The 253,291-nt window shown below is 44.5% G+C and overlaps 6 protein-coding genes across 13 annotated transcripts; all 6 read left to right on the top strand.

Moving 5' to 3' along the window:
* Window positions 1–58,326: 58,326 nt before the first annotated feature.
* tmed7 (transmembrane p24 trafficking protein 7) lies at window positions 58,327–60,629 on the top strand. Its single transcript, XM_055918742.1, has 4 exons — window positions 58,327–58,431; window positions 58,774–58,991; window positions 59,126–59,371; window positions 59,621–60,629. Exons 2-4 carry the CDS (start codon window positions 58,824–58,826, stop codon window positions 59,855–59,857), a joined length of 651 nt encoding a protein of 216 aa, XP_055774717.1. The 5' UTR covers window positions 58,327–58,431; window positions 58,774–58,823; the 3' UTR covers window positions 59,858–60,629.
* Window positions 60,630–61,796: 1,167 nt separating this feature from the next.
* LOC129853072 (protein fem-1 homolog C-like) lies at window positions 61,797–67,704 on the top strand. Its single transcript, XM_055918741.1, has 2 exons — window positions 61,797–63,153; window positions 65,048–67,704. The coding sequence occupies exons 1-2, from the start codon at window positions 62,610–62,612 to the stop codon at window positions 66,349–66,351; spliced, it is 1,848 nt and encodes a 615-aa protein (XP_055774716.1). The 5' UTR covers window positions 61,797–62,609; the 3' UTR covers window positions 66,352–67,704.
* Window positions 67,705–78,332: 10,628 nt separating this feature from the next.
* On the top strand, window positions 78,333–83,210 carry LOC129853071 (coiled-coil domain-containing protein 112). 2 transcript variants are annotated; one of them, XM_055918740.1, is made up of 10 exons: window positions 78,333–78,454; window positions 78,926–79,028; window positions 79,119–79,240; window positions 79,354–79,443; window positions 79,611–79,686; window positions 79,799–80,189; window positions 80,387–80,803; window positions 82,599–82,694; window positions 82,783–82,901; window positions 82,991–83,210. In XM_055918740.1, the coding sequence occupies exons 3-10, from the start codon at window positions 79,144–79,146 to the stop codon at window positions 83,019–83,021; spliced, it is 1,317 nt and encodes a 438-aa protein (XP_055774715.1). In that variant the 5' UTR covers window positions 78,333–78,454; window positions 78,926–79,028; window positions 79,119–79,143; the 3' UTR covers window positions 83,022–83,210. The 2 variants fall into 2 exon arrangements, with proteins under 2 accessions (XP_055774715.1, XP_055774714.1); XM_055918739.1 differs by having other exon boundaries at window positions 78,922–79,028.
* Window positions 83,211–85,900: 2,690 nt separating this feature from the next.
* LOC129853070 (geranylgeranyl transferase type-1 subunit beta-like) lies at window positions 85,901–101,325 on the top strand. The gene is made up of 9 exons (XM_055918738.1): window positions 85,901–86,067; window positions 87,745–87,863; window positions 91,190–91,257; window positions 91,666–91,817; window positions 92,240–92,372; window positions 93,500–93,545; window positions 96,135–96,319; window positions 97,063–97,171; window positions 99,411–101,325. The coding sequence occupies exons 1-9, from the start codon at window positions 85,940–85,942 to the stop codon at window positions 99,557–99,559; spliced, it is 1,089 nt and encodes a 362-aa protein (XP_055774713.1). The 5' UTR covers window positions 85,901–85,939; the 3' UTR covers window positions 99,560–101,325.
* A 957-nt stretch (window positions 101,326–102,282) lies between these two features.
* On the top strand, window positions 102,283–126,704 carry LOC129853069 (E3 ubiquitin-protein ligase TRIM36-like). 5 transcript variants are annotated; one of them, XM_055918734.1, is made up of 11 exons: window positions 102,283–102,703; window positions 106,606–106,846; window positions 108,487–108,519; window positions 111,046–111,389; window positions 111,778–111,924; window positions 115,606–115,701; window positions 116,080–116,333; window positions 119,782–119,903; window positions 121,508–121,813; window positions 123,219–123,516; window positions 123,975–126,704. In XM_055918734.1, exons 1-11 carry the CDS (start codon window positions 102,617–102,619, stop codon window positions 124,330–124,332), a joined length of 2,286 nt encoding a protein of 761 aa, XP_055774709.1. In that variant the 5' UTR covers window positions 102,283–102,616; the 3' UTR covers window positions 124,333–126,704. The 5 variants fall into 5 exon arrangements, with proteins under 5 accessions (XP_055774709.1, XP_055774708.1, XP_055774711.1 ...); XM_055918733.1 differs by having other exon boundaries at window positions 108,487–108,555; XM_055918735.1 differs by lacking the exon at window positions 102,283–102,703 and adding an exon at window positions 102,710–105,764 and having other exon boundaries at window positions 108,487–108,555.
* Window positions 126,705–127,954: 1,250 nt separating this feature from the next.
* On the top strand, window positions 127,955–233,749 carry LOC129853068 (serine-rich coiled-coil domain-containing protein 1-like). Of its 3 annotated transcripts, XM_055918732.1 has the most exons (11): window positions 128,133–128,311; window positions 133,665–134,944; window positions 139,157–139,350; window positions 154,974–155,064; window positions 157,378–157,855; window positions 173,565–173,706; window positions 176,780–176,857; window positions 179,450–179,527; window positions 181,341–181,418; window positions 197,477–197,514; window positions 231,984–232,062. In XM_055918732.1, exons 2-10 carry the CDS (start codon window positions 133,690–133,692, stop codon window positions 197,477–197,479), a joined length of 2,397 nt encoding a protein of 798 aa, XP_055774707.1. In that variant the 5' UTR covers window positions 128,133–128,311; window positions 133,665–133,689; the 3' UTR covers window positions 197,480–197,514; window positions 231,984–232,062. The 3 variants fall into 3 exon arrangements, with proteins under 3 accessions (XP_055774706.1, XP_055774707.1, XP_055774705.1); XM_055918731.1 differs by lacking the exons at window positions 128,133–128,311; window positions 197,477–197,514 and adding an exon at window positions 127,955–128,126 and having other exon boundaries at window positions 231,984–233,749; XM_055918730.1 differs by lacking the exon at window positions 197,477–197,514 and having other exon boundaries at window positions 231,984–233,749.
* Window positions 233,750–253,291: the final 19,542 nt, after the last annotated feature.

Here is a 253,291-nt window from a genome sequence, read left to right as displayed (position 1 = left end):
ATTGCAAAAAGGGTCCATGCAGATAGTTAAATAGTTAACCAATAGCTATCCAGACTAACTATTTAGCAGTCTTATGGCTTGTGGGTAGAAGCTGTTCAGGGCAGAGAACAGTCTGTGGCTGGGTGGCTGAAGTCTTGTGTCTGCATACAGTATGAAGAAAGTTAGAGGTAGCTTCACGAGACAATTCTAACTAGTGTTAGCGCAATGACTGGAAGTCTATGGTATCTACTAGCACGAGACATAAAAATGGTATCCATGAGTTCATCTGACTCTGGGGAAGTAGATAAAGGCTTCATTGCCAAAATCCTGAAGTATCCCTTTAAAGGCATCATAAACAACCAAGTACCAGGACATTTTATCCGGATGCCTCTGCCAGGAGGCTGAAACATGGCCGAAGTGAATCTTCCAGCAAGACAATAACCCCAAGCAACCATCAAAATCTACAAAGAAATGCTTAATTGACCACAAAATCAACCTATTGCAATGGCCATCTCAGTCTCTGGACCTGAACTCCATTGAAAACCTGTGGTTTGAATTGAAGAGGGCAGTCCATATGTGCAGGCCGAGGGATATCAAGGATCTGGAAAGATTCTGTATGGAGGAATGGTCGAACACTCCCAATGTGTTCTCCAAACTTATAAAACATTTTGGAAAAAGGCTCAGCGCCGTTATCCTCGCAAGGGGAAGGAGTATTGAAAACAGGGGTTCCAATTATTTCTAAACCTAACTTTTAGAAGAAAAATATATATACAATTTGTTAAACAAAATATATTTATCTGAGGAATTCTATTAGTTTAAAATAATCTAATTTAGAAATTATTTTGAGCATATAATATAGCTCAGTATTTATCAAGGGTGCCAATAATTTAGGATGTCACTGTACACTGATATACCGTACACGTACAGTACATCTGTTCTTCAAATAATCTTGTGTGAATGTGTTTAAATTTAAATTTGCCCCAGTATTGAATGTGGCAAAGTCTTATCCTAGTAGGCCTACATGCTACACCAGTAAAAAGAAGTGTTTGATAAGAGACCATATTAGTAAGGTAAATTAATGAGGCGATTGTAACTGAGATAAGAGTGTTTTTAGTAGTTACAGTCTTGTCCCATCGCTGCAACTCCCGTACAAACTCAGGAGAGGCGAAGGTTGCAACACAGCCTGGGATCAAACCCAGGTCTGTAGTGATGTTTCTAGAACTGCAAAGCAGTGTCTTAGACCGCTGCACCACTCGGGAGGCCCTAGATATGAGAAACATTTTTAATCTACCATGGTTTGTGTTCATCGTGTTCCTCGTGACACTTGAGTTAAACTTTAAAAAATAACCTGATTATGGAGGGATAGTATCCTCACCAACAATATCCTAATGCCAGTGATTCAGATAATGCGCATGTTCTCAAACAGACACTGGCCACTGGCAAACGACACATCCTCGCAGCCGCTGCCCACGGATAGCATATGGATATCCCATAAACCATGGCAAAAAAACATTCAATTACATGAAATTAGCAAAATTGGAATTAGCTGTAAAACTGCTAAATCTTCTCTCAGCCAAATCAACATTTACTCTCTGCCCCATGGCAAAATGTGTAGAATTGCAGGAAATCAGATATAAAACTGCACATTCTTCTTTTGGCCGCACGGCAAAAAATGTGGAATAGTAGGCAGTTAGCTGTTTTCCCCAAATAAATATCCCCCCAAGAAATATGTTGTGCATGTACCAGATTTTTTTTATTTTAAATGTATTTAAAAAATGTATTTCACCTTTATTTAGCTAGGTAGGCTAGTTGAGAACAAGTTCTCATTTACAACTGCGACCTGGCCAAGATAAAGCAAAGCAGTGCGACAGAAACAACAACACAGAGTTACACATGGAATAAACAAACATACAGTCAATAATACAATAGAAAAAGTCTATATACAGTGTGTGCAAATGAGGTAGGAAAAGGGAGGTAAGGCAATAAATAGGCCATAGTGGCGAAATAATTACGATATAGCAATTAAACACTGGAGTGATAGATGTGCAGAAGATGAATGTGCAAGTGGAGATACTGCGGTGCAAATGAGCAAATTAAATGAAATAAATTACAATATTAGGATGGGGTAGTTGGATGGGCTATTTACAGATGGGCTGTGTACAGGTGCAGTGATCTGTGAGCTGCTCTGACAGCTGGTGCTTAAAGTTAGTGAGGGAGATATGAGTCTCCAGCTTCAGTGATTTTTGCAGTTCGTTCCAGTCATTGGCAGCAGAGAACTGGAAGGAAAGGCAGCCAAATGAGGAATTGGCTTTGGGGGTGACCAGTGAAAAATACCTGCTGGAGCGCGTGCTACGAGTGGGTGCTGCTATGGTGACCAGTGATCTGAGATAAGGTGGGACTTTACCTAGCAAAGACTTATAGATGACCTGGAGCCAGTGGGTTTGGCAACGAATATGAAGCGAGTATGAAGCATACAAGTCGCAGTGGTGGGTAGTATATGGGGCGTTGGTGACAAAACGGATGGCACTGTGATAGGCTGCATCCAATTTGCTGAGTAGAGTGTTGGAGGCTATTTTGCAAATGACATCGCCGAAGTCAAAGATCGGTAGGATAGTCAGTTTTACGAGGGTATGTTTGGCAGCATGAGTGAAAGATGCTTTGTTGCGAAATAGGAAGCCGATTCTAGATTTAATTTTGGATTGGAGATGTTTGATGTGAGTCTGGAAGGAGGGTTTACAGTCTAATCAGACACCTAGGTATTTGTAGTTGTCCACATATTCTAAGTCAGAACCGTCCAGAGTAGTGATGCTGGACGGGCGGCAGGTGTGGGCAACGATCAGTTGAAGAGCAAGCATTTAGTTTTACTTGCATTTAAGAGCAGTTGGAGGCCACGGAATGAGAGTTGTATGGCATTGAAGCTCGTCTGGAGGTTAGTTAACACAGTGTCCAAAGAAGGGCCAGAAGTATACAGAATGGTGTCGTCTGCATAGAGGTGGATCAGAAATATATAATGGGCAGGGTTTTGGTCTTGCACCAAAGTACATCATGTACACAAGCAACAGCAAAAACAAGTGGATGAATAATGTTCACTTCATGGCTATAGTATAGTGTCAGAATTACATAACTGTGTAATATAGGTTACAGCATGAGTTTGAGTAAAAATAATGAGTTCATTAAAAATAATGAGTATTCTAAGATTTCATAACCATAGGTGGTTCCTTTCCTAATGTAATCATGCCTATGACCACAAACAGAAAATAAGTTTAAGCTGCATCAGAACACTGTGGCTTTACAGCCCCGTCACTAATACAGCTAGGGATCAGTTAAATGCCAATATTTGCCAAGTTAATCATTGAACCCTTCATGGTTCAGAGGAAGTTCATTAGTATGCTATCAAGAAAATATTTGCCAATTTGTTTTACAAGCATGTGTTTGAAAACTGAGTAAGCAAACCTTGAGGCAGTCATATTTTCTAATTGGTATGACCATAAAAAAATACTCATCATCTGAGGAGACCTACATACTGTATACAGTGCCTTCGGAAAGTATTCAGACCCCTTGACTTTTCCACATTTTGTTACGTTACAGCCTTATTCTAAAATTGATTAAATTGTTTTTTTCCCTCATCAATCTACACACAATACCCCACAATGACGAAGCAAAAACAGGTGCTTAGACATTTTTGCTAATTTATAAAAAATAAAAAAAACATAACATTTACATAAATATTCAGACCCTTTACTCAGTACTTTCTTGAAGCACCTTTGGCAGTGATTATAGCCTTGAGGCTTCTTGGTTATTGTAATGTCCGTCGTTAAATGAAGACCAAGGTGCAGCGTGATAGGCGTACATTTTCTTTTCATTTTAAATGTTCCACCAAAAACAATAAACAACTCAACGAACGTAAAGCTAGGAGTGCAACACACACTTTGGTTCTCCAATCAAATGTGTGCCCGCATATAAATACTTAGGCGTTTGGATTGATATTGACTTGACATTAAAAAAAAACCTTGAGCATGGTGAAGTTATTAATTAAACTTGGTGTATCAATAAACCCAGTCACTACAAAGCTACAGGTGTCCTTCCTAATTCAGTTGCTAGGGTGGAAGGAAAACGCTCAGGGATTTCACCATGATGCGAATGGGGACGTTAAAACAGTTACAGAGTTTAATGGCTATGATAGGACAAAACTGGATTAACCTTATAGAGAAACAGAAAGTATAAAGTCTATGGGAGGGGTAGTATGAGTGTGTCCTGAATAACCACTAGCATTAGTCTCTAGAGGTCTGCGTCCTCCAGCAGGTCAGATGGGTTAGGCCAAGCAGCAGCAGGCTTTACTGGTGACAGTAGGTTCAGGTGGGTAGAAAAAAATACAAACCGGACAAGAGAGGCTGATATTCAAAGAGGCTGATATTCTGTATGTAATTGTGCAGTATTGAGTTACCAGAAAATACAAACATGTTTGTGATGTAGGCCCTATTATACACCATGAAATATGTACTAGTGTAGTGAAACAAGCACAAGGTGACAATGGAGGCAGACACATTTATCTGGCCTCAAGGGAAACATGTAGACATTTTATTTTCTTGGCCAGTTTTGCAGAGAATGCATAGAAGATTAATACGAATCAGCACTTAACAAACACTTGACTGGTAAAAATGATGCTCCAACATACCGAGAACCTCAAAGAGAAACTGAAAGGCATTGCTCCCAAACCTCATTGAGAAAAAGACAGGCTTTGCTCAAAAAATCTGAGTAAAATAAAGTCTATGGGTGGGGTAGTATACAGTGCCTTTCGAAAGTATTCACATCTCTTGACTTCAAAAACATTTTTGGTGTTGTGTTACAGCTTGAATTTAAAATTGATTTCATTTAGATCAACTGGCAACAGACAAACAGAGTACACAGGTAAAAATACACAGTGGATGTTACGAACCCCTTTTGCCCTGCAGTCTAGGGGGGGGGGGGTGGAAACGAGACCCGTAACATATCTCATGCAAATCATAACAGTGAAAAGGAACAGTGAGAACTAAAAAAAAGAGACAACCTAAATTTACCTAAAATTACACACGGTAATGGGGGGGGGGGGGGGCTGAGCTGGATCCAAGGAAAGAACGAATAAATATTTTTAAAAACCTAAGCTAGTCTTACCTGCTTCATGAACAGCTAGCTAACGAACCAATTTAAAATACAGTGGGTGGTCCGCCCAGTTCTAACTAGGGTACTTAGACAAAGTTTTCTTACGGGTAATGTATGCCCATGGCTTGGCGACAATTATAAAGACAGGTAAAACAGATCAGGGTGTGACAGTATCCCCCCTCTACGGGAGCCAACTGGCGTCCTACCTGGGCACATACCTGATTGACCAGGGTGCCGGGCGGTGGAAGTCAGCATGAGGGCTGGGTCCAGGATGTCTCTAGCGGAGACCCAGCACTTCTCCTCCGGGCCATAACCCTCCCAGTCAACCAGGTATTGGAAACCCCTTCCCCGTGGTAAAACACTCAGGAGCCGTCTCACCGTATATAGCGGATGGCCATCGATGACGCGGGGAGGAGGGGTCGGCCTGGAAACAGAAGACAAAGGGCTGTGAGACATGGGCTTAATCCTAGTCACATGGAAAGTAGGGTGAATACAGAAGGTACGGGGTAACAAAAGACAAACAGCAGTGGAGCTAATGGCTCCAAAGATGGCGAACGGGCCGATGACATGGGGGGGAAAGTGTGCGCGACTCCAAACGGAGGGGCAGGTCCTTTAGAGCCATACCCTCTGCCCGAGTCGATAGCGTGGAGCAGGGGTCCGGTGGTGATCCACTTGTCGCCTATACCTAGAAGTGATCTTCAACAGAGCGGCCCGGGCTCTCTTCCAGGTACGGTAACAGCGGTGGATGAACATCTGGGACGAGGGATTGCTGACTTCCTCTTGCTCAGGGAAGAGTGGAGGCTGATATCCCAAGGAACACTCAAAGGACGAGAGACCCATGGCAGAGCAAGGAAGGGTGTTGCAAGCGTACTCAACCCATACCAGTTGCTGACTCCAGGTGGTAGGGTTGGCGGAGACAAGGCAGCGAAGAGTCATCTCTAAGTCCCGGTTTGCTCGCTCCGACTAGGCCGTTGGACTGGGGGTAGAATCCAGAGGACAGGCTGTCCAACGAACCAATGAGAGTGCAGAACGCCTTCCAGAACTGGGACGAGAACTGCGGACCCCGGTCGGAGACCATGTCCACCGGGATTTGATGGATCCGGAAGACGTGCTGCACCATAAACTGGGCCGTCGTCTTGGCCAAGGGTAGTTTGGAGAGAGGAATGAAGTGGGCAGCTTTGGAAAACTGGTCGACCACAGTCAGGATGGCAGTGTTGCCCTCAGACGGGGGAGACCCATGACAAAATCCAGCGATATATGGGACCAGGGACGGTGAGGGACAGGCAGGGGTTTGAGAAGACCAGCCAGAGCTTGCAGAGGAGTCTTGTTCTGTGCGTAGACTGTGCAGGCGATGACAACGCAGCAACGTCCGGAACCATAGTAGGCCACCAAAAGCGTTGTCGCACAAAGGCCAGGGTCCAACGAGAGCCCGGGTGACAGGAAAGCCTGGAGGAATGGGCCCACTCCAGGACCGTGGACAGCATCAGTCACAAACATCTGGTTATCCGGGCGCCCCCCAGGGTTTTGCTGGGACCGCTGAACCTCCCGTACCTGTTTCCCTATACCCCAGCTGAGTGCTGTCACCTGGCACGAGCTGGAAAGGATGGTCTTGGGCTCCAGGGTGGTAACCGTGGGGTTATAGCGGCGAGACAGGGCATCCGGCTTGACGTTCTTAGACCCCGGCTGGTAGGAGAGGGAAAAGTTGAACCAGGTAAACAGCAGGGACCATCTTGCTTGCCTGGAGTTGAGGCGCTTGACGGTGCAAAGATAGGTTTTTGTGGTCGGTCTACACAATGAACGGATGTTCCGGACGTTGGGACAGAACAGCCCCCAATCCGGCATCCGAAGCATCGGCCTCCACGACGAACTGGCGGGAAGGGTCAAGATGAACCACTGTAGGAGCAGTGGTGAAGCAGTTTTTAAGGTCCCAGAACGCCCGGTCAGCGGCAGAGGACCATGTGAACGGAATCTTGGTAGAGGTGAGTGCAGACAGGGGGAGGTCAGGATGCTGTAACGCCGAATACAGCGGCGATAAAAGTTGGCGAACCCCAGGAAGCGTTGCAGCTGCACCCTGGATGTAGGCTGAGGCCAATCCCCACGGCTCTCACATTCTCGGGATCCATCTGGACACTCCCAGCAGAGATGATGTAGCCCAGAAAGGGAATGGTGGAGCGATGGAACTCACACTTTTCCGCCTTAATGAACAACTGGTTCTCCAGAAGGCGCTGGAGAGCCTGTGGGACGTGGAGCACGTGTTCTTGGGGGGAGCGGGAGAAGACGAGGATGTCATCAATGTAGACAAAGACGAACCGGTTCAGCATGTCGTGGAGAACATTATTCACCGGAGCCTGGAACATGGCAGGGGCGTTGGTGAGGCCAAAGGGCATGACCAGAAATTCGTAGTGGCGCTGGCCGTGTTGAAGTTGGACTTCCACTCGTCCCCCTCTCGTATCCGCACCAGGTGGTAGGCAATTCGTAGATCCAGCTTTAAGAAAAGAGTGGCAGCCTGGAGAGGCTCGAAGGCCGAGGAAATTAGTGGTAGCAGATAACAGTTATTCAGCACAATGTCATTGAGTCCCCAGAAGTCAATGCACGGTTGTCCTTTTTCTCCACGAAGAAAAAACATGTGCCAGCAGGAAAGGAAGAGGAACAGATAAATCCTGTAGCTAGGGAGTCCCCAATGTAGGTCTCCATAGCCTTGGTCTCTGATCCCGACAGAGAGTGCAGACGTCCCCTGGGCAGACGTCCCTGAGTGGTGCTAGGGAGAAGGTCAATCCCGCAGTCATAGGGGTGAGGCAGCGTAAGGGAAGTGGCTCGGGACTTGCTAAACACCTCCCGGAGGTCCTGGCACTCCACTAGAATGGCGGAGAGGTCTGGAGCAACTTCTGAGCCCCCAGGAAGATGTCTCGTGGCAGGTTGCGCTGACTTCAGCCAATGGGCGTGGCAGATCGGACTCCAGCTCATGATAGCACCCGTAGACCAGTTGATGACGGGATTGTGTCGCTGGAGTCAGGAGAATCCCAAAACCACGGGAATCTGGGGGAATTGATGAGCAGGAATTGAATGGTCTCGCTGTGATTCCCTGACACACATAGGTTGATGGATTGGTGCTATGGGTGACCCAACCTATAGAGCGCCCATCCAGCGCTCTAACATCCATGGGAATGGAGAGGAGCTGTTCAGCTCGGAAGCCAGTGTGGCGTCCAAAAAGCTCTCGTCGGCCCCAGAGTCAATGAGGACCTGGAGAGATTTGGACTGGTTTCATCACATCAGAATGACATGAAAAGGGGTGCGAGTAAGGGAAGCAGAAAAGTTATCCATATAGCCCACCAGAGTACCCGTTCCTACCGGGGAACCTGGAATTCTACCGGGAGAGAGGACTTAAAATGTCCAAAAGTACCATTATACAGACAGCTCCTTGTGTTGATCCTGTATTGCCGTTCCGCTGGCAACAGCTCAGCTCTGCCTAGTTGCATAGGCTCGGGACACAGTGCCTCCGCCTTCTTCGGTGACTCTCAACGAAGGTCTGGAAACCTCGGGTGCTCTCGGCAACGGGACTGCCAAGGACTTCCAGGATGACTCGGAGGCGAGGTAGAATCCCTTGCGGTGCGAGTGAAATCGAATTTCCTCTCCATCCGTCGTTCCGGCAATCGCCCATCGATGCGGATGGTCAAAGCAATGAGGGAGTCAAGATCTGTGGGTAACTCCCGAGCAGCAAGCTCGTCCTTAACCTCCTCCGAAACACCATGCATGAACTTGTCGAACAGTGCTTTGTGGTTTCACGAACTCTCCACTGCCAACATGCGGAAATCCCCCGCATTGTCGGGCCACTCTGCGGGCGTCCTGCCGGAGCTGGATTACCTTCCAGACAGCTTCTTTCCCAGGGCATCAAAAACCTTCCTCACCTCTCCCACGAACCCTTCCAGACTCACGCACATGACCGGCTGTTGTTCCCATTCGGCGGCAGCCCAGGTGAGAGCCCTCCCAGACATTAGCGTGATTAGGTAGGCTTTCTATCTTGGAACGATCCGAGGGGAAGGAGGAGGGCTGAAGCTCGAAAATGAGGGCCCACTGAGCTAAAAATGCCTGACAGGTGCTCGGCTCTCCATTTAAGCGTTCCGGGGGAGGTAAACGGGGCTCTCAGGAAGGTGGAGTGGCCGGTGGGACGGCACTGCTAACCGCCGAGTTACTGAGGGGCGGTGGGGTTACCACCGTGGCAGACTGCCCCCCAGATAACCCGCGGAATTGCTCCAGCAGCATGTCCAACGCCCGGTCATGGCGCTCAGCCAACATTTGGACCCCCTCCAAAAGACCACGAAACAATTCCTCGTGCCTACCAATGGAGGCTCCTTGGGAGGAGATGGCATTGTGCAGCTTGCCCGGGTCTGCTGGGTCAGTCATCGCCAGTTCGTACTATCAGGTATGAAGGTAAGACCCAGATGCAGACAACGTCGAATTCACAATGTTTTAATAATCCAACGGGGGCAGTTAATAGACAGGTCAAGGCAGGCAGGGGTCCATAATCCAGAGGTAGGGCAATGGAAACGGACAGCATGCAGGCTCAGGGTAGGCAGAGGTCAATAATGGGGCAAAGTTTTAGGTCAGCAGGCAGGCTCAGGGTCAGGACAGGCAAGGGTCAAAACCAGGAGGGCAAGAAAAAGAGAGACTGGGAAAGCAGGAGCTGAGAAAGAAAAACACTGGTTGACTTGACAAACAAGACAAACTGGCAACAGACCAAGAGAGAACACAGGTATAAATACACAGGGGATAATGGTGAAAGATGGGCGACACATGGAGGGGGGTGGAGACAATCACAAAGACAGTTGAAACAGATCAGGATGTGACAGGCAAATAAAGGTTAAAATAATAATAATAGCAATCACCTCAAATGCAAATGTCTTGACTGCTGATCATTTTGTTCAGGAAAGCATTATTTTAAAATGCCTTCTTATTCATAACACTGGCAAAACCTTGCTGGACGCTTCCAATGTATGGATGCAAATAGAACTAGTCACTTATCAAGATTTTTTACAAATTAGAGTGCTAATGTAGTCAAACGTCATTGTAGACCCAAAAATTATCTGAGCAACACCAGTTTACTGAAAATATATTCCACAACATACTGTCCTGAAATAAATGTTTAGTCTTTATAGGAAAACTACTATGCTGACAAAATGATTGGTCCATTTACTGGCAAAATGATTAGCCAATTTCCACAAAAACTCATAGAGGAACAGAAAGTCTAAAGTCTATGGAAGGGGTAGTATGAGTGTGTCCTGAATAACCGCCAGCATTAGTCTCTAGAGGTCTGCGTCCTCCAGCAGCTCAGATGGGTTAGGCCAAACAGTAGGCTTTACTGGTGACAGTAGGTTCAGGTGGCAACAAGAAATGCAATGCAGACAAGAGCTCAGAGAGGCTGAAATTCTGTATGGAATTGTGCAGTATTGAGTTACCAGAAAATACAAACATGTTTGTGATGAGGATCTATTATTCATCATGAAATGTGTACCTGTGTAGTGAAAAGAAGCACACACTGACATTGGAGGCAGAAACATTTAACTGTCCACAAGGGAAACATGTAGAGAATTTTTTCCTTACTAGTCTTACAGAAAATAAGATTAATACGAATCAGGATTTAACAAACACTTTACTGGTAAAATGATGCTCCAACGTGCCCAGTAACTCAAAGAGAAACTGAAAGGCTTTGCCCAAAACCTCATAAAGAACCTGAAAGGGCTTTGCTAATAAACTCATAGAGAAACAGATAGGCTTTACCCACAAACCTCATAGAGAAAAAGACAGGCTTTGCTCAAAACCTCATAGAGAAACAGAAAGTCTATTGGTGGAGTAGTATACAGCGCCTTCCGAAAGTATTCACACCTCTTGACTTAAAAACATTTTTTGGGTTGTGTTACAGCTTGAATTTAAAATTGATTACATTTCTGTCACTCGCTTACACACAATACCGCATAATGTCAAAGTGGAATTATCTTTTTCAAAATGTGTATAAAACGTATATAAAATGAAAATCTATAATGTCTTGAGTCATTAATTATTAACCCAGTTTGTTATGGCAAGCCTAAATTAGTTCAGGAGCAAAAATGTCCTGAACAAGTCACATGATAAGTCGCATGGACTCACTCTGTGAGCAACAATAATGTTTAACATTATTTTTGAATGACTACCTCATCTCTGTACCCCACACATATAATTATCTGTAAGGTCCCAGTCGAGCAGTGAATTTTAAACACAGAATCAACCACAAACACCAGGGAGATTTTCAAGTATCTTGCAAAAAACGGGAATCTGTTGGTAGATGGGTAAAAGTTTAAAAAAGCAGACATTCAATATCCCTTTGAGCATGGTGAAGTTATTAATTGCACTTTGGATGGTGTATCAATACACCCAGTCACTACAAAGCTGCAGGTGTCCTTTCTAACTCAGTTACCGGAGAGGAAGGAAATCGCTCAGGGATGTCACCATGATGCGAATTTGGACTTTAAAACAGTTGCCGAGTTTATTGGCTAAGATAGGAGAAAAATGAGGATTGATCAACTATATTGTAGTTACTCCACAATACTAACCTAATTGACAGAGTGAAAAGAAGGAATCTCTTACAGATCAAAAAATATGCATCCTGTTTGCAACAAGGCAGTAAAGTAATCCTGCAAGCGATGTGGCAAAAGCAATTACCATTTAGTCCTGAATACAAAGTGTTAAGTTTGGGGCAAATAAAGGTTCAAATAATCATAATCATCATCACTGCAAATGCAAATGTCTTGACTGCTGATCATTCTGTTCAAGAAAACATTATTGTAAAATGCCCTCTTTTTCAATGACACTGACAAAATGTAGTATTGAGTTACCAGAAAATACTTACATGTTTGTGATGTAGGCCCTATTATGCACCGTGAAATATGTACTAGTGTTGTGAAAAGAAGCACAAGGCGACAATGGAGGCTGTGTCACGTTCCTGACCTGTTTTCCTTTGTTATGTATTTGTTTTAGTTGGTCAGGGCGTGAGTTGGGTGGGTTGGCCTAGGTTTGATTTTCTATGTTGGGATTTTGTGTTCGGCCTGGTATGATTCTCAATCAGAGACAGCTGTGAATCGTTGTCCCTGATTGAGAGTCATACTAAGGCAGCCAGGGTTTCACTGGTGTTTTTGTGGGTGTTTGTTCCTGTGTCAGTGTTTGGGCCACACAGGACTGTTTCAGGTTAGTCACGTTTGTTGGGTTTTGTAATTTGTAGTGTTTGTTGTTTTTCCATTAAAACATGAATACTTACCACTCCGCATCTTGGTCCGATCCATGCTCCTCCTCGTCCGAGGAGGAGAACGACTACGACAGCCGTTACAGGCTGACACATTTATCTGGCCACAAGGGAAACATGAAGAGAAAGTACTAGTTTTTTTCACCGTCTTGCTTACGGAGAAAACAGAGAAACGAAAACATGTCTGTAATCCTAAAGAACACTTTGTTCAAGGTCTGACAATCCACTTGCTGAAACAAATCTGGCTTTTTTCCATTACTTTGTGTAACCCTGCATAACATTCCATACAAATGTGGATTCAAATACATCAGTCCATGATGCAATGTATTCTCTTTCCAATGATTCTGTCCAAAAAAGCATTCACCAAATGCCTTCATTTCAGAGAAAGTGCTACTTTCTCCCCGCCCCCTCATATTTTCCCTCGTAAGTATTATTTTGAAATTAATACTTTCCCCTATAACACATGGCCCAAGGATTAAGCCTACCTCTTGAACTGTGACATGTTTAGAATCATTTTAAGAATCAACAGCATGAATGGCATTATTCTGTATTTTTCTGTAACTTTTACAGTTTTTTTATAGGAAAATTGAAGTTATTGTTATAGTTTACTGACATACAAAATAAATAATTTGAGAGCAAGATATTGAATTTTGCTATAACTGTTGGTACCTGTTCTACACACAGGTGTTAGGTGTTTCAGCTGCCCACGTTTTGTGGTCATCAGCTATTCCTTTAGCTCGATAATCTACCGGCACTTTTGTGCAACGCGACTCGGACCGGAGCATACCGGGCCTTTTTTTTCTCTCAGTTTCCCCGGATTTCAGCCGCAGGCTCTGGACATTTTCACCTTGATTTCGCAGCTAGCTAGCTGCAAACCGTGTGACTATTGGCTTACGTCGATCCCGGAGCAAACTTAAATTATTCCGGAGCTAGCCAGCTGAGGAGTTCCATCAGCCATTCCTGGGCTACAGTCACCTATCCGGACCCGTTTTTTTTTTGCTGCAGATACGGAGCACCACCGGGCCTTCACGATTGACTGCCAACGTTATCTGCCCGAGGGAGTTATCCAACTGGCACCTCCGTCGCGACGTTACCTGAACGCTCACCTGGGGCCCGCTAATCGTTAGCTGTCTTATCGGCTGCTATCTTAATAAGTATTTCGGACAATTTTTTTCTTTTCTTTTTTTTTCTTGGGTCACTATATCTATTTTGCCAATTGGATTGATCCCCTCTACAAGACACGGAACCCCACTAATCTACCGACGGAAACGCACGAGGTGTCTAAAAATAGACCTCCATCCTATGCTATCTTGCTACCGATAGCCATCTACCCGGCCAGCTGTCTGGATCGCCGTGACCCCAACCAACCTCTACTCACTGGACCCTTATTGATCACTCGATTAAGCATGCCTCTCCTTAATGTAAATATGCCTTGTCCACTGCTGTTCTGGTTAGTGTTTATTGGCTTATTTCACTGTAGGGCCTCTAGCCCTGCTCACTATACCATATCCAACCTTTAATTTCCACCACCCACATATGCGATGACATCACCTGGTTTCAATGATGTTTCTAGAGACAATATCTCTCATCATCACTCAATACCTAGGTTTACCTCCACTGTATTCACATCCTACCATACCTTTGTCTGTACATTATTCCTTGAAGCTATTTTATCGCCCCCAGAAACGTCCTTTTACTCTCTGTTCTAGATGCTCTAGACGACCAATTCTCATAGCTTTTAGCCGTACCCTTATCCTACTCCTCCTCTGTTCCTCTGGTGATGTAGAGGTGAATCCAGGCCCTGCAGTACCTAGCTCCACTCCTATTCCCCAGGCGCTCTCTTTTGATGACTTCTGTAACCGTAATAGCCTTGGTTTCATGCATGTTAACATTAGAAGCCTCCTCCCTAAGTTTGTTTTGTTCACTGCTTTAGCTCACTCTGCCAACCCGGATGTTTTAGCCGTGTCTGAATCCTGGCTTAGAAAGACCACCAAAAATTCTGACATTTTCATCCCCAACTACAAGATTTTCAGACAAGATAGAACGGCCAAAGGGGGCGGTGTTGCAATCTACTGCAAAGATTGCCTGCAGAGTTCTGTTTTACTATCCAGGTCTGTTCCCAAACAATTTGAACTTCTACTTTTAAAAATCCACCTCTCTAAAAACAAGTCTCTCACCGTTGCCGCCTGCTATAGACCACCCTCTGCCCCCAGCTGCGCTCTGGACACCATATGTGAACTGTGCTGCTAGGCGACCTAAATTGGAACATGCTTAACACCCCAGCCATCCTACAATCTAAGCTTGATGCCCTCAATCTCACACAAATTATCAATGAACCTACCAGGTACCACCCCAATTCCGTAAACACGGGCACCCTCATAGATATCATCCTAACCAACTTGCCCTCCAAATACACCTCTGCTGTTTTCAACCAAGATCTCAGCGATGACTGCCTCATTGCCTGCATCCGTAATGGGTCAGCGGTCAAACGACCTCCACTCATCACTATCAAACGCTCCCTGAAACACTTCAGCGAGCAGGCCTTCCTAATCGACCTGGCCGATGTATCCTGGAAGGATATTGATCTCATCCCGTCAGTAGAGGATGCCTGGATATTTTTTTTAAATGCCTTCCTCACCATCTTGAATAAGCATGCCCCATTCAAGAAATTTAGAACCAGGAACAGATATAGCCCTTGGTTCTCTCCTGACCTGACTGCCCTTAACCAACAGAAAAACATCCTATGGCGTTCTGCATTAGCATCGAACAGCCCCCGTGATATGCAACTTTTCAGGGAAGCTAGAAACCAATATACACAGGCAGTTAGAAAAGCCAAGGCTAGCTTTTTCAAGCAGAAATTTGCTTCCTGCAACACAAATTCAAAAAAGTTCTGGGACACTGTAAAGTCCATGGAGAATAAGAACACCTCCTCCCAGCTTCCAACTGCACTGAAGATAGGAAACACTGTCACCACCGACAAATCCACTATAATTGAGAATTTCAATAAGCATTTTTCTACGGCTGGCCATGCTTTCCACCTGGCTGCCCCTACCCCGGTCAACAGCACTGCCCTCCCCTCTGCTACTCGCCCAAGCCTTCCCCATTTCTCTTTCTCCCAAATACAGTCAGCTGATGTTCTGAAAGAGCTGCAAAATCTGGACCCTTACAAATCAGCCGGGCTAGATAATCTGGACCCTTTCTTTCTAAAACTATCTGCTGAAATTGTTGCCACCCCTATTACTAGCCTTTCAACCTCTCTTTCGTGTCGTCTGAGATTCCCAAAGATTGGAAAGCAGCTGCGGTTATCCCCCTCTTCAAAGGGGGGGGACACTCTTGACCCTAACAGCTACAGACCTATATCTATCCTACCCTGCCTTTCTAAGGTCTTCGAAAGCCAAGTCAACAAACAGATTACCGACCATTTCGAATCCCACCATACCTTCTCCACTATGCAATCTGGTTTCAGAGCTGGCCATGGGTGCACCTCAGCCACGCTCAAGGTCATAAACGATATCTTAACCGCCATCAATAGGAAACAATACTGTGCAGCCGTATTCATTGACCTGGCCAAGGCTTTTGACTCTGTCAATCACCACATCCTCATCGGCAGACTCGACAGCCTTGGTTTCTCTAATGATTGCCTCGCCTGGTTCACCAACTACTTCTCTGATCGAGTTCAGTGTGTCAAATCGGAGGGTCTGTTGTCCGGGCCTCTGGCAGTCTCTATGGGGGTGCCACAGGGTTCAATTCTTGGACCGACTCTCTTCTCTGTATACATCAATGATGTCGCTCTTGCTGCTGGTGATTCTCTGATCCATCTCTACGCAGACGACACTATTCTGTATACTTCTGGCCCTTCTTTTGACACTGTGTTAACAACCCTCCAGGCGAGCTTCAATGCCATACAACTCTCCTTCCATGGCCTCCATTTGCTCTTAAATACAAGTAAAACTAAATGCATGCTCTTCAACCGATCGCTGCCTGCACCTGCCCGCCTGTCCAACATCACTACTCTGGACGGCTCTGACTTAGAATATGTGGACAACTACAAATACCTAGGTGTCTGGTTAGACTGTAAGCTCTCCTTCCAGACTCACATCAAACATCTCCACTCCAAAGTTAAATCTAGAATTGGCTTCCTATTCCGCAACAAAGCATCCTTCACTCATGCTGCCAAACATACCCTTGTAAAACTGACCATCCTACCAATCCTCGACTTCGGTGATGTCATTTACAAAATAGCCTCCAAAACCCTACTCAATAAATTGGATGCAGTCTATCACAGTGCCATCCGTTTTGTCACCAAAGCCCCATATACTACCCACCACTGTGACCTGTACACTCTCGTTGGCTGGCCCTCGCTTCATACTCGTCGTCAAACCCACTGGCTCCAGGTCATCTACAAGACCCTGCTAGGTAAAGTCCCCCCTTATCTCAGCTCGCTGGTCACCATAGCAGCACCTACCTGTAGCACGCGCTCCAGCAGGTATATCTCTCTGGTCACCCCCAAAACCAATTCTTCCTTTGGCCGCCTCTCCTTCCAGTTCTCTGCTGCCAATGACTGGAACGAACTACAAAAATCTCTGAAACTGGAAACACTTATCTCCCTCACTAGCTTTAAGCACCAGCTGTCAGAGCAGCTCATAGATTACTGCACCTGTACATAGCCCATCTATAATTTAGCCCAAACAACTACCTCTTTACCTACTGTATTTATTTATTTATTTATTTTGCTCCTTTGCACCCCATTATTTCTATCTCTACTTTTTTCTATCTCTACTATCTCTACTTTTTTTACTTTTTTTTTTACTTGCTATATTGTATTTACTTCGCCACCATGGCCTTTTTATATTTTTATTTATTTATATATATATTTTGTTTGCCTTCACCTCCCTTATCTCACCTCACTTGCTCATATTGTATATAGACTTATTTTTCACTGTATTATTGACTGTATGTTTGTTTTACTCCATGTGTAACTATGTGTTGTTGTATGTGTCGAACTGCTTTGCTTTATCTTGGCCAGGTCGCAATGGTAAATGAGAACGTGTTCTCAATTTGCCTACCTGGTTAAATAAAGGTGAAATAAATAAATAAAAGGATAATCACTGCTGGAGGCATATTGTCTCAATTGATGGATTCATCTTTTTTGTTCTTTTTTTAAATTTATTTTTTTATCCCCTTTTCTCCCCAATTTTTCGTGGTATCCAATCGCTAGTAATTACTATCTTGTCTCATCGCTACAACTCCCTTACGGGCTCGGGAGAGACGAAGGTCGAAAGCTATGCGTCCTCCGAAGCACAACCCAACCAACTGCTTCTTTAACACAGCGCGCCTCCAACCCGGAAGCCAGCCGCACCAATGTGTCGGAGGAAACACCGTGCACCTGGCCCCCCTTGGTTAGCACGCACTGCGCCCAGCCCGCCACAGGAGTCGCTGGAGCGCAATGAGACAAGGAAATCCCTACCGGCCAAACCCTCCCTAACCCGGACGACGCTGGCCCAATTGTGCGTCGCCCCACGGACCTCCCGGTCGCGGCCGGCTGCGACAGAGCCTGGGGGCGAACCCAGAGACTCTGGTGGCGCAGTTAGCACTGCGATGCAGTGCCCTAGACCACTGCGCCACCCGGGAGGCGATGGATTCATCTTTGATTGGTGAGTCAGCTTGTCATTACCAGTTCTGATTACAGCTCAGCTCAAAAAGCATTTTCAACTAGCTCCATCCTTTGAACGCCCGTTAACTCTATGTCATTGATCATGTATCACTAACTGCACATTCAAGTTCTAACAGAATAAAGTTTGATTACAAAATAACATTGATGAAATAGGGATGGGTAAATTTAGTATCCAACTCAACAATGACATGTTAATTTGCACCCCCTGGTGGATGGAGATTTTAAATACAGAGGCCGAGGCATTTACAGAATACTGGCACCATCTAGAGGGGATTACAAAACATAACGTTTTTTCTTCAACAAAACATACATTTTTTGCAGTTAGTGCAAACATCTTTCCCCAAGCTGAAATCAGAAAGTATTGTGTGGTCAAAGTATGTATTTAGTAGCCTATGTGTGTAGCATTCATTAGATTGGGAGAATAATCTGAGCCTGGTATCAGAGGTTACAGTCAAATTCACTTTGGACTTTAGGGTATAGTAGTTACAACAAAGGGTCATAGAACTGACATGGAAGCTCTAGCCCTATCAATTTGACTGGTTCCTCATGGGTACACTCACAATGGCAGTGCCTCGTTCAGTTGCAAAGGAGACAGAGGGCTCTTAGAGATGGGGAAAGGGTCGATAAAACGGGGGGATAGTTTGCGAGACTCCACCAGGAGGGGCAGATCCTAAGTGGACAGCCATACCCTCTGCCCGAGACGATACCGGGAAACCGGGGTCCGGTTGCGGTCCACCTGTCGTCGATACCTGGAGGTGGTCTTGAGGAGGGCAGACCAGGCTCTCTTCCAGGTATGGCGACAGCGGAGGACAAACATCTGGGCCGAGGGTATGCTGACCTCTTGCTCAGGGAAGAGCCGGGTGTTGAGAGTGTCCACCCACACGAGTTGCTGGCTCCAGGTGTTGGGGTTGGCGGAGACGAAGCAATGAAGAGTTGTCTCCAGGTCCTGATTGGCTTGCTCCAACTGGCCAACGACGAAGACAAGCTGGCCGGCGACCCAATGAGTGTGCAGATCGCCTTCCAGAACCGGGACGAGAACTGAGGACCACAGTCAGAGACCATGTCCACTGGAAGTCCATGGATGCGGAAGACGTCCTGCACCATAAGCTGGGCCGTCTCCTTGGCTGAGGATAATGAAATTGGCGGTTATCGAATACCTATTCACCACCGTAAGGATAGTGGTGTTGCCATCTGATGGAGGGAGACCAGTGACCAAGTCCAGGGATATATGAGACCAGAGGCGGTAGGGACAGGAAGTGGTTGATGGAGTAAAAAACTGTGCAGGTGGTGACGAACGCGGAGACGTCAGGAATCATGGTGGGCCACCAAAAACTCTGTTGCACAAAGGCCAGGGTCCGACGGGAGCCAGGGTGGGCAGGCATGTCTGGAGGAATGAGCCAATTCCAGGACTGGGGAACGGGTAGCTGGCACTCCCTGGCTGCAGGCACTCTCGGCGGCCAACGTGCGTAAATCAACCGCATAATCTGCCACACTACGGGAGTCTTGACAAAGCAGGAGTAGCTTTCAGGCTGCCTCTCTCCCAGACAACGGAGAATCGGAAACCTTTCTCACCTCCGCCACAAACTCCTCCATACTGAAGCACTTGTTTGTAAAATAAACAAATTCATGATGGGATAACTGTCAGCGCTGGATCCTACAGGATTGGCATTGAAAACGTGACAAAGTGCAAAATATCATGGTCCAAACACCCAAACACACCAAGACAGTCGTGATTTTTACGCTGCTGTTACTCTCTGTTAATTATCTATGCATAGTCACTTCATATATTTTATATTACTTTTTTAAAGAAAGTTTTTACTAAATGAACTTTCTTAACACCTATGTTTCTTAAACTGCATTGTTGGTTAAGGGTTTGTAAGTAAGCATTTCACTGCAAGGTCACCTTTGTATTTGGCGCAACCTTTATTTAACTAGGCAATTCAGTTAAGAAAAAAATCTTATTTACAATGACGGCCTACCAAAAGGCAAAAGGCCTCCACTGGTGACGGGGGCTGGGATTAAAAATGTAAATTAAATTAAAAAAAATAGAGGACAAAACACACCTCAACAAGAGAGATAAAACAACACTACATAAAGAGAGACCTAAGACAACAACATAGCATGGCAGCAACACATGACAACACAGCATGGTAGCAACATAACATGACAGCAACATGGTAGTAACACAACATGGCAGCAGCACAACATGGTAGCAGCACAAAACATGGTACAAACAATATTGGGCACAGACAGCAGCACAAAAGGCAAGAAGGTAGAGACAACAATACATCACGCAAAGCAGCCACAACTGTCAGTAAGAGTGTCCATGATTGAGATAAAACTGTCCAGTTTGAGTGTTTGTTGCAGCTCGTTCCAGTCGCTAGCTGCAGCGAACTGAAAAGACGAGTGCTTTGTGTGCTTTGGGGACCTTTAACAGAATGTGACAGGCGAATCGATAATGTAAAAACTTATACGTTCCTCATGATTTCCCTGCGTCACCATGTCCAGTGGAACCGTGGCCTCCCGGACCAAACCTGACCCTAATGGCCGGCTATCTAGGGAGTGCACGGGAAAAGGAGAATCTATCGGCACAAGCGGAACACCTAGCTTGATGGCGAGTCCGCGATCCATAAAGTTCCCAGCTGCACCTGAATCGACTAGTGCCTTATGCTGGGAAGAGGGGAAAAAACTTAAGGAAAAAAATCAAGACAAACATGTGACTAACAGGGGGTTCTGGGTGAGTCTGGTGCTTACTCACCTGAGGTGACCGAGAAATGTTCCGCCTACCATCTCGACCCCCCCCAGCACCGATCGGCCGTGTGTCCTCTCCGACCACAGCTGGTGCAGGGGGAGCCTCCTCCTCCGGTACCCCTCGGCACGGCCCCTCCCAACTCCATGGGAATGTGAGCAGGGGTGCTGGGTGGTGGAACGCACAGGACCGTCTCCGAACGGCCGCGGGAAGCCAGCAGATTGTCCAGCCGGATGGACATATCAATAAGCTCATCCAGGGAGAGAGCTTCGTCCCGGCACGCTAGCTCCCTGCGGACATCCTCCCGGAGACTACATCTGTAGTGATCTATAAGGGCCTTGTCGTTCCACCCAGACCCCGCGGCCAAGGTCCGAAACTCCAACGCGTAATCCTGGGCGCTCCTCTTCTCCTGCCTGAGATGAAACAGTCGCTCTCCGGGGTAGTGCTCCTTCGCTGAATCTGGGCCATTCCAGACAGCGTTAGTCCACTCCAGAGCACGACCCATTAGGCAGGAGATGAGGACACTCACCCTCTCCGCTCCCGAGGGAGTGGATCTCACGGTTGCCAGGTACAGTTCTAGTTGTAATAAGAAACCCTGACATCTCGCTGCCGCTCCATCATAATCCCTCGGGAGCGCAAGACGGAAAGCGCTGGAGCCGGAGGATGGTGAGAGAGGAGAGGAGGAATCCTGAGCTGGAGAAACTGCAGGTGGAGAGAGGAGACCACTCCTCTCCCATCGGTCCATTCTCTCCATCATTTGGTCCATGGCGGAACCGATGCGATGGAGTACGGTAGTGTGATGTAGAAACCGTTCCTCCATAGATGGGAGTGGGTTTGCCGCTGCTCCTGCTGACTCCATTCTTGAAATGGGTGCGGGATTCTGTAATGCCCGGGGTGTAGTGGATGAAGGAGTCAAACGCAGGAGACAGAGAGTTCAGAGTAGCGTTCCAAATTTAATTCCCCACACGAGTGAAAACACGACGCTACTCTAAAAGTAATGCTCCACCACAAATAAAGTGAGAAACACGAAAATCACAAGAACCAACGTACACGTACCGTGACACACAAGAATGTACTAACTGTACACACAACAATCCCGCACACCCAGCAGGCCGGGCTGCTGGGTAATAAAGCCCCACAAACCACCCTAACCACAAACAGGTGTAACCACTAAACAAAAAGGGAGGGGGAGGAAAAGTCAGTAGCAGCTAGTAGGCCGGTGACGACGACCGCCGAGCGCCACCCGAACAGGAAGGGGAGACACCTTCGGTGGGAGTCGTTACACCCATCTTCCCCATTATCCCCTGTGTATTTTTACCGGTGTTCTCTGTTTGTCTGTTGCCAGTTTGTCAAGTCAACCAATGTTTTTGTATCAGCTCCTGCTTTCCCCCAGTCTCTCTTTTCTCAACCTTCTGGCTTTGACCCTTGCCTGTCCTGGCCCTGAGCCCGCTCACCTGACCACTCTGCCTGACCCTGAGCCTGCCTGCCTGCCGTCCTGTACTTTGCCCCGTCTCTGGATTTCCGACCTCTGCCTAACATGACCCTGAGCCTGCCTGCCTGCCGTCCTATACTTTGCCCCATCTCTGGATTTCCGACCTCTGCCTGACATGACCCTGAGCCTGCCTGCCTGTCGTCCTGTACTTTGCCCCGTCTCTGGATTTCCGACCTCTGCCTGACATGACCCTGAGCCTGCCTGTCTGTCGTCCTGTACTTTGCCCCGTCTCTGGATTACCGACCTCTGCCTGACATGACCCTGAGCCTGCCTGCCTGTCGTCCTGTACCTTTGCCCCTGTTGCTGTAATAAACAGTATTACCTCGACACGGTCTGCATCTGTGTCTTACCTTATGCTGACATAATCATGATCACTGAAAATGCAAATGTCTTGACTGCAGATCATTATGTTCAGGAAAACATTATTGTAAAATGCCCTCGTTCATGTTACTGACAAAATCCTACAGGACGCTTCCAATGTATGGATCCAAATAGAACTGGTCACTTATCAAGATTTTTTACAAATTAGAGTGACTAATGTAGTCGTAAACTTTAATTTACTTTGCTCATTTACTGGCCGATTTCCCCAAATATTCAACCGAGAAACAGAAATTCTAAAGTCTATTAGAGGGGTAGTATGAGTGTGTCCTGAATAACCACCAGCATTAGTCTCTAGAGGTCTGCGTCCTCCAGCAGCTCAGATGGGTTAGGCCAAGCAGCAGCAGGCTTTACTGGTGACAGTAGGTTCAGGTGGCAACTAGAAATGCAATGCAGACAAGAGCTCAAGAGACAAGGTTGAAATTCTGTATGTAATTGTGCATGATTGAGTTACCAGAAAATACAAACATGTTTGTGATGTAGGGGCTATTATACACCATTAAATATGTACTAGTGTAGTGAAAAGAGGCACAAGGCAACAATGGAGGCAGAAACATGTAACTGTCCGCAAGGGAAACATGTAGACAATTTTTTACTTGGCCAGTCTTACAGAGAATACGAAGAAGATTATTACCAATCAGCACATCACAAACCCTTTACTGGTAAAAGGTTGCTCCAACGTGCCCAGTAATTCACAGAGAAATTGAAAGGGCTTTACTCACAAACCTCATAAAGAAACCGAAAGGCTTTGCCCAGAACCTCATAGAGAAACCGAAAGGCTTTGCCCAGTGTCACGTTCCTGACCTGTTTTTCCTTTTTCTTGTATTTATTTAGTTGGTCAGGGCGTGAGTTGGGGTGGGCTGTCTATGTGTGATTTTCTATGTTGGGGTTTTGTGTTCGGCCTGGTATGATTCTCAATCAGAGGCAGCTGTCAATCGTTGTCCCTGATTGAGAATCATACTAAGGCAGCCGGGGTTTCACGTGTGTTTTGTGGGTGTTTGTTCTTGTGTCAGTGTTCCGCCACACAGGACTGTCACGGTAGTTATTTTGTATCGCATATTGTTTGTGTTAATTATTAAATCACTATGGAAACTAGCCACTCTGCGTATTGGTCCGATCCGTCTCGCCTCTCCTCGTCCGAGGAGGAGGATTACGACTGCCGTTACACCCAGAACCTCATAGAGAAACAGAAAGGCTTTACCCGCAAACCTCCTAGAGAAAAAGACAAGCTTTGCTCAAAACAGATAACAGAAAGTCTATGAGTGAATAATATACAGTGCCTTCCGAAAGTATTCACACCTCTTGACTTAATTTTTTGGGGGGGGTTCTGTTACAGCTTGAATTTAAAATGTATTACATTTAGACATTTCTGTCACTCGCTTACACACAATACCGCATAATGTCAAAGTGGAATTATCTTTTTCAAAATGTGTATAAAACGTGTGTAAAATGAAAATCTATAACGTCTTGAGTCATTAATTATTAACCCAGTTGGTTATGGCAATCCTAAATTAGTTCAGGAGCAAAAATGTCCTGAACAAGTCACATGATAAGTCGCATGGACTCACTCTGTGAGCAACAATAATGTTTAACATTATTTTTGAATGACTACCTCATCTCTGTACCCCACACATATAATTATCTGTAAGGTCCCAGTCGAGCAGTGGATTTCAAACACAGATTCAACCACAAACACCAGGGAGATTTTCAAGTATCTCGCAAAAAACGGGAATCTGTTGGTAGATGGGTAAAAGTTTAAAAAGCAGACATTCAATATCCCTTTGAGCATGGCGAAGTTATTAATTGCACTTTGGATGGTGTATCAATACACCCAGTCACTACAAAGCTGCAGGTGTCCTTTCTAACTCAGTTACCGGAGAGGAAGGAAACCGCTCAGGGATGTCACCATGGTGCGAATAGGGACTATAAAACAGTTGCCGAGTTTATTGGCTAAGATAGGAGAAAAATGAGGATTGATCAACTATATTGTAGTTACTCCACAATACTAACCTAATTGACAGAGTGAAAAGAAGGAATCTCTTAGAGATCAAAAAATATGCATCCTGTTTGCAACAAGGCAGTAAAGTAATCCTGCAAGCGATGTGGCAAAAGCAATTACCCTTTAGTCCTGAATACAAAGTGTTAAGTTTGGGGCAAATAAAGGTTCAAATAATCATAATCATCATCACTGCAAATGCAAATGTCTTGACTGCTGATCATTCTGTTCAAGAAAACATTATTGTAAAATGCCCTCTTTTTCAATGACACTGACAAAATGTAGTATTGAGTTACCAGAAAATACTTACATGTTTGTGATGTAGGCCCTATTATGCACCGTGAAATATGTACTAGTGTTGTGAAAAGAAGCACAAGGCGACAATGGAGGCTGACACATTTATCTGGCCACAAGGGAAACATGAAGAGAATTTACTCGTTTTTTTCACCGTCTTGCTTACGGAGAAAACAGAGAAACGAAAACATGTCTGTAATCCTAAAGAACACTTTGTTCAAGGTCTGGCAATCCACTTGCTGAAACAAATCTGGCTTTTTTCCATTACTTTGTGTAACCCTGCATAACATTCCATACAAATGTGGATTCAAATACATCAGTCCATGATGCAATGTATTCTCTTTCCAATGATTCTGTCCAAAAAAGCATTCACCAAATGCCTTCATTTCAGAGAAAGTGCTACTTTCTCCCCGCCCCCTCATATTTTCCCTCGTAAGTATTATTTTGAAATGAATACTTTCCCCTATATCACATGGCCCAAGGATTAAGCCTACCTCTTGAACTGTAACATGTTTAGAATCATCTTAAGAATCAACAGCATGAATGGCATTATTCTGTATTTTTCTGTAACTTTTATTGTTTTTTTATAGGAAAATTGAAGTTATTTTTATAGTTTACTGACATACAGAACAATTAATTTGAGAGCAAGATATTGAATTTTGCTATAACTGTTGCTACCTGTTCAACACACAGGTGTTAGGATAATCACTGCTGGAGGCATATTGTCTCAATTGATGGATTCATCTTTGATTGGTGAGTCAGCTTGTCATCACCAGTTCTGATTACAGCTCAGCTCAAAAAGCATTTTCAACTAGCTCCATCCTTTGAACGCCCGTTAACTCTATGTCATTGATCATGTATCACTAACTGCACATTCAAGTTCTAACAGAATAAAGTTTGATTACAAAATAACATTGATGAAATAGGGATGGGTAAATTTAGTATCCAACTCAACAATGACATGTTAATTTGCACCCCCTGGTGGATGGAGATTTTAAATACAGAGGCCGAGGCATTTACAGAATACTGGCACCATCTAGAGGGGATTACAAAACATAACGTTTTTTCTTCATGTCACGATCGTGTGGGGGATTGACGGACCAAAACGCAGCAGTTGGAAAATAAGCCATCTTCTTTTATTAACACCACGAAGATGAACACGACACAAAACTCTATACAAACTAACAAAACGACCGTGAAGCTACAAACGTTGTGCACATACATACAGGCTACAAACGTTCTACATAGACAATTACTCACAACCAATGAGAGCCTATGGCTACCCTAAATAAGGCTCCCAATCAGAGACAACCGAAATCAGCTGTCTCTAATTGGGAACTCATTCAGGTAACCATAGACTCTCCTAGATAACTAAACATACATAGACAACGCTAGACATCTACACTCAACACAAACCCATATACTACACCCCATAACCCCTTTACCATATAAACACCCAAAACCAACAAAACATAAACATTCCCCATGTCACACCCTGACCTAACTAAAATAATAAAGAAAACAAAGAATACTAAGGCCAGGGCGTGACATAACCCCCCCCTTGAGGCGCGAACTCCGGGCGCACCATACACAGTCTAGGGGAGGGTCTGGGTGGGCTTCCCTCCACGGTGGCGGCTCCGGCTCTGGTCGTGGTCCCCACTTCACCACAGTCCCTAACCACCTCCTTAGCTTCTTCAAAATGACCCCTCTCCACATTAATCCCATTGCATTAAGGGGGAGTTCCGGACTAAGGGACAGCTCCGGACTAAGGGCCAGTACCAGGGTAAGGGGCAGTACCAGGGTCAGGGGCAGTACCAGGGTAAGGGGCAGTACCAGGGTAAGGGGCAGCACCAGGGTAAGGGGCAGCACCAGGGTAAGGGGCAGCACCAGGGTAAGGGGCAGCTCCGGACTGAGGAATGGCAGCTCCGGACTGAGGAATGGCAGCTCTGGACTGAGGAATGGCAGCTCCGGACTGAGGGACTGCAGCTCCGGACTGAGGGACTGCAGCTCCGGACTGAGGGACTGCAGCTCCGGACTGAGGGACGGCCCATGGCTGGCTGACAGATCTGGCTGCTCATGGCTGGCTAACGGATCTGGCTGCTCATGGCTGGCTGACTGATCTGGCTGCTCATGGCTGGCTGACGGATCTGACTGCTCATGGCTGGCTGACTGATCTGGCTGCTCATGGCTGGCTGACGGATCTGGCTGCTCATGGCTGGCTGACGAATCTGGCTGCTCATGGCTAGCTGACGGATCTGGCTGCTCATGGCTAGCTGACGGATCTGGCTGCTCATGGCTAGCTGACGGATCTGGCTGCTCATGGCTAGCTGACGGATCTGGCTGCTCATGGCTAGCTGACGGATCTGGCTGCTCATGGCTAGCTGACGGATCTGGCTGCTCATGGCTAGCTGACGGATCTGGCTGCTCATGGCTAGCTGACGGATCTGGCTGCTCATGGCTAGCTGACGGATCTGGCTGCTCATGGCTAGCTGACGGATCTGGCTGCTCATGGCTAGCTGACGGATCTGGCTGCTCATGGCTGGCTGACGGATCTGGCTGCTCATGGCTGGCTGACTGATCTGGCTGCTCCTGTCTGGTTGGCGGCTCTGGCAGATCCTGTCTGGTTGGCGGCTCTGGCAGATCCTGTCTGGTTGGCGGCTCTGGCAGATCCTGTCTGGTTGGCGGCTCTGGCAGATCCTGTCTGGTTGGCGGCTCTGGCAGATCCTGTCTGACGGACGGCTCTAGCGGCTCCTGTCTGGCTGGCGGCTCTAGCGGCTCCTGTCTGGCGGACGGCTCAGTGGGCTCATGGCAGACGGGCGGCTTTGCAGGCTCATGGCAGACGGGCGGCTTTGCAGGCTCATTGCAGACGGATGGCTCAGATGGCGCTGGGGAGACGGATGGCTCAGATGGCGCTGGGGAGACGGATGGCTCAGATGGCGCTGGGGAGACGAGCAGTTCAGTCATCGCTGTGCAGACGGCAGACTCCTGCCGGCTGAGGCGCACTGTAGGCCTGGTGCGTGGTGCCGGGACTGGTGGCACCGGGCTGGGGACACGCATCTCAGGGCTAGTGCGGGGAGCAGCAACAGGACGCACAGGACTCTGGGGACACACATTAGGCCTAGTGCGTGGTGCCGGAACTGGTGGTACCGGGCTGGGGACACGCATCTCAGGGCTAGTGCGGGGAGCAGGAACAGGGCATACTGGACCCTGGGGACGCACATTAGGCCTAGTGCGTGGGGCCGGAACTGGTGGTACCGGACTGGGGACACGCATCTCAGGGCTAATGCGGGGAGCAGCAACAGGACGCACAGGACTCTGGGTACACACAGGAGGCTTGGTGCGTAATTTAGGCACTGGTGGTAAAGGGCTGGAGACACGCACCATAAGGCTAGTGCGTGGAGGAGGCACTGGTTGTACTGGGCTGGGGACCGTCACAGGAGAGTTAGTACATAGGGCTAATATAGGAGGTGCAGGACTAGGGAGGCGTACAGGAGGCCTGGTTCGTGGGACTGTCCTTTCCAGGCGGTTAGCACGCACATCAGGACGAGCATGGAGAGCTGACTCAGGTAACCTCACATCCCGCACACGCTCTGTCGGGTGGATCTTGTGCCTCACGCACCAACACAGCAGCTCCCTCATTTCACTCTCTTCCAACCTCCCCAATAAATCCTTAACAGTCTCTGCATCATTCCCATTGCTCCCCTCCAATCTCAGCCCGACTGGCTCAGGTTCCCTCTTAGAGGAAGCACGGGAAGCACGGGAAGTTGACGCAGTTCTCCCATCTGGACTCGCCACATTCCCCATGAGCCCCTCCCCAAGAAATTTTTGGGTATTACTCACGGGTCTCCAGCCTTGTCTCCGTGCTGCCTCCTCATATCGCCTCCTCTCGGCTTTCGCTGCCTCCAGCTCTTCACGAGGGAGGCGATATTCTCCAGGTTGAGCCCAAGGTCCCTTTCCTTCCAATTCGTCCTCCCATCTCCAGAAATCCTGTGTAGGTAGGTCCTGTTGCCGCCTTCCATGCCGCTTGGTCCTATGGTGAGTAATTCTGTCACGATCGTGTGGGGGATTGACGGACCAAAACGCAGCAGTTGGAAAATAAGCCATCTTCTTTTATTAACACCACGAAGATGAACACGACACAAAACTCTATACAAACTAACAAAACGACCGTGAAGCTACAAACGTTGTGCACATACATACAGGCTACAAACGTTCTACATAGACAATTACTCACAACCAATGAGAGCCTATGGCTACCCTAAATAAGGCTCCCAATCAGAGACAACCGAAATCAGCTGTCTCTAATTGGGAACTCATTCAGGTAACCATAGACTCTCCTAGATAACTAAACATACATAGACAACGCTAGACATCTACACTCAACACAAACCCATATACTACACCCCATAACCCCTTTACCATATAAACACCCAAAACCAACAAAACATAAACATTCCCCATGTCACACCCTGACCTAACTAAAATAATAAAGAAAACAAAGAATACTAAGGCCAGGGCGTGACACTTCAACAAAACATACATTTTTTGCAGTTAGTGCAAACATCTTTCCCCAAGCTGAAATCAGAAAGTATTGTGTGGTCAAAGTATGTATTTAGTAGCCTATGTGTGTAGCATTCATTAGATTGGGAGAATAATCTGAGCCTGGTATCAGAGGTTACAGTCAAATTCACTTTGGACTTCAGGGTATAGTAGTTACAACAAGGGGTCATAGAACTGACATGGAAGCTCTAGCCCTATCAGTTTGACTGGTTCCTCATGGGTACACTCACAATGGCAGTGCCTCGTTCAGTTGCAAAGGAGACAGAGGGCTCTTAGAGATGGGGAAAGGGTCGATAAAACGGGGGGATAGTTTGCGAGACTCCACCAGGAGGGGCAGATCCTAAGTGGACAGCCATACCCTCTGCCCGAGACGATACCGGGAAACCGGGGTCCGGTTGCGGTCCACCTGTCGTCGATACCTGGAGGTGGTCTTGAGGAGGGCAGACCAGGCTCTCTTCCAGGTATGGCGACAGCGGAGGACAAACATCTGGGCCGAGGGTATGCTGACCTCTTGCTCAGGGAAGAGCCGGGTGTTGAGAGTGTTGCGGGCGTATTCCACCCACACGAGTTGCTGGCTCCAGGTGGGGTTGGCGGAGACGAAGCAATGAAGAGTTGTCTCCAGGTCCTGATTGGCTTGCTCCAACTGGCCAACGACGAAGACAAGCTGGCCGGCGACCCAATGAGTGTGCAGATCGCCTTCCAGAACCGGGACTGAGGACTGAGGACCACAGTCAGAGACCATGTCCACCAGAAGTCCATGGATCCGGAAGACGTCCTGCACCATGAGCTGGGCCGTCTCCTTGGCTGAGGATAATGAAATTGGCGGCTATCGAATACTTATTCACCACCGTAAGGATAGTGGTGTTGCCATCTGATGGAGGGAGACCAGTGACCAAGTCCAGGGATATATGAGACCAGAGGCGGTAGGGACAGGAAGTGGTTGAAGGAGAAAAAAACTGTGCAGGTGGTGACGAACGCGGAGACGTCAGGAACCATGGTGGGCCACCAAAAACTCTGTTGCACAAAGGCCAGGGTCCGACGGGAGCCAGGGTGGGCAGGCATGTCTGGAGGAATGAGCCAATTCCAGGACTGGGGAACGGGTAGCTGGCACTCCCTGGCTGCAGGCACTCTCGGCGGCCAACGTGCGTAAATCAACCGCATAATCTGCCACACTACGGGAGTCTTGACAAAGCAGGAGTAGCTTTCAGGCTGCCTCTCTCCCAGACAACGGAGAATCGGAAACCTTTCTCACCTCCGCCACAAACTCCTCCATACTGAAGCACTTGTTTGTAAAATAAACAAATTCATGATGGGATAACTGTCAGCGCTGGATCCTACAGGATTGGCATTGAAAACGTGACAAAGTGCAAAATATCATGGTCCAAACACCCAAACACACCAAGACAGTCGTGATTTTTACGCTGCTGTTCCTCTCTGTTAATTATCTATGCATAGTCACTTCATATATTTTATATTACTTTTTTAAAGAAAGTTTTTACTAAATGAACTTTCTTAACACCTATGTTTCTTAAACTGCATTGTTGGTTAAGGGTTTGTAAGTAAGCATTTCACTGCAAGGTCACCTTTGTATTTGGCGCAACCTTTATTTAACTAGGCAATTCAGTTAAGAAAAAATTCTTATTTACAATGACGGCCTACCAAAAGGCAAAAGGCCTCCACTGGGGACGGGGGCTGGGATTAAAAATGTAAATTAAATTAAAAAAAATAGAGGACAAAACACACCTCAACAAGAGAGATAAAACAACACTACATAAAGAGAGACCTAAGACAACAACATAGCATGGCAGCAACACATGACAACACAGCATGGTAGCAACATAACATGACAGCAACATGGTAGTAACACAACATGGCAGCAGCACAACATGGTAGCAGCACAAAACATGGTACAAACAATATTGGGCACAGACAGCAGCACAAAAGGCAAGAAGGTAGAGACAACAATACATCACGCAAAGCAGCCACAACTGTCAGTAAGAGTGTCCATGATTGAGATAAAACTGTCCAGTTTGAGTGTTTGTTGCAGCTCGTTCCAGTCGCTAGCTGCTGTGAACTGAAAAGACGACTGCTTTGTGTGCTTTGGGGACCTTTAACAGAATGTGACAGGCGAATCGATAATGTAAAAACTTATACGTTCCTTATGATTTCCCTGCGTCACCATGTCCAGTGGAACCGTGGCCTCCCGTACCAAACCTGACCCTAATGGCTGGCTATCTAGGGAGTGCACGGGAAAAGGAGAATCTATCGGCACAAGCGGAACACCTAGCTTGATGGCGAGTCCGCGATCCATAAAGTTCCCAGCTGCACCTGAATCGACTTGTGCCTTATGCTGGGAAGAGGGAAAAAACTTAAGGAAAAAAATCAAGACAAACATGTGACTAACAGGGGGTTCTGGGTGAGTCTGGTGCTTACTCACCTGAGGTGACCGAGAAATGTTCCGCCTGCCATCTCGACCCCCAGATGGACCCCCCCAGCACCGATCGGCCGTGTGTCCTCTCCGACCACAGCTGGTGCAGGGGGAGCCTCCTCCTCCGGTACCCCTAGGCACGGCCCCTCCCAACTCCATGGGAATGTGATCAGGGGTGCTGGGTGGTGGAACGCACAGGACCCTCTCCGAATAGCCGCGGGAAGCCAGCAGATTGTCCAGCCGGATGGACATATCAGTAAGCTCATCGAGGGAGAGAGCTTCGTCCCGGCACGCTAGCTCCCTGCGGACATCCTCCTGGAGACTACATCTGTAGTGATCTATAAGGGCCTTGTCGTTCCACCCAGACCCCGTGGCCAAGGTCCGAAACTCTAACGCGTAATACGACCCGTTAGGCAGGAGATGAGGACACTCACCCTCTCCGCTCCCGAGGGAGTGGGTTTCACGGTTGCCAGGTACATGTTACGAATCCCGCCGAGGATGGTGCCTCTTCCCGTTCGGGCGGTGCTCGGCGGTCGTCATCTCCGGTCTACTAGCTGCCACCGATCCCCTTTTATGTTTTCATTTAGGTTTGTCTAATTGGTTACACCTGTTTTGTGTTTAGGGTAGGGGGTTATTTAAACCCAGTTGGCCAGCCGACTTTTGTGCGGGCTTGTTATTCTGTTTGTTGTGGTGGTGTTTTTGTATAGTGGATTCGGTCCTAATTTATGTTGGACAGTATTTTGACGCACCCGTTGTTGTGTGGCGTAGCCGCCTCAGAGATTATTTCTGGGTGGAATAATAAATTTCCATTTGCTCATTATTACCCTGCTCTCTGCACCTGACTCCTTCATTTCACCATCGGAATTGTGACAGAAGCCCGCACCATCCCATGGAGTCAGCAGAAGCAGCAACCACCGCTCTTCCATCGATGGAGGAGCGTGTCCTCCATCACACCGCCGTTCTCCATCGGATTGGTTCGGCGATGGACATGATGATGGAGAGGATGGAGCGATGGGAGAGGAGTGGTTTCCCGACGTCTACCCCAGCTCCTTCACGGACGTCGCAACCTACTCCTTCCTCGTCAGCATCTGGTTCAGGCACGTTGCGTCTCGCGCTCCCGAGGGAGTACAACGGAGCGGTGGCTGGTTGCCAGGGGTTTTTGCTCCAGTTGGAGCTCTACTTGGCTACTATTCATCCGAATCCCTCCCTCCTGTCTGACGGGTAGAGCCCTGGAATGGGCTAACGCGGTCTGGAACAGCCCAGACTCGGTTCGAGACCACTACCCAGAGTTCACCCGCCGCTTTCGGGCCGTATTTGACCACCCTCAGGAGGGCCGAGCGGTGGGTGAGCAACTGTTCCACCTCAGACAGGAGACGAGGAGTGCGCAAGACTTCGCGTTTGAGTTCCGGACGTTGGCTGCTGGTGCGGGGGGGGAATGACAGGGCCCTGATGGACCATTACCGATGTAGCCTTCGGGAGGACGTCCGTCGGGAGCTAGCTTGTCGGGACACTAAACTCTCCTTCGATGAGCTTATTGACATGTCAATACGACTGGACAACCTGCTAGCTGCGAGAGGGGGTCCTGTCAGTTCCACCTCCACCTCCCAGTTCCACCTCCCAGCCCTCCCGCTCCAACTCCGATGGAGTTGGGAGGGGCTGCATCTAGGGGGGCCGGAGGAGGTGGCTTATCTTGCACCTATTGTGGCCGAAGAGGACACACTTCGGACCGGTGCTGGAGGAGTGCCTCTGGGAGTAGAGATGGCAGGCAGAATACTTCTCGGCCACATGTTTTTGGTTATTTTTTTCCCTGCGTTTTTCCCCTCTCTCCCGCATAAGGCGCTAGTAGACTCAGGCGCAGCTGGGAGTTTTATGGATCGCGGACTTGCCCGTAAGTTGGGTATTCCGCTGGTGCAGATAGACCCACCTTTCCCTGTGCACTCCTTAGATAGCCGACCGTTAGGGTCAGGGCTGATCAGGGAGGCCACGATTCCGCTGGACATGGTAACGCAGGGGGATCATAGGGAGCAGATTAGTTTCTACCTTATTGATTCACCTGGGTTTCCAGTGGTGTTGGGGGTTCCCTGGCTAGCCATTCACAATCCCCTCATTTCCTGGAGACAGGGAGCTCTTCAGGGGTGGTCAGAGAAGTGTTCAGGTAGGTGTGTGGGAGTTTCCATCGGTGCCACGTCGGTGGAGAGTCCAGACCAGGTTTCCACTGTGCGCATTCCCCCAGAATATGCCGATTTGGCTATCGCTTTTAGTAAGAAAAAAGCGACCAAATTACCACCTCATCTATGGTGGGATTGCGTGATAAACCTCCAGGAGAACGCTGCACTTCCCAAGAGTCACGTGTACCCATTGTCACAGGAGGAGACGTTGGCTATGGAGACATATGTCACAGAAGCTCTGAGACAAGGGTTCATTCGGCCCTCCATGTCACCCGCCTCCTCGAGTTTCTTTTTTGTGAGAAAAAAGGAGGGAGGACTGTGCATTGATTATCGAGGTCTAAATTCAATCACAGTGGGATTTAGTTATCCGCTACCTCTCATCGCTACGGCGGTGGAATCATTCCACGGAGCACGTTTTTTCACAAAACTGGACCTCAGGAGCGCGTATAATCTGGTGCGTATTCGGGGAGGAGACGAGTGGAAAACAGCGTTTAGTACCACATCAGGCCACTATGAGTACCTCGTCATGCCGTATGGGTTGAAGAATGCTCCAGCCGTCTTCCAATCGTTTGTAGATGAGATTCTCAGGGACTTGCACAGGCAGGGTGTGGTAGTGTATATTGATGACATGTTGATCTATTCTGCCACACGCGCCGTGCATGTCTCCCTGGTGCGCAGGGTCCTTGGGCGGTTGCTGGAGCATGACCTATACATCAAGGCTGAGAAATGTGTGTTCTCCAAACAAGCCGTTTCCTTCCTGGGTTATCGCATTTCCACCTCAGGGGTGGTGATGGAGAGTGACCGCGTTAACGCCATGCGTAATTGGCCGACTCCGACCACGGTAAAGGAGGTGCAGCGGTTTTTAGGGTTTGCCAATTACTACCAGAGGTTTATCCGGGGTTTTGGCCAAGTGGCGGCGCCCATTACCTCACTGCTGAATGGGGGGCCGGTGCGTCTACGGTGGTCGGCCGAGGCAGAGGGAGCCTTCAACCAGTTGAAGGCACGGTTTACTGAGGCTCCCGTGTGGGCGCATCCGGACCCTTCATTAGCGTTCATAGTGGAGGTGGATGCGTCCGAGGCTGGTGTTGGAGCCGTGCTATCACAGCGCTCGGGCACGCCACCGAAGGTCCCTCCCTGTGCTTTCTTTTCTAAGAAGCTGGGTCCGGCGGAGCGGAACTATGATGTGGGGGACCGGGAGTTACTAGCTATGGTAAAAGCCCTGAAGGTGTGGAGACACTGGCTTGAGGGGGCTAAATACCCTTTCCTCATCTGGACTGACCACCGCAATCTGGAGTATATCCGAGAGGCGAGGAGACTGAATCCGCGTCAGGCTAGGTGGGCCATGTTCTTTACTCGCTTTAGATTTACGGTCTCTTACCGACCAGGTTCCCTCAACACTAAGGCCGACGCGCTGTCTCGTCTCTATGACACGGATGACCGGCCCATCGATCCGACTCCCATCCTTCCAGCCTCTTGTCTGGTGGCCCCTGTGGTATGGGAGGTGGACGCGGACATCGAGTGGGCGTTGAGGGTAGAACCTGTGCCGTCCCAGTGTCCGACTGGCCTTAGGTATTGTACCGCTTGGTGTCCGTGATCGATTGATTCGGTGGGCTCACACACTACCTTCTTCGGGTCATCCGGGGATTGAGAGGACAGTGCGGGGTCTTAGCCAAGGTGGGCCACCAGTATTTCCCCCTAAGGACGTGAGACTCTATGTCTCCTCCTGCTCAGTATGCGCTCAGAGTAAGGCTCCTAGGCACCTACCGAGAGGGAAGTTACAACCCCTCCCGGTTCCACAACGGCCATGGTCTCATCTCTCGGTAGATTTTCTGACTGATCTTCCTCCATCTCAGGGGAACACTACCGTTCTGGTCGTTGTGGATCGGTTCTCTAAGTCCTGTCATCTCCTCCCATTGCCTGGACTCCCTACGGCCCTACAGACTGCGGAGGCTCTATTTACCCACGTCTTCCGGCATTACGGGGTGCCGGAGGACATCGTATCTGATCGAGGTCCCCAGTTCACGTCCCGGGTGTGGAGGGCGTTTATGGAGCGTCTGGGGGTCTCGGTCAGCCTCACCTCTGGGTATCACCCCGAAAGTAATGGGCAGGTGGAAAGAGTGAACCAGGAAGTGGGAAGGTTTCTGAGGTCGTATTGCCAGGACCGGCCAGGAGAGTGGGTAAGGTACGTCCCGTGGGCAGAGTTGGCCCAGAACTCATTCCGCCACTCATCAACGAACATGTCGCCCTTCGAATGCGTCCTGGGGTACCAGCCGGTCCTGGCTCCGTGGCATCAGAGCCAGATCGACGCTCCTGCGGTGGAGGAGGGGGTACAGCGCTCTAGAGAGACCTGGCGGGCAGTCCAGGACTCTCTCAGGCAGGCCAGTGAACGGCAGAAGAGGAGCGCTGACCGCCACCGCAGTGAGGCCCCTGTGTTCGCACCAGGGGACAGGGTCTGGCTCTCGGCCCGAAACCTGCCTCTCCGCCTGCCCTGCCGGAAGCTGGGGCCGCAGTGTGTGGGGCCATTTAAAGTCCTGAGGAGGATAAACGAGGTGTGTTATAGGTTACAACTTCCCTCTTACTATCGTATTAACCCCTCGTTTCATGTGTCTCTCCTCAGGCCAGTGGTAGCTGGTCCCCTTCAGGAAAATGAGGTGCCGGAGGTCCCTCCGCCCCCTCTTGACATCGAGGGGTCCCCGGCGTACGTGGTACGAACTATCCTGGACTCGAGACGCCGGGTGAGGGGCCTGCAGTACCTCGTGGACTGGGAGGGGTATGGTCCGGAGGAGAGATGCTGGGTACCGGTGGGGGACATTTTGGATCCGTCCCTCGAGGGACTTTCACCGCCTCCATCCGGATCGCCCTGCTCCTCGTCCTCCGGGTCGTCCTCGAGGCCGGGGTCGGCGCGCTGCGGGAGCCGCGCGTCGGGAGGGGAGTACTGTTACGAATCCCGCCGAGGATGGTGCCTCTTCCCGTTCGGGCGGCGCTCGGCGGTCGTCGTCTCCGGTCTACTAACTACCGCCGATCCACTATTATGTTTTCATTTAGGTTTGTCTAATTGGTTACACCTGTTTTGTGTTTAGGGTAGGGGGTTATTTAAACCCAGTTGGCCAGCCGACTTTTGTGCGGGCTTGTTATTCTGTTTGTTGTGGTGGTGTTTTTGTATAGTGGATTCGGTCCTAATTTATGTTGGACAGTATTTTGACGCGCCCGTTGTTGTGTGGCGTAGCCGCCTCAGAGATTATTTCTGGGTGGAATAATACATTTCCACTTGCTCATTATTACCCTGCTCTCTGCACCTGACTCCTTCATTTCACCATCGGAATTGTGACAGTACAGTTCTAGTTGTAATAAGAAACCCTGACATCTCGCTGCCGCTCCATCGGGAGCGCAAGACGGAGAGCGCTGGAGCCGGAGGATGGTGAGAGAGGAGAGGAGGAATCCTGAGCTGGAGAAACTGCAGGTGGAGAGAGGAGACCACTCCTCTCTCATAGGTCCATTCTCTCCATCATTTGGTCCATGGCGGAACCGATGCGATGGAGTACGGTAGTGTGATGTAGAAACCGTTCCTCCATAGATGGGAGTGGGTTTGCCGCTGCTCCTGCCGACTCCATTCTTGAAATGGGTGCGGGATTCTGTAATGCCCGGGGTGTAGTGGATGAAGGAGTCAAACGCAGGAGACAGGGAGTTCAGAGTAGCGTTCACAATTTAATTCCCCACACGGGTGAAAATACGACGGTACTCTAAAAGTAATGCTCCACCACAAATAAAGTGAGAAACACGAAAATCACAAGAACCAACGTACACGTACCGTGACACACAAGAATGTACTAACTGTACACACAACAATCCCGCACATAAAGCCCCACAAATCACCCTAACCATAAACAGGTGTAACCACTAAACAAAAAGGGAGGGGGAGGAAAAGTCAGTAGCAGCTAGTTGGCCGGTGACGACGACCGCCGAGCGCCACCCGAACAGGAAGGGGAGACACCTTCGGTGGGAGTCGTTACACCCATCTTCCCGATTATCCCCTGTGTATTTTTTACCGGTGTTCTCTGTTTGTCTGTTGCCAGATTGTCTTGTTTGTCAAGTCAACCAGTGTTTTTGTATCAGATCCTGCTTTCCCCCAGTCTCTCCTTTCTCATCCTTCTGGCTTTGACCCTTGCCTGTCCTGAGACCGCTCGCCTGACCACTCTGCATGACCCTGAGCCTGCCTGCCGTCCTGTACTTTGCCCCGTCTCTGGATTTCCGACCTCTGCCTGACATGACCCTGAGCCTGCCTGCCGTCCTGTACTTTGCCCCGTCTCCGGATTTCCGACCTCTGCCTGACATGACCCTGAGCCTGCCTGCCTGCCGTCCTGTACTTTGCCCCGTCTCTGGATTTCCGACCTCTGCCTGACATGACCCTGAGCCTGCCTGCCTGCCGTCCTGTACTTTGCCCCGTCTCTGGATTTCCGACCTCTGCCTGACATGACCCTGAGCCTGCCTGCCGTCCTGTACTTTGCCCCGGCTCTGGATTTCCGACCTCTGCCTGACATGACCCTGAGCCTGCCTGCCTGTCGTCCTGTACCTTTGCCCCTGTTGCCAAACAGTAGGCTTTACTGGTGACAGTAGGTTCAGGTGGCAACTAGAAATGCAATGCAGACAAGAGCTCAGAGAGGCTGAAATTCTGTATGTAATTGTGCATGATTGAGTTACCAGAAAATACAAAACATGTTTGTGATGTAGGCGCTATTATACACCATTAAATATGTACTAGTGTAGTGAAAAGAGGCACAAGGCAACAATGGAGGCAGAAACATGTAACTGTCCGCAAGGGAAACATGTAGACAACGTTTTACTTGGCCAGTCTTACAGAGAATACGAAGAAGATTATTACCAATCAGCACATCACAAAGCCTTTACTGGTAAAAGGTTGCTCCAACGTAACCAGTAATTCACAGAGAAATTGAAAGGGCTTTACTCACAAACCTCATAAAGAAACTGAAAGGCTTTGCCCAGAACCTCATAGAGAAACCGAAAGGCTTTGCCCAGAACCTCATAGAGAAACCGAAAGGCTTTGCCCAGTGTCACGTTCCTGGCCTGTTTTTCCTTTTTCTTGTATTTATTTAGTTGGTCAGGGCGTGAGTTGGGGTGGGCTGTCTATGTGTGATTTTCTATGTTGGGGTTTTGTGTTCGGCCTGGTATGATTCTTAATCAGAGGCAGCTGTCAATCGTTGTCCCTGATTGAGAATCATACTTAGGCAGCCGGGGTTTCACATGTGTTTTGTGGGTGTTTGTTCTTGTGTCAGTGTTCCGCCACACAGGACTGTCACGGTAGTTATTTTGTATCGCATATTGTTTTTGTTAATTATTAAATCACTATGGAAACTAGCCACTCTGCGTATTGGTCCGATCCGTCTCGCCTCTCCTCGTCCGAGGAGGAGGATTACGACTGCCGTTACACCCAGAACCTCATAGAGAAACAGAAAGGCTTTACCCACAAACCTCCTAGAGAAAAAGACAAGCTTTGCTCAAAACTTCAGATAACAGAAAGTCTATGAGTGAATAATATACAGTGCCTTCCGAAAGTATTCACACCTCTTGACTTAATTTTTTGGGGGGGGGGTTCTGTTACAGCTTGAATTTAAAATGTATTACATTTAGACATTTCTGTCACTCGTTTACACACAATACCGCATAATGTCCAAAGTACAAAAACAAAAAAAAAAGTATGAATGTATGTACTTGTAAGTCGCTCTGGATAAGAGCGTCTGATAAATGACTTAAATGTAAATGTAAATGTAAATGTCAAAGTGGAATTATCTTTTTCAAAATGTGTATAAAACGTATATAAAATGAAAATCTATAATGTCTTGAGTCATTAATTATTAACCCAGTTTGTTATGGCAAGCCTAAATTAGTTCGGGAGCAAAAATGTCCTGAACAAGTCACATGATAAGTCGCATGGACTCACTCTGTGAGCAACAATAATGTTTAACATTATTTTTGAATGACTACCTCATCTCTGTACCCCACACATATAATTATCTGTAAGGTCCCAGTCGAGCAGTGAATTTCAAACACAGGTTCAACCACAAACACCAGGGAGATTTTCAAGTATCTCGCAAAAAACGGGAATCTGTTGGTAGATGGGCAAAAGTTTAAAAAAGCAGACATTCAATATCCCTTTGAGCATGGTGAAGTTATTAATTGCACTTTGGATGGTGTATCAATACACCCAGTCACTACAAAGCTGCAGGTGTCCTTTCTAACTCAGTTACCGGAGAGGAAGGAAATCGCTCAGGGATGTCACCATGATGCCAATGGGGACTTTAAAACAGTTGCCGAGTTTATTGGCTAAGATAGGAGAAAAATGAGGATCGATCAACTATATTGTAGTTACTCCACAATACTAACCTAATTGACAGAGTGAAAAGAAGGAATCTCTTACAGATCAAAAAATATGCATCCTGTTTGCAACAAGGCAGTAAAGTAATCCTGCAAGCGATGTGGCAAAAGCAATTACCCTTTAGTCCTGAATACAAAGTGTTAAGTTTGGGGCAAATAAAGGTTCAAATAATCATAATCATCATCACTGCAAATGCAAATGTCTTGACTGCTGATCATTCTGTTCAAGAAAACATTATTGTAAAATGCCCTCTTTTTCAATGACACTGACAAAATGTAGTATTGAGTTACCAGAAAATACTTACATGTTTGTGATGTAGGCCCTATTATGCACCGTGAAATATGTACTAGTGTTGTGAAAAGAAGCACAAGGCGACAATGGAGGCTGACACATTTATCTGGCCACAAGGGAAACATGAAGAGAATTTACTCGTTTTTTTCACCGTCTTGCTTACGGAGAAAACAGAGAAACGAAAACATGTCTGTAATCCTAAAGAACACTTTGTTCAAGGTCTGGCAATCCACTTGCTGAAACAAATCTGGCTTTTTTCCATTACTTTGTGTAACCCTGCATAACATTCCATACAAATGTGGATTCAAATACATCAGTCCATGATGCAATGTATTCTCTTTCCAATGATTCTGTCCAAAAAAGCATTCACCAAATGCCTTCATTTCAGAGAAAGTGCTACTTTCTCCCCGCCCCCTCATATTTTCCCTCGTAAGTATTATTTTGAAATGAATACTTTCCCCTATATCACATGGCCCAAGGATTAAGCCTACCTCTTGAACTGTAACATGTTTAGAATCATCTTAAGAATCAACAGCATGAATGGCATTATTCTGTATTTTTCTGTAACTTTTACAGTTTTTTTATAGGAAAATTGAAGTTATTGTTATAGTTTACTGACATACAGAACAATTAATTTGAGAGCAAGATATTGAATTTTGCTATAACTGTTGCTACCTGTTCAACACACAGGTGTTAGGATAATCACTGCTGGAGGCATATTGTCTCAATTGATGGATTCATCTTTGATTGGTGAGTCAGCTTGTCATCACCAGTTCTGATTACAGCTCAGCTCAAAAAGCATTTTCAACTAGCTCCATCCTTTGAACGCCCGTTAACTCTATGTCATTGATCATGTATCACTAACTGCACATTCAAGTTCTAACAGAACAAAGTTTGATTACAAAAAAACATTGATGAAATAGGGATGGGTAAATTTAGTATCCAACTCAACAATGAGATGTTAATTTGCACCCCCTGGTGGATGGAGATTTTAAATACAGAGGCCGAGGCATTTACAGAATACTGGCACCATCTAGAGGGGATTACAAAACATAACGTTTTTTCTTCAACAAAACATACATTTTTTGCAGTTAGTGCAAACATCTTTCCCCAAGCTGAAATCAGAAAGTATTGTGTGGTCAAAGTATGTATTTAGTAGCCTATGTGTGTAGCATTCATTAGATTGGGAGAATAATCTGAGCCTGGTATCAGAGGTTACAGTCAAATTCACTTTGGACTTCAGGGTATAGTAGTTACAACAAGGGGTCATAGAACTGACATGGAAGCTCTAGCCCTATCAATTTGACTGGTTCCTCATGGGTACACTCACAATGGCAGTGCCTCGTTCAGTTGCAAAGGAGACAGAGGGCTCTTAGAGATGGGGAAAGGGTCGATAAAACGGGGGGATAGTTTGCGAGACTCCACCAGGAGGGGCAGATCCTAAGTGGACAGCCATACCCTCTGCCCGAGACGATACCGGGAAACCGGGGTCCGGTTGCGGTCCACCTGTCGTCGATACCTGGAGGTGGTCTTGAGGAGGGCAGACCAGGCTCTCTTCCAGGTATGGCGACAGCGGAGGACAAACATCTGGGCCGAGGGTATGCTGACCTCTTCCTCTTGCTCAGGGAAGAGCCGGGTGTTGAGAGTGTTGCGGGCGTATTCCACCCACACGAATTGCTGGCTCCAGGTGTTGGGGTTGGCGGAGACGAAGCAATGGAGAGTTGTCTCCAGGTCCTGATTGGCTTGCTCCAACTGGCCAACGACGAAGACAAGCTGGCCGGTGACCCAATGAGTGTGCAGATCGCCTTCCAGAACCGGGACAAGAACTGAGGACCACAGTCAGAGACCATGTTTACCGGAAGTCCATGGATCCGGAAGACGTCCTGCACCATGAGCTGGGCCGTCTCCTTGGCTGAGGATAATGAAATTGGCGGCTATCGAATACCTATTCACCACCGTAAGGATAGTGGTGTTGCCATCTGATGGAGGGAGACCAGTGACCAAGTCCAGGTATATATGAGACCAGAGGCGGTAGGGACAGGAAGTGGTTGAAGGAGAAAAAAACAGTGCAGGTGGTGACGAACGCGGAGACGTCAGGAACCATGGTGGTCCACCAAAAACTCTGTTGCACAAAGGCCAGGGTTCGACGGGAGCCAGGGTGGGCAGGCATGTCTGGAGGAATGAGCCAATTCCAGGACTGGGGAACGGGTAGCTGGCACTCCCTGGCTGCAGGAACTCTCGGCGGCCAACGTGCGTAAATCAACCGCATAATCTTCCCCACTACGGGAGTCTTGACGAAGCAGGAGTAGCTTTCAGGCTGCCTCTCTCCCAGACAACGGAGAATCGGAAACCTTTCTCACCTCTGCCACAAACTCCTCCATACTGAAACACTTGTTTTTATTATTATTATTTTTATTTTTTTTCCTTGGGGTTGATCAGCTTAATATTGCGGAAAGAATGTTGCTTCCAATGTAATTGTCTGCATCATTTCCAATCCCCCATATTTTTTGGGGTAAATATATATATCCATTCACGTATGCATACATATACACATATATACATACACATACCTACATAGACATACATACTTTTTTTTTAAAGAGTTTACCTTTATTATTATTCCCCGCAAACCCTAACACCGATCCCCCAATTGGAGTAAACTGATAAACATTTCTGTTTTTACCTTCAATTTATACATCTTATACACATTTTACAGACACAGTCTACTTTATAATAGTTCTCTCTTGTTTGTTCTTAGTCCTTCCTCTATTTCTGTTGTCCATCCAGTTTGATTTCCACTTGTAACTGTGCTATTTCACAATAGCTCCGCACCTATACACATTTCACAGATCCCGTATGCCCTACATTGTTTATCTTGTTATTAGTCCCACCCTTCAGCTCCACTCAACCTTTCAACATCATCCATTTCGGATTTTTATTTGCCATATATTTTTCAACTATGCTGTGATGCTTCACAAAAGATTTGAATCTTCCTATTCTCATAGCTTCCACGGATTGTAAATTAAAAATAAACATTTTTGCTAAAATAATTATTATATTATTGATTGATTGACTATGGCTTTTCAGATCTCCCAGTATTGCTATCTGTAGCGTTAGTTCTACGCAAATGTTGCAATTCTTCAACCATTCCTGGACCTGTGACCAAAAACGAGCTACATGCGGACAATACCAAAATAAATGGTCTAATGACTCTGCCTCCTCACAGCAGAATCTACAGAGCTGGGAAGATTGTATCCCCCATATATATAACATTCTATTAGTTGCAAGAATTTTGTACAATAATTTAAATTGAAAAATTCGAAGTTTTGAATCCGGCGTTGTTTTGCGTATCAATTCATAAACCATGTGCCATGGAATGGGTACATCGAAAATCTCTTCCCAACTATTTTGCAATTTATATGGCACAGCTGTAAGTTTTTTGGTCCTTAAATGAAATTGGTATATGTTTTTATTTATCACACTTTTCTTTAACCATTTATGTTCTTTAATATAAGGCCGACATACAAGTTCCTTACTTTTATCCCCTTCTACCTGCCTCTTCCATTTTTGTGGTAATGCTGCAATTAATTGGTTGTAATTTTGGGTAGAGCAGACATTTCCATATGTCTGTGTTAGCTGCATGTGTGACATTACTCCACCAGTCCTATTTATCATATCATTCACAAAAATTATACCTTTTTTTAAAATTTCTTCGATAAATACAGTTTTTTTATCAATTACTATATTTGAATTTAACCACAAGATTTGTTGTACTATTTGTTCCGTCCTTTCAGGTGGATTAAACTGAAATTGCAACCAACTTTCTAAGGCTTGTTTAAAAAATAAAGATATTTTGGAGATTATTTCCTTTTCAAGCAACCGAAAGTGAGCAGGTGTAATCTGAATAAAGGGAAAAAGGCCCTTCTTGAACATAGGATGAGACATTCGTACCAATCTACTAGAGAACCAGTTTGGATTTAAGTATAACTTTTGTATGACTGATGCCTTTAGTGAGAGGTCTAATGCTTTAATATTTAATAATTTCTGCCCTCCGAATTCATATTCGTTATATAAATAGGCCCTTTTAATTTTATCTGGCTTGCCGTTCCAAATAAAATTGAATATTTTTTGTTCATATAATTTAAAAAGCAGGTCACTAGGTGTAGGCAAAACCATAAGCAAATAGGTAAACTGTGATATGATTAAAGAGTTAATCAGGGTGATTTTCTCACAAATAGACAGGTATTTTCCTTTCCATGGTAGCAAGATCTTATCTATTTTTGCTAACTTTCTATAAAAATTTATTGGAGTGAGATCATTTCTTTCTTTTGGGATTTGTATACCGAGTCTGTCCACATCACCGTCAGACCATTTAATTGGTAAACTACATGGCAATGTAAAATGTGTATTTTTTAGTGATCCAATACGTAATATGGTACATTTATCAAAATTTGGTTTTAATCCAGAGAGGATAGCAAATGTATCTAGATCCTCTAAGAGGCCGTGGAGAGATTCTAGTTGTGGTTTTAAAAGAAAACATGAATCATCAGCGTACAATGACACCTTAGTTTTTAGGCCCTGGATTTCTAATCCCTTAATATTAATGTTTGATCTAATTTTAACAGCTAACATTTCGATGGCAATAATAAATAGATATGCCGATAGTGGACAACCTTGTTTTACTCCTCTAGATAGTTTAAAACTTTCTGAGATGTAGCCATTATTTACTATTTTACACCTAGGGTTACTATACATAATTTTTACCCATTTTATAAGAGATTCCCCAAAATTGAAATATTCTAGGCATTTATATATAAACTCCAGTCGTACTTTATCAAAAGCCCTTTCAAAATCAGCTATGAAAACCAGGCCTGGTGTCCCCGATATTTCATAGTGTTCCATTGTTTCCAGTACTTGCCTTATATTATCTCCAATGTATCGTCCATGTAAAAAACCTGTCTGATTAGGATGAATAATATCTGACAAAACTTTTTTTATTCTATGCGCCAAGCATTTTGCTAGGATTTTTGCATCACAACACTGAAGTGTAAGAGGTCTCCAATTTTTTAAATGGACTGGATCTTTATATATACCACTTGGGTCCTGTTTCAGTAACAATGATATCACACCTTCTTGTTGTGTGTCTGATAATCTATCATTTATATAGGAGTGGTTAAAACAATCTAATAATGGTCCTGTAACGGTCCTGACCTGTTTTATGTTGTTTTTTATGTGTTTATGGTCAGGGCATGTGTTTTGGGTGGGCAGTCTATGTTATCTGTTTCTATGTTGGTTTTGGGTTGCCTGGTATGGCTCTTGATTAGAGGCAGGTGGTTTGCGTTTTCCTCTAATTAAGAGTCATATTTAGGTAGGGCGTTCTCACTGTTTGTTTGTGGGTGATTGTCTTCCGTGTCTGTGTCGTGTCGATACCATACGGGACTGTTTGGCTGTTCGTTCATTTTGATGTCGTCTGTTTCCTGTCCGTGAGTTTATGTTTAGTTATGTAAGTTTATGTTCAGGTTTCGTCAACGTCGTTTTCTTGTTTTGTAAATTTGAAAGTGTTTTGTGTTTCGTGTTGCCATCGTCGTGTAAATAAAAGGATGGCTTATTTCCCTCAAGCTGCGTTTTGGTCTGAAGATCCTTCTCTCCTCACCTCGTCCGAGGATGAGGAGAGCGACAGTCGTTACAGAATCACCCACCTCGCTAAGACCAAGCGGCAAGGGAAAAATAAACGGAGTAAGGGACAGGAGAAGAAGAAGCAATGGACATGGGACGATTTATTGGATGGAAAAGGTGTCTACACATGGGAGGAGATCCTGGCTGGTAGAGATCGCCTCCCATGGGAACAGCTGGAGGCACTGAGGAGAGCAGAGGCTACCGGAGAGAGGAACCGGAGCTATGAGGGAACGCGTCTGGCACGGAAGCCCAAAAAGCCCGTAAGTAATTCCCAAAAATTTCTTGGGGGGGGGCTAGGAGGTAGTGGGCCAAGGGCAGGTAGGAGACCTGCGCCCACTTCCCAGGCTTACCGTGGAGAGCGGGAGTACGGGCAGGCGCCGTGTTACGCAGTAGAGCGCACGGTGTCTCCTGTACGAGTGCATAGCCCAGTGCGGGTTATTCCACCTCCCCGCACTGGTAGGGCTAGATTGGGTATTGAGCCAGGTGTCATGAGGCCGGCTCAACGCGTCTGGTCTCCAGTGCGTCTCCTCGGGCCGGCATACATGGCACCGGCCTTACGCATGGTTTCCCCGGTTCGCCTACATAGCCCGGTGCGGGTTATTCCACCTCCCCGCACTGGTCGGGCAACCGGGAGCATTCAACCAGGTAAGGTTGGGCAGGCTCAATGCTCAAGAGAGCCAGTACGCCTCCACGGTCCGGTATTTCCGGCACCACCTCCCCGCCCCAGCCTAGTACCTACAGTGTCTACACTACGCACTAGGCTACCAGTGCGTATCCTGAGCCCTGTTCCTCCTCCACGCACTCTCCCTGTAGTGCGTGTATCTAGCCCGGTGCCTCCAGTTCCGGCCCCACGCACTAAGCTACCAGTGCGTCTCCAGAGCCCTGTACAAACTGTATCTTCTCCCCCTACTAATCCTGATGTGCTTGTCCTCAGCCCGGCGTCACCAGTGCCGGTACCACGCATCAGTTATAGAGTGGGCTTTGAGAATACAGTGTGCCCTGTCCCTGCTCCCCGCACTAGTAGGAAGGTGCTTATCCTTAGCCCGGTGCCTCCAGTTCCGGCACCACGCACTAAGCCACCTGTGCGTCTCCAGAGCCCTGAACACACTGTATCTTCTCCCCCTACTAATCCTGATGTGCTTGTCCTCAGCCCGGTGTCACCAGTGCCGGTACCTCGCCTCAGGTATAGAGTGGGCTTTGAGAATGCAGTGTGCCCTGTCCCTGCTCCCCGCACTAGCCCTGAGATGCGTGTCCCCAGCCCGGTACCACCAGTCCCGGCACCACGCACCAGGTCTACAGTGCGCCTCAGCCGGCAGGAGTCTGCCGTCTGCACAGCGATGCCTGAACTGCCCGTCTGCCAAGCGCCATCTGAGCCATCCGTCTCCTCAGCGCCATCTGAGCCATCCGTCTCCCCAGCGCCGTCTGAGTCATCCGTCTGCCAGGAGCCTGCAAAGCCGCCCGTCTGCCATGAGCCTGCAAAGCCGCCCGTCTGCCATGAGCCTACAGAGCCATCCGCCAGACAGGAGCCGCTAGAGCCGCCCGCCAGACAGGATCCGCCAGAGCCGCCCGCCAGACAGGATCCGCCAGAGCCGCCCGCCAGACAGGATCTGCCAGAGCCGCCAACCAGACAGGATCTGCCAGAGCCGCCAGCGAGCCATGAGCAGCCAGAGCCGTCAGAGAGCCATGAGCAGCCAGAGCCGTCAGAGAGCCATGAGCAGCCAGAGCCGTCAGAGAGCCATGAGCAGCCAGAGCCGTCAGAGCGCCATGAGCGTCGAGAGCCGTCAGAGCGCCATGAGCGTCGAGAGCCGTCAGAGCGCCATGAGCGTCGAGAGCCGTCAGCCTGCCATGAGCGTCGAGAGCCGTCAGCCTGCCATGAGCGTCGAGAGCCGTCAGCCTGCCATGAGCGTCGAGAGCCGTCAGCCTGCCATGAGCGTCGAGAGCCGTCAGCCTGCCATGAGCGTCGAGAGCCGTCAGCCTGCCATGAGCGTCGAGAGCCGTCAGCCTGCCATGAGCGTCGAGAGCCGTCAGCCTGCATAGACCTGCCAGAGTCCCTTAGCCAGGATCTGCCAGAATATATCAGCCGGGACCTGCCCCTTGTCCCGGTGTTGCCCCTTGTCCCGGTGCTGCCCCTTGTCCCGGTGCTGCCCCTTATCCCGGTGCTGCCCCTTGTCCCGGTGCTGGCCCTTATCCCGGTGCTGGCCTTTATCCTGGTGCTGCCCCTTATCCTGGTGCTGCCCCTTGTCCCGGTGTTGCCCCTTGTCCCGGTGCTGCCCCTTGTCCCGGTGCTGCCCCTTGTCCCGGTGCTGGCCGTTTATTTAGGGGATGTGAATTTTAGGGTGGTCATTGGGAGGGGAAGACTGAAGCGGGGAGTGACTATGGTGGTGTGGGGACAGCGTCCAGAGCCGGAGCCACCACCGTGGTCAACTGCCCACCCAGACCCTCCCCTGGACTTTGTGCTGGTGCGCCCGGCGTTCGCACCTTGAGGGGGGGGCTCTGTAACGGTCCTGACCTGTTTTATGTTGTTTTTTATGTGTTTATGGTCAGGGCATGTGTTTTGGGTGGGCAGTCTATGTTATCTGTTTCTATGTTGGTTTTGGGTTGCCTGGTATGGCTCTTGATTAGAGGCAGGTGGTTTGCGTTTTCCTCTAATTAAGAGTCATATTTAGGTAGGGCGTTCTCACTGTTTGTTTGTGGGTGATTGTCTTCCGTGTCTGTGTCGTGTCGATACCATACGGGACTGTTTGGCTGTTCGTTCATTTTGATGTCGTCTGTTTCCTGTCCGTGAGTTTATGTTTAGTTATGTAAGTTTATGTTCAGGTTTCGTCAACGTCGTTTTCTTGTTTTGTAAATTTGAAAGTGTTTTGTGTTTCGTGTTGCCATCGTCGTGTAAATAAAAGGATGGCTTATTTCCCTCAAGCTGCGTTTTGGTCTGAAGATCCTTCTCTCCTCACCTCGTCCGAGGATGAGGAGAGCGACAGTCGTTACAGGTCCTTTGAGTATATCAAAAAAATGTTTGTATACTTCCACTGGTATGCCATCCAGTCCTGGAGTTTTCCCATCCTTAAAGGCCCCAATTGCATCAAGTAGTTCCTCCTCTGTAATTAGGCCTTCACATGAGTCTTTCTGTACAGATGTTAATTTTACATTATTATTAGGGGAAAAATCCATACAATTAGTTTCAGTTAGTGGAGATGGAGGAGCCTGAAACGAAAATATATTCTTAAAGTACTTTACTTCCTCTTTCAAAATATCATTTGGTGAATCATGCGTGACTCCATCATTTGTAACAAGTTTTAATACGGTTTTTTTGGTAGCATTTCTATATTGAAGATTGAAAAAGAATTTGGTGCATTTTTCCCCACATTCCATCCAGTTGGCATTATTTTTGTAATATATTACACTGGATCTTTCTTGAATAAGTTCCTCCATTTCTTTTTGTTTTTCCTCTAACTTATTCTGTGCCTCTATGGTACCGTTTTTATTGTTATCTAACTGTACTGTTAGTCCTTCAATTTCCTTTGTTAATATGGACTCTTTTGATCGAAATTCCTTTTGTTTTATAGATGAGTACTGAATTGCATGGCCTCTAAAGGCACACTTAAAAGTGTCCCATACAATATGGGGATCTGCTGTACCTATGTTATGTCTAAAAAAGTCAGTTATAAATTCTTCTGTCCTAGTTCTAAACAATTTATCATCTAGTAGGCTTTGATTAAATTTCCAATATCCTCGCCCACGTGGAAATTCTGTAAGAGTAATATATATGCCAATTATGTGATGGTCCGACCGCATTCTGTCCCCTATCAAACACTTTTTAACTTTTGGTGCCAGAGAGAATGATATAAGAAAGTAGTCAAGGCGACTAGCTTGATTAAGCCTCCGCCATGTATATCTCACTAGGTCAGGGTATTTAAGTCTCCATATATCCACTAATTCCAATATATCCATGACATTCCTGATTTCCTTAAGTGCCTGAGGGTGATAGTTTGTAGTGTGATTTCCTTTCCGGTCCATAGAGGTATTTAAGACCGTATTAAAATCTCCCATTTTTCCACAAAACTTCATCTAAAACTGTCGAATGGGTTTCCTGTAAACAGTAGATATTATAATCCTTCTCTTTTAGCCAGGTAAATACTGATCGTCTTTTCTTATTATCTGCTAAGCCAATACAATTGTAACTGGCTATACTTATTTCACCACTGAAACACTTGTTTGTAAAATAAACAAATTCATGATGGGATCACTGTCAGTGCTGGATCCTACAGGATTGGCATTGAAAACGTGACAAAGTGCAAAATATCATGGTCCAAACACCCAAACACACCAAGACAGTCGTGATTTTTACGCTGCTGTTACTCTCTGTTTATTATCTATGCATAGTCACTTCATATATTTTATATTACTTTTTTAAAGAAAGTTTTTACTAAATGAACTTTCTTAACACCTATGTTTCTTAAACTGCATTGTTGGTTAAGGGTTTGTAAGTAAGCATTTCACTGCAAGGTCACCTTTGTATTTGGCGCAACCTTTATTTAACTAGGCAATTCAGTTAAGAAACAATTCTTATTTACAATGACGGCCTACCAAAAGGCAAAAGGCCTCCAGTGGGGACGGGGGCTGGGATTAAAAATGTAAATTAAATTTAAAAAATAGAGGACAAAACACACCTCAACAAGAGAGATAACACAACACTACATAAAGAGAGACCTAAGACAACAACATAGCAAGGCAGCAACACATGACAACACAGCATGGTAGCAACATAACATGACAGCAACCTGGTAGTAACACAACATGGCAGCAGCACAACATGGTAGCAGCACAAAACATGGTACAAACAATATTGGGCACAGACAGCAGCACAAAAGGCAAGAAGGTAGAGACAACAATACATCACGCAAAGCAGCCACAACTGTCAGTAAGAGTGTCCATGATTGAGATAAAACTGTCCAGTTTGAGTGTTTGTTGCAGCTCGTTCCAGTCGCTAGCTGCAGCGAACTGAAAAGACGAGTGCTTTGTGTGCTTTGGGGACCTTTAACATAATGTGACTGGCAGAACGGGTGTTGTATGTGGAGAATGAGGGCTGCAGTAAATATCTCGGATAGGGGGGAGTGAGGCCTAAGAGGTTTTTTTAAATAAGCATCAACCAGTGGGTCTTTGTGACGGGTATACAGAGATGACCAGTTTACAGAGCATTGGTGGCAGATCTGATGGCCGAATATTAAAGAACATCTAGTCGCTTTAGAGCACCCTTACCTGACGATCTATAAATTACGTCTCTGTAATCTACCATGGGTAGGATAGATACTTGAATCAGGGCTAGTTTGGCAGATTTGATTTAAAGTGGCTGTAGATCATTTAAAAAACGTATTTGAATAGAATGACAGTAAAGCAGTTATGCTCTGTGTTCGTTGAGTAGCTAGCTGAAATGTTTATTTTTCACTTTGATGTCTAACGTTCAATAGGCTACTGCTACCATTCAATTCCAGTCATTTTTGCTTGTATTGCTGGTCCCATTGTTTACAATTCTTCCTCATTCATGTAAAGAATTATGGGATATTAGAATACTCTTTTCTTAAACTTTGTTATCTTCAACCTAGCGTTGCTCCTATGGGTACACTCAAAATGGCTGCCAGTCCACCCATTATGCCATCATTGACTTGAATGGGGAGGTCTGTTCTATGGATTATATTTCTATGGTTAGTAGGTCGGCTTTGAGGGAGTTCAATTAAGCTTCCCAGGGTTGAATCGGGCTATGCCCCGTCACGTGACCAATCGAAGCCGGAGAGGGAGGTGTGCCTTGCTCAAATCGAATAGTAATCTGCGCCACTCGGTCATATTGTCAACAATGCAGCATGGTGCATCTTTCAGAAACATACAACATATCTTTTCCGTATATAGACAGTATGTTCGAATTTTCAAAAGACTTTTCAATGGGAAGGCAGGTAAAGTGTTTATCAAAAGCAATCCCTTTTGCAGGTGAAAACACAGAATCCTACTCAATTCTCCACGTGCTTAACCTACTTCACTTTGTTTTGAGCCGACTTTGCCGTCAAAATGGGGCACCTGGCTCACGTCCGGGAGGCAGCCAGATTCCAAACCGAAAGCAATCAATGCTAAACCGCTTTACCTGTGGCATTAATCAAATCCCCTCATAGTGAGGTCCCTTCATCTGATAATTTTGAGCAATGGTAGAGGGAAGACTAAGATGCACAAGCGGAAATCCTGACATGGAGAAAGAATGGCAACAAGTTCACATGGAGTTGAAGAGAGTATGAAGTACACTACATGACCAAAAGTATGTGGACACCTGCTCATCGAACATCTCATTCCAAAATCATGGGCATTAATATGGAGTTGGTACCCCCTTTGCTGCTATAACAGCCGCCCCTCTTCTGGGAAGGCTTTCCACTAGATGGTTGAACATTGCTACGGGGACTTGCTTCCATTCAGCCACAAGAGCATTGGCGAGGTTGCGCACTGATGTTGGGCGATTAGGCCTGGCTCGCAGTCGGCGTTCCAATTCATCCCAAAAGTGTTGGATGGGGTTGAAGTCAGGGCTCTGTGCAGGCCAGTCAAGTTCTTCCATACCAATCTCGACAAACCACTTCTGTATGGACCTCGCTTTGTGCACGGGTGTATTGTCATGCTGAAACAGGAAAGGGCCTAACCCCAAACTGTTGTCACAAAGTGGGAAGCACAGAATCGTCTAGAATGTCATTGTATGCTGCAGTGTTCAAACCATGAAAAACAGGCCCATAACATTATTCCTCTTCTACCAAGTTTGTGTGCGGCTGCTTGGCCATGAAGCTCCAGACAAAGTGTTATTGTGCTGAAGTTGCTTCCAGAGGCAGTTTGGAACTGGGTAGTGAGTGTTACAACCAAGGACCAACGATTTTTATGCACTACGCGCTTCAGCAATCAACGGTCCTGTTCTGTGGGTTGTATGGCCTACCACCTCGCGTTGTTGCTCCTAAAAGTTTCCACTTCACAATAACAGCACTTACAGTTGACCGGGACTCGGGGATCACGGTTCAACAGATGTCTTAACAGATTCCTAACATGAATACAATGCCAAAAAAGATGCAACACTGTTTCTTGGTGGTTCCCATCATTTCTGTCAAGGGGCATTGTCTTCCGTCAGCGTGTTGACCCCAGAGGCACAATATCGCGAGACTTTGGGGAACGCTTGCGAAGCAGACCAGACCAGGCCTGGTTTGGCGTTGTAGAAGTAAATGAGGAATGTTAAATATTCTTCATTAGTTGTTAATTTTCTCGAAATCTAAAGGCACAACCTATATTCAGCCAATGTCTTAAGTAGTTGAATATGTTATTACTCCAACCTCGTGAAAGTGACAAACTGACACATTTTCACATTGGTCAAAAACAACTTTATATTATAAGGAATGGCTTTTATTCTTAACGGTTTTCACATGCGCAGTTCGGCGTGAGACGGCAGTTAGTCTCGATGACATGTTTCTGCGCTTGAGCTCATGCCGCGTTCATGTCCGAGTCGGAAATAGGAAACTCTACCATTTCCGTCTTTCTAACTGGTTGTAGTTATACACTTGCCGCGTTCAACGAATCAGCAAGTCGGACATTTTTGAGGTTCCTAGTTCCGATCAGCATATAAACGTGGCATTAGCCTAGCTAAAAAAAACGACTATATTTTACCTAGAGCTTATGCCGTGTTCAAGACAACTGAAAACTCGGGATAAACGAGCTCCGACTGGGAAAAATCTTTTGAACGGTCATCCAACTCGGAATTCCAATTTGTGACCTTGGGCCTTGTTGGTTCCACTTTTCTGGCTCTGTTATTTACTTAACATATAAGGAATACTCAAAATGTGCATTTATAAATCATAACAATTTTAATCAAAATACAGCTGTAGACAGAAGTCAAAGATCAAACATACAACTGATGTCTCTCCTGAGTTCTGCAAAATAGGAAAGTCCAAGTTGCTTTTAATATGCTTGCAGTCAACCCCTAGTGATGTAACTGCCTACGTCAATACCTTCTACTCATCAGACCAAGCCCATGCATATACAGTTTTACAAACTTGCAAGAGAGAAACTAGTTCCAGTGTTTTCTAAGGGCTCAGCAGTAATTTTCCACTCCCCAAGTTGCTTTATAGTGGCATATCTGACTAGTCTCTTATCTCTTTCACTCCCCTGCAGGGTTCTGTGTCTATGAGTCTCTTTTAGCCTTGAGGCGCTTTCTCACAGACACCCTGTTTTGACTGCAAAAACTCACACATCTCTCAGACAGTTTCTTATAAGAGAGAGAGAGAGACTAGAAAAGAACTGTGGAACAATATTAAACCTTATAATGCATGTATATATATTGTTAATCTGTAGTCTAGGACCCTATAAATGTAGTGGGGGAGCGGTCTTATAGCCCTTCCCCTTCTATTAATATAAGATAAGAATAATCAATAATTATAATACATCAAACATTTGGTGCGGCCTCTATCATGACCCCAAGTTGACCCCATCAGCCTGTTTGTAGAGCTCCGACTTTCCGACCTGAAACATCATGATCTGACCTCGTAATTTTCAGAGTTCCCAGTTGTCTTGAAAGCACCATTAGCTAGCCAACATCACCATGACATCGTCTACATGATCTTGGAAGCAGCATATCTTCATACTGTACTCTCTTTTGCCTCGTTCACGTCTTAGTCGGAACTAGAACTAGGAAACTCTTACATTTCCGACTCGCTAAATGGTTGTAGTTATACACGTGCCGCGTTCAATCAGTTACCAAGTCTGACATTTTCGAATTTCCTAGTTCCAACTACCATATGAGCGCATCATTTGATTGATCGGTTGAGGGATTCATAATCAGCTGGATATTGGGCGGATAGCCGGATATCAGATGGATATCAGACGGATATTGGGAGGTCGTTATTTGCAGATGATGGGGCCTTATGGAAGAGAGGAAGAAATGTGCCATACATAGTCAGGAAGGTACAGAAAGCAATTGATGAGGTAGAGCGGTGGGCATTAACGTGGGGATTCAGGTTCTCTGTAGAGAAAACTCAGACGGTGTTCTTTACCAGGAGGAAGGTGGGAGATTAGGTATGCTTGAGGTTATATGGGAGAAAATTGGAGAGGGTGGGTGCCTTCGGGTTCCTTGGGGTGTACTTTGACACCCACCTCCAGTAGTAGATCTAGAAGTATTGGAGAGACTACAGAAAGATAGGGAGGGTGTTGATCTATCTGATTTGTTTAAGAGATGTCTGGATACTGTGTATCAGGATTTTGTGGCCATATACACAGATGGTTCAAAAGATCCAAGGACAGGACGTACTGGGTCAGCATTGTAGTGCAGGAATGTGGAGTGAAAGTCAGGAATCGTATAACAGATCATCTGGCTGTATATTCGGCAGAGATGATGGCCATGCTGTTGGCCTTGCAGTGGGTGGAGGAAGTTAAGCCAGAAAGAGTAGTTATTTTCTCTGATTCATGTGCAGTGTTAAGGAGTCTTCAGTCCTTTAGCTCACGTAGCAGACAAGACCCACTTTATGAGGTGCTACAAACCCATGGCAGGAGTAAACAAATGGGTATACAGATAATATTTACATGGGTCCCAGCTCATGTGGGAGTGGAGGGGAACGAGGCAGTTGATGTTCTGGCTAAACAAGCACTAAGTAGTGGGGATGTTGATGTGGTAGTTTCAATGAGCAAGGCAGAGGCAAAAAGCCTGATATGGACAGTGATGGTGGACAAATGGCAGGAGCATTGGAATAGAGATCAAATAAAATAAATGCACCTTTATTTAACCAGGTGGGCCAGTTGAGAACAAGTTCTCATTTACAACTGCGACCTGGCCAAGATAAAGCAAAGCAGTGCGACAAAAAACAACAACACAGAGTTACACGTGGGATAAACAAAAGTACAGTCAATAGCACAATAGAAAAATCTATATACAGTGTGTGCATAGGGAGTAAGGAGGTAAGGCAGTAAATTGGCCATGGTAGTGAAGTAATTACAATTTAGCAAATGAACACTGGAGTGATAGATGTGCAGATGAGGATGTGCAAGTATAAATACTGGTGTGCAAAAGAGCAACAACAAAAAGTAAATAAAAACAATATGGGGATGAGGTAGGTAGTTGGATGGGCTATTTACAGATGGGCTGTGTACAGCTGCAGCGATCGGTAAGCTGCTCAGATAGCTGATGTTTAAAGTTAGTGAAGGCGATACAAGTCTCCAACTTCAGCGATTTTTGCAATTCATTCCAGTCCTTTGCAGCAAAGAACTGGAAGGAAAGGCAGCCAAAGAGGTGTTGGCTTTGGGGTTGACCAGTGAGATATACCTGCTGGAGCGCGTGCTACGGGTGTGTGTTGTTATGGTGAACCAGTGAACTGAGGTAAGGCGGAGCTTTACCTAGCAAAGACTTATAGATGACCTGGAGACAGTGGGTTTGGCGACGAATATGTAGCGAGGACCAGCCGACGAGAGCATACAGGTCGTAGTGGTGGGTGGTATATGGGGCTTTGGTGACAAAACGGATGGCACTGTGATAGACTGCATCCAGTTTGCTGAGTAGAGTGTTGGAGGCTTTTGTAAATGACATCGCTGATGTCGAGAATCGGTAGGATAGTCAGTTTTACGAGGGTTTGTTTGGCAGCGTGAGTGAAGGAGGCTTTGTTGCAAAATAGGAAGCCGATTCTAGATTTAATTTTGGATTGGAGATGCTTAATATGAGTCTGGAAGGAGAGTTTACAGTCTAACCAGACACCTAGGTATTTGTAGTTGTCCACATATTCTAAGTCAGAACCATCCAGAGTAGTGATGCTAGTCGGGCGGGCGGGTGAGGGCAACGATCGGTTGAAGAGCATGCATTTAGTTTTACTTGCGTTTAAGAGCAGTTGGATGCCACGGAAGGAGAGTTGTATGGCATTGAAGCTCGTTTGGAGGTTTGTTAACACAGTGTCCAAAGAGGGCCAGATGTATACAGAATGGTGTCATCTGCGTAGAGGTGGATAAAGGAATCACCCGCAGCAAGAGCGACATCGTTGATATATACACAGAAAAGAGTCGGCCCGAGAATTGAACCCTGTGGTACCCCCATAGAGACTGCCAGAGGTCTGGACAACAGGCCCTCCGATTTGACACACTGAACTCTATTTGAAAAAGTTGGTGAACCAGGCGAGGCAGTCATTTGAGAAACCAAGGCTGTTGAGTCTGCCAATAAGACTGCAGTGATTGACAGAGTGGAAAGCCTTGGCCATGTCGATGAAGACGGCTGCACAGTACTGTCTTTTATCGATGGCGGTTATGATATAATTTAGTACCTTGAGCGTGGCTGAGGTGCACCCGTGACCAGCTCGGAAACCGGATTGCACAGAGGAGAAGGTACGGTAGGATTCGAAATGGTTAGAGATACCAAGGGCAGGTATTTATTTCAAGTGCTGAGGAAAGTTGGGGAGGGGAGAATGGCAGGAAGGGACAGAAGACAGAAGGCTATATTTACAAGATTAAGGGTGGGACACAGCCATTTGAATAAGACCTTACATGTGATAGGAAAGCATCCAACAGGAAAATGTAAGTATTGCCAGGAAACCGAGACAGTGGAGCATGTATTGATACAGTGGGGACATTATTGGAGGGAAAGAGAAAGGATGAGATCTAGTATGAGGGAGAAGGGGTTACGGGAAATTAGTTTAATGAGTATATTGAGTAGAACGTCATTAGATATAGTCTCAAATATGTTGTTATCTCTTTGAGATCAACGCGGCTGGCAGGCAGGATTTAGTTTCTCCCTGTCTCGGCCCACACTCCAGTACAGTAGGTAGCAGTAATGCACCATAACGTTGGATGCCAACCGTCGATAAACCCCACCAAAGAAGAAGAAGATCGGATGAGGGACGAGCGTCGCGGAGGAGTGACGTTAATGCTACGTCTCTTAGTAGCTACTTGTTTCCGGGTGAGGGATTTGAGGTGAGTGGTGTTGGACGAAACACAATATTTAACTAAAATAGTATGCTATTAAATGACTCCTTAAAATATTAGAACAATACGCATTAGCACATTTTGTAATTGGTAATTGTAAACCTACTTAATTTTGGGAACTACATTTCTAATAGAAGTGGATAGCTAGTTAATCGGCCTTGTCAGCTAGCTACATTAGCATAGCAAGTTAGCTAGCTAACGTTAGTTGTGAATTCCGGGTTTGTTTTGCATTCTATTTCTCTTATTTTATTTGTAGTTTGTCAATGTGTACGTTTTTCTTAGATTCTGTAGATATCTGTTTGATTATCTGGAAATGTTCTGTGTTTGCAGGTCCACAACGATATAAAATTAACAGTATCGCCAATCTTCCATCAGCCAAGATGTGCAGTTATCACGGTACAATCAGACTGTTTGTGCAGGTGCTTTGGGCTCACCTGCTCTGTGGATGGGCGTTTGGCTCTGAGCTTACATTTGAGCTTCCGGATAACGCAAAACAGTGTTTCTATGAAGATATTACCGTTGGTACCAAGTGTACACTTGAGTTCCAGGTAAATTAATTGAGGCCCTCGCATTATGACATGGAGTTATGGGAATTAATATTGATAATAATTCTACAACTATGGGACCAAGTTGTATATTGAAATGGATAGGCTGTATTTTAAACGACACATTTTCTGTCCAGGTTGTCACTGGTGGGCATTACGATGTTGACTGTCGTCTGGAGGATGCAGATGGTACTGTTCTTTACAAAGAAATGAAGAAGCAGTACGACAGCTTTACATTCACGGCTGCCAAGAATGGAACATACAAGTTCTGCTTCAGCAATGAGTTTTCCACCTTCACGCACAAGACCGTCTACTTCGATTTCCAAGTAGGAGAGGATCCTCCACTTTTCCCCAATGAGAACAGGGTCACTGCTTTGACCCAGGTAGGTCTGTTAAAATTACTATTGTTGAGAGATGCTCTTCTATGTGATATTGAATATGGCAGTTCAATAACAATTAAAACAATTGGTTAAATCTCTACAACAGTATGAAATGTAATTGGATTTCAGTGGGCCGCATTAGGTGAAGATGTCATGTTGGAATAGTGTGCATTGACAAACATTTTTTGGTTATTTGCAGTGCTTGTATGTCAACATGTAAGGATCTTTAAACTCTAAATACCTCTGTTTCAGATGGAGTCTGCATGCGTGTCCATTCATGAGGCCCTGAAATCGGTCATTGACTATCAGACACATTTCCGTCTGCGGGAGGGTCAGGGACGCAGCCGTGCTGAGGACCTCAACACAAGAGTGGCTTTCTGGTCCATTGGAGAGGCCTTCATTTTGCTGGTGGTCAGCATCAGCCAGGTAGTTTTGCTGAGGAGCTTCTTCTCTGACAGGAAGACCACCACGACGCGAGTTGGATCCTAACGTCCCACAGCATCTCATCCCAGTCACCTCCTCCACTACAACAACAACGGTTCATGGCAGATTTTAGTTTTTTAGATGCCATTCACAGAATTAGATTTTTTAAGATGCGTTCAGGTTTGAAGTTACTTTTAACAAACCCAGTGGATTTTCTAAATGAAATCTAGTAAATATTGGAAATGTAACAACGTATTTATTATGTGGGTGCATATTGTCATCTTTTTTTACAACACTGTTTTCCTGAATGTATGAACATACTGGTGGCCTGTATTGCAGTTCTAATTTGAGACCTACTTGATACAATTCTGCAACTATAATTTAATGTATTTGCACACACTTCCTCCTTAGTAATGGCTCAATTCAAACTTTGTTTTGATATTAATGAAAATAACTGATCAACTGAGTAGACAATTGGTAAGCATGTTCTTTGTTTTTAATTTGAGATTCCACACGTCAACATAGCTTGTGGCCAGCAGAGGTTGTGTTTTGGGTGGATGAGCTTTGACTTGGTGCATTTTCAGGAGTTCAACCAATCTCTTTATTGTAACTGGTGTTTTGTTCTTGGTGTAAATGGTAAAACAGATAAATATGAAGCTGATGTAAGCACATGATTTAATTTCTTTTATGTTAGGCATTTCTTTAATGGTGTGGTCTTTTTCAGTGTGGTCTTTTTAACATTTTGGTTTGTATACTGTTCATGATTATTTCTGAACAGTCGTCACTGTGCTGCCACTCCTTATTTGAATAGCTGAATAAACATTTTCTGGTAAACCCATTTTTCTGACCTATAATCAATTGATTTGGTTTGAACTATTGAAGTACAGCGTCTATATCCAGGACTTGGATGTATATTGCGCTGTAGAATAGTTCACTAACATTTGTCCAGAGCGCTCTTTCATCAGAGAGTATCAAGAATAGCTGATACATTAAAATCCACTCATTGCTCAGGTCTCTGATGATCAAGTATTGTTTTTTTCCTCTACAAAGGAGGTGGGTCATGTATACCTGTAAACATCACAAATGGTGTGGTTGTAACACAAAAACATTGTGGGGTGATAGTTGAAAAATTAGTTATGCTTCAAATTTTTTTTTATCTAATTAGGCAAGCCAGTTAAGAAGAATTTCTTATTTAGAAAGACTGCCTACCCCGGCCAAACGTGACACTGGGCCAATTGTGCGCCACCCTATGGGACTCCCAATCACAGCTGGTTGTGATGCAGCCTGGAATCGAACCAAGGTCTGCAGTGACGCCTCTAGCAGTGCCTTAGACCGCTGCGCCACTCGGGAACCCTGCCTAGTGTTCTTTAGAAGAACTGCAGAAAGCATTCAACTATATATGAAATTGATCTTGATTATATACACTTGGTGCTTGCTGATCTAATATGATCATAGAAAAAAACTACATGATACCTTGTACTTAGTCCACGAAACCTCCAGGAGGTGGCAGTAGCATAGAATGAAAAAAGAAGACATGCAATTCAATCTCGCCACCTGGAAGGACATATGTCATTATTCGTTTAATACAGTTTTATTCACAGATTACAACTTTATTCATACAAACTACAAAATCGAATTGAAATCTTGCTCAACCACCTAATAATAAAAAATGTATGAGGAAGTCTGACCCTTTAACTGGGTCGTCACAAGTTACCACAGTCACAAAGTCATAATTATGGCTAAACCCCGCCTATTTCTTCAATTAATTTTAAAATCACATTTTAAACATAACGTTAACCCTAACCTTAACCGAACTGCTAACCTTATGACTAACCCTAACTTTAAATTAAGATAAAAAAACATGACTTTTTTTTCGATATATACAATTTTGACTTTGTGGCTGTGGTAACTTCTGACAATCCGCTAACCGCTGTTGCGCGAATACCCACTCTGTGATTGGATGTTTTCCTTGTCAATAAATTGGGAGTTACAAAGAAACGGCATTGTTTTCGATTTGACTTGAAGTGTATTCTGGGTATTGAGTCGTGATAAATTATGTGGTGGGTGGACAAATCTGCCCCCTCAAGAACACTGTAGAAACATGACCATAGTAGATTTTCTTGTGTTATTTCAAATGAAAAACATTTAACGTTCGGGCAAGATTTATGACTCTACCATCTGGTCAACATCGAAGAAAAAGAAAACGCATTTCAACCGACTTCGGCTGCTGAACAACGTTGACTAGCTTAGCTTCACATACAGGAAATAAGTGGGAGTGGATGTTGGCGTTCTCTGGGCCTCGCCGTAGTTATTGGTATTTTAACTGGATAGCTACAACCTCTACCTATGTCTACTTACACATGGTTCTGTCTGAAAATGACATACATGATTAAGTCTATTCATAAAAAACCGCTTGATGGAATAGAAAAGGACGTCGGACGGCGTAACGTTGGACACTCGGAAGAGTAACTAGCTAGATTGCAGCTGGTATCAATATTGTTGTTGGTGAGCAGTACAATACAATAGTTAGCCAGCCAATTGAGGAAGTGATATGTCCGTCGCTAACAAGCCCGTGTTAACTTTCAATTGAAGAGGGGAAAACCGAACGAGTCAATGTTAACAAATACGTTTATCAACTAGCTGCCTGATTTCTACCAATTTCGCTCATTTAGCTAGCTAACTCAACATATTACAACATATTCAAAACTAGCTAGCACCACAAACAAAGGCTTCTGCTCAACACCTGCCACGGACTTTTATCTCGTCGACGCTCTTGTCTTTTTAATCAACTGTGTATCCGGTGAAGGAAGCTGAACCAATGGATTTACAAACGGCTGTTTTCAACGCAGCCAGAGATGGCAAGCTACGGTTGCTTCAGAAACTTTTGGAGAACAAAATTGGCCACGAGGTTACCAAATTAATGGCAGAGAAAACAAACGGGGCGACCCCTTTGCTTATGGCTGCCAGATACGGACACCTGGATTTAGTGGAGTATCTAATGGAGTGTTGCTCCGCACCCGTTGAGATTGGGGGGTCAGTGAATTTTGATGGTGAGACTATTGAGGGTGCCCCCCCTTTATGGGCTGCCTCAGCAGCAGGACACCTGAAAGTCGTGCAGTCTTTACTTGGCCACGGTGCTTCTGTGAACAATACAACACTCACCAATTCCACCCCCCTGAGAGCAGCCTGCTTCGATGGACATCTGGACATTGTGAAATACCTGGTGGAGCACAAGGCAGACCTGGAGGTGGCAAACAGACACGGTCACACATGCCTCATGATTTCGTGTTACAAAGGACACAAGGAAATTGCCCAGTACCTCTTGGAGAAAGGTGCTGACGTTAACAGGAAAAGTGTTAAAGGTGAGTACATTCAGACGTGTTAATTTTCCTGTGTTGTATATCCTGGGCCTACCTAAACAATGAGATTAGGCCTAGTAGCTGGCAGGTGTATTACTCTGTGGTTGTCTTCATAAAATCAAGCAGTTGAAACATTTACAGTAATTTGTAGATCAGATTGGTCTTGAAACAATGTCATTGTCCGGAAGGTAAATCATTATCACATTTGTCATGAATCTTGCCCTGGGGGCAGAACTGGACTAGATTGGCTTGCTGCAAAGTCAAAATTGTCTATATCGAGAGAAAAAAGTCAGTATAGACATTAGTGTTAACGGTGTGATTAGACTTAGTTTTCAAATCTGATTTTAATACTTAGTGCAGGGCTTGGTATTAACTTTTTTTTTAGCCACTTGTGTATTCGACAAGTAGGACAGATTTTTTTTCTACTTGTCCTAAAGCTCAAGTCATTTGTCCCCCTGTATTGACAATGGGAGGCTACTGGTCTCTGATCCCATGTATTATATATCCTGCTGTTGTTGCCTTGAGCAAGGCACTTCAAGTAAAATACTGCACAGATAGGCTACTGTATAACACATGTGTTCGGTCAACCCTCCATCTGGAGAGCTACTGCGAGTGCAGGCTTTTGATCCAACCCTGCTCAAACACACCAGAGTCAGCTTATCAAGGTCCTGTTGAGCAGTTTATTATTATTTATTAACAATGTGTTTGAGCAGGGCAGGGATAAAAGCCTCTACACCCAGGACCTCTCCAGGAGGAGGGTTGGCCACCCTGCAACATTACAATTACAACCAAATACTTTTTGTTATAAAATAATTCCCTCATTCAATGAACCAGGGATCAAATGGCTAAGCTGGGCGGGTTAGCCAACTAAGATGTTTATCTATTTGTAAGATTAAAATATTCAGTGTTCAGGGGAGTTCTTGACAGCATAGGAGTTACTTGTCCATTAAACCATTCTAAGAATTTTTTATTTTTATTTTTTTACTTTGTCAGAATTGCATGGCCTGTATTGAATAGAGGAGAATCCTAGCAAATTTTGAGCGCTTGAGATGGTTTTACAACTGGAGCATGCAGCATTGGTTTCATCAACTGTGCATCCCTATCAACTGCGTGTCGGCCATTTGTGGTTATACATGAGTGCCGATGGAAAGTTATTTTAGGACATCGGACAAGACGTTGACATTAATGCGGGCTACTATTTCACTAGCGAGAACCAGCCAAAATACAATCTGTTTTGAATTGTCTATGTAGTTATAGTATGTTGTATGTAATTAATTTGACTTGTTGCCCTAATGTCTCTCTGATCAAATTCTCATCTGAATAGCCTGCCCAGTTGTTTGATATTGTGGTTTTTTACAATTTTAAATTAATTTTACTTGTCCATTCAGACAACTGAAATCTATATTCTGCTTGTCCAACAATTGTATTTACTTGCGAAGAGAAAGTGGACAAAAGACCGCTATGGAGTTTTGCCATGGAACCTGCTAAATCCTCACATTTGGACATCTAATCAGGTCACCTAACAAGATGGTTTAATTTATATTTAAACCAATTAGGGGAATGGAACCCACCCAGGCTTTTTCTAAATGTAAGCCCTGCAATCGCCCACTCACAAGATCTGTTCGGATCAATGAGATTTGCGCCCCCTTGGCATAACGCTTAGATTGGCACATTGTGGACATCACTCTCCTAGTGAGAAAGGGCTACAGGCAAGCATGCGACAAACCCATTTAGTTGAAATGTAGAGAATTGAACATTTTGATCAACTTTCTGTCTCTTCACTTCATTTTCTACTTTTCAAATAACTTGCATATATATTGCTCTTTATTACTAGAATGTCTGCCAAAAATGACTTCCATTTTGCGAAACACATGAATTTGTTTTTCTTTCTTCACAGGTAACACGGCATTACATGACTGTGCTGAATCCGGCAGCTTGGAGATAATGAAGATGCTGCTAAAATATGGTGCCACCATGGAGAGGGATGGTTATGGAATGACCCCACTACTGTCCGCTAGTGTGACGGGCCACACTAACATTGTTGACTATTTGACTCAACACCAGCAAACACGCCAATTGGAGAGAATAAACGCCTTGGAACTGCTTGGTGCCACTTTTGTGGATAAAAAGCGTGATCTTCTTGGGGCATTAAAGTACTGGAAGAGGGCCATGGACCTGAGATACAGGGACGGTAACAATGTTCTCCACAAAGCAGACCCAAAGCAGTTGATCATGGCCTATGACCATGCCAGGGAGGTAAGTAATGAGGAGGAGCTAGACAGCTTGATCTCTGAACCAGATGAGATGAGGATGCAGGCCTTGCTCATTAGAGAGCGCATCCTAGGCCCCTCCCACCCCGACACCTCTTACTACATCCGCTACCGGGGCGCTGTATATGCCGACTCTGGGAACTTTGAGCGCTGTATCAATCTGTGGAAGTACGCCCTGGATATGCAGCAGAGCAACCTGGACCCCCTCAGCCCCATGACAGCCAGCAGCCTGCTGTCCTTCGCTGAGCTCTTCTCCTTCATGCTCCAGGACCGTGCCAAAGGCCTGCTGGGCACCTCAGTCTCCTTCGATGACCTCATGGGCATCCTCAGTAAGAGCGTGCTGGAGATTGAGCGGGCGGTGAAACAGAACCTGCCTGACCCGGCTCAGCTCAGCAAGGCCCTCTCCATCATCCTGCATCTCATCTGCCTGCTGGAGAAGGTCCCCTGCACCGTGGAGCAGGACCACTTGAAGAAGGAGACCATCTACAGGTTCCTCAAGCTGCAGCCCTGTGGGAAGAATGGCTACAGCCCACTCCACCTGGCCGTGGACAGGAACACCACCTGCGTGGGGCGCTACCCTGTCTGTAAGTTCCCCTCTTTCTACGTCACCTCTATTCTACTGGAGTGTGGGGCGGACGTTAACTTCCGCGATGAGGACAACAACAGCCCCTTGCATGTGGCCGCCTCCAACAACCACCCGGACATCATGAACCTGCTGATCGCCTGCGGCACGCACTTTGACAGCACCAACTCCCTGAAGCAGATGGCCTGCGACCTGCTGGACGAGAAGGAGATGGCCAAGAACCTGATCCAACCCATCAACCACACCACCCTGCAGTGTCTGTCTGCGCGGGCCATTATCAAACACAGCCTTTCCTACAGAGGCAACATCCCAGAGAAGCTGGAGGCCTTTGTGCTTCTCCACAGATAATGACTATTAAAACCGTGTGAGTGGAGCGCGATCCTGCTCTTTTGATTGTATTGAAGTCGAGGATGAACATCGCGTGAACAACTTCGCTTTCCCCCCCTACAAAGCCAGAGTTAAAGCTCTGTGGAAAATCAATGGGGATTTTTGTAATATGGGCATGCACAATATTTTGAACCGAGCTAGAGTTTTGCTTTCTAATATCTACATATTCCATGCTATTTATTAAGATATCATTGAGAGATTTCGCTGTGACCCCTCCACTTTGTGTTTCTCTATTTGCAAAGATGCAGGAATATGTTGAGTCATTTTTACATCACCATGGTTCCAATTCTGACCTTTTCTTTAACTAATTGGTCTTTTGATCAATCAGATCAGCTCTGAAAAAGATCTGATGCGATTGATCAAAATACCAATTAGTGGACAAAAATGTCAGAATTGGGTTGCCTGTGTAAAACCAGCCAATGTTGCCAATATATGGACCCTCTACATTTCATTGTACGTTCTTTATGCTCTCATTCAATGGTAATGTTTTCAGGGTTTTGGGTCTGTGGAGTTGAGTAATGGACTAATTTCTCGATCAAAACCATAAAGATGCTTCATGAAGTGGTCATGTTTGCAAATACCATAAGTGCTTTATTCCTCCTATGCACAGGCTATGATATGCGACTGTTCTGTGCGGTGTCTTGCATTTTTTTGTGGTAACTCCCCTGTTCCTTCATCTTTCCCTAATTTGTTACACTAAGCAGAGGGGTGTGATGTGACAATTGCTGAATGCTGTTAGTGGTGGGGGTTGGGTGATTTCATGTGCTAACTGTTAAAGGTTATTAAGTGCTGAAGTTGAGTAGGAATGTATGCAACCCTCATGCTTCATATCATTGCCCTTTGAACCTGATTCTTCTATGGTGATCTGAGCACTAAAGCAACATGGTTAGTTGGAAACTAATATGACTGTGCATGTAGTTAGAATTCACAGGAAACCCCTCGACATCTGAGTTTTGAATGGCATATCATTCAATTATTGCATAAACGCTTTAGAGCTCTGACGAACCCAAACGTATAACCTTTATATTCATCCAATTGCATTATAATTGGAAAGAGGGAAGGCCTTGTACAGTGTGTCTGAGCTTTGTGAAGTAACCTTGCACATTAGCTTTATTCATGTGGTTTAAAAAAGGGCTTAACTTAATATTTTTAGGAATAGATTTCGCTAAGTACAGAACCATACAAAGGAACCATACCAGGGAACTTGCTTTAATTCTGCACTTTATTACAGACTGTAAGATTCCAATGACAAAATTCCAATGATCAATTTCATGTCTTAAGAACTAATTTGACAATAAACCCATGTTGAACTTGTCCTCTTTTTCCCAGTGTTTTCATTGAGTCCCAAGTAGCTATGCAGCAGGATTACATTTGTCTCTGTAGTGACTCTCCCGCGCACACCTATTTCCCACACGCAGTGTTACTGGATGTTCTTTTCTTGATGAGTCATGGGCCGAGGAATGCCTGTTGCCATTAGGGTGGATCCTCTTGCTCGATCACAGTAGGCCTGTCTAGTTGGCCATGGTGCTTGAACAAAGACTTATGTTATTGATGTTTCTCTATTGTAGAAAAACATGGTCAAGACCAACTTTTTAGATTCTCTGTCGTAATATCTTTTCTCAACTCATTAGCCTACCTCTTGGCTGGAATGTTCACATGTCATTCAACTAAAACGAGGGTACAGTATGGTTGAGCATGTTCAGACTTGCTGTAGTCTGTCAAGCATGAGTAAATTGTGTAGTTTTTTTCCTACTGAGAATTAGCCTAGTTTTATGGCCACTCGATAGGTTACACATTTTACGGTGTATTTTCATTACCATTTTGTGTTTTTTTTCACCCCTAAAAGGACTTTGCACCCCCATTGAACCCAACCCTTTTAAAACTATTTTCTTTACTGGGCTACACATATTACTGTCATTTATAATTGCTGTCCTTTTTGGCAATTGACGCTCAGCCTACTTCTGTCGTGTCTTAAAATAACCCAGAATAATGCTCCACTGAAAACGTGGCCTAATTAAGGGCTCGCTCCAATGTCTCCGTGCAGGTGTTTTAGTCAGTACAACGCCCATAAACCCTGCTGGAAGATGGCACTCCCTAAATGCATCTCTAAAGGTCCTAGAAATTGTTAACCTGTTTTTTAAGACAACTCCCAGCTCAGAGTAGGTTTTAGGGTAATGTGAAGACACAGCCCAGACAAACTCTGAGCCCGGAGTAAAATCAAACAATGAAAGTTTCAGCTTGTAATCGCAACAGTTTTGAGGTACGCAAAGGAAAGATAGTGATGATGCTCCTGGACTTTGTTGCAAATAATGGGGAATGACCAATGAGGCATCGCCAGCTGTGTACGGTTCAGACGACCACGGTGAATGTGATTGTCAAATGTTGCAATTGTGAAACGTTCAATACTTTTTGCCTGACAGTCAGTTTGCCTTCTAATAAATCTTTGCTAATATGTTGGCGCGCATCAAAGTTTTTTGTTTTACAAATTCTGTTGCTTAAAAGCAGAATTTTTATAATATTACCATTGCCAACACTTGTCACACCCATTTAATTACTCGAAATTACATCAAATCACTTGCCGATATTGTTGCATAAAACATTTTGGAAGGTCTATCATTTTCATCAAAGTTAACATTGGCCCTAGATGCCTTTAATTGCCCAATTTAGGCTTTTTTTTTTTACGTGTTGAGTTTCAAAGGGATAACTTGCAGTAGAGTTGCAGTAGTCTGGACAGGAGACGACAAGTTCCATTAGGACCAGCGGCGCTTCCTGTGTGTGGAAGGGTGGTACTCTAATGAAAGTCCCTTTACTTCTCATATGGGACCTCTTGTCTGGTAAAGTGTTGGAATTTCTCATTAGTATCGGCCAATGTGAAAAGGGAGTCTCCATTGAAAAATTTGTCACATGTTCCCACAAAAAAAGACTATAGAATACTATATTACCTAGAATATAATTCTGTTGAATACTATACTACACTGTAGTATCTCTTGATCGTGTAGTGCTTACTATATAATTTTGTAGTATACTGTAGAATTCTATACTACACAGTATCTCTTGAATTTGTAGTGCTTACTATAGAATTGTGTAGAATACTATATTAAATACTACAGTATTATCTGGAGAAAAAAAATTGAAATTACTATACTATGTTTTTACTATAGTAATACTACAGTATTTGTAATGTAGTAAATTATACTACAGTGTATAGTCATGTCCACAAAAACACTACATTAAATACTACAGTATACTTCTGCAAAAACACTACAGTGAATACTAATACTACAGTATTTATAGCATAGTATACTCTAGTATTTTTCATATGGGTGCAGGTGCTATGACAGCCGCATAACAGAAAATATTATAGTGCTTCATCTGTGAATGGTAATGACAATAGTGAACTTCCACTGTATTTATCTCTGAACGTACTTATTTTCTGAGACTAACTTTTAAAGATTAAATTAAGTTGAGTTATCAATAATGAGAGACAGAACCATTAGACAAAGAAAGCATAACCTGTTTAAGATTCCCTCCCCCAGAGCTTAAAATAGAGAGGGTAATAACATGGGGAACTCTGGGTATGAGGGTCACATGTGGAACAGAATGTCAACAGGCCATTAAAGCGGGACCTCAGCTAAGCTTTCACTGGGAAATAGACGGGCGGGGGACACTTGAGCAGGCAGGCACCAATCTTCCTAACTACCACTGTGCAACGGCTCACCCCACTGAGTCAACTGTGAAAACAACAGGGCATATTTATAGGAAGAGGTGGCATGATTACACCAATGCCATTTCAGAGCTATTCTAGTCTCCCAGTCTTCCTCTGGGCAGCAAGGGCAGTTCCCTTGCCAGTTCTTTTATGGTGTTAGTTGGAGATTATTTGTCCTGGTGGTGAGCCACACTATTAAACAGATTTATCATCACACAAAACTGAAACTGACACCATTACACCCTGCTATCAGATTCCAGTGTAAAATGACTAATTTACATGTCCTATTAAACTCCACAGACAAAGGTTTCATTTATGCTCATTTTGCACATTCCCTCACACTTAATATCCATTTATGCTGGTTAGCTGACATAGAGGGACAAGCCTGTTATTTAAGCCTCCGTCATAAAATGAAAGTTTCTGATCCAAGGGTGTTCTGGGTGGTCAGTCACGTTTACATACATCTCTACATCCTAGTTTGTCTGTTACAGGACTGTCTGTGATTCATATGTTTTGGTCCAGTGAGAATCCAGAACAAGAGAGGGGAGTGTATATTTGGTAAAGCTAGTCACTGTGCTGTGAATAGTTGAATTTCCCTCTCACTGATCTGAGAGATGGGGCTTTCTTGTGTCTACAGTGACATGGGTGAGCAGCTGTTAGCTTAGCATGGGGAGGGGGGGGGGGGGGGGGCTGTTTACTATCTCTGTTTAGGCCCAGTTCACTTTCCTGGCATGGGTGCTCGAGCCCCTGGATTTATGTGGTGGTATGCATTACCCTTGATTAGTCTCTACATTGCAGCTGATGTACCCAACGGACTGCCTCCAGTCCTCAGGTTTCTATAATCACCACCATCTGCCTTTTTCAACAGGGCCGTTTTAGGCTGTCCCGTATGAACAAATAATATAGCTCTAAACACTAGTATTGCTATATTTATATACTATAGCATTCACTGTAGTGTTTTTGCGGATATGACTGTAGTATACTGTAGTGTTTTTTCCGACATGACTGTAGTATTTACTCGTTTTTTGTTGTATTATCTGTAAGATGAGGGCAGTGGGAAGGTAGGCCCCTAAATGGCAGGTAATCCGACAAAGAAGACGAGTAGGCGGCCAGTACATTGGAAAAAACATTAGCAGCTCAGCATTGTACATGAGGACGCACAACTGCAACACTGTTTGACTACTAGTCTTCCTAAGGAAGTGTTAAGCTACTACTAGAGTCTTCCTCAGACAGCGTTAAGCTACTACGAGAGCCTTCCTAAGGCAGCGTTAAGCTACTACTAGAGTCTTCCTCAGGCAGCATTAAGCTACTACGAGAGCCTTCCTAAGGCAGCGTTAACCTACTACTAGAATCTTCCTCAGGCAGCGTTAAGCTACTACGAGAGCCTTCCTAAGGCAGCGTTAAGCTACTACTAGAGCCTTCCTAAGGCAGCGTTAAGCTACTACAAGAGTCTTCCTCAGGCAGCGTTAAGCTACTACAAGAGTCTTCCTCAGGCAGCGTTAAGCTACTACTAGAGTCTTCCTCAGGCAGCGTTAAGCTACTACTAGAGCCTTCCTAAGGCAGCATTAAGCTACTACTATAGTCTTCCTAAGGCAGCGTGAAGCTACTACTAGACTCTGGAAGATAGAGGGAGCAAACAGGGCCCAGACCCTCCTGGCTACGGAGCACTCACAAACAGTTGGTGGCTGTGTTCAGTGCGAGTGCCACCGTGGGGGAAGTTTTCTGTAGGTACCTTGTGCCGTTTATAGATGGATTCCCTGGTGGAGAGGCAAACATGAACAGCCAGCCATCTGAGGAAAGTCCTGTTCGGATCGGAGTATGTTGTCAGGGTCATGATTATTGTTTATTGGGGGGGGTACAAGTTTGATTATTTCGTTGCAGGGGTGGATGAGGGAGGTGGATGAGCACATCTAGCGGGTCGTTTGTGTTGTTGGGTGGTTCTTGGCTGTTTAAAGGTCTTGATGTGCCTCACAACTGACTGCCTGGTGCTCCCCTGTACTGACTTGATGGTGGACTGGAGGTGTGAAGGGTCTGGACTGAGGCTGTAGGTATGTCGGTAGGTAGGACTGGGGTCTGAACGTAGCTTCTGCTCTTTACTAAAACCTGTAGGGAACACAATATATGGTCTAAACTCACTTATGGGTGGCACACATTGGGATATGGGAATAGGTAGTATTTACTAAAGTGTTTTTTTTTATGTATTATCTTTGGCAGAAATGGGGGCTTTCTCTTTGAGGAAAACTACTGGGCAAATACTAAGAGCAAATGTTCCATATTCTGTAGAACTGGCATCTGAACAGATAGTTCAGTGCCTCTGCTCTTTTCTATAACCTGCAGGGAACACAATGTATGGTTCATACTTCGCATGTAGGTTTCTCACTCATGATTGGCATAAATTGGGGGATGATAATGGGTGGAGTATATGCAAATTAAATAATGTACTAATACTATAGTTTAAAAAAGTGTTTTTGCATATAATACTGTAGTGTTTAATATAGTATTCACCAGTATACTACAAAATTCTATAGTAAGCACTACATTATCAAAGAATACTACAGTGTGGAGTGTATTATTCCACATTATAGTACAAAATTATATAGTAAGTACTACACATGACCGAGGGATACTGCAGAGTGTAGTTTAGTATTTTACAGTATACAAATCAAACTTTATTGGTTGTATAAACATATTCAGCAGATGTTATTGCGGGTGTAGCGAAATGCTTGTCAGGTACCATGAACAGGGTGACCATGTTTACTGTTGGTGCCTTACTACAGTTTACTTCATTTTACTTTAGTTTACTATACAATTCTATAGTAAGTACCATGGTATTCTATAGCAAACTGTTGTATTTTTTTTATGTGGGGTCAACCTCTCTTTTCACATGTTCAACATGACTCAATATATTCAGTGGAATGGACAGATTGCCTGGTCCCAGACCTGTTTGTGCTCTTGTCTACTCTATGGCATTGTCAAGCCAAACAGTGTTATTTGTATGTGCTGTGAATGGCAATTCAGCTTTTTGCTGCCATGTACGGCCTACATGTAGTAATAATAATATTAATAATAAACTACCACTAACTAAAATTTTTATTAATTTCTAATTATGAGTTAGCAAGAAAGCAGTAAGAGACTTGCAAGCAGGCCACTGGACTGATGCATCACAAACACACACCATGAGTCATGGTGCTTCCATGCTAATAACAAAAGGACTCATGCATCACACAAGACAATAGAAACTTGGTAAGGGTGTGAGCAGAGACCGATGCCATCCAGCAAGGTGTTTCACTCAGAAATTTGAGGAGTGCTATTTATAACTTTCGTGTACTGTAGTAGTACTGCATTAAAGAGGAAGAGGATCATTTATTTAAATGTTTGAAATAATCTAATCATCAAGAGGTTTGCAGAGAGGGAATATTTTGTTTACTATTAGTCCTTCCACATATGTCAGCTAATACATGTGGTACTAATACTTGACCTACTTTAAGCATGTGTTTGTGCTATCACTTGCCATTTAAATGGGTATCATTTTCCTTGGAGGGATGTTGTTGTAGGCCTCAAGGTTACTGACCTATGAAGAAACCAAAATGTGTGCTATCAGTAACAATTGAATTTAGCGGATACGTGCTTAACAAAGATTATCCGTTGATGTCATATGACAAGTCAGGCTGCAAAATTGAATAGAGTCTGGACAACCACTTTTTTTATGAACAAAAGGTTGAATTCCAGTCAAATATCCAGTGTAGCCAACGTCCGTGGACTAGTTTTATGTAACTCTCTATGTCCCCATTGATTTGTCAATCACTTTGTTTGACATGTTAATGAGACTACCAGAGAGGAGGGCATAATATAGTATGTTGGCCTCATAAAAGTTAACAGAAATGTCTATAACATAGCTGAAGTAGGTCAGGTCATGGTGTAAATGTTTAGTCAGCATTTGTAGTGTCCAACAAGTGCTTGAGTGGCATGCCTACAATGAGCGCATTTCACAGCTCACACAGGTAGATATGTAACGCTATCACTCCTACAGAGCAGACCTCACACTCTCCAACAAACAAGGGTAGAGTTGACTGAAGCCATGCTTGTGTTGCATTCTAGGACACAAATATCCTTCTGAGAAAAACAGCCCATGTGATTTCAAAAAAGTATATTTCTTAATCTTTTTATTCGGTCAACAACACCCATGGCAAATTCTATACATGTATTAATTCTCCAGTCATCATAAAAAAAGGCTATGGAGGGAAGACACTGTCAGAGGTGGAAAGTAACAAATTACAACTTTTACTTGAGTAGTTTTTTTCACCAGTAGTTTTACTTCTAATGAGATTTCATTAAAGTAACAGTACTTCTACTTGTGTAGGATATTTCAATATTCTTTCCACCCCTGGACACTGTGTTTGCTTATAATTTACTGTATGTGTAGTGCTTGACTTGAACAGGAACACACCAGTTTGTTTTCTACTGCTAGAGTTCCGGTCCCTCTTATAGAATATTGGCTATTGTCTGGCACCTAAATATGTACAGTACTGTGTGGTACCCAGAAGAGTAGCAGCACCTATTTCAGTCCACTTCAAGCACTTTGTATGTGTACAAAGCAGTGATATTTTGTGGTGACAGATACCTGCATAGGACTGTGTTTCACCAAGGAGGTAGACAGAAGAAGTAAACACTGTCCAAACCAATGCGGGATGATCAAATGCAAATTCCTGTTGATATAGCTCTGGTTTCACCTAGTCATGCCAGCTTGTGCCATGTGTTTCTATGCTGAGCTCAGTTCACAACAAACAACAAATACATTGCTACATATGTAAAACGCATACCTTTCAATAGTTGCGACATGAAAACCCTTGTACCATCCCGTATCCCATATCAATACACAAAACAGACCTTACTTTTATCCTTAACTGAAAACAAATCTTCAGCTAATTGACACAATGTTGCGATTGTGACCTCAACATTGTTTCCTGATACCAGTGATTCTAATGTTAAATTGCAGTAAAGTCACAGACCGTAAATCTGAGTAAGAGATTACTTTCTATCCATGACATGAGGTATTTGTAATTATGGTGAACTATGCCTTTAAAAAGATTACAGAGACCCAATTGTCTGTCTAAAACGACCCACTTCCTGTCTATTATTAAAAAGATGATCCTCGGGGTATTTACTTTAATCTTAGCATTGTCTTGTGCTGGATCTGTTTTTCTACTTTATTGTTGGACAAAGTTAGATTGACCTCTCATCATATTATATTTTGTACTACCATTTGACATTTTAAGATTGTTAATCATCATACTAGTAGAATAAAATGTCTGAAATCAAGTCAAGACTAGGAGAGGTGGGTGAAGGTAAGTAGCGTGTGTTCTCACACAGCAGAGAATAAGGGGAGGAGTCACACACGATGGGCTCCCGGGTGGCGCAGTGGTCTAAGGCACAGCATCTCAGTGCAAGAGTCATCACTACAGACTCTGGTTGGATTCCAGGCTGTATCACAACCGGCTGTGATTGGGAGTCCCATAGGGCGGCGCACAATTGGCCCAGCATCGTCCGGGTTAGGGTTTGGCCGGGGTAGGCCATCATTGTAAATAAGAATTTGTTCTTCACTGACTTGCCTAGTTAAATATAAAAACACACAACAAAAAAACACTAGGTTACTGGGCATGTGAGGTTAGTGAACCACATAGCAGGAGAGATAGAGGGTACCTAAGCACAGAGGGAAAGACACTTGGAGCGATCACTTGTCCCAGGTTCACCCAAAGCTCAAACCCTTACACGCTCACTGAGGTCGCTGGCTGGAGTTACAAACATGACAAAGCTCAAGACACAGTCAGCTCAGGTTTCTCTCATGGGACTCCAGCAGCAGTGGTCAGCTGTCAGAAGGCTTTACTATGCCTGCTGTGTGTGTGTTTGTAACCAATCTGTAATTCACCAGAAGGTAGTTGAAAACAAGCTGCACCCAGAAGAGTCAATTACACGGATACACACAGACCAGTCATCGGTAAATATATCTAACTCACTTCTGAAGAAGGAGGGAGACATGCTGCTCTTCTTGTCAGTATGTTAGTAAGAATATCTTACAATAAAACTGCGAATTCTAAATTGTAGTTCAATGATTTTGCGCTATGTCATCTGTCTATGAGAATTACTATTGTGAAATGACATTCCAATTGCTGATATCTATTGCATACATTCTGGCCAAAATACACATGGCTAGCCTAGCTTTCCCCATGTGTCCAATTTGTTATTTCAATTAGTATAATGCTATGGTCTTTACATCTCTTTCATCAATTTAAATTTCTCTCTGAGCTGGTGACAAAAATAGGACATTTTAACGTCTGTTCTTGGATCGTTTGCTATTTATGCCTTTACACCCACGGAATGGCGATCATCCTTAATATCCTCCTTCAATAATGGAATTCAGTTTCTATTCATATTCACTTACTCCAGAGAATTGTCAAGCCACCTAGCACAGTAATTGTGGCTGCTGGCCATCATTTAAAAGGCGTCTTAAAATAACCTAATCATCAACAGACAGCAGATTATTTGAGTGTATGTATGTATGTGTGTGTGTATGTGTGTGTGTATGTATGTATGTATGTTGAGGTGATATCCATATTTTGGACTGTTGGATTTGTATTTTATTTGACCTTTATTTAACTAGGCAAGTCAGTTAAGAACAAGTTCTTATTTACAATGACGTCCTACCTCGACCAAACCCTAACCCGGACGATGCTGGGCCAATTGTGCTCTGCCCTATGGGACTCCCAATCACGGCCGATTGTGATACAGCCTGGAATCGAACCAGGGTCTGTAGTGACACACTGCATTTCTCTAGCACTGAAATGCAGTGCCTTAGACCGTTGCGTCACTCGGGATGACCTTTCTTTCTGCCTGCCTGCCTGTCTGTCTGTCTGACGAGCTGATGACCAGTAAATGAGCTACAAAGATCGAAATGATCAGCTGCGTCCCCTGCTGGTGTAGCAAAATCAGTAAAGACTACGGTTACACTTGTAGGTGACGTTTTTTACATTTAATTTAATAAAATAAAAATAAAAATAATAATAAAAAAAAATTGGAGAAAAATCAGTATACATATGATGTATACAAACAGACAATGATAACATATGCTAGGGGGTACAACAAATGACAGATTATACAAAGACCTTAAAAGATGCACATATTGATTGTTTTAACAGCTTTTTTATTAGAATAATGTATAATGGTCTTAATTTATTGCTCGAATTCCTTGTAGAAAACACAGAAGCGTGTTTTTTATTAATGAATTTACATTTATAAATATGACATTTTGCCATTAGAACAATTAGAATTATAAGGTTAAAAAGAAAATCTTTATCTTTATTATGGTTAAGGAAACCGAGCAGCACAGGACCTCAACCCTCCCATAAAAAAACAAAAGTCATCAAGAATATTAACAATTATAAAACTGTGAATATCTTTCCATAATTGTTTTACATGTAGACAATGCCAAAATAAATGTGAAACTGTTTCTGGATGCTCAACACAAAAAGTACAATCAATGTTAATGTCTTTTCTAAGTTTCTTCAGGTAATGATTCACAGGGTAATACTTATGGATCATTCTGAAAGAGACCTCTTTGACCTTGTTAACAAGCAAGTATTTGTGTGGTAATAACCAGACTTTTTTCCAACAGATATTAGTGACCAATGTATTCCAGTAACTTGTGACATAAGGAATGGATACAATATCCCTTTGAAATAAAGCACGTATCGACCTATTGTTCTGAGGGAGCAAGGAGAAACATATTTTCCCTATTGGAAAGTCAACTGGATTAAGCGAGGGTAGGTCAAGAAAGTGAGGTCTGGCTACACCGCTAAATAACATAAGAGTTCCAGAAGGAATAGCATCAAAGACGTCATGGCGACGTTGGCTGGCTAAACTCATAAGTAGAAAACGTCATCGGGTCTAACGGTCGTCTGCGCATGTGCAGGCCATCAAGTCAGAGGCACTCATATTTATATAGTTGTTTTTCACGAAAATGAAAACGTGTCAGTTTGTCACTTTCACGAGGTTGGAGTAATAACATGTTCAACTACTTAAGAAATTGGCTCAAATCTAGGTTTTGTCTTTCAAATTTGAGAAAATTAACAACTAAGAACACATTTTTCACTTGTCTCATTGACTTCACAAACTCCAAACCCCGGCCTGGTCGATTTGGTCTGTTTCGCAAGCCTTCCCGGAAGTCTTGCGATGTTGTGCCTCTGGGTTTTGAAACTCTGTGGGACGGTTCGGCTCAACAGATGTGGTCTCATTAAAGTTTTAAAATTCAATATGAAAATGGCTTCCATAACAACCACAGAGCTTTTTGATGCACAAGTCCTGGTAATAACGTTTTATTGTCCTCTATATGTATTTAAATTGTTGGAAGTTGCCGATACTCAACACAATATTATTTTAATGTTGAGTAAAATCTTATAAGCTTCTTCGCTAAGAACAAAGGAAACCAAAATGGCTAACCAGCCAGCCAGGTTGCCAACAACAAACACAGGAATTATATTTTGTGTGTATGCTATGCTAGCTAACCTTGCTTTCTAACGTGCTTCACTTTAAACATAACATACACGTTTTTTCTTCTGTTTGCGTTGCTGTCTGACAACTCTTTGGGGATATTTCTGCCAACTTCTATAGACTAGAGAGAGTAAATAATGACCACCGTAGGAGTTGTCAGACAGCACAAACAGATCTGAGCCCAGGCTAGAATATTAGGTATTGCATTTTCTAATGACAGCAAACGTTTTGGCTGACTGTTTGTTAGACCTGGCTCATACTAGCTTTTGTTTTCTCACAAGGAAGGTGACTTCATCACAGCTACTCACCACAATGCACAACGTTTGGAAGATAGAGTTTCCCAACAAAAGACAGAGTTTCTCAGAAATGCAGAGAAACTTAGAAAACAGTAAGTTCCTCGTATTAATATGCAGGGGAATTTAGATTATACATGCACATCTATTGTATTGAGACTCATTTTCTATTGTTCTTAAAACAGGATTGAGAAACTTGAGAAAGAGAAGATGTTGAATACACAAAACAGGAAGAATGGTCTTTCAGATGGATTTAGAGTATTGGAAGAGTTTGATAAAGGACTTCAGGATGATCGAAATACTGAGCGTGTGTATTTTGTTGGTTTTAGTACTCTTTGTATGGCACTTCAATATTTTACTGACTAAAACGTAATTTGAACATCTTTAATAATAATGTTGTTCATGTTCTTTGTCCCTCAGATATGAACGTGCAAAAGCATCTGATGAAAATTCATAATGGTGTAAATAAATTTCAGATGCAGCTGACTGACGTGAAGCCTACCCCGGAGTGTAAGTCATGTGCTAGTTGATGGTTATACATGTGCATGGAAATAGTACACATTGGGGAGTCATGACATTCATGTTTTTATGGAGCCAGTTCAATTTGATACCCACTTCATCTCCCTTTATACAGGCTGTTATACGTTAACTACTTAGAAATGCTGTTTGTTTTTTAGTAATTGAGAAACTGAAAGAAATAATGACAGAAGTTGAAAATTCAATCAACACTTTCAAGGAGGATCAACGTCAAAGGTATGAGACGTTCAATATTTTAACAGCTGTCAGCTGTCATGTAATGCATGTTTCAAAAGGACTTGATTATAGTTTAGGCTGAGATGAACTGCCTCTTTCTTATTCTTTTTAGTTTTGAGGATCTATTGAAAGAGGAAAGAACATGCAGCCAGGAGATAAGTGCTTTTGAAAAGAAGATTGAGACTTGGTCTTTGGCTGTAAAAGCAGACCCAAAGTTGCCCCCTGCTCCCTCAGGCAAGGTGTGTCTGGCCAAAGCCTTAGAGGAGGACCTCCCACCAGAGGTGACCGCACTAGAGAGGTTCCTACAGCAAACTGGAGGGAAGCAGGGGGGCTGGGACCAGTATGACCATCAGAGCTTTCTGAAAGTGTGGACCAAGCACAATGGCAAACCAGCCTATAGGAAAGAGGCTTTGCTCTACCTGCCAGGCAAAACTCCGGAAGGCGTTGAACAACACGAAGATTGGTATCTTGAGCTCCTGTACCTCCAGGAGAAGAAGAAAGAGGTAGACTGGGCATCACTTTGTAGGCAATGTAATGAGTTTCCAGTCACTTTCAACTGTGGATGGGTAGAACAGTACTGCCATTTATGAGCTCTGAAATGTCAGTCAGCTATTTGTTTTGACCTGTTAAATCACATGAATATACTTGTAATATTTGTTTTGTCTTATAATTTTGCTAATTTTCACTATCCATGCACCAGGCCATTCACCGGTGGAAGGCTGAGAGACAGCAGGAGAGGGTGACAAGGCTGCAGCACCAAGATGAGCTGGAGAGCGCTGCCAGGAGGGAGAGGGAGGTGCAGGCTGAGACCCAGCAGCGTAGGGCTGAGGAGGAGAGAAGGGAGGCGGTGGCTCGCCTGGAGGGGTGGAGAAGGCAGCGCAGGCTGCGCCTGGAGCAGGAGGAGGAGCAGAGGCTCACTGAGGAGATCCTGCAGCGGAGACAAGCCAAGGAGGAGCGCAGGAGACAGCTGGAGGTGAAGCTGGCTCTGGAGGCCCACATTCGGCAGAAGAAGGAGGAGGAAGAACTTCTGACCATGCAGAAGGAGGAACAGGAACAGGCTGACATGGAGGAGAAGAAGAGGCTGGCAGGCTACGGCATCAAACGCTTTCAGGAAAGGGTATGTGAAGGATCAGTGTTTCCAATGGTACTACTCAAGGTATTTTGTATATACAGTGCATTTGGGAAGTATTCAGACCCCTTGACTTTTTCCACATTTGTTATAGCCTTACTCTAAAATGCATTAAATAAAACATTTTCCTCATCAATCGACACACAATACCCCATAATGACAAGGCAAAAACAGTTTTTTAGAAATGTTTGCAAAAGTATTAAAAAATTAAAACAGATACCTAATTTATACAAGTATTCAGACCTGTTGCTGTGAGACTCAAAATTGAGCTCAGGTGCATCCTGTTTCCATTGGTCATCCTTGAGCTGTTTCTACAACTTGATTGGAGTCCGACTGTGGTAAATTCAATTGATTGGACATGATTTCAAATCAAATCAAAACTCTACCTACATGTATATATTACACCAATTACCTCGACTAACCGGTGCCCGCGCACAATGACTCTGTACCGGTACCCCCTGTATATCGCATCACTTGTTATTTTACTGCTGCTGTTTAGTTATTTGTTACTTTTATTTTCAATTTTTTACTTAACACTTATTTTAATACATTTTTCTTAATTTCTTAAAGCATTGTTGGTTAAGGGCTTGTAAGTAAGCATTTCACTGTAAGTTCTACACCTGTTGTATTTGGCGCATATGACAAATACAATTGGATTTGATTTAAATTCAATTGACAGGCGCACACCTGTCTATATAAGGTCCCACAGTTGACAGTGCATGTCAGAAATAAAAACCAAGCCATGAGGTCGAAGAAATTGTCCGTAGAGCTCCGAGACAGGATTGTGTCGAGGTACAGATTTGGGGATGGGTGCCAAAACATTTCTGTAGCTTTGAAGGTCCCCAAGAACACAGTGGCCTCCATTGTTCTTCAATGGAGTTTGGACCACCAAGACTTTTCCTAGAGCTGGCCGCCCGGCCAAACTGAGCAATCGGGGGAGAAGGGCCTTGATCAGGGAGTTGACCAGGAACCTGATGGTCACTCTGACAGAGCTCCAGAGTTCCTCTGTGAAGATGGGAGAAACTTCCAGAAGGTCAACCATCTTTGCAGCACTCCACCAATAAGGCCTTTTTGGTAGAGTGACAGACGGAAGCCACTCCTCAGTAAAACAAGATTCTCTGGTCTGATGAAACCAAGATTGAACTCTTTGACCTAAATGCCAACCGTCAGGAGGAAACATAGCACCATCCCTATGGTGAACCATGGTGGTGGCAGCATCATGCTATTGGGATGTTTTTCAGCGGCAGAGACTAGTCAGGATCGAGGGAAAGATGAACAGAGCAAAGTATAGAGAGATCCTCGATGAAAACCTGCTGAGGACCTCAGACTGGGGTGACGGTTCACCTTCCAACAGGACAACAACCCTAAGCACACAGCCGAGACAACGCAGGAGTGGCTTCGGTACAAGTCTCTGAATGTCCTTGAATAGCCCAGCCAGAGCCCGAACTTGAACCCAATCAAACATCTCTGGAGAGACCTGAATATAGCTGTGCAGCGACGCTCGCCATCCAACCTGACAGAGCTTGAGAGGATTTGCAGAGAAGACTGGGAGAAACTCCCAAATACAGGGGTGTGAAGTTTGTAGAGTCATACCCAAGAAGACTTGAGGCTGTAATCGCTGACAAAGGTGCTTCAATAAAGTATTGAGTACTATTTGAGGTTGCTCAAATAGTACTTTTCTCAGTTATGTCTACTGGAGACTGGGGTGTAAGAAAGACTGGGGTGGAGGAAAGACTGGGGTGGAGGCAAGTCAAAGTATAATGGTTAACTGACTTATCTGCAGGACTTCCAGAAGTTGGAGACAAAAGTGCAGGAGAGACAGGAGAAGGAAAAGCAGGAGCTGGATAGACAAAAGAGACTGGCTAAGCTGAAGGAGAAGGTAAGACCTTACACAGCAGCAGGCACTGATTCCATTGTACACAATGTATGTCATCAGTAATTATCTGCTATTCATTTGATCTCATTAGGCAGAGGCTCATATCAGCAGAGACCCTTCCAGGCTCTGCAAACCTACAAAAGGATGGGAGGAACGCACCAAAGAGATTGGACCCACTGGGGGCGGACCTGTATTACAGATGTTTCATAGGTGAATTAGCCCAAAACATTCTCATCACCCACTTTTTCACTATCTTCTTTCTCTGTAACTCATCTATGCTCATCACCATCTTCTTACAGGGCTGTCCCAAGCTGGAGACAAGGCTTATGAGGATGTCTGACTGGAACCAATATTTTCTTTGCTAATTTGTTTTTTATTTAATCATGCAAAATTCAAATCCTCAGTGTGGTTATTTGTCATTTCAACACACTTGTATCTGTGCTTTGTGTCATTTCCACTTTTATACAATACATTATCACATTTCTTATCTGAATTAAAACATGAATAACTGTCTGCCTACATTTGTTATTTGTCTTGCTACTTATTCTGAAATTAATATTATTATAGAAGTGCGTTTGACGTTAAACATTTTACATTCTTCAAATATATTTAGCCTCCAGTGTACCAAAACGAACAAAACATTTAAAACGTTGCAATGCAAAAGAATGAGAAACTGAGCAAAGTTGGGTTGGAAAACAGAAGGTTGAGCTCTGCTGGAGTCCCTACTTATCTTGTGTGGTTTATTGAGAATGACCACCTGGATTAAACTTGAGAAACCCGTTTCAGATATGAAGAGGTGGTGGGTAAAGTAAAGGCTGTGAGGATCACGAGAAGTGGGAAGTGGGCTTGGATCGCCTCTCAGGGAGAGGGACAAGAGGGTGGTTACGCTCGAATGGTTGTCAGACGTGGAGATGGAGTCAGAGGAACCCATAGAGGTCGTTAAGAAAGCGGGCAGGGGGAAAAGGAAGAAAGTGGAACATATTAAATGAGATTGAGGGTGAATTAACTGCGGTCGCAGGTGCAGTCGTCCCGTCCGTGATTGAAGAGGATTTTGGCCCAATTGGAGTGAGATTTTTGGACATAATGGATCGTTGCCTTCTGGTTGATCCATATGTGGTGTCAGGTTGAGTGGAAAAGAGGTTGGGTCAGTGAAAGTGGCTCGAAGTGGAATTGTGTTTTTTGCGTTTCTGCCGTCCAGAGGGAGCGTGCGCTCCACACCATGCGACTGGGGTCAAGAGCTGTGACTTGCTATGTTATCCGGAGCAGGGCGCCATTGAAAGGAGTGATAACTGGTGTGGCGTTAAGTGTTGAGGATTAACTGAAATTTAAGATTTCCAGTATCTGTGATGCTCGCTTTTTCGTGCGACGCAGACCCGGTAGAGAGCGTTTCGAAACAGAGAAGACACTGTATTAATCAAATCAAATTTTATTTGTCACATACACATGGTTAGCAGATATTAATTTGAGTGTAGCGAAATGCTTGTGCTTCTAGTTCCGACAATGCAGTAATAACCAACGAGTAATCTAACCTAACAATTCCACAACTACTACCTTATACACACAAGTGTAAAGGGATAAAGAATATGTACATAAAGAGATATGAATGAGTGATGGTACAGAACGGCATAGGCAAGATGCAGTAGATGGTATAGAGTACAGTATATACATCTGAGATGAGTAATGTAGGGTATGTAAACATAAAGTGGCATAGTTTAAAGTGGCTAGTGATACATGTATTACATAAAGATGGCAAGATGCAGTAGATGATATAGAGTACAGTATATACATATGAGATGAGTAATGTAGGGTATGTAAACATATTAAGTGGCATTGTTTAAAGTGGCTAGTGGTACATTTTTACACAAATTTCCATCAATTCCCATTATTAAAGTGGCTGGAGTTGAGTCAGTATGTTGGCAGCGGCCACTAAATGTTAGTGGTGGCTGTTTAACAGTCTGATGGCCTTGAGATAGAAGCTGTTTTTCAGTCTCTCGGTCCCTGCTTTGATGCACCTGTACTGACCTCGCCTTCTGGATGATAGAGGGGTGAACAGGCAGTGGCTCGGGTGGTTGATGATCTTTATGGCCTTCCTGTGACATCGGGTGGTGTAGGTGTCCTGGAGGGCAGGTAGTTTGCCCCCGGTGATGCATTGTGCAGACCTCACTACCCTCTGGAGAGCCTTACGGTTGTGGGCGGAGCAGATGCCGTACCAGGCGGTGATACAGCCCGACAGGATGCTCTCGATTGTGCATCTGTGAAAGTTTGTGAGTGCTTTTGGTGACAAGCCGAATTTCTTCAGCCTCCTGAGGTTGAAGAGGCGCTGCTGCGCCTTCTTCACAACGTTGTCTGTGTGGGTGGACCAATTCAGTTTGTCCGTGATGTGTACACCGAGGAACTTAAAACTTACTACCCTCTCCACTACTGTCCTGTCGATGTGCATAGGGGGGTGCTCCCTCTGCTGTTTCCTGAAGTCCACAATCATCTCCTTTGTTTTGTTGATGTTGAGTGTGAGATTATTTTCCTGACACCACACTCCGAGGGCCCTCACCTCCTCCCTGTCGGCCGTCTCGTCGTTGTTGGTAATCAAGCCTACTGCTGTAGTGGTAGCCCAAACAACTACCTCTTCCCCTACTGTATTTATTTATTTTGCTCCTTTCCACCCCAGTATTTCTTCTTTGCACACTCATCTACTGTCAAATCTACCATTCCAGTGTTTTAATTGCTATATTGTATTTACTTCGCCACCATGGCCTATTTATTGCCTTTACCTCCCTTATCTCACCTCCTTTGCTCACATTGTATATAAACTTATTTTTCTACTGTATTATTGACTGTATGTTTGTTTTACTCCATGTGTAACTCTGTGTTGTTATATGTGTCGAACTGCTATGCTTTATCTTGGCCAGGTCGCAATTGTAAATGAGAACTTGTTCTCAACTTGCCTACCTGAATAAATAAAGGTTGAATAAATACAAAATATATGTAGTGCCACCCTCTCAGGCTCCACAGCCTGAGAAGGGAGATATGGCATTTTTTATTAAGAAGTGAGACTTATTTTTTATTTGTTACGTTTCTGTTTGTGTGGAATAAGTTCCAAACTTCCCATTTTTACCTGTATGGTTTCCTTTTTTCGCCCCAGGCCAGTTGGGAGCGGTAATGCGCCATAAACGTTGGGTGCAAACTGCTGTTAAACCGCAACAAAGAAGGTTGCAAAGCCTGTTTACGCGGAAGTTGTTTCAAACTCAAAGATGGCGGAAGAAGAGAACCCGCTTGCCGAATTTGAACAAATTGACTTTTTAAAAGATCGACACGTACGATTCTTTCAAAGATGTCTTCAAGTTTTACCAGAGAGATATTCATCATTAGAAACAAGCAGGTACATATGTTGGCATGAATAATTATCTCTTATTTTAAATTAACAACGTCTTCGCTAGTCAGAATGCTAATGAATGACAGACGAGCCTGCCAGTGCCACTGTCATCAGGCCAAACGTGTTTTTTGTTAACGTTAGCTAGCTATAGCATTTTCAGACAACATACTCAATATAAAAAATTGCAAATAAACATTGGAGCTTTTTGCAATGCAACCAACTGAATTAGATTGCTACCGCTAGGTACCTAATGTTAGCTACGTTTTATGAACAACCCATTATCTCGAGATAGCTAGCCAGGCTAAAATCTAACTATCACATAGTTGGCCAACCTTAGATTTGATTCAGTAATGGTCACTACTATCCTTGGCTTAAACCCAAACCTCTACCCTGGCCGAGGAACGCGCAACTCCGTTCTCTTATATCGAGACGGATATAAATACATACGTTTTCAATATACGTAAATCTGCCATTACAATCCCAAAGTTGCCAAACACCCTGGACCCTCAGAGTTTCCTGTGCCCTGAGCTCCGGACAGACACGGATGTAGGCTATTTGTGCAATGGTTAAGAAGTAATCAGGTAGGCCTATTTTTTTCTCCCTCTTTCAAATGGAGTGGTTATCAAAAGGGAGATAACTGGAAAGGTTTTTCAAATAGGTTACATTGAGGAACTATTGTCAATCTCAATTGATGCAAAAACAGACTTTGTTTACTTGCTCTTTGAGTAAAAAAAAAGAAAAGTACTTTGAGAAGCTCCACAGTTCATTAGTGGCGGTGAGTTAAGACAATCAGACTGTCTGATCCCCAATCGGGGACATTTATAGGCCTACATTTGCATGCAGGCCAGGTAGCCTAGACCTAGTTCTATGTGTAATCAGGTGCGTGTATTTACTCCGGATTGACAGGAGCGCTCCAAACCAAACACAATTAATAAATTGACATAACTTGTAAATGGAATGAAATTAACCAAAACTTGTTTCTCACAAGTGTAGCCTAGGTTGTGTGCTCTGCAAACAAAGTGTCCACTCCGACAATGAGAACCTTCCCCGGGATTAAGGTTTAAGGTAGGGACGTCCAAATGAATGTAGATAGCACAGACCCGATGTTGACGCTGTTGTTGGTAGAAAAGCCTCGATATGAAAACTGAATTGAGCATTCCACAGCTACCCTAACCTTTTACCCTTACCGTAACCATTTTAAATGTCAACTTCAATGGGGTAGGGACGTCCCACTGATCCATGTTAGCACTGACCATTCAGATATAGCTAGCTAGTTGGTGGCCATACCTGCCATAGCTTGGTGGCCATAGTTGGAGTTCTGCTATCATGCCAACTCCCTGTCACTCATTCTGTCATTGTCATGCCAACAACACAAACAGGTCTGGACTGGGACCAGGCTTAGTTGGTAATTTAAAAGCATAGATACATAATACAGCACATATTATTTGTTGATTAGTGGTTGTCAACAACAAACTAGCTATCTAAGTGGTGCACTTGGATTGTTTGGAGTCCTCTAGCTATCCAAATAACACATGGTGTTGGCTATCCAGCTGTCATCACGTAAAGTAACCATTCATATGATTTACTTTTCAGTTCTTACCTCAAATATGCTGTGGATAATTCTAATAGTATAATATTACTAGGTGAATAAATGTTTGTTTACCTTTGTCCCTCCCTGTCTAGGTTGACCATTGTGTTCTTTGCTCTCTCCGGTCTTGATGTCCTGGATTCTCTTAATATAATAGACAAGCCCAGCTTGATTGAATGGGTCTACTCGCTACAAGTCATTCCTACAGAAGACCGTAAGTGCTGCGTTGTAGGTTATATTGTTTTTGGGCATTCATGTTTCTACGGCCTTCAGGAGGCATCCACGCACGCACACGTAATTCACTTAATTTTGGTGGAACAGAAGAAGGGCGAACTAAACAGTCAGCTAAAATCAACTGAGTTTTTTTGTATCCCTTGGTGCACTGTTGGCTACTAAAAAGCAACCATTTAGCCTAGTCTTCTATGGTTTAGGAGTTATTTGCTCTCTACTCTTAGATTATGTGCATAATACACTGTGCCAAGTACAGTCGATCAGTGTGAATTCTAGGGCTATGTAGCTATAACAGTGGACAGTATATTAAAAAAGGTTTAGGTCAACCATATATCGCACGTGTAAATCATACAGCACCACAATGCTACACATTACTTTCTGGATGTTGTGTTAAATGCCCTACAACAAAGCCTTCTTAGTGTCCAACAAGCTTTCCCTACCCTTAACCTTGTTCTGAACACCTCCAAATTTAAAGGTCATGTGGTTTGGTAAGAAGAATATCCCTCTTCCCACAGGTGTTATTACTACCTCTGAAGGTTTAGAGCTTGAGGTAGTCACCTCATACAAGTACTTAGGAGTGTGGCTAGACGGTGCACTGTCCTTCTTTCAGCACATATCAAAGCTGTAGGCTAAAGTTAAATCTAGACTTGGTTTCCTCTATCGTAACTCTATCGTAAAGCCAAACTAACCCTGATTCAGATGACCATCCTACCCATGCTAGATTACGGAGATATCATTTATAGGTCGGCAGGTAAGGGTGCTCTCGAGCGGCTAGATGTTCTTTACCATTCGGCCATCAGATTTGCCACCAATACTCCTTATAGGACACATCACTGCACTCTATACTCCTCTGTGAACTGGTCATCTCTGTGTACCTGATGCACGACCCACTGGTTGATGCTTCTTTATAAAAACCCTTGACGGCCTCACTCCCCCCAATCTGAGATATCTACTGCAGCCCTCATTCTCCACATACAACACCCGTTCTGCCAGTCACATTCTGTTAAAGGTCCCCAAAGCACACACATCCCTGGGTCGCTCCTCTTTTCAGTTCGCTGCAGCTAGCGACTGGAACGAGCTGCAACAAACACTCAAACTGGACAGTTTTATCTCCATCTCTTCATTCAAAGACTCAATCATGGACACTCTTACTGACAGTTGTGGCTGCTTTGTGTGATGTATTGTTGTCTCCACCTTCTTGACCTTTGTGCTGTTGACTTTGCCCAATAATGTTTGTACCATGTTTTTGTGCTGCTAGTGCTACCATGTTGTGTTGCTACCATGCTGTTTTTCTGCCTTGTTATGTTGTCTTAGGTCTCTCTTGATGTAGTGTTGTGTCTCTCTTGTTGTGATGTGTGTTTTGTCCTATATTTATATTGTATTTCTTTTTCTTTTTTTATACCCCAGGCCCCCGTCCCCACAGGAGGCTTTTTGCCTTTTGGTAGGCCGTCATTGTAAATAAGAATTTGTTCTTAACTGACTTGCCTAGTTAAATGTAAAAAATGTGTTAGGCATTGACACAGGTTGTAGAAACGCTCATATACAAGAGTTTGCGAGGCATGTATTTGGCCAGCAGCCATACTTTTTCACTTGCCCCACCCAACATCCTGTAGTTTGCTGTGCATATTTTAAAGAGCTCACTCCTCTGGATGATGGGCCAACTCTGACCATCTGCTCAGGGCTCACTTTTTTAAATTATTCAGGCACCAAACGCAAATCAAATCTTATTGGTTGTATAAACATATTTAGCAGATGTTATTGCAGGTGTAGGGAAATGCTTGTGTTCCTAGCTCCAACAGTGCAGTAGTAACTAACAATTCACAACAATACACACGTCTAAAAGTAAAATAATGGAATTAAGGAATATATAAATATTACGACAAGCAATGTCGGAGGGGCATTGACTAAAATACAGTAGACTAGAATACAGTATATACATATGAGATGAGTAACGCAGTATGTAGACATTTATTAAAGTGACTAGTGTTCCATTATTAAGAACTTATTTGTCCATTGGACATAGAAAGCTACAAACATATGGTACTTGTCTGGCCTACTCGTATTCAGAGAATACATTTCTCCTTTATTAAGCTGACCTTATAGCTACCCACTAGATGGCAGCATTGCACCTAGTTGAGTTGCCCCACAGCAACAGACAATACCTTGACTTGTGTTTATGGTGTTATAAAATAGTATCAGAGTAGGAGTGCTGATCTAGGATCGCTTTATGAATATGGGATCTGATTTTAGAACAGTACACACAGAATCTATTTATGCATTCATTTCCTTAAATATCATTATTATTATTATTAAATGTTTTAATTTTTTTAGGTGGTAGATCAGCTTTAATATTGCGGAGGTGGCTTCCATAAATGCAATTGTCTGCATAATTTCCAATGCCCCCCCATATATTTTTATGGTGTGTGTGTCAAATCTTGTCCCAGCTATTTTTCAGTCTATATGACACACATGTCCCTTTTTTGGCCCTTAAATTAAACTGGTATACTTTTCTATTTATCCCAATTTGCTTTAACCAATTTGGTCTTTGATGCAGGGTCGACAGACAAGTTCCTTACTTTCTCCCCCTTCCACAAGCCTCTTCCATTTTTGCGGTAATCCTGCAGTTAGTTGGTTGTAATTTTGAGTAGAGCAGACATTTCCATATATTTTTGTCAGCTGCATGTATGACAACTCCACCAGTCCTATTTATGATATAATTTACAGATTATAACATAAACAAAATAAAAATAAACGAATATTGTTTTTTTAATCAATTAGTATATTTGAGTTTAACCATACTATTTGTTGTATTTGTTCTCCTTTCTGGTGGATTAAACTGCAATTGCAACCAACTTTCTATGGCTTGTTTTAAAAATAGCGATATTCTGGAGATTTCATTTTCAAATAACTGAAAGTGAGAGGTTGTAATCTGAATAAAGGGAAAAAAGCCAATCTTGAACATGGGGTGAGACTTTCTTGCTAATCTGCTAGAGAACCAGTTCGGATTTAAGTATACGCCTTTAGTGAGAGGTCTAATGCTTTAATATTTAATCATTTCTGCCCTCCAAATTCATATTCATTATATAAATAGGCCTGTTTAATTTTGTCTGGCTTGTCGTATAAAATGAAATATTTTTTGCTCATATAATTTCAAAAGCAAGATGCTAGGTGTAAGCAGGGCCATAGTTAAACTGCAGTCTGATTAAAGAGTTAATCGGGGAGATCTTTCAATTTTTATGTCGTCTGGCATTACCGTTGTTTCTCATACAACAAAATCCAATTCAAATATTTTGTGTGCTTCCCCCTCAGAATCCAATTTAGGACGTTGTGGGTTTCGAGGATCATCACACATTGGAGTTCCATACAGCACCTCCAAGGTATTGATCTTGAAACACATCCTTGTTCAACATATTGATTAAGTGGTTGCCATTTAAAGGGATAGTTTGAAATGTTTTGCAATAAAGCGCTTTATCTACTTCCCTAGAGTCAGATGAACTTGTGGATACCATTTATGCGTACAGTATGAAGGAAGTTCGAGGTAGTCTCATGAGCCAATCCTAACTAGTGTTAGTGTAATGACTGGAAGTCTTCGGGATCAGCTAGCATGCTTCCCTTTAAATGTCTTTGGCTGTGTTGACACAGGCACCCCAATTCTGGTATTTTGCCCAATTATTGACATTAGTGCTGATCTGATTGGTCCAAAAATTTAAAAAATGTCTGAATTGGGCTGTCTGTGTAAACACAGCCTATATAAGCTAGCTGATTCAATCAATTTGCCTCCTCAGGGCCCAGGAGTATCCCACCCGTATGACAGTGGCCATGTGGCCATGACGTACACTGGCCTGGCCTGCCTGGTCCTACTGGGGGACGACCTGAGTCGTGTCAATAAGGAGGCCTGTCTGATGGGCCTGAAAGCCCTGCAGCTAGAGGACGGAAGGTAAACACCCAGTCACTCTCCTCTGTCTTTACCATATCTACAAACAATGAGTTATTGTTTTTTTTCTTTCTTCCTGGTAGTGCCTTGAGTAAGGCACTTAACATACACAATTGCTCCAGGGGCACTGTGCCTGATCCAATACTTCCAACCCAATGAGGGGTGACAGATCACATTTTGTTCTTGGACAAGTATTCTTCTTCTGTGAGTTTTTGGTACTTTATAGGTCTTTGTGCTTTATGTGAAAGGAGACCCTGTTTAACCATGTCAATGGGACGACCACTGTGTCAGACAGATCACTGCATCTTGTTTGAAAGTATTGTTCTGAGAGGATTTAACCAGTAAAACACATTGACACAGCACACCTCGTCCTTACTAGTAGAAAAAAAAAACAATTTAACGTCTGCCGCGATGTCTGATTCCAGTTTCTATGCGGTCCCAGAGGGAAGTGAAAATGACATGAGGTTTGTGTACTGCGCAGCGTGCATCTGCTACATGCTCGATGACTGGTCAGGCATGGACATCAAGAAGGCCATCGACTACATCAGGGGAAGTATGGTAAGTCAGCTGTTTCACTTAGTCTCTGTCATCAAGCGTCCTGTGGCCCTGAGCCTTGTCAGTATTCTCTAGAAGGGTTCAATCCTCAACCGCTGACCTCTTTCTGCTAAATTTACTCTCAAATACTCAAATCTACTTGCTAGGTTGTAAAACTGTGTTTTAACCCAACATTGGTTTAACACAGTGTTTATTTCTCGTATCATAGACAACACGTCAGAGAGGAAGGCCTAGGTCAAACAGCTCATCTTGAAGGTGCATTGGAATCAAAGGGCCCTCACCTGTTAACAGCCTGACTTTAACAACCCTCTCTACTGTCCGCGACTTCAAAGAGAAACAGTTTACACAGAATTCACCCAACACAAAATGTCTGAGGGTTTTGTTACCATCCTGTCTTCATTCTCCCCTCTGCAAGTCACAGGGGGCTGGCCAGACGGGGGTGAGGAGAGCAGGCACTACTGGATCCTGCTGGGTCTAATGATAGTGATGGTGCCCCCTGTGACCCCCCCTGTGACCCCCCCTGTGATCTCCCCTGTGACCCCCCTGTGACCCCCCCTTCGTTCGTATGTAATCCAACAGAAGATGACATAATCCTGTCCACAGGGAAGGCAGCGGTGTTCCTGTTTAGGTGGTTGTAGTGGATTACACTGAGCTGTGGTGTATGTGTGTTGTTTGGACCATGCTGTTGGCTGGTTTTTAAGAGGACTCCAGGGTTATTCTCAGATGCCTATAAATAGAGGATATGATCCCACGGGAGGAAAGGTCTTTACCGGACTCTAATCCTCTTACTCATTCAAATTTGGTTGAATTTTATCTCCTGGGGCGTGGAGCTCACTACCTTCAACATTGTTAGTTCATCATTATTATTGTCCCCAAAGCTAGTCTGTCTCTCATCAAGTGTGTGTATGAAGTGTGGTTTCGTACGGTATGCAAGCAGCACTGTGGACATGGATTGCTCCACGTGGTTGATTGAGCAGCTTGTTTCCTGATCTCTCCTTACGTCATAGATCACATCTGTCACACCACACTTGATCTGAAAGTTATTACATGGTTTCAGTGATGGCTATCCATCCCTCACATGGTCTGTGGTGCTATGTTTGTCTAATAGAATGTTGTTTTTGCTTCCTTAGTCATATGACAATGGCATTGGCCAGGGGGCTGGATTGGAATCGCATGGTGAGTATGGCATGCAGACCTCGAGATTGATGGATATTATGGTTCTAGAAAGGGATTAGCCATTAGTCCAAAACCATATTAGAACAAATCTCCTTTTTAAATATATTTTTTAAATATATTTTTTCATCCCTTTGGTACTATTTTCCCAAGTATGTACAACTCTTAGTACAAAACTTCATAACTGGTCACACAACTTGTAACACAGCCAGTCTTTCATTCAAAACCTGTCATGGTGCGTTCATTTGGATTGTAAACATCTCTCACCACACAACCGTTGATTCAAAATGTATGTTTATTGTGAAATGTAATGAGAACATTGGTTTAATCACCAAAACGCAATAAAATAATACACTATACATACAAAAGTATGTGAACAACCCTTTAAATGAGTGGATTTGGCTATTCCGGCCACACCCGTTGCTGACAGGTGTATTACATCGAGCACACAGCCATGCAATCTCCATAGACAAACATTGGCAGTAGAATGGCCTTACTGAAGAGTTCAATCTTTCAACGTGGCACCATAATAGGATGCCACCTTTCCAACAGGTCAGTTTGTCCGTATTAATGCCCGTGATTTTGGAATGAGATGTTCGACGAGCAGTGTCCACATACTTTTAATCATGTAGTGTATCGTTTCGATGTAGTCGTTTTAACTACTAGTTAATCCGGTAGCAAACAATTTAAGATATGTGTTTCAAATCGCCCTTAGAAGTGCTGAAGTTAGGCTTCCCAAGTGGCGCAGCAGTCTAAGGCACTGCCTCGTAGTGTCATAACTGGCCGTGACCGGGAGTCCCATAGAGCACAATTGGCCCAGCTTCGTCTGAGTTAGGGGAGGGTTTGGCTGGGGGGATTTACTTGACTCATCGCGCTCTAGCGACTCCTTGTGGCGGTGCGGCTGGCTTCCGGGTTTAACAAGCTGGTGTTAAAAAGCGTGGCTTGGCAGGTCGTTTTTCGTAGGAAGCATGACTCAACCTTCGCCTCTCCCGAGCCCGTTGGGGCGTTGCAGCGATGACACAAGATCGTAATCCCGAAATTGGGGAGAAAAAGGGGGTAAAAATAAACAAAAAAGTGCTGAAATTAATATGCTACAGTACTGTAAATTACAATAGATTACAGTTTTCACATTAGGCAAAACACTTACATTATTGACTGAAAATATAGCGTCACGAATCAGGGATGGGCCCGAAACCATGCCTGAACCACCTCTGCTGGCTGGAACCTGACATTGTCCCACATGATGACATAGGTAACCCCTTCACCTTGACAGGCCTGCGAAACACAATGAGCTGCGCAGCGCTGTAGGATCCAAGTGATGCCCTACGTCCTATCACACCATCTTCTGAGATAGCTGCGCTCATGGAGATGTTTCCCCCACGTTGTCCAGGCACTTGGACGGTCGCCCGTTGGTCGATGAGGTTCCTCCCACGAAGCCGTTATTTGGCCAGGTTGAATCCCGCTTCATCAACAAAGATATACTTGTGATTCATGATTCACAGCACCATTAAGCACCATCACCCTCTAAAATTATATTTTGGTTAGTTAATTTTACAGTATAGTTCCAGTATAATATTGTGAAGTACCATGTGCATTAATAGTAACAGTAATACAGTATATAGTGCTGTACCTGAACGTACTCGACCCGCAGGTGTTTCACCTGGTCGTTGTTTCTCTCAAAAGGCACCAGGTAAATGTCTTTCATAGATACCTGGTACCTCTTCAAAAGGCGGGCGATTGTTGGAAGGCTGATGGATGCCACATTGGCAAAGGTGTCATCATTCTCCTCAATGACATGTTTTATTTCAGACAGCCATATGTCATTTCTGGCCCTCACCATTTCCACCACTGCCCACTCCTGCTGGTTGGTCAGCACATGGCCACGCCATTGTGAACATCGCATTGTGAAAGGCAGTTACTTAATATGAAAGGTATTTCGAGATGAAACACTGATTAGGTTTGGTGAAAGAATTACTGTGTGATTTTGTGTGTTGTACTTAGTCAATTGAAAATGTGCTTAAAAACTTTTTGGGGGATTTTTTTTTTTTTTTATGATATGTTTGGGGTTTTGTACTAAGAGTTTTGACATTTTACCACATGCTTGTGAAAATAGTACCAAAACCAATTCCTGCCAATGAAACCCTATTATTCCAGGGAAACCCCCAGGCTTAGCTAAGCTACTGCCGGGAGAGATTTGCGTAATGAACCCATGGCACGTTACACAAAGCATTTCTATCAAGTCAAAAAAAAAAAAAAAGTGGAAATTATAACATTTTATTCAACCCTGGATGCAAACCGTACAATTTTTTTGTGGGAAATAGCTTGATTATTCGTATTATCTCAAATAGGTAGGTACACACATTCCTCTTAACTATCTGCAGAGTGCAAGGTCCTCCCTCATTTTTAATGGGCTCCACACAGAGCTGTTCCCCGGGCTTCTGCATCTTCCCCCACAATTACAGCTCTGCAGTTGGGAAGTGATAAGAAGGCTCTGATGCTGATGTTGTGACAGCTGAAAAGGGAAACGGGTGATGGATAGTGGCGCTGTGCCGGTGGCTAATAAACCCTGTCATTAAGCATTCTGTCTGCCAGGTGGGTCCACGTTCTGTGCCGTCGCAGCCCTGAGTCTGATGGGCAAATTAGAGGAGATTTTCAGCCAGCGCGAGCTGAACAGGATACGCCGCTGGTGCATCATGAGACAGCAGAACGGCTTCCAAGGCCGCCCCAACAAGCCCGTCGACACGTGCTACTCCTTCTGGGTGGGCGCCACACTGGAGGTAACAGGACCTATGCTGGAACCTCTGCAGACATACCAGCGTACCTTTACAGTCCATTAACGTTGCTTTATTATCGAAGCGTCCAGTTAATTCATAAAATATGTTGGTAGTATGCTTTGACGTACATTTAGCAGCCCATTATGTTAAAACCCTTTTTGGAGTGATGCAGTTCAATGTGTGCCAGTGGTGTTACGGATGGTCCGTCCCCCCAATAACGGTGTTGTTCATAATGTCATAAAGAACAAGAAAGGTGCATGCCATGCATCCAATGGGACTGGGTGGCATTAGCATACGGTCTAGGAGCTCTCACTAAAGTATTAGTAATCGAGACAGTGATGGCGTGTTTAGCCAACTGTCACTGTGCAATGTTTATGGAACAGTGGAACAGGAGACGGTCAGGAATACACCTGAGTCTTGAGAAATGGGCTCTGGAGACATACAGTGAGTGTACAAAACATTGAGTTGTACCCCGCCCCCCACCCCCACCCTCAGAACAGCCTCAATTTGTCGGCGCATTGATTCTACAAGGTGTCAAGTGTTCCATGGGGATGCTGGCCCATATTGACTCCAATGCTTCCCACAGTTGTCAAGTTGGCTGAATGTCCTTTGGGTGGTTGACAATTCTTGATACACACAGGAAACTGTTGAGCGTGATAAACCCAGCAGCATTGCAGTCCTTCACACACTCTGTTGTGTCTACACTTGACCCTTATAATCCTAATTCTAACCTGTCCCATTCTCAGCTCCTAGACGTCTTTCAGTATACTAATTTCGAGAAGAACCGGAACTACATCTTATCCACTCAGGACCGTTTGGTGGGCGGCTTCGCTAAGTGGCCAGACAGTCACCCAGGTAAGGTTACAGGTGTAAAGAGGGTGGGAGGGAGTGTTGGCCGGTGTTAGTGGAAACCTCTCCGTAAGCCAACACACAGGTGTAAAGAGGGTGGGAGGGAGTGTTGGCCGGTGTTAGTGGAAACCTCTCCGTAAGCCAACACACAGGTGGCTGGGATGTCTAATTGATGAGGTGATTGTCCAGAATGAGCCCTCAGGACACAGGAGAGGAACAGGCCTCACAATACAGGAACTGTTCGCTTCTCAGACCATGGAGAAGGAGAATGTAGAGAACGAGAAGACAAAACTGTTACGCAAAATGATTGTGAGTGCATACAGTGTAGTCTAGTTTTGTCTAGTTTTGTCCCACCAGTGTATATGTAGTATTTCATAGTTTGTATGTTGATTGTCTTTAAAGTCCCAGGTGCAGTTAAAAGGTATTGTACACAGAAGCACTAAACAGAAATTCATCGTCATCATTAATTATTATTTTAAAAACATTTCCACAGGACCTTGAGTCATAATTCATGTTTAAATGGCTCTTAATTGATTTGGATGTCTGCTTCCAAGCTGTTGTCTTTTCATTATAATTCAATAATGGTACATTTTACAGTGCCTGGAAGGCTTTTAGTAGGGTCCCACGGGAGATGGATGGTTAAAATGGATAATGGTGCATTATTTATGCTCCCTTAAAGAGCCAGTCCAACAACAATGCATCCATTGACTGTTGTAGCTGTTGTTATTACTCACAAACACTGAAATTTAGGTCGTAAGTATCATTCACTTGGTTGTATGTACTGTTCTTCTCTCAAGTAATGTGTACCAACCTATTCATAGGTTCCTAAGAAAAGAGAAATCTTGATTTCTGTAGGATTACTATTTAAAATCACATTAGAAATTCTATAGAGTAGAAGACTATTATCAAAAGAAAAAGTATGGAAAAGTGTTGCGATGTTTGACGCAAGACATATACTAAAAAAAAATATAAACGCAACATGCAACAATTTCATTGATTTTACTGAGTTACAGTTCGTATGAGGAAATCAGTCAATTGAAATAAAGTAATTAGGCCCTAATCTATGGATTTCACATGCATGTGTTGGTCAAACAATGGGCATCTGGATCTCGTCACAGTATTTTGGTACATTTAAATTGCCATCGATAAAATGCGATTGTGTTTTGTCTGTGGCTTATGCCTGCCTGCCCATATCATAACCCCACCGCCAACATCTGTTCACAACGTTGACATCAGCAAATCACTCGCCCAAACAATGCCATACACGTAGTCTGCAGTTGTGAGGCCGGTTGGACGTACTGCCAAATTCTCTAAAACGATGTTGGAGGCGGTGGCTTATGGTATAGAAATTTAACGTTCAATTCTCTGGCAACAGCTCTGGTGGACATTCCTGCAGTCAGCATCCCAATTGCACGCTCAATTGCAGCATCCCAATGTGAGCAAAATAAACATTTTGTGCATATGGACAATTTCTGGGATCTTTTATTTCAGCTCATGAAAAATGGGAGCAACACTACATGCTGCGTAAATTTTTTGGGTCGGTGTAATTGGGAACAGACAGCAAGATGTATTGGCAACCTGCTAATTATCATGTCAAGATCTGTTTTATTTATAAGCGTGTAGTCAGTCCATCGTGAAGGGTTGGTGTATGCCATTTAACCTGTTTTGGTAGCACGTTATATGAGCTCTATTATTTACTTTATGATATTTTACGTAGGGCAAATGTAAGGTCGTTAAAGGAGCTGTGTGCAACTGGTTTTCTATGTGATTTAAAAGCCCATGGCCGCATTCCAGGCTGACTACATTACACCTGCCATATGTTACAATGCCTGGATAGGTGTTTATCATATCAGCTAACCACATCATTTGGGCTCCCGAGTGGCGAAGCTGTCTTAGGCACTGCAGACACCCTGGTTCGAATCCAGGCTGTATCACAACTGGCCGTGATTGGGAGTCCCATAGGGCTGCGCACAATTGGCCCAGCGTCGACTGGGTTTGGCCGGTGTAGGCTGTCATTGTAAATAAGAATTTGTTATTAACTGACTTGCCTAGTTAAATAAAGGTTAAATAATATATTTTTTTAATCATGATATAGCAATCTGATGTCCGACTGTGCAGTTGGTGATGTGGAACTGCATGAAATGGACCTGGAACGCGACCAAAGCCACAGTGCCTTTTAAAGTGGCAGGTGCTGAGGCGTGTCACTTGGCTGACCTACTTTCATCCTCTCTCCCGTCTGTTCCAGACCCGCTGCACGCCTACTTCGGGATCTGTGGCTTGTCTCTGATAGGAGAGGCCAACCTGCGGCGAGTTCACCCCGCCCTTAACGTGAGCCAGAGGGCCTTTGAGTATCTGCAGCATCTGCACCGGACGTGGAGAGGCACCTGCACCTGACAGCCAAACCCCTGTCCCCTGCCCCAGCCTCCAAGCACTACCACAGCCCCTAAGCCATGCACAGCCACCCCCCCCCTCCCCCCACAGCCCCCCAACTTACCTTAGCAATAGAAACGATAGTGGGTAGACAAAGGACACAGTCCCACTGAAATGGCTGGGAGAGGTGAATAAATAAATGATCGGGTCTATAAATAATTGAGAGCAAACTGGCGGAGTCGACGCTCAGGCCGGGAGAGAACTCATTCTGCTTAGTGTCACATGAGCCAGATTCAGTGTTATCTGTTTTTGCTTGATGTGTTGACTTCCCTTCCTCTGAGACATGTTCTTTAAAAGACTGAACTTCTAGCTGCTAGATCAGGGATGGGCAACTGGCGATGGGCACCGTTATTTGTAAGCCCGCGGATCAATTTCGCAAAACATTATTTTTAAGTAAAAAACGGTGGAACAGTTGGGGTTTAAACTTAATGTTGAGGGTTAGAATAGTAGAATACACAAGGTCAAATTTCTACATTTGGTTGTGCATCAGAAGTTTTTCCTCTTATGTCAGTCACTGAGTTAGCCCATGTCAGCTAACATTTGTAGATTGGTAAATTAGCTGGCTAGACTATCTAAACTGGTCAAATTACAGACCGTGGGACCCCCGTTGATTTTGTTAGTCATTCTGACTCTGATATCATATACAAAACTGCTAATATTTCTCTCTACCCTATGGCAAATTAGTAGAATTGCAAGACATTTGTTAGAAAATTGCTAAGTCTTCTCTCCCCCCATGGCAAAATGTGTAGAATTGCGGAAAATGTAACTCTAAAACAAATACAAATTATCTCCGCTGTCAATACAGGGGCCTCTAAGATGTTTTGCTTGAAACAACATTTCACTTACTGCCCCCAAATGGTTAGGGCCAGCTCCGACTGCATGTCGAGGTATGGATGTAGGTATGCAGACCCGCGAGCCACTGCAGCCCTTCATGATGAGTTCATATTATTTGTGGACCCCCCCATCAAGGTTGCCCATCCCTGAGCTTGATTCACTGTAGGTTTGTATTCTCAAAAGATCTCAGAACATTTAAATTCATTTTACTGATTTTTTTGCCTCTATTAGTGTGTTCTTTGGTCAAAATGTTCTTGTCGAAAACCAACATGGTCGCTACACCAATCAAGCCTCTTGTATTTATCCAGGATGAGTGGGTTTTTAGCATCTGTATTTTGTTAACCTGTGTAGGTGGCTCCAGACATGTTAACCTGTGTAGGTGGCTCCAGACATGTTAACCTGTATAGGTGGCTCCAGACATATTTTCGGGTTATGGCAGTGTGCTGTGCTCTTCAAGGCTGCCAAGTTACTCAGACTTGATTGCCTTCTCTGAAATGTGCCTCACACAGCAGACTCTGGGCTCTCTAACCTGGGAGGGTCCTTAACTGTATGGACTTGCCTGTCACTGCAGATGAGTGTTATTGAGTCAAAATACACATGAATGTTTGCCTTGACATGAACAACTATATAGAAACAAGTGAAATTGAATTTATTTTTTCTATACTTTATAGAAATATTGAGTGTAGATAATATATAAATATCAATGTCATCTCTATCATGCAAGTGTTCAAAATCGAATCGTTGCTATTTCAGTGAGATAGGAGGATTTGATATGCAATGTTATGTGAAATAAATAATAGCATATTGTCTTTATCATGTCAAAGCAACTAAACATGTGCTAAAACTGGCTTGGCAGTGCATATTTATGTGAAATGAATAAAAATGCCTAACTTTTCTGTCTGTTTATTGTTTCTGTGAAAATGAACAGTTAAATGTCATGATCGTCAGAGGTTATTATGTCTAAAATCTAATCCAGGATATTGACCTTTTTCCTGCTATAAAATGTATACAGCCTCCGACCTTTCATGTGACATCACATAAATCATATCACTAGCCTTAGGAGTACTTTACTTAGGTTACATAATTGCATTTGTTTTGCCCCGTGAAATCTAGTAGTTAAAAGATAAATGAGTTTTTTTCTTATTCTTTGCTCAATCCAGTGGCATGCAGGGTCCATAATGTGGCCTTGTTGTACACGGATACTACTAGAATGGACCACACTGTTTGCTGGTGGATTTGGGTGTATGACATGGGCCTTCATAGACACCCCCCCCCCCTCCCAACCCCACCCACTTAAGTTTCTCTACCATGTGTCCAATGAGGTGAAATCCGCGTGAAGCTGCCATCTGGTGACGCCGACGCCATGCATGGAACAAGTGGCATCGCCAGCAATTACGCACAACTTAATCCTCTCAACCACCGACCTATCCAATACTAGAATTCACATATTTATCATAAAACAGTTGTCTAAATAGGTGGTATTCGTTACAGAACGAAATAGTGTTGATTTTAAGGGATATGCTTGGAAGACCAGAATAAACTAGCCTATAATGTCTATTGTTGCAAAAACTGTTAAATAAATAACACAATAACGTGTAAACTATCAGGCAGAAAGGCATGTTTTCAGATCGTCTAGAAACGAATATGTAGGCTGAACTAGTATATTTATAGGCATAGCATGCATACATGAACGCACTGTTTCATTCGACTCCAATGAATTCCATAGTTTTATTTCGTAATCTATTCTATTCCCAAACATCATTAGAGATAATTTTCTGTCATTTAAAAATAGCCATACTCTATTCATTGCTGTGTGAGTAGGCTAGGGTTATATCTGAAGAAATACAAAGGGCTCAGTTGGAGACATCGCCGATGATGCTGCAGATGCCTAAACTGCGCGGGCAAGCGCACGCCTGAGATGTACAGTGAGGGCGGGGTTAAACATCAAAGATGATTTCTAGCTAAATCAAATGTTCTCAAGCAGCTGGGGCATGAATGAAGTGTATGCTATATAGGATGCTCGAATTATATAGGATGAGGACGAAGAAGCAACCATATTTCTCTGACTGTGACATTCACTCTTTGGGAAGCCATTCGATTTTTACAGTGTTTCTTATGCTATTTATTTCTTATTGATCCATTGTTTATTATATTCCCACCATTGTCTTGTCGACATTATCTGCCATTATGTCGGATACCGCGGATACCGAAGATAATCAGGATATGTTACCGAGTTTGGTCCAGCAGATAGTTCAGCGGATCACAGCGGGAGAGGTAAGTGAACGTCAGATATGATTTATGTTAATGCCAGATCTGTAGCCTGTTGGAGCAACGCTGGCGTGTTCGGTATTGCTTCGGCTAGATCTAGGTGTGTAGTCTAGGTAGAGGAAGGATGCTCAAGGTTTTGTGCCGTCCTTGGAACAGGGTTAGGGATGTAAAGATAAAATGTGCATGAAATATGAGGATTTGTAGATGGCTCTTGTAATTTATTTTATTCTATATCTATCCATCTTATCTGTATGCTATCTGAAAGTGTGACGTAAGCAGTTCATGTGGGGTGCGAGACTCACAAAGGTTTTTTCCTTCTCCATATAATCTCCATGAAGATCTTTATTTTCCTTTATCCTTTTATAGGCTGCAAATAAATGCCATTATCTTATGTCAAGGTTGTCAATCATCATAAATCGAAATATTGAATTTAAATATACTAAATTCGCCTTTGCAGGATACCAAGGTGTTACATAAAGAATATACTGCAAATGCAGTTCTACGAAATATTCTAGGCTTTTGACCCATTAGCATACATTATTAAAGACGTGCTCCGGAACTTTGGTGACTACTAAGTTTTTTTAAACATCCCACTTTGGACTGGATATGCAGTTCATACATGCATAATCTATGAGCAGCATTGATGTTTTACCGCAATTAGCCACAAAATCCATAGTTTGAAAGTGACAGGGTTTTTTTAGGCTGTGCTGCGCCATTTTTCTACATTTTCCTCCACGTTGGCCAGCCCCCTTGAAATTCGAGTTCAACCAATGAGCTTCAGCACCTCTCCATATGAGTGACAGCTAGCGACAGGCACATTATGCACCTACAGCAGAGTGAGCGACAGCAATTACGTGGTGCACAAATCTGCACATATGCGAGATTGTATGCAATTTTTCAGGGACCGGTTTCGGCTTGTGAAGGCTACGGTCAGAACTACTGTAAAAGTACCAGATAATCTCTTTAATGCCAATCATTTGTGTAACTAGGACCCATGTAATATTTACATTTGGCGTGGATTTTATTTTGGACAATGCACCAGATGTGCAAACTGGTAGGGTAAGCTTTAGCCTACATTTCAAGCCATTCATAATTAACATGGGATTTCATGCACTATAATATAGCCTATTCCTAATGTCCTTCCCTAAAAATGATCTTCAATGCTATGAGTGCATGTTTTTTTTGCAAATGATAGGCCAAACAGTTGCTATTTTGGTAATGCAACAATGTAGCATCTCTCAATTTTGAAACATTGTTGCAAACCTCAGGTATTGGTCGAGTGCCCTCATACTCAACTGGGATCTGGACCCAGAATGGGGTCAATACGGACCCCAGGTAACCGACCTCTGGCATCATATAAACACACATAAGACATGGAACAATTTGTAAAATTGCAGGAATTGTTCTTTAAAAAAGCAAAAACATATTAGACCCATGTAAAATGTGTAGAATTGCGGGAAATTAGCTTTAAAACTGAACAATTTTCTGTCTGCCAACAAGAGGGGTGTGAACAGTGTGAGCTGGGGGTTTGTTACAGTAATCACGATATCCATACGGACCTTAGCCACCTAGGAAATTTGTGTGACCCGACCTTCTCAAATGTTCTAGGTGGCAAAGCATTTATCGGCCAGTGAAAGCCGATCATTTTGCCCTCCCTCTCTTTTAACCCAATGAGTCCCACCGTATCGCCGGCACGTTTTGGACTTCTAACCCCTTTTAAACACTGCGTTCGAGCTACACCTCTGTATTGTACGATTGGATTCGTTTATTTCTTCTGCATCCGCCGTAGATACCAACCATTAGTCTGTGTGATTAACGTGGGCTGTGTTTGTGAGGCAAGGATGGATCCCGAAGTTGCCCGGAGCAGGATCTTTTATAGAGTCCGAATGGCTTGAGCTACAAACTATTAAAAGCTATCTATGAAAATCTGATTTCCGTCCTCGCAATGGGAGTTATTTTCTGTGGTTCCTTTGATTTCCGTCTTCGCAATGGGCTGTCTAGCTCCCGCCCATCCTTTCTTTAGATTGGCGGATACACCTCCATAAATAAAATAACTCCCTTGCTCGGTGGGCGAAATGATGAAAAACGCCACCTGCTGGAGGGAGACCGATTTTCCGTCGAGTTGGACCTCGCCTTTCTCTTCCTCTTTGATGATGCTCACAAGCTACACAAGAGTCGTTAATAACACATGTCAAAGTCGTTACACGGAGGTGCCAAGTTTCTGCGGGTTTTCGCTCCTCCGTTGTACTTGATTGATGAATTAAGGTCACTAATTAGTAAGGAACTCACCTGGTTTTCTAGGTCTTAATTGAAAGGAAAAAAACAAAACCCCGCAGATAGTAGGCCCTCCATGTTATTAGTTTGACACTCCTGTTCTACATAGAAGATCATTGGAAATCCTCGGACAAAGTGTCTATAATACTGTAATAAGCTCACATAGTTGCTGTCACAAACTCCAAACAGTTGTTACTGACTAGTTGGATATTGATTACCCAGTGAGCAAACTATTTCTGTAGCCCACTAACTAGCAGCATTCATAAACATACATTTTTCTCAGGTTTTTGCTTTGGCTAACTTTTTAAAATTGAAATGTGTCAATAAAACTCATAAATGGTTCTGCTTATGTTCAGTTGTTTTGTGTTGTACTTGTAGCCCTCATTGTCCTGAAAAGAAAATGGTAAAACACTTAATTGTGAGGCTAAATATAGTCTGGAAATGCAGATAAATTAGTCAGATTTTGACTGGGATCTCGGGACTGATAGGGTTAAATACTCAGGGCTGCAGCATTGTTACTATGGTGATTTCAGTGTCTCTAACCCGCCCCACACAGCTTGCTACTGTCTGTCATTGCTTGAACTGCACCAGCGCTGTTGCTGATTCACGCCTCGCAGTTTCATCCATAGCGTCTAGTCATGGTATTTAATTCATTGTCGACTCAACAGCGCTCTTGAGTGCAATAGTCGTAATCTTTAACAAACGCTGGACAACTTTTAATAAGCTAAACGCCTCAAAAACAAAAAAGATATTCATCATGTCTGCAGTGTCGCGACGCAACTCAATTGTATCGGTAAGTGGAAATTGTACAGGTCATACTGGTTTTATATGACAAACTATGTGCTAAGTTAGTAACACCCTCGTGGAACGATACTGATTAATCATTGTTAGAGGTTTACAGACTCCATGGTTGACCTTATCTTATTTCAAATTGCGAGGTCAAAATTAGGGTATTTCTATAGCAAGTACTCCTTCTCATATGGTAATGAGAATCTGTGGTTCCTTTTTTTTCGAGGAATTGTTAGCTTTGCTGTAACCATTTTGTGCTTCCTCAGCTAACCAACAAGCTGATGCATGAACTTCCTAAACTACGTGCATAGCCTACCAGGGTAGACGCTACACTAATATTTTTAGGAAAAATCAAATGTATTGATTAGTGTCAGGTGAGTTTGTTTTTGTTTGACGGTTTCAAAGTATTTGAAGTGAGCAAGCCTAATACAATGACGAATGTGCTTTTATTTTAGACGTATGCCTAGTCTATTAAAACTGGCTTCCCTTTCAAATGAAATGTTTAAAAAGTAACGATAATATCGGTTCATACTATGTATATTACTGTAGGCCAGCGTTTCCCAAAATCGTTCCTGGTTATCCCAAGGTGTGCTTTTTTTAAATAGATTTTTTTTAACCTTAACAGTACACAGTTAATTCAAATAATCAAAGCTTGATGTTGACTTTAATCATCTTTGTAATGTAAGGGCAAAAAACAACAACAATGTGTACCCCTTGGGGACCCTAGGACCGAGTTGCTGTAGGCTTAGTCTTGTCTACCTGCCTGATCTCTCTTGTATGTGGGAGCAGTTCGCCCGGGCCTGAGACTACTGTAGAAATAATAGTGCTGTCTGTGTCTACACCAGGTCCCTATCAAGAATATTGAGCGGGAGCTCATTTGTCCGATTTGTAAGGAGCTGTTTACGCACCCCCTCATCTTGCCCTGTCAGCACAGTGTTTGTCACAAGTGTGTCCGAGAGCTGCTGCTGTTGAACCATGAGGATTCCTTCGATGCTGGGTCTGAATGTTCCCTCCCTGGGAGCCCAGGACCACGATCCAGAGTGCCCTCGCCAAGCATGGAGAGGCTGGATAGGCTTGCAAGATCAGGTGCGTTTGAGTTTGGCCAGTCCTCATGCCCATATTGTGATTCTGACAACATCACATGCAATTTGCAGTGAAGTTCTATGGACATGTCATACCCAGGTTCATCTTTCACATGTATTTGCTGAAAGTCATTCTCTGGGTTGTAGAATGGAATGGACTCCACCACCGATCTCATCCAGTTTAAAATCATCATGTTAGATGTTCATACTTTTCCTGTAATCTTGTCCACTTTGAGATTGGTCTTAAGTTTCTTTAACAGAATGAAGTAACACGACAAGCATTTAAGTCATCACTTTTGTTTTGTCTAGACTCTAGTTCCATGTCCGTAAGGCATTCACTTCAAAAATCCTTTAAATTATAGTTCTATTGTGTGAATATTAGTAATACCAAGCAATTTCTTAACACAACATGCCTATCATTTTCAGCACCTTGATAGAATAAGGCTTGAGTTATGTACATATGGTGGAACGAAGCATGACTGTTATCCCACTAAAGCATTTAAAATGCTTGAGTGTTGGTGGGGGGGGGGGGGGGGGGGGGGGCAATATTATTTGCTTTGCAAAAAAAAAAAAAAGAGGTCTAAGTCCAAGGCGCTAGCAGCATGGAGTGAGACAAGGCAGTCTTTCACCCTGCCACTCCAAAACACCAACCAATTCACATTTTCCCAACCTGAATGTGCCCATTCTTCATGTCCAGGTCTGCATCTATTAAAACAGTGGATACGTTCAATGCTGTTTAGAAAAACAGGGTTATAGAGCTGGTAAAATTATAATACTTCCTTGGTCATCTTAAGAATCATTAACTAAATTACAATCCTTGTGGGGTTAGTAACCATTGCACTCATGCAGATTTAGTAAAACAAAATCTGATAATTACTTTGACAATCTTAAAGGACATTACTTAAGGAATATTTTGGCAATGGGGTCATTGATCTACTTCCCCAGTGTCAGATGTACTCGTGGATACCATTTTTATGTCTGTGTCCAGTATGAAGGAAGTTGGAGGTAGTTTTGCGAGCCAGTGCTAACTATCGTTACTCATAGATTTCCAGTCATTGCGCTATCTGCTAACTCCAACTTCCTTCATACTGGACACTGAGGCATAAAATGGTATCCACATGTTTATCTGACTCTGGGGAAGTAGATCAAGCACTCCATTGCCAAATTCTTTAAGTATCACTTTACCATACCTTTCAGTAAAAGTCTTAAATCTCTGACAGCATTACAGTAATGTTTTTTATCCTTGCTGACTGGATGTCAGCCCAGTGGTGGTCATGGTGGAATGAATGGGGGATTAAATGAACTGAAGCCAGGACTCACCTATATTTATCAGACAAGTGCTTTCAAAGCTAACAATGGTTTGTTACTGCAACCTCAATGTTTTCTTCACCTTGTTTTATTAGGATTCAGACCAGACTTTTTTGTTTGTTTTAGAGTATGTTAAACTCAATGTACCTACAGATGTTTTGAAATATGTGATTTCACATGTTTTGACCTTAACCTTTTTTAAGAGGGCAATTTCTTTTAAGCACTGTTGTGTTGGCACTTGTCCACTGTTATTAGAAGTACATCAGGTTTGACTCCACTCCTGTTCACATACTGTATATGTTAATCTCACTTCACTTCTTTGTCCATTGCTTGCAGCCACACTGCAGAGAAGGTCGTTTGGGAGGAGAGGTAGACGCGGGTTCCATTTTTTGAATAGCTGTAGTAGTGAGTACAGTGTTACTAGATCCCCCCTGTGAACCCCAACTTACTGTTACTCTACTGTACGTAACACACAGCTGACAATAGACCACCTGATCTTGGTAGACGTGGCATTCTGGCTTTTTAAAAAGTCTACTGAGCAAAGGCATAAATGTAAATTATGTCCTACCAATTTGTCTACATTTGGTGTTTTGTTCAGTTTTTTTTTTCTGGCCTGGTGCTTTCAGGGTTTAGTGCTCCCCTTTCAACACATGCATGTCTTAGTAAGTAGGTTGGAGAATGAGTGAGTGAGCGAGCTACAGCTCTGGATGGAAATCTCAGAGGTGAGAGAAATGGGAATGGACTTAAAGGAATTGGTTTAAAGTGGGATTTCTTAATGCCTGGGCAAATGTAGAGGGGTTTCCCATCCCTGTAGCCTCTGATGCATTCAGTACCTTGTGGAGGAGGCCAGTAGATTCACTTTTAGAAGCAGCAGGGGACCTAGTTCTATGTAACACAACACAGGGGGTTAGTTTTAGATATGCCAAGATTCTCTAGAGCAAGGGTGTCAAACTCATTCCACGGAGGGCAGTGTCTGCAGGTTTCTGTTTTTTTTCCTCCTTTCAATTAATACCTAGACAACCAGGTGAGGGAAGTTCCTTACTAATTAGACCTGAATTCATCAATCAAGTAAAAAGGTGGAGTGACAACCCGCAGACACTCGGCCCTCCGTGGAATGAGTTTGACATGTGCACTAGATTATACCACTGCAACCTTCAATCATATGCCTGCTGACAGGCTTGCCCCCAGGATGCTTTTTTAGCACTACGGTTCATCTGTAATTGAAAATTATAACGTTTTAGAGACTCATGTGTTTGTAGAGATTGCTCTTAGCCACAAGCCAATGTTCTAACCAACTAATTTGTTCTATTTGATGTGACACGCCCCATAAAGCACACATTTGTGACACGCCCCTAAAGCACAGTGCCAAACAAAATAATGGTCTTACTGAAACTTTAGTAGACATTTTTCATTCAGTTTTTACTTATTTTTTTATGTTGTAGCGCTCAGTAGATGTTTTAAAAAGGCTATGCCGCAATTGTCCTAATGCTAGTGAAAGATTCCCTATATTATAAACACTTCACATCTCTCCTAACAAGTGCATCTGAACAAGTATCTAAAATGGCACCAGAATGAGTCTTACTTAATGCAGGATACCAACCAGTCTTCCCTTTCATAGAGATCAAGTATTAAAGGCAACCAACAGCTTTGTCTGAAATCATTCATCTTGACAGTTTATTTTTCAAGTAGAGTTAAAACAAGGTGTAGGGAGGATGTATTTCTCCCAGCGTGTACAGTATTTGGTTTAGTCACATACTCTTGGCAAGATTGCCTGCATCCCTTTTGTAATGCAGTCCTGGTTATGGTGATGAGGCTCTGTCGCATTATGATGACTCGAACCATGTTGTTAATGATGTGGTTCTGTAGGTAACCCACCCCTTTGCCCTGCTATAATGGCCTTGCAATGACTCGTCAGTTTTTGCCCTGAGCTCTTTCTCTGCACTAGCAATCACCCTCTGAATCCCACTGTGGCAGCAGGCAGTGTGTCTCAGCCTGCTACCGTACACCTTGCTGTAGGCACATGCTGCAGCAACCTCCTCCCTCCCTGACCAGAACACCCACTCAGCCTAAGTATCTGTCCTTTTAATATCCCCATCGCCTTCAGGCCAGGACACGTGGCCCCCACCTCATCGATTTTCCATCCCAATCCCCTCCCTGACCTGCCGCTTCATCCAATACATCAAGCCTGCTCACCCACTACTCTATCCTCCTCAGTCTGCCATTATTATACAGTCACACACACATTCCAAATGCAAACGCCATGATTGACCCGCATGCTTGCTTTGCGCCCACCACTCGTCTGTTGGTGCTCTGCAAAATGTTTTTTTCTTCCTTTGCTTGCCATTTTCCTAAATGCGTTTCATGCTCAGTGACAAGGTCCAGCTGTTTGCATCTGTCATGTGTCATGAATGCCTTTGTCTGCATTTTTTCTAATATTATGCTACAGCTTTGTAGTCTTTCTAGATGATGATGCTTTACAAGGCATCTGGTTGTGATGCATTGAACTGGACAAATGGTTTCAAAATGAATTTTCTCTGCAGGTAGTGGAAATCAATTACACTCTTACCCTTTGGTTGATCTGTTCTGTGTCATTGCTTTTTCAGTTAGTTTTGTCAGTGGGTTTCCCACCTTTTACTTTCCACCTGATTTTGTAATTTATTTAAAATCATTTAGATTTTACGTGAATCTTTATGTCCAGGTCATTGTAAACACATGCTCTTCCTATCTCTTGTGTGATCCATTATTGAGAGGGGTCACCCTGTAGCGAGAGCTGCCGGAGAAGGAAGGACCCGTGTTTGTTCTGTCGGACACTGACCCTTCCAGTCTGTTTGTCTGCCTGTCTCTGTGCAGGCCCACCCTTCGATTAGTACTCTAATGGCTGTTCTGTCCTAGCAGGCTCCATCTCCTCACCAGGATGGAGACGTGGCTCTGTGACCCCCCGCGTTACCACTTTCCCGTGCCCAGGCTGCCAACACGATGTGGACCTGGGTGAGCGGGGCATGAGCATGCTCTTCCGGAACTTCACCCTGGAGAGCATTGTGGAGCGCTACCGGCAGGCAGCCCGCGCCGCCGTGGCCATCATGTGCAACATGTGCAAGCCGCCCCAGCAGGAGGCCACCAAGAGCTGCATGGACTGCAAGGCCAGCTACTGCAACGAGTGCTTCAAGTTCCACCACCCATGGGGTACCCCCAAAGCCCAGCACGAGTATGTGGGGCCCACCATGAATTTTAGGCCCAAGGTAGATACCCTTGTCCACCTCGGAGGGGTTTTCATTGTTTATTGCAAGCAGGTTTTTCTGGTGTTGATTTTAGAATAGTGACCTGCTCATGTCAATGATGGTGGACGACTCATTGAGTTGATCGGGTTAATGGTGCAGCCATCAGATATGTTGACAGGACTGGTCCTTAACCAGCTCATTAGCATTCATTGTTGCGATAAGTTTTAATTTGGGCTGACAATACCAGTCTCTTCTCTGCCTGTCTTTTGTTGTGCAGTTGCCCATTCAGAACTAATGATTTCTGGGCATTAAAAATGTCCTCCAGTACTTCTGTTTTGCATTTTGAGGTGTGACGTGTTTGCGGCATTGAAAATGTCAGCTAGTCCAATGTGTTTCTCACGTCCATCAGGTGCTGATGTGTCCGGAGCATGAGATGGAGAAGGTCAACATGTACTGCGAGGTGTGCCGCCGTCCAGTCTGTCACCTGTGCAAGCTGGGAGGCTCCCATGCCAACCACAAAGTCACATCCATGAGCAGTGCCTACAAGATCCTCAAGGTACCGTATAATGAACTGTTGTCTCGATCCGTTGACTTGACCAGACTTGAAAGCAATCAAGGGTGTGTACTCTAGGAACCAAATGGGCCGTAAGGGGAGGAACCGATCTGAATTTGTCCAATAAGAAAGTTTTGTTTTCTGTCGCAAGTATTTTTGCTACAATGTGTAGTAATGAATACATCCTTGGGGAAAGTGTTAGTTTTGAAGTGGTTGTCTGCTCAACTGGTCAGTGAAGCAGTGATGTTGACATACTACATGGACAAAAGTATGTGGGCACCTGATCTTCGAACATCTCATTCCAAAATCATGGCGTTGCCCCCCCCCCCCCCCTTTGCTGCTGTAACAGCCTTAACTTTTCTGTGAAGGCTTTCCACTAGATGTTGGAACATTGTTGCGGGGACTTGCTTCCATTCAGGGCATTAGTAAGTTCGGGCACTGATTTTGGGCAATTAGGCTTGGCTTGCAGTTGCCATTCCAATTCATCACCAAAGGGGTTAAAGTCGGATTTCTGTGCAGGCCAGTCAAGTTCTTTCACACTGATCTCAACAAACTATTTCTGTATGGACTTCGCTTCGTGCATGGGGGCGTTGTCATGCTGAAACAGGAAAGGGCCTTCCACAAACTTGGAAGCATAGAATGGTCAAGAACAGCTTTTCCCAAACTCGGTCCTTGGGACACCAAGGGGTGCACATTTTGGGTTTTGCTGTAACACTACACAGCTGATTCAAATGATCAAAGCTTGATGATTAGTTCATTATTTGAATCAGCTGTGTAGTGCTAGGGCCAAAAAACTAAAACATGCACCCTTTGGGGTCCCGAGGACTGAGTTTGGGAAACCCTGGTCTAGATTGTACATTGTAGCATTACAATGACAATTTCCCTTCACTGGAACTAAGGGGCCTAGCCCAAAACATGAAAAACAGTCCCTGACCATTATTCCTCCTCCACAAAACTTCACAGTTCGCACTATGCAGTCGGGCAGGTAGCGTTCTCCTGGCATCCGACAAACTCAGATTAGTCCGTCGGACTGCCAGATGGTGAAGCCTGATTCATCACTCTAGAGAACGTGTTTCCACTGCTCCAGAGTCCAATGGCGGCAAGCTTTACACCACTCCAGCCGACGCATTGCGCTTGGTGATCTTAGGCTGCTCGGCAAATGGAAACCCATTTTCATTAAGCTCCTAACGAACAGTTCTTGCTAACGTTGCTTCCAGAGGCAGTTTGGAATTTGGTAGTGCTGAATTCGGTAGTGAGTGTTGCAACCGAGGACAGACTACTTTTTAAAAACTCATTTTAGCACTCGGCGGTCCCGTTGTGAGCCTGTGTGGTTTCCACTTCTGAAAGGCTAATTAACCTCATTTGAGTCAATTGGAGGTGTACCTGTGGATGTATTCCAAGGTTTACCTTCAAACTCAGTGCCTCTTTGCTTGACATCATGGGAAAATCAAAAGAAATCAGCCAAGACCCCAGAAAACAATTGTAGACCTACAAGTCTGGTTCATACTTGGGAGCAATTTCCAAATGCCTGACGGTACCACGTTCATCTGTACAAACAATAGTATGCAAACATGTGTAAACACAATGGGACCACGCAGCTGTCATACCGCTCAGGAAGGAGACGCGTTCTGTCTCCTATAGATGAACCGACTTTGGTGCAAATCAATCCCAGAACAACAGCAAAGGACCCTGTGAAGATTCTGGAGGAAACGGGTACAAAAGTATCTATATCCACAGCAAAACGAGTCCTATATCGACATAACCTGAAAGGCCGCTCAGCAAGGAAGAAGCCACTGCTCCAAAACCGCCATAAAAAAGCTACGGACTACGGTTTGCAACTGCACATGGGGACAAAGATTGTGCTTTTTGGAGAAATGTCCTCTGGTCTGATGAAAAAAAATATATAACTTTTTGGCCATGATGATCATCATTATGTTTGTAGGAAAAAGGGGGAGGCTTGCAAGCCGAAGAACACCATCCCAACCGTGAAGCACGGGGTGGCAGCATCATGTTGTGGGGGTGCTTTGCTGCAGGAGGGACTGGTGCACTTCACAAAATAGATGGCATCATGAGGATGGAAAATTATGTTGATATATTGAAGCAACATCTCAAGACATCAGTCAGGAAGTTAAAGCTTGGTCGCAAATGGGTCTTCCAAATGGACAATGACCCCAAGCATACTTCCAAAGTTGTGGCAAAATGGCTTAAGGACAACAAAGTCAAAGTATTGGAGTGGCCATCACAAAGCCCTGACTTCAATCCTATAGAAAATGTGTGGGCAGAACTGGAAAAGCGTGTGCGAGCAAGGAGGCATACAAACCTGACTCGGTTACACCAGCTCTGTCAGGAGGAATGGGCCAAAATTCACCCAACTTATTGTGGGAAGCTTGTGGAAGGCTACCTGACATGTTTGACCCAAGTTAAACAATTGAAAGGCAATGCTACCAAATACTAATTGAGTGTATGTGAACTTCTGACCCACTGGGAATGTGATTAAATAAATAAATGAATATAACTTATTCTGACATTTCACATTCTTAAAATAAAGTTGGTGATCCTAACTGACCTACTACAGGGAATTTTTACTTGGATCAAATGTCAGGAATTGTGAAACTGAGTATAAATGTATTTAGCTAAGGTGTATGTAAACTTCCGACATCAAATGTATATACTGTTGTAGGGCGGCAGGTAGCCTAGTGGTTAGAGCGTTGGACTAGTAACCGAAAGGTTGCAAGATCGAATCCCCGAGCTGATAAGGTAAAAATCTGTCATTCTGCCCCTGAACAAGGGGACGTCATTGAAAATATGAATTTGTTCTTACCTTTATTCAACTAAGCAAGTCAGTTAAATAATAATACTGTATTCTAGGCTCATTCTATATAACTACTTAGTATGTGAATGGGTATACATGTCTGCCCACCATTCACATGTGTATTTATCTTCCGGTCTCTGGTCCGGAAGCTTATTTCGAATGGAGTTTTTGCATTGTGTGTTTAGACACTGTTTTCTCAACAGCTCATTTCAGTAGATCTACTGCTGTACATAGCATTCTTAGTATACAGTATCTTGTGTAAATCTTTGTATAGATTGCATTTGGATGACTGTTAGTACTATTTGGATTAATTGGATTTGTTCTGACATTTTTATTTATGTTTACTTAATTTACATCATTGTTAGGAGCTAGTAACTTAAGCGTTTTGCTGCACCTGCTATAACATCTGCTGAACTATGTAAACAACCAATAAATTATTTTATTTTGAGCCCCCTAATGAAATATTTATCAGTCATTTGTATCTGCTGAGTGGCACACGTCCACAGGATCAGTTTACCTTTGAGCAGTGTAATCCACATGTGCGGTCATCAACAAGCACCCCCCCCAGACTAGACAGAGGTCAGTCAGCCACTGAAAGCAGAGGGACAGAGGACTTTGTGTCCTTTGACTGTAATCTTAGAGGCCTATGGACACAGGCACCGGGCCTGACTCATCCATATTTAATGTAATCATTTGTATCTTATGCTTATCTATCTATTGAACATCTCTGACAATCTCTCTGCTGGCCTTACTGTATGCAGAGGCATATTGGGTGTTTTGTTCTGATGAACAACAGGAACATTCCGGGATGAGGTAGGATTTCAATCGGGTTTCTCAATGCTTTCAAATGTTCTTTGTTGTGATACCAACAGGAGAAGCTATCAAAGAGTATCCATTACTTAATCAGCAAAGAGGACCAAGTGAGGACTCAGATTTCCCACCTGGAGGTGTTGATCAATGAAACTGAGGCAAGTAGTTGTTGACGGAATAAAACTAGTCCTGTGTCTGACTGTTTGTCTTATATTAAATAACAAAGGGACATTGTCTGCACTGAGAAGGAAGTTCACATATTCAAATGCATGTAAATACATACTAATTTGCATGAATTCCACTGCGGAGGGGTTTGCTTAGTCTGACTTTGTCTGTACTGTATTATGATGGATTTCTCTCGTTTACATTTTGTTGTAATATTACTTCTATGCTAGCCTGGTCGCAGATCTGGTTGTGCCATCATTCTTACTTTGTCATGCCAAACTCCTTGTGGTAAGGGGGCATGATGGCACAAACCGATTTCTATGCAATATTATGGCACCATGATGCGTTGACACCCTTCCCTACCTCTGCAGGAGAATGGCAAGGTGGCGGAGTGTGGGGCCTATGAGCACTTTGACCGGCTGTTCCAGACCCTCCAGGAGAGGAAGTCTGAGATGCTGAACTCCATCGAGCAGTCGAGGACGCGGCGTCTGGAGCAGCTCAGGGGCCAGGTGGAGGAGTACCAGGGCATGCTGGAGAACAGTGGCCTGGTGGGCTACGCCCAGGAGGTCCTCAAGGAGACAGACCAATCCTGCTTCGTTCAGACGGCCAAGCAGCTGCACACCAGGTCAGCCTCCCCTCCAGGGACAAATTTCCCCTAGGTGCAGATCTAGGCACAGCTTCCCCTCCTCCAATCATAACCTAAACCAGTAGTGGGGAATTGCTAATCTGAGGGAAGATCAGCTTCTAGGGCAATTTCACCCTACACCTCCAGCCCTGACTGCCTGCCACTCCCAACACATTAGTAAACAAAGGCACAGTAGAGACTGGCTCCCGAAGGATACCATCAGTGGCGATAAAGGCTAATGGTTATTTAATGTCACCATTGTTTAATTAAGGTCAGTAATCAAAAGGACTTTATTCTTAAAGGACCCATTTTCAAACTATTACAGGCCAGAATGCAATTTCCCTGTGGCTGCTCTTGTCATCTAGGTTTCCTAATGGGGATTTGGGCCCTGTGACTCTTCCAGTACTAAAATAAATCTGCTTATGGGTAGGTTGAGCGTGTCAAAGATCCATGACACCAAGTATCGGGGACACTGGGACAGATTGGAATGGTGAAGTGCTGTTTACGTTCCCCAAATCCATTGTGTATAGTGCATATGTTATGTGTTTGTATGCATGTCTGTTTGTTGCTTCAGTCCCTGCTGTTCCATAAGGTGTATTATCCGATTTTTTTTTTTTTTTTTTTTTTTTTTTTTTTTTTTTTTTTTTAAATCAAATTTTACTGCTGGAATGAGTTGATGTGGAATAGAGTTCCATGTAGTACAGCGTGCCTCTGTTCTGGACTGTGAAGAGACCTCTGGTGGCATGTTTTGTGTGGTATGCATGGGTGTCTAAGTTGTGTGCCAGTAGTTCAAACAGACCGGTGCATTCAACATGTCAATACCGCTCATAAATACAATTAGTGATGAAGTCAATCTCTTCTCCACGTTGAGCCACGTGATTGACATGGATATTATTGTTAGCGCTCTGTACATCCCAAGGGACAGCTGCCCTGTTCTGAGCCAATTGCAATTTTCCTAAGTCCCTCTGTGGCACCTGACCACACGACTGAACAGTAGTCCAGGTGCTGCAAAACTAGGGCCTGTAGGACCTGCCTTGTTGATAGTGCTGTTAAGAAGGCAGAGCAATGGCCTCCCGGGTGGCGCAGTGGTCTAGGGCACTGCATCGCAGTGCTAACTGCGCCACCAGAGTCTCTGGGTTCGCGCCCAGGCTCTGTCGCAGCTGGCCGCGACCGGGAGGTCCGTGGGGCGACGCACAATTGGCATAGCGTCGTCCGGGGTAGGGAGGGTTTGGCCGGTAGGGATATCCTTGTCTCATCGCGCTCCAGCGACTCCTGTGGCGGGCTGGGCGCAGTGCGCGCTAACCAAGGGGGCCAGGTGCACGGTGTTTCCTCCGACACATTGGTGCGGCTGGCTTCCGGGTTGGAGGCGCGCTGTGTTAAGAAGCAGTACGGCTGGTTGGGTTGTGCTTCGGAGGACGCATGGCTTTCGACCTTCGTCTCTCCCGAGCCCGTACGGGAGTTGTAGCGATGAGACAAGGTAGTAATTACTAGCGATTGGATACCACGAAAATTGGGGAGAAAATGGGATAAAAAAAAAAAAAAAAGGCAGAGCAGCGCTTTATTATGGACAGACTTCTCCCTATCTTAGCTACTGTTGTATCAATGTTTTGACCATGACAGTTTATAATCCAGGGTTACTCCAAGCAGTTTAGTCACTTTAATTTCCACATTATTTATTACAAGATTTAGTTGAGGTTTAGTGAATGATTTGTCCCAAATACAATTATTTTAGTGTTTGAAATATTTAGGACTAAATTATTCCTTGCCACCGTTCTGAAACTAACTGCAGCTCTTTAAGTGTTGCAGTCATTTCAGTTGCTTTAGTAGCTGACGTGTTGAGTCATCCGCATACATAGACACACTGGCTTTACTTACTCTACGTTTTTTCCCCCCCAGCAACAGACTATGATCGATAATGTCAGAAGCTGCACTGAAGTCTAACAAAACAGCCCCCCGCATTCTTTTTATCATCAGTTTCTCTCAGCCAATCAGTCATTTGTGTAAGTGAAGTTCTTGTTGAATGTCCTTCCCTATAAGCGTGCTGAAAATCTGTAAAATAGCATTGTATCTGGTCAAACAATTTTTTTCCCCCTGAAGTTAACTAAGGGTTGGTAACAAGCTGATTGGTCGGCTATTTGAGCCAGTTAAGGGGGCTTTACTATTAGTGAAGGGAGTAACTTTTTCTTTCCTCCAAGCGTGAGGGGGCACACTTTCTAGTAGGCCTAAATTGGAAATGGGAATGACAATATTGTCCGCTATTGTCCTTAGTAATTTTCTATCCAAGTTGTCAGACCCCGGTGGCTTGTCATTGTTGCTAGACAACTATTTTTTTCACCTGTTCAACGCTTGCTTTACCGAATTCAAAATGACAATGCTTGTCTATGATAATTTGGTTGGGTATACTTGGATCTGTAGTGTCAGCGTTTGTTGCCTTCATTGCATGCCTACTTTTGATAATCTTGCCAATGAAAACGTGAAATGAGTTGTCATATCAGTGAGTTTTGTGATGTATGAGCCATCTGATTCAATGAATGATGGAGCTCTGTTTGCTTTTCTGCCCAAAATGACATTTAAGGTGCTTCAAAGCTTTTTCCTGTCTGTCATTTGTCCTTTTTTCATAGTGTAGTTTATTTTTGTTTTGGCAATCGGTTGTACAGCCAGTTTTGCCATCTCTTTTGCCTCATCCCTCTCAACTATACAATTTTTTTTAAATTCCTCATCAATCCATGGGGATTTAAGTCATTTTCTAATGGGTGCATTGCTTATCCCAGTTAGTAACTGGGATAAGCAATGCTCTGGGATTCTATCCAGCTCTGGGATTCTATCCAGCAACCTTTCGGTTACTGGCCCAACGCTCTAACCACTAGGCTACCTGCCGCCTCATGAGTGGGCAGCCTGATGAAAGCCAGTCAATATTTCAATCACCCAGAAAATATACCTCTGTTGATATCACATACATTATCAAGCATTTCACACATTATCCGGATACTGACTGTTAGCACTTGGTGGTCTATAGCAGCTTCCCACCAGAATGGGCTTTAAGTGAGGCAGATGAACCTGTAGCCATATTAGCCAACAGTATTTAACATGAGATCCTCTAAGCTTTACAGGAATGTGGTTCTGAATATAAAGAGAAACATCTTGTCTTTTCTGTAATGTTATAACCATATATTGTTACCACTATCATCAAAGGTGTTCTGAGTGAGTTTGAGGCATAAAATCAATATCTGTTACTAGCAAATGAGTGATTTCGTGAACCTAGTTTCTTAAGCTACATATGTTAGCGTGGGCTATTTTTAACACTTCTGGGATGCTTGATAATTTCTTTCTTTACTGGGAAGCTTAGCAGAGCTGCAATAGTCTCGTAGCCAGTAATGGAGGGCAGCCATTCACTTTTAACTACAAAGTCAATAGCTGCCATTTTGTTTCCTCTTTTCTTACTCTCCAGAATTGCGAAATCCACCGAGTCTCTGAGGACGTTCCACCCCGCGGCTGACCCCTCCTTTGATGAGTTTGTGCTGGAAACTTCCAGAGAGGAGACTCTGCTGAAGGAGCTATGTTTTGGGGGAGGTGAGTTCCCCACCCCACACTCCTAATATGTAAAAATGTATGCAGACATTGCAATGCAAGCCCAAAGTTGAACCGTCATTTGTTGACACTCCTCATTGGTTCCCCTTTAACTCACCTCCGCCTCAACCCGTCAGTCACTTTCACCTCCTCCTGGGCTCTGCTCTCTGTTAAGACACTGGTAACCAGAAGCCCTTTTAATTCAATAAGCCGGTTACACTCCTGATATACACACAGGGATTTTGGCACAGAGAGCATTGCAGGGCTTTTTGCTGGTCCACTGCTTTGCATATAGACTCGATTTAGAGAAAAGGGAACTGTGCAGCGGGCTGGATATAATTATGTTTCTGTGAAAAGGAACGGATTTGACATGCGCATATTAAGTAGGGGCAGCGCTACCCTGGAAGTAAACAGGAGGCTTCTTATAGGCTCCCATCTAACTGTGGCTGTCCTCAGAATGAGTTCCAACCCTGCTCCTTCTGTCCCACAGGTATTACTGTGTGTTTTGAATGGGCTTGTGAGCTCGTTGCGCTATAAAGATTACTGACCACAAAGGGGCCCTGCTTTGTCTCCCCGTAGTGAGACGAAGGGTCATCTGTGTTCGTTAGCGACAGTTGGTTGGCAGCGCGGGGGCCAGGCTGTCTTTAGGACAGGGTTCAGACCTGTAGAAGTGGGCTACATGGAGCAGCGCTGCATGGATTTCTTATTAAACTAGACCAGACAGAGTAGAGGAACGAACAGCTCCAACCCAGGACCAGGATCATGCCAGGGTCGTCTTCAAGGCAACAAATAGAAGGAAACCGTTTCGGTGGGGGTCTGGGGATGGGGACCGTGACCTCCCCCTCCTAGATATATCACCCAAAGAGGTGATGTGTAATTTCAACCCCAGTACTCAAGCAGATCTCATTACGGTGTTGTGGAGTCTTCTATGCTCTATATTTGAATCTATCCCCCCACTAGTTGAACCATAAAGGTGTTGTTTGTTCTCCCCCTTCCTAATCCAGCCCCTCCAGAGGCTGCAGTCTGGTCTCACAGCCAGTGAGAAACAAGGAGAAGCCTCTGTTCTTTGGTGTAATGCCTGTCCTGTCCCGTCCCGGCCGTAGCCTGATCAATAGGTTGTTTCTCTGAGAATATCGGCGCTCTCAGGCTGGTAGCCCGCTGGGTTGGCAGACCGCCCAGCCCCCCCCCCCCCCCTCCCTCCAGTCCTGATCAAACCTGCTGGACCTGGCTGTGGCTGACAGGAAGCTATGTCTGCAGTGAGGGGAGGGGGGTGAAGGATTTGCAAAGTGCTTTTCCTGGCAATATTTTTTTAGCTTCTCAATCTTGTCCATATTCTGTCTGATCTGAGTTCAGTCACATCTCGTAAGAACTCAATGCACTTACATAAACCAATGTGTCTATTTTTTATTTTATTTCCAGATAACCAATACCATTTTAAAATAAGGTCTAGCATGTTTTGTATGGACCGTTATGTCTCTGTCAAGGCTTACTTGTCCAAGGCTTGCTTATGTTAGTTTGTCAATTTAGATATTTGTATTTTTTGGGAGGCTTGGACTTTAACCTGACCCCCCTCACTCTGCCATGTTCCTTTTCTCCGACCCTCTCAGTCCCCGAGCCTCCCATCATTGATCTGTCCCGTAGTCGCGTCTACAACGAGGGCTTGTTGTGCTGGCAGCTGGCTGAGGATACCCTGGCCACAGACCACCAGGTGCTGGAGTACAGGAGGCTGGGCGCGGAGCAGGATGAGGAGGGCGTCAGCCTCTGGCGCCTCACAGACAGGGTGTACGGCCCTAGCACAGTGGTGTGTGATCTGGAGGCCGACAGCCTCTACTCGTTCCGAGTCCGCAGCTGCCGCAACTCCCTCTACAGCCCCTACAGCCCAGAGGTCACCTTCCACACACCACCTGCCCCAGGTAGGCTCCAGGCACTGATGTCTCACAAATGCACTGAGGATGATGTCGTATTCATGTGTAGGGGTGGCACTCGTGATGGGCAGGGAGAGAGGTGGGCCTGGGCCATATTCTGAAACACGGCACTACTGGAATAGCAACTCATAACTAAAAAATGCTCGGCAATCATGTAACAATGCTTTAACGCCATTTCTGTGTTGCAGGACCTGGGAAAAACTAGTATACTGGGCTCTATAGCCGGCGTATATCTACTAGGCTGTGAAAGTAGAAGAAGATTTCAAATAGACAGATGCTCCACTGTTCAAAGTGAACTGTGGGATAAAATACAGTGGACAGTTATGAAATCTCTGTGACTATTACTTCAGCAACCATCTCCTTTGTTGGATTGCAGAAATCACAGCCTTTTGAATGCTTTGTTTCTTTTAGACGGACTGAAGCGTTTCAGAGTCCCAGAGTAACAATACATCTGCTTACGACTTTCAAAGTGTTTTTCAGCCTCTGATGGTTAGGTGCTCTGATTTTAGCTGTCGTATACCGTCTGTAAAGCACTAGATCTCTTTAATTCCTCAAGTCTATTGAATTGGACAGTCCCCACCCTCTCGTCCTAACTTCCATGTGTGTGTACAATTGCTGATCCATTTGGATTTTGTTTATCCTCAGTTGCCTCATTAGTCTGCAGTAAACTAGGGCTGAGAGCTGGGTCCACTGTGGATTGAAGCCCAGTGATAGGACTGGGAACCCACATTCCTGTGTCCTGACTGGGGATTTTTCCCAGTGGTGTGCGCAGTGTGTTAGTAATGAGGTGGAATTCTGGGTCAATGCAGGCCTCAGACAGACCAGACATTACAGTAGCTGCAACACGCCTCACAAGTCAGTGGAGGCATACTGCATACTTATCATTACTGTACGACAATACATTTGTCCTTTTTTTTTTTAATGAAGGGTGTCTTTAAGATCACTCAAGTTTGTGTAGTTCATGCAACAAGTGGTAAACGGTTAGTATTTTTGCACTTGTTTTTGAGGGATTTTCGTGAATGAATTAAATGCTTTACCATGGAGACAGAATGCAATGGCTCATTGCACAGGCATAACTATTAGTTGGTAAGTGAATTGTAATTATGGCCTTTGGCGTTGTAACTATTTTGAGATTGAGTCGCGGCAGATGTGGCTTAGAAAATAATTTCAAATAACCTTACATGAGAAGTAAAGCATTGTTTGTCTTTCAATACATGTAAATGGATACATTTTGAAATTCTGTCAATTCCTTCACTTTTTTAAAAGATCTTTACAATAGCGACCTCATGTGACACTTTATGAAAGCCCACCTTCTCCCTGGCATCCTGAGACGATGATCAAACAGGACATTCTATCTGTCTGACTTCGTTTTGTGTTGTTGCTCTTCCCGTAGCATTTGGCTTCTTATTCAACGACAATTGCGGGTTCAGCTCGGAGCGGCTGGCGTTGAGCAAGCGCCGTGACTCTGTGGAGAGCATGGCCGGCATGGCGTTCCTGCTGGCTGCTGAGCGTGTGCAGACAGGCAGCTACATGGGCCTGGACTATATCATCGGTGACACGGGCATCTCTCAGGGCAGACACTACTGGGCCTTCCGCGTGGAGCCCCACTCCTACCTGGTCAAGGTGGGCGTGGCCTCTGATTCCAAACTGCTGGAGTGGATCCACAACCCCCGAGACACTAGTAGCCCCAGGTAAACTCTGCTGCCTCAGACTAACTCTATCACTCAATAAGGATTAGGACTGAGTCACAAAGAAGCCTGCGACGTAAGAAGCATTAACTTGTAAACCAGGGGTGGCAAACTCATTCCATGGAGGGCCTAGTGTCTGCTGGGTTTTCTTTTCAGATAGCCCAAGACAGCCAAGTGAGGAGCTCCTTACTAATTAGTGACCTTAATTCATCAATCAAGTACAAGGGAGGAGCGAAACCCTCAGCCCTCCGTGGAATGAGTTTGACACTATCGAGGGTTAATTCACAGAAAAGGCCTTTTCAACAATTCTTTCAAACATCTTTCTGCTATTACCTACTGTGGTTTTACTGTTATGTATATTTGAACAGGCTTCCAGGTAACAATGAGGAAACAATCAGTGTGACAGTATTATTGAATGGGCTGTAGTTGTAGGCTGACTGTTGCCTGTCTCCCACCTCCAGGTACGACCACGACAGTGGCCACGACAGTGGCAGCGAGGACACGTGCTATGATCTGTCCCAGCCCTTCACTCTGCTCACTGTGGGCATGGGCAAAATGTTCCTCCCCAAAGCTTCCATCTCTGCCGGCGGAGACCACGGCGACCACAGCAACCGGGTGCTGCCTATGCCACAGCGTATCGGCGTGTGCCTAGACTACGATGCGGGCCGGGTCTACTTCTACGATGCAGACACCATGAGGTGCCTTTACGAGCGGCAGTTGGACTGCTCCGGTACCATGTACCCTGCCTTTGGCCTCATGGGTAGTGGCAAGGTCCATCTAGAGGAGTTCATCACAGCAAAGCGGCTGTCGTATATGTGAGATTCTGGGCCTTCCACACACAGGTCTCTCCCTCTCAACACTTGCCTTTGCGTTCATGTTGGTCTCTGCTTTCAGTCAGGTATGTTTGTAGTGATTTTTGTTTTTGTCTGCAGTACTTCAGCTGACTATTAATCCAGGTCTTTGTTTTTTTTAATGAACACCTATTTATGTATCACTACTAAGTCCAGTAAAACGTAGCCAAGAGAAACCTGAAGAGCCTTGCAGCTACGTCTATGTGCCTTTCACAGTAAATAGATCATCTAACAAATGCTATGATTTGTCTAACTGTGCACAACAGCAAGGCTAGTCATCACTTACAAGGGTGAGTGTATGTAGGTCACAAGGACCCCTCGGTTGAGAAACATCCCTACCAAAAATGTGTAATAGAAATCGCACCTAATCAATGTCCTTAGTCAAGAGTCTGTCAACGCCAGTTTGTTACACTGCATTTGATTTGAACACATGCTCAAAAAATTTGCACTTTTTATTTTTATAGACGAGCACACTTTCTTGCACTTAATGTCACTACCTAACCACTCTGAACACTTTCAATGCTGAACATATTTATCTGAATCGTAACACTAAACATTCACGTTCAGGGTGTAATTCTAACGGTCTGTGTGCTACTCAGACCTAAATCGTGTGTTGGTGTCAGTGGGAGACTTTTGTCGTTAAATTACTCACGGAGATTAGTTGTTGATCACTAAATTGTCACGTTAATGAATTTACCTTGCACTGCTGCCTCGGATGCAGTGGTTGTTTTCTGTTTAGCACTGGGAATGTGAAACTTCAAACACTTCCATGTTCTCACTACACAAACTGTCCCACGGAACTCTACTACGATGCGACTTCTTCCTGACACATGTCATGTTAGTGTACAGAACTTAGACATTTGTTACGCACGTTGACGATTGGCTCTTGAGTATCAGCTAGGACAACAAGGTTTTAGGGCATACCACGGGTCTGTTCAGCAGCGTTTCAGAACCTTCCGATTTTAGAAATATATTGTGTAAACCGATCAGATGCTTTGTCCTCTAGAAAAGGGAGTAATTTTGTGTCTCTACATTTTCTATTTCTGAATGGTTACCCCTGCTGAACATAGCCCCGGTCCCCTCTGGCTTCTTTACATGGGTTTTTGGACAATATCTGTACATATGTTTTGTTTTCTTGAGGGTAAGGATAATCTGTTTTTCTCAGGTTTGTGGCCTATGGGCCTTGTGCTACTGGCCGATCAGCCCTGGAAAACTATACCTTTCTCCTCAACAGAATTTTACTTTTCATTGCGGCTTCCATAAATACATTAGTAATTTACTGTACCCTAATCTCAGCCTTTTAAGATTGTTCATATATCCAATAATAAACTGAAATTAACAATTTTAAATGTTTACCTCAATGTACATATCTAGTGGCATTATTTTTTGGGGGGGGGGAAATAAGTCATAGATCTGCAATTTGTTTTCTATGAGTTTGTATGTGCTGTGACGTTTCTCAGCTTAATCCAACTTGAGCAATTTGGGAAATTGGTGGAAAATTGTAGTTGGAACTAGATCATGTCTGACTGAATTTGTCAAGGGAGCATTTTTAAATCTGTACGCCTCCTTTTCTGTGTGTTGTGATGTTTTAGGTCCACTTGAGTGTTGCGTATCCTAGAATTTGCTGCGTTAATTGTTTTGCTTATCTGAATCATGTAAGTTCATTTTGACGAACAACAATCTGTAGTCTTAATTTTAAATCCTAGCTGCTTCAGAATTGGTGCGCATAATTCTCTACCATTCCTTTTAGGACACAACACTTCTACCTGTTCCTTTTATAATTGACTGTTGAAACACCTTTAAAAAGTCTATGCACTTAATTAACAGGTTCGGGGTTTGTGTTTATCACAGAATGTATTATTTACAGAACAAATTGAATGTCTCGTAGGTGCGTTTTTGTTAATTTGCTTATCTTGGGTCAAGTCACTAGTGGCCGCAGGAGTTGTCTTTCACAGTAGATATTTGCTATAGTGCTCGTCTTATTCTAGCTACTGTACATATCACTGCTGATTTTAGAAAAAGGGAATCCTATGGTTTTCAGTAGTAAGTTAAACCAAATATTCTGCAGACACTCAGTCTAATGGTTCAAGCTAGCACTTTAAACTGTAGCATGTATGCTTCGGCTGTGCAGGTCTGTGTGAATTGTTGTGCAATATTACGTACACTGCAGGGAATAGACCTGTTGTATTCTCCTATTGTAAGTGATGGGATATGTGATGTTCGCTTTCTGTGAGTGATGCTTTGATGTATATTAAGCGTTGTTTGTCATCAGAATCTTGAAATATGTTATTTTATTTGCTGTTTGGGATTTGTATGAAATAAACAAGTGTTTTAAACCAATTGTGTGTGGCTAATTTGTGTTCACTTTGAGTAAGGTTTTATAAATGGTATGTGTATAATCCATGTCACCCCCCTGGGAAATGTGTTCAGTCTCAAAATGCTCTATTTCTAGAGAAGTGCAAGGAAACTGAAAAATGTATGAAATGCACACATACGGACCTTTCTCCCTCTCCTCACTCCAGACCCTGATCCACCCATCCTCATTAGACAGCATGTGATGCTGCAGATAAAGTAAGCTTATCTACCCTTACAAAAAAGTTATACAGGTCATTGACACAATTACTTCTGAGGCAGAAATTCTGTAGGATTTATGAAATCCTGAAGGGGAAAAGTTGACTTGGACTCATGCTGGAATCGGCTGTATGGTGCAGGAATTTTCAAAGATCCTGCACATCAGGTAAAAAAATATGTATATTCCTACAGGGTCAGCTAAATTCTTGCAGGAGTCCTGTAGGGGCAGAACCTGCAGGATTTGTTACTCCTGCAGAACATGCTATTTCTACAGGAAAGTGACAATGAATCCTGTGGGGATTTTCTTACACGAACAAATATCCTACATGATTCCTGCAGAAAAAAAAGTAGGATATTTGTTACTGTATGACATCTACTAAAGGTCCTGCAAGATTTTTCCTGTACAAATGTTCCTGTAGAAATCCAGAAATCTTTTTTTATGCAATTGTGCAAATTGAGCTGTTGCATGTTTAACAGTGTTTTGACTAGTGTTGTAGTTGGGAACTAATTGGTACCAGGTGACTGCAGCAGCGGACCCATTTCCTCAGACGGGAGGACAGAATGTTTTAACCCTTTATCTCTAAGGCTGGGTTGCCTTGGTGAGGGGGCCTGATGTTGAAAGACCCCAGGTTACATCACTGCCCAAGAGCGTTGGGAGATTTATTTATCCAATCAATGAGGATTTAGATATTAATGGTAGCAACAAATCAATACAAAAAATAAATTATGCAATCATACTGTGTGTGTTACATAAAGATGCTCTTATCGTTTGGTTTACTGACTGGACTACAAGGTGACTGAAATACGGCACACCTGCAATTATGATACAAATTTAGAAAAGATGGTAAATTTGATTATGGACATTTTCTTCTCCATATAAGTCACTGTTCAACTGTCCTATATTCTTGCATGTTGATACATTCTCAAGTGCAAATTCATTATTACAAAGTAATGCTGCATTTTTTTTTTTTTTTCAATATATCATTTTTGTTAGTGGCCATACTGTTGCTTGACAATGAGCTCAGCATTATCTGTAACTCAATGGCATCCTCTTGCCAGCAATTGAATCGGAAGCGTTACCAGCTTCATGAAGATGCGGCTCAATCTTCAGGGAAGGTGTGAGGTGTACGTCACCCACGCTTGTGGTCTGTAATACGGAAGAGAGGATGAGAGAGATTCCACGTCATTGAGGTGCATTTGTGCGATATATATATATATATATATTTTTTTTTTACAGTTTTGCTATTTCCGTAAGATTGTCATGCGTTTGCACACCATGGTTAACTTAATATTGAATCATTAGAGATTTAATTATATTCAGACCAGCTTCGTCTATCACTGAAAGGAGCGGCCTGGACATTGGAATTCAGCTCCAGGTAAAACATTAGCTAGCTAGTTTAGCTTGTTAAGTTAGCCGCAGCTTTTTCGCCGGGTCTCGAGGGCTCACATGCACCTTGCTTGTCAACTAAACAGCTCGGTGATAACTAGATTTGAGTCGTCTTCTGTAACTTTGGTATCATGGCTGTATTTGGTTTGAATTACTTGCTTGGTCCATGGCTTTCCAGTTGAATGTGTCCTCAACATGAATAACATTGAGATTATGGTTGGGCACGTACAGCTTCAAATTTGTTGACGTTTGACAGATCGAGCTGCTATTCTGCGTGCAGAGATTTTAGCTAGCTAACGTTAGTAAGTGACAATAGGCGACATTTTAATACCTGAAGTTAATCAAGATTTACGTCTAGTTAGGTATCAATATACCACTATTAACATTTTAATAGCAATCTAACAGCACCTATCTAGTTCGTGTTCGGCATTATATGCACCAGTGCAACAACTGTCAAGTGTTTTTCAACAGGGAATTAGCTGGCTAACTAGTTGTCATAGCTACTAACATTACAGTACTGCCCTTTATGGAAGGGGTTTTGTGTGGCATGATTTATTACATTATATTTACCTAGTTACTACCTAGTTACTACCTAGTTACTGCATTGCATTCAACTGAAGACCTAACTAGTCTTGTGAGGATAGGATGAGATTAAGTGTTTTGTATATGCCTTGAATTGAAATAGGTAAAATGTCTCGTATTTGGAGTCATATAGCAGCTAATGGTTATTGTGTTTAGTGAGATGATGCATAGCTAGGTAATTCATTACATGAAGACAATAGCAGTTGCAGTACAGTATCTGGTTGAGGTTGTATTGTTGTTACATGTAAGCTGTTGTTATTCAGGAAACACCCATCAGTCACATTCTATTATACACCTTGTTTCTGCCGTTAATGTTAAAAGAGGGGAGAAATATGTAGGTCTGTGAGCTGTGAGCTGTGCGAAGACCTTACATAACTTGACTAGTTGGGACATGGGCAATACACAATAGCAGCATATCAAGCCATCACAAACCGCATAATCTTATCTTAAAAAGGGCACATACAGACTTGGTCTGAATGGAATGACTATGGATTCTGTAAAAACATAGTGCCAAGTCTATGACATGTTTGTGTTGGTTGCATTTTTCAGAACACAATTCCAATTTTCAAGACCTCTTTGTCAACATCAATCATGAGAAAACAAAACTACAGGTAGTGGATACTTGGCCATTCACCAGCAATGTCAAGCATAGGTATGACCAGTGTATTAAGTGCTTGATTTATTAATATTGTTTGCCAGTCAGTGAAAAAAAAGCAGGTTAATTGAATTACACAAGGTCTTATGATTGAAGGCTTATATTTAGCCAAGGTATAATTTGACAATCCCTGAATTAATCATATTATTACCTACTGTTTTAGCCTAGTGGTTAGAGCGTTGGACTAGTAACCGGAAGGTTGCAAGTTCAAATCCCCGAGCTGACAAGGTACAAATCTGTCGTTCTGCCCCTGAACAGGCAGTTAACCCACTGTTCCTAGGCCGTCATTGAAAATAAGAATTTGTTCTTAACTGACTTGCCTAGTTAAATAAAGGTAAAAAAAAAAAAAAAAAAAAAAATGCAGTGTTTTGACCTTTAAATTGTGCAACAAAGCTTATTTGGAGAAGAAAAGAAAAAAAGATATCGTAAATCGGTCATAAATTTGAAACATTTTCTAGATGATTTGTAGGCCATATTGCCCAGCCCTACCTACAGCTGCAAATATTGAGGCAGTTTATTATAATTCTTACCCTATAATAATGCACTAAATCACAGATTTGGCACATCATTGCACACATGGAAGACTACACATTATGAAATACACTGAGTGCTCTTTCCATGACTGACTGACAAGGTGGAAGCTATGATCCGTTATTGATGTCACCTGTTAAATCCACTTCAATCAGTGTAGGCTAGATGAAGGGGACATGTTAAAGAAGGATTTTTAAGCATTGAGACAATTGAGACATGGATTGTGAATGTGTTCCAGAGAGTGAATGGGCAAGACAAAAGATTTAAGTGCCTTTGAACAAGGTATGGTAGTAGGTGCCAGGCGCACCCGTTTGAGTGATTCAAGAACTGCAACGCTGCTGGGCTTTTCACGCTTAACAGTTTCCCGTGTGTATCAAGAATGGTCTACCACCCAAAGGACATCCAGCCAACTTTACACAATTGTGGGAAGCATTAGAGTCAACATTGTCCAGCATCCCTGTGGAACGCTTTCGACACCTTGTAGAGTCCATGCCCTGACGAATTGAGCTGTTCTGAGGGGAAATGGTGGGGTGCAACTCAATATTAAGAAGGTGTTCCTAATGTTTTGTACACTGAGGGTATATTGAGACAAATACACACAGTAGCCTACAAGTAGCAAAATAGAACTCAATTGATTGAACTTGAAATGTATTTCAATATGATTGAAATAGGCCTATAGCCTACTGTTGATATTTTAATGCAGCCATTTCATTTGATGGATCTTTTTAAAGCGCTGGGGATACCAGTAGTGAGAGTACCTGGTGCAGACACAGATCCTGTCCACGTCACTTGGTAGGATCAGTCTGCCAGGTAGGATGCAATCCAAGAGTGGAAGGGACTCAGGCCATTTTAAAGTCAGAGGGGATGCAGCCAGGGGTCAGGGATGAGGAATGGGAGAAGGTCTCCAGAGATGGTCGGGAGGAGGGGATGGGGTTGAGCAGGCAGGTTGTCAAGTGGCCGGACCTCACTAGTCGCAGGATTTCATTTGGAGAGAGAGGGGAGAAAGAGGTCAAGGCTTTGGGTAGTTCTGTGTGAGTAGGACCAGTAGACTCAATAGGCTGAGTGAATGAGGAGCAAAGTACAAAGTAATGAGGAGCATCAGTGCCTTCACAAAGTATTCAGACCCGTTGACTTTTTTCACATTTTGTTGCATTACAGCCTTATTATAAAATTGATTACATCGTTTTTTCCCTCAATCTACTCACAATACCACATAATGACCTAGCAAAACTCGATTTTTATTCATTTTTGCTAATTTATGACAAATAAAAAAGTATCACATTTACATAATTATTCAGACGCTTTACTTAGTACTTTGTTGAAGCACCTTTGGTAGTGATTACAGCAATGAGCATTCTTGGGAATGACGCTACAAGCTTGCCACACCTGTATTTGGATAGTTTCTCCCTTCTCTGCAGATCCTCTCAAGCTCTGTCAGGTTGGATGGGGAGCGTTGCTGCACAGCTATTATTTTCCGGTCTCTCCAGAGATGTTCGATCGGGTTCAAGTCCGGTCTCTTGCTGGCCACTCAAGGAAATTCAGAGACTTGTCCTAAGCCCTTCCTGCGTTGTCTTGACTGTGTGCTTAGGTTCGTTGTCCTGTTGGAAGGTGAACTTTCGCCCCAATCTGAGGTCCTGAGCGCTCTGGAGCAGGTTTTCATCAAGGATTTCTCTGTACTTTGCTCCATTCATTTTTGCCTCGATCCTGACTAGTCTCCCAGTCCCTGCCGCTGAAAAACATCTCCACGGCATGATGCTGCCACCACCGTGCTTCACCATAGGGATGGGTGCTATGTTTCCTCCAGACGTGATACTTGGCATTCAGGCCAAGGAGTTCAACCTTGGTTTCATCAAACCAGAGAATCTTGTTTCTCATGGTCAGAGAGTCTTTAGGTGCCTTTTGGCAAACTCCAAGCGGGCTGTCATGTGCCTTTTTACTGAGGAGTGGCTTCCAAATGGCCAATCTACCATAAAGGCCTGATTGGGGCAGTGCTGCAGAGATGGTTGTCCTTCTGGAAATTTCTCCCATCTCTATAGAGGAACTCTAGAGGTCTGTCAGAGGGACCATTTGGTTCTTGGTCACCCCACTGACCAAGGCCCTTCTCCTCCGATTGCACAGTTTTCCCGGGCGGCCAGCTCTAGTAAGAGTCTTGGTGGTTCAAAACTTCTTCCATTTAAGAATGATGGAGGCCACTGTGTTCTTGGGGACCTTCAATGCTGCAGAAATGGTTTGGTACCCTTCCCCAGATCTGTGCCTCGATACAATCCTGTCTCGGAGCTCTGGTTTTTGCTCTGACATGCACTGTCAACTGTGGGACCTTGTATAGAGAGATATGTGCCTTTCCAAATCATGTCCAATCAATTTAATTTTCCACAGGTCGACTCCAATCAAGTTGTAGAAACATCTCAAGGATGATAAATGGAAACAGGATGCACCTGAGCTCAATTTCGAGTCTCATAGCAAAGAGTCTGAATACTTATGTAAATAAGGTATCTGTTTTTATTTTTAATACATTTTCAAAAAAATTCTAAAACTGTTTTTGCTTTGTCATTATGGAGTATTGTGTGTAGATTGCTGAGGATCTTTCTTGATTTAAGCAATTTTAGAATAAGGCTGTAACGTAACAAAAATGCAGAAAAAGTGATTTCTCTGTGTCAGAATACTTTCCGAATGCACTGTAGACTAATTCTTTGACAACTGCTTTTGAATCGGCATGTGCAACTTTGATGTCATAATGCTTTGCAATGGTGAGCAGATTCGCCTTCGTACATTTATCTAGCATCTCCCATGTAGGGTTTTCCACAAATGCTTCCAACTTAAAGCCCATGTTTTTTTAAATTAGATATGAAAAAATTAACTGCAATTTTGAAAGGAACCTGTTGACTAGCTAGGTCTTTTTAATTTCTCTAAATTTGCACTAAGAGTGGCATAATCAAGTTAACAGTGCTCATGGGTCCTTTTACATAGAAATGCCACACTAGTGTAACTGTGTGAAAACAGACCAGAGTACAGTATCTCTGGTTTAGGCTATTATCTCTGTGGGACTTTGAGGTAGCTTTAGTTACAAATAAGGAAGTTTGCTGGAATGTAAAACTTTGATAATAAAGTTTGATAATACCCTCCTAGGACATTTCTAACCTGGATATGCAACACATTCTATTTGAACAGGCCTAGATTAGGCTATTAAAGGGCGTTATTATTTATGGATTATGTAGCCTATAGAGTAATTAATTGATGTTGTGTGAACCATGTTTATGATTTAGGCTATTGTCTTCATGAAACTGCCTACTGGTCGAACTGGATTTTTCTTTGTCCTATTGATTGAAAGATATGTTAAAGTGAATGGAAGCATTCCTTACTTGAAGGCCCATGGGTAAAACAACGTATTACCGCATAGGCTTAGTCCAGCCTATAGCCTAACCTATAACCAAGCTTATTCCAATTCATTTATAGCCTACTTGAAATTATAGGTTCCCAGAATTTGTTTTTGTTTTTGATGGGACCTTTTTTAAAATCAACCTGAAGCCCTTTTACTGTGTCTCACTCTGACTGTGATGGGATGTCTGTTTTGCAGAGTGACTGACTGCTGCTTAACCTTGATGGGCGAATCAGGGTCGTGCCGCTCCACGCTCGTCTCCAGGCTGCCCATCTTCAGGAGGAGCGTGAGTAAGAGGCAGGACTCGTTGCCCTCCTCCCCGTCCTCAGGCGGCGTGGGCAATGGCGTCCACACCTCGTCCCCCTCCAGCACCAACTCTAGCAACAGCAGCACGGGCAAGCGCCGTAGCCTGTTCCGCACACCCTCCATCCGCTTCAGCAGCAAGAGGAACAGCGAACCACCACGCATCCAGACCCCTCCGCTAGATCCAGCCCAGGACTCCAACGGACGCCAGGCCAACCCTCAGCTGGACTTTCACGATGGCGCTGGGCCTCCACGGGCCAAGACGCGGCACTCATTTGGCTTCGGGGGCCACCGGCAGAAGAAGATCACCCGCTCGCAGACGGAGGACTTTGAAAAGGTGTCTTCCACAGCCAATAGGAATGTGTTCATCAAATGCATCAGCTCAGGTACCAATGAGGGAGACGACTCTGGGTTTCTGGATGACTACAGCGGCGGCAGCAAACGCTCGTCCAGGCAGAAGAAACAGTTGCTGCCCAAGTCATTCTCTGCACACCACCGCTTCTCCAAGAACTCTGAGCAGTGCAAGCCCCCGGAGGTGAGCATAGAGCTCCCAACGTCCGGGGGTACCCTGGGCTCGTGGCCAGGTGAGCTGCTGGGGGAGAGCTCCCTGCAGTCGCCCATGCTGTCTGAGGACCACACCACAGCCCTCACACCCTCAGAGTTTAATGTCCCCATCACAGAGGACACTGTGTCCGAGGTGGATGCGCTACCCGCACCCAGCCCAGCCGACCCGCCAGACAACAACTTCAGCCATGTTGTCTCTACATCCCAAGTGTTCTTCATGCCTGCCCAAGCTGCCACAGACAAGCCCCTCCTGCCAGACACCAGCACAGCCACCACCACGGAGTGTGAGACTGCAATTCCTGTCACAGGGCCAGCAACAGCAACAGCTGCAGCAACACCAATGCCACCGCAACAACAACAATCACAGGAAGATAAGGAAGAGGGAGAAGAGGAGAAGGAGGATGTGCCGGTGGTGGAGGAAGAGGTGAGACCAGAGCAGACGGAGACTAGTGGGAGCGAGGCAGGCCCAGTGCGTAGTAAAGGTTACCATTCCAATCCAGAGCAGTCTGAGAGGAGGTCCAGGAACTCCGTACTCATCCAGGAACCAGGGAAGGGAGCGTGTTGTGGTAGACATGAACCCGGGTCATGCCACCTGAGGAAACCCCACACAGGTAAGAACTAAAGACGTTTATTTATCCACATGTGCAGTACTGATCTACCTCTATGTGATTGTCATTGATAATGCAGAGAGGAGGTGCATTGCTCTATGTAAATCCTTGACCAAGTATATTTGGCCAAAATGTTTGCACGCTTGCATTTCGATCACCAACATTTTCTATTCAAACTTCACACTGATTACACATGTAGAAGGCAGACGAATAGACCTAGTCTGAAATGAAGGCTATGCTTTATGTACTCTTTGGTGGATGATGCAGAAATCAGGAAGTACCAGAGTCAGATTTCCATGGCTGATTGGGCAGTACTATTTTAGTTCCATGTACAGTGGTAACTATTTCCTCATAAAGGTATTAACCAATGGACAGTGGTTTCCTTAGACTTTGAGATCGCAACGTTGTATCGGTTCCTTTATGGCTTCTGTGAGCACACAGAAGTTGTCAATTTTGTTCAACTACTACTACTTCTATGAGTTGGTAAACAAACTGAAAGAGTGCACACTGCCACCTGAATGGTATTGTCTGAACAGGTATGAAGCCAAGGTTGCCTATTTACTGCCAACTGAATGGTATTGTCTGAACAGGTATGAAGCCAAGGTTGCCTATTTACTGCCACCTGGAGGGTATTGTCTGAACAGGCACAGTGTAGTCACAGTGATGGCGAAACGTTGGTGTTTTACCCGATAAATTACTGGGAGCTTACATATATAGAGTGTGCGACTCTCTTAATTTTTAATGAACAAGTATAAAGTCAAGGTTGGGGATTTACTGCCAGCTGCAGTTATGGAATGTTTGCAAAACAGTCCTGTTCCTGGAGAGCCCCAAACCCTGTTCCTGGAGAGCTACCCTCCTGTAGGTTTTAACCCTGTTCCTGGAGAGCTACCCTCCTGTAGGTTTTAACCCAAACCCTGTTCCTGGAGAGCTACCCTCCTGTAGGTTTTAACCCAAACCCTGTTCCTGGAGAGCTACCCTCCTGTAGGTTTTAACCCAAACCCTGTTCCTGGAGAGCTACCCTCCTGTAGGTTTTAACCCAAACCCTGTTCCTGGAGAGCTACCCTCCTGTAGGTTTTAACCCAAACCCTGTTCCTGGATAGCTACCCTCCTGTAGGGTTTAACCCAAACCCTGTTCCTGGATAGCTACCCTCCTGTAGGTTTTAACTCTGTTCCTGGAGAGCTACCCTCCTGTAGGTTTTAACCCTGTTCCTGGAGAGCTACCCTCCTGTAGGTTTTAACCCTGTTCCTGGAGAGCTACCCTCCTGTAGGTTTTAACCCTGTTCGTGGAGAGCTACCCTCCTGTAGGTTTTAACCAAAACCCTGTTCCTGGAGAGCTACCCTACTGTAGGTTTTAAACCTGTTCCTGTTCCTGGAGAGCTACCCTCCTGTAGGTTTTATCCCAAACCCTGTTCCTGGAGAGCTACCCTCCTGTAGGTTTTAACCCAAACCCTGTTCCTGGAGAGCTACCCTCCTGTAGGTTTTAACTCCAACCCTGTTCCTGGAGAGATACCCTCCTGTAGGTTTTAACCCAAACCCTGTTCCTGGAGAGCTACCCTCCTGTAGGTTTTAACCCAAACCCTGTTCCTGGAGAGCTACCCTCCTGTAGGTTTTTGCTTCAACCCCCGATTCAGCTTATCAACCAGCTAATCATTAGAATCAGGTTTGCTAGATTAGGGTTGGAGTGAAAACCTACAGGACTGTAGCTCTGTAGAAGCAGGTTTGAAGAGCCCTGCTCTCGTCACACGTGGATAACAGCTACTGGGAGAATTGCTAGACTTTGGCTATGTTTTTCTGAAACAGCCCACTAAACTCAAGTTCCCCTGCCAAACTTGAACAGTGCTTTGAATATGATTATGTCTGAATAGTTTTCCTTGAGACAACGGTGTGTTAACAGCATTAGTTAGCCTACTGGTTGTGGGCGGTGTTAGGCAATCCATAATGATAACACATCACTTTTGTTGTTCATTTTTTATGTAAAGTCTATTTCTTGGGCTACTTTGCAATGTTTCCAACTAAGCTGCACGCAGCTCCCGGGACGGCTGTGCAGAAGAAATCACCCTGCTCAGAGAAGCACAAGATTCAACTTCACTCAATGTTCTAGAGTTTTCCCCTTTAGTTAACACTATCAACGTTCTAAAGTTTCCCCCTTTAGTTAACACTATCAACGTTCTAGAGTTTTCCCCTTTAGTTAACACTATCAACGTTTCCCTATACTGTGGGAATTGTGATCAAATCAACACAATATTAGACGTTTTCAGTGCAACATACCGAAATAAAACAAACAATATTTTCTTGTAGGCAGAGTTCATTGAAGTATGATTATATTCCACTGACAGGCACGACTCAGGCCCATACACAGACCGGTGCACCATAACCAGAGTTATGGGAGCCCTATATGCAAATAGGCCATTTCCAAATATGGTTCTGTGCCATTCACTTTCAACTGAACTGTGTTTACAGCATGAGTGGTCGTGAGTAGATGCGCTTGATTTGAGATCAAAGCAAGAGCTGCATGTAGCCACGTGTGTACATTTGTTCATATTCTTTGCCAGTAAGTGAGTTATTAGCCCAGTTATAGCTCATTTCTAGTCAGCAATGGGGGAGTGGTTGCTTCGTACAAGAGAACAACACGTGCATTTCTAGCCCTCTTTAAAAAGCAAGTCAGGTAAAGAGCTTTTTTCTGTCTTTAAAGGGGCAGTGTTGTATTTTGTATCTTGAATAAGCTAAGTAGCCAATAGGCCCCTTTTTGCATTTGCAAACATTGCCGCACGAGGGCGATGCACCCAAGTTGGTGGCAGAACATGGGGGAGTTCTTATAGAATGGCAGCAAAAAATCCTCTATTTACATGTTGCGTATGAGTGCTTTTCATACTACTTTTGGATTATAATTGGATTTTAATGCTTGCATGAATGTCCTGCTTAATATGTTTGCCATCAACGCAAATCAACTGCATTATACTTAAAAAAACAAAACACTTCAACCTGTAAAATAGCTCTTTGGCTAGCTTTTGCTACATGTAACGTAGATGCAGGGAGTCAGGAAGCAAGTGCAGTTAGTGAGTTTAATGCCAAAGAATGATACAAAACAAGCGTCTGAACATGGAAACAGAAACAATATTGCCTGGTGGGTTATAACAACAGAGTGCTATATGAAGGAGAAGTAATCAAGGAGGTGATGAAGTCCAGGTGTGTGTAATAAAGGTTGCCAAGTGGGCGTAAGGATGGGTTGCCAGGACCGGTGGTTAGTAGACTGGCCACGTCGAGCACCGGAGAGGGGGAGCGGGAATGGACGTGACACTAAAGCCTATGTCAATGATCGTTAGCATTCTAGCTAACAACTGCTGCACCCAAAATAGTTATTTTGCAAAGATCACAACCAAATATAATCTTAGTGACTATTCAAGCAAAAGTCAAAACATAATTGTAAGCGTATGAGAACTCAAAACATTTATTTTATCCAGGCTGTATCACATCCGGCCGTGATTGGGAGTCCCATAGGGCGGCGCACAATTGGCCCAGGTTCGTGCGGGTTTGGCCGGGGTAGGCCGTCATTGTAAATCATTTTTTTAAAGTGTATTTATTATTATTTTCTCCCCAATTCCGTGGTATTCAATTGGTAGTTACAGTCTTGTCCCATCGCTGCAACTCCTTAAGGACTCGGGAGAGGCGAAGGTCGAGAGCCGCGCGTCCCCCGAAACACGACCCAACCAAGCTGCACTGCTTCTTGACACAATGCCCACTTAACCCGGAAGCCAGCTGCACCAATGTGTCAGAGGAAACACTGTGCACCTGGCAACTGTGTCAGCGTGTATGCGCCCGCCTGCCACAGGAGTCGCTAGAGCGCGATGAGACAAGGACATCCCTGCCGGCCCAACCCTCCCCTAACCCGGACGACGCTGGGCCAATTGTGCGCAAATAGCAATTCCATCACTACATTGAAAAAAATACCTTTACGTTAGTGTAAGATTACCCAAAATCATCTGGCTCCTTGAAATCAGTGAAGCTGTTGTTGCAAAACACTGGATCACTTCCAGGCTTGCAATAGCCAATCGATTGTTTTCTTGTTTTTAAGTTTTTCCCCAACGTGTAGGATAGTCTTTGTTTTTGTGTTTTTCTGTCTATAGGACAGTCTGTTCACTTGTCTTCTTGCCTCTGTTTTGCCTAGGTCTCCACATCAGTCTCTTCTGTTATTTGTCTTGTGCTCTGCCTCTCCAGTGTCCATGTGCAGCAGCGGCGCCAGTCCCTACCACGAAGTGATACGCATGGAGCGCCGGCTCCGCTCCTCCTCGGAAGGGGCTGGGGTGCCGCGGCGGCTCCACCTCAACCTCAAAGAGCCCCACAGCGCCACCGAGGGTAACGTCCTGCTCAGAAAGAGGAACAACTCATCCTCCTCCAAGCTGGGCAGCCTGGTAGGTGTTTACGTCACTACAGTACAGTTACAGTCCAGTACATTAGGATTCCAATTAGCGTTGCAAAACTACCGGTAATATTCCAAAGTAAGCAGAATCTTCTATGGCAATCTATGGTAACGTTGGTTATTTATACTTCAATAACATAAGATAATGTTAAAATTAAATTGTATTAGTCACATGCGCCGAATACGACAAGTGTTGTTCACCTTACAGTGAAATGCTTACTTATGAGCCCCTAACCAACAATGAGGTTTAAGGAAAAAAGAAAAAAAAAAGTAATTAAAGAGCAGCAGTAAAATAACAATATCAATACTATATACAGGGGGGGACCGGTACAGAGGACATTTTTATCTTCCTCCGACACTGCCTGGTATAGAGGTCCTGGATGGCAGGAAGCTTGGCCCCAGTGATGTACTGGGCTGGACACACTACCCTCTGTAGTGCCTTGCGGTCGGAGGCCGAGCAGTTGCCATACCATACCAGTCAGGATGCTCTCGATGGTGCAGCTGTAGAACCTTTTGAGGATCTGAGGACCCATGCCAAATCTTTTCAGTCTCCTGAGGGGGAATAGGTTTTGTCGTGCCCTCTTCACGACTGCCTTGGTGTGCTTCAACCATGTTAGTGTGTTGGTGATGTGGACACAAAGGAACTTGAAGCTCTCAACCTGCTCAGCCCCGTCGATGAGAATGGGGGTGTGCTCGGTCCTCTTTTTCCTGTAGTCCACAATCATCTCCTTTGTCTTGATCACGGTGAGGGAGATGTTGTTGTCCTGGCACCACATGGCCAGGTCTCTGACCTCCTCTCTATAGGCTGTCTCGTCGTTGTCGGTGATCAGGCCTACCACTGTTGTGTCATCGGCAAACTTAGTGATGGTGTTGGAGTCATGCCTGGCCGTGCAGTCGTGAGTGAACAGGGAGTACAGGAGGGGACTGAGCACGCACCCCTGAGGGCCCACTGTGTTGAGGATCAGTGTGGCGGAATTGTTGTTACCTAACCTTACCACCTGGGAGCGGTCCGTCAGGAAGTCCAGGATCCAGTTGCAGAGGGAGGTGTTTAGTCCCAGGTCCTTAGCTTATTGATGAGCTTTGAGGGCACTGAGCTGTAGTCAATGAATAGCATTCTCACATAGGTGTTCCTTTTGTAAAAATGGGAAAGGGCAGTGTGGAGTGCAGTAGAGATTGCATCATCTGTGGTTCTGTTAGGGCGGTATGCAAATTGGAGTGGGTCTAGGGTTTCTGGGATAATGGTGTTGATGTGAGCCATGACCAGCCTTCCAAAGCACTTCATGGCTACAGATGTGAATGCTACGGGTCGGTAGTCATTTAGGCAGGTTACCTTAGTGTTCTTGGGCACATGGACTATGGTGGTCTGCTTAAAACATGTTGGTCTTACAGACTTGGACAGGGAGGGGTTGAAAATGTCAGTGAAGACACTTGCCAGTTGGTCAGCGCATGCTCGCAGTACACGTCCTGGTAATCCGTCTGGCCCTGCGGTCTTGTGAATGTTGATCTGTTTAAAGGTCTTACTCACATCGGCTGCGGAGAGCGTGATCACACAGTCTTCCGGAAAAGCTTGTGCTCTCATGCATGTTTCAGTGTTATTTGCCTCGAAGCGAGCATAGAAGTAGTTTAGCTCGTCTGTTAGGCTCGTGTCACCGGGCAGCTCTCGGCTGTGCTTCCCTTTGTATTCTGTAATGGTTTGCAAGCCCTGCCACAACCGACGAGTGTCAGAGCCGGTGATTCGATTCGATCTTAGTCCTGTATTGACGCTTTGCCTGTTTGATGGTTCGTCGGAGGGCATAGCGGAATTTCTTAAAAGCTTCTGAGTTAGTCCCGCTCCTTGAAAGCGGCAACTCTAGCCTTCAGCTCAGTGCGGATGTTGCCTGGCTTCTGGTTGGGGTATGTACGTACGGTCACTGTGGGGACGATGTCATCGATGCACTTATTGCTGAAACCAATGACTGATGTGGTGTACTCCTCAATGCCATCGGAGGAATCCCGGAACATATTCCAGTCTGTGCTAGCAAAACAGTCCTGTAGCTTAGCATCTGCTTCATCTGACCACTTATTTATTGATCAAGTCACTGGTGCTTCCTGCTTTAATTTTTGCTTGTGAGCAGGAATCAGGAGGATAGAATTGTGGTCAGATGAAATATGAAAAATACAGATAAACTCTATAGGTAGATAGTGTGGTCTGCAGCTGATCATAAGATACTCTACCTCAGGCGAGCAATAGCTCGAGACTTCCTTAGATATCATGCACCAGCTGTTATTTGCAAAAATACATAGTCCACCGCCCCTTCTCTTACCAGACGCCGCTGTTCTGTCCTGCCGATACAGCGTATAACCAGCTAGCTGTATGTTGGTAATGTGTTCATTAAGCCACGACTCCGTGAAGCATAAGATAGTACAGTTTTGAATGTCCCGTTGATAGTTTAATCTTCCTCGTAGATCATCGATTTTATTTCCTAGATTGCAAGTTTGCTAGCAGAAGTCAGCCTGCCCTCTGGCCCCTTTTTCTCTGCCTTCTCTTCACGCAAATAATGGGGATCTGGGCCTGTTCCCAGGAAAGCAGTATATCATTCACGTCAGGCTCGTTGGACTCGTTAAAGATTCTGCCAGTGAGTAATCGCAGTACTGATGTCCAGAAGTTATTTTCGGTCATAAGAGACGGTAGCAGCAATATTATGTACAAAATAAGTAAAAAAATAAGTTCCAAACTACGCAAAAAAACACACAAAAAAGACACAATTGGTTAGGAATACATAAAACATCAGCCTTGTTCTCCGGCGCCATCTTGTTTGACAGCTTTGTCATTAATTTGTAATTAAAAAAAATATGTATATTACTGTATTATATTATTTTATATATTTTACATGTTATGTGGCCACACAGGGGGTCAGAGATAATTAGACACCTGTGATAATCTGAAGTAACAAAAAGGTCACTAAATGTAATTTTATAAAATTAAAATAAAAAACTTTAAAGTTACTAAAATGTTGGTAGTTTACTGGTAAAAAGTTAACACTAATATCCCCTCTTTGTAAACCTAGTTACAATAAAATATAGGACAGGACAGCCTGGTAGGTGCTTCCACTACACTACTGTACAGTAGGGCTAAAGGAAAGTGGTTGATGCTAGCAACGTCAGGGTCGTGGCTTTGATTCCTGCTAGGGCCAGCCAAATGAAAATGTATGCACTGATGTAAGTCGCTCTGGATAATAGCGTCTGCTAAATAGCATATACAGTGGGGAGAAGAAGTATTTGATACACTGCCGATTTTGCAGGTTTTGCTACTTACAAAGCATGTAGAGGTCTGTAGATCTTATCATAGGTACACTTCAACTGTGAGAGACGGAATCTAAAACAAAAATCCAGAAAATCACATTGTATGATTTTTAAGTAATTAATTTGCATTTTATTGCATGACATACAGTGGGGCAAAAAAGTATTTAGTCAGCCACCAATTGTGCAAGTTCTCCCACTTAAAAAGATCAGAGAGGCCTGTAATTTTCATCATAGGTACACTTCAACTATGACAGACAAAATGAGAAGAAAAAAAATCCAGAAAATCACATTGTAGGATTTTTAATGAATTTATTTGCAAATTATGGTGGAAAATAAGTATTTGGTCAATAACAAAAGTTTATCTCAATACTTTGTTATATACCCTTTGTTGGCAATGACAGAGGTCAAACGTTTTCTGTTAGTCTTCACAAGGTTTTCACACAATGTTGCTGGTATTTTGGCCCATTCCTCCATGCAGATCTCCTCTAGAGCAGTGATGTTTTGGGGCTGTTGCTGGGCAACACGAACTTTCAACTCCCTCCAAAGATTTTCTATGGGGTTGAGACCTGCACAAGGCTGGGATGGGCTACAGGACAATAGGCAAGCAGCTTGGTGAGAAGGCAACAAGTGTTGGCGCAATTATTAGAAAATGTAAGAAGTTCAAGATGACGGTCAATCACCCTCGGTCTGGGGCTCCATGCAAGATCTCACCTCGTGGGGCATCAATGATCATGAGGAAGGTGAGAGATCAGCCCAGAACTACACGCAGGACCTGGTCAATGACCTGAAGAGAGCTGGGACCACAGTCTCAAAGAAAACCATTAGTAACACACTACGCCGTCATGGATTAAAATCCTGCAACGCACGCAAGGTCCCCCTGCTCAAGCCAGCGCATGTCCAGGCCCGTCTGAAGTTTGCCAATGACCATCTGGATGATCCAGAGGAGGAATGGGAGAAGGTCATGTGGTCTGATGAGACAAAAATAGAGCTTTTTGGTCTAAACTCCACTCGCCGTGTTTAGAGGAAGAAGAAGGATGAGTACAACCTCAAGAACACCATCCCAACCGTGAAGCATGGAGGTGGAAACATCATTCTTTGGGGATGTTTTTCTGCAAAGGGGACAGGACGACTGCACCGTATTGAGGGGAGGATGGATGGGGCCATGTATCGCGAGATCTTGGCCAACAACCTCCTTCCCTCAGTAAGAGCATTGAAGATGGGTCGTGGCTGGGTCTTCCAGCATTACAACGACCCGAAACACACCGTCTGGACAACGAAGGAGTGGCTTCGTAAGAAGCATTTCAAGGTCCTGGAGTGGCCTAGCCAGTCTCCAGACCTGAACCCAATAGAAAATCTTTGGAGGGAGCTGAAAGTCCGTATTTCCCAGCGACAGCCCCAAACGTGAAGGATCTGGAGAAGGTCTGTATGGAGGAGTGGGCCAAAATCCCTGCTGCAGTGTGTGCAAACCTGGTCAAGAACTACAGGAAACATATGATCTCTGTAATTGCAAACAAAGGTTTCTGTACCAATTATTAAGTTCTGCTTTTCTGATGTATCAAATACTTATGTCATGCAATAAAATGCAAATTAATTACTTAAAAATCATACAATGTGATTTTCTGGATTTTTGTTTTAGATTCCGTCTCTCACAGTTGAAGTGTACCTATGATAAAAATTACAGACCTCTACATGCTTTGTAAGTTGGAAAACCTGCAAAATCTGCAGTATATCAAATACTTCTTCTCCCCACTGTATATACAGTACCAGTCAAAAGATTGGACACCTACTCATTCAAGGGTTTTTCTTTATTTTTTTTACTGTTTTCTACATTGTAGAATAATAGTGAAGACATCAAAACTATGAACTAACACATATGGAATTATGTAGTAACCAAAAAAGTGTTAAACAAATCAAAATATATTTTATGTTTTAGATTCTTCAAAGTAGCCACCCGTTGCCTTGATGACAGCTTTGCACACTCTTGGCATTCTCTAAACCAGCTTCACCTGGAATGCTTTTCCAACAGTTTTGAAGCAGTTCCCACACATGCTGAGCACTTGTTGGATGCTTTTCCTTCACTCTGCGGTCCAACTCATCCCAAACCATCTTAATTGGGTTGCGGTCGGGGTGATTGTGGAGGCCAGGTCATCTGATGCAGCACTCCATCACTCTCCTTCTTGGTCAAATAGCCCTTACACAGCCTGAAGGTGTGTTGGGTCATTGTCCTGTTGAAAAACAAATGATAGTCCCACTAAGAGCAAACCAGATGGGATGGCGTATCGCTGCAGATCGCTGTGGTAGCCATGCTGGTTAAGTGTGCCTTGAATTCTAAATAAATCACAGTGTCACCAGCAAAGCACCATCACACCTTCTCCTCCATGCTTCACGGTGGGAACCACACATGCGGCGATCATCCGTTCACCTACTCTGTGTCTCACAAAAACACGACGGTTGGAACCAAAAATCTCAAATTTGGACTCATCAGACCAAAGGACAGATTTCCACTGGTCTAATGTCCATTGCTTGTGTTTCTTGGCCCAAGCAAGTCTCTTCTTATTATTGGTGTCCTTTAGTAGTTGTTTCTTTGTAGCAATTTGACCATGAAGGCCTGATTCACACAGTCTCCTCTGAACAGTTAATGTTGAGATGTGTCTGTTACCTGACCTCTGTGAAGCATTTATTTGGGCTGAAATCTGAGTTGCAGTTAACACTAATGAACTTATCCTCTGCAGCAGAGGTAACTCTGGATCTTCCTTTCCTTTGGCGGTCCTCATAAGAGCCAGTTTCATCATAGTGCTTGATGGTTTTTGCGACTGTACTTGAAGAAACTTTCAAAGTAGTGATGCACCGATATTACGTTTTGGCCGATACCAATATCCGAAATCCAGTCTTACCGTCAACAGTGAAGAGGCGACTCTGGGATGCTGGCTTTCTAGGCAGAGTTCCTCTGTCCAGTGTCTGTGTTCTTTTGCTCATATTAATCTTTTATTTTTACTGGCCAGTCTGAGATATGGCTTTTTCTTTGCATCTCTGCCTAGAAAGCCAGCATCCCGTGGTCGCCTCTTCACTGTTGACGGGTGTTTTGCGGGTACTATTTAATAAAGCTGTCTGTTGAGGACTTGTGAGAGGCGTCTGTTTCTCAAACTAGACACTCTAATGTACTTGTCCTCTTGCTCAGTTGTACACCGGGGCCTCCCACTCCTCTTTCTATTCTGGTTAGAGCCAGTTTGCGCTGTTCTGTGAAGGGAGTAGTAAACAGCGTTGTACGAGATCTTCAGTTTCTTGGCAATTTCTCGCATGGAATAAATAGCCTTAATTTCTCAGAACAAGAATAGACTGACGAGTTTCAGAAGAAAGTCTTTGTTTTTGGCCATTTTGAGCCTGTAATCGAACCCACAAATGCTGATGCTCCAGATACTCAACTAGTCTAAAGAAGGTTCGTTTTATTGCTTCTTCAAAACTTCAGGATTGGTGTGTTCCCTGCGGGACAGTTGAGCTAACGTAGGCTAATGCGATTAGTATGAGGTTGTAAGTAACAAGAACATTTCCCAGGACATAGACATATCTGATATTGGCAGAAAGCTTAAATTCTTGTTAATCTAACAGCACCGTCCAATTTACAATAGCTATTACAGTGAAAGAATACCATTGCTATTGTTTGAGAGTGCACAGTTTTGAACAAGAAAAGTTACTAATCAGTACAACAGTTTTTAGCTGTGCTAACATTTTTTGCAAAAGGGTTTTCTAATGATCAATTAGCCCTTTAAAATGATAAACTTTGATTAGCTAACACAACGTGCCATTGGAACACAGAAGTGATGGTTGCTGATAATGGGCCTCTGTACACCTATGTGGATATTCCATAAAAAAGCTGCCATTTACAACATTTAACAATGTCTACATTGTATTTCTGATCAATTTGATGTTATTTTAATGGGCAAAAAATGTGCTTTTCTTTCAAAAACAAGGACATTTCTAAGTGACCCCAAACGTTTGAACGGTAGTGTATGTGTGTTGAACACTATTCTCGAGGAAAAACAATCCTGCGTGGATGTTTTGAAGTCTGATAACTCTTTGGAGGACGTTGGAAAACATATCTTGGGTATTGAGTAGACTGATACCCCATTTCGTTGATCCCCAATCCTTAGGTAAAGCTGTACAGTCCAATATGAATGTCAATACACACAATAGGCTGACTGGGGAGGGGATTTCATACAGTCACAGTGCCGCGATAAGAGCTACAACGCTAATATTTACCTAAACTCTTCAGTTGTGTTCTGTGGGTGTCACCGAGTAGACTGATACCCCATTTCATTGCTTCACATTCCAACCATGTTTAACATTATCTAGTCTAAATATGGCATGATTCCACCAATTGTAACCTTCTGCATCACTTTCAAAGAGGTACTTTTATTATGAAGGCAAACCGCAAATTCCACTATGGTGCCTAATCCTTATTGTGGCCAACTTCACAACACATAACCCGGTCAGGTTGAGCCTCACTAGCCAGATGAAGCTAGCTGGCTGCTTATAATGTTAGCTTTGGGCAACAGGGTTAAGTGGCTGGCTAGCTGTTTTATTTTCACGAACTGAAGTTAAATTTCAATAGGCGAAGTGTCTACCTGGCTAATACTTACTAGGATTCCTAAATCATTGCTAAGAATAATGAAAATGACTGCAGTTTCTACTGGTCATTGTTTTCAGGCTGGTTGTATTGGTGCTAGCTAGGTACCAAGCTAAAGCTAGCTAGCTACCCACCCCAGAAGTTGCGGTCGAACAAGTAATGCTTTATTACCAATGCGATATTGTAAACACATCGTTCGTGGCCGGTATTTGCTTGTTTGCAGACTTTTTTGTACAGCTTTGACAGTGCTACTGATAGTTGTGGTGGCGCTTGGCTTACACGTGCAAATTCAGAACACACAACATTCTATAATAGAACTGTGTTATTTGACGTTTCAAATTAAAAGCTTATTTAACACGTCAAATAGTGTTATTGACGTGTATCTTTTTTGACACGTATCTTTTTTGACACGCAAAGACCCAAATGCCGTTCCATAGTATGTCGTGAAGCTAATAGCAGTGACGTTATTACTGTGTAACTCCGGTAGGGCAACATCTGAAAAATAGCACACTTGTGGACCGGTGCTCGACCAGTCGCGAAAGCCAACATCACCCACGACGGAGAACGGTTGATTGTCAAGGGCAATGAATTCCATTATCTTGGCATTAATGGATTTCGCCTTTGAGTTGTCTTGCTGAAATGTTGGTACTCTTTCAAATGACTGCTCGACTTGTTGACGGCTCGATCCACACAGCAGACATTGTGGGCTAGGTTAGGAATGCTGTGTTGCACGTGTAGCGCAACATTTTACGTGGCGTCATTACGTCATATACCTACGTTATATAGGTATGCACGTCAGCTTCGACATCGGTTTTGCACATCGGCGTTAAGCTAGGCATTGGGCCGATACCGATGTTGGCATTTTTAGTTAATATCGGCCGATTCCGATATGTTCACCGATATATCGTGCATCCCTAGTTCAAAGTGCTTGAAATTTTCCTGATTGACTGACCTTCATGTCATAAAGTAATGATTGACTGTCGTTTCTCTTTGCTTATTTGAGCTGTTCTTGCCATAATATGGACTTAGTCTTTTACCAAATAGGGCTATCTTCTGTATACCACCCCTACCTTATCACAACACAACTGATTCCACAAATTAACTTTTAAAAAGGTACACCTGTTAATTGAAATGCATTCCAGGTGACTACCTCATGAAGCTGTTTGAGAGACTGCCAAGACTGTGCAAAGCTGTCCTCAATGCAAAGAGTGGCTACTTTGAAGAATCTCAAATCTCAAATATATTTTCATTTGTTTAAACACTTTTTTGGGGTTACTATAAGATTCCATATGTGTTATTTCATAGTTTGGATGTAATCACTATTCTGCAATGTAGAAAATTGTAAAATTAAGAAAAACCCTTGAATGAGTACAGTCGTGGCCAAAAGTTTTGAGAATGACACAAATTTTCACAAAGTTTGTGTCAGTGTCTTTAGATAATTTTGTCAGATGTTACTATGGAATACTGAAGTATAATTACAAGCATTTCACAAGTGTCAAAGGCTTTTATTGACAATTACATGAAGTTGATGCTAAGAGTCAATATTTGCAGTGTTGACCCTTCTTTTTCAAGACCTCTACAATCCACCCTGGCATGCTGTCAATTAACGTCTGGGCCACATCCTGACTGATGGTAGCCCATTCTTGCATAATCAATGCTTGGAGTTTGTCAGAATTTGTGGGGTTTTGTTTGTCCACCCGCCTCTTGAGGATTGACCACAAGTTCTCAATGGGATTAAGGTCTGGGGAGTTTCCTGGCCATGGACCCAAAATATTAATGTTTTGTTCCCCGAGCCACTTAGTTATCGCTTTTGCCTTATAGCAAGGTGCTCCATCATGCTGGAAAAGGCATTGTTTGTCACCAAACTGTTCCTGGATGGTTGGGAGAAGTTGCTCTCGGAGGATGTGTTGGTACCATTCTTTATTCATGGCTGTGTTCTTAGGCAAAATTGTGAGTGAGCCCACTCCCTTGCCTGAGAAGCAACCCCACACATGAATGGTCTCAGGATGCTTTACTGTTGGCATGACACAAGACTGATGGTAGCGCTCACCTCATCTTCTCCGGACACGCTTTTTTCCGGATGCCCCAAACAATCGGAAAGGGGATTCATCAGAGAAAATGACTTTACCCCAGTCCTCAGCAGTCCAATCCCTGTACCTTTTGCAGAATATCAGTCTGTCCCTGATGTTTTTCCTGGAGAGAAGTGGCTTCTTTGCTGCTCTTCTGGACACCAGGCCATCCTCCAAAAGTCTTCGCCTCACTGTGCGTGCAGATGCACTCACACCTGCCTGCTGCCATTCCTGAGCAAGCTCTGTACTGGTGGTGCCCCGATCCCGCAGCTGAATCAACTTTAAGAGACGGTCCTGATGCTTGCTGGACTTTCTTGGGCGCCCTGATGCCTTCTTCACAACAATTGAACCGCTCTCCTTGAAGTTCTTGATGATCCGATAAATGGTTGATTTAGGTGCAATCTTACTGGCAGCAATATCCTTGCCTGTGAAGCCCTTTTTGTGCAAAGCAATGATGACGGCACGTGTTTCCTTGCAGGTAACCATGGTTGACAGAGGAAGAACAATGATTCCAAACACCACCCTCCTTTTGAAGCTTCCAGTCTGTTATTCAAACTCAATCAGCATGACAGAGTGATCTCCAGCCTTGTGCTCGTCAACACTCACACCTGTGTTAACGAGAGAATCACTGACATGGTGGCAGCTGGTCCTTTTGTGGCAGGGCTGAAATGCAGTGGAAATGTTTTTGGGTGATTCAGTTCATTTGCATGGCAAAGAGAGACTTTCAATTTATTGTAATTCTTCTGATCACTCTTCATAACATTCTGGAGTATATGCAAATTGCCATCATACAAACTGAGGCAGCAGACTTTGAAAATTAATATTTGTGTCATTCTCAAAACTTTTGGCCACGACTGTAGATGTGTCCAAACTTTTGACTGGTACTGTGTATAAATACACAGTATATACATTATACTATATTACAGTACATGAAAGGACATCACATCAGGGGAGCTTAGTAGGTGTTTACAGCACAGGACAGCAGGACAGGACAGCAGGGGAGATGGGAGTGGTGCTAGCACCATTAGTGTTGCGGACTAAATAGCTTAGTCAATGGCCACATCCTCTTGGATTACACTCTCACACGGGGATAACAGCACCTCCCTGAATCAAACAGACTAATCCTTTAACTAACTGTTTTGCAGATCAGTGCAACAGGCAGCCCCTACCAAGGCGACAGCAATTTGTCACTCAAGGGATTGCTCACGCCTCCTTCCCTGTCTGGCCACTCCGATCCCCATCCCTGCATGAACAGTAAACACTTGTGCTTATTTTGTAGTGCATCATACTAAGATGTATTTAGTTTTGGGAGTGGTGCAAACACCCCTCATCTTACATACTCAGAAGGGAAAGCACATGTGCAATACTTGCTTGTGTGGCTAAATCTGCGGTTGATGAAATGTAAGTGTCTCCAATCTTGGTTTGAAGTTTTCCCCTAAGCGCTCTCGTGGGGAATCGGAGAGCGTGGCCGTAGGAGTGTATTACCAATTTCTTCTCCTTTTTTTGCCATCCTCTTTTTAAATTTGTGGGAATAACAGAAGGCACTCCAGTGTGACGAGCAAAGCTTCACTGAGATGCTGAAGTGTTTTCCATCGTCTGTTGAGTAGGCTCGTGGTTTCATGAGCAGTCAAGGGCAATGCAGAGGCGGGCTAAAGTATGTTAGCTGGACATGTACAAGGGAACACTGGGGAAATAACCCCCTCCCCCTTCTCTGTGTCATAATTAGAATACACTCAACAGCCAACAGGATATGGTTGCTCCCTCTTCTACTGTGGGTTTCAGGATACACAATCAAGTGCAGAAACTTGTCAATGCCATTGCCACGGAAATCAAATTATGTATAGTAGATGATGAATCCACTTCATCCACTTCCACTTCATAAGACATGCTAGCACGTGGCTGTTGAAGGAACAAGTAAAAAGACATTATCATTCAACATGGAATAGTTAACCAACCCTTATTACAAAATATTTGGGAATGTAATAGGGTTGGGTGATATTTGGGCAGACCTCTTCTACGATATGCTGCTCCTGATATCACGATATGCGATATAACCGTTTTGTGACGTTAATGACTAGATAATTCAAATGTTTGTTTTTATTTACATATTATAGTCACATCCTCATTACAGGTGCACAATGATCGCGCCACCGTTTCCTGGTTGCAAATTTTTGAATCGTTCGCCTAATTTCAGTGTGTGACAAAACAAGCAAGTATAGTGTACTTAATCATTGTACCATTTAAACCGCTGTGAAATATATTTTCCAAAAACCAAAATATTGTATTTTCAGCTGTTTGAAGCTGCTGTACAAAACCGAAAGTAAATGACGCAAAAACGAAACTTAAGAACGGAATGCATAGAAATAGCGCACATAGAACAGATGTACCACGTCCTAGACTTGCTTTCAATGAGAATGACAGATCTATAACTCACATTTCTATATAAATTTGGTTGGGTCGCCCAAAAAGTTACATATTGCAGCTTTAAATAATCTTAGTATGACTATAAAATAAGACCGTTCATTCATTTAGACTTTATTTTCAACATGTTCATATAACTGATAAAACTGATAAAACTGCACAGAGTATAGTCAGAGTATAGTCTTAACCCTCACGATATATCATCAATGTCAAATATCACGATATTCGATTTAATCATATATTGTCCCAACCCTAAATTGTAATCTTCCCTAGCCTGTAGTAGACTGGTAATGAAACATTTGAGTACCTATTTGAGTGAATTGTACCTTTAACACTCATCTCTCTCTCTGAATATCCCCTCCTTAACTCTTGTGAAAGTTTTATATCTGGGTATTCACCAAGAACCAAACTGAAGCGAACGGATTTGTCCAATAAGAAACACTTGTTTGAATTTTTCCGTAGCAAAATGTTCTGCTATTGTGCAAAACGATTTGCTACGGTATGCATTAATGAATACACCCCTGGTTTCTGGACCCTCTGCAACTGCAAATCTTTCCTGTATTGATCCTCTTGAATTTATGCCACAGGTACAGAATGAATGTAATATCTACTGACCCAAAGTTTTTCTAGGTGAAAAATAAGAGACCTACTGAAGTTGGCAGTGAAGAAATGGATCCTTGTTTTAAAAAGCCAGCATTTCAAATCAAATCAAATTGTATTTGTCACATTGAAATGTTTCTTACAAGCCCTTAACCAACAATGCAGTTTTAAGAAAAATCAGTGTTAAAGTATTTACTAAATAAACTGAAGTAAAAGATTCCGGTTAGTCGAGGTAATATGCACATGGAATGCACATGGAACCCACTGGTTCCAGGTCATCTACAAGACCCTGCTAGGTAAAGTCCCCCCTTATCTCAGCTCGCTGGTCACCATAGCAGCACCTACCTGTAGCACGCGCTCCAGCAGGTATATCTCTCTAGTCACCCCCAAAACCAATTCTTCCTTTGGACGCCTCTCCTTCCAGTTCTCTGCTGCCAATGACTGGAACGAACTACAAAAATCTCTGAAACTGGAAACACCTATCTCCCTCACTAGCTTTAAGCACCAGCTGTCAGAGCAGCTCATAGATTACTGCACCTGTACATAACCCATCTACAATTTAGCCCAAACAACTACCTCTTTACCTACTGTATTTATTTATTAATTTATTTTGCTCCTTTGCACCCCATTATTTCTGTCTCTACTTTGCACTTTCTTCCAATGCAAACCAACCATTCCAGTGTTTTTTTAGTTTTTATTTTACTTGCTGTGTTGTACTCACTTCGCCTCCATGGCCTTTTTATATTTTATTTATTTATACATATATCTGTTTGCCTTCACCTCCCTTATCTCACCTCACTTGCTCACATTGTATATAGACTTATTTTTTTTCACTGTATTATTGACTATATGTTTGTTTTTACTCCATGTGTAACTATGTGTTGTTGTATGTGTCGAACTGCTTTGCTTTATCTTGGCCAGGTCGCAATTGTAAATGAGAACGTGTTCTCAATTTGCCTACCTGGTTAAATAAAGGTTAAATAAAATAAATAAATAAATAAAACATGTAGGTAGAGGTAAAGGGACTATGCATAGATAATAAACTGTGTGTCCATTTAGCATTAAAGCGACAATCAGAAGTTGAAACAATGACACAGTTGTATCCTCGCCCCTGTTTTGGTAAAAAAGTTGAGGGATGCGGCTGGGTAAATGTAACCACCCTCAAAATCATAGACAGAGCTATGGATGCAAGGACTGACCATCCATGACATCACAATTATAGTTGTAACCATGTTTTGAGGCTATACAGTATTTGTTTACATTTACTTTGTTTACAAACAGTGGAGTAAAACGAGTTTATATTTTGTGTTCTGATGAGGTACGATAGTTGGAACTAAGCTCATGAGGGATTTCTAAGTTATATTCTTCAAGAATCAATGGGTTTATAAGTCCAAAAATGAATGTAGCAACTGCAGATCGCCTCTTTTAAGATACTCACTCAAACATCATTGCGGGGTAAAAAGGTCAGAGCTTGCACTGTGAAGCAGTATTAATACACATCTATTGCTGGAGGGGGGGGTGACATTAACAGATTAGTTTAGCTCCAAATGATGTATATCTCAGATGCCATTTATACAGAAGTGGTTGAGCACCGACAGCCGACATGAACATTTCTGCCATTTCACACGCTTGACTTGAGCTTGACATTTAGGGGCAGTTTCCCAGACACATTAAGCCTAGTCCTTGGACTAAAAAGGTATTTCAATAGAGATTCTCTGTTGAGCAGGCCTAGTTTTAATCTGTCCCCCTTAAAGTTGATCAATGTGAGTCAGAACCAGTTGGTGACATTGTTATGTTCAAATGGAGTTCATGAAGTCCAGAATGTCATACTGTTCTCTACGCTATTACACCGTAAACATACTTTGTTGTAAATTTGGTACACTGCACTGACATTTTTGCTAGTTGGTAGTCAACATTAATCTTACATGAATCGTATGATTCACCAGTTATAACGGCATCGCATTTATTTCTCAATGTTCTCCAAATTATATGAACACATTTATTTTTTGACCATACCTTTTACCTTGTCCATCAGAAACCCTTAGAGAAGATGAGTTATCTCCAAGACATCTCTAGTGTCATATCTTCTGGATTTCTATCTTTTTTCACCTGTAGACCCACCTGGGGAACTGTTTTTCTGGGTGTCACCACAAGATGGTAGCATATCCCTTTGAAACACAAGGAAAAGGGTTCTGCATGAACATGAATCCACAACCACTACTCAGAATATGGATGCCTTTGAACATTTCCATTGTTTACTGGGCCAGTGGCTTCCCATTCTCAATGGATTAGAGAAGTGGCTTTTAGATAAATATATTGGATCTTATAACCTTTGCCTTGGTGACCCCTTATGTTTCCAGCACAGCCATGAATGAACCCTAACAAAACATACAAAATGTCAATGCAAACAGAGTGACCTTGTATGTCTGTTTGTCTCATGTCTATAGTTCCAGGTTTTCTCACCTCCTAACCTTACAAGGAAAAACTCTGGGCCCTAGTTATAGCCCATCACTCCTGACACTACTCCCAAAGTCGAGTGCCATGCATCAAGCTAGTTGTTCAATTTGTCCAATGCTCTGAGTCACACATACATATACGTTTCCTGTATTGTGTCCTCAGGACCTACTGAACAACCTGGGTTCCTCTGAGCTGGATGAGGACGACCTGATGTTGGACCTGGAGCTCTCTGATGACCAACGCCAGCGTCACGGTATAAACACTCCCCATTCACCAGCAAAGCGTCCCGGTATAAACACTCCCCATTCATTCATCATTAAAGCCACCGTCTTTATTCCGAATGGCACCCTATTCCCTACGTAGTGCACTACTTTTGACCAGGGCCAATCGGACTCTGGTCAAAAGTAGTGCACTATATAGGTAATAGTAGTGAGAGCCAGCCTCTGCTCCTCTGTCAGCCACCCATCCAGGGAAACTTTGGCCCTAAACTTTTGAGCATGACCTCTACATGTATATCCAGGGACACACCCAAGTTTATGCAGGATCAACTTTGTTTGCTCAGATATTTAGGAAGTTTAGAAAAGGCCTACTTTAACTAGACCAAATACACTTGCTAGGGTTGTGTTGTCACAACACAACTGATTGGCTCAAACACATTAACAAGGAAAGAAATTCCACAAATTAACTTCTAACAAGGCACACCTGTTAATTGAAATGCATTCCAGGGTGACTACCTCATGAAGCTGGTTGAGAGAATGCCAAGAATAAGCAACGCTGTCATCAAGGCAAAGGGTGGCTACTTTGAAGAATCTCAAATCTCAAATATATTTTGATTTGTTTAGCACTTTTTGGTTACTACATGATTTCATATGTGTTATTTCATTGCTTTGATGTTTTCACTATTATTATACAATGTAGAAAATAGTAAAAATAAAGAAAAACCCTTGAATGAGTAGGTGTGTCCATACTTTTGACTGGTAGTATATGTGTAGATAGTATATTGAAAACCTAAACATAAAATGTATCACAAACTATTTCTTCATAATGGTTATTGATTTGCACCCGTTAAAACGGTTTTGACACTGGGCTATTAATCAAAATGTCTTGTCAACAGAGAGCAGTGACAGCATCATTTTCAACTTACATTTTAGGAATATAAATTAAACTTTTAACATTAATTTCCTATGGTATTCTACTTAACCAGGTAAAAAACTGCTGAATGAGTCCAAAAACGTACTGTGATTGATTTGTTTTGATGATATATATATACCAGAAATCACCAAAACAGGATTGCCCTGCCTACTTATGCTTTCAGTACAAGATTCATTCTCTGATCCTTTAAGGGAATGGACAAAATGATAGTTCATACTGCAAGAGCTCTGATTGGTTCGAGGGCGTCCTCCTTACTGTGTAAGTCTATGGAAGGGGGTGAGAACCATGAGCCTCCTAGGTTTTGTATTGAAGTCAATATACGCAGAGGAGGGAAAATGGCTGCCCTCCGGCTACACCATGGTGCTACTATAGAGGGTGCTGTTGAGACTACTGTAGACCTTCATTGCGTACCTAACGGGAGGTCTGAGTCAGTTTCACAAGACTTCCGTATCTCTAGGCATGCAACAACTATGCAGACTTTGAGAATGACCTTCAATCTTAATTCTCTTAACGTCCCCACTATTTCTGGAGAGGTTGCATCAGAACATGCTGAAGTACACATCAACACGTAGTGAGGGCAAAGCCTTTAGTCAGAGAGCCTCCCAGGGTGTCATCATTAATACATGCAAAAAAAACTATTTTGCATGCTAAGTATTTTTTTTTATATACTAAGTGGTTCACAGACTGGCATGAAATCCCTGCAAAGATTTGATAAATCGCACACTTAAAGCGAAGTGATGAGGTGGTTTACTGAGGAAGAGAAGGAAGTGGGAAGCCTCACCCCAACTCAAATGAAGACACACACACACACACACACACACACACACACACACACACACACACACACACACACACACACACACACACACACACACACACACACACACACACACACACACACACACACACACACACACACACACACACACACACACACACACACACACACACATGCCTGAGCACAGACACACGAACACACAGATGCTCCTATTTTATCTCTCTCAGGTGGCTCCTTGGCATTTTTATTAAAAACCAGGCAGTTTCACAGCAATTTATGGGCTGCAGGGCAGAGACACACTCAGTTTTACCTTGAAACTGAGCCTTCCACATCCTTTTTAAAGATCTGGTTATTTCTGGTTGTCAAACCAGTTTTCTTAGTCGTCTCTCTGCATTAATGAGACTTTAACAGAGATGCCATTGTGTATTTTACTCTGAGCAGCATCCAGTGAATAGAATGGAAAGATTAGTTATTAGAAGTGCAGTGTTCAATAATGGCACTTGTTATAGTATATTATCCAGGGATGGCTACTCTAAACATGTTGTCAACTCTGTAAAACCAAACCTATTGTCTAACGTAATGTTGACTGAATGTAATGTTGACTGAATGCTACTGCTTTTCTGTGTGTGTGTGTAGTATTCCGAGAGGACTCCAGTCAGTCCTTGTCCTCCTGCCTGAGCCTGCTACACTCCCGCTTTGAGCCCTCTGGAGACGGGATCCCTGGCAGGGAGCCCTCTGGAAACAGGATCCCTAGCAGGGAGCCCTCTGGAGACGGTATCCCTAGCAGGGAGCCCTCTGGAAACAGGATCCCTAGCAGGGAGCCCTCTGGAAACAGAATCCCTAGCAGGGAGCCCTCTGGAGACGGGATCCCTGGCAGGGAGCCCTCTGGAAACAGGATCCTCGGCAGTGAGCCCTCTGGAGACGGGATCCCTGGCAGGGAGCCCTCTGGAAACAGGATCCTCGGCAGTGAGCCCTCTGGAGACGGGATCCCTGGCAGGGAGCCCTCTGGAGACGGGATCCCTAGCAGGGAGCCCTCTGGAAACAGGATCCTCGGCAGTGAGCCCTCTGGAAACAGGATCCTCGGCAGGGAGCCCAGAGACGCCACCGCCCACAGGTGAGAGAGCCCAGCTGTCACTACATCTATACCACTCACTACAGCTCTCACTACATCTATACCACTCACTGCAGCTCTCACTACATCTATACCACTCACTACAGCTCTCACTACATCTATACCACTCGCTACATCTATACCACTCACTACAGCTGACATGAGTTATACCCTGGGTTGTCCTGAACAGCTGCAGAACACCCACTTGAATGCACTCATCACTCCATTCTATGCTCAGACAAATTGCAACCTGTATGTCTGAAGTGCCTTTGGAAAGCCTAACACTAAGGTCAGATTTTATAACTTTCAAATGCCCACCTGACCCAGATCTGCTATTTTTTATAATGGAACGTTTTTGTTATTGGGTAAACAGCAGTACTTTTGTGACGGTTGGGACTCGGGGCTGTGTTCCAAACTAAAAATGACAAGTGTGCATGTTCCAGTTCCTTCATTTGTTGACTTCTGTAACCATAAAGCCTTGGTTTCATGCATGTTAACATCAGAAGCCTCCTCCCTAAGTTTGTTTTATTCACTGCTTTAGCACACTCCGCCAACCCTGATGTCCTTGCCGTGTCTGAATCCTGGTTTAGGAAGGCCACCAAAAATTCTGAAATTTCCGTCCCAAACTATAACATTTTCCGCCAAGATAGAACTGCCAAAGGGGGTAGAGTTGTAATCTACTGCAGAGACAGCCTGCAGAGTTCTGTCATACTATCCAGGTCTGTGCCCAAACAGTTCGAGCTTCTACTTTTAAAAATCCACCTTTCCAGAAACTAACTGTTGCCGCTTGTTATATACCCCCCCCCAGCCCCCAGCTGTGCCCTGGACACCATATGTGAATTAATTGCCCCCCATTTATCTTCAGAGTTTGTACTGTTAGGTGACCTAAACTGGGATATGCTTAACACCCCAGCCGTCCTACAATCTAAGCAAGATGCCCTCAATCTCACACAAATGATCATGGAACCTACCAGGTACAACCCTAAATCTGTAAACACGGGCACCCTCATAGATATCATCCTGACCAACCTGCCCTCTAAATACACCTCTGCTGTCTTCAACCAGGATCTCAGCGATCACTGCCTCATTGCCTGCGTCCATAATGAGTCCGCGGTCAAACGACCACCCCTCATCACTGTCAAACGCTCCGCGTTCTCAACTGGCCTACCTGGTTAAATAAAGGTGAAATACATTTTTTTATAAAAATAATGAGAAAGCTAGGAGAGCTATAAAAATACATCTTACCGTACAAGGCTCTTTTCCTTGAGTCATAAATGTATAAGGGCACAAGGCGAGACCCAAATGCAGACACAGGAGGCAGATGGTAGAGTTCTGATATTTATTATAACATGGGCTTAATCCTAGACACATGGAAAGTAGGGTGAATACGGAGGGTACGTAGTAACAAGAGATGGACAGCAGTGGATCTAAGGACTCTAGAGATAGGAAAACGACCAAAGAAACGGGGGGACAGTTTACGGGACTCTTCTCGAAGGGGCAGGTTGCGTGTGGACAGCCATACCCTCTGCCCAATGCGGTAGCGGGGAGCTGGAGTCCGGCGGTGGTCCGTTTGTTGACGATACCTGGAGTTGGTCTTGAGAAGTGCTACCCGAGCTCGTCTCCAGGTACGTCAACAGTGGCGGACGAACATCTGGGCCGTGGGTACGTTGACTTCCGGTTCTTGTTCTGGGAAGAGTAGAGGCTGGTATCCCATGGAGCACTCCAAAGGGGAACAGGGAAGAGTGTTCCGGTGCATACTCCACCCAGACCAGTTGTCGGCCCCAGTTAGTGGGGTTGGTTGAGATCAGGCATCTTAGGGTGGTCTCCATGTCCTGGTTAGCTCGCTTTGACTCGTCCGCTTGATTGGGGATGGAATCCAGAGGATAGGCTGGCCGACGCCCCAATAAGGGTGCAGAACGCCTTCCAGAACTGAGACGAGACATGAGGACCCTGGTCGGGAACCATATCCACCGGGAGTCCATGGATCCGGAAGACGTGCTCCACCATGAGCTGGGCCGTTTCCTTGGTAGAGGGAATTTTGGGGAGAGGGATGAAATGAGTGGCCTTTGAGAACTGATCTACCACCGTCAGAATGGCGATGTTGCCATCAGATGGTGGAAGCCCAGTGACAATGTCCAGAGAGATATGGGACCAGGGACGATGAGGGACCGGTAGTGGCTGCAGAAGGAGCTTGCCGTGGAGTCTTTTTCAGAGCACACACCGTGCACGCGGCGATGAAAGCAGAGTTGTCAGGAACCATTGTGGGCCACCAGAAACGTTGTCGGAGGAATGCTAGGGTACGGTGGGAACCTGGATGACAGGTCAGCCTGGAGGAATAAGCCCATTCCAGGACCTGGGACCGGACTGAGTTAGGGACAAACAGCTGGTTAGCCAGGCCCCCTTCAGGTTCAGGCTGGGAACGTTGTGGTTTGCGAACCAGGTTCTCAATCCCCCATCCCACTGAGGCTGCAAGACATGAGGTAGGGAGAATGGTTTCGAAGACCGAGGGTGTGGCAGAGGAACTGTATAGGCAGGTGAGGGCGTCAGGCTTCACATTTTTTGGACCCTGGGCTGTAGAAAATTGTGAAGTTGAATCTTGTAAACAAGAGAACCCAACGGGCCTGCCTGGAGTTAAGGCGCTTGGCTGTACGGAGATATTCCACATTTTTATGGTCGGACCAGATCAAGAATGGCAGTTCTGCTCCTTCCAGTCTGTCCCTCCACTCTTCCAACGCCATCTCAACCGCCAGGAGTTCTCGGTTGCCTACGTCATAGTTCCTCTCTGCAGGATTGAGACGATGGGACAGGAAGGCACAGGTATGAATGATGGCCCCCACTCCAATGTCAGAAGCATCAACCTCTACAACAAATTGACGTGACGGTTCCGGATGGGTGCTCTGGTGAACTGAGGCTTCAGGTCCACAAAGGCTCTGTCGACAGCTAGAGACAATGTGAACGGTACTTTGGGAGAGGTGACTGCAGAGAGGGGGGCGGCCAGGGTACAGTAGCCCTGAATGAAACAGCAGTAGAAGTTAGCGAAACTCATAAAACATTGTAACTGCACCCTAGACGTAGGATGAGGCCAATCTACCACTGCTTTCACTTTTCCAATATCCATTTGAACATTTCCCTCAGCAGTGACATATCCCAGAAAGCAGATTGTCGAGTGGTGGAACTCACACTTCTCGGCTTTCATGAACAATTGGTTCTCCAGGAGGCGCTGAAGGACTTGTCTGACATGAAGAACATGTTCTTGGGCAGACCGGGGAAAAAAACAGGAAGTCGTCATGGTAGACAAACACAAAACGGTTTAGCATGTCCCGGAGCACATCGTTTACCAGAGCCTGGAAGACAGCGGGGGCGTTGCTGAGTCCAAACGGCATGACCTGGTACTCATAATGTCCGCTGGCTGTGTTGAAGGCTGTCTTCCACTCATCTCCTTCGCGTATCCGAACCAGGTGGTATGCATTCCGAAGGTCCAGCTTGGAAAAAATGGTGGCCCACTGGAGAGGTTCAAAAGCCGATGAGAGGAGTGGTAGGGAGTAACGATTCTTAATCTTAATGTTATTAAGACCCCGGTAGTCAATGCACGGACACAGGGTCTTGTCCTTCTCCTCCACAAAGAAATAGGAGCGAGGAAAAACGCTGGTTGACTTGACAAACAAGACAAATTGGCACAGAGAGACAGGAAACACAGGGATATATACACCGGGGATAATGAGCGACACCTGGAGGGGGTGGAGACAATCACAAGGACAGGTGAACCAGATCAGGGTGTGACAAAATGTTTATTGAAATAACTGAGGACCTGTGCAGTTTGAGGAGGTATGAGGCCACTTGGAGACACATTCAGTAATAGTTTTTTCTAATCTTTCTTCTACTCCAAAATTGTTATGAATATTCTTATTATTATGTAACTGCATGTATCCAGACTATTTTCAGATTTTGTTATTGACAAAATTCTGTGAAAAGTACAGTAAATGTAAAATGCACATAAAATCAACAGTGCAATGTTTGGATTCAATCTTGTGTCAGGTGAACTGTTGTGTTCTCAACTTTGGCCTAATAATTTCCCCATAATCTCCAATGTGTTCTTTCAATTGCTACCATGGTAATGCATGTGCTTTTTTTAATGCATAAACCCACTTGGAGAGCTCTGTGGAGATGGGAGAACCTTCCAGAAGGACAACCATCTCTGGAGCACTCCACCAATCAGGCCTTTAAGGTAGAGTGGTCAGATGGAAACCACTCCTCAGTAAAAGGCACATGACAGTCCGCTTGGAGTTTGCCAAAAGACTCTGAGACCATGAGAAACAAGATTCTCTGGTCTGATGAAACCAAGATCGAACTCTTTGGCCTGAATGCCAAGCGTCACGTCTGGAGGAAACCTGGCACCATCCCTAAGGTGAAGCATGGTGGTGGCAGCATCATGCTGTGGGGATTTTTTTCAGCTGCAGGGACTGGAATACTAGTCAGAATCGAGGGAAAGATGAACGGAGCAAAGTACAGCGAGATCCTTGATGAAAACCTGCTCCAGACTGGGGTGAAGGTTCACCTTCCAACAGGACAACGACCCTAAGCACGCAGTCAAGACATCGCAGGAGTGGCTTCGGGACAAGTCTCTGAATGTCCTTGAGAGGCCCAGCCAGCGTCCGGACTTGAACCCGATCTAACATTTCTGTGAACCTGAAAATTAGCTGTGCAGCGACGCTCCCCCATCCAACCTGACAGAGCTTGGAGGATCTGCTGAGGAGAATGGGAGAAACTCCCCAAATACAGGTGTGCGAAGCTTGTAGGGTCGTACCCAAGAAGATTCAAGGCTGTAATAGCTGCCAAAGGTGCTTCAAGAAAGTACTGAGTAAAGGGTCTGAATACTTATGTAAATGTGATATTTCAGAATTTTTGCGAACAGTTCTAAAAACCAGTTTTTGCTTTGGCATTATGGGGTATTGTCTGTAGATTGATGAGGAAAAAAATAAGGCTGTAACGAATTGTGGTAAAAGTGAAGGAGTCTGAATACTTTCCGAATGTACTGTATCCCTGGCACATCTCAACTGTGAGCAGTCACTGTTCTTTCATGCAGGAAGGAAGGAAAGCTCATATTAAAACTTGTGAACAGAATGAAGTCCCATTGCTCTTTATATGAAGCCATTAGCACCAAATGCTTCCTTCCAGGGTTGGAACTGATTAGGTAAAACAATGAGAGTCACGAACAGGCATCGATAAAAGTCTTATTGCAACAAAATCATTGCTATCTTAATCATTTTTATTAGAGAAGCCTTTTGACGTGGCCCAGCCTAACATGCTGATGCAGAGTATTACCTTAATGTGTAACATGTTTTGCGTGTGCACCCCACAGATATGAACCATCACAACAGGGAAATATTGATAAAATACATTTGTGCACTTTTTCCCCTGTAGTGGATAAGAACAACACATGCCATTACTGGGTAAATGTGCACCGTGGCAGATTTTACAATATATTTGATTTGGCTGCACACTTGAAAGGCTTATTTGAGTTTATGGAATGTGTGCAATAAATGTTTGCAGTGTAGTTTGATATTCCCTTCAGTTTCATTGTTCGTGCCAGACAAGTCTTGGATGTAGATTATTACTTTGTCTCGCCATGCTCTCCCGTGGCCGACGTTTATTAATTTCTTCACTTCTGGAGAATTCAGACACAGAATTTCTCTCAATGTTTTTTTTTCTGATGCTGCATTTCATCATTGTTTCTGTGTTGGAGGTGGTGCGTTAGTTAGGCCTATCTTAAAACATTTCCCACAAAACGAGGAAGTGCTATCTGAAATTCTCGTCTTCGTTTTCGGGTTCTTAAACATTTTGAAACGTGTGTGCCCCAATGAATGCCACCCTGGAGACTACCTGGAAAGAAATCAACATTTTCTCTTCCAATCAGAGCTTGGAATGATTTTGCACAGTGTACTGTCAGAGACAGGGCCAACCTCAGTGCAAGGTCTCACAGCTCCAGAACTGGAGGGCCCCAGAAGCAGCAAAGTAAAGTTTTCCCCTCTGTACATTTGTTTCAACCTCCTTAGAATTTCACCCTCAGGATATTTGCTGATTTATTGATGTCTCTCTGATAAACTATGGCTGCATCTGTTATTCTGTTCTCCCATCTGCCTTTGATGTTGGACATCCTTTGCATGTAAGTAAACAATAATGAATCAGTCAACAGAGGAGGGTCTAGTAGGAAATTACAGTATGAGACAGAATCATATGAGGAATCTAATTTTGACACTTTCAGTGTTTGCTTGTTGCCATGAGAACTGTCTCGGGCCTTTCACGGCGCCTCATCACTATTCAGAAGACATATTGGCCAAGCGAAGGGCACGCACACACTAGATGGGGTCCAGATCAATTTATAGGGTCAAACCAGTGACTGTTTGACAGCCGCCATTGGTTAATTGAGCCCATAGAGTGTCTTCTGAATCTCTCCTGCCACTACCTGCCAGGCATCAGCCAACGTCATTGTTTTTGTTGCTCAACAAAAGAAAAAACAGAGTAATTGCTTTCTTTCTCTCATTTGACTTCTCTCACGAGCTTTCTCTCTCGTTTGAGACAATTGCACTGAACTAAGACGGGCATATGTGGCAATGATGTTCTGCACAGGATCTCAGCAGATGTAGCGTTTTAAAGATTATGCCGGCGGTGGAATCGCAGGTGTACCCTGACAACAAGCTCCTCATCTTGATGCCCAACGTGCTCCCCACACATACGGGAGCACACACATGTTGGCACCGTGGTCTTGTGTGTACAGATCATTACTATAGGAGGAAGTCCTGAAACCTGGCCTAGATATGAGACTCATCATCCTCTGTCCTCTCAGCACCGACCAACCCGTGATTTATAGAGGTGGTGCATTTGTTGGGATGACCTTGGTCATTTCTAAACAGCATTTATGTCTTCCACCATCTTGGTTTTTCGTTGTTTTAATGCACACATTGCATTGTGACGGAGGCACGGAGAGTGGAGCGTTGCAAGTTTATTTGCGTGACTGTACAGTCTGTGTATGTCATGACTAGTAGGCTAAGGCTCTCGCTGACTTTTAGAGGCTTTAGGGCTTGTAAATGGTAAACAGGCCCCAACATCTTAGAGTAAACAAATCAACATAAATGGCTTGGAGCAGAAACACATCAGGCCCTAATAAGACACAGAGTTTGAAATTTTTGCTGGTCATCCTGTGCCAAGAGCTGTCCCAGATATCATGTATTACACACGTAGACCCACAGACAGATACACAGACAGACAGACAAGCAGACAGACCCTAGTCAATGATTTAAAAGAAAGGATCCAATAAAAGGGAGGATACACACAACTACAATTACCACAAGTCTGGGACTTTGGCACAACCCTGGCTAGATGGAGGGTAATAATGGACACTTTCCCATATACCATTAAACTGGGGGCAACAACATGCATTTTGGGGAAAATAGCTACTTCCCGGAAAGCACGACAACACCTCATTTTCCAGATGGTTTACCCATCAACCTGGGGACAATTGAAGTATGTGGCCTGCTGTGTTTTTCTGTCTGGGAGTGTCTAATAGAGACCTTGTAGTAGTTGTAAGGGCAGAAATGTTGCAGGAGGCAGGATCAGGTGCACAAGTTGTTCTTTTATTTACAGGTGATGATAGTGGTCCACAGGTGCAATTAGTAATATACAGTACCAATCCAAAGTTTGGACACACATACACATTTTTTACTATTTTCTACGGTGTAGAATAATAGTTAAGACATTAAAACTATGAAATAACACATATGGAATCATGTAGTAACCAAAAAAGTGTTAAACAAATCAAAAATATATTTTAGATTCTTCACTCTTGGCAATATCTCAACCAGCTTCACATAGAATGATTTTCCAACAGTCTTGAAGCAGTTCCCATATATGCTGAGCACTTGTTGGCTGCTTTTGCTTTACTCTGTGGTCTTTACTCCAACTCTTCCCAAACCATTTTAGTTGGGTTGAGGTCGGGTGATTGTGGAGGCAAGGTCATCTAATGCAGCACTCCATCACTCTCCTTCTTGGTCAAATAGCCCTTACAAAGCACCATCACACCACCTCCTCCATGCTTCACGGTGGGAACCACACATGTGGAGATCATCCGTTCATAAATACTCTGCGTCTCACACAGACTCATTTGGACTCATCAGACCAAAGGACAGATTTCCACTGGTCTAAGGTCCATTGCTCGTGTTTCTCGCCCCAAGCAAGTCTATTCTGCCTGGATTTTGATGCCAACAAATTTGCTACAGTCCCATTTGTTTTCATTGCTGCCTCGTTTGAATGCCGCGGTACGCAAAATGTGTACGGAACAGCGTTACATTAGCTAACATTACAGGCCTACAGAGTACAGCACAGACACCCAGAACCAGACCAGAGGACACTTGCTATTATCCCTAATCCACAGCCTTGACAAATTAATAAGATTGATCATCCATTGGCGAGAAATCTCCTCCCCCCACCCTCCTGTAGAGAATTCATCTTCTGCTGAGGAGACTGTCTGCAGCCGTGTGTGTGTGTCTACCCTGTAACTCACTGAGACTGTCTGCAGCCGTGTGTGTGTGTCTACCCTGTAACTCACTGAGACTGTCTGCAGCCGTGTGTGTGTGTCTACCCTGTAACTCACTGAGACTGTCTGCAGCCGTGTGTGTGTGTCTACCCTGTAACTCACTGAGACTGTCTGCAGCCGTGTGTGTGTGTCTACCCTGTAACTCACTGAGACTGTCTGCAGCCGTGTGTGTGTGTCTACCCTGTAACTCACTGAGACTGTCTGCAGCCGTGTGTGTGTGTCTACCCTGTAACTCACTGAGACTGTCTGCAGCCGTGTGTGTGTGTCTACCCTGTAACTCACTGAGACTGTCTGCAGCCGTGTGTGTGTGTCTACCCTGTAACTCACTGAGACTGTCTGCAGCCGTGTGTGTGTGTGTCTACCCTGTAACTCACTGAGACTGTCTGCAGCCGTGTGCGTGTCTACCCTGTAACTCACTGAGACTGTCTGCAGCCGTGTGTGTGTGTCTACCCTGTAACTCACTGAGACTGTCTGCAGCCGTGTGTGTGTGTCTACCCTGTAACTCACTGAGACTGTCTGCAGCCGTGTGTGTGTGTCTACCCTGTAACTCACTGAGACTGTCTGCAGCTGTATGCGTGTCTACCCTGTAACTCACTGAGACTGTCTGCAGCTGTATGCGTGTCTACCCTGTAACTCACTGAGACTGTCTGCAGCCGTGTGTGTGTCTACCCTGTAACTCACTGAGACTGTCTGCAGCTGTATGTGTGTGTCTACCCTGTAACTCACTGAGACTGTCTGCAGCCGTGTGTGTGTGTCTACCCTGTAACTCACTGAGACTGTCTGCAGCCGTGTGTGTGTGTCTACCCTGTAACTCACTGAGACTGTCTGCAGCTGTATGCGTGTCTACCCTGTAACTCACTGAGACTGTCTGCAGCTGTATGCGTGTCTACCCTGTAACTCACTGAGACTGTCTGCAGCCGTGTGTGTGTCTACCCTGTAACTCACTGAGACTGTCTGCAGCTGTATGCGTGTCTACCCTGTAACTCACTGAGACTGTCTGCAGCTGTATGTGTGTCTACCCTGTAACTCACTGAGACTGTCTGCAGCCGTGTGTGTGTCTACCCTGTAACTCACTGAGACTGTCTGCAGCTGTATGTGTGTCTACCCTGTAACTCACTGAGACTGTCTGCAGCTGTATGTGTGTGTCTACCCTGTAACTCACTGAGACTGTCTGCAGCCGTGTGTGTGTGTCTACCCTGTAACTCACTGAGACTGTCTGCAGCCGTGTGTGTGTGTCTACCCTGTAACTCACTGAGACTGTCTGCAGCTGTATGTGTGTCTACCCTGTAACTCACTGAGACTGTCTGCAGCTGTATGTGTGTCTACCCTGTAACTCACTGAGACTGTCTGCAGCCGTGTGTGTGTCTACCCTGTAACTCACTGAGACTGTCTGCAGCTGTATGTGTGTCTACCCTGTAACTCACTGAGACTGTCTGCAGCTGTATGCGTGTCTACCCTGTAACTCACTGAGACTGTCTGCAGCTGTATGTGTGTGTCTACCCTGTAACTCACTGAGACTGTCTGCAGCTGTATGCGTGTCTACCCTGTAACTCACTGAGACTGTCTGCAGCTGTATGTGTGTGTCTACCCTGTAACTCACTGAGACTGTCTTAATGTTCTGTGAAGCAAACATGTTTTTTTTCTCTACAGACGTTTTCGACTCCTCTCCTTTTCTGAAATCTATAGTTTGTGTGTTTGTTTTGGGAGAGAGAAACTCAGGAGGGGGAGACCCTCTCCATCTGCCCTGCGTGATTGGTCGACAGACAGGATGTCAGAGGAGGCCTGTGTGAGGGATCGTGTCATCAGTCAGGAGCTCTGTTGAAGTCTCCGGTCTTTAAAACACAACTGTAATTTCCCTCCATGGGATTCGGAGGGCTTCTTTTTGCTAGCCCAACTGTCCTACCTACGTCAATGCCTTATATTCTCAGGCATTTTTTTGCTATTAGTTTGCCCAACAAAACGCTTGTCTTGGATGATTTCATCAAGCCAATGTTCATTTTGTAGTTTTATAGGTGCCATTACTGCATTAGTGAATGCATCTTCATTTCAGTGCTGAAACTTGCCTGGTTTAAGTGTTATGGACACTGTTTCTAATGAGGCTTCCTTCCTGGTTTAAGTGTTATGGACACTGTTTATAATGAGGCTTCCTTCCTGGTTTAAATGTTATGGACACTGTTTATAATGAGGCTTCCTTCCTGGTTTAAGTGTTATGGACACTGTTTCTAATGAGGCTTCCTTCCTGGTTTAAGTGTTATGGACACTGTTTCTAATGAGGCTTCCTTCCTGGTTTAAGTGTTATGGACACTGTTTCTAATGAGGCTTCCTTCCTGGTTTAAGTGTTATGGACACTGTTTCTAATGAGGCTTCCTTCCTGGTTTAAGTGTTATGGACACTGTTTCTAATTAGGCTTCCTTCCTGGTTTAAGTGTTATGGACACTGTTTATAATGAGGCTTCCTTCCTGGTTTAAGTGTTATGGACACTGTTTATAATGAGGCTTCCTTCCTGGTTTAAGTGTTATGGACACTGTTTCTAATGAGGCTTCTTTCCTGGTTTAAGTGTTATGGACACTGTTTATAATGAGGCTTCCTTCCTGGTTTAAATGTTATGGACACTGTTTATAATGAGGCTTCCTTCCTGGTTTAAGTGTTATGGACACTGTTTCTAATGAGGCTTCTTTCCTGGTTTAAGTGTTATGGACACTGTTTATAATGAGGCTTCCTTCCTGGTTTAAATGTTATGGACACTGTTTATAATGAGGCTTCCTTCCTGGTTTAAGTGTTATGGACACTGTTTATAATGAGGCTTCCTTCCTGGTTTAAGTGTTATGGACACTGTTTCTAATGAGGCTTCCTTCCTGGTTTAAGTGTTATGGACACTGTTTCTAATGAGGCTTCTTTCCTGGTTTAAATGTTATGGACACTGTTTCTAATGAGGCTTCCTTCCTGGTTTAAGTGTTATGGACACTGTTTCTAATGAGGCTTCCTTCCTGGTTTAAGTGTTATGGACACTGTTTCTAATTAGGCTTCCTTCCTGGTTTAAGTGTTATGGACACTGTTTATAATGAGGCTTCCTTCCTGGTTTAAGTGTTATGGACACTGTTTATAATGAGGCTTCCTTCCTGGTTTAAGTGTTATGGACACTGTTTCTAATGAGGCTTCTTTCCTGGTTTAAGTGTTATGGACACTGTTTATAATGAGGCTTCCTTCCTGGTTTAAATGTTATGGACACTGTTTATAATGAGGCTTCCTTCCTGGTTTAAGTGTTATGGACACTGTTTCTAATGAGGCTTCTTTCCTGGTTTAAGTGTTATGGACACTGTTTATAGTGAGGCTTCCTTCCTGGTTTAAATGTTATGGACACTGTTTATAATGAGGCTTCCTTCCTGGTTTAAGTGTTATGGACACTGTTTATAATGAGGCTTCCTTCCTGGTTTAAGTGTTATGGACACTGTTTCTAATGAGGCTTCTTTCCTGGTTTAAGTGTTATGGACACTGTTTATAATGAGGCTTCCTTCCTGGTTTAAGTGTTATGGACACTGTTTATAATGAGGCTTCCTTCCTGGTTTAAGTGTTATGGACACTTTCTAATTAGGCTTCCTTCCTGGTTTAAGTGTTATGGACACTGTTTCTAATTAGGCTTCCTTCCTGGTTTAAGTGTTATGGACACTGTTTTATAATTACGCTTCCTTCCTGGTTTAAGTGTTATGGACACTGTTTATAATGAGGCTTCCTTCCTGGTTTAAGTGTTATGGACACTTTCTAATTACGCTTCCTTCCTGGTTTAAGTGTTATGGACACTGTTTCTAATTAGGCTTCCTTCCTGGTTTAAGTGTTATGGACACTGTTTTATAATTACGCTTCCTTCCTGGTTTAAGTGTTATGGACACTGTTTATAATGAGGCTTCCTTCCTGGTTTAAGTGTTATGGACACTGTTTATAATGAGGCTTCCTTCCTGGTTTAAGTGTTATGGACACTGTTTATAATGAGGCTTCCTTCCTGGTTTAAGTGTTATGGACACTGTTTATAATGAGGCTTCCTTCCTGGTTTAAGTGTTATGAACACTGTTTCTAATTAGGCTTCCTTCCTGGTTTAAGTGTTATGGACACTGTTTATAATGAGGCTTCCTTCCTGGTTTAAGTGTTATGGACACTGTTTATAATGATGCTTCCTTCCTGGTTTAAATGTTATGGACACTGTTTATAATGAGGCTTCCTTCCTGGTTTAAGTGTTTTGGACACTGTTTATAATGAGGCTTCCTTCCTGGTTTAAATGTTATGGACACTGTTTATAATGAGGCTTCCTTCCTGGTTTAAATGTTATGGACACTGTTTATAATGAGGCTTCCTTCCTGGTTTAAATGTTATGGACACTGTTTATAATGAGGCTTCCTTCCTGGTTTAAATGTTATGGACACTGTTTATAATGAGGCGTCCTTCCTGGTTTAAATGTTATGGACACTGTTTATAATGAGGCTTCCTTCCTGGTTCAAATGTTATGGACACTGTTTATAATGAGGCTTCCTTCCTGGTTTAAATGTTATGGACACTGTTTATAATGAGGCTTCCTTCCTGGTTTAAATGTTATGGACACTGTTTATAATGATGCTTCCTTCCTGGTTTAAATGTTATGGACACTGTTTATAATGAGGCTTCCTTCCTGGTTTAAGTGTTTTGGACACTGTTTATAATGAGGCTTCCTTCCTGGTTTAAATGTTATGGACACTGTTTATAATGAGGCTTCCTTCCTGGTTTAAATGTTATGGACACTGTTTCTAATTAGGCTTCCTTCCTGGTTTAAGTGTTATGGACACTGTTTTATAATTACGCTTCCTTCCTGGTTTAAGTGTTATGGACACTGTTTATAATGAGGCTTCCTTCCTGGTTTAAGTGTTATGGACACTGTTTATAATGAGGCTTCCTTCCTGGTTTAAGTGTTATGGACACTGTTTATAATGAGGCTTCCTTCCTGGTTTAAGTGTTATGGACACTGTTTATAATGAGGCTTCCTTCCTGGTTTAAGTGTTATGAACACTGTTTCTAATGAGGCTTCCTTCCTGGTTTAAGTGTTATGGACACTGTTTATAATGAGGCTTCCTTCCTGGTTTAAGTGTTATGGACACTGTTTATAATGATGCTTCCTTCCTGGTTTAAATGTTATGGACACTGTTTATAATGAGGCTTCCTTCCTGGTTTAAGTGTTTTGGACACTGTTTATAATGAGGCTTCCTTCCTGGTTTAAATGTTATGGACACTGTTTATAATGAGGCTTCCTTCCTGGTTTAAATGTTATGGACACTGTTTATAATGAGGCTTCCTTCCTGGTTTAAATGTTATGGACACTGTTTATAATGAGGCTTCCTTCCTGGTTTAAATGTTATGGACACTGTTTATAATGAGGCTTCCTTCCTGGTTTAAATGTTATGGACACTGTTTATAATGAGGCTTCCTTCCTGGTTCAAATGTTATGGACACTGTTTATAATGAGGCTTCCTTCCTGGTTTAAATGTTATGGACACTGTTTATAATGAGGCTTCCTTCCTGGTTTTTGCATGCAGTCCGCTAGCTCTCTTTCTGTTGTCTGTTTTTAGAAATCGCTTTGGTATTTTTGTACTCACCTTTTTGAAAATGTCTTCAAGCGTTTGAGCAGTCGCACTGCACAGTAGTATCAAAAATGTCAACAGCTAGCTAGCAGATGTGAAAATGTCAGTGTAAAGCTGTAGTTGTTTATTCTACAACTTCACATGAATTGGACAATGTTTTGTTGTTGTTGATGATGGCAAACAGAACTTCCTCTAAATACACAAGCAGGGACACTTTCCTTGCTTAGCTTTCAACGACTGTCTTATGTATCGCGCAGATATCCAATTTACACATGGCCTTCTTCACCACAATGGCCTCGATTGAAATCCTCTCCAATTAATTCAATTGCAGGGGATTTGGGGTTGCAGTCAATTTCATTTGCAAGCAAAACATTTAAATCCCCTTGGTGTTACGTATCCATTTTTTCACAAGAGAATAAGAAAGTGAAATGAAGGAGGATAAGGAACTAAAATGGAGGATTCATCTGTGGATAAAGTAATCTGGACACCATCTCTCATTGCTCGGGTCAGGTGGAAGTCTCTGAAGCAATATCACTAATTACCACAGTCCATCTTGTTTGACGAGGAACGTTCGACAAGAGATTCCTTTCAAACCTGTGTAGACAAAGGATATCTGCGATGGCAATCGCTGATAGGAAGTAATGAATCACGGCTCCTGTCCTGTCGGAATGAAGTACCATCTCACACGAGGAAGTAGATCCACTTGATATTGGCAGACGTGGTTAATTCTCTCGGCTGTGTTGTGTGGAGCAGCTCTGAAGTGACACCTGGACATCCTTGGCTGCATGATGAGGGGTTTTATCGTCAGACAGAGTTTACACAGACCATTGGAGAAAATCTAGCCTCAACTCAACTATTCAGATTCTCTGCTGTGAACAGGTTCCATGGTTCTATAATCTTAACACAACTGACAATCTGAACCAGTCCAGTTGAGAGTCTAGTTTCTGTGTGAACTCCCCTTTAGGGAATACTTTATTACACAGTTTTGAATTGTAGAAGTATTTGGTATTAGTCTTTGACATATTTCTTTCTTTCTATTTCTTTCTGCGCTTTCAACGCCAGGATAGTGGGTTCAATTCCCGAGACCAGCTGTCCATAAAATGTATGCAAGCATGATTGCATTTTTTATTTAACCTTTATTTAACTAAGCAAGTCAGTTAAGAACAAATTCTTATTTACAATGACGGCCTACCGCGGCCAAACCCTAACCCGGACAGCGCTGGGCCAATTGTGCGCCGCCCTATGGGACTCCCAATCACCGCCGGTTGTGATACAGCCTGGAATCGAATCAGGGTCTGTAGTTACGCCTCTAGCACTGAGATGCAGTGCCTTAGACTGCTGCTCCACTCGGGAGTCCTGTATGTCGCTCTGGATAAAATAATTAGCTAAATGGCTTAATCTTATTTTAACTTAGGATGTACTGTATCTTTGATTATGGCCCGCTTTTAAGTAAGTAAGCTTGTGTGTGTGTGTGTTTGTGCTAGCGCACAGGTGTGACTGTGGTCCTGTGCTTGTGTTCCAGGGAGCCGAGCCGGCCCACTACCCTGCTGCCTGCTGACTGGTGCCTGGGCCGGGAGGACGAGGCACTGCCCCTTAGGCTGATGCAGCAGGACTGCACCTCCGTCAAGACTCTGCTGCTGCGCCTCCGGAGGACCCTGCAGGAGGTAGGCTACAGTAGGACCACCTGTCTCACGTTACACCAGTTTTGGAGGGGGGGGGGGGGTGAGGAGAGGGAGGGAGGGAGCGTGGAGGGAGGAGGATGAGGGGAGGAAGTGGGGGGGGGGGAGTGAGGGAAGGGAAGGGAGGGAGGGAGGGAGTGTGGCGGGAAGGAGTGTAGATGGAGGGAGGGAGGTTGTGAGTGTGGAGGAATGCCCTAGTCAATGGCATTAATCACTCAATTGAGAGCAACATGTGATGTAGCCTACATCAGAATGGTGGATGCCCCAGCAGCAGACCAGCCAGCCTTCATCTCCCGGTATTCTCCTCTATCAAAGGCCTGAACATGGTATTTTTAAACCTCAACAACAAGTACTTACATTTGTTGATTTGAATAGCTATGAGCATTTGGCGTTGTCACTCAGGGAAGCTGGGAGCTTGTTAAAGCCTCACCCGACGCCGTGCCCTCCACAGCTTTTTAAACGCCTTTGTGTATTTAATGAGGGTTTTGATTCTGAGAATGGATAGTATCTGGAGTGGCTAAAGAAACACAATCAAATTACATCCAACTATTATAAAGTGATTAGCTATTTGTGTAATGGCTGATTAGACGAGAAATCACACATTGCTATCGTCCCAGCAGATTCCATGGTGTTTGGTTAACATTTAATTTCTTGCAATCCATTCTACAATGGCCATGGACAAGACCCAGTCCTACAGTACCAAGCGCGGCTGCTCTGGCAAAAAGACCGTAGCAGTCTGAATATATTATTTGGTGACATGACAGCTGTAATTCACATCTCCCTGTGTTGTTATTGGATGACACCTCCCTCTAGTAGCATCTCCCTGTGTTGTTATTGGATGACACCTCCCTCTAGTAGCATCTCCCTGTGTTGTTATTGGATGACACCTCCCTCTAGTAGCATCTCCCTGTGTTGTTATTGGATGACACCTCCCTCTAGTAGCATCTCCCTGTGTTGTTATTGGATGACACCTCCCTCTAGTAGCATCTCCCTGTGTTGTTATTGGATGACACCTCCCTCTAGTAGCATCTCCCTGTGTTGTTATTGGATGACACCTCCCTCTAGTAGCATCTCCCTGTGTTGTTATTGGATGACACCTCCCTCTAGTAGCATCTCCCTGTGTTGTTATTGGATGATACCTCCCTCTAGTAGCATCTCCCTGTGTTGTTATTGGATGACACCTCCCTCTAGTAGCATCTCCCTGTGTTGTTATTGGATGACACCTCCCTCTAGTAGCATCTCCCTGTGTTGTTATTGGATGACACCTCCCTCTAGTAGCATCTCCCTGTGTTGTTATTGGATGACACCTCCCTCTAGTAGCATCTCCCTGTGTTGTTATTGGATGACACCTCCCTCTAGTAGCATCTCCCTGTGTTGTTATTGGATGACACCTCCCTCTAGTAGCATCTCCCTGTGTTGTTATTGGATGACACCTCCCTCTAGTAGCATCTCCCTGTGTTGTTATTGGATGACACCTCCCTCTAGTAGCATCTCCCTGTGTTGTTATTGGATGACACCTCCCTCTAGTAGCATCTCCCTGTGTTGTTATTGGATGATACCTCCCTCTAGTAGCATCTCCCTGTGTTGTTATTGGATGACACCTCCCTCTAGTAGCATCTCCCTGTGTTGTTATTGGATGACACCTCCCTCTAGTAGCATCTCCCTGTGTTGTTATTGGATGACACCTCCCTCTAGTAGCATCTCCCTGTGTTGTTATTGGATGACACCTCCCTCTAGTAGCATCTCCCTGTGTTGTTATTGGATGACACCTCCCTCTAGTAGCATCTCCCTGTGTTGTTATTGGATGACACCTCCCTCTAGTAGCATCTCCCTGTGTTGTTATTGGATGACACCTCCCTCTAGTAGCATCTGCCTGCTGTTGTGTTTAACCTGAGATCCAAAACGAACGCAAACAGATCAGAAGCCGATTCGAGCGAGGCCTTCTTATTTTCTGTTATAGTCTTTTCTCCTCTGCGGTGTTTCATCCGTTACACATACAGAATAAAACGGTCTAATATGGGATAAAACACAGAGGCGAGGGACCTTTCTGCTCAGGCAAAATAACGTTATTGCACTGCATGCTTTTCACAGAGGCTCTGAATACTGTTTGAAAGCCAAGTTTAAAGGGGGTAAAATGCCTTTAGTTATTTTAAGCAATTCTGGATTTCTGATTTCAATATGATTAAATTGTGTATCAAAGTGGGCTGGGGGCTACATTATTAATTTATCATCTCTGGTCACTGAGCTCTGCCACCTCAAATAAAAACGTTATTCAAATGAATGCTTTCAAGCAGCGCCATGCCGAAATTGAAAGGGGTTTTAACTGAACCTTATCTAATTGTCTGGACATTCCTACGCCAGCCTGTAGGAGAAATGTGACCTTGGGGCGGCAGCGTAGCCTAGTGGTTAGAGCGTTGGACTAGTAACCGAAAGGTTGCAAGTTCAAATCCCCGAGCTGACAAGGTACAAATCTGTCGTTCTGCCCCTGAACAAGGCAGTTGTTCCTAGGCCGTCATTGTAAATAAGAATTTGTTCTTAACTGACTTGTCTAGTTAAATAAAGGTACATTTAAAAAAAAAACTGCATGTGGGGATTGATCACACATTGATCAAAGTTAAAACATTCTGGGTCAGACTAGTCTGTCTGACTATATATACTGCACCTGTAAGTGCCCATATACCCACTGCTTTAATCACATAATATCTGAAGAGTATTACCCTGTTAGAGTTAGGACATTCTATATATATATATATATATATATATAAGATGTACAACTGAACCTGCATGTGAAGAGACGCGATATTCTTGATGTCACTGTAAATGAGGCAAGAAGGCATCAAATGACATGAATGGTCAGTGTGTAGCTGTCTGTACTGTGTGTTATTTTCAACTACCCGTGACAGTATATTTAGTCATATTCCTATTGACATGTTATCCTCTCACCTCAAAATAATATATTTTATTTAAATAATAAATTAAGAATGTAATCGTTTTAGGATGTGTGCATGTTATTGCAAATATAACAATAACATTTCTGAATGTCACCTCTCTCCCTCAGAGCACTGACACAAGTCCTGCAAGCAGCCTTCATTCTCTCCCCATCAGCCCTTGTAGTGAGAAGTCACTGCCCCTCAAGGTAATGGTTTTTTCACAACTAACAGATCACTTCCGCAAGGCTCAACCACAAGGGGTATCTATCTAGACCGTGCTGTATAATATACCTCTGAAGCTTTCTCCAGTCTGGACACATTTAGAAGTGTTTTTTACCATCTGCAGTTCTTTAAAAGATCAAAGTGCCACAGCAACCTGAGCCTTTCTCCGTCATAGCATCCGTGGAATTTGATCTAGATGAGATGATCTCATTAATGAATCCCTTTGGGGAAGTCTCGGGGTGGCAGTGGAGGATTTATCAAATGGGCTTTTGCCAGGGTTTTCTAAGAGAAAGGGGATTTAGTTTGGTGGTTGGCAGCAGAGTTTTTGTGGTGCTTGTGGGGTAAAGAGCGCATGAGCGGAAATGTGTTTATTTTTGTGTGTGTGTGTGTGTGTGTGTGTGTGTGTGTGTGTGTGTGTGTGTGTGTGTGTGTGTGTGTGTGTGTGTGTGTGTGTGTGTGTGTGTGTGTGTGTGTGTGTGTGTGTGTGTGTGTGTGTGTGTGTGTGTGTGTTTGTGACCTCTTTACTGACCTACATGGAGCAGCCGCACCAGCAGGAACACTATGCAGAAGGACCGCCATGTGACGCTCTGGTCCATCTCCTCCTCCTCCTGAGAGAGAGAGAGAGAGAGAGAGAGAGCATCTGACATTGTTGGATGAAAGGGGAGAGTGGTGGGACTCGTCCTGCCGTTCCAGAAAAATCTGAGTTTAAAAATAAAGCCCTGGAACCCACCTGAGACGAAACCGTGTCACTCCTTGTCCTACTTTGAGCAAAACTTCCTTTAGCGAACATTTGCTATCCCTGCCTTTTTATAATTAGCGCCCTCGGAAAGCGGCTCCCGTGGAGAGCACAGCGCCGGCGTGCGAATGGGAGCAGGCAGCGGCATGGCGGGCGCTCTCTCATCACTCCTCCTTGGATGGAGTGATCACAGCGGAATGCCAAGCTCATCCATCGCCTGACGTGTTCCGCGTAACCTTTTCCCCAAACACTTTTGTGTTGTCTCTGTACAAAGAAGTGACAGGAAAGGCAACACTTTGTGACATCCTGTCCAGAGGCCAGGTGAGGCTGCAGATAAACCTGAACTATTAGAAACCTTCTGCAGCCTAGCTGTCTCCTTAAAGTGCTGTTAAGGTGTGTGTGTGTGCGTGCCTACTGCTGTTTTTGCCCAGGGCCCGGCCACATGTGCTGTAAACATTCTACCCTCACTGCGAATTAGGCTGACCAATAGGGTCACTATACATACATTCAGCCTAACTTTGTTAACCTTGGGTGGTCAGGCTCATTGTGGGGAGGGAGAGAGGCTGCATACGTTGTGTTCTATTGTATATTCATAGGGGTGGAGAGGGTGGGTTCTGCTGGGGACCCAGTTTCGCTCTGTCTCTCTCTCTCTCTCCCCTCTATGGTAATGTGCAGATAAAATGCCTGTCCGTGAACATCTCTAAGGAAGACAGATTTAAGGATTCCCCTCAGGCGGCGGTTTAGAGGATGTTACAGTTCCTGTTTACTCTGTGTGACCTCCTCAGGACGCGACCCCACCACGGAAGACAAAAACACAGGCTTCCATGGCATTAACAGACTAATATGACAAGGTCTATTTCAGAAAAATACAAACTTTCCGCTAAGTTATGCCCACACATGTTGTTTTTTTTTTAGGGGGGGGGGGGTATTGGAGAGTAACAGAGGGTCAGCAAACAATGGCCAACGGGGATTTGATGTTGTGTTTGGAAAACCCCAAAGAAAATAACAGGCATAAAGCAGCAGAAGGCACTAAGCCTATTCAGATTTGCAACATTGGGTCACGTAGATCGCAGAGTTCTATTGTTGTTTATAAACTGGGTATTTAAAACCCTGAATGCCGATTGGCTGACAGCCATGGTATATCAGACTGAATACCACAGGTATGACAAAGCATTTTTACTGCTCTAATATTGTTGTTAACCAGTTTATAATCGGGGGCGGCAGGTAGAGTGTTGTGGTTAGAGCGTTGGCCATATATGGTTGCTAGGGCCTGCCTCCCCTTACTGGCTGCTCACCAGACAAAGTCATGGAGAAAGAAGTGCTGGATGCAGCCATAGTTCATCTTAAGTTTACCAGAGTGAGAGCACATACTGTACACACACTCTTCACCCTGCTCTCCCCCCTTTCTTTCTGTCCTGCTCCCCACTTCCCTTGTTACATAATACAGTGGCCTGTGTTCTGACTCCACATTCTAGACATTACCTTCTCTTCTATGGTAGTGATGTGGTAGGCTCCCGAGTGTGGTGGTTCCCGAGTGGCGCGGCGGTCTAAGGCACAGCATCGCAGTGCTAGATGCGTCACTACAGAACCTGGTTTGATTCCAGGCTGTGTCACAACCGGCCGTGATTGTGGGTCCCATAGGGCGGCGTACAATTGGCCCAGCGTCGTCCGGGTTAGGGTTTGGCCGGGGTAGGCCGTCATTGTAACTAAACATTTGTTCTTAACCGACTTGCCTAGTTAAATAAAGGTAAAATAAAAAATGTGGTGGCTCTATGCTCAGTGTTCACCTTCCCCTGTGTATCCTGAAGTAGTGTGTGACTTTCTCTGCTCTTCATTCCAGGAGCCGGGGAGGGAAGAGGCTCTGGTGCTGCAGCTGAGGGAGAAGGACGAGCTGATCCTCCAACTCCAAGCTGAACTGGTGAGAGGCACACTGTAGCACTGTGTGAGAAGAATGTCTGAACATTGAATGTAATGTATGTGGGTTCTTCCATTAGAAATTCAGTTCAGTCACGATATACAGTACAATTCAATACAGAATGGGATACGGGAGGTGCACTAGTGACTTCTCATGATGGACATGTGCTGTCTTTTAATAGTTGCCTGTGCAAAACAGAAACAACTGGGTCCGATTGACATGGAAGCTCCTTATTGGTTTGGAGCACCTCAGCATGGTGCACGCAGATAGCACTTCAGCACAGGGCACACAGACAGCATCTCAGCCTCTAGGTGTTCCTTTGACAACAGCAGAGGGCACTTAGGAGACTTCTATCTTTCTCTCTCTAACTCTCCATTTCTTTCCTTGTTTAGGACTTTCTCTCCAGCTTATCACACTCAGCATTGCTCTCCTCTCCCCTTCATAATAGAGATTAAAGAGAAACATGAAGATTGACTAACAAAGGGAAAAGTAGTGTTGTTGAATGTTTATTTTAATCGGCTTTGATCGCATTTGATCAAATTTAGAAAGCAATTTATTTTATTTTTTTACCTAGCTTTGTATTTGATTTGAAAACCAAAACAAGTCCTTTGGTTTATTGTTGTTTTAATGGAGAATTTATTTTCCCAAAATAAACCAAATGCAAGTCGGGAATGTAAAGTGTTTTTCTGGGTTTGTAGAGCTGTTGGTATTGTACTGAGAAACATGTATAATTTGACATATTGCTCCTGAGGCTTCATTTGTCATTTTTTATATATAACATGTCATAATGTCTAGCACTGCCAGTATGCCCCGCAGAGTCAGTTCCCGTTTGACATCTGTGTGTTTGAACATTCTGGTTCTAGGTACCGATTGCTCCTCTCTCCTTCTCTTCAGACTACCATATGTCCATAAGAAAACACACTAAGCAATGTGGTGTTGGCCCAGCTCAGATAAGGATGGCCCAATCAATCAGGTTCCTCATGAAACAAGGATCTTAGCCAAAGACGAGGGATGTTGGGAGACCTCCGTACTGTTTGAAGTCTGGAGCTGGTGGTGTGACGATTCTTACTCTCTGGCAGAATGCATGCAGCATTCGCCAGCTATGTTCGCTGCCACAGCATAACCCACTTTAATTCAGGACATATGCCTCGGATTGCAAACCAGAATTGAAACCTTAATTGATAGAATTGATATTAACAGAACGTAGTGCTCACCAGCATCATTTGCATGAGGAATCGTCGGCAGCCCCCCACCCCCCCAAAAGAGGGCGGTATTTTCAAGGAAAGGGCAGCTTTTAGCCAATCTCCCCTCTAGCCCGCTGCTAAATCTGTCAGCTGAGAAGTATTCATTATGCCAGAGTGAGACCTCGCAGCGCATTGGCCAGCACTACCTGTCTGTTTTTATTAGTCTTTTGTTTTCTCTGGTGCACTTTGCATGGTATCATGGTCCAAGGTTTGGTTGCGAAATACTTCCGGCGTGTCATTCAAAAAACGTTCATGACCCAGTGGTTTTAGGGTTTGTTACTTGGATGGAGTTGAGTATTTTATAATTTTTTTTTAGCATGTGGTGTTTGTTTCTTAAATCGTGTGTGCTAACAACTGTTAGTAGTAAGACCAATGATGTACTGTATACAGTAAGACCAGGGCCTGGGATTTCTCATTGTCAGGCCACTTGATCAAGCCAAAACTCCTGGCCCTAACTATGATATATCGTTTGGGCCAGGAGTTTTTCCTGACCCCGTGACCTGACCTGGGAAAACTCCTGGCCCCTAGTATGGGTGAAATTCCTGATGTTGGTCTGTGTGTTCTGTGTACAGGAGAGTGCCAAAGCTGCCCTGAAACCCATCTGCCAAAAAGCTGACAGAACCACGCAGACTGACCGCCCTGGATCAGAGGTGTGTACACATCTCCATTTGGAACTGCTGAGGCTCCCAGGCGGTTTAGCATCTGTCGTCTTTACAGTTGAATATGGTCTCACATATATCTTTCCTTTTGGAGATGTCCCAGATACACACCGTAGCTTCAGTGGTATCTCATTGGCATTATGAAGTGACGTCTATTCCCTGAGAGCTCTGTGTTCAGTTTAGCCTGCAGCAGATGACATGGCCTGCCTGGTTTAGGGAGTTGGAACAGTCTGGGAACATGGGGGCCGTAACAGATGACTGCCTAAAAAAGGCTTTCCTGCAATAGCAACAACAACAAAAAAAGCATACTGAGTTTGCTTCTTCCTAGTTGTCTCCGGAAACTTTCCCCACTGTGCACACAATTTACAATGGATATCGTTTTTAAAGTTGCAATATGTAAATGTTTGGCCAAATTCACATAGAAATGTGAGTTATAGATCTGTCATTCTACTTGAAAGCAAGTCTAAGAAGTGGTAGTTCTGTTCTATGTATGTTATTTCTATGCTCCCTGTTCTTAAGTTTCATCTTTGCGTCTTTTACTTTCGGTTTTGCACACCAGCTTCAAACAGCTGAAAATACAATCCTTTTGGTGATGGAAAAAATATATTTCACGGCGGTTTAGATGGTACAATGATTCTCTACACTACACTAGCTTAGTTTGTCACAAACTGAAATTAGGAGTTTTAGCAACCAGGAAATGGCATCGTGATTTCTGCATAGTGCACCTTTAACTAGGCTAAGTAGTCCTTTACACACACACACACAGCACACATCAACATGTTTCTCACGATGACCGCATAACTAGATTTAAGATACAGTTCTGAAAATGGCACGATGTGACTGACAACAAAACGTGCGTGTAGGCTATGTGTGTTCTTTTATTTATGTGTCTAGGAGTTTCTTGTACGAAAGGTTTGTCTGTACGATGTGGCGAAGCGCATATAGACCAAACTGGTCACTTAATCACTTAGTTAAACCTGGGAATGGTGGTTGTCTTGGAGGAGGGGTGCTGTTAGTCCTCATTTATATTGCTGCCGTCACACGCTGTTTGCCTACAGCTAAGCAGAGGAGAAAGCACTGAAAGCAGGGTTCATCATCGCCATCATTTATCTTCTATCACTCCGAGATGGCTTTTAGTGGCCGCAGCATTTCTGTGCCCATAGAAAGATAAGCTTGTGTGTCCTTTTTTTTCTTCTCCTCGTTAAATGTCTCTAGTCTTTGTTTGCTGTTCTTACTAATGTGTTTCCATAATGTACATTCAAATGGCCCCCTGTAATTGCCTCTCTGTCGGTTCGGGGCCTAATGCAACACAAATGTGTGTCAGCACCCCATTATACTTGGCCTTGAGTGTCATCACTGAAAAGAACACGGGGCGAAGTGGAGATTGTGCTGGTGAAAAGAACCTGCATATATTATGCTATTGCGTTCCGTAAGTCTTAAGGGCTGTTGTTGTTCTCAAGCGTCCCTCTTCTTTTTTTAGAGAAGTGGTGGAGTTGAGAAAAGTGTCGTGTAAAGATGTGTGTCCCCTCTCACACACTTTGGATATATCAGCTGTTTAATGTGCTGAAACATGCATTCCACATGACCACATTCTAAACCGTACATGATCATGGCACCAGCTGGCGACCCGTTGCCTAGTTTTACAGGTTACTTTACTCAGCAGCAGCAGATGAGTTGCCCATTTTTAGTCTCCCGTGTGTAGATACTGCAAACCTATATAGGTTACTGCATCGAGGACAGGCAGATATAGAAAGTGTGTCCACAAGTGGGTCAGCTATTTCGAAAGGCTGGTGCGATTTCAGGAGGTCGTCTTGTTATTCAATTTTTTTTTCTGGAGCACCCTCTCTCTCTTTCTCTCCCTCCCTCTCTCTTTCTCTCTCCCCCTGTCTCTCTTTCTCCCCCTCCCTCTCTCTTTCTCTCTCCCCCTGTCTCTCTTTCTCTCCCTCCCTCTCTCTTTCTCTCTCCCCCTGTCTCTCTTTCTCTCCCTCCCTCTCTCTTTCTCTCTCCCCCTGTCTCTTTCTCTCCCTCCCTCTCTCTTTCTCTCTCCCCCTGTCTCTCTTTCTCTCCCTCCCTCTCTCTCTCTCTCTTTCTCTCCCTCCCTCTCTCTCTCTTTCTCTCCCTCCCTCTCTCTCTCCATCAGAGCTAATTAGCTTACAGGCAGAAGCAGAGTTAGCGCTGTCCTCTCTGCTTCCAGGCCCCCCAACACCACCAGGGACTGGCCTGCCCTGTTTTCCGGCCACCGGACACTCTGTTTTTGGCATCAGACCTGTCCACCCTGCTCCCAAAGGCTCTGGAGCAAAGACTTCTCAAAGTCCTGGGAAGTTATTAAGCCACGCAGACGGACGGGCGTGTTCCTCCTACATAGGTGGAGCAATGAAGGGAGGAAGAATTGGGTTTGAAAGTAATACCTGAAGTGTAGATGGACCATGACAACTGGGGAGCAAGGCATTCGAATGACTCGACAAACTGAATAGATGTGAATCCTCTCGCTTCTTCAGACTGTATTTAAGGATTAGAGAGAGAGAGAGAGAGAGAGATTTATGTCCTCCAGAGACGTTTAAGAGCTCTAGGTACAGGCTATTTGAAAGTTTTTCAGGGGCTTAAATCAATTGAGATTGCTTTCTTTATCCAAGCCAATTTTCATTGGCTTTCTTAAGAGGGGATGTTTTATAGGGAATCAAAAAGTACTTGATGTGCAACACTCTGTCCCTCTTTCTTTTCTTCCCCTCTGTCCAGTCTTCTAGTAGTCACTGTTGTCGCTACTTTAGTGCTTTTTGAGCTCGTTTCGGTTCAATTATTTAAAAAAAAAAAAGGATTTCGGTTTAGATATTATTATTTTAAACATTAAATGCACTATGCATTAAGTTGGTTGAGTGCTGTAACTGCTTATCACTTATTAACAATAATTTATTCACATGACTTATTTCAGTTGTTGTGTATATTACATTTATTTTATTTGATGACTTTATTATTTCATTCCAAGTCATCATCTCATCTCTACAGAGCTGCTGCCTATGCTGTCTGACAAAATCACTATTTTAGTAGTTCTTCAAAGTAAATAAGGCGTTATGACTGCTGAATACCAACTATCAATCACTTAGATCATGTGTTTTCAGATAGAGATACCTCACGATGCAACTGCTCTCTATCCCTCTCAATCGCACATTCTTCTGTCTCTTCCTCTCCGTGTCTCAACGACGCTACACAGACCTGACAAGTGGACGCGCAATGGATTATGGTTATTGTAGTTAATTACCACGTTTTCTGCGCTAAACTATGTAGAATATTGGCCTGTTGGAAACTACAGCTCACTACTACATCAGATCTGATTTCTTTCTAGAGAAACCAAACTAAATGGAATTCAAATAATTGAACCAATATCGGTTCAAAAACAGAAAATAACAGAAATGTTGCTTAATCGCTCAGCTTTACGCTATTTAAAAGGATGAAGGGGATCGCTAGAAGGCCGGGACTTTATAGTGTGCCTGTAAGCTGTTGGAGACTTTAAAATGGGGGAAAAACACTTAAGAGATCATTTCCTGTAAGTGAGATATGATGTTAAATTGAAGATTGCTCTCGCAGCCATATATCTGTTTTTAGCAATGACAGACTTATTATAGAGGCTCCATGAACATGGAGCAGACGGCTATCCCCGTGCCATGTGCCCACTGTGCCAGTCAGGTCCCAGCAGGGGTCTCTGTGCTGAGAGCAAGCCACCAGGCCCTGGCAGTGCCACCCTTTCTGTTCTCCAATGTTCTGTAGACACCTGTCTAAAGATGCATGGCGACCATTTCAAGTCCCAGCCTCAAACTGCTCAAAGCTGGCCATTCTTTACTTTTCTGTCACCGACGAACCCTTGACCCCTCTCTTTATAATCCCTGTGATGTTGTGTCCAGACAAAACTGTGTGTAAGGATGCCTCTCCCCCCCGCCAAACACCCCCTGTGGGGAGTCCTCTGGTGATTCCTACATCTCTCACGTCTCTCCTCGGCCCTGCACTCCGTTCGCAACGCTTTTAGAATTCCGAGAGGCACCTTCAGAGCTTTCCACTCTTTCCTAATCTTTGATCCCAGCTGGAGAGATGGGAGCGCACCAGGGGTGTAAGAAGAGTCTTCCACTGCAACGCACTTCCCACAACAAAACTCCCCCGTTTAGTTTCTCTGTTTTGATTGTGTTGTTTTTATCTGTTGTCGGTTTATTCTCGGTGCAATCATAGTGTGTCTATGAACGAGGAGCCTGGCTTGAGAACATGAGTTTCAGAGGGAGCTGTGAGTGAGGGTTAGGAACGGCAAATAATGTGCTATTGACAGCCACTGTGTTGACAACTATATGGGCCAGGATTTGAGATTGAAACTGAGGAAGAGTGGGACGGAGATATCTGTGTGAATTGTGAAGGTACAATGTTTTTGATAAAACCAGACTGGGAGAATATACATATTTGTATTTTACCCACTTTTTCTCCCCAATTTCGATCTTGTCTCATCGCTGCAACTCCCCAACGGACTTGGGAGAGGCAAAGGTCAAGTCATGCATCCTCCGAAACATGATCCACCAAACCGCGCTTCTCAACACCCGCCAGCTTAACCCGTAGGCCAGCTGTACCAACAACGTTCACCTGACGACCAAGGTCAGCCTGCAGACCCCACGGCCCGCCACAAGGAGTCACTAGAGCGTGATGAGCCAAGTAAAGCCCCCCCCCGGCCAAACCTTACCCTATCCTTGATGACGCTGGGCCAATTGTGCGCCGCCCTAGGGGGCGATCACGGCCGATTGTAAAGGGTTTAAACACTGTTTCCCATGCTTCTTCAATGAACTGTAAACAATTAATGAACATGCACCTGTGGAACGGTCATTAAGACACTAACAGCTTACAGACGTTAGGCAATTAAGGTCACAGTTATGAAAACTTAGGACACTAAAGAGGCCTTTCTACTGACTCTGAAAAACACCAAAAGAAAGATGCCCAGGGTCCCTGGGCATCTGATCGTCCTCGCAGTGGCAGACCACGTGTAACAACACCTGCACAGGATTGGTACATCCGAACATCACACCTGCGGGACAGGTACAGGATGGCAACAACAACTGCCCGAGTTACACCAGGAACGCACAATCCCTCCATCAGTGCTCAGACTGTCCGCAATAGGCTGAGAGAGGCCGGACTGAGACGGTAGGCAATGTCTGCCACTGCCACTGATATAGATGTCCTGGATGGCAGGGAGCTTGGCCCGAGTGATGTACTGGGCTGTAGCACCACCCTCTGTAGCACCATGAGCTGTCGTCAATGAACAGCATTTTCACATAGGTGTTCCTCTTATTTAGGTGGATAGGGGCAGTGTGGAGAGCAATTGAGGTTGTGTAATCTCTGGATCTGTTGGGTCGGTATGCAAATTGGAATGGGTCTGGAATGATGGAGTTAATGGTTGCCATAACCAGATTATCAAAACACTTCATGATTACAGATGCGAGCTCACCCAATCCTCTGGGTCGGTGACGGCCCTCATACCCGCCTTGATGTTTTTGTTTTCAATGCGTGCATCAAATGCATTGAGTTTGTCTGGTAGAGAGGCATCGTTGGGCAGATTACGGCTGGGTCTTCCTTTGTAATCTATAATAGACTGTAGCCCCTGCTACATGCGGAGGGCGTCGGAGCCTATGTAGTATGATTCCACCTTATTCTTATATTGTCCCTTTTCTCGTTTGATGACTGTGGAGGTCATAGTGGGACTTAGTGGGACTTCTTGTACTTATTCCTATCCTCGGCCACAGATTCAGGGTTGTATTGTTAGTCCTAGTCTTTTTATGCATGAAGTTTGGTTGAGATTTTTAGTATTGCATTCAAGAGTGAAATCTCCATAAATGTTTGCCCTAAATATTCACGACATAAGCTTCTTCAGCAGACATTGTCACTGATCTCCACTGGTACTTATTTAAGCTAAGATTGTTCCTCTCCGTATCCTTAACCAGCTAATTTAGGTCTCTGTCTCGTCCCCAATTCTGGACCAACCTCTGCCTCTCCCTACTAATGGTACAGCACGGCAGAAAGTCTTCTTTTTCCCCTTCATACACTTTCCCCCTCTACTTCCTCCTCTTTCTGGTGTCCCTCCATCTGTATCCCGGCCCATCTTTATGTTACTGGCTCTGTCCTCCTTCTCCCAGGCCACATATCAGTGCATGCTAAGGTGATTGAATGAGTTCTCGCCTGTGTCCAGAGCACAGCTCTTAACCATAACTCTTCTCGGGCTCCTGACACTGAGTCTAGCAAGGGGGGAGGGGATGAGGAGCAGACGCACCATTAAGCCTGATGTAATGCCAGGGGAGTGTGGGGCGGGCCCTGGAGGTGTGGTCTGGGCGGAGGCAGGGTTATTAGGGCCCTGAACAGAAGAGGGTTTTTACAGTGGTTTTACGGTGACCATCAATTTTTACTGGCAGAGGTGTCCCTCCATCTGCCTGCTGTACAGCTGCAGCAGCTCCCCCCACCGCCCAGACGCAGCCAGGGCCTTGTAAACACAGGAGGGCGTTAAGTGAGGCAGGTGCAACCCAGGGGGAGACGTAAAGGCATGCAGTCAGGGCTTTGGCACTGATCCATACTGGATCAGAGGAAGGTAATGTGAAGGAAGACAGATGTTTCTTCCTGACCTTGTGAACTGACCAGGAGACCATCGTGCACAGGACTAACTCCTGGTCCTACATCAACAGGACTAACTCCTGGTCCTACATCAACAGGACTAACTCCTGCATCCTATATCAACAGGACTAACTCCTGGTCTTACATCAACAGGACTAACTCTTGGTCCTACATCAACAGGACTAACTCTTGGTCCTACATCAACAGGACTAACTCCTGGTCCTACATCAACAGGACTAACTCCTGGTCCTACATCAACAGGACTAACTCTTGGTCCTACATCAAGGATGCACTGGTTTTCCTCTGTTTTAACATTGGTATCTAATTCACCAGGCTGTTAACCTCCCATGTTATTTCCACCCCTGGGTCCCCCCTGTTCCAGTATCACTGACGTTGATACCAAGACGTGTGTTTTTTTGTTTGCAGGCCAGAGCATGCGGGAGCTAAGTGAGTGGTTTTTCATCTGGACTTGTGTTGTGTATGTGTTGTCGTGTTTCCTGCATTGTGGACTACTGGAGAATGATCCTTGCACCGTACTGCACTGTAGACCGTGTCCCTTGCACCTGAAACATGGCATGCCAGCTAGGCCCTGGCATCTCCTAGTTAAGGTACTACTAGACCTTCAACCACCCAACCTTCTTCTCAGTCCCCTTTCTGTCTCTGACCCTCAACCCCCAATCACTCCACCCTCGTAAGCCTTCTTTTCCTGTCAGCCTTCTTCCTCCCACCTCATAGTCCTGTGTCGGCTGGGTGGAGGTCACTGCTTCATGCCCTGGCTGACCTCTGGCTAACCCCTCCAGTCTGTGATCCAGGTGTAGTACGGTCTTAACCCAGCCACATACCTCCTCTCTGCTAGTGCACTGGTTTCATTAGGATTTCTACTGTGTAGTATGAATCAATCACTTTCCCTGTGGTTCATATTGTGGTCTTGGTGTTGCATGATGTGTATACCCAGGTTCTGCCCTTGTTTCTATTAATTTCAGTTCTATGATTGTGTTTTGTTACTAAACAGTCCCCTTCCACCCACTAACAGAGCTGTTGCTTTGACACGGAGAAGGGTGCGTGTGTGTGTGTTGGTGTAATATATATATGTGTGTGTGTGTGTGTGTGTGTGTGTGTGTGTGTGTGTGTGTGTGTGTGTGTGTGTGTGTGTGTGTGATTGTGCCTGCGTGTTGGTACCAGGTGGACTGGAGGTGTGAGAGGAATGAACAGACAGTGGGCTGCCTTGCCTTCTACCTAAAGGGCGGTAGCAGGGAGGGCGGTAACAGGGATGAAAGCTCCTGAGTAGTGTACAAAGGTGGAGCTGCTTGAAGCAGGGAGTGTGTGTGTTTCTGTGTCTGTCAGGAGTGTGTGTGTTTCTGTGTCTGTCGGGAGTGTGTGTGTTTCTGTGTCTGTCGGGAGTGTGTGTGTTTCTGTGTCTGTCGGGAGTGTGTGTGTTTCTGTGTCTGTCGGGAGTGTGTGTGTTTCTGTGTCTGTCGGGAGTGTGTGTCTGTGTCTGTCGGGAGTGTGTGTGTGTTTCTGTGTCTGTCGGGAGTGTGTGTGTTTCTGTGTCTGTCGGGAGTGTGTGTGTTTCTGTGTCTGTCGGGAGTGTGTGTCTGTGTCTGTCGGGAGTGTGTGTGTGTTTCTGTGTCTGTCATCCCTTTGATCCTTTTTGGGTTTCCCACCGAGGTACGTCTTGTTGCCTGGTTCACACATGCAACCATACACAGACAAATATAGTGATAGAAACAACCTGTGAAGTACTGCCGGACTGTGGAGTCCAACCACTTCTGAGGGTTGTGTTGGTAAATGATTTCATCATCTAAAAACATTGCTTGTCATATTCTCTAGGTTGTATTATATGTATACCAACTCACATCACAAAGTCACTAGTTTCAAAGCCAGGAGGAAAGAGCATGTTCCTTTTTTCTTTGGGGATCTGTGCTGTTGGAGTCTGGCTGCTGTGTGTGATGCCCGTGGTCGTTTGTGCGTGCGTGCGCTTGTGTTGTGTTTAGTGGAGAGCGTGTCTGCCGATAATTTAAGAGTTGCTCTCTGCTGAATCATTATACAGGATTAAATTGAGATAAGTGCGCTGGCTCCTTGCCAGGCTAGCGTGGGCCAATCTGAACAACTACCATGTTCACCATAATGAGATGTCGTCCCAGAGGAGAAGGGCTACACGCCTCCTAGCACCTCTCTGCTCTGCTGCTAGCCACTTTCTGTAGTGCCCTTCCAGCCCCCCTCCCCCCTTTATTTGTCACATGTGCCGAATACAACAGACTTTACAGTGAAATGCTTATTTACAAGCCCTTAACCAACAATGCAGTTTGAAGAAAATAGAGTTAAGAAAAGATTTACAAAATAAACAAAAATAATTTAAGTAACACAATAAAATAACAATAATGGGGCTATATACAGGGGGTACCGGTACCGAGTCAATGTGATAGGTTAGTTGAGGTCATTTGTACATGTAAGTAGAAGTAGAGTGACTTGGGTGTAGAAGCTTTTAAGGAGTCTTTTTGGACTGAGACTTGGCGCTCCGGTACTGCTTGCTGTGCGGTAGCAAAGAGAACAGTCTATGACTTGGGTGACTGGAGTCTTTGACAATTCTCTGGGCTTTTCTGACACCGCCTAGTATATAGGTCCTGGATGGCAGGAAGCTTGGCCCCAGTGATGTATTGGGCTGTACGTACTACCCTCTGTAGTGCCTTACGGTAGAATGCTGAGCAGTTGATATACCAGGCGGGGATGCAACCCGTCGAGATTCTCTCGATGGTAAAGCTGTAGAACTTTTGGAGGATCTGGGGACCAAATCTTTAGTCTTTGATCTTGACAAATATTTTCCATCTCCTGAGGGGGAAAAGGCGTTGTCGTGCCCTCTTCACGACTTTCTTGGTGTGTTTGGACCATGACAGTTTGTTGGTGATGTGGACACCCAGGAACTTGAAACTCTCAATGTGCTCCACTACAGCCCCGTCGATGTGAATGGGGGCGTGTTCGGCCCTCCTTTTCCTGTTGTCCACGATTATCTCCTTTATCTTGCTCACATTGAGGGAGAGGTTGTTGTCCAGGCACCACACTGCCAGGTCTCTGACCTCCCTTTAGGCTGTCTCATCATTGTCGGTGATCAGGCCTACCACCGTTGTGTAGTCAGCAAACTTAATGATGGTGTTGGAGTCGTGCTTGGCCACGCAGTCGTGGGTGAACAGGGAGTACATGAGGGGACTAAGCATGCACCCCTGAGGGGTGTTGTTGCCTACCCTTACCACCTGGGGGCAGCCCGTCAAGAAGTCCAGGATCCAGTTGCAGAGGGAGGTGTTTAGTCCCAGGGTCCTTAGCTTATGATGAACTTTGTGGGCACTATGGTGTTGAACGCTGAGCTGTAGACAGCATTCTCACATAGGTGTTCCTTTTATCCAGGTAGGAAAGAGCAGTGTGGAGTGCGATTGAGATTGCGTCATCTGTGGAACAGTTGGGGTGGTATGCAAATTGGAGTGGGTCTAGGTTTTCCGGGAATATGGTCTTTGGCAAATGGGTCTTCCAAAGTTGTGGCAAAATGGCTTAAGGACAACCAAGTCAAGGTATTGGAGTGGCCATCATAAAGCCCTGACCTCAATCCTATAGACAATGTGTGGGCTGAACTGAAAAAGCGTGTGCGAGCAAGGAGGCCTCCAAACCTGACAGTTACACCAGCTCTGTCAGGAGGAATGGGCCAACATTCACCCAATTTATTGTGGAAGCTTGTGGAAGGCTACCCGAAACGTTTGACCCAAGTTAAACAATTTTAAAGGCAATGCTACCAAATACTAATTGAGTGTATGTAAACTTCTGACCCACTTCTGACACCATGTGATGAAATAAATAAAAGCTGAAATAAATCCTTCTCTCAGCTATTATTCTGACATTTCACATTCTTAAAATAAAGTGGTGATCCTAACTGACCTACGATAGGGAATTTTTACTCTGATTAAATGTCAGGAATTGTGAAAAACTGAGTTTAAATGTATTTGGCTAAGGTGTATGTAAACTTCCGACTTCAACTGTGTATATGCATAGTCACGTGTGCATATTACCTCAATTAGCTCAACTAACCTGTGGCCCCACACATTGACTTTGTACCGGTACTCCCTGTATATAGTCTTGTTACTGTTATTTTATTGTTGCTCTTTAACCATTGGTAATTTTATATATATTTTTTTGTAAATACCTTCTTAACACTTATTTTTCTTAAATCTATTTTTGGTTAAGGGCTTGTAAGTAAGCATTTCACTGTAAGGTCTGCACCTGTTGTATTCGGCGCATGTGACAACAAGATTTGATGTAGATTTGATGCCTATGTAACCCAATTACTAACAGATTGGAGGCCTCTGTAACCCAATTACCAACAGACTGGAGGCCTATGTAACCCAATTACCAACAGACTGGAGGCCTTTGTAACCCAATTACCAACAGATTGGAGGCCTCTGTAACTCAATTACCAACAGACTGGAGGCCTTTGTAACCCAATTACCAACAGACTGGAGGCCTCTGTAACCCAATTACCAACAGACTGGAGGCCTCTGTAACCCAATTACCAACAGACTGGAGGCCTCTGTAACCCAATTACCAACAGACTGGAGGCCTCTGTAACCCAATTACCAACAGACTGGAGGCCTCTGTAACCCAATTACCAACAGATTGGAGGCCTATGTAACTCAATTACCAACAGACTGGAGGCCTATGTAACTCAATTACCAACAGACTGGAGGAGATTGGAGGCCTATGTAACCCAATTACCAACAGATTGGAGGCCTCTGTAACCCAATTACCAACAGATTGGAGGCCTCTGTAACCCAATTACCAACAGATTGGAGGCCTCTGTAACCCAATTACCAACAGACTGGAGGCCTCTGTAACCCAATTACCAACAGATTGGAGGCCTATGTAACCCAATTACCAACAGACTGGAGGCCTATGTAACTCAATTACCAACAGACTGGAGGAGATTGGAGGCCTATGTAACCCAATTACCAACAGATTGGAGGCCTCTGTAACCCAATTACCAACAGATTGGAGGCCTCTGTAACCCAATTACCAACAGATTGGAGGCCTCTGTAACCCAATTACCAACAGACTGGAGGCCTCTGTAACCCAATTACCAACAGATTGGAGGCCTATGTAACCCAATTACCAACAGATTGGAGGCCTTTGTAACCCAATTACCAACAGATTGGAGGCCTCTGTAACCCAATTACCAACAGATTGGAGGAGATTGGAGGCCTATGTAACCCAATTACCAACAGATTGGAGGCCTCTGTAACCCAATTACTAACAGATTGGAGGCCTCTGTAACCCAATTACCAACAGATTGGAGGCCTCTGTAACCCAATTACCAACAGATTGGAGGCCTATGTAACCCAATTACCAACAGACTGGAGGCCTTTGTAACCCAATTACCAACAGATTGGAGGCCTATGTAACCCAATTACCAACAGATTGGAGGAGATTGGAGGCCTATGTAACCCAATTACCAACAGATTGGAGGCCTATGTAACCCAATTACCAACAGATTGGAGGCCTTTGTAACCCAATTACCAACAGACTGGAGGCCTCTGTAACCCAATTACCAACAGACTGGAGGCCTCTGTAACCCAATTACCAACAGACTGGAGGCCTCTGTAACCCAATTACCAACAGATTGGAGGCCTCTGTAACCCAATTACCAACAGATTGGAGGCCTCTGTAACCCAATTACCAACAGATTGGAGGCCTATGTAACCCAATTACCAACAGATTGGAGGCCTATGTAACCCAATTACCAACAGATTGGAGGCCTATGTAACCCAATTACCAACAGACTGGAGGCCTTTGTAACCCAATTACCAACAGATTGGAGGCCTCTGTAACCCAATTACCAACAGATTGGAGGCCTCTGTAACCCAATTACCAACAGATTGGAGGCCTCTGTAACCCAATTACCAACAGACTGGAGGCCTATGTAACCCAATTACCAACAGATTGGAGGCCTCTGTAACCCAATTACCAACAGATTGGAGGCCTCTGTAACCCAATTACCAACAGACTGGAGGCCTCTGTAATCCAATTACCAACAGACTGGAGGCCTCTGTAACCCAATTACCAACAGATTGGAGGCCTATGTAACCCAATTACCAACAGATTGGAGGCCTATGTAACCCAATTACCAACAGACTGGAGGCCTCTGTAACCCAATTACCAACAGACTGGAGGCCTCTGTAACCCAATTACCAACAGACTGGAGGCCTCTGTAACCCAATTACCAACAGACTGGAGGCCTTTGTAACCCAATTACCAACAGATTGGAGGCCTGTGTAACCCAATTACCAACAGATTGGAGGCCTTTGTAACCCAATTACCAACAGATTGGAGGCCTGTGTAACCAACAAGTGTCATTGTTGCAGCTTTCTATTAGCCATGCCTTTGCACCAGTGAGCAGGGTGAGCTTGGTGTCCGTGATAAGTTTGTCAAGGTAACGAACGATGGTCTAAAGTGCTGACAGAAGGCGTGGTGCCCGGTGGGCCGGTGCCCGGTGGGCCGGTGGGTGACTGTCAGCAGAAGGTGAGGCGTGCTCCAGCAGTCCCCCTTCTCCCCCGCGGGTAGGGGGAACAGAACGGGGAGGCAGCACCTCGCTGGGGACAGATGGCCCGACAGACAGGAACAGCTAGGCACAATGAACAAGTTAATAAATAATCATCTCAACAATGACACTGACTACAGGATGAGGAAGAGGACGGGACAGGAGAGGACAGGCAGCCTAGTTACTGTACACACAGCCAGAGAGATACTGGAAGAGGAGGAAGAAGAGGACAGGACAGGACAGGACAGGACAGGACAGGCAGCCTAGTTACTGTACACACAGGCAGAGAGATACTGGAGGAAGAGGACAGGACAGGACAGGCAGCCTAGTTACTGTACACACAGGCAGAGAGATTCTGGAGGAAGAGGACAGGACAGGACAGGCAGCCTAGTTACTGTACACACAGGCAGAGAGATACTGGAAGAGGAGGAAGAACAGGACAGGACAGGCAGCCTAGTTACTGTACACACAGGCAGTGAGATACTGGAGGAGGAGGAAGAGGACAGGACAGGACAGGCAGCCTAGTTACTGTACACACAGGCAGAGAGATACTGGAGGAGGATGAAGAGGAGGAGGAACAGGACAGGGAGGCCAGATACTGTTCACACAGGCAGGGAGATACTGGAAGAGGAAGAGGAGGACGGGACAGGACAAGCAGGCAGCCTAGATACTGTACACACAGGCAGAGATATACTGGAGGAGGAAGAGGAAGAGGAGGACGGGACAGGACATGCAGGCAGCCTAGATACTGTACACACAGGCAAGGAGATACTGGAGGAGGAAGAGGAAGAGGAGGACGGGACAGGACATGCAGGCAGCCTAGATACTGTACACACAGGCAAGGAGATACTGGAGGAGAGGGGGAGGAAGAGGAGGAGGACGGACTGGACAGGCAGCCTAAATGCACACGAGCAGGCCAGGGAGATGCTGGAGGTGGAAGACGAGACAGGCAGGCAACCTAAATGGAGGAGGAGGATAACAGAGTTAATTTTCCAGAATACTCCCACTCTGAGCTAATAGTCCGTTTGCTTACATGCACTGTATCATTCAGTTATATTATGGTGCCATGACACTGACCGGCAAGCAGAGCACAGGGTCCTGGATGGGCTGTTTGCTGTGAAATGGAGATGTCGAGTGATTCTGGAACTGGCCTATTGTTCCGGAACTGGCCTATCGAGAGCATCCTGAACGGTTGCATCACCGCCTGGTATGGCAACTGCTCGGCATCCGGCCGTAAGGCTCTACAGAGGGTAGTGTGTATGGCCCAATACGTCACTGGGGCCAAGCTTCCTGCCATCCAGGAACTACACACTAGGCGGAGGGCCCCAAAAATTGTCAAGGACTCCAGTCACCCATGTCATAGACTGTTCTCTCTGCTACCGCACGGGAAGTGGTACCGGAGTGCCAAGTCTAGGACCAAAAGGCTCCTTAACGGCTTCTACCCCCAAGCCATAAGACTGATGGCTTATTTGTTTTTACATTGCTGCTACTCACTGTTTATTATTTATGCATAGTCACTTTTCCCCTACCTACATGTACTAACCAGTACCCCTGCACATTGACTTGTTACCGGTATCCCCTGTATATAGCCTCGTTCTTGTTATTTCATTTTGTACTTTTTATTTTATTTTTACTTTAGTTTATTTGGTAAATATTAGTTTATTTGGTAAGTCTTTCTTGAACTGCATTGTTGGTTAATAAGGGCTTGTAAGCATTTCATGGTAAGGTCTACACCTGTTGTATTCGGCGCATGTGACAAATAAAGTTGGATTTGGTTTCTTTGCTGTTCTTATCAGTAGGATGTTCTTCCATCTGCGCCCACTGACTCACTGCAAATGGTGATTGGTGCAAATATTAATTGACTGTATGAGGTTAATATAATTACTATCATACCACTGGATGTCAGTAGGGATGACGGGGAGCTAAATGATTCATAGTCTGTCTCTCTCTCACCCCCTCAGCCTTTTTGTTAAAGGTTAAGCCAGATTACCATTTTAACAGAGTTGTCTACTCTCAAGTTCCCTTGTTACTTGTCTATTGTATTCTACTTCGCTGCCTTCTGTTGTCTGGCACCAGTGATGTTTCATCCTTCCCCAGAACACACTGTTATTGCATCCTCTTTGTATCCTTTAGTTCTCTTCTCTAACTGTCACTCCACCATCACTCATCATTACTCATTGATTCTATGTCCCCTCTCTGTTCTCATCTCCTTTCTTACATCCCTATTCCTGTGTCCCTCTTTCTCTGCCCCCCCCCCCTCCATGTTCATCCCCCCTTTTTCCATCTCCTCGTCTCCTTTTTAGATTCCCCTTATTACTCGCTTTTTCTTTTGCTCCCTCCTATTCGTTCTATTGATCCCATTCTTCTCTGTCCTCTGATGTCGCCTTCTCTGGCTTGACTACCTTGGGTTGCATGTGGTCCCGTCAGAATGCTAATTCCAACCATGGTTAACTTCTCTTCGTTCTCCACATTTCTGATGTATGCCATCTGTCCCTTTATGTCCTCTCTTCATGTTGCCACCCAATAAACATCCAAATGTTCAGTCCTTTTTATTTAACAAGTTCCCCCGAGAACAATATTGTCAGAATTAGGGGACTTTACAGTGTTTAAATTTATTTGTGACAATTCACAGATTATTGCTCATGTAGGAAGGGATGTTTGAGCTATCCACAATATAATTTAATTCATGTAAAAACTGGGATAAAAATAATGGCTCGTGTCCCATCCACATGATAATGTAACAGAGGGTGTTTCAGGGCTGAGCTCCATGTTGTATGTATCCATCGTGTTTGTCTCTAACATACTCATCTCTCCATATTGTTGTTTTCCCATCCACTCCTTGGCTTCGCAGTGACCAGCATCATGTGATGTGGCTGAGGCACCATGCAGGTAGGAGATCTCTCTCTGTGTGATGCAGCCAGTCTGCCTGGATGTCTGTCTATCTGTCTGCCTGTCTGTAATCAAGGCAGGGTGGCACTCCCATCCCTCCCTCTAATCACCAAACACAGAAAACATCCTAATAATGTCATCCTAAATGAATAAATCCCAATTACCCAATCCGGGAAAATACCACTGAAGGTGTTCAAAACAATCCCATTTGATTTGCTTGCATCTCCGCCATCACATTAAACGACTGTCTCTGTAGGTGCGCTGTCTTTCTTTTTGATCGCTGTCTCTTGGTGAGCAGTCTCCCTTGGTTCCACCTGGTCATCCTATGGCAGATTAGAATGGATTTTCATACAGTAAAGGTCAGAGTATGACATGTCTATAGAGTCCAATAAAACCAAACATTTACAATGACCAAAAGCCATCCATGCCAGAAGTTTTGGCCGTGTTCGAGAGCAATGTAATGTATCATGGGTTAATTGTGACTGACTGACTGATCTACAAACAACAATGAGTAGTTACTTATGACGCAAGGTGATTTGAATATCATGTATGAAGGTTTGGCTTGGAAAGGTTTTTTCACCTGGTCACAGACAGCTGTTGTGGGGTGCACTGAAGTCCACAAGTGAAGGGAAAGTTGAGAGTAGAAGAGCGCGTAGAGGCGAGAAGGAATTCTATAACGAGCAAAGTGATGATGCTGTTTGTATGTGGCTGCTATGAAAGTGAACTGTGTGTGTGGGTGTATTCAATTTGGCAGTTTTAAAGCAAATATTCTTGCAATTCTATACATTTTGCCATGTCTATTGTGTATTCATGTGATATTTGAGTGACAAAAATATGATAATGGGCTATGGGCTAAAAATTCTAAATAAAAAACGTTAGCTGACATGGGCTAGTTGATCTGGACATTTCTGACAAGTTATAAATATTTCTCTAAGGTAAACAATGACTAACATGACGAGGAACTGATGGTAATTTCGAAATTGCACCTTGTGCATTCTACCATCACAACTTTCAAGAGTAAGTTTAAAGCTGGACTGAGTTCGACCCTGCTGACCTCTCGCTCTCCCCACAGTTTGGGAACCACTGACCTAAGTGACTTTGAGTATGGTATAATCAGCGGTGCCAGGCGCGCCGGATCCAGTATTCCAGAAAAGGCTGCCCTCCTGGGCTTTTCACGCTTGGCAGTGTCTAAGGTTTACCGAGAATGGTGCGACAAACAAAAAACATCCAGTCAGCGGCAGTCCTGTGGGCGAAAACAGCTTGTTGATGAGAGGTCGAAGGAGAATGGCAAGAATCATGGAAGCTAACAGGTGGGGCACAAACCGACAAATAACCGCTCAATACATCATTGGTGTGCAGAACGGCATCTCGGAACGCACAACTCCACCATCGTTGTCACCGATAGGCTATTGCATTAGACGACCACACAGGGTTCCATTCCTATCAGCTAAAAACAAGAAGCGGCTCCAGTGAGCACACAATCACCAACACTGGACAAATGAGTGGAAAAACATCTCCTGGTTAACTTGAGTGGCCTGCTCAGTCCCCAAACCTCAACCCAATAGAGCTTCTTTGTGATGAGATGGAACAGGCTGTTGGTAGCATGAATGTACCAATCTGCAGTAACTGTGTGATGCCATCGGGTCAGCATGGATCAACATTCCTGTGAAACGTTTCTGACACCTTGTAGCTAGTAAACTGTCCGTTGAGTGTATATTCGCTTAGTTGTAGGTCACTGCTCTTGTGTGCTTTCAGTTATGCAGTAGCAAAAGGCTCTGCTTTTGATAGAGTATTTTGATGTATAGTATAGTACTGTATGTGTATATAGTGTAGTGTACTACAGGCTATGCTTTACAGTACAGTATCAAAGTTATATGTACAGTACATTCGGATAGTTTTTACTTCTTTACATTAGTCTTATTCTAAAATGGATGAAAATATATATATCCTAATCCATCTATACACAATACCCCATAATGACAAAGCGAAAACAGGTTTTTAGACATTTTTGCAAATGTATTAATAATGAAAAACCTTATTTACATACAGTATCAGTCAAAAGTTTGGACATACCTTCTCATACAAGGATTTTTCTTTATTTTTATTATGTCCTACGCTGTAGAATAACAGTGAAGACATCAGAACTATGAAATAACACAAATGGAATCATGTAGTAACCAAAAAAGTGTTAAACAAATTAAAATATATTTTAGGTTCTTTAAAGTAGCCATCCTTTGCCTTGATGACAGCTTTGCACACTCTTGGCATTCTCTCAACCAGCTTGACCTGGAATTATTAACAGTCTTCCCACATATGCTGAGCACTTGTTGGATGCTATCCCTTCACTCTGCGGTCCAACTCATCCCAAACCATCTCAATTGGGTTGAGGTCGCGTGATTGTGGAAGCCAGGTAATCTGATGCAGCACTCCATCACTCACCTTCTTGTTCAAATAACCCTTACACTGCCTGGAGGTGTGTTTTGGGTCATTGTCCTGTTGAAAAACAAATGATAGTCCTGCTAAGCGCAAGCCAGATTGGATGGCATATCGCTGCAGAATGCTGTGGTAGCCATCACCGACAGTGTCACCAGCAAAGCACACCCACACCATCAGACCTCCTCCATGCTTCACGATGGGAACCACACATGCAGAGATCATCCGTTCACCTAGTCTGCCTCTCACAAAGACACGGCGGTTGGAACCAAAAATCTCAAATTTGGACTCATCAGACCAAAGGACAGATTTCCACCGGTCCATTCCTTGTACTTCTTGGCCCAAGCAAGTATCTTCTTATTGGTGTCCTTTAGTAGTGGTTTCTTTGCAGTAATTTGACCATGAAGGCCTGATTCACACGGCCTCCTATGAACAGTTGATGTTGAGATGTGTCTGTTACTTGAACTCTGTGAATTATTTATTTGGGCTGCAATCTGAGGTGCAGTTAACTCTAATGAACTTGTCCTCTGCAGCAGAGGTAATTCTAGGTCACCCTTTCCTGTGTCGGTCCTCATAAGAGCCAGTTTCATCATAGCGTTTGATGGTTTTTGTGACTGCACTTGGAAGAAACTTTCAAAGGTATTTAAATTTTCTGGATTAACTGACCTTCATGTCTTATAGTAAAATGATGTACTGTCGTTTCTCTTTGCTTATTTGAGCTGTTCTTGCCATTAATATGGACTTGGTCTTTTACCAAAGCAGGGTTATCTTCTGTAAACCACCCCTACCTTGTCACTACACAACTAATTGGCTCAAACGCATTAAGAAGGAAAAAAAATCCCCAAATTAACTTTTAACACGACACACCTGTTAATTAAAATGCATTCCCAGGTGACTACCTCATGAAGCTGTTTAAGAGAATGCCAAGAGTGTGCAAAGCCGTCATCAAGGCAAAGGGTGGTTACTTTGAAGAATCTCAAATATAAAATATATTTGGATTTGTTTAACACTTTTTTGATTACTACATGATTCCATATGTGTTATTTCATAGTTTTGATGTCTTCACTAATATTCTACAATGTAGAAAATAGTACAAATAAAGAAACCCTAGAATGAGCAGATGGGTCCAAACATTTGACTGGTACTGTAAGTATTCAGACCCTTTAGTCAGTACTTTGTTGAATACTTTCCAAATGCACTGTGAATTTTGTTAGTATCCGCTTTAGCTAACACCATAACGTTAGCTAATCTTCCTGGGGTCCAACACCAATTAATAAGACATTACAAGTGAAGACTTTACAAACATTTAACAAGTAGACAATACAGGCAATTAAAATACCTGACGGGAAACACATTTAACATTCAATTGATGCTTTCTATTTCCTGTCCAGTCATATGGTCTATCGCATTAATGTTTTTTTTTGTTTTTTTTATTGAAGGTGGATTTCCATATTTCTCCGGCAAAAAGTATAGGTAAAGAGGTACATTCAGCTATGGCTCTATATAAACTGTAGATTTATGTCGAATTTGTCCTTGGCTTGGGTTGTCTTTATATGCCCTGAATTTACTATCGGAAGACTGGATAATAATTTGTTTTCAACATTAAGCCATGAGAGATTCTGATGCATTTGGATAATATTCATACAGATAAAGCAATGAAGAGATAATCTGCCAGCCCTGTTTTGAGCCATTTGGAGCTTTTTTTTATATCTTTCTTTGCTGCAGATGACCATATAACTGGACAGTACTCTAAGTGTGATAGGACCAAGGATTGACCATATAACTGGGCAGTACTCTAAGTGTGATAGGACCAGGGATTGACCATATAACTGGACAGTACTCTAAGTGTGATAGGACCAGGGATTTAATCACCTGATTCAGAGTGCTAGATGTTACATACTCTGAACATTTTCTTGTAACAGAAATTCCCTTACCCATAACAATATTATCTGATGCCTAGTAGTTTGTTTTTCTTCACTCGCTCTACATGCGTTCTATTCATTGATCAATTCAATTGGGGATCATCAGCAAGCATATATCTTGAAACAAATACAATACATTTAGCTTTAGAAATGTTCAACACCAATTTGTTCATATCAACCCACTCAGAGACCATTCTTAGTTTACTACTCAGTACATCTGTTAGCTCATTACATTCTGATGCTGCGCTAAACATTGTAGAGTCATCAGCATACATTTCCAGTCTTGCTTTGTTCATTACTGAAGGTAGTAAATCATTAGTAAAGATTGAGTAGAGAAGTGGGCCTAGGCAGCTTCCTTGAGGAACACCACAGTGAATATATTTACTGATTGAAAAGCTACCATTAAAGAACACTTTTTGCCTTTTCCTGGATAGATCGTTTTCCATACAGGATAGGGCTGCAGACCATTACATGAGAAATAATCCTTGATTTGTTCAGATACATTTTTTCCCAATAATTGACTTAACGCAGACAGCAAGCTTATATGATGACTATTAGGACCAGTGAATGCATATTTTTTAACCTTAGGTAGTGGAATAACCTTTGACTCTTTCCAGACTTCTGGGCACACCCTATACATCAAGCACTTGTTAAAAATATGAGCGATTGGGGTAGATATTTGGTTAGCTGTAACTCTATCAATTTGGCGTCAAGATGATCTGTACCAGGTGACTTGTCATCCAAAGGAGACAACAGCATCCTTTCTACCTCTTCCCTTTCTACTTGGTGAAATTCAAACATACATTGCCTCTCCTATATGATACAATCATTTATAAGGGTACAGTTGAAGTCGGAAGTTTACAAACACTTAGGTTGGAGTCATTAAAACTTGTTTTGCTAACAACTCCACAAATTTCTTGTTAACAAAGTATAGTTTTCGCAAGTCGGTTAGGACATCTACTTTGTGCATGACACAAGTAATTTTTCCAACAATTGTTTACAGACAGATTATTTCACTTATAATTCACTGTATCACAATTCCAGTGGGTCAGAAGTTTACATACACTAAGTTGACTGCATTTTAAAGAGCTTGGAAAATTCCAGAAAATTATGTCATGGCTTTAGAAGCTTCTGATAGGCTAATTGACATCATTTGAGTCAATTGGAGGTGTACCTGTGGATGTATTTCAAGGCCTACCTTCAAACTCAGTGCCTCTTTTCTTGACATCATGGGAAAGTCTAAAGAAATCAGCCAAGACCTCAAAAAAACATTTGTAGACATCCACAAGTCTGGTTCATCCTTGGGAGCAATTTCCAAATGCCTGAAGGTACCACATTTATATATACAAACAATAGTACGCAAGTTATAAACACCATGGGACCACGCAGCCATCATACCGCTCAGGAAAGAGACGCGTTCTGTCTCCTATAGATGAACGTACTTTGGTGCGAAAAGTGCAAATCAATCCCAGAACAACAGTCCTATATAAATGTACAAAAGTATCTCTATCCACAGTAAAACGAGTCCTATATCGACATAACTTGAAAGGCCGCTCAGCAAGGAAGAAGCCACTGCTCCAAAACCACCATAAAAAGCCAGACTACGGTTTGCAACTGCACATGGGGACAAATATCATACTTTTTAGAGAAATGTCCCCTGGTCTGATGAAACAAAAATAGAATTGGCCGTAACGACCATCGTTATGTTTGGAGGAAAACGGGGGAGGCTTGCAAGCCAAAGAACCCCATCCCAACCGTGAAGCACGGGGAATGCAGCATCATGTTGTGGGGGTGCTTTGCTGCAGGAGGGACTGGTGCACTTCACAAAATAGATGGCATCATGAGGGTGGAAAATTATGTGGATATATTGAAGCAACATCTCAAGACATCAGTCAGGAAGTTAAAGCTTGGTCGCAAATGGATCTCCCAAATGGACAATGACCCCAAGCATACTTCCAAAGTTGTGGCAAAATGGCTTAAGGACAACAAAGTCAAGGTATTGGAGTAGAGGCCGAACGATTAATCGGCATGGCCGGTTTAATTAGGGCTGATTTCAAGTTTTCATACCAATCGGTAATCGGCATTTTTGGATACCGATTATGGCCGATTACATTGCATTCCGCGGGGAAACTGCGTGGCAGGCTGACCACCTGTTAAGCAGGTGCAGCAAGGAGCCAAGGTAAGTTGCTAGCTAGCATTAAACTTATCTTATAAAAAACAATCAATCTTCACATAATCACTATTTAACTACACATGGTTGGTGATATTACTAGGTTAACTAGCTTGTCCTGCGTTGTATATAATCAATGCGGTGCCTGTTAATTTATCATCAAATCACAGCCTACTTCGCCAAATGGGGGATGATTTCACAAAAGCGCTTTCACAAAAAAAAAATCACAATCATTGCACGAATATACCTAAACATAAACATCAATACCTTTCTTAAAATTAATACACAGAAGTATATTTTTTCAAACCTGCATATTTAGTTCAAAGAAATTCATGTTAGCAGGCAATATTAACTAGGGAAATTGTGTCACTTCTCTTACGTTCATTGCACGCAGAGTCAGGGTATTTGCAACCGTTTCATCCGCCTGGCTCGTTGCGAACTAATTTGCCAGAAATGTACATAATTTGACATAACATTGAAGGTTGTACAATGTAACACCAATATTTAGACTTAGGGTATCCGCCCGTTCGATAAAATACGGAACGGTTCCGTATTTCACTGAAAGAATAAACGTTTTGTTTTCTAAATGATAGTTTCCGGATTTGACCATGTTAATGACCAACGGCTCATTAACATTAAGTCTATGATTTGATAGAGCAGTCTAACTGAGCGGTGGTAAGGGGCAGCAGGCTTGTAAAAGCGTTCATTCAAACTTTACTGCGTTTGCCATCAGCTCTTAGCAATACTTGCTTCACAGCGCTGTTTATGACCTCAAGCCTATCAACTCCTGAGATTAGGCAGGCAATACTAAAGTTACTATTAGAACATTCAATAGTCAAAAGTATATGAAATTGTCACGATCGTCTATAGGTGAAAGAGAGGACCAAGGCGCAGCGTGATTAGAATACATTGATTGATTAGAATACATACATACTTCCCTTTACTAATGAAGAACACTTAACAAACAATACAAAATTTCAAAACGAAGGTGACTGCTATAACACTGAGTGCAAACATGCAACATCACATAGACAATTATCCACAACCCTTCTAATGCCTATGGCTGCCTTAAATATGGCTCCCAATCAGAGACAATGATAGACAGCTGTCTCTGATTGAGAACCACTCAGGCAACCATAGACATACCTAGACACCTACACTGAACACAACCCCATAAACTCTACCAAAACCCCCTAGACACTACAAACACCCTCGACTAGACAAAAACACACAAACATCCCCCATGTCACACCCTGACCTATCTAAAATAATAAAGAAAACAAAGATAACTAAGGCCAGGGCGTGACAGAAATACAAATGGTATAGAGAGAAATAGTCGAAGCGTCATAATTCCTATAATAACTGCAACCTAAAACTTCTTAACTGGGAATATTGAAGAACTGGGAATATTGAACCACCAGCTTTCATATGTTCCCATGTTCCCACTTTTACTTTCTTCTCCAACACTGTGTTTTTCCATTAATTAAACCAAATTGAGCATGTTTCATTATTTATTTGTGTTATATTAAGTTAAAATAAAAGTGTTCATTGTTCTTTCAGTATTGTTGTAATTGTCATTATTACAGACATATATATATATATATATATAAATCGTCCGATTAATCGGTATCAGCTTTTTTTGGTCCTCCAATAATCGGTATCGGTATTGGTCGTTGAAATATCATAATCGGTCGACCTCTATATTGGAGTGGCCATCACAAAGCCCTGACCTCAATCCTATAGAACATTTGTGGGCAGAACTGAAAAAGCGCGTGCGAGCAAGGAGTCCTACAATCCTGACTTAGTTACACCAGCTCTGTCAGGAGGAATGGGTCAAAATTCACCCAACTTATTGTGGGAAGCTTGTGGAAGGCTACCCGAAACGTTTGACCCAAGTTAAACAATTTAATGGCAATGCTACCAAATACTAATTGAGTGTATGTAAACTTCTGACCCACTGGGAATGTGATGAAATAAATAAAATTTGAAATAAATCAGTCTCTCTACTATTATTCTGACATTTCACATTCTTAAAATAAAGTGGTATTCCTAACTGACCTAAGACAGGGGATTTTTTACTAGGATTAAATGTCAGGAATTGTGAAAAACTGAGTGTAAATGTATTTGGCTAAGGTGTATGTAAACTTCCGACTTCAACTGTATATATGACATGGAGCCATCAGTTGGAATCATAGCATTCCTCAACTTGTCCACTTTGCCTGTAAAATATGAATTAAAGTAGTTTGCAATGTGCTGTGGTTTTGTAATAAATATACCCTCTGATTTAACAAAAGAGGCGGACATATTTGAATTCCTACCCATAGTAGCGTTCAACGTTCTGCACAGTTTTTTCCCATCACCCTTCATCAATGTTGTGCTGATAGAATCCCTTCTTCTGTCCTTTGTTTAGCTTGGTCACAAGATTTCTTCATTTACAATAACTTTTCTTATCAAACAGAGTGCCAGATTTCTCTGCTGATTTTTTTGTTTGTTGGCATCATAACATTGAATCATGAAATTTCTCAGCTCATCATCAATCCATGGGGCAGTGTTTGACCTGACAGTGCATTTTCTCAAAGGGGCGTGCTTATCAGCTATACTCATAAATCATTTAATAAACAAACAGTGACATTTGAGAATCATCCTTATTACACACTTCTAACCATTGCCCATTCTTAATCTCATCCACAAATGAGTCCTGATTGAACCCTCTGTAGGACCTTGGGTAGATTACAAATGCCTTTGGTATTTTAGTTTTCCTAGTGAGTGCAACCAAGTTATGATGACTACAACCTAGTGCCACTGATACAGCTTTAGAACAATGTTCAGCCATTTTGGTAGCAATGTGATCGTTACAAGTTGATGATGTGATACCGGACCTATTATGTTCTGGTTGGTAATGTCATAACATGGATCAGGTTACATACATTGGCAACATAAATACATTTCTTTCTCATTGGACATTTGGTGTTAAAAAATCATCTATTTATCTCCCCAAAAATGTATTTCCCTATTTTTATCCGATACCTTATTCAACATTTAGCAAATTACATCAAGATATTTCACATCCAACCTATAGCAGCAACCAACTAGTATAGGTCCTTACGTTGATTTGCTGGAATATGACTCTAGATGTAAACTGCAGCTCCACCCCCATATCTATTCCTGAACAAATTGTATCCATGTACAGAGATCTCAGCAACCTCAATAGAAGAGTCAGAGTGAGTCTCTGATATTGCCAATACATTAATATTGTTTGACTGCACTAGACAGCATATTTCATGAATCTTGTTTCTTAAACTGCATATATTCAAGTCTTAAACTGCATATATTCAAGTCTTAAACTGCATATATTCAAGTGAGCAATTTAACAGACCTTTCTTTGGTAGATTTACAGTATTTGGAATCTGAGAGAGAGATACTCAGTCAGTGTGTGTGCGTGCGTGCGTCAACTGTATGAACTAAGAGCTTTAAGAGGGAACTTGCATGAACATTTAATGTACAGTTGCTCAGTGGGAGCATTAAACGTGTGATCACTATCGCTACACTGACTGTGTGATAAAAGTTAAGTGCATTCCTACCCAGTGTGTTGACACTCAGTGAAATATGTAGCCTATAAGAACGTTCAGCACCTTCCCTTTACTCACTGTAGTGCACAGTAATTACATGGCTAGCGAGTCTCTGCATGCGTGCGTGCGTGTGTGTGTATGCGTGTGTCAGAGCTGGAGTGGCTCATTTAGTGCATGTAAGGCTGTCCTCTTTCTTTCTCTCTCTTTCCCTCACTCTCTTTATTTCTCTCTCTCTTTCCCTCACTCGCTCTCTCTGTCTCTGTCTGTCTCTTTTAATTTTTCCGACTCCAGACCTGGACTTATTAATGAATGGACATCTGTTTCATGAATGCGGAAAGAGGCCCCAGAGTCCGGTGGACAGGCCTCACGCAAATGTTTTCCAAAATTCACCTTCCATTGATCCAGTGGAAGTGGCCCTTCTGTGTAGGTCGAGCCAGCAACACAAAACCCAGGCCGGAGAATCAGTAATGCCCAACATCCCCTCTGATCCTGTAAAACGCATACGACGCGCTGAAGGGCATATATCATGGAATTTCATTAATCATAGCCCAGGCAGGGGCTTTGGTCTGTTGTGTTATAATAATGCAGAGAATGCAGACCTGGCAGGCGCTGTGGACTTAAAAGAATGATGGGAAAAGAACCCATCCTCGCTAACAAACCGTGAGTCTCTTTGCTTGCTCGTGTGTGTGTGTGTGTGTGTGTGTGTGTCTGTGTGTGTGTGTGTGTGTGTGTGTGTGTGTGTGTGTGTGTGTGTGTGTGTGTGTGTGTGTGTGTGTGTGTGTGTGTGTGTGTGTGTGTGTGTGTGTGTGTGTGTGTGTGTGTGTGTGTGTGTGTGTGTGTGTGTGTGTGTGACTTCACGGCTCCGCTTGACAGTCTGTCCTGTGGTCTTGGGTAAACAAGTAACTAATTGATGTGGCCATTGTAAACAGGGTTAGAGTGGAGTGTGGGTTGAGATCTGCTGTCTGTCGATGTGCTGTGTCAAGAGAACTGTGTGTGTGTGGCAGTGACTCAGTCACAGCACTCTGGTGGATCATAGTCAAGGTCAGGTGCTGCATGGAGGGATCACGATTCCATTGAGGGTCAGGCTAAATGCGACCCATCTAATTACACTAATTAGCTGAACAATGTCCTCATCAGAATGGAATGTGAACACACAATTAAAGACGGGGGCACAGACCTGATTGAGGTTCTCAGAGTGTTATCGTTATGGTAACCGTTCCACTTTAAACGGAGACACTGTACAGTGAATAGCGTTTTATTTAGCGTTTTATTTTGTGTTTTTGTGTAAAGAGAGCATTGTTTTGCTGATTTCTGCCAATGATCTTTTTGTAGTTTGGAGTAAGTAGTCAAATGTAACCTGTAACTTAAACTGTCATGAGCAGTGGCGGGGTGGCGACGGTGGTGGTAAGTGACAGGCAGAGGGATGTATTAAGACTGCTGCAGGGCACTGTCTATTCCTGGGTTCTTTAGCTCAAGCTTGTAACACTCCTGAATGCTGAAAAAATACTTAATTTTGTTCTTATTAATATGATTGTTTTTTTGTACCAGAGCAGGACATGAAAGTGGAAGGATGAATGATTCAACAGACACCCATACAAGTCATTGATTTGATGTTGAATTGGTTTGAACCAACTCCTCCACAATCCACTGAGAACTGTTTGAAAAAGTCAAGCCTGCTTCCTGTCATGACTCCACGCATGAAATTAATCTGCTCTTTTTGTGAGCTTTTGGTCTCAGTTCCCCTGAGGCATTCAGTGATGGCAAGGCTAAAGCTAAACAGTTTTTATCAAAGCCCTCCTGTCAACATCACCAGTTATATGAGCTATCGTTCCACAGCGCCTGACATTCAGCCGTGATACTCATACTCTCTACAAGTGCCGTTAATGGGCTAATTACCCATAAGTATGAGCGAAGTCATCGAGGCTATTGTGAAAGGATTTTTCTAGTATTAAATTAGCGTTACTTTTCATTAGCGCAACTACCGCTGTTTGTTTTAATGGTTGTATTAAAGAGCTCTGATTTAATCAAGTGCTACCCATCAGAACAAGAGAAATTAGCCAAGCAAGACGTTGACAAGCTAAGTTACAATGGGTTTCTCTTCCCTAATAAAGTACTGAACATGCTTAGTATTGCATGTTGCTCTGTTTTATCCATATAGTGCTTAGGGAGTCATGTGCTATGAGCACCTGGGTCTATCCCCTGGACTGATGCACCATTGACTCTCATGCAGACTTTGTGTTATGTTCTATGTTCTAATTTCCTTCTATGTCACGCCCATGGACTTAGTTTGGTTGAGGTGTGTGTAATGAACACAAGCTGTGCTGACTACCTGTGTCCGTATGAGTCCCAGGAAAGACCATACCGAGCCATCTGTAGCTTCACTGCATTGGCCAGTGGCAAAATCTCTCGTCTAAGGCGCCTTTCCTGTTTGGCTAATTCAATGGCTGGTTAATTAAAATACCTGAAATAGTATTTGATCCCATGTCTGGTCTAGAGTGTGAATTCCCGAGTGAGGAGATACAATGGTTTCTGTTCTTCATACTGTAAAAAAATGTCTAAAGCAGAGGTAAGCTAGCCAATAGCTAGCCCAGTTTATTAAACAGGAAATATCAATAACTTCACCTGCCAATTTATCTAGAGTGAGTGCTCTTAGTACCCCCGACATGTGATTGGCCTGTTCAAATATTACTCTGAATATTTAGTTGTGTTCAGTTGTACTGGGCCAGAGAAATAGTTCTGGTTAGTAGGTTGGGGCTAGTGATGCTTCTACGAGGCTCCCTCTGGTGGCTGAGACAAAACTCACTAGATGTTGTTGGTAAGTTGATCTGAAAGGTTATTTCTGGCTACTCCAGATCTCCATAGCCAGATAAGCCTATTTTACAGATGGATTTACATGTTTTAATGACTTTCTGTGTTCAATAATAAACCATTAAAAAAAAGACGAGATTCACTGCGGTTATATTCTCATTGCCAAAAAAAAGGGAAGGTATTTTTTTATGTGCTATTGCCAAATCATATTCCCCTTTTAATTACTACAAAGTTCAAAGAAACACTGAAAAATTCCCTTTAATAGTTTCACATCATTAAAGATAACACAATTAAAAACGTTTTCAGATTGGGTTTTGCGCTAACCTTTCAATTGAACTCGTCTATTTTAAGCAATGAAAGAGAACTCGTTTACAATCCGCACACAGGAAAATAATATATATATATATATATATATACACAACAGTTGATCATCAGTTCTTCTTACATTTCCGACCCGGAATACAATTAATTGGAGGGTTTAGAGCATCTTAATAGAAAACCAATGCAATCAGCATATGTTTCAAAAGGGAGAATTATGATTAGCTTTTTTTCTAATTCTCTGGACAGAAGACTGTAGTGTGAGTGGGACAAGAGGGACAGCAGCAGAGGAGGAACCCACGTGAGCATGTTTTAGAGAGAGACTGGGAGAAACATTTGCTATGGCCTCTCAGACAGATATGACATGGGACTCATTCTTAGTGTAAGCATTCTAGTTGCACGTATCCTCCACGCCCCGAGAGAATACCGAGCTGTAGAATGATTATTCTTTTTTAAATGAGATTGCGGACAGTGAGAGTGGCCTTGGTGAAAGGTCAGTCTGTTTTTGCCTCTCCAAGGCCTAAGGAATACAGCAGCCACATAGGCAAGCTATTTGTTTTGTTCAGAGAATGCAGGAATATTCTGTCTTTGACAACCCTTTACCACTGAAACTGTGTGTGTTCGTGTGTGTGCACGGTTAGACATATGCTTCTTTAGTAGCCTGCTATTTTGGCCTGTTCAAGGCAGCCAGCCTCCATGCTTTTCTTACTGTATGTGGGCCAGTCAACCATGGTGGTTCGAGGACATGGAGAGACCGACATGGTTACAGAGCAGCAAATAGTGAAGGGTGACATGGTGACAGAGAAGCAAATGGAGAAGGGCGCCATGGTGACAGAGCAGCAAATAGTGAAGGGTGACATGGTGACAGAGAAGCAAATAGTGAAGGGTGACATGGTGACAGAGCAGCAAATGGAAAAGGCCGCCATGGTGACAGAGCAGCAAATAGTGAAGGGGGACATGGTGACAGAGCAGCAAATGGAGAAGGGCGCCATGGTGACAGAGCAGCAAATGGAGAAGGGCGCCATGGTGACAGAGCAGCAAATGGAGAAGAGCGCGATGGTGACAGAGTAGTAAATGGAGAAGGGCGCCATGGTGACAGAGCAGCACATAGTGAAGGGTGACATGGTGACAGAGAAGCAAATAGTGAAGGGGGACATGGTGACAGAGAGGCAAATGGAGAAGGGCACCTTGGTGACAGAGCCGCAAAAAGAGAAGAGCGCCATGGTGACAGAGCAGCAAATAGAGAAGAGCGCCATGGTGACAGAGCAGCAAATGGAGAAGGGCGCCATGGTGACAGAGCAGCAAATGGAGAAGGGCGCCATGGTGACAGAGCAGCAAATAGAGAAGAGCGCCATGGTGACAGAGCAGCACATAGTGAAGGGTGACAGAGAAGCAAATGGAGAAGGGCGCCATGGTGACAGAGCAGCAAATGGAGAAGGGCGCGATGGTGACAGAGCAGCACATAGAGAAGGGCACCATGGTGACAGAGCAGCACATAGTGAAGGGTGACAGAGAAGCAAATGGAGAAGGGCGCCATGGTGACAGAGCAGCAAATGGAGAAGGGCGCCATGGTGACAGAGAAGCAAATGGAGAAGGGCACCATGGTGACAGAGCAGCACATAGAGAAGGGCACCATGGTGACAGAGCAGCACATAGTGAAGGGTGACAGAGAAGCAAATGGAGAAGGGCGCCATGGTGACAGAGCAGCAAATGGAGAAGGGCGCGATGGTGACAGAGCAGCACATAGAGAAGGGCACCATGGTGACAGAGCAGCACATAGTGAAGGGTGACAGAGAAGCAAATGGAGAAGGGCGCCATGGTGACAGAGCAGCAAATGGAGAAGGGCGCGATGGTGACAGAGCAGCACATAGAGAAGGGCGCGATGGTGACAGAGTAGTAAATGGAGAAGGGTGACATGGTGACAGAGCAGCACATAGTGATGGGTGACATGGTGACAGAGAAGCAAATGGAGAAGGGCGCCATGGTGACAGATTTAGAAGCACATCATAAAGTGATTGGGCGAGAAGTTGGACTGACTCCCCAGACAGCCTCTCTTAGGAAAGTGGAGTGTGTTGGGAATAAGAGTTGCAGGGAATCTATCATGCACTGTCTACATTTTGGTCTGCGCCTCCCGTCACCTCCCTTTGGACTGAGAAGCGCGAGGTTATTTTTTACAACTCCCTGAACTTGTTGGAACGTATACTGGCTTTGACTGTCTGTACCAAGAGAACACGGTCCCTGAGGAATATTGGTTTCATTTGTCACTGTGTATGCCGATGCCCTGATTTAGATCACTTGGCTCACTGAGCGCATGAATTCAAAGTCCTTACACAGTAATTCGACTACAGTAATGTCTTTGTACGTTTGTCTTATGCTAATATAAAGAATTCCTCTCATGTGTAACGGGTAATCCTCATACATGATAATTACTAGCCTGACATTACAGATGGAAAAAAAGAGAGAAATTACACTTCAAAGCCAAACCTGTACAGGCATGGTGTTGGGCAGTACTTAAAACTAATGTCAAATATCCAAAACACAAAAGCAGCATTACCTTGATTGAAAACAGTCATTTAAAACGAACCTCCAAGACAGCATTAGTGGTAATAACAGCAGCAGTTATGCAACAACTACCACGGATTTAATTCAGGAACGCAACGTTACATTTGCTAGACTGCGATCACAACAATTAAGAGAGCAATTAAAAGTGCCTTATGTTTGAAGCAAACCCCAGATCAGTGGAGGAATATCACACAGGAGGGCTGAGAGAATCAAGGACAGGAGGAGGTAGCAGCAGAGTAAAGTGTTTAAAGACATGAAACATTAAACCAAAGCCTCATTTAGTTGTACTCTGTGTGTGTGTGTGTGTGTGTGTGTGTGTGTGTGTGTGCGTGCGTGCGTGCGTGCGTGCGTGCGTGCGTGCGTGCGTGCGCGCGCGCAGGAATACCTCCAGGGATGGGGCCAGTGAGTGTAGAATAAATACATAGGGTAGACTGGATGTACATGAAGAATTACAACACAGAAAAATACTGCTAAAAATCAATTTTGTTTTGCACCAGATTCAAAATGTTGGCAGGTTGTGTTGCGTTCTCTTTTATCCGACATGGAATTGGAGTCTCCCTTTTCTTTTTTTAACCCTCATTTAACCAGGTCAGTTGATTGAGAACACATTCTCATTTACAGCAACAACCTGGGGAATAGTTACAAGGGGGAGGAGAGGGGATGAATGAGCCAATTGTAAGCTTCTGGATCTTTCATCAGGCTGGTAGCTGGTCAAGACTTGTCTTCAGAAAGCTCTGGATCCTTAGTCAGTTTTGTCTATTTGATCAATACCTTTTTTCAGAAGACTCTAGATACTTAATCAGGCTTGCAGCTGATCAATACCTTTCTTCAGAAGGCTCTGGATCCTTAATCAGGCAAGTAGCTGGTCAATACCTTTTCGTTTCCCCCTCCTTCAGGGAGCATGTTTAACTCACACTATAAGGTTTCTGGTCTAAAGTAGTGCACTATATAGGGAATATGGTGCCATTTAGGACACGTTCTAACACAAATTCTGGGTTTTCGCGTTGTTTGTAACTTTTTTTGTACATAATGTTTCTGCCAATTTATCTTATGACCGAAAACAGCTTCTGGACATCAGAACAGGGATTACTCACCTCGTACTGGACGAAGATTTCTTCTTTAACAATTCAGAGGGAAAGATATACGGCTCGTCCCGGACCAGGTCCAAATCCCAGTCATTCGCTTCAAGAGGAGACACCGATACAGGGGGGCGTAGATCCGGGTGCTTGGTGAAAATTTGTCGGCGAGTGGATAATCCGCCTTTACCATTCATATGTCCATATGTTTCACCAACTGAGCGACGACATGGATAAAATACAGTTGGCTAGGTTTTCCGTGCATTGGCGAGACAGAACAGCAACCTCCAGTAATACGAGGAGTGGTGGTCTGTATCTATTTGTCAACAACAGCTGGTGCGCTACCTCTAATATTAAGGAAGTCTTTAGGTTTTGCTTGCCTGAGGTAGAGTATTTCATGATAAGCTGTAGACCACACTATTTACCAAGAGAGTTTTCATCAATGTTTTTTGTAGCTGTCTATTTACCACCACAAACCGATGCTGGCACTAAGACAGCACTGAACGAGCTGACCACACCACTCGTGTTACATGCGCAACCGTTGCAAAATCATTTAATCCAAACTGGTTGCGAGCCTCAACGACCGTCTGCATTGCCAGGCGCTAAAATAGAATTTGGTCCTTTTTTTTAATGCTACACGCATTACAAGTCCCGCCTTTCCCGTCTCCTCATTGGTTTTTAGGAGCATTTACCCACGTGGGTGATTGAAAGATGAACTGGGGTCCACACTCCAGTTGGTGGTGATAATGCACCTTAAAGTTGGTTGCCACATATAATATCCACAGAAGAAGAAGGTGGAGGCAGAGGATAGATTACTAGAAACTAACTAGGTTTCCCCTTTTATCTATGGATTTTCTGTAGGAGTAAGGAACACACGATTTTGTGTGATTCAAAATGGCTTAAAATTCTACAAAGATCTGTAAAAAAAAAAAAAAAAAGGACCTTGTGCATTTCAGGTAAAATAACATCCCTTTGTTTATATCCCAGGACAAATTAGATGGGAACAGCAAGCTAGCTAGCTAAATGGCTATGAATGTTTCATGCGTTTAGACCTGTCCCCAAATTAATATAGTTGGTTCAGAGTTTGTTTTGATATTTCAACCTGCGTAGCCTGATCTAGTCTGGCGTGGATGGACAAAATCAACAAGAGTGCAATGCTGGACGGTCTAGTCAGCATATAAGGCCATAAGCAAACAAGAGAATGCTCAACTAGAAGCGGTGGGATTTTAATGCAGGACAATTTAAATTCATTTTACCTCATTTCTACCAGCATGTCACATGTGCAACCAGATGAAATCAAACTTTTGACCACCTTTACTCCACACACAGAGACACATACAAAGCTCCCCCTCGCCCTCCATTTAGCAAATCAGATTCATGTTTACAAGTAAAAACTCAAGCAGGATGTATCAGTGACTCGCTCAATACGGAAGTGGTCTGATGATGCGGATGCTAAGTTACAGGACTGTTTTGCTAGCACACACTGGAATATGTTCTGGGATTCATCCAATGGCATTAAGGAGTATACCACATCAGTCACCGGCTTCATCAATAAGTGCAACGACGTCCCCACAGTGACCGTACGTACGTACATATCCCAACCAGAAGCCATGGATTACGGGCCTCCCAAGTGGCGCAGCGGTGGCACTGCACACTGAGCTAAAGGCTAGAGCTGCCGCATTCAAGGAGCGGGACTCTAATCCGGACGCTTACAAGAAATCCCGCTATGCCCTCCGACAAACAGGCAAAGAGTCTTCTATGCATTCTATGCTTGCTTCAAGGCAAGCAACACTGTGAGTAACACATTTTAAACAGGTCAACATTCACAAGGCCGCAGGGCCAGACAGATTACCAGGACGTGTACTCTGAGCATGCGCTAACCAACTGGCAAGTGGCTTCACTGACATTTTCAACCTCTCCCTGAATGAGTCTGTAATACCTACAAGTTTCAAGCAGACCACCATAGTCCCTGTGCCCAAGAACGCCAAGGTAACCTGCCTAAATGACTACCAACCTTTAGCACTCACGGCTGTAGCCATGAAGTGCTTTGAAAGGCTGGTCATGGACCACATCAACACCATCTTCCTAGAAAGCCTAGACCCATTACAATTTGCATACCGCCCCAACAGATCCACAGATGACGCAATCTCCATTGCACTCCACACTGGCCTTTCCCACCTGGACAAAAGGAACACCTATGTGAGAATGCTGTTCGTTGTGTTCATCACTAAGCTAAGGATCCTGGGACTAAACATCTCCCTTTGCAACTAGATCCTGGACAGGCCGCCCCAGGTGGTAAGGGTAGGCAACAACACATCTGCAACACTGATCCTCTACACGGGGACCCTCAGGGGTGCGTGCTTAGTCCCCTCCTGTACTTTCTGTTCTCCTACGACTGTGTGAACACGCATGGTGGTAGGCCTGATCACTGACAACGATGAGACACCCTTCAGGGAGGAGGTCAGAGAACTGTCAGTGTGGTGCCAGGACAACAACCTCTCCCTCAACGTGAGCAAGACAAAAGAGCTGAACGTGGACTACAGCAAAAGGGAGGCCGAGCACGCCCTCATTCACATCAACAGGGTTGTAGTGAAGCGGGTCGAGAGCTTCAAGTTTTTTGGTGTCCGCATTACTAACAAACTGTCATGGTTCAAACACACCAAGACAGTTGTGAAGAGGGCACCACAACGCATATTCACCCTCAGGAGGCCGCTTTGTATGGCAACTGCTCGGCATACGAACCCAAGGCGCTACAGAAGATGGTGCGTATGGCCATGTACATCACTGGGGTCAAGCTTCCTGCCATCCAGGACCTCTATTCCAGGCGGTGTCAGAGGAAGGCCCTAAAAATGGTCCGACTCCAGAAGGGTTGCACATTTTGGGGAATATTCAGAGGTGGAAACTTTCCGTGGGAATTAATGGGAATATATGGGAATTTATGGGAATTTATGCAAATTAATATTAATACCATTTAAATGTAGAGGTTTTTTGCATTGGATATATTTACCATATTGTATGGAGACAGAAACATAAACCTTTTACCTTATCAAAAGTAGACATATTTGCAAATGATTAAATCCTTCCAATAGAAAATAAAAAAGCGATTTAGTTACGAATTGAACTTTAATTAAATGAGTTAACTCTTCACATGGGGTGATTTTACTGAACAACAAAAGAATGGGAATATTGAATTATCCCCAATGATCCCTCTCATCTCCCAAAAACATTTTCAACATACATCTGTAAGATGATAGTCTAGAAACTAAAGCTTTGGTTGTCTTTCTCTCAGGCTTCCATGTCTTCTCCCTGGACCTCCTCAATGTCCACCTCTTGAACATCAGACTCTGAGGCCTCATCTTCACTGTCACTTGCCAACCTTGTTGAGGATGGCTCGTTGTCAGGCTCAAAAAGCCTCAAATTTGCCCAGATGGCCACCAATTTTTCAACCCTTGTATTGGTCAGCCTGTTGCTTTGGTGTTTGTGTTAAAAAAAAAAGTCTCTACCAATACACATTGCCTGTGAGCATCAGAGGTGAACCAGTTGCATACACAGCTCGAGCAAGACATTCATCAGCATTTCTCTGATTACATTCCTCAATTGAGTTAAAAAAACGTCTGATTTCAGAAGTACCATGAGCTGTTGCTATCGATAAGGTGTCTATTTCATCATTTTCATCCTCGAATTGAAGTAGAGGGACTTTTGTCAGAGGTTGCTTGTTGTGAGCGCTGAGGGAACTTTATGCACTTGGCCAGATGATTCTACATTTTGTTGCATTCTTCAGATATGATTTGGCACAGTATTTGCAAATGTACACATCTTTTCCTTCTACATTAGCTGCAGTGAAATGTCTACATACATCAGATCGTGCCCATGGCATTTTCCTGTAAAAGTATAAAAAAAAAATGTTTTTAAAAACAAATACAATTCCATGTACAGATAAAAAGTTAAGCAGTTAGATTAAACAACTCCATTGTAAGATATATATTTTTTAAATGAAACATGCATGGAAACAGGTGAATTAACACTCCTCAGTTAGCAGGCTCAAGCAAGCTAAAACCCACATGGTAGCAAAAACTAACTAGCAGAAATTGTTAACAAGTTAGAAATGATTTAAACACACTTTGCTGTTGGCTACTATTTACTAGTTAACAAAAATCATGTATGTCATATCAAATATATTCACCTCACCCAGTATTGTAATCAAAACTTACCAGAGAGCATGAAGTCCTTGGCTCAGACAGTGTAGGAGTTTGGGCTCAATAGCATCTCATTAGTGTGCAAGATCTTGAGAATCAGCTGCACATGTGATGGAAGAATGCACTATGCATGCAGAGGGTTGCAATTCCATTGAATGGTGGGATAGTCTAACCAAAATATGCCACAAGACCTACAATTGCCTTATGTGTATCCCAAGCTAACTTTTGCTAATGAATTTAAGCAAAAATCCCCAAATTCCCGGAATTAACTTCTCATGTAAAATTTCAATAAAGTTTCCGACCCTTTGCAAGCCTAGACTCCAGCCACCCTAGTCATAGACTGTTCTCTCTGCTGCCGCACAGCAAGCGCTTCTGGAGAGCCAAGTCCAGGTCCAAGAAGCTCCTTAACAGCTTCTTCCCCCAACCCATAAGATTGCTGAACAGTTTATCAAATGGCTACCCGGACTATTTGCATTGACTCCCTTTGTTTTTACATTGCTGCTACTTTGTTGATGATCTATGCACAGTCACTTTACCCCTACCTAAATGTACATGATACCTCAACTACCTCGACTTACCTGTACCCCCGCACAACATTGAATCGGTACCGGTGCCCCCTGTATATAGCCCACACATTGAATCGGTACCGGCACCCCTTGTATATAGCCTCCACATTGACTCGGTACCGGTACCCCCTGTATAGAGTCTCCACAATGACTTGGTACCGGTACCTCATGTATATAGCCTCCACATTGACTCGGTACCGGTACCCCCATGTATAGAGTCTCGTTACTGTTATTTCATTGTGTTATTTTTTTTCTTGCTTTAGTTTATTTGATTTTGTGTTACTTTTTTTGGCAAATATTTTCTTACTTTTTTTTTAAGGGCTTGTAAGTAAGCATTTCACGGTAAGTTCTACACCTGTTGTATTTGGCGCTCGTGACAAATACAATTTTATTTTATTTTAAATGGTAGGAGGGACATACCAGTTTCAAGTGGTGTCAGATTTCACATCCTACGTTACACAGGCGGAAGAAAACCATGGATATCGCTCAATGCCATTTCATTCCACAGATCGATACATAAGCAAAAATGTTGTCCGGAACTGGTACCAGAACCACACAAGTACCAGAACCACGCACGCTCCCCTCTGCTCCTCTCCCCTCAGCTCCGCTCCGCTCCCCTCTGCTCCTCTCCCCTCAGCTCCGCTCCCCTCTGCTCCTCTCCCCTCAGCTCCGCTACGCTCCTCTCTGCTCCTCTCCCATCAGCTCCGCTCCGCTCCCCTCTGCTCCTCTCCCCTCAGCTCTGCTCCTCTCCCCTCAGTTCTGCTCCTCTCCCCTCAGCTCCGCTCCTCTCCCTTCAGCTCCGCTCCGCTCCCATCTGCTCCGCTCCTGTTCTTCTCTTCTCCCTGCTCCTCTCCTCTCCTATGCCTGCTGTTCACTCTACTCCAGTTGGACTGAGGAGAGAAATAGCAGATTTGCCACATGCCCGTCTGGTTTAATATTTCAGTTTGTGGATGCAGAGACGGCGCCCTGAAACAATTTACTGCAACATTAATGAAAGCAGAGAAACATGCATATTGATGAGGGTATTCTTTTGGAATCTGCACATTCCGGATAGCCTTGAGGCACATAGTAAGAATATTCTGTTGACAAATATGGCAGATGAATATTCAGTGATAACATCAGATCTGATAAGCATAAATTGGCTGTGTTCTTTCTTCATGTGGTCCTCTGAGCGAGACAGCCCACATACACACACACACACACACACACACACACACACACACACACACACACACACACACACACACACACACACACACACACACACACACACACACACACACACACACACACACACACACACACACACGTGTTTCTGTTGTGTTGAGAGAACGCTGTGTGTGCGAGTGTGTGTGTTGTGCCAGACTCAAAGCAAAGTTACCTGAGGTTCTGTCTCCAAACAGGACTTGTTGTGTGACATTTTGCTTCATCTGGCCTTAAATGGCCATGTACTGTAATAATCTCCACCCGGCACAGCCAGAAGATGACTGGCCACCCCTCAGAGCCTGGTTCCTCTCTAGGTTCCTGCCTTTCTAGGGAGTTTTTCCTAGCCTCCGTGCTTCTGCATTGCTTGTTGTTTGGGGTTTTAGGCTGGCTTTCTGTGTAGCACTTTGTGACATCTGTTGATGTAGAAAGGGCTTTATAAATATATTTGATTGATTGATTCATGTCCTTAGAGGCCGGGTAACTACGGGAGTGACCCAGTTTGAAGTTGTGTACTCTTGATGTTTTCTGCTTGTGTCCGGCTGCCCTCTACTCCATGTCCAAACATCAACTGTGTGGTCTCTGCTATGATTACAATGTATCAGCCTTTGCCCTGTTGCCCTCTCAATATCAGTCTCCAGAATGCCCTTGGAGATGGCCGTCAAAGCTGTGTCCACGTGTGGTGTGTATGTGTGTGTGCAGGTTTTTGTACCCGGAGACGGGACTTTGGAACTGCTGTTCGATGTGGGATGCGAGCCCTGTCCCTCAGCAGGCTGTCAGAGGATACAATGGGGGTAATTAATGAGGGCCTCAGTACAACCCTCCTCCCCCTTCAGGCCGGTAAATGGGACTGACACGAGACGGGCGGCGCTGGCCCTTGCTGTCAGGGCCCCCAAGGTGAGGGAGACATGAGACAGGCAGCTGTCTGTCCGTCCGTCGGGGCAGCAGTCTCCCACTAGCCTGGCCAGGAATGACATGTGACAGATTCCCTTCGTAGGCCCATGAAGGACATGGTCTCTCTCTTCTCTTTCTCTCTTCTCTTTCTCTCTTTCCTCTCTTTCTCTCTCATCTCTTTCTCTCTCTTCTCTGTTTCTCTCTCCTCTCTCTCTCTGCTCTTTCTCCTCTCCTCTCTTTCTCTCTGCTCTTTCTCCTCTCCTCTCTTTCTCTCTGCTCTCTTTCTCCCCTCTCCTCTTTCTCTCTGCTCTCTTTCTCCCCTCTCCTCTTTCTCTCTGCTCTTTCTCCTCTCTCCTCTTTCTCTCTGCTCTCTTTCTCCTCTCTCCTCTCTCTCATCTCTTTCTCCCATCTGCTCTTTTTCTCTCTCTCCTCTCTTTCTCTTTGCTCCCTTTCTCCCCTCTCCTCTTTCTCTCTGCTCTCTTTCTCCTCTCTCCTCTTTCTCTCTGCTCTCTTTCTCCTCTCTCCTCTCTCTCATCTCTTTCCCCCATCTGCTCTCTTTCTCTCTCTCCTCTCTTTCTCTGCTCCCTTTCTCTCCTCTCTTTCTCTCTTTCCTCTCTTTCTCCCCTTCTCTCTTTCTCTCTCCTATCTTTCTCCCCTGTCCTCTTTCTCTCTCCTGGCTTTCTCTCCTCACTTTCTCTCTCTCCTCTCTTTCTTTCTCTCTTTTTGAGCACATATGGTAGATCAGGGATCATGAACTAGATTTAGCTGCGGACGATATTTTTCTTGAGCGGATGGTCGAGGGCCGGAACTTAATTTACAAGTAATTTGTGGGACTTCTAATTTACCGCAAGAAGGTATAATGTTTGGTCCACGGGGCACCAGTTGGGGAACCCTGGGGTAGACCATCATCAGATACTTCATTACCAAAACATGGTACAAAGTCTTTCTGCCCTTGTAGGAGTGAGTACTAGCAGTAGTAGTAGAAAACTAGGTGTTTAGACATTTTATTATTACCTCGCATACATTACTGTCAGTGATGTTACGGTATTACAGCTACTGCTACTGCTGTACTCTGTTACGGCTACCCTGTGATGGTCATAACCACAGCAACAGGGATACAGCGTGTGTGTGTGTGTGCGCAGCAGTTCTACTGTGTCCATCTACAAAAGACAGAGAGAATCTGGTTAGGGTCTGGTCAGTCTGTGCTAAATCTCACAAGATAAAAATGGGACATTCAGAGAGAATGCAAGACATTATGTTGTACAATGTAGGTTGGTGATGTCTAACTTGGGCTTTTCTTTCTACAAAATATTAAATTATTCAGATTGAAAATACATCATTAAAACATAATTAGAGAAATAACTTTTGCAAACTAATTTTCCTGAAACCTCATTATGGAAACCCTCTGGTTTAAGGGCTATATCTGAATTAGCAATGCAGTTCTGGAGCTGTATTTTAACCCTGGTACTTTCTACCATGTACACAGGTACAAGAACAGCGTTGAGCCTGTCTGTACACAAAGAGTCCACCGGTGTGATGAGGTTCGGAGTGTTTCACTCTACAATACTCCACAACACATGTACTTCTAATGCCAACTCTTTCATGTTGTGGAGCTTGGTGCCTTTGTGGACTTGAACAACCCTTCCTGACAAAATTGCATTTTCCTCACTAATGGTTAAGGTTAGAGTTGGGGAAGGAGAAACTGATCCTAGATCTGTACCAAGTGTAAAACTTCACCCCAGAGCCCAATGTCAGTCTGGATGTTGTGATCACTGTGATGACTGAAGAGTTTGTCGTTGTGTTTCAGGTTCACATCTGCCAGAAGAACAGACACCTAGGGGTTTGCCTAGTAGGTCATTGCACTGATCAGGATGAAGCCCTAAGTCCCAGGCACTGCTATGTCATGATTGGGGAATGACGGTGTGAATCACAGTTGGCCTCAACATGTTTAAAGAGACATGAGCAGGAGAGCTACTGTTCTCATAGCTCTGGTCCAGGGCGTTAGTGCGTTCGTCTACAAACTTCTTCTAGTAGAGGATGGAGCGACTGTATAATGCCCTGGACCAGAGCTACTGCTCTCACAATCCATCCCTGTGGCCTTTTACAACATGGTCTTTTATCATCGTTTGTGTCTATTCAGCGTGTTTCTGTCTTCAGTCTATCTTCAGTCTAAATCATAATATATAGGCTTACTGTTGCATGGTCTAGTACTCTATTGTGTGCGTGTGCGTGTGCGTGTGTGTGTGTGTGTGTGTGTGTGTGTGTGTGTGTGTGTGTGTGTGTGTGTGTGTGTGTGTGTGTGTGTGTGTGTGTGTGTGTGTGTGTGTGTGTGTGTGTGTGTGTGTGAGAGAGAGACTGTGTGTGTGCGTGCGCAGTACAATGTGTTCTGTTGGAACTCTTGTCGACACACTGTGGTATGCATTGTACTTCCAGTCCAGTCTTTTTTGACACGTGATTGGCAAGCTAGCTAGCTGTACTCCATCTCTCCTCTCTGTGGCTGTTTTTGAGCAGGAATAGAGTGCAGTCAAGCATGGCAGCTGCTTTCAGGATGTGACACGCTGGTAGCTGCAACATTATCAGCCTCTATAGACATCTGAGATACTATCTGATGCAAACTCAATTTATCAGCTGCTTCTCTTCTCCTCGCCTCCTTTTCCCCCTCTTGATATATCTTTTCCTTATTGTTTATCCAGGTCTTGTGCTGTCAGGGAGAACAAGACGGGCCCAGTAAAGCATCTTATCTGCTGCAGAGCTGACAGTTGCGTGAGGGGGGCTGCAGTAGCAGTAGGCGCCGGGTAGCTTTGATGTGCATGGAGCTCTGCCTCCCATCAACTCTGCGCTCCATCAGCCCTCATCATTGTGTTACCAGCCTTGTGTACTCCAACTTCCAGACAATTCTCTCTCGCTGTCTCTCTCTCTCTCTCTACGTTTTTTCCTCTGTACCTCTTCACAGCCTCTTTGTTGTGATCTCCCATTTTGATTTCGGATTTCTGTGTACTGGGCAATTTGTACTGGGCTGTGAGCACGGCTTTGTACTGGGCTGTGAGCACGGCTTTGTACTGGGCTGTGTGCAAGGGGAATTTAGTGGGTGGTTGGCGCAGGGTGGTGATGTGCTGCCAGACTAGTTTGCCTAAAGCTCATTAAGTAGCCTGGCTTGGGGCCTGGTCTGAGGTCTGGGTCTGAGGGCTAGGGGCTGGGTCTGAGGGCTGGGTCTGAGGGCTAGGGGCTGGGTCTGAGGGCTAGGGGCTGGGTCTGAGGGCTAGGGGCTGGGTCTGAGGGCTAGGGGCTGGGTCTGAGGGCTAGGGGCTGGGTCTGAGGGCTGGGTCTGAGGTCTGGGTCTGAGGGCTAGGGGCTGGGTCTGAGGGCTGGGTCTTAGGGCTGGGTCTGAGGTCTGAGGGCTAGGGGCTGGGTCTGAGGTCTGAGGGCTAGGGGCTGGATCTGAGGGCTAGGGGCTGGGTCTGAGGGCTGGGTCTGAGGGCTGGGTCTGAGGGCTGGGTCTTAGGGCTGGGTCTGAGGTCTGAGGGCTAGGGGCTGGGTCTGAGGGCTGGGTCTGAGGGCTGGGTCTGAGGTCTGAGGTCTGAGGGCTGGGTCTGAGGTCTGAGGTCTGAGGGCTAGGGGCTGGGTCTGAGGGCTGAGGGCTGGGTCTGAGGTCTGAGGTCTGAGGGCTAGGGGCTGGGTCTGAGGGCTGGGTCTTAGGGCTGGGTCTGAGGTCTGAGGGCTGGGTCTGAGGTCTGAGGTCTGAGGGCTAGGGGCTGGGTCTGAGGGCTGGGTCTGAGGGCTAGGGGCTGGGTCTGAGGGCTGGGTCTGAGGTCTGGGTCTGAGGGCTAGGGGCTGAGGGCTAGGGGCTGAGGGCTGGGTCTGAGGGCTGGGTCTGAGGGCTGGGTCTGAGGGCTGGGTCTGAGGGCTGGGTCTGAGGTCTGAGGGCTAGGGGCTGGGTCTGAGGGCTGGGTCTTAGGGCTGGGTCTGAGGTCTGAGGGCTGGGTCTGAGGTCTGAGGGCTGAGGGCTAGGGGCTGGGTCTGAGGGCTGAGGGCTGGGTCTGAGGTCTGAGGTCTGAGGGCTAGGGGCTGGGTCTGAGGGCTGGGTCTTAGGGCTGGGTCTGAGGTCTGAGGGCTGGGTCTGAGGTCTGAGGTCTGAGGTCTGAGGGCTAGGGGCTGGGTCTGAGGGCTAGGGGCTGGGTCTGAGGGCTGGGTCTGAGGGCTGGGTCTGAGGTCTGAGGGCTAGGGGCTGAGGGCTGGGTCTGAGGGCTGGGTCTGAGGGCTAGGGGCTGGGTCTGAGGGCTGGGTCTGAGGGCTGGGTCTGAGGGCTGGGTCTGAGGGCTGGGTCTGAGGGCTGGGTCTGAGGGCTGGGTCTGAGGGCTGGGTCTGAGGGCTGGGTCTGAGGTCTGGGTCTGAGGTCTGGGTCTGAGGGCTGGGTCTGAGGGCTGGGTCTGAGGGCTGGGTCTGAGGGCTGGGTCTGAGGGCTGGGTCTGAGGGCTAGGGGCTGGGTCTGAGGGCTAGGGGCTGAGGGCTGAGGGCTGGATCTGAGGGCTGGGTCTTAGGGCTAGGGGCTGGGTCTGAGGGCTGGGTCTTAGGGCTAGGGGCTGGGTCTGAGGGCTGGGTCTAAGGGCTGGGGCTATATCGAATTAATTTTATTAATTCAAATGTGTTTTTGCGTGATATTCCAAGTGCCGGTATCGCAAGTTTCCAGGTTTATGTTCGCTTGTTCTCATGTTGTATTTATGGTCTCATCTCCTTCACTCCTTTGTGCTGTGTGCACCTTCCCATTTACACCAGAGATCTGTATATAATGTTGAGATGCACGTCTCCGCCCTAACATTGAGAGTCGTTGTCCCAAAGGCGGGAAAGCAGGCGACAAGCTTAGGTTCAAAATATGCCTATAGAAACGCATTGGCCTTATTTTGGACAGATTTTAGCGAGAGTTAAACCTATCGCTTTGCCGCTTCCTCTATGGTTTACACACCAAGCCCCTCCCCCTGCCTCTCATGCCAACAAAGTTGAAAGATCACATCTTCCTCTCTGACAAGTGGTTTCAACTCGCTTTTTGCATTTGAGGTTTTGTCCAACAGACAAAATTGGTCATAAGGACACAGAAACACATTGAGACATTATTTTACTGTACTAAAGGAGATGTTCACTTTTCTAACGATACCTTTTTTATGTCTCAACTACTCAAATTGCGTGCAGAAAAGACACTACTAAAAACAGAGTGAACATTGCTTCCGGAACACAAATGCCCAGTTTGTCCCGCGCAGCATTGGTGTACCACGTACCGCTAGTAGCATTGGTGTACCACGTACCGCTAGTAGCATTGGTGTACCACGTACCGCTAGCAGCATTGGTGTACCACGTACCGCTAGCAGCATTGGTGTACCACGTACCGCTAGCAGCATTTGTGTACCACGTACCGCTAGCAGCATTGGTGTACCACGTACCGCTAGCAGCATTGGTGTACCACGTACCGCTAGCAGCATTGGTGTACCACGTACTACTAGCAGCATTGGTGTACCACATACCGCTAGCAGCATTGGTGTACCACGTACCGCTAGCAGCATTGGTGTACCACGTACCGCTAGCAGCATTGGTGTACCACGTACCGCTAGCAGCATTGGTGTACCACGTACCGCTAGCAGCATTGGTGTACCACGTACCGCTAGCAGCATTGGTGTACCACGTACCGCTAGCAGCATTGGTGTACCACGTACCGCTAGCAGCATTGGTGTACCACGTACCGCTAGCAGCATTTCAGCCAAAGACCGTTATACCACCTGTCTAGTCTGTGTTTTATAAATGTGCAATATGAGCATAAAACACCATTTTATATAAGGAATTGGCAACTTGTTCTCATTCTGAGAAATAAGGTAGGCAACTTGATTTCAACATCTGAACAAAGTGGAAAGGCTAACATGCTGTTCAAACCGCTGAAGACAGACAGAACTGTTCAACCGTGTTCAGCTACTGTAGCAAATAGATCCAACTTGGCTACACTTGAAATATAAAGATTAGCTGGCTAATGGCTAATCTCTACTGACTCACTGTGTTCAGTGTGAATCAGACTGTACTGTCTCTACTGACTCACTGTGTTCAGTGTGAATCAGATTGTACTGACTCACTGTGTTCAGTGTGAATCAGACTGTACTGTCTCTACTGACTCACTGTGTTCAGTGTGAATCAGACTGTACTGTCTCTACTGACTCACTGTTCAGTGTGAATCAGACTGTACTGTCTCTACTGTCTTACTGTGTTCAGTGTGAATCAGATTGTACTGACTCACTGTGTTCAGTGTGAATCAGACTGTACTGTCTCTACTGACTCACTGTGTTCAGTGTGAATCAGACTGTACTCTCTCACTGTGTTCAGTGTGAATCAGACTGTACTGTCTCTACTGACTCACTGTGTTCAGTGTGAATCAGACTGTACTGACTCACTGTGTTCAGTGTGAATCAGACTGTACTGTCTCTACTGACTCACTGTGTTCCGTGTGAATCAGACTGTACTGACTCACTGTGTTCAGTGTGAATCAGACTGTACTGTCTCTACTGACTCACTGTGTTCAGTGTGAATCAGACTGTACTGTCTCTACTGACTCACTGTGTTCAGTGTGAATCAGACCTTACTGTCTCTACTGACTCACTGTGTTCAGTGTGAATCAGACTGTACTGTCTCACTGTGTTCAGTGTGAATCAGATTGTACTGACTCACTGTGTTCAGTGTGAATCAGACTGTACTGTCTCTACTGACTCACTGTGTTCAGTGTGAATCAGACTGTACTCTCTCACTGTGTTCAGTGTGAATCAGACTGTACTGTCTCTACTGACTCACTGTGTTCAGTGTGAATCAGACTGTACTGTCTCTACTGACTCACTGTGTTCAGTGTGAATCAGACTGTACTCTCTCACTGTGTTCAGTGAATCAGACTGTACTGTCTCTACTGACTCACTGTTCAGTGTGAATCAGACTGTACTGTCTCTACTGACTCACTGTTCAGTGTGAATCAGACTGTACTGTCTCTACTGACTCAATGTGTTCAGTGTGATTCAGACTGTACTGTCTCTACTGACTCACTGTGTTCAGTGTGAATCAGACTGTACTGTCTCTACTGACTCACTGTGTTCAGTGTGAATCAGATTGTACTGACTCACTGTGTTCAGTGTGATTCAGACTGTACTGTCTCTACTGACTCACTGTGTTCAGTGTGATTCAGACTGTACTGCCTCTACTGACTCACTGTTCAGTGTGATTCAGACTGTACTGTCTCTACTGACTCACTGTGTTCAGTGTGAAACTGGATAGAGAACAAAGCAGCAGCACCTAACAGACTGTTCAGTGAGCTTTATTGCCTGTGTTGTAGTGGATGTGTGCTACTGTAGCACTATGTGCTTCTCTGTGCCTTGCTGTGGCTTTGCTGTGCTTCTCTGTGCCTTGCTGTGGCTTTGCTGTGCTTCTCTGTGCTTTGCTGTGGCTTTGCTGTGCTTCTCTGTGTCTTGCTGTGGCTTTGCTGTGTCTTGCTGTGCTTCTCTGTGTCTTGCTGTGGCTTTGCTGTGGCTTGCTGTGCTTCTCTGTGCCTTGCTGTGGCTTGCTGTGCTTCTCTGTGTCTTGCTGTGGCTTTGCTGTGCCTTGCTGTGCTTCTCTGTGCCTTGCTGTGGCATGCTGTGGCATGCTCTGTGCCTTGCTGTGGCATGCTGTGCTTTTCTGTGCCTTGCTGTGGCTTGCTGTGCTTCTCTGTGCCTTGCTGTGGCATGCTGTGCTTTGCTGTGCCTTGCTGTGGCATGCTGTGCTTTGCTGTGCCTTGCTGTGGCTTGCTGTGGCTTCTCTGTGCCTTGCTGTGGCATGCTGTGCTTCTCTGTGCATTGCTGTGGCTTTGCTGTGCCTTGCTGTGCTTCTCTGTGCCTTGCTGTGCTTCTCTGTGCCTTGCTGTGCTTCTCTGTGCCTTGCTGTGGCTTGCTGTGCTTCTCTGTGTCTTGCTGGGGCTTTGCTGTGCCTTGCTGTGCTTCTCTGTGCCTTGCTGTGGCATGCTGTGCTTCTCTGTGTCTTGCTGTGGCTTTGCTGTGCCTTGCTGTGCTTCTCTGGCTTTGCTGTGCCTTGCTGTGCTTCTCCTCGAGGGGAAAAAGTGATGAAATAGTGTTGCGTCTCCACTTGTGCATATAATCAGCTGGAAGGCTTTTAACAAAACTCTGCCATTAGCAACTTGCTGTGTTTCTTCACAGCCCAATAAAGACTGGGACTGCAGAGGCTTTCCTTCTAAATCACTCTGTTTTACTATTGGGTCACACACTGTGCGTGTGTGTGTGTTTTGCCGACTAAGAGGCAGGCCGGTTGCCGCAGAGTGTATACTTGAGAGGACACCAGAGTTTGTAAATCAACCCCCCCCCCCCCCTTGTCTTTGGCTACGCCGCCACTCCTCCCATCTCTCTACCAGCCCTGTTCAAACAACACGGCTGGAGAACTCTCAGCACACGCACACACACACACACTGCTTTTTGCTCAACAGAATTTGTCCTTTCAATGTCAGTTCACACATCTCGGGATATCTGCAGGAATTATACAAGTGATTATTTTGTAAAGCAGATGCAGCTGGCAATTTGTAATTTCAGGATATAGAAACAGTCACTTTAATATTACTCAGTGTTCTTCTGGTTTTTATTACTGTGTCCATTTAATGTGTTGATGGAATGATAGTGTTATTTCTACTTAAGTATTGATGGAACTCTATTCCACATCAAGTAACTAATGCAAGCAGAAAAAAACGATAAACCTACAACTTATTGAACAACGCGGACTGTGAAATGGCAGACAGGAACACACACACACGTACATTGTATTAGTATTGTTGTATGGTGGTGTTATAGCTGTTGTATTGTAGATATGTAGTGGTGTAATAATGTTCTATGATGTATTGTGTTATTTAGATTTGTTGGTGTGATGTGTTTGGACCCCAGGAAGAGTAGCTAATGGGGATCCCTAATAAATACACATACTAAATGGGATCAGACATGACGCGTTAGCACTCTCTGTTCCTCCGTCCCAATAAGCCCGTTCTGTCTCCATCTGTTTTCCTCTGTGATGGAATAACACGGTGATATTACATTCAATTCCCGTTTACACCTCGAAAGTTATTGCATATGCTTTGCTCCTTGTAATTAGATTCCCCTGCTCAGAGTAGATTTGTATCAAACACGGTAAGGAAATTGCTTTACTTTTTGGGCTGTCGACTCGGTTAATTTCCTATGTAACCTCCCTTCTACTCAGATTGTGTTTAGTTAGTCAAACATTTTTCGTAGTATCTGAAGAGCAGCTCCGTCTTGTCGAGGTTCAGCTTGAGGTGATGGGCCGACATCCAAGCTGAGATATCTGCCAGGCTGGGTGTCAGAAGGGGGGAATGATGGTTAAAGGTATCCAAGGCAGCAGATCCATCTAGGAGAATGAAAACAGAGGAGATAGAGTCAGCTTTGGCAGTGCAGAGAGCATCCGTGACACAGAGAAGAGCAGTCTTGGTTGAGTGAGCCACCTTGAAGATTGGCTGGTTAGGGTCAAGAAGATTGTTCTGAGAGAGATAACGAGAGAGTTGGTCAGAGACCGCACACTCAAGTGTTTTTGAAAGAAAAGAAAGAAGGGATACAGGTCTTTAGTGTTTGACATTCGAGGGTTAAGTGTTGGTTTCTTGAGGAGGGGAGCGACTCGGGCCCCTTTTGAAGTCAGAGGGGACGCAGCCAGTGGTTAGCAGGATTTCATCTGGAGAGAGAGAGGGGAGAAAGGGGTCCTGTAAGTCACTTTGGATAAAAGTGTTTGCGAAACATGGCCATGTTGCATAAGAGAGGCAGTGTTGTGTGACCAGGAACAGGTGGCTGTCTCTCCTTGGTGCTATGTTGCTTTGTGTACCACCTCCCCACTGTGTGCTGTAGAGACTAAGGCTGCTTCCTGTTCTGGTTAAAGTCGCCAGTTGGACTAAGGCTGCTTCCTGTTCTGGTTAAAGTCGCCAGTTGGACTGAGGCTGCTTCCTGTTCTGGTTAAAGTCGCCAATTGGACTGAGGCTGCTTCCTGTTCTGGTTAAAGTCGCCAGTTGGACTGAGGCTGCTTCCTGTTCTGGTTAAAGTCGCCAGTTGGACTGAGGCTGCTTCCTGTTCTGGTTAAAGTCGCCAGTTGGACTGAGGCTGCTTCCTGTTCTGGTTAAAGTCGCCAGTTGGACTGAGGCTGCTTCCTGTTCTGGTTAAAGTCGCCAGTTGGACTGAGGCTGCTTCCTGTTCTGGTTAAAGTCGCCAGTTGGACTGAGGCTGCTTCCTGTTCTGGTTAAAGTCGCCAGTTGGACTGAGGCTGCTTCCTGTTCTGGTTAAAGTTGCCAGTTGGACTGAGGCTGCTTCCTGTTCTGGTTAAAGTCGCCAGTTGGACTGAGGCTGCTTCCTGTTCTGGTTAAAGTCGCCAGTTGGACTGAGGCTGCTTCCTGTTCTGGTTAAAGTCGCCAGTTGGACTGAGGCTGCTTCCTGTTCTGGTTAAAGTCGCCAGTTGGACTGAGGCTGCTTCCTGTTCTGGTTAAAGTCGCCAGTTGGACTGAGGCTGCTTCCTGTTCTGGTTCTTACAGAGCAAGGTTCCAGTTGGTTGGGAAATAATTAGACAAAGCTCCGGGAACTTACGATGCCTCGTCAAAATGTCACTGCAGTTAACCAGCTACATTGGTGTCATATTTTTACAGTTTTTTGTCTTTCTCTCCCTCTTTCTCTCTCTCCTTTTTTATCTGCTGCTCTTTCTCTCGGTTCGCAGACCATCCATCCCAGCCGCGCAACAAGCCAAAACAGTACCAGCACAAGAGACAGAAGGCCGGCTCGGTCTCTCATCGCGGACCAATACAGCCGTATGGCGGCAGACCACTCCACTTCCAGCGATGAGAGCCACTGCCCAGCCCCAGCCCTGTCGTCTAGTGGGGAGGCAGGGACCGGGGGAGGCAGGGACCATGCAGGACCCCCTAGGAGACCAGAAGGGGCTCTGACCTCATCAGAGGTAGGGGCTCTCAGGAGAATCGACTACCCAGCCAGCCAGATCCCCCGGGCGGTGGGGGTGGGGGCTGGGGTGTGGGGCAGCAGCTCCAGCCTCCAGAGCCGAGGCAGTCCCTGCCGCAGCAGCCTCTCAGACAGCGAGAGAGCCCCTGTACCTATCCCTTGCCAACCTTCTTTCTCCACCTCATCTTCCTCTTCCTCCTTCACGGGCCGCCTGGGCCAGCCTCCCAGAGGGCCCCTTTCCCTGCACATGTACAGCCGCAAGAACGTCTTCCTGCAGCACTCACTTCAAACTGCCGAACTGCAGGCCCTGGCCCAACACGACGGCTGAAGCACTGGCGTCCTGCGCACACACACGCACACACACACGTACACAACCACTCAGACTTACACACACCTTTCACTTTCCCCATATCCCCTAAAACATATAATTGAATGGACACATCACCGTCTGAATCATGGAAGTGAAAGTCATCTCTGGAATTCACCTAACAATCAGTGTCCTCAACCCTCAAAACTTCCAATCAACTTGACTTTAGCTCAAATCCTACCCATTTCTTACATTTCATTCATCTCAACCCTTGCTGTCAGTCCTTCCCATCCCTGAGCAGAGTATGCTGTAACAGACACTATCCTGTACCCACCATCTAGATCACAGTATTGGGACATTACCTGCTTTTCTTCTGAAATGCATATTCTGTGTTACACGATCATCCAAGCATACCTCTAGACTCACAGAACCTCGGAAGGTACATGTCTGTGTAGTTCTGTGCATTTGACCACTTTGACATATTAAAAGGTTGATAGATGTGCTCACTTGAACACACACACACACACAAACACACACACACACACACACACACACACACACACACACACACACACACACACACACACACACACACACACACACACACACACACACACACACACACACACACACACACACACACACACCAGCCAGCCAGCCAGCCAGCCAGCCAGCCAGTCTGCCAGTCATTCAGTCAGTCTACCAGTCATTCAGTCAGTCTGCCAGTCATTTAGCCAGCCAGCCAGTCAGTCTGCCAGCCAGCCAGCCAGCTAGTCAGTCTGCAGGTCAGTCTGCCAGTCAGTCTGCCTGTCAGTCAGTCAGTCTGGCACTCAGCCAGCCAGTCTGCCCGCCAGCCAGTCAGCCAAACACCTTAGATCAGCACTAAATGAGCTTTGGCTGACAGCTGCTTATGCCCACACACACACTGCTATTACACCCTAACATGGAGACACTCCACTCCCCTCTCAGCTCTAACACTACAGGGAATTAACTAATGTGAACGTTACAGTTTTGTCAGCATAGCTGAACATGGCCAATCCATGCTGCTCATTGCACTGACAATGTGACTGACATTCTTCTCATATTTGCCAAATCCTGTCAAAGATCCTAACTCTGATTTCTGACACACAGACAGTCAGTCCCATTTAAGGGAGTTTCATTCATTAACCTTTTAATTGTTGCATGCTTTTTAAGATGATATACACATTTAAGTGCGGGGGGGGGGGGGGGGTTGTACAGTGAAAGTGGGTGTCTTTAATAAGAACAGATGTCTGTCTACACCTGACACTTTTTTATATGTGGATATCGTAAACTGGGACGATTCACCAGGGAAGGTACTCATAAAGCATCTGAGTGCTGATCTAAGATCAGTTTAGTCTTTTAGATAAATAATGAATTAGACGATGCATACAGGAGCTACCTGATCCTAGATCAGCACTCCTGCTTTGAGAGGCTGTATAATGTCTTGTGTGAGAATATAACCCTATCCTTGTACTGTCACTTATTTAAGGCAATAGGTCTCGTTCAAGGCATAGCGTTTCATATTTGGAGAACACCACTGTGATAACAATGTTGATGGTACATGAGAATGCACATCTTTGAACTGTAAGATGGGTTTATAAAAGAAACGGTCATGAGCTGTAATGATAATTAGACACATGATGATTTTTGTAACAATGTACATGAAACTGCCATGGAACTGGACTGGTGTACAGTATAGTGGCTGCTGGGAGACTGTCTGTCTGTTGTGTCTGTTCTCTTTGGAAACAGCAGAAAGTGGTTGAGTATGCTCCAGTCTAGTTAGAGTCCAGTCTAGTTAGAGTCCAGTCTAGTTAGAGTCCAGTCTAGTTAGAGTCCAGTCTAGTTAGAGTCCAGTCTAGTTAGAGTCCAGTCTAGTTAGAGTCCAGTCTAGTTAGAGTCCAGTCTAGTTAGAGTCCCGTCTAGTTGGAGTCCAGTCTAGTTAGAGTCCAGTCTAGTTAGAGTCCAGTCTAGTTAGAGTCCAGTCTAGTTAGAGTCCAGTCTAGTTAGAGTCCAGTCTAGTTAGAGTCCAGTCTAGTTAGAGTCCAGTCTAGTTAGAGTCCAATGTAGTTAGAGTCCAATGTAGTTAGAGTCCAATGTAGTTAGAGTCCAATGTAGTTAGAGTCCAATGTAGTTAGAGTCCAATGTAGTTAGAGTCCAATGTAGTTAGAGTCCAGTCTAGTTGGAGTCCAGTCTAGTTGGAGTCCAGTCTAGTTGGAGTCCAGTCTAGTTAGAGTCCAGTCTAGTTAGAGTCCAGTCTAGTTAGAGTCCAGTCTAGTTAGAGTCCAGTCTAGTTAGAGTCCAATGTAGTTAGAGTCCAGTCTAGTTAGAGTCCAATGTAGTTAGAGTCCAATGTAGTTGGAGTCCAATGTAGTTGGAGTCCAATGTAGTTGGAGTCCAATGTAGTTGGAGTCCAATGTAGTTGGAGTCCAATGTAGTTGGAGTCCAATGTAGTTGGAGTCCAATGTAGTTGGAGTCCAATGTAGTTGGAGTCCAATGTAGTTGGAGTCCAATGTAGTTGGAGTCCAGTCTAGTTGGAGTCCAGTCTAGTTGGAGTCCAGTCTAGTTGGAGTCCAGTCTAGTTAGGCCAGTATAGTTAGAGTCCAGTCTAGTTAGAGTCCAGTCTAGTTAGAGTCCAGTCTAGTTAGAGTCCAGTCTAGTTAGAGTCCAGTCTAGTTGGAGCAAAAGCAAGGACTCATAGAGGTGAAGGACATCTTGAAGAAATGCAGCTTTACTCTCCCCCGGTCCAGCTTCTCTCCCTCAGGATTACTGCTCCACTTTCTCTCTCCCTCTACCTCTCTCTCCCTCTCTCCTCTCTCTCCCTCTACCTCTCTCTCCCTCTACCTCTCTCTCCCTCTCTCCTCTCTCTCCCTCTCTCCTCTCTCTCCCTCAACCTCTCTCTCCCGCTCTACTCTTTCTCTCTCTCCCTCTCAGCCTACTTACACTAGCCAAGCATTGTCCCACCTAGAGAGAGTGAAAGAGAGAGCGGCTTGGAGGAGAGAATGTCTTCAGTGCTCTCTCTATCCTGTGTTCAGCGGGGCTCTCTGTATCCCATGATGACAACGATGGGCTAGTACATCAGGTGTCAAACTCATTCCACAGAGGGCCGTGTGTCTGCGAGTTTTCACTCCACCCTTGTACTTGATTGATGAATTAAGGTGACTAATTAGTAAGGAATTCCCCTCAGCTGGATGTCTAGGGCTTAATTGAAAAGAAAAAAGAAAAACCTGCAGACACTCTTCCCTCATGGAATGAGTTTGACACCCCTGGGCTAGTGGAAGCAGACAGCTGCATTTACCCACAATGACGTTCTGCCAAACAGAGCCAATCCACCAGCCGGTATCCCCCCAGCCAGCGCACCAGCCGGTATCCCCCCAGCCAGCGCACCAGCCGGTGTCCCCCCAGCCAGCACACCAACCGGTATCCCCCCAGCCAGCCCACCAGCCGGTATCCCCCCAGCCAGCGCACTAGCCGGTATCCCCCCAGCCGGTATCCCCCCAGCCAGCGCACCAGCCGGTATCCCCCCAGCCAGCCGGTATCCCCCCCAGCCAGCGCACCAGCCGGTATCCCCCCAGCCAGCCGGTATCCCCCCAGCCAGCGCACCAGCCGGTATCCCCCCAGCCAGCGCACCAGCCGGTATCCTCCCAGCCAGCCGGTATCCCCCCAGCCAGCGCACCATCCCCCCCCCAGCCAGCCCAGCAGCCGGTATCCCCCCCAGCCAGCCCACCAGCCGGTATCCCCCCAGCCAGCCCCCCAGCCGGTATCCCCCAGCCAGCCCACTAGCCTGTATCCCCGCAGCCAGCCCCCCAGCCGGTATCCCCGCAGCCAGCCCCCCAGCCGGTATCCCCGCAGCCAGCCCCCCAGCCGGTATCCCCCAGCCAGCCCACCAGCCTGTATCCCCGCAGCCAGCCCACCAGCCTGTATCCCCCCAGCCAGCCCACCAGCCTGTATCCCCGCAGCCAGCCCATCAGCCGGTATCCCCCCAGCCAGCCCACCAGCCTGTATCCCCACAGCCAGCCCACCAGCCAGTGTCCCCACCCCAGCCAGCCCACCAGCCTGTATCCCCGCAGCCAGCCCATCAGCCTGTATCCCCGCAGCCTGCCCGTCAGCCTGTATCTCCACAGCCAACCCCCAAGCCTCCCAGCCTGTATCCCCCCAGCCAGCCCATCAGCCTGCATCTCCGCAGCCAGTCTGCCTATATCTCCACAGCCAACCCCCAAGCCTCCCAGCCTGTATCCCCCCAGCCAGCCCATCAGCCTGCATTTCCGCAGCCAGTCTGCCTATATCTCCACAGCCAGCCCCCAAGCCTCCCAGCCTGTATCCCCCCAGCCTGCATCTCCACAGCCAGCCTGCCTGTATCTCCACAGCCAGCCCCCAAGCCTCCCAGCCTGTATCCCCCCCAGCCTGCATCTCCACAGCCAGCCAGCCTGTATCTCTACAGCCAGCCCCAAGCCTCCCAGCCTGTATCCCCCCCAGCCTGCATCTCCACAGCCAGCCAGCCTGTATCTCCACAGCCAGCCCCCAAGCCTCCCAGCCTGTATCCCCCCCAGCCTGCATCTCCACAGCCAGCCAGCCTGTATCTCCACAGCCAGCCCCCAAGCCTTCCAGCCTGTATCCCCCCCAGCCTGCATCTCCACAGCCAGCCTGCCTGTATCTCCACAGCCAGCCCCCAAGCCTCCCAGCCTGTATCCCCCCAGCCTGCATCTCCACAGCCAGCCTGCCTGTATCTCCACAGCCAGCCCCCAAGCCTCCCAGCCTGTATCTCCACAGCGTTTGCACCTGATTCCACGATGTGTTTAATACGAAGTGTAATAATTCTGGATCATTTCCTGTACGGTTTACATGTTGGTGGGTTCAGCTTTAATTATTGCAGCTTTGGGATAGATCAACATACTGCTCTCAGGACAAGGATTGGGAATAGAAAGGGGAGCTGAAGGTTTAAGGACAAAGTTGTGGTTTTGAGTTCTGAACAATTGTGTACACAACTGAAGAACAATGATCTATTTTCTTGTAGTGGACAGATCATCACAAGAGTCTCAGTAATTTATGTTTCTTAACTGACCACAAAGTCCAGGACACTTCGTTGACTTTTAGCTCTCATATTGTTCACCTTTTATTTTATGTTTTGTGAAATTGGATAACAAGGACTTATTATTTAGAAAGTTTTTATAAAGAACATGACTGTATTTACACACTGGTGACATGATGTTATATTCTGTATATTGTACATAGATAAGCCCTGTTAATATTCATGTAAGTCGATTTAAGGTTATTTTTTAAAACATTTACAGGGTTCACAATGTAGAGAAATGAGAGAACCCCAAAAATAATAATACTATGTCAGGTGGTCTCTCCACCACAATAGTTGTTTTAATAAATTATTTTGACTCTGTATTATTTACTCATGAAAAATGAGAAGAGAAGCTTGGCGTGCGGTGCTGTTGACTTTGGTGACATTGAACCAATCTACTAGAGTTTCTTTCGTTTGGGTGTTGGGTTATCGCTAATTATGTTTGGATGGCTTTATCCCGCAGGGTTGGCTGCTCTCCCCTATTCATTAGAGCTACAGACACCCTCCATTAGCTCTCGAGATAGCTACTGGCGTTGAGAGTGAAGTGGAGGAGGAGACCCTCATTAAACGACTCAACCAATGAATGCACTGTTGATACAGTGAAGCATACCACCAACGAGCAACAAGTCACGCTGCTGCCTCGAGGGCTACGTTCAGTGGACAAGCTTTGTACAATGTTGCAGATAATAATGCCATGAATATAACCAATGTGATTTCTGTCAGAGGCATGTTTTTCTTCTTTTTCTTCACATACTATATTTCTTGATAACGTTTTACTACTGAACGTAGCCTAGGTTTGTCTGGCAGTTTATCAACATTTACATTCATATTGTCAACATGCACTGAGTGTACGAAGCATAAAGAACACCTGCTCTTTCAACCTGGTCTCAGAACATTTTCGTATTATTCTGTACATAAATCCGAGACACTCCCATTTAGTATGATATGTTATATTTCATATGGTATGTATTCATTTGTGGATGTCCATCACTCATTTTGTTTGATATGTTACGGTTTACAAATCGTATTTTATGTTAGGAATTTGCAAAACGTACAATATTTTACGAATTTGCAAAACGTAATATATGTAACAAATTTGCAGAATGTATGATATGTTACCAATTTTAGATAGTTAGCTAGCTTGCTAACGTTAGCTAGACTAAAGGTTAGGGTTAAGTTTAGGAGTTAGGTTAGGGTTGGGGGAAGGGTTAGCTAACATGCTAAGTAGCTGCTAAGTAGCTAAAAAAGTAGTAAGTGGTTGAAAAGTTGATAAAATGCTAAAGTTGTTGGTGATGAGATTTGAACTCACAACCTTTGGGTTGCTAAACTTTCTCATTATACACCCACCCATCTACTCCAATCAACTACCCTACTTTTGTTTTTGCCTGAAGTAAACATCTGTCTTATGTAACCATACCAGACGTAACCTATCATAGTAATTTGAGTGTCCTGGATTTACTTTTACTATGTTATGTCTAGACTATGAGACGAAGCTGGCTCTTTCATGACAGACTGACCAGGTGAATCCAGGTGAAAGCTATGATCCCTCATTGATGTCACCTGTTAAATCCACTTCGATCCGAGTAGATGGAGAGGAGACAGGTTAAAGAAGGATTTTTAAGCCTTGAGACAATTGAGACATTGATTGTGTATGTGTGCCATTGAGGGTGAATGGGCAAGACTAAAGGTTTAAAGTGCCTTTTGAACCCCCCCATCCAGCCAACTTGACACAACTGGGGGAAACATTGGAGTCAACATGGGCTAGCAATCCTGTGGAAAGCTTTCGACACCTTGTAGAGTCCATGCCCCAATGTATTAAGGCTGTTCTGAGGGCAACAAAAAAAAATATATGTATTGGCAAGGTGTTCGTAAGGTTTTGTACTCTCAGTGTATATGAAACTGGACTCAAACCACCTGGCCAAAGCACTCCGTGACATCATTACAACCAACTAATCCCAGTTGCGTGAGTATTTGAGAGTGTTTCCAATTGAAACGTGAGCCTGTTCTGTGTGTGTGAGGAAGTGAGTCTCTCTCTCCAGTATGTCATTAAATACGTGTCTTTATACACTGAGTGTACAAAACATTAAGAAAGCCTTCCTAATAGTGTTTCACCCCAGTTTGCCCTCAGAACAGCCTCAATTTGTCGAGGCATGGACTCTACAAAGTGTTGAAAGGCCCATGTTGACTCCAATAGTTCCTACAGTTGTGTCAAGTTGTCTAGATGTTCTTTAGGTGGTGGGCCGTTCTTGATACACATGGGAAACTGTTGAGCAAGAAAAAACCCAACAGCGTTGCAGTTCATGACACAAACCGGTGTGCCTGGCGCCTACTACCATGCGCCGTTCAAAGGCACTTAAATCTTTTGTCTTCTCCTCTGAGTGACACACATACACAATCCATGTCTCAATTGTCTCAAGGCTTAAAAATCCTTCTTTAACCTATCTCCTTCCCTTCATCTACTCGGATAGAAGTGGATTTAACAGGTGACATCAATAAGGGATCATAGCATTCACCTGGTCAGTCTGTGTCATGAAAGAGTAGGTCTCTAATGTTTTGTACACTCAGTGGAGATGGGGAGAACAGTTGGGATTTTGAGCTCCCTATTTCAGTGTTGTGTCAGTCAACTGCAGGTTTTGTCTGCTCCTAGCCTGCTATCTATAGTACAGACTCTCCCTGGCTTATACACCCATTGATGATTGGTGTCACTAACATCTTTTGAAGCCCAGCCTCTGAATATCTCTTGTCACGCTGTCGTTTGTCACAATAAGAGTGGACGTGGATCCATACTGTGCTGGTGCTCTCTCTCTCTGCTCTGTCGTGCCTGTCACCCCTCCTAAATGTCCTCCGTAAATCTTCTTATTGCATTGCTCTCGTTTATTACATCAGACCTCACAGCTCAGAGGCCTGTAGTGAACCACAGTGACATCCCCACTCCGTAGCCCCTCGATGGCAATCTCTCTCTCTCTCTCTCCTGCTTTTCACTCCTCTCGTGTCCTCTGCATCCTTAACTACTTTTAGGCCTAAAAAGAGGCCAGGGCGGAACCTAAAAAGGCCCCTGGCGTCACAGGGAATTAAGAGTTCCGTGTGAACTACGGTGAATAAAGGCAGCAGAGGCATTGCAGAGATAAATGGGGATGTTTACTTTGAGGGAGGCGACCATTGAAATGCACAAACCTTTAATGCTCATCTCTGCCTCTGTGAAATTGCATTTGTTACGTGTGACACTTTGGTATATATCTCACCGACGCACTGAAGACTGAGTGTTGGACTATGCTGTTGCTGGGAGGTTGATTCTCCGTGGTTCGCTCTGTCAGAGAGGAGCTTTTTGATTGTGTTTAAACAATTCAGAAAGGCACACACATCTGAGCTATCTTTTTGTAGGTGCATGGAAACAATGAGATCATTTGAAATAAAACAGAAACCCACACACTGCCCTTGCTAGTATCAGTAAATCACTGATATGTAATTTCACAAAGCCCCCTGATAGAATCTGTCATCCTTTTGTTATCTTATTGGAAAAAGAACAACATAATTAAATAAAACTTGGTCGCATCCCAAGGTTCTCTCTAAGGAAATATAAACCACAGCTATTGTTTAATGGCACAATATTCTATTATTCTATACTAATAATGATGATCTGGTTGTTCATCCTACAAATCAACATAAAGGTTATATTATCCCGCTCAGTAGATCCCTTAACACAGTGTACAATAATGTTTTCAAATGACATTAGATCCAAAGCATTGTCATTACTGTGTGAGCAGTTTCTATAACACAATCATCAGTGGAGAAACTACAGTCTTCAGAAGCCAATTAGACCTATCCAGATACATGTAGTGGTTCTCTGTGGCTCAGTTGGTAGAGAATGGCACTTGCAACGCTGGGGCCACCCATACAAAAAATGTATGCACACATGACAGAAAGTCATTTTGGATAGAAGCGTCTGCTAAATTGCATATATTTAAGGGCCTCAAGCTGACCACACCGGTGGGCACGGTTCCTGGGTAGTGTGATTACAACTTGGACCTGCTTCCAAGGCACCAGTGATTATGGTGTCAGGCTGTGCCAACACCCCTCAAACACAGAGAAGGTCAGTGTGTGCCCAGTAACCATGGCCCCCCCCACACCCCCTGTGGAGATGCCCATCTTTCAGCTGCCCAACAGCGATGCCCTCTACAGTAACCCCCAGAGAGACATGCTGGCACAAGGAGATAGCAGTGCCTGCCAAGGGGAGAGAGACGTGCACATACTTCATGCAAACCTACTGTGAAGGGTTATAGGAAGAGGTTAATAGGCAAACAATGGGATAGGCGATGTCTGCAGTTTACAGCCGTGTTTACAAACAATCAGCCGTGTCTGGGTTTATACCACTGGTGTTTACAAACAATCAGCCGTGTCTGGGTTTATACCACTGGTGTTTACAAACAATCAGCCGTGTCTGGGTTTATACCACTGGTGTTTACAAACAATCAGCCGTGTCTGGGTTTATACCACTGGGGTTTACAAACAATCAGCCGTGTCTGGGTTTATACCACTGGGGTTTACAAACAATCAGCCGTGTCTGGGTTTATACCACTGGGGTTTACAAACAATCAGCCGTGTCTGGGTTTATACCACTGGTGTTTACAAACAATCAGCCGTGTCTGGGTTTATACCACTGGTGTTTACAAACAATCAGCCGTGTCTGGGTTTATACCACTGGTGTTTACAAACAATCAGCCGTGTCTGGGTTTATACCACTGGGGTTTACAAACAATCAGCCGTGTCTGGGTTTATACCACTGGGGTTTACAAACAATCAGCCGTGTCTGGGTTTATACCACTGGGGTTTACAAACAATCAGCCGTATCTGGGTTTATACCACTGGGGTTTACAAACAATCAGCCGTGTCTGGGTTTATACCACTGGGGTTTACAAACAATCAGCCGTGTCTGGGTTTATACCACTGGGGTTTACAAACAATCAGCCGTGTCTGGGTTTATACCACTGGGGTTTACAAACAATCAGCCGTGTCTGGGTTTATACCACTGGTGTTTACAAACAATCCGCCGTGTCTGGGTTTATACCACTGGCGTTTACAAACAATCAGCCGTGTCTGGATTTATACCACTGGTGTTTACAAACAATCGTGTACTGCAGGGATCATCAACTTGATTCAGCCGCGGGCCGACTATTTTCTTGAGTGGATGGTGTGGCGGATGAAACAGAATTAGTTGGGTAACATAGATAAATAAGATGTTTTATTTACATAATATGCTTATGTGAGATACTTGTCATTAGAATGTCTCCCTTTAGACTATACTGTTGACAGTTGCACTTTTCCCTTCTCAGCTAGGGCTCAGTCACTTGGGGCTCAGAGAGGAGAGAGGTCAGGCTTGTCTTTTACAATGTCTTTGGCCAATAAATCCTAAAGAGCATTCCAGATAGTAAAGGTAATGTTTTGGTACAGTGAAGTACCAAGAACGAGATTAGAACCTCGTTTTAGAGACCAAACTGAGCGATAATTTATAGCTAATGCTATCTGGCTATGGGATACTCCTTTCTCAAGTAAAAGGCCCTTTGTGAAGAGTTCCTAAAGATCTGTGGTTCGTCATGTAAGTTGAGAGGGGTGTATCTTTGCTATAAAAGATCTCAGTTGCCATTATGTTGGGACTCACAACAATTCATTATAGATAGTGAATTGTTGAAAGTCACAGGGCTATGGTAAAGCTCATATTATTAAAGATAGTATAACTCTAACTGGTGTGTGGTTTGTAACTCTCCTCATTTGGTAATACAGGAAATTGCCACGACAATGGTCAGGAGGACGGAACATAATTAAGCACTGAGGGGGTGTGGTAAATGGCCAATATACCACGGTTAAGGGCTGTTCTTATGCACAACACAACGTGAAGTGCCTTGACACAGCCCTTAGCTGTTGTCCCCAAGGTGCCTTATTGCTATCATAAACTGGTTACCAACGTAATTAGAGCAGTAAGAATAAATGTTTTGTCATACCCGTGGTTACGGACTGCTATCACCATTCAGGGCTCGATCCACCCAGTTTGTAATAACAAATCATTTGTAGACTGCAAGAAGCCCAAACAGGTATAATGTTTGACTAAAACATAATCATTTAATACCTTGCTTACATTTTGTATACGATCACGTGTCTCTCTACTATGTGTGGTAATACTTGGGACCAGATTTATTGAAATAAAAATCACTTGGAGCTCATTTCCTTGTGTTTTTACAGTCTTTTATGTCCAACAATGAAAATGATATATATCTATATTTATTTATTTATTTATTTTTGCTCAGAAAACTTGAGGGATCAAATAAAACCAGCCACCGACCAAATTTGGCCCACGGGCCGCCAGTTGGGGGACCCTGGTGTACTGTAATATCACAAAGTATCAACCATTGTCCCGAAGGTCCTCCAGTGTCAGGGTTTGAGAATACTCCCAGTCTCTCTTCCATCTTTTTATTATTACCTCGTCGTCCATATGGGACTTCTACTGCAGTAGCCCAGGCCATGTTTAGAGTAGGTTAGAGTTTGTATTGTGTTTGCTTGGATGAGGGCAAACGGTCTTGTTGATCAAACAGCATCAGACTTGAGCATCTCCTTCATCTGAGGCAATTTCCCAGAGAGATGAGGCTTAGGCTGCCTGCCGCAGCTCTGGAGTGTAATATCCCCATCTCCCAGACTGCCTTTCACAAGACGCTTTGCTACAGCATAACAAAGGACACGTAATGGCAAATGAATACTCATATTATTCCCCATGTGAAAAAGGAGAGAGAGAGAAAGCCCATTACCCGTTACGTTTCCTTAAAAAAAACAATGTTCATAAACACGATGCACAATAATAAACGACGGCGGGTCTTTATACGATAGTATGTTTGTGGAATTGGAAATGAAATCCTAGCGATAGGGGGAGTGATGTGGATTGCGGCGCTGTGGCTGCAGTTCCGTCAGGGGAGTATGTGGGTTACAGCAGGCTCATTTGCGCTGTGATTATCGGCGGGGTGCTTTGCTGAAGGTGTGAGGAGGAAGGGAGGCTGTTGCTGGTTTAGGCCAGTTATACAGGCCAAGAGCAGACCATTATGGAGGCTGCTCTGTTTCACTCTGATGTGTCTCAAATGGCATCCTATTCCCTATGGTGATCTGCCTTTGACCAGAGTGTTGTGCACTACAGAGGGAATGGGGTGCCATTTGAGACGTAGTCATCATTAAGACCAGACCAGAACACATTGGACAGATAGATAATAGAACACAATATATTCACATGAACCACTCAAAGATATTCAAGTACACTCAAATACATTGATGCAGTCAAATGTTATTTACATCAAAACATGTACAACTTGCCAAGTATTATGTAAAGTATTATGAAGGTTTATTCATGCTCACAGCTAAATTATAATGTATTATACCTGTTGACTTCAGTGTTACTCATAATTTATTGTCCCTATGCAGCCTACAAGTGTGTTTCATGAGATGGAACAATCGAGGCATGAAACTGAGCCATATTCAGTGTTGATTTCCTGCTAGAGAGGAGTGTCCATTATGTGTAAATCTATACAGCAGACAGTGGTGGTTCACAGATGAAAGCCTCCCAAGACACATCCTGGAGCTACAGTGGAACAACGATGGATGACGATCCTCCACACCTGCACAACTCACCGTTGTAGTGCCTGTAGGCTATTTTATTTCTGTGAAAGGGCTGCTAGTCACAGTCCTGCTGTACTCTGGGCCGGTAGGTAGCCTAGTGGTTAGAGCGTTGAACTAGTAACCGGACTAGTGAAAATCTGTCATTCTGCACCTGAAAAAGTGTCACGATCGTCGTATAGATGAGACCAAGACACAGCGTAAGTAGAGTTCCACATAATATTAATCAACTGAAACTCACTTAACAAAACAACAAACAACCAACCAAACGTGAAGCTACAGGTGTGCACTCAGGCAACTCAATGTAGACAAGATCCCACAACATAAACGAGGAAAATGGCTGCCTAAATATGATCCCCAATCAGAGACAACGATAAACAGCTGTCTCTGATTGGGAACCATATCAGGCCAGCATAGACATACAAAACCCCTAGACAATACAAACCCTAGATATACAAAAACCCTAGACATACAAAACTAGCGTAACCACCCTAGTCACACCCTGACCTAACCAAAATATATAGAAAAACAGAGATATCTAAGGTCAGGGCGTGACAACAAGGCAGTTAACCCACTGTTCCTCGGCCGTCATTGAAAATAAGAATTTGTTCTTTAACTGACTTGCCTAGTTAAATAAAGGTAAAATATATATTTTTTTGAACTCTACATTGTGTGCAGGTCTTCATCCCACGTGCACATTAACAGCACTGCAGGTCCATACTTCCTGGAACTCTCCAGGATTTCCACTCTGAGAGAGAATATCTTCCCTGTGCTGTTTTGGATTCCACCATAGCTGCTTTCACACCCTGATACGCGCCACAGTTTTCATTTTGGCGGGAGTCGGCAACAGCTGAGGCGGAATCCTGTACCGCAAGCTAGAGGATATTTATTTTGCGGCCTTTATGGCACCCGAGATGCATTGCAACAGTGAGCAGCCATCCATCTCGTGATAATTATGACCCACCGACTCGGTGATTGCATTAAATCTGTGTCGCTGCCTCTGTGGAAAATAAAACGCTGGCACGGGGGTTCTCACTTTAGTTCCTACCTGCTTCAATTAAGTTCCTGCTGTTTTTCATTTGGGGCATGTGGCTTCTATAACCTCCTCTTCAACATGCTTTCCTCTATTAACCGACCAAACAAAATCTCCCTCGTCACAGGACTGACAGGTTGAGGGCCCGCAGAGAGGCTCCAAGACTTCCTTCAATCTTGGCAGCGGTGAAAGAGGACGTTTTCAACTCACGGTTCCTCTGCTACTCGCCTGTGTGTGTCAGTGGCCATTTTGTCTATGCAAATGCCTCTTGTTCTCTCCTGGGCTTTCATCGTCTCGGGGTGGCCACGGCCCAGACAGTCCACCTTATTTCATCTCAACTCTCTTTCTCCTGCTTTTAGGGTCAGTCAGCTAGAAAGCCAATTAGTCTGTCTCTCTTTATCACCTGAATGTGAATGTGGGTGTGGGTGTGGGTGTGTGTGTGTGTGTGTGTGTGTGGGGCCAGTGGTGATGCAGAGGCGAACGTTGTTCTTTTGAGACCTTATAGAGCACACCAGAGAACAGCTATGTTAAAGTGAACCTTTTGCCGAGGGGAACCAGACCAAATCAGACAAGGGCACATCGTTTCTAGATGAAACACTCAGACTGAGGCACTGAAACACAATTATAAAAGTGCATCAGAACACATTATAAATCTGTGACATATAAAATGAATGACCCAATTTCTACACAAAATAACCCTGCTCTGAAGAGCTCCTGCATGAAAAAACGGAAACGCACAATGGCAGGGCACAATGCGATGGCAAATTTAGAAAACAGTTCACCAAAACACCGGCTTTCTAACAAATCGCAGTGTGTGGAGGATTTATGGAATTTATACCCGTGCATGAATTGACAGTTATTCTGAAGATTAAATTGGAATTGGCTCATAGATGTGCCAGAGATTTATTACAATAAAGCAATGCAAATATTGAATCATTTACATGAGGAGTTGATGCACTGTCTGCCTCATATAGTTGGTGATTAAATAAGCTGGTCTGACTATAATTCATATGGAGTGAAGAGAGAGAGAGACAGAGTAGAAACTGAGAGAGAGAGAGAGAGAGTAGAGCTGGAGAGAGAGAGAGGTAGTAAGAGGGAGGGTAGAAAGTAGAGATAAAGAGACAGTGAGAGACAGAAAAAGAGACAGAGATACACAGAAAGAGAAAGACAGAGACTGAGAGAGACAGACAGAGACCGAGAGAGAGAAGGTAGAGACAGACAGAGAGAGTAGATAGAGAGAGAAGGTAGAGACAGACAGACAGAGAGAGAGAGAGCTAGCTGTGGGTGATTCACTCCACTGTGTGAAAAGCTTATCTTACCCTGAAGTCTGTTGTTGCGGTCCTCTCCTCTCTGTTGCAGTCCTCTCTGTTGCGGTCCTCTCCTCTCAGTTGCAGTCCTCTCTGTTGCGGTCCTCTCCTCTCTGTTGCGGTCCTCTCCTCTCTGTTGCAGTCCTCTCCTCTCTGTTGTAGTCCTCTCTGTTGCGGTCCTCTCCTCTCTGTTGGGTCCTCTCCTCTCTGTTGCGGACCTCTCCTCTCTGTTGCAGTCCTCTCTGTTGCGGTCCTCTCCTCTCTGTTGGGTCCTCTCCTCTCTGTTGGGGTCCTCTCCTCTCTGTTGGGTCCTATCCTCTCTGTTGGGTCCTCTCCTCTCTGTCGGGTCCTCTCCTCTCTGTTGCGGTCCTCTCCTCTCTGTTGGGTCCTCTCCTCTCTGTTGCGGTCCTCTCCCCTCTGTTGGGTCCTCTCCTCTCTGTTGTGGTCCTCTCTTCTCTGTTGGGTCCTCTCCTCTCTGTTGTGGTCCTCTCCTCTCTGTTGCGGTCTTCTCCTCTCTGTTGCGGTCCTCTCCTCTCTATTGCGGTCCTCTCCTCTCTGTTGTGGTCCTCTTCTCTCTGTTGGGTCCTCTCCTCTCTGTTGCGGTCCTCTCCCCTCTGTTGGGTCCTCTCCTCTCTGTTGTGGTCCTCTCCTCTCTGTTGTGGTCCTCTCCTCTCTGTTGGGTCCTCTCCTCTCTGTTGCGGTCCTCTCCTCTCTGTTGCGGTCCTCTCCTCTCTGTTGCGGTCCTCTCCTCTCTGTTGTGGTCCTCTCCTCTCTGTTGGGTCCTCTCCTCTCTGTTACGGCCCTCTCCTCTCTGTTACGGCCCTCTCCTCTCTGTTAGGCCCTCTCCCCTCTGTTGGGTCCTCTCCTCTCTGTTGGGTCCTCTCCTCTCTGTTACGGTCCTCTCCTCTCTGTTGGGTCCTCTCCTCTCTGTTGTGGTCCTCTCCTCTCTGTTGGGTCCTCTCCTCTCTGTTGGGTCCTCTCCTCTCTGTTACGGCCCTCTCCAAATGCATCCCGCTGCTTCAGGTGACAAGCAGCAGCAGATATGGTCACCAGTCTGCAAGGTGATCCATTAATCATGCAAAGCCAATGCAGAGACTAAGGCTGTAACTGTATCCCAAATGGCACCCTATTCCCTACATAGTGTACTACTTTTGACCGGAGCCTTATGAGACCACTACTTAAAAGGAGTGCATTAGGGAATAGAGTGTCATTTGGTATGTATCCTAAGGACATTTCCCAGGAATTGGTGCAAGTAAACATACACATTTTAGTTACCAGAAGGTATGGCTTTCTCACGAGCTGTAAAACACATATTGCCACATCTGTGTATGGATCTGTGTGTTTGTGTTAATTTGTTTGTGCGTGTGTGTATGCATGTTAATTTGTGTGAGTCTGTGTGTGTGTCTCATGTCACCATGCACAGTGACATGTTGCCAGTCTGTGTGTGTGTTATTTTGTTGTTGTGTCAATGTTCTTTGGTCAGGTGATAGCTCCTCTCTAAGATCAGGTGATAGCTCCTCTCTAAGGACAGGTGAGAGCTCCTCTCTAAGGACAGGTGAAAGCTCCTCTCTAAGGACAGGTGATAGCTCCTCTCTAAGGTCAGGTGATAGGTCCTCTCTAAGGACAGGTGTAGCTCCTCTCTAAGGACAGGTGATAGCTCCTCTCTAAGGATAGGTGATAGCTCCTCTCTAAGGACAGGTGATGATAGCTCCTCTCTAAGGACAGGTGATAGCTCCTCTCTAAGGACAGGTGATAGCTCCTCTCTAAGGATAGGTGATAGCTCCTCTCTAAGATCAGGTGATAGCGCCTCTCTAAGGATAGGTGATAGCTCCTCTTGACCCTAGTACACCAAACATACACACACACAGAGAGAGTCAAGAATTTGGATACTAACAAAGTTCACACACTCACCAAAGGAGAAATGACTCCGAGGTTTCATCTGCTTTAACCTTAGAGGATATAAACAAACATTTGTCCCGGAGCTCAGCAAAATCTCCTGGCTACATCAAAAGATACATTAATATGCAAAAAATAGTCCACATACTGATCTGTAACATGCTGTAGTTTGTTCGTATGTGAACTTAACAAGCAGATATATGATGGCATCTGTATCATCAAAGCTGCTTCTGACATTTTGACATCTCTTCACCTGGTGTGAACTGCCTTGTGTATTCAACCTAATGAGCCAGGCAGTTTAAATATAAGGGAGACCTCTGCTGTTTAGTGCTGGTACTCCAAACATCATGATTTGAAATGGACTTTAAAAATTCAGTAACAGTCGCATATTGTTTTGTGTCCATTTTATGTGATTATATCTCATGTCCAGGTCCAGAAATGTGGATAGTGATGAAGGCATTCAAGCGATCCTCAGCTGTTTTAAAGCAGGGTAGGAGTGACAGCCTGAACCAACAGCTCTGTGTTTCAGCACCGGTTTAGTGAACAGCTCCATCTCCTACCACTGAGAGACTGGCAGGGATTGTGTTGGAGCAGAGCCTTGTTTCAGCACCGGTTTAGTGGACAGCTCCATCTCCTAGCACTGAGAGACTGGCAGGGATTGTGTTGGAGCAGAGCCTTGTTTCAGCACCGGTTTAGTGGACAGCTCCATCTCCTAGCACTGAGAGACTGACAGGGATTGTGTTGGAGCAGAGCCTTGTTTCAGCACCGGTTTAGTGGACAGCTCCCTCTCCTAGCACTGAGAGACTGACAGGGATTGTGTTGGAGCAGAGCCTTGTTTCAGCACCGGTTTAGTGGACAGCTCCCTCTCCTAGCACTGAGAGACTGACAGGGATTGTGTTGGAGCAGAGCCTTGTTTCAGCACCGGTTTAGTGGACAGCTCCATCTCCTAGCACTGAGAGACTGACAGGGATTGTGTTGGAGCAGAGCCTTGTTTCAGCACCGGTTTAGTGAACAGCTCCATCTCCTAGCACTGAGAGACTGGCAGGGATTGTGTTGGAGCAGAGCCTTGTTTCAGCACCGGTTTAGTGGAAAGCTCCATCTCCTAGCACTGAGAGACTGACAGGGATTGTGTTGGAGCAGAGCCTTGTTTCAGCACCGGTTTAGTGGACAGCTCCCTCTCCTAGCACTGAGAGACTGACAGGGATTGTGTTGGAGCAAAGCCTTGTTTCAGCACCGGTTTAGTGGACAGCTCATTGATCTAAACTGGACCATGGGAAACGTCTCGTGCCTCATTGCCTCTTGACATTTCCAACCATCCTTGACTCTCACCTTATGGCCGAGAGTTTCTCCTGGATCATTACCCATGAGAGGCTCATCTCTATGACTCAGTTCAACCCCCCGCCTGAGGGGCTAGGGTTTTCTCAAGGGAAAGAGCGAGAAACAAACAGGGCCTGAGGGGCTAAGGTTCTCTCAAGGGAAAGAGAGAGAAACGGAAAAAAAGAAAAAACAAACATCTGTGCCTCTGGGCAGCACAGTTGTAACATTTGACAGCAGAGTGAATATGTTGTGAAAGACCAGTCTACATCATGTAGAGGAGGCCATTAGGTACAACATGTAATTGATCAAGCCAGCAGGAGTTCAACACCCTTACTTAACACATATCACAGTCACGCTTTGATAGTGAACTAGGGCTGTATAAGAACAATTTGTGTCTCTGTCTCCCGCATCTCAGTTTGATCTTTGATCAGCTGTCACCCATCTCTCTTGTCTCAATCAATATGTTATCCTCCCTGACTAGGATCTGTAGCATGGTAATGCTGAAGTCGACACGTCTCTTGTCACACTCCGGGGTGACGTTTCCCCTAGGTGCATGTCTAGGATCAGTTTCCTCTCCCCCAATCCTAAGCCTAACCATTAGTGGGAAAAATGCCAAACTGAACCAAGATCAGTGTCTAGAGGACACTTCTCCTTACACATCTTGGTACACCTGGAACTTCAATATATTTCATTTCTCTATAGCAGACAACCAATTTATTACCCTTGTGATTTTTACCATTGTTATGTTCTGTAGTGTATCAATCTCATAGCAGTTTGATTGGTTCCCAAAGAAATGCTGCCAGCCTCTTTTCTCTGGAGGTGTCTGAGATGACATCCTATTCACTATATAGTGAGCTACTTTTGACTTGGGCCCATAGTGTTCCCTATGTAGAGAACAGGGGACCATGTTAGATGCAGCCTCGATGAAAAACCTATTCTACTGACTCCACAGAGGTCATTATGTCAGTCATAAATGTACTTGTGCATGCGCCGTACAAAACAAGTCTCGACACTTCATAAAGCTTCTGTTTACCCGAGATTAAAGTGGAAGGCGCCCGTAACTCCTGAATCAACTCTATGGTCTTTTTCGTTCTGGTGTCGATAAGGAAGCACTTTGATTGTGTTTGTTTGTTGCTATCAATTATTCACAGAGTGCAGATCACAATGTTTGGGTCTCTTCATTTCAGCTGCAGATTTAGTGCCAGAGAACGCCACTCTGGCTTGGTGCTTATAGTGGTGCCTGTGTCTCCATTGGGTTCAATTGCGAACAAACCCATATATTTCTCTCTGTCTCATTAAGGCTAAGTAGGAATACAAAAGGAGCATAGGCTCATAGCACTTCCAACATGTGCTAGGGAGATAAACAAAAGACAGCACAAGATAAGGAACCTGTTATACTGCAAATGTGTATATCAATTGTATATTTGTATATTCACTGTATATAAACTGTATATTTGTATATCAACTGTATATCCACTGTATATAAACTGTATATTTGTATATCCACTGTATATCCAATGTATATAAACTTTATATTTGTACATCAACTGTATATCCACTGTATATAAACTGTATATTTGTATATCCACTGTATATCCAATGTATATCCACTGTATATCAACTGTATATCCGCTGTATATTTCTATATCCACTGTATATTTGAATATCAATTCTATATCCACTGTATATCCAATGTATATCCACTGTATATCAACTGTATATCCACTGTATATCCAATGTATATCCAATGTATATACACTGTATATCAACTGCATATCAACTGTATATGTGTATATACACTGTATATTTGCATATCAATTCTATATCCACTGTATATTTGTAAATCCACTGTATATTTGTATACCCACTGTATTTCCACTGTATATAAACTGTATATTTGTATATCCACTGTATATCCACTGTATATCAACTGTATATCCACTGTATATTTGTATATACACTGTATATTTGTATATTCACAGTAAATGTGTATATCCACTGTATATTTGCATATCAACTTTATATCCACAGTATATCAACTTCATATCCACTGTATATCCACAGTATATTTATATATCCACTGTATATCAACTGTTTATTTGTATATCAACTGTATATCCACTGTATATGAACTGTATATCCACTGTATATTTGTATATCCACTCTATATCCACTTTATATCCATGGTATATCAACTTCATATCCACTGTATATCCACTGTGTATATTTGTAAATCCACTGTATATACACTGTATATTTGCATATCAATTGTATATCCACTGTATATTTGTAAATACACTGTATATTTGTATATCCACTGTATATTTGTATATCAATGGTATATCAACTGTATATTTGTATATCAACTGTATATTTGTATATCAGCTGTATATTTGTATATCCACTGTATATCAACTGTATATTTGTATATCAACTGTATATAAACTGTATATTTGCATATCAATTGTATATCCAC

This window comes from Salvelinus fontinalis, chromosome 4 (assembly GCF_029448725.1).
Source record: "Salvelinus fontinalis isolate EN_2023a chromosome 4, ASM2944872v1, whole genome shotgun sequence".
Taxonomy (NCBI): Eukaryota; Metazoa; Chordata; class Actinopteri; order Salmoniformes; family Salmonidae; genus Salvelinus; species Salvelinus fontinalis.
Note: the sequence above shows the minus strand (reverse complement) of the source record. Positions and strands in the feature narration are given on the sequence as shown.

What these genes read in the sequence shown, in the direction of transcription:
- LOC129853069 (XM_055918733.1), top strand. Translation starts at nt 102,617, where the DNA reads ATGTCGGATACCGCGGATACCGAAGATAATCAGGATATGTTACCGAGT. An exon ending in CCATGAATTTTAGGCCCAAG is followed by an intron (nt 111,390 to 111,777) that starts GTAGATACCCTT and finishes CACGTCCATCAG; the next exon opens with GTGCTGATGTGTCCGGAGCA. An exon ending in GTGCCTACAAGATCCTCAAG is followed by an intron (nt 111,925 to 115,605) that starts GTACCGTATAAT and finishes TGATACCAACAG; the next exon opens with GAGAAGCTATCAAAGAGTAT.
- LOC129853072 (XM_055918741.1), top strand. Translation starts at nt 62,610, where the DNA reads ATGGATTTACAAACGGCTGTTTTCAACGCAGCCAGAGATGGCAAGCTA. An exon ending in TAACAGGAAAAGTGTTAAAG is followed by an intron (nt 63,154 to 65,047) that starts GTGAGTACATTC and finishes CTTTCTTCACAG; the next exon opens with GTAACACGGCATTACATGAC.
- tmed7 (XM_055918742.1), top strand. Translation starts at nt 58,824, where the DNA reads ATGTGCAGTTATCACGGTACAATCAGACTGTTTGTGCAGGTGCTTTGG. An exon ending in AGTGTACACTTGAGTTCCAG is followed by an intron (nt 58,992 to 59,125) that starts GTAAATTAATTG and finishes TTTTCTGTCCAG; the next exon opens with GTTGTCACTGGTGGGCATTA. An exon ending in GGGTCACTGCTTTGACCCAG is followed by an intron (nt 59,372 to 59,620) that starts GTAGGTCTGTTA and finishes CCTCTGTTTCAG; the next exon opens with ATGGAGTCTGCATGCGTGTC.
- LOC129853070 (XM_055918738.1), top strand. Translation starts at nt 85,940, where the DNA reads ATGGCGGAAGAAGAGAACCCGCTTGCCGAATTTGAACAAATTGACTTT. An exon ending in GGGTGGGCGCCACACTGGAG is followed by an intron (nt 96,320 to 97,062) that starts GTAACAGGACCT and finishes TCCCATTCTCAG; the next exon opens with CTCCTAGACGTCTTTCAGTA. An exon ending in GTGGCCAGACAGTCACCCAG is followed by an intron (nt 97,172 to 99,410) that starts GTAAGGTTACAG and finishes CGTCTGTTCCAG; the next exon opens with ACCCGCTGCACGCCTACTTC.
- LOC129853071 (XM_055918739.1), top strand. Translation starts at nt 78,404, where the DNA reads ATGAAAATGGCTTCCATAACAACCACAGAGCTTTTTGATGCACAAGTC. An exon ending in GGATGATCGAAATACTGAGC is followed by an intron (nt 79,241 to 79,353) that starts GTGTGTATTTTG and finishes TTTGTCCCTCAG; the next exon opens with ATATGAACGTGCAAAAGCAT. An exon ending in TCAAACGCTTTCAGGAAAGG is followed by an intron (nt 80,804 to 82,598) that starts GTATGTGAAGGA and finishes ACTTATCTGCAG; the next exon opens with GACTTCCAGAAGTTGGAGAC.
- LOC129853068 (XM_055918731.1), top strand. Translation starts at nt 133,690, where the DNA reads ATGGGCGAATCAGGGTCGTGCCGCTCCACGCTCGTCTCCAGGCTGCCC. An exon ending in AGAGACGCCACCGCCCACAG is followed by an intron (nt 157,856 to 173,564) that starts GTGAGAGAGCCC and finishes CTTGTGTTCCAG; the next exon opens with GGAGCCGAGCCGGCCCACTA. An exon ending in TCCAACTCCAAGCTGAACTG is followed by an intron (nt 179,528 to 181,340) that starts GTGAGAGGCACA and finishes TTCTGTGTACAG; the next exon opens with GAGAGTGCCAAAGCTGCCCT.